A 223,931-nucleotide genomic window follows, 5' to 3' on the forward strand; every position below is an offset into this window, starting at 1 on the left:
AGAACGGATCTAGGCTGGGACACTCAGCAGGCAGGACCGTCAGCCAAGGGAAAGCCGATCCTGGAGGGAGTCAGGACGACCCAGTGAAGTACGAGGTAAGATGAAGCCCAGGGTGGAGGGCCAACCAGAAACCGGGCCCCAGGATGGAGACACAAGGCCGATGCTCACTTGTAAATTAAATTCTCCACTGTTTGACTTCAACTTGGCCCTGTGTGGTTTGAGATGTAGTCATTTTTGTGTATTAAAATTCCCTAGACAAAAAGAGTCTCTGTGATAACCCATGCAGATCCCACCTAGTCTTGGGAGCTTTCTGTTTTCACTCTACAATAACTGCTTTTACTCCTTTCTCTCTTTACTCTCTGCCTTGTAACTCCTTCTGGATTGGGAGAAAAACCCACCACTCACACTGTAACAGAAAGAGTATCAAGGAGCTATGTGTCAAGGCACAAGCCTGTAATTCCACCAAATCTGAAGGCTGAGATGGAGGATTGTGAGTTTGACACCAGTTTGGGCAATATATGGAGACCCTCTTTCAAAAGAAAAAAACCCAAATAGATGAGTAAATAAGTGTTTAAAAATGCATAAAGGACACATAGAGGACCATACTAGATAGTGAGAAATTGAGAAGTTTGAAGAGTTTTAGTACCTTAATTTTGGAATATACTTTTGTTATCAGTTACTTTTTCCTAATCAGAAGTTATCTATGTTTGTCCATGTGGTATTACTTACAAAATAAGAACTTGGTAAAATTTCTTTAAGTCTTCTGTTATTGTCTCGGTAGTGAATGCTACTTACAATATGTACCCCATAATCAAAACCTACTCAGTTAATATGTGAAAAAATGTTTAAAAGCACTGGTCATTTGGGAGATGTAAATTAAAACAACACTGAGATTTTACCTCACCCCAGAAAGAATGGCTACCAATAACAAATGCTGGAGGGACTGTGGGGGAAAAGGAACCCTTTTCCATTGTTGGTGGGAATGCAGACTGGTGCAACCATTTTGGAAATCAGTGTGGAGATTCCTCAAAAAACTAGGATGGGAGGTCTCATTTGACCCAGCCGTTCCCCTTTTGGGTATCTTCCCAAAAGAATTAAAAACCTTATACCACAACAACATATGTGTACCCATGTTTATAGCAGCACAGTTTATAATAGTCAGATCTTGGAAACAACCTAAATGTTCACTGACTGAGGAATGGATAAAAACGATCTGGTATTTCTATATACTGGGATACTATTCAGCCATAAAGAATGATAAACTGGACATTTTTATAGGTAAATGGATGCACCTTGAGAACATATTTATTAGTGAAATAAATATGCCACCCATGTATAATTATTATATTGTTTCATTAGTATAATAGGGAGAAACATGTATTTTGTCCCAGAGAGAATGACTTCAGCCAAGCAATGACTCAGGCTACACTTGCCTTTACTTTAATTAACCCTCTGTGAACCATTTAGAGTTTATTTTTGGATATCCTAAGAAATTTTTGATGTGCTATTAGGTTTGGGTTTTATGTATGTGGATATCTAGTTTTTCCAGTATATTTATAGAGGGTATAATCCTTTCTCCACTTAATTGCTTTTGCATTTTTGCTAGAAATCAATTGTCTGTTATGTGGGTATCTATTTTGGAACTTCATATTGGTACTTTGGTGGTTTGTCTATCATAATATCAATGCCGTTTTGTCATGATTGATATAACTTTGTAATGTTGTGGGACTAGGAAGAATTGGAGCTCTACTTTTGTTCCTTTTTCATAGTTGTTTAGACTGTCCAGAGTCTTTTCTATTTTTACAGAAATGTAAGAATCAAAGTGTTAATCTTATGACAAATGATGTTGGCAGTTTGATAAGGGATGTGTTTTCTGATCTTTATTATTTTCTTCTATTTGTTTTTGGTTTTATTCTGTCTTTTAATTTCTCAAGGAAAGATATGAGGATATTTCATCACTTTTTTGCTTTTCTAATAAATGTATTTGATGTTAAAAAAAAAGAGGTACCACACTCTGCTGCAAACAAACAAACAACCCCTACCCAGCTATTTCATGATTTTCATATATATCATATATATTTAGGCTACCGTTCACTTTGTTTTTAGAAAAGGAAGTGGCCTTTGATTCATTATAAATTTTTAAAAAATAGTAAAGAGATTTTCTTTTTAAAGCTCATTTTCAAATGTTCTGAAGGAAGCCAAAAATTATTTGTTAAGTAGTTAAACTTAAGGGAACTAGTGTGACTCATTGGTAGAACAGTTAAAAATAACATATTTGTAAACAAACAACCCTAAATTTGTATGTTAGTGTTGCTTTTAAACTGATGCCTCACCTTGGAAAACTTAAGAGGTTTGATTTTCAGTTTTGTATAAAGTTGGGGTTGTCTTAGTCACTTTTCTCATTGCTAAGACAAAATACTTGACACTCAAAGTTAAGGGAGGAAAGGTTTATTTAGCTCACAGTTTGTAAAGATCCATAATACCTGGCTCTAAGGCAGGGTGGCATCACAGAAGAGAAATATTCCGTGGCAGACAGAAGGTAGCAAAGCAACAAGGGAGAGCCACAGTTGTTTCTATCCTTTATATGTTCTTCAGACTTTGTTTTATATTTTGCTACCCACTCACACCCTTAATCCTAGTGGCCTTGATCCTAGTGCTGCACCATGAATCAATCCCAGCATCATAAACTGTAGATCTGGCCACCTCTGAAAAAGCTTGAGGCTTTGGGGGGACATGTAGGCACAAACCATAACAGGAATATTTATACAAAATAGGGGATAAAATAGAACTCATTTTGTAAAGTTGCTAATGGGGATTAATTACATGTCATTCTTACAGCACTTAGCAACCTTGTTAGTCAGCCAATGTTTATTGAGTACCAGTCATGTGTGAAGCACTAAACCATGTACATGTTCTCTTCTTTCAAATTTCCCCCTCTACTCCTTTATCAAAGAACACTGCCTCTGTGTTTTTAGAGTCAGCTCAAATTCTCCAAGAACTGAATGCCAAGAAAGGATTAAGTATACAAAATAATTACTGGGGATGACAAATATGGAAGATAAAGGGGAGGAGCCAGGAGTGGACAGGCAAAGCTTTGTATTTCAGTGTAGGCCAGACATCTATTGAAGGAGAGGAAGAAAGAACTGAATAGAAAAAGACTGCAGCACAGTTATAAAAAAAGTTTTGTCTAATAAGCTTGCTAGCCAAAATTTTCCATTAGTGGAAATGATTCCTGCATTAGACAGGAATAGGTAGCATTCCCCTATCCCGCCACCTTTGTATGCAGGCGCTGGTTGATTGTGGGTCCAGAGAAGCATAGTCTCAGCTCCAAATGTGGTGACAGGGCCAAAGAGTGCAGTGGGGCATGCTGAGCATTTGCTTTCCTCTCAGGAGATCTGGGTACCACTTGCCTATACCATCAAACCCTCAGGCATTTGCTCTAATGGTTCATATATTTATTTTTTGTTATCTGTATTTGAATTAATTTTTTGTTTTCAAATTTAGTAATGGCTCTTCCTCTCTTTCTCTGAACGATAAGTGATATGAGAATAGTCACTGGGTCAATCTGTTTTATCACTGCATCCTCAAGAAGCATAAGATATATAAGATGAATTTCCACCTACAAGTGGAGATCATTGCAGCTTATGTTAGAGGGCTGTGCGTCAGATTTTGAGAAGTGATTTATACAAAATGATTAGTGTAGGGTCAGAGATATCAAGCACCTGCCTGGTAAGTGCAAGGTCCTGAGTTCAATTCTTGTTATAAAAAACGATTAGTGGGATGCTTGGCATATAAGATCCCAATAAATCCCTCCTCTATCAGTTCCTGTCAAGATTTCTGTAATATTCTACTTTAACCGTTTTCAAAATATGATGCACAGGCATTTTCAGAAATCATGAGGTACAAATGTTTTCATAAATCATATTAAAGACATATATTGTTTTCATTTATTAACATTTGGCTTTAATGATTCAAAAGCAAACCATTGCAGAACACAATTGCTTCACACCAACAAACCATGATAAAGAAAATAGTAGCAACTGTTGACAAGGATGTGGAGTAGCTGAAAAGTGTGGTAGTTCCTCAAAAAAGTAAAGAGTTACTATATGATCCAGTGATTTCGCCCCTAAATATATACCCAAGACTATTTAAAATACATGTTTAAAGAATAACGTGTATATCAATGTTCATAGCTTCTTAATCACATAAAAGAGTGAACGAACTAAGGAATGGCTGAACAAAATGTAATATAGCCAAACAATGGGATATTGGCCTGAATAATACTTAAGGACATATGTGTCCTTTGCATTGTTAAAGTTTTTAGCAACATATCTGGGTAGACAGCATTAGCAACTTTTTCCTCCAAGTGGTAATAACCCAAACTATCTCCATATATTTCCAAATGCCCCACTGTGTGCAAAAGTCACATTGAGCTGAAGAACACAGGCATATATTTATATTCCTTATATTCTTCAGTGCCACTTCTAGTTTACAAAAATCTCACTTTTACTTAGCAATATCCTTTTGAAGCAATGATAATTATGAATTTTATCATCTTGACTTTGAATATATATCTTTGATGATAACCTGTAGGAACACTTCCATGGAGCTCGTAGTACAACTGAGTGATAGAGCATGCACAAAAGCTTTGATCCCCAGATCCATCACCAAAACCAAACCAAACCAAACCAAAAAACAAAACATACAACCCAAAACAAAACTTTGTTATTAATATAATTAAGTTTTCAAGCAAAAATAAAGTTTATAAAAGTCATATTAGTATGATGAGCTTGAAAATTTTTAAATACTTAAAGATTATTCTGGTGAGTTTGGTATAATATTAACAAATGTGCTTTCTTTTGATAATGTAGCATAAAATATGTCAATATTTAGGAGATTTTCATAATTTAGTAAGCCAATATTTCCAAATAACCAGTGTAGCATATTACAAAATTATGCATGGTTTAAGAGATTTATTCAAAGGGCAACATGGACCCAATACATTTCTTCTTTTTAGTAGTTTTTTAAGGTATAATTGAGACAGAACAGGTTGCATACATTTCAACATATGGACACAATAATAAAGCTACAACAATCAAGATAATGAACATCTTTACAATTTTTTCTTCCTGCCCTTTTCTGTTGTCTTTCTGCCATCAACCAGGCTGCCATTAACCTCCTTTTTTTCACTATTTTTTGCATGTTTTGAAATACATTTTTATTTTATTTTTTTGTCTTTTTTTGAGACAGGGTTTCACTATGCAGTTAGGCTACAATTCACTTTGTAGCCCAAGCTGGCCTCTAACTCACAGCGAACCTCCTGCCTCAGTCTCCCAAGTCCTGGGATTGCTTTGGAATTTTGTAGAAATTGGTCATATAGATTTTTTTTTTGGTACTGGGGATTGAACTCATGCCTATGTGCTTGCCAGACATGGCGCGTACACCACTGAGCTAAATCCCCAGCCCTCATTTTTGTTTTCTGATCTGCTTTCTTTCATTGAACAGAACTGAGTTTGGCCCATTTGCATGTACCAATAGTTTGCTTCTTTTTATTCTGAGTGATATTCCATTTTATGACTTACCATTGTTTATCCATTAACCTGTTGGTGGACACTTGTGTTCTCTTTGGGTATAAATACTTGTGTATTGATCTTCGTAGGGATGTAAATTTTCTTTCTTTTTTTAATGGTTAAGCACCTACAAGTGGAATGGCTGGATCACATGTAAACATATACTTACCTTTTCTGGGAACTGAAGTATTTTTCAAAGCAGTTGTGGCATTTTATATTTTCTTTAGTAGTGTACAAGTTTCAGTTACGAGTACTTAGTGTTCTCATCAATATTTGCCATGATTAATCTTTTATTTTACCATTAAGTAGTACTATTTTATTGTAGTTTTAAATTATATTACCCTAATCACTAATGACGGTATGTTTTTTCATGTGTTTGGTATTTATTTATATGGTTTCTTTGGTAAATTGTCTAATAAACTTTTTGCTCACTTGTTTAATGGGTTATTTTCTTAAAAATAGCTTAAAATATGAATGCAAATTTTTATCTGATAAGTGATTTGGAAATACCTTGTTCAATTGTTGGTTTGTCTTCTCTTTTTGTTTTGTTTGCAAGTTTGTTTTTTGATACAGTCCTGTTATGTATGCTAGGATGGCCCTGAACTCACTCTGCAGCTCTGGTAGGTTTCATATTCACAGTTGATCCTCCTGCCTCAGCCTCTCAAATGCTGGGATTACAGGTGCACATCACCATGCCCAGCTCTCTCAAAAGTGTGTCTGGAATGGAAATACTTAATTTTAGTTAAGTTCCATTTATATGTTTCCTTTAAACTGGATGATGCTTTTGTACCTTATGTAAGGAATCTTTGCCAAGTTCACAAACATTTTTATGCTGTTCTAAGTGACATTTTAAGTTTAAGTTTCTGATTTTTCATTGCCAGCATAATGCTAATGCAATTGCTTTTTGTATACTGATGAGCCTGTAGCCTTACTTATCTATTAGGGTTCATGGCTTTTTTTACAGACCCTTAAAACAGATTTTCATAGGATTTTCAATATGTCAACTTTTAGGATATAATGTTGCTTATTTTTCTTGCCTTATTGCACAGAACAGGCCTCCCAGAAGTGGTCAAAACAGAAATCTTTGCCTTATTTGAGGTCTCATCCAGTTACAATGTTCTGTTCTTCACCACTGAGTTTAATCTTTTATAGACACTCTTTTATTAAGGAAGTTTCCTTGTAATTTGGGGACATATTGGATTTTGTCCAAAGCTTTTGCAGCTTTTATTCAGATGATTATTTAGCTTTTCTTTACTTCTTCCTTTTTTAGTATTAGTATCACATTGAATCACATTAGTTAGTTTTTCCAATACTAATTCAAACTTGCATTCCTGAGATAAATCCCTGTTTGGTCATGATGGATTATCTTTTTTATATACTGTGGAATTTTTGCATCTAAGGTTATGAGGTATACTGGTCTTAAGTTTTCTTGCTATAGCTAGGGTATTAATATTAGGGTACTGTGTCACAGAAAGAACTGCAGTTATTTCCATTTAATTTTCTTTCTTTTTCCTTTCAATTTTCTGAGGAAGTTTTTTTTTCTTTTTCTAATGGTTTTTATGAAAACTAAGATTATGCTTTCATTTAAATATATAAATGTTAATACTATACAACAGAAAACTAGAGTGGCTCTATTACAACCAGATAAAGTACACTTCAGGGTAAAGACTATTACCAGGGAAGAGAAAGATCATTTATAAAGTGAATGACTTCATAATAATTTTTATAAAGGGTAAATTCATCTATATAACAGAACAATATAAATATTTATACAACTTAGTCACTTTTCTTGTTGCTGAGACAAAATATCTGACACCCAAAGTTAAAGAAAGAAAGATTTATTTTGGCTCACAGTTGGTAGAGGTTTCAGTTCATAATTGGCTGTCTCCAAGGCATAGAGGAAGATAAGCAGCAGCAGCAACAATAGCAATAAGTTACAGTAGCAGTTTTTTCTGCCCCTTTATATTCCCCTAAGGGCAGGAAGCACTCACACCCAGAACTATGCTAAACTAATTAGTAGACAAATTTAGTAATTACACACCAAGTTAATTTAACATGACACATCCAGCCACCTCTGAAAAAGCCCCACCTACGACCTCACGAGGCTCTAGACACAAACAGCAAGTAATAAAAGAGCTTCCAATTACACATTTAGTGAAAATTGATAGAACTATGAAAAAAACCCACAATTATAGTCAAATTTCAACACTCCCATCTGAATAATTAGCAGAATAAACAGAAAATCAGGAAAGATATGGAGGATTCAGGCAATAATATCAACCAACTTGGCTTGATTGACATTTGTAGAACCCTCCACTCAGTAACTGCAGAATTCACATTAGTTTCAAATGCACATGAACATTTACTAAGACAAACTTTGCGCTGGTCCGCTGAACCAACATCAATAAACAAAATGATTCAAATTATACAAAATACGTTCTCTGATCATAATGGCATTAAATTATAAGTAATTGAAAGATATTCAAAAATTATTCAATAATTTCAGACAATATAATACACTTACAAAGAACCCATGAATCAAGGAAGAACCCAAAACAGGAATTAGAAAATAGTTTATGAAGGAAAATAAAAACACAGCATATCAAAATACATGGGACACAGCTATAGCAATGTATGGAGGGGCACTTGTTTACGCCAAATGTTTATGCTACAAAAGAGACTTCCATCAACAATCTGATTCTGAATTAAGAAACTAGAAAACTGGAACTTGAAAACTAAAAGAAGAAACAAAATCACTGACTTAGAAAACAGAAAAATTAAGTAAATTTACTAAAGATAAAGTGGGCTTTGAAATTTGAGACTCCTGAGGCTTGATAAGCCTCTTGCTAGGGAAAAACACAAATCATTAATATTAGGAATGAGAAAGATAGATTTTCATAGGACAAGAAAAATAATGGCATGCTGTTCATAGATTTACATTAATATGCTAAACAACTTAGGTATTTTACACACGAAGACACCACAAGTATTTACTGAGTTAGGTGCTCCTAGTTAGGACGATCGGAAGGATGCTGAGCGGGGGCTAAAAACACACGGAAGGCACGCTCATCTCCAAGAAGCTGTAATTCAAGAGAAAAAAAAAAACTGCTAAAACTTAGTACTGATCTACAGGGGATGGGCGGGCAGTTGGTTGAAGAAGTTTCTCGAGGAGGTACCACCTCACTAATTTTGCAAAGACCCTTACTTAAGGCCAGCGAAGTCTGGTTGCTGCGGCGACCCCGCCCCGCCCCGCCCCGCCCCGCCCCGCCCCCGGGCCAGGGCCGTTGTGCGCCTGCGCACTCCAGCAGCGGGCGCTCCGTAGGGGTCCAGGCGGCCGCCGGAAGCGTGATCTTCCCCTGCTGTCGGGCATTTCCATCCGGGGCACGTCTATCTTCCGGATTTTTCTGCGCCTCCTTCTCGGCGACTTTTTGGGTTCCTCTTTTTAATACTTCTTGAGAACTTGTACGCCCTAGTCGGCCCTGTCTTTCTCCGCTGGGGCGCTTGGCCGTAGGTCGCCAGCCGGAACTGGAGCAGGGCCTGGTCCTCCTGAGCCGCACTGCCTCCGCGCCTCGGTTGGGCCGCGGGGCTACGCCGCCTCCCCGACTGCCGGCCAGGTGAGTTGGGCCCGGAAGGGCGCGGCTGTGCGGGGCCGTATTGGTGGGTGTGGTGTTGCTGAAATGCATGTTTTGTTTTGCTTAGGCGGTTCTGGCTAGCTCCGGGAGGTAGGCCCCGGGCCGCCGCGTCGTTACTTGGACTTTCAGGGCCTCTTTCAAGTGTTTTTCTGCCTCTCGTCCTGGACCGAAGCGAGAAGATTGGCTCGGAACTTCTGCACGGTGTTTCATAGGGCGGCGGAGGTAAAGGTCCAGATTGATTTTAAAAGGCATTCTTCTTAAAGATTTTTAAGTGGCAGGAATTGCCGTAGTTCTTCACTGGACCACAGGTTGGGACCTAGTTCTACCCAATCAGCCTTTGTAGGTGGAGTCTTGAGCTCTTTCTCGGTAAGGACGCAAGGATCTTATGTGTCTCACAGTTTCTGGGTTACTTATGTTTTCTGTCTTGTTTCATCTATTTCAGTTGTTTAAAATAATTACATATAATGGTGTAAATAGGGTGAAAAGAAAGAGAAAAAGGAAACAAAACTTAAGCTAAGTTGCCATCTTGTTAACAGGTATACAGTATGTGATTTTGTGAAGGAAAACTAGGTCTGTGTGTTTCTATGGCAGGCAGCATACAAGTATCAATGGTTTTGTATGATTCACGAGGTTTTAAGTATGATTAACAGTCCAAAGGCTCTGGCTTAAGTGTTGGATAGTACCCAGTAACAGTAATAGGACTTTGTTCATGTGGACAGCTTCATATTATGTCTGCTCTAGACATGCCCTGTGACATCTAGACTTCATGTGAAACAGGCCATTTGTCAGTCATTTAAGAAATATTTGTTTGACACCTGGTGACTAGACCCTTTTTAAACACTTGGTTGGAATTTGATTTTTAAAAAAGAAAGTCTTGGAGATGGTTTTGACAGTGAGACAGCAGGATTTAGGAATTGAACTTTTTGTGTTGTGGAGGAAAAAGTGTTTTTAGGAGATCAAAACATTTTGGACAAAGTAGACAGATAACTTGCTTTAGCCGGTACAGTTGTATATGTTGTATTAGATTTTGCTTTCCAAGGAATCCTGATGAAGGAATTTTGTAACACTGAATGTTTGGTAATTAGTTGGAGAGTTCAAATTGAGGACAAATACCAGAGTGTAAGTTTTAAGATAAAGTACTATATTACTAGGAAATATTTTGTAAACTTACTATCTTGTCTCAGAAATGACTGTTTACAAATGAACCTGTATAATTTCCTGGTGAGTCAAACTTACTGAGGAAACAATATTTTAAGAAGCAATTTTCAGGGGTCTCTCTTTACAGGAAGAACCAGACAGTGGTTTTAAAAAGAGTTCAAATTTTACCTAGATTATCTTATAGTTAGAAGTACAGATAAAACTTAATTTTTTAAAGAAAAATAGGATACTATCAGTCTCTGCAGTTTCTCTATCATGAAGCTTGTCATATCTACCATTATTTCACATAATGTGGGATAATATTTTGTATAGGTCATCTATACTTAGTGAAGAACATTTTCATAAGAATATAAAGAAACCTAGTGTGGTAGCATACATCTGTAATCCCAGCACTCTGGGAGGCTGAGGCAGGAGGATTGCAAGTTCAAGCCCAGCATGACTCCATGAGACCCTGTCTCAAAAAAAAAAGGGGGGGGGCTGTTGATGTCCAGCCCATGATGTCCATGTGAAGGCCTTGGATTCAATCCCCAGTGCTGACAAAAAGAAAAATGAAAACAACATAAAAGATTTAAACTGATCATAGCCAAACTATTTTCTTTCAGAAATATCCCTCACATTGTTAATCTTGCTTTGGTTTTATTTTTATCAAAATTATTGTTGAAATGTGCTAGAAAAAGGAACGGGAATTCATGAGGTTTTGGTTTACTTCCTGATCTCTGGCTGATCATGCAGCATACTTGTGTTGGAGAGCGTTAGGTACTGTTGATTGAATTTCCTAGGAATGATTCTCTTTTAAAGGCTGACTTGGTTAAGAGTTTGATGTGAGAACCAAGATTTTTGTTGAGGAGACCCCGACAGGTGTTTTATTTTGTAGGGATTCCAAAATCAGTGGTTCTCTGGGAATTTTGGATAGATTGAGCTAGGTGTCTGCCCCAGATTAAGCATTTTTGAGCTGTTAGCCCCGGGAGAATTTGGTTATTAACTTTGTATTATAGTTCTTGTCAGAGATGCAACTTTGACTCATGTTTGGATTTGCTCATGTGATGGGATAGAAATAAGGTGTGGTCTGGGTTACAATCTCATTTTGTATCTTCAAATCTGAATCAACATGTACATATGTATTATGTGTGTATCTATCTTATTTGGGTCTAGAGCAGAGGTGGCAAACTTATGGGACACGAGCCTCAGCAGGCTGTGTGTTGTTGAAAGCTATAAACTGTTCCCCATCACTGGTCTAGAGAAAAACATAGTATTTATAGGTATTAATAAAAGCAGTCTAGCATTGTGGTAGCCACTGTTGGTTTCCTGTTGGCTTGTTTTGAAAACCTGTGTTGCTTGCATTGTTTTGTTCTGATCTGCTTTGTTCTGTTGTGTTTTGTTTTTTTTCTCTTTAAAAAAAAAGCAGTCTAAGTTTTAAGCTGTAAACTGATTTCAATAAAATCGAAAGTGGAACATTTTAATTCTAGTTTTTCTGAATAATGCTTTCTTTTGATTAGATCTAAAGTATTTTTATTCTAAGATGAGATTTCAAGTAGTGATCATTACCATGAATCATGTTTAGTGTCATTTTCTCCTAAATGCTGTGGAATAGGAATTATATTTTATGGGAAGTTAGGTTAGGGAAGCAGAGTAAATAATCCATTTTTACTCCTGGTCAAAGGATAGAATAAGACATTAGTTGTTAGTGTTAACTGCAATCCATGATTACTGAATGTACTTTTGATAAAGGACTCCCAAGAATCCTTTACTTCAAAAGATGTGTCTATTTCCTCTTATCAGTGAACTTCAGGGGAGTACAGTCTCAGCACATGCTTATTTTCTTTTTCTTTCTTCTCTTTTAAATCTCCTGTAAAAAGAAATAAGAACTGGCTGAAAGAAATTGACAAACTCTTTGTTTTCTAGATATAATTTTTTTTTTTGACCCGCATTTGGCAGTAAGATCTAGGTGTGCTGCTACATGTTGTAAACCCAGCTATATATAATCTGTGGGAGACTGAGGTAGGATTACAAATTTGAGCCTGATCTGGGCAAGTTAGTTATTTTGACTGGGTGGGCATACACTGAACGTGAAGGCTTTAGGATCCCTAAGTAAATAAGTTTTAAAAAATTAGTCAAGCATGGGGCTGGAGATTTAGTTCATTGGCTGAAGCGCTTGGCCTGGTAAGCTCAAGTTCTTCAGTTTGATCTCTGATACCAAAAAAAAAAAAAAGAAAAGAAAAGAAAAGAAAAGAAAATTAGCCAGACATTTGGGACAAGATTGATGATGATTACTTCCTCACCTACCTGTGACCAGTCTAGAAAATTTTAATCCTTTGGAATTAAAAAGAAACAAAAACAAAACAAACACCAAAGAACAAGTCTGTATGAGTGATTTGTTAGTTTCTTCCCAGGTCTGTCTTTTTTTTTTTTCCTATTGACTTTTCTAGTTTTTCAAATTCATGTAGTTTCAATTCCCAGAACCACAATCACTTAATGTCCTATAACTGTTTAGGTTTCATTTCTTCTGTTAAAAAATTATAGAATCATATAAATCTATAACAAGTGACATATAATTAAATATAGTACTCCGTAGAAAGTGATAAATAATAAGTACTACTAGTTATGTCTGAATATTTAATCATTATAAGAACCAAATCTGTGATCATGTTTCCTTTTTTATATTACCATTAAAGTTCCTTTTTAGTAGCATATTTGTAACCAACACTCACAAATACATTTTAAAGAGACATGAGGAGGTTTATCACAGATACAGACATAGGATGTACACAGGAGTAGAGTGTGGGTGCTCAGAGAAATGAGATACAATGTAGTTCGGAACTAAGGATCTTTTGCGTGTTTGACATGGTGGCAACTTAATTTAATAATAATCTATAATCTTAGTCTTATCCAGTAGGTAAGAGGAAATGACCCACCCATAGAGAGAGAATGATCTGTTTTTATGGGAAATTCCAAAAGGGTAGTCTGTTTATGGGTAAAAGAGGATCATTTGGAGGTAGAAACGGAATGAGCAATTCCTTTGTAGCTGAAAGGGGGTTGCCAAGGCTGAAGCTGCAGTTTTTCTTAAAAGTACAAATTTTAAAATTTATTTGTTTTTTTGAGCCAGGATCTTGCTGTATAATTTAGGGTAGTCTTAAACTCACTATGTAGCCCAGGTTGCCCTCAAAGTCTCCTGCCTCAGCCTCCTGACATGCGCCACCACGCCTGGTCAAAAGTACAATTTAAAAAAGCTCAGTTTTTCTTGTTTCCTTTTTATTTAGTTTTATTTTATCTTAACTCACTACCTGCCCGCCCTTTTAATTCCTTATGCTTAAAGAGAACCCAGTTACTGTCTTCAGTAACTATTTCATGCTGAGGAAGGAACATTGATCCTACCTAGGCAGGGGCCTAAAGTTTCATCTTGAGTGTTCTAAAGGAGACATAAAAATTGGGTTCCATTTTTTTTGAAGAACCATCATCTTTTGATTGCCTGAATTAGAGGCTGAAGATGTATAAGACAATTGCTCATAACAGCAATCATACAACAGAAAAGAATGTTCTCAACAAAGTGCACAGTACCATAACCAGAAAAATGAGGACCTTCTCCCACCAGATTGTTACAGGGAACCAGGATGTCAGCCAGTTGTTAAAGCTTGTGGCACAGTCTGATCTTAAAATGGTTTGTGAGCATAGATCATATAATACAGAGGACACATTTGCAGAGTTGTCAGCAATGAACACACAACATTTTGTTTTGGTAATGGCACAGGTTTCATTTTGTGCTGCCATTAGAACATCTAGGGCAGTGGTGGTGAGCCTCTTGTTGCTGGGGAAGTCCTTTTCTAAAAGTGACTTGCCAAATAGATGTTACTTGGATCTTCTTCTGGTGTTGGATTCCAGGTTCTTCTGTCTCGAACAAAGAACTGAATAAAATGAGTAAAAGAATGGTGACAGTTTATTTGAAAAAGTGAAAGCAAAGAGTAAGGGAAAAACTGGCTCTGCAGAGTGAGGTGGGATTGAGTAAAAGAGCACAAAGCAAGATGGAAGTATACCTGAGGGGACACAGGCTGGGTGGATGTGCAGGAAGCCATGATACCGATAGTGAGCTCTTCATAGTATCTGTGTCCTTTTATGCCATCCCATCTGGAGGAAACTCAGATTTCTACAAACTTCTGAGTTTAGATCCTGAGAGACTGCTGGGATCCCATGCCTTAGGCTGCTACCAGGTTCAGCCTGCATGAGTTCTCATGAGAAGTCCTTGTGCAAGGCTTTGGGAACTGTTCTGCCTATGTGTTTCAGCATCTTGTAATTCACAGATCATGCCTGTTTCCCCAGCCAGCTTGCCACACCCTAATTGCCTGTCTCACCATGGCACATGTGTTGTTTGTTTTTCTTTTAAGACAAAAGATATATGAGTTGTTTATTCTAAACTAAAACTTCCGTATTCAGGTTTAACTGCAGTGTTGGCACTTTGTGATAAATAAATGGGTTTTGATTGCAGTTTGGGTACTTGTCTCTAAAAGGTTTCACTGATCTAGAGCCATTTGGTTTTGTAAAGTGGCTTTTCTCATGATTTTTGCTTCTGAATTTAATAATGAAATACCTTCTTTGTGTGTAGTTAGAGATTCAGTGTGCTGTTTGGGGAATAAAGATAGCAGCCAGATAATCGTACTAGCGGAAAAATGATCTGTTCCATTGATATCTCAAGATAGGGAAGCTGGCTGGTTAATTTGTGGTTAATCTATGATTTTAACTTAGTGCCCTTGTGAACCCATAGATGACCTAATGTACATTTTCCTATCCACCCTGGAGGCAACCAAGACTGAAGGGTGTATAGAGCCACTTGGTACCATTCACAGTCTTAGCCTAGCTTTTGCCCTCCACTTAGTAGCTAACAAGTTAGTATCTCTTAGCACAAGTTAAATATGTCTTTGGGTGGAATTGATTTACCTATCACAAGTATTAGTGTTTGTTCCTAACAAAGTCAGTGCTAATTGGCGGAATTGCCCTCTTCTATTTAGCCAAGCTTTTGACTTATTATTGGTCTTTATAATTTTGATTATACTTTCCCTTTGGATATTTAAGACTAAGTCAAAATGAGATCTGTGTTAATCAAAATTAATCTTGTTCTGTTATGTATATATCAAGTTCATTTTAGTTTTCTCAGGCATTATTTTTGGGGCCATAGGCAGAACCTTTTAGCTCTTTCAGTTTTTGTTCTACTAGTTGTATCTGTCTTTGATAGACCACGTGGCTTCCCTCTTTAGTGACCTTCCTTTTTTTTTTTGTTCAAATCCATTTTATTCAAACATAGAAAAAACTATAATAAAGTTTCAGCGCACATCAATTGGGGTAACAGTGGTACATACATTGCGCATTATCATCCTCAAATCATTCACCCAGAGCACATGACAGCTGCCTTCAGTTGTCCAAATAATACCAGTACAAATCTTTCTCTTCAGCAAACTCAGAGAAATCAGTACTCTATCTTAACTACTTTTTTATATACATTTACATAAACATATACATAGTTTTTTCTTTTGGCTTGTCACCCTAATGAAACAATATGATTTTTACCCATGTGTCTTATTTATTTCACTAATGAGTATGTTCCATAAACCTACAAAAAGGTCCAGTTTATCATTCTTTGTGGCTGAGTAGTACTTTATTGCATAAAAATAACACATTTTTTAAAATTCATCCCTCAGTTGATGGGCGTTTAGGTTGTTTCCAAGATGTGGCTGTTATAAATTGTGCTGCTATAAACATGAAAGTGACCCTCCTTTTAGCACAATGTACACTGGTTGATTCCTGTTTTCTGGGGTCCATCAGTCTCCCTGCTTGGGAGGTTGGATGACTCCTGAGAGTTGTAGGATTTTACTGAATATCTTTTGTCATTGTTGTTTTAGTTTTTAGCATAGGGATTAAATCCAGGGCCTCTGCATTGAGTTGCATCCCTGGCCCTTTTCTTATTTTGAAACAGGGACCCACTAAGTTACCACATTGCTCAATCTGCACTAGAATTTGTGATCCTTCTACCTCAGCCTCCCAGAGTGCTGGGGTTACAGGTGTCTGCCACCAGGCCTGATTATAATATCTTTTTGAAACTCTATCCTCCTAGTCTAATTTTGAGCTGTTATCTTCTCTTTGCCATCTTTTCAGTAATTTTCTTTCTGTGTGTCCTACATAGGACTTCATTTTTCTTACATTGATAGCATAGTAAGGGATAGAAGTAAAGCTTGAGAGCATTTTCCTTAGTGCTTTGATGGCACTAGTTAATGTGTTGTCATGAGGAAACCTAAAATATTATTGTTATTATTATTATTTTTTGAGACAAGGTCTCACTATGTAGTTCAGGGTAGCTTTGAATTTGCTTTGTAGTCCAGGCCGGCCTTGAATTTGTGGCAATCCTCTTGCCTCATCCTCCTAAGTGCTGAGATTACAGTTGTGTGCTAGCATGCTTGACTCCCAAAGATGCTGTGATTCCCAATTTTTAAAAGCATTTTCCTCCTTTTGATTCTTTTATGAACCTTACCCATATTCTGAAATTTCAACATACAATCCGTTGATACAGTATATTTTTAAATTGTGCTTTATAGTCATTGGGTCTTTCAGTCGAGGGATTGATGTCTTTTAGTCCTGGACATTTTCCTGTTTTGTGTGGTAATTTCTTTTGTATTTACTCTATTCTTTCTGGACTTTCGGTATAATGTTGGATGTTGGACCACATTGTTTGCTTCTCTATTGTTTTTTTCTGTTACCTGTGAACCTCATTCCTGCCCTAATAGTTTATCCTTTTTGTTTTAATAAGTTTCCTCAGTGTTACCTTTTTTTCCCTTTGCTTGTTAGTTTTGCTTTCAGTTTTGTTAGTCTTTTTTTTTTTTTGACTGTTCATTTGACATTGTATTTATTTCCAGATTTTCCCCCTCTTTCACTGCAGGTTGATCAAGTAGCTGTAGCTGGCTTGATTTCTTCATGATGGACTTGCAGTTGTTACTTTATGGATACTTTCTAATTTTGTTCAGAGAAGAATTTTCAAATTTGCTTTAAGAATGTGTGTGACCTGGAGGTTCAATTTTTGCTTAGTTTTAAAATTATTCTTGTTGAATTATTCTTGTCCCCCTTATGATTGTACCTAGAGCTTAGTGCATGCTAATCAAATGTTCTACCACTGACCTACACCCCTAACTGTTTTTAATTTTTGAGACAGGGTGTTGCTTAATTGCTTAGATTTGCCCCCAATTTGGCAATCTTTCTACTTTAGCCTCTTGAGTACCTGGATTATAGGCATGTGTCACCATGCCATCACATACCTCCTTTATTGAACGTGTTTTTTTTTTTCCTTTTGCAATACTGGGGATTGAACCTAGGGCCTTTGTATGGAGCTGTATATCTGGCCCTTTTCTTAGTCTGAGATAGTGTCTTAATATTGCTAAATTGGCTACGCTGATCCTGAATTTTTGATCTTTTTGCCTTAGCCTGCCAGAGTACTGGGTTGCAGGAATGTGCAGTTATATCCTAAATCCTCTGTATAAACTATGTGGAGAAGAATGTTTAAATTTATAAATTTTTGCTGGACATGATGGCACACATTTGTGATCCCAGCACTTGGGAGGCTGAGGCAGGAGGATTGTGAGTTTGAGGCTAGCTTGGGCTATATAAGCGAGTTCAGAGCCCAGCCTGTATTACATAGTGAGACCCTGCTTCAAGACCCCCTCCCATTTCACCAAATAAGTAAGATCCAAATCCCAGGAATCTGATTTCATGACTGAAACATTTATGTATTAAATTGAGAATAAGCGTCAAAATTGTAGGATTTTAGGCGACCCACTCGGAACCTCTTCTGTTTCTCTCTCAGACAGAAGCTTTCTTTCTCTCAGTAAGTACTCCTACTCTTAACCTCCATTGTTCCTAAAATTCATTCTTCAATTTTAGAGAACCCAAACTCCGACTGGACTTGCAGTAGGTTGGGAGTTTCATTCCCTATATCATTTGGAGGCCTCAATGAGATATTTGGATAGAGACTTAAAGCCCAAGGTGAAACTGCCTGCTGTCTAGAGAGGAAGGCCTTTAGATAGACCTTCTGTAAAATATCTCTGACTGCCAGTCAACAACTATGTCCCTTTTCAGCTGAATAAACCAGATTGGTCATCATCCATTTCTCCCTCACGTCTGGTAGGGATATTTCTTCAGACTGGGGAATGTAAGTTACAAGCAACTGAGCTAGTTAGAAATATTATAGGCAGTCACACAGGGGGCTAGGCCTTTGAAGAAGCCAGCACAGAGGACCGGATGTCTGATGACTTTGGAGGAGACACACATATCTTGCTGTAGGCCAGATCTCAAAACAGAAGGCAAAACAAATGCAACCACACCCTTAAGTATAATTCTTAGGTGGGATTAAGTCTGGATTAAGTGGGATTAAGACCTTGAGAAGTCACCATTCCAATCTCTAGGGAAGAGTCACTGATCTCTAAGAATGCCTACTTTCTGTGTGACTTACCTACCCATTTATTCCCATTGTAATCAATTTTACCTGAGCTATTAATCTTATTGGCTAAACATAGCTAGTTCCCAGCTTTTCCCAGTTTAGACCCGTCTCACTTTTACTCTATAAAACTCCCAGGAAAATACATACAGAATCTTTGTCAACCCACTGAGGACCCCTTCTGTTTCTCTCTCAGACAGAAGCTTTCTTTCTCTCAATAAATATTCCTACTCTTAAAAAAAAATTATAGGATTTCATTAAATGTCTCTTTAGTGTTCTTTTTTATAGTATATGTGGTAATATTTGATTTTTAAAGTTGATGTTTGATAATGCGTATATTTTGATGTTAGCTGAATAATATACTTAATGTAGATTTAAAATTCATGATTTTTGTTAACCTACAGTACAACTGCAAATAAGTATTTTTTTCTTTTGCAGTGCTGGCGATTGAATGCAAGGCTCAGCGATGAGCTGCACCCTAGTCTTCAAAAAATTTTTTTGAGACCACTTGTGATCCACTAAATTGTCTGGGCTGGGCTTGAAGTTGAAATCCTCCTGCCCAGTCTTCCAGAATGCTGTAATTATTGGCGTGTGCTGTCTATTTCAACTTTTAAAAATAACAATGAATTAGTAACTGTATAATTAATTTTTTATATGGCAGTTAATTTTCAAAGAGTTCAGTGCAGTATTTTGAAGATACAGTAATACAGTTTTATCTTTTTAAATTATTGTAGGTAGAAGAATACATGTGTACTTCCAGTGAGCAGGAGCATGTTTCCGAACTCAATGCTGGGTCGCCTGCCTTTCACTCCAAACCATCAACAGCGTAATAACTTCTTTGCCCTGTCACCAACTTTTTATTCACAGCAGCAGTTTGTAGATGCACAGTTCAACTTCCAGAATGTAGAGTAAGTATAGTCATTTTCTCTTTGACATAAAACATTTTTTGTATGAAATGTTTGATGATAGGGAAAATGTTACTGCTTCTCGTTTTCTTTTGATCTGAGAAATACTTAGTTTTTCTGAAGTTTGTTCTTAGGGAAAAAAATATATATATTACTACTATTCTTTGTTTTTGATAGCTTATCTAGAGCTGTGTCATTACAGCAACTAACGTATGGAAGTGTCAGTCCAATACAGACTTCAGCGTCCCCAATGTTTCGAGGAAGGAAGTAAGTAGTTTTCAGTTACTTTAAAAGGAGATTTTGGCGCTCTAAGAACTGTATATCAATTTACCTTGTGTAAAATTTTATGGATACTGTACCTTAGATTTTTATTCTGTAGGACGTGTGTATTAAAATGAGTAACAATTTAAAAATTGCTTTGCATTTGTAAAACTTTAGGGATTCTTCTACTGAGTTATTCCTGTTGTTATAAATTATAGTTGAAATGAAGCTGCATTTATTCAGATAGCTACTTTTAAATTGAGATTTTTAGCAAATGAGATCACCGTCTGTTTTTATTTGCTGTGGTTGCCATAACAGTGTACTACTATAGACGTACTAGGTGTCTGAAACAAAAGTGTTTTTTTTTTGTCACAATTCTGGATACAAGTCCAGATCCTGATGTCAGCAAGGTTGGTTTCTTTTGTAGCCTCTCTTCTTGGCTTATAGATGACCATGTTAAAAACTTTTTTTTTTTATTAGAGCATGTTTATAGTTGATGATAATGTTCATCATGAGTAGTTGGTAATGTATATAACACATCCTAATTCTTTTCACATCCCCTTTCTCTTCTGACCATTTTCTCACTGTGTCCTTATATATGCATATCTTTGTTTTTTGTCTCCTAATCTTTTTTTTTTCCTTTTTGTGGTACTGCAAATTGAACCCAGGGTCTTCTTACTGAATTGTATCTGCAGCCCTATTTAATTTCAAGACAGGGTCTTGACCAATTTTCCAAGATGGGCTTGAATTTTCTGTCCTCTTTTAGCCTGTTTGAGAATGCTGACAGTAGAGATATGTCCCATCATGCCTCCCTAATCTACTCTTTTGAGGATATCAGTTATCTTGGGGTAGGGCCTCTTTAAGGATCCCTTTTTAACTTAATTACCTCTGTACAGGCGTTATGTACAAAGGTAGTCATACTCTGAGATATTGAACCTTGAGATTTTGACCTTGTAAAGTTTATTCTGTACTTTGTTTTTTTCCCCTTTCTTACAGTGCTGTGCATTGAACATAGGCCTGCTTTCATTCTTGGCAAGCACTCTTTACTGAGCTAAATCTCAGTCCTAATTACTTTCTTGATTCTTTAATTTGAAAATTTCAAACTTGGAGAAACATTTAAATAGTGAATGAGCATATGTGTACCTTTTTTAGTGTAGTTTTGTCAAAGTTTTACTACATTTGTTTTCTTTTCCTTCCTTCCTTTTTTTCTTCTTTCTTTCTTAGAAAGGGACTCAATTTGTAGCCCAGGTCAGCCTCAAACTCTTGATCCTCCTGTCTCAGCCTTCCATTTGCTGAAATTACAAGTATATACTTCCATGCTGGGCTTTTTTCATTTGCTGCTTTTTCCCTGTTTTTCTTCTAATTTTTTTTCTGAATCATATGAAAGTTGTTATTTTACTTTACTCCAAAACATGTAGTTTTTCTCCCCTAAAAACAACAGTATTTCATATAACAAAATATATTGATTATGTGCAAGAAATTTATATTAGTATTACTATATCTAAAATAGTTCATTTTCCAGTATTTTCAATTGTCTAATTTTTTTAAAGCTTTTATTGTTTCTTAATTTGGTCTTTCCTACTGAACAGGCAGATACAAGTATGGTACAAAAAACCTTTATGGTATCTTATAAGGTTATCCCATCTTTTGTGGTTGTGTTGTAGTTTGGGGTATTATATGTAAGGACTCTCATGTGCTGGAACTTTTTTTCCCGCAAGTTTCACACACTAAATTTCTGAGGCTATCCTTACTTCTGCTATCTTCCTATCCCAAGTAGCTGGAATTAGGACAGGCATATGCCACCATATTGTTTCAACTTAGTCTTACTTTTCTTTTTTTTTAATTTTTGGTACTGGGGATCAAATTCAAGACCTAGCACTTGCCAGGAAGGCGCTTATGCTGCTGAGCGATATCCCTGGCTCCAGGCTTACCTTTCTTATTATAAGAGTTTAGATCTTTGGTTCTTAGTGATCCTGTACGTAGAACTTTATCCATAAAGTTTTCACTGGTATGATGAAACCTTGGAACTAATATATAGTTGTAGTTCAAGCCTGATATATACATGTAGTTTTATTTCTGTGTGCATTAATGTCTTAATTACTTTTCTTTTGTTGCTGAGACAAAATACCCACCCCCTAAAGTAAAAGGGGAAAGGTTATTTAGCTCATAGTTTGTAGAGGTTTTAGTCCATAATAGGCTGACTCCAAGGCAGGGTGGTTCATGGCGGATGGGCAATAGTTCATAGTGGTAGAAGACAGCAAAAGTAGTAAGAACAAAAAAGAGACAAATCTTTTTTTGTCCTCCTAGTATATCCAGTCTACCAGGTTTAGGGTGGTGCCATTCCAGTGAATGATCCAGTTTTAGATGAGCATTTCTGGAGGTGTCTGAATTTAGAGTATATGATTGATTCGCAGTACAATTACTGCTCTTTTTTTTTTTTTTTGTCTTTTTCATTTTTATCGGTATCGGGGATCGAACTCACGACCGCCTGCTTGCAAGGCAGGTGCTTATGCCGCTGAATTACTGCTCATTTTTAAAAGGTTTTGAAAGACATACCTTGGGCTTGGAATGTAACTCAGTGGCTTCAAGTGTGTGCCCGGCAAGCACAGGTCCTGAGTTCGATTTCTGGTAACATTTAAAAAGAAAGAAAAAGACAGTTCTTGTGTTGAAATGAGTATTTTAAATCTCTATATGTGCTAATAATGTGGTCTTACTGAAAGTTACAATATTGTTGTTAACAGGATGTTTATGTATTTTTAATTAATTTTTATTTACATAAAGTTGTGTCTCGTTAATCACTGAGGTCTGTTGCTTGTTTTCAGGAGATTAAGTGATGAAAAAAACCTGCCTCTTGATGGTAAACGGCAACGATTCCATTCACCCCACCAAGAGCCAACTGTAGTTAACCAGATAGTGCCTTTATCAGGTGAACGAAGATACTCTATGCCACCATTGTTTCATACACCCTATGTACCAGAGATAGTCAGATATGTTCCTCCTTTTCGAGAAATACCATTTTTAGAACCTAGAGAAATCACACTGCCAGAAGCCAAAGATAAGGTAATAATAATGCAGATTTTACTTTTGCTTTTTGGAAATTTAATATGAATAATGTATTAAAAGAAACTGTTCAGTGCTCTTCAACCCAATTTGCTGCCAAGTATTACTTTGAATTTTGTTAGTTATTTTATGCAGTTATAACTGACAAGGAATTAGGTTTTCCCTGAATTGTAAAAATTGTTATTAAAACTCAAAACATTTAGTGTCTTAGAGAATTTTCTTTTTAGTTGTCAGAAAATGAGATTTCCTGTGATTATAGTAATAGTCTTTTAAAGCATTTTCTTTTAGGATATTAGTGTTTATTGTAAAGTTTTTAAATCTCAAAAAGAATTCAGGAGTCTGAGAAAGAATTCAAACTGTTATGATTAAGAAGTGCTATGGTTAAATAGCTATTGAGAACTTTATTTTTAAAGCATTTTATGACTGGGGGGTTAGCTCAGTGATGTACATGGGCAAGGCTCTGGGTTCGATCCTCAGTATTGCAAGAAAATTACTAAGAAACAATAATTTTTGGGAAATATTACTGTTAGCATTGGGAACAGTGAATTATTTCAGCCAGTTGGAAAAGTATATGTTTCTTCTGTGCCGTATTTAGTGAAGGTTAAAAAAGCCTGTAGGCTAGGGAAGGATTTATAGTATAAACATCTGCATTCTTTTGGATTATATGGCTTACACTTGCTGCTTTTCCCTACTGGCGACAAGTAGGTTGCAAGTGTTTGTATTCCAAGGAGAAGGAGCCTACAGAGAGTGTTGGTTGTTTTCCTCATCCTTGGTTTACTAGCAGGCAGCGTAAATCTGGAACATAGTAAAGGTACTGGAGTAAGGCAACACCTTGCTTCATTCCTTAGTTGTGTTGCTGTTTTATTCCTGTCATTCTTCTGTTCTTTAGCTGAGTGATTATGCCTTAACATCATTGTTTTCAAGTGTATAATTTAGCACATTTTGATGTGTTCACAGAATTGTGCTACTCTTAGCATCATTTGATTACAAAATAATTTCATTACCCCCAAAAGAAACTTTTTACCTAATAACAATCAGCTCCCCACTTCTTCCTCCCCCTGTTCTGGCAATAGTTAATCTGTTTTGTTTGTCTGTGGAATTGCCTATTCTGAATTTTTCACATGAGTAGAATAAGTCATATAACACATGGCCATTTGTGTCTTACTTATGTTTTCAGGTTTATCTGTGTCATAGCATCTATTAGTACTGTATTCCTTTTTAAGGTTGAGTGATACTCCAGTGTGTGGATATACCATATTTTGTCAACATGGTCCTCAGCTGATGGATGTTTAGGTTGTTTTTACTTGACAAATATGACTAATGCTGTTTTGACTATCTGGGTATGAACTTCTGCATGGATATATGTTTTCATTTCTCTTGGGCATATTCCTAGGAAGAATGAACCTGCTGGGTCATATAACTGTTTAATTTTTCTTCTTCTTTTTTTTTTTTTTTTCCTTCTTTCTTTGGCGTAGTGCTAGAAATTGAACCCAGAGGTTTTGGGTACATTAGACCTATGCTCTACTGCTGAACTAATCCCTAGTCCCTATGTTAACTTTTTGAAGAGCTGTCAAAGTTTTTTCTAACATAGCCACATCATTTACAGTGTGTTTTCGTTGGTGGTATGTGAGTGTTCTTCTTTGCCAACACTTGTGACACTTGGGATTGTGTCTTTATTTTTATTTTTTTATTTTAAAGGAGTGCTATAAGTAGTAGGAGTGCTACTAAGTGTGTTAGGCAAATACTGCTTCTCAGCCACCTGTCAGGTCCTGTAGTCATTCACTTGATGCAGTTCAGTTCATCTGTTTTTCTTTGGTTGCTTATGCTGTTTGTGTCAGATCTAAGAAACCATTACTCAATCTGAAGTCATGAAGATTAATGCTTATATGTTCTGAGATTTTTATAGTTTCAGTGCTCACACTTAGAACTGTGCCACATTTTCATTTAAGTTTTGTATGCAGTGTGAAGTTGGGTGGGTGGGGGTCTAGCTATATTTTTGTGCTGTTGGTCTCGTCCTGGTACAATTTATTGAAAAGTCTGTTCTTTCCTTTCCTACAATTTTTTTCTTTATCACAGAGTAGGAATAAGCAGGCAAAACTAGTGGGAGAGAGAAAAACGAAAGTGAGAAAAGACAAACTTGGGATGTTTTGATACTATTTCCTCTTCCCTCTTTGCTTATTTTTCTGCTATCTTTACTTTCTCATTTAAAAGAATCTCCTAGTGGTGCTATCAATGCAAAAACTTGTAGTGGAAGACAAATCACATAAATTCTTTGAATATAATAAAAATGTACTATAATAGGTTTTTTAATATGTATGCTAGTAGAATTTTTTGGTAGAACTTACTGTCCATAGACAGAGTTTTGTATCTCTCTATATTTTTGTATGTATTATAATTCATATTTCCCTGTCATCTTGTAACATATAATTCTATATCAGTGATGTTTTCTTTGCCTAGCATATAGAAAATTGTTCTCCTAAGTCTAATGTTTTTGGTATTAGGCATTTTTTGCAGAGGGATACATACAGATTTTGCAATTGAACCAATTTTTTTGAGTGCTGCTTTTTCCCTGCTGGTTGTCTAAGAAGGCAAACAGTTCTTTGTTTATTCTTGATGTCAGCTTTTATTTTTTGCAATACTGGGGATTGAACTTGGAGTTCTGTATGGCTGAGCTACATCCTAGTTGTTTTTATTTTGAGACAGGATCGCCCTCAGTTCCAAGGTGGGGCTTGAGTTTGTGTTCCTGCCCACAGTCTTTTGACAACAGGGATTGTAGGCTTGCACCACTATGCTGGCTTACGTGAACGTGTCTGAAGAGATGTTTTCTGTAGGCATTTTATTCATGCCATATTACTTAGTTTCTTCAGCAACCTCAACCAATAATGTAGACCCCCTGACATAGCCTAATTTTTTTGAGACTCATAAAGCTAAAATAATACTTACTCAAGATCATAGCTAATAATTGGGAAAAACAAGATTTGACCTTTGTCTCCAAAGAGACAAAGAGGAGCAACTTAAAATGCTTAAAATCAGGGACAAGGAGATGACATTCTTAGACCTGACTGTAATACCAAGTGACGTGTCACATTGCTTTAGCTAATACAGCTGTGTGTCTTTATTTTACCATTAGTGGGCCCAGCTTCATATGGTTTGCCTCTCACTACCTCGGTAGAGTGGCTGAAATGAATAAGGGTTCATTGTGAACTACAAGTAGGGCAATTGTTCGGTGTCTTGATCTAGAATGCCTTTAGAGTTTTTTGAATACAGGAAATTATAGATTTGTATAGTTCTACATTAGGGTGGAGTATGACTTAGAATAAGAAGTGTCTGGATGATGAGTGATCATCTTGAAGGCTATATGAATGCATCTAGAGGTACTAAAGCTTTTAGTGATGTCAGATGGTAGTGAGAGTGATAGGAGAGATAGCGCTTAAGGAAAATTAATGGAACATGTGAGCAATGGACTATTAGGAGGAAGAAGAGAGAGAAACCTGAGTGACTCTAGTGATTTGCTTCTAGACTACCAACAGATAAGGGACCAAGTTTTTGGATGTATATGTTAATTGAAAACATAGTTAAGATATAGCTGAACCAGTGGAAAAATCTGCTCTAAAATTTGCAGGGATTTTTTTGGGTCTCTGTTGTTTGTTTCATTTTGTTTTTTGAGACAGGATCTTGTTATGTAGTTCAGTCTGGCCTTGAATTTTCTTTATAGCCCTGGGTGGCCTTGAACTCATTGTAATCCTCCTACCTTAGCCTCCAGAGTGCTGGGGTTTCAGGCATGCACTGCCATGCCCGGCTATTTATGTTTTTGAGAAACCTTATGTTTTACAAATTACATATTAAGCATATAGAGCTTGTGGGGAATCGTGCTGGAGCAAACCAGAACACTGTAGGGAAAAATAATTGATATCTGAGGAAATAACTTGGACAGATCAGGCAGGCAGTTTACTGTGGCTGGATGCTGCTTCAAGGGATTCTAGAAATAAACAAAGTAGAATTGAGATGCTGGCTTCTGGTGGCATTAAGGCTTAAGACAGAAAACAGAGCTTTGAGTCAGTGTAGCTATAGCTAATGTAGAGATGAAGGGAAGTACACTGGCACTGAGCTATGTAAGGCAAGGAGTATGCTTTCCTAAGCAGTAATCTTGGATACAAATACTTTTAATTGTTTTAGTTCTGTATCCTGCCTGTGCTGAGGTCTTATTTCCTTTATTGCCAAGGTTAAAATTCTACCATTTCTCCTCCATGCACAAATTACCCACAAATCCAAATTTCCATGTCACATTGATACCATCCCTGTATTTTCTGGTCATGTGTCATCTTATTAGTATTGCAGAAAAATATTTTGTAAATAGTAGGAGTTTACAAGGTCAAGAACAAAGTTATGAGTCTCAGATACATCTACATTAATCATGACAGTTGAAACTCCTGGAGTACTTTTTGGTTTTATTTTATTATTCAGTGTGGATATTTATGAGTGCTGGACATAGATGATGCAATTTTGTCATAGATGTACATGATATCTTTAATATTTACATATAGATTAGTGAAAAGGAAAGCCGTTAAAAAGAATCATGTAAATATGCTATGAAGCAAAGTTATAGAATACTGAGAAAATGTATCTGGATTCCTGGGAGAAGCCTCCTAGAAGAGCAGTATTTAAGCTGTGATCTGAAAGATGAGTTTGGCGTTTACTAGTTAGTGATGGGGTAGAGCGACGTGCTGTGAAGGAAGGAAATGCCATGTTTTCAGGTCCTAATCCATGAAGAACTGAAAGCAGCCTGGAGTGAGCTAGTTTGGTAAGTTAGAGACAGTGGTTAATGGTGTGATAGAAGTAGGGAGATAGAGCATGTCAGGACTTTTGGGCTGCTGTATTCTTCAGTCTAAAAACAGCAATAAACTATTCAGTGTTTGCTGTTATTGTTATAGGCAAGAAAGAGACATGAGTTAAAATTTATTTTGCAGTGTAGAGAGCACATTAATTTTGAGCAAACAAGAATGTAGAGAGATACTGTATTCTATGTGAAAGGTAATGGTGTTGGATTAGTGCTGATATTTAGGTGAGAAATTGATGGATTTTAGGAGGCAGGGTGATAGGATTTGCTGATGGATTAGGTTATGATTTGTCAGCTTCCATAGCATTGGTATTTTTGACCAGCCATCTCCGGTGGGGAGGGGCTGTCCTGTGCATCCTAGAATGTATAGTAGCCTTGGATTCTACTTGGATGCCACCAGTCCCATTTGAAAAATGTTTATAGCTGTTGCTAATTGCCCTCTAGGGGACAAAATTGCCTCTGAGAACTATTGGATTAGATGGGGAGAAGGTAAAGAATTACTGTAAGGTTTCTGTGCTATAGCAGAGTGGAACCCTCTACTGAGACAGAAGAGGAGAGAAGCAAAGTGAAGGAAGTGAAGAAAGGTTTGTATGCATGCATATTTAATAAAGAATTGCTTCATGAGTGCTGTGGCTGTGTTGGCTTTCTGATGCTTTTGAAACACCAAAGTAGATATTTAAAATTGATTGATCTAGACTTGGAGGAAGGGTGTTGAGTACAGTTGTACATTTGGTAATCACCTGCATAAAGATGATAATTAAAATTGTCCAGGGAGAGTGTCTGTGTTCAAGAGTGAAGTGATTTGAAGAAAAAAGATACAGAGACTAAGCATATGCATAACTATTTTGGAAATGTGAAGGGGATGAGCTAAATGTAGGAAAAACACTTTTTCTTTTTCTTTTTTTTTTTTAAAGGTAGGAGAAACTTTAGCCACATACAGATGTTAGCAGAAAAGACTCAGTAGTACTGCTCTGAAAGAAAATTATGAACAACTTCATCTTGGAAGATGGAGAAGGAATGGGTTCTTTAGGTAGGAGCAAAGCTTTTGGGGTTGGGGAGAGATGCATGGGGGTTGTAGTGGAGTGCCCATAGCTGCTTCCTGTTTGCTCTCTTGACTTACTAGGTAACATCATCTGTTGAGAGTAGAGAGGATGAAATGGGATGTCAGAGGTTTGAGAGTAGTGGAGAAAGTTGGAATTTACTGAATGCAGGAAATCAGACTGACTAGACAAGTATAGTAGAGAAGATGAGACAGTACTTCGCTGATTGTTAATAATGAATTGATTATTACTTAGTAAGCTTCTGATTGTTAATAATGAATTGATTATTACTTAGCTGTCAGCTTACTCTAAGGAAAGATTTGGTTAGTAGATATTTTCTTACATCTGAGGGTTCATAGTCTGTTTTGTAAAACTAGAAAGTTGAATTTTGAAAATTCTCTGAATTTAAATTTTTATTTTAAAATCTTTTTTTTTCAATTGTATTTTAATAAGTAGAACTCTTTAAATTGGAAATGAGTTACTTTTCTAAATTACTTTAGCTTTTTAGGTGAATGTATGGTGTTTTATACAAAAAACCTGTACAAGAATCAGTTGTCCAAGCTCCTGAATTGCATCTGTTATAACTGGAAATTCCGGTTTAATTGTGTTAATTGCTTTGTGTTAATTGATCCTATTGTATGAATTGATTTAATTGGTTTTGAATTTTGAGATTAGATTTGAGATCCCTTGTAATTAAAAAGGGGAGTGAGAAAACTATTCAGACTTCCTGGTATAATACTTAATTTTGAAAAGGGTCAGATCTTAATGTGTTTCTCTGCTTCCTTAGCTTTGAGAAATAGTTTATTGTTTATTATTGTGTTATTATTTTACAGATGTGTAAGGGCTTCTATCCTTTTATGTCTCAAGAAGTTTTGAAAGTCACTAACGTGTAGATGCATATAGAACATCCAAACCAGCACCTCAACCCAGAAGAGAGCTAATAAAATTTTTTTTTTCTTCTTCCCCTTCTTTGTCTTCCATTTTCTTTTTTAAAGGTAATTTTTCCATGGCCAAACTTAGTTAATAGAATGTACCTAAGATAAATTAGACTCTATGTAGACAGTTTTCTCAACCTGCCAGTATATGAATTAAGAAAACTCTACATTGAGTTCATACAAAAAAATGTAATAACATGCTAACAAGGAGTGAGTTGTTTTGTTTCATTGATTGATTGATTGGTACTGGGAATTGAACTCATGACCTCATGTTTGCCAGACAGGTGCTGTGCCACTGAGCTGTATCCCTGGCTCAGGAGTGAGCTGTTTTAGGCATAATGTCTTTCTTTCTTTCTTTCTTTCTTTCTTTCTTTTTTTTTTTTTTCTTAAGATGTATTTCTGATTCCATTTCATTTTAGAATTAATCTAAAAGCAAAGGGAGTTCATTGTTAAGAAGGAGTTAAAACTTTTGCTACACATCTGACTTCATGTAATTTATTTTTTGGGGTATGAGGGATTGAACCTAGGGTTTCGTATATATTCTTTGTGCTGTATTGGTGAGCTGTACCTTCAGACCCTTTGGCTTTATTTTATTCAGTAATTTGTATCAGTTCTTTTTATAATTAGTTGCATGTGAGACAAAGACTAAGGTAGTGAGAAAATGTGAGGGGTTGCTTATTTTTATTGAAATGCTTATGAACTAGTGGCCTGTTTTCTGAACAGTATTTAATTTTATGTGTTTTATTTTTAAAGCTTATTGCTTATTTGTGTTTATTGGTTAAACATAGCCACTTAAATTTAGGCAAAAACTTACCATTTTTCATACGTGGTAATGATTTCCAACTAAAATTGTTTTGTTTCTTTTAAATGGAGACCAGCTAACACGGACAGGTAGAGAAACTGCTGAAAAGACTATGTGAAAGTTATACCTTAAGCTTTTTATGGTGATATATTTAAAATTTTTTCTTAAATCCACACTTTATCCTAATAGTACTGGCATGTATTGACCTCCATGATGATTTTATTGGTGATTTAATTTGAGCTGGACTACAAGACAGTTTATAATTTTTTTAGGAAAGATGAACATTTGTATTTGAAAAATATTTATTTTAAGATTTAGAGCTATATGTAGGTAATTTTATATAATCTTAAGCAAATACAGCATTTACTTATATTAAAAAATACATTGCCTTTACAATTAATTTTAAAGTAATTTAACAGTTGGCCTCCACAGTAGTATTATGGTGACTTAAACAATAATGCTTTAAGAATAATTCTTTAGGGGCCAGGGATTTAGCTCAGTGGAATAGCGTGAGATCATGAGTTTGATCCCTGGTACTGAAAAAAAAAAAAGAGTAATATTTTTTTTTTTTTTAAAGAAGATAAAACCAAGGAAAATAAAACAATAAAACCAATCAAAATACACAAGTACAAATGATACAGGACTTCAGAATCTTATGAAATCAACAATAGTTACCACAGTGCATTTTGTTGTCTTCCAAATAGCTGCAGATACCTTTGGACATAGTAAAAATCAAACTGAACAGAATAGAATAGAAACAATAAAACCAAAACAGTGAATGCAATGAAGGGACTTAAAAATAAGTCAAAGTAAATCTAAAATGGCTACCATAATATGTCTTTTAAATAGCTGCTCATGGCATCCAACTTAACATAATCAAAACAAAGAGATTAAAAACCTAACCCAACAAAACAGTAAAAATGCTATGGTTTCCAGGCAGGAATCACCTCTGGAGGCCTGGTTCTCTCCTGCAGTCTGTGAGTGGTGAGTAGTGCTGACTCATGGCGAGAGGCTTGGGTCTGGCTGACCCCACTCAGGCAGTGGCCCACACATTTTATAGGTAATTTGTTGTAATAGTTTTTCTAAACTAAAAACTGTGGAAAAATTTATGCAATGAAACAAAACAGAATTAAAGAATATTCTTGAATTGCCATTATGTGTAGTCAGCTAATTACATATGTGATCTAAATCACGTATGATTTCAGCCAAGAAGAGCTCATGTGGTGCGTTCTGGCATTCTTCCCCCTTTTAAGCGAATCATCCCTGAAACAGAGTTTTTTTCCCTTCACAATATATGTGCATTCTCTTGAGTTTTAATATCGTCTGACTTCCCTTATTCTGTTCTAAGATAAAGTAACATGGTTTGACATTATGGATTTCAAAGTAACCAGACAGCAAGGAGATTATTTTATTCAAAAACCTGTTAGATCTCTACTATAGTATTCCTTTTAGGGAATGGCCTGGAGAGGGGATGTTTCCATGCAGGTTAAAAAAGGGAGAGAGAGGAACAAGAATATGGAATTTTCATATTTTCCACATAATTATAATTTTTTTCATGTTAACATTTGTACATGAACATTGTCTTTCAGATGAAACAACTTTATAAATGTAGTAAAATTGTTTTTGAGCATTGTTGTAAAGAAATTTATTTTGTTATTTGGTAATAATAGAGTACCTACTACAATGTCTAGAGTACGCAGATATACCAATTTTTTAGATCAGGAGTTGACAGAGCTTTTCTCTACAGGACCAGATGGTAAACATTTTAGGCATGTGGGTTACATAGGCATGTGGGTTACACTGCCTCTTGTTTTCTCCTCTTTTTTATTTTAAAAATATAAAAAATCATTTGACTTGCTGGCCCTCCAAAATAGACCAGAGATCATATTTGGTCTATAGGCCATAGTTTGCCAAAGTATTTACAAAAATAGAATGTAGTATGATAAATCCTTGTACAGTATCACCCTATTTTAACTATGCATGACCGGTCTTCCTTCCCCCTTCTGTCATTCAGCTGCATTGAGTTTAGAGGTCACTTCTGGGAGACTTGATGTCTTTGTCAGTAGTTTTTTGTTTCATGAACATGGTAAGTCTCTTTATTTAGGTCTATAATTTCTCTTACCAGCAGATTGTAGTTTTCAGTCTACAAGACTTGGACAGTTTTACTTCATTATGCCTTTTGCTGGTATTAACAATATTTTAAAAAGGATAAATTTCCACTTTGTTGCTAGTATATAGGCTTTCAGTAGTCATTTATTTTGTAGAAAATTAAAACAAGAAAAGGACTTGGTTTTTATATTGAATAGTTCATATATTCATGGACATGTCTTTGTGGTGTGCTGCATTATCTGTAGGGATGTTACTGGCTTCATTTTCATTTTTCTTATAGAAACTATTGGAATTGATTGGAATCCTTTTTAGGCATTATCTCTTCAAAGTGTTTTGTATCCTTTCACAGCCTCACTTTCCTTTTTGAGAAGATTTTTTTTTTCTCACTGTATAAGTGAGATTTTTTTTTTATATATGAAGGGTTGTGCAGGCTAATTTTCCTAGTTTTGTGGCTCTAGGACCCCTCTCTCTTTATTATGTAGCATTTTCTCTTTTTTTCTTACTGTTTGCAGGCCTTGTTGCTACTGGTGTTGGGCTCCCAACTGGTCGTTTGGAATTCCTACAGGAAATCTAGTCAATTAATTATGTTGTATTTGTTGTACACACTTTGTTTTGGCTTAGTCTGATCTGTTTTATTCTCTTGGTTACTTTTTTGGTGGGCCAGCTATCCAAGGATATCAAAACATTAGTCTCTTTTGAGTTGTTCAGAGTGCTTCAGTCACATGATAAAATGTTTCCCATTTTGATAGACCTTAGAGGAAGTCCTAGAGAAGGAGAAACTGAAATACTAATTGAGAGTTTGAAAAAAATGTTCAAAATATTCCATGAAGTGACAAGCCTTGGATGCAAAAGTATCAGTAGAAGGATTAGCTCTGAATGTGGAAGAGGACACTTCATCTAGCAGGAGAGATAAAGAGATAAAGAGCTTCTTCAGATTAGTTTGTAGGCCTTTTTTGAAGCTAAGGAGTATCACATCTGGTATCCTTCAGGTCATTAGTGAACTTTAATGTCAGCTGATCTGCTAGTAGAAGAAAAGCTTCGGGGGCTTGAGGAAGGTAGTGATTATTTCAAAATGGCTTGATAAATAATTAATGGGAACAACGTCTAACCAGAAACATAGAGATCATGCTGAGTCATTCTAAGAGCATCAACCCTCGACTAGTCCTTAGACTATAAATTTCCTTGGAAGCCTTTTTTCCCATCCTCTCAAAAGTTTATCTGTAAGAGCATACAGGGTGATTTTTCTGTTGACCTGAGGATGTTAGTAGGGCATGATGGGATATATATTGGGCAAATGTCTTTAAAGGACCAGATAGAAAATATTTTAGTATGTTCCTTTCACACATGTTTTCGATGGTGTTTTTCTCCCCCATGGTGGTTTTATCACCTAAAATATAAAACCAGTGTGCCACACAACATATTTGACAGGACCAAAGATAGAGGTTTGCTGACCCATAATTATACTTGTGTGTTGTATATCACAGAAAGTGTTCAGAAGATAACATGTTTGTAAAATAATATCAGTACAATTGATTTTTCACTTCTCAGTATGGTTATTGTTTTACATTTCTGAACAAAACTTTTGCTTTGTGGTGGATTCAAGTTGAGTCAGCAGATACTGGAGTTACTTGAAACATGTCAGCAGCAAGTGAGTGACTTAAAGAAGAAAGAACTCTGTCGGGCACAGCTGCAGCAGGAGATTCAGCTGCTGTTCCCACGTATGTCTTCCATTTTGGATGCTCTCTCTATATGTGTTCCTGTTCTGCAGTTTGAATAGCATCTTAGGATTTCTTTCTTTTTCTTTAGAAAGCAGACTTTTTCTGGTCGGGTCTTCTTTAAATGGATTTGGTACCCGGAGTAGTGATGGTGATTTATGCCTGGTTGTTAAAGAAGAGCCAGTAAGTAATAAAACATTTATCACTTAAATTTTCACAGAAAAGTCATTGAGGAAAAGAACTTTCATTTATCATAATTCTAAGAAACAGAATATTTTCTTAAATTTAAAGTGTGTGCACAATGTGCATAACAGTAACTCTAGTGTTAATTTAGTTCAAAGTTGTATTTTTAAAGAGTTCTGCCTTTTGAAATGTCAGTGCGTTGGACACATTTGTCAGGATGCAGCACAGAACATGTGGCAGTATTATCTTCTTAATGTGTTCCATTTGAATTTTCAGTGATTCTATTTTTCTTTTTTTGTTTTTCTTTTCTAATGCTGTGGGGATTGGAGATTTTATTTTGGGAAGACAAAGAAATATTACGCTAAAATTCAAAGTAAGGTTGTTATTTATAAAATCTAATGTATTTTCTGAGACATTTTAGTTTTAACCGTCAAATGGTTAGGTGGTAATACATTAATTTAAAGTTCCTATTAGCCAGTCTGTGTGTACCTCAGAATCACAATAATTGACTTTTATTAAGCTGACTGAATCAACCTCTAAGGGGTTGAAGTTTCCTGTGAATTACCAAAGCTTGAATTAAAATCAATATGATTTTAATATACCTTGTATTCTATGTCTTTAAAAGTATATAAAAAGAACCTATGGTATGGCAATATATATTTTTACTATTCATGTTATTCCACTAATAAAAATGACTTCTAGTTACTGCAAATGAGAAACAGATTTATTCCAGAAAAAAAAAGTCTAGTATTTTTCTATGCCTTGAAATCATATAATAGAAAAGTTTGTGCACACGTGTGTGTGAAGCTCAAAGTACACAAGGGATACAATGAAAACATACTGTTACAATTAAAATATACTCAAGTCCATCCTCCCATCTTACTCACTTATCTGAATCATTTTGTTGTATTTTATATTCAGAGGAGCTCACCAGAGCCAGGTGTGGTGGAATACATGCCAAAATTTGGGATCCCAAAATTTGGGAGGCTGAGGAAGGAGGATCACTGTGAGTTGGAGGCCAGCCTGTACTATGCAGTCAGTTAAAAGCCAGCCTGGACTACATAACAGGATTCTGTCTCAAACCAAAACCAAAAGATCAACCCTCCCCCCCAAAAACCTCAAAAACCCTACTAAAACTGCTCTTAATCTAAATAAGGGATAAAACACTGAGAAAGTTTAAAAGTTTATTTTTGTTTTAGAAGATTAATTTTGTACATTTTTTTAAAATTTTATTTAAGGAGAAAAAGAAAAACAGAAAGGGTACAAGTTATACAGATTTATAGAAAAAATAAACAGTAGGAAATCACTAGTTAATGGATTACATATTGTCATCTTAGAAATAATTGTTCAAGTTACAAAATTAAAGCTTATAAAGTGAACATTCCAACAGTGAGACTGCAAACAGTTCTTTTCAATGATCCAACAAAACTCAGTAATATCATTATTTATTTTATACACTTAAATATACATGCAGTTATATCGTTTCGAGCACTTTCTTTTCCTCTCTTTTGTACAATAACTATTACACATTTTGGGTTTTGTTGCTCCCATAGTTCTTATTACTTTTTTGGAAGAGAGTAGAACCAAATGTGACATAACAGAACAGAGTCAATCAAATCAAAAGGGTGGACATAATAGATAATGTAAAAGCATAATACAAGGTGATCAACAATGGTTACCATGATGCCTCCCGCTATCTCTAATAGAATTGCCTATATCCTCAGTTATAATAAAATTGAACAAAACAGTAAAGAACAAAACCAAAACATTGGAGACATTATAGGTCTTCAAAGGTAGATAATAGTCAAGCAGAATGGGCGTCCCACTATCTTCACAGCTGTTGCCTAAACTTTCAAACCTGGTACTACCAAGCAAAACAGAATAGAGGGACATCAGTTAAAACAAGATGGTGAGAGCAACACAGGGCTTTAAATCAAGATGATGGAAAGTCAGAGTGGGTTACTATAATATATCCTGCTATTTTTTTTTTATTTAGTTTTCCCTTAATTAAAAGGATAAAAATAAAAATAATAAAATGGAGATTGAGATAAAAGAGGGCGTAACAGCAAATCAGCACAGATCAAAACATAACCATTTAAGCAAAATAGTGTTTCACTACAAAATAATCGCGACAAAAAAGTAGTTACCATATTGTCTCTTTCCTTGAAATCTTTCAGTATAACTTCGTATACTGTAGCATCAAATATATCAAAACAACGTAAAACCATTTAAGAGAATGACAGTATTACAGGGTATTTAGAATCAACTAACAGAAAATGAACAATGGTTTCTGTATAATCTCCTTGTCTATAAAAGTTTTTGCTTATACTATCATACATAATAAAATAAGATACAACCTGTTTAGACCAATGGAGACAGAAGAACAAAAGCTTGATGAGACTTCAAAACAAGATGATACTAAATCAGTATTACCTATTAAGACGTCATTTTCTCCAAAATAGCTGTTCCTATCATCCAATCTTTTCTGCCTCATTTCTGTTGAGCCCTTTTTTGTCATTAGTTGTCAGTTTGTCTTCTTCATTTTGTTTTCTGCTCCATTCATTGTGGCCTCTCTGCCACTATTTCTGGATTCTTCGTATTTTTCTTTTTTAGAATATCTTGCAGTATTCTCTGTAGAATTGAGTTGGTGGTTGCATATTCCCCTAGTTCCTCTTTATCCTGGAAGCACCTTGTTTTTCCATCAATTTCCAGGGATAGTTGTGCAGGATATATCAATCTTGGCTGGAGATTATTATCTTTCAAAGCTTGAATTATTTCCCCCCACGCTCTTCATGATTTGATGTTTTGTGCTGAGAAATCTGCTGTAATTCTGATGGGTGTTTCCTTGTAAGTGATCTGTTTCTTGTCTCTGATGCCTTTTAATATTCTGTTCTTGTATTGGATTTCTGGAATTTTAATTATTATATGCCTGGGTGTTGTTCTGTTTGGGTTGTAGGTGGCTGGGGTCCTGTATGCTTCATACAACTGAGTATATGTACCTTTTGCTAAATTAGGAAAATTCTCCTGCATGATTTCTGTGAGTAGCTTTTGTAGTTCATTTGTTTGTGTCCCTACTTCTTCTTTTATGTTCTTAATTCTTGAGTTACAGATCCTCTTATCATCTTCTAGTTTTTGTATTATTGCTGTTTGTTTCTTTGTTATTTTTAAGAAGTTTTTCATTTCATTCTCCCATATTACAAATCTGCCCTCCAGTTCCGATAATCTGTCCTTAGTTTCTTTTAAGCTGTTATGCCAGTTTTCGATAAGAGTTTTTATTTTCTTGGTAATCTCTTTGAACCTGCTTCACGTATTCTATGCTTTCTCTATTTTCCCCATCAAACAATTCTCCCCTCTTTTTCTGTTCTTCCATTCCGCCATCTGTTTTTTCTTGGGTGGTGCTTAGCATTTCTGTAACTATTTTGCTTATGTCTAGCTTCAGGTCATTAATAACTTCATTCCTGAACTTGTCTATGAGGCTCTGGAAATAGCGCTTTATATCTATTGGTGCTGTGTCGGCTATTGCCTCTTTCTCAGGATTGAGGGCTGAAGAGCCTTTCTTGTTGCTGCCTCTTCCCATATTCCTTGTTCCTTATATATGCAAGCGTGTATAGGAGGCCCAGCTTCCTTCCCTGTCGGCCACAGCCTGATTGAATTGTGCTGGCTAGGTGTTTCCGCCCACCGCAGCGCACCAGGAAGTTGCAGACCAGGCAGCCTATGGCCCGCCCCTCCAGGTCAATCTACCTTCAGGCGCTGGGACCTGGGTTGTGTTAGCCTACTGGGTCTCAGCCAGCAGCGTCACGTAGGCTAGGCACTGCTCACCAATCCCGCTTGAGAGGGGGATATGTGACTGAAGTCACTGCAGCGCCCTGTTCCGGCAAGTCTGCCCGGTCCCAGAATGTCCTCTGTTGGAGTCTCCTAGACCGTGGAAGAGTCCCAGTTTCTTTCACTCACTGCAGGTCAATGCACAGCTCCCTGCCCGTCCTGCTTTCAACTCCGTTCACCGATTCCCGTTTACAGAGCTTTTGCTAGTCTCTCTCCCTGCCGAGCAGATGTAGACGCAGCAGCGGCGGCGGGAAACCCAAATTGCAGCTTCCAATGGCGCGGCTCCAGCTTTCACACTGAGGCTTTATCTGTTCCTGTTATAGCACCAGGATTGCATTCCCAGTTGGTTTCTCTCAGCCCAGTTCATTCTTGGGTAAGCAGGGCATATCTCCACTTGCTTATGATTCCTTACTCCGCATCATTCCTGAATTCTAAGCTGGGTCTTTCAGAGAGCCTCTGTAGCTGCTGCTATCTGTCTGCCATGTTCTCCCGGACTAATGAACAATTATTCCTGTTTAGTTAGTTTGGATCCATCTTTGCCCTGTGTATTCTCTGAAGACTTTCTCTTCGGCATAATGACTGTCGGGTCAGCAGAAAGTAAAGTGGCAGGCTGGGACTGTGGCCCCCGGATGCCTCCTAGCCGTGCTGCCTCTCCCGCGCCAATTTTGTACATTTAAGTGGAAGGAGAAATATGACATGAGTTAGAGAATTTCTCTAAAAATTGTCCTTTAAAGTTTAAAATCTGTATTTTAATCTGTTTTTTCTTTAATGCAATTTGATGTATACAGCAAAATAAATCCAAAGAGAAGTATACTTTGTGCTTTTTTTGTTGACATACCTTAAGAAAATGTATCATTGAGCTAAGTAAGATAATGAAATAAATGACTTTATTTTTAACTTTTCAGTGTTTTTTTCAGGTAAATCAGAAGACTGAAGCACGACATATACTCATGTTAGTCCATAAACACTTCTGTACGAGACTTTGTAAGTCTGAAATGTCTCAAGTTCATGTCATCTGTTTCATATAGCTGTTTAAAGTGTTTCTGACTTTGTTTTCTGGTAAGATTTATTTTCTGGTCAGGTACAATGTGGATCCTTTGTTCCTCCCCTAAATTCTTTTTAGCTTTTGATTCAAAAGAATGACCATTTATTGAACAAATTTTTATCAAGTCTCTGTACATTGTCTCACTAGATGTAGTGAGAGATTCAAAGATACATAGACTTTTTCTCAAAAGATGTGGTCTGTTAGGGAAACAAATTAAGGCATGAATGAACTGCTGTAATGCAAAGTCTCTTAAAAGCCAAAAAACTGATGTAAAGTACTATAGGTACTTACGTGTGAGACAAAAAATTTCATCTTTTTTGTAGTGATACACATTTTTCTCACTCTAAAAATGTGAACATGTGGCCCACATAGTCCAGTGAAAAGCAAAATTGTTGACTTAGGCCATGTGTAGTAAAATTTTATTCTTTTTTTGAGACAGGGTCTCATTGTGCAATCCAGGCTGTCTTTCTCTTCCCCATGGAGCCCAGATTGTCTTTGAAATCACAGTGATCCTCCTCCCTCAGCCTCCTGAGCTCTGTGATTACAGGCCTGTGCAACCATACCTGACTTCAGTGCTGTTTTTAACAGTTAGGAGATGAGTGATTTGGTTTAGTAATTTGCTAATTACTAAAGTAATTAGTAATTTGAAACAGTTTGGTGATGTCAGAAATGATACTTGCTACTCAAAGCTATTAACTGCTAATCTTATTTTTCATTAACAAATTACCTTTTAAAAATCTGGTTCTGTACTTTTCTTAAAAAAGGAAATTATTCTTTTGGAAAAGATCTTTATATATTTCTCTGATTTCCTAATTTTCTAAAATGTACATGTATTACTTGAAATTCAGAACAAAGTTTGATAGCATAAAACATGTAAATGTGTTTTTTGTTCTTAGAGATCATATTTATTTCATTGTATTTCTGCTTCACATACAAAATTGTCAGCATTTCCACACTTAAAACACTGAAAAAATGATTTCTTTGGCTACCATTTGTTACATCTACTTTAACCATATCCTTGATGTTAGTCTATTTTTTCACTCCTATGATGTTCTGCCACCACATCTGGCCTGTTATAATATACTTCATTATAGGCACTGTTAGTAATTAGACCCTATTTCTGAAAGTAACCTTAATAAAAGTCATCTAAATGGTATTCCTAGACTCTTTAATCTTAGAGTTTCATAATGACCTTCGTTTTTTGCCTTCCTTTTCAAAGACAAATTTTCTTCAGTAGTTTTAGCTTAGCAAACTACTGTGTTAGAAAATGTGTGTTGGAACATTTGGGAAATTGGCAGAATTCATGTGTCTTTTATCTTGCAGCTGGCTACATTGAAAGACCTCAACTGATTCGAGCAAAAGTGCCGATTGTGAAGTTCAGGGATAAAGTAAGGTAAGTAATTACTGAATTGTCTTCTTTAAGAGTTGCTTTAGATTATTTTTAGAAATATATGTAATGTAGATAAGAAATCTATATTGTAGTATAACAGCTTGGTAACATGTTTTAAAACTCACTTGAGTTTTGAAGTAATTTTTAAAAGTCGCCTACCAGGCTTTCTCATGCTTAACTATATTTACTCTGTTGACATTTGAGACTAACTTAAAAGAATGTATATGTGATTGACAAATATAGTGACTGGTTAAATTAAACAAATGTGTTATAGTAAAAGAAATATTGCCATTAATCCCACTCAAAATACTCTCCCTTCCCTTGAAAATACTTGCCACTTGCTGAAGGGAGTGTTTTGAGGGGGGAATTTAACATATCCTTTACGTAATAAATTTTTAAAGAATGGTGCATGCATATAATCCCAGCAGTCGGGAGGCTAAGAGAGGAAGATTGTTTTGATTAAATGCACAGGATCAGCCTGGGTTACAAGTGATCTCAAGACCAGCATGAACTGCACAGTAAGACCCTGTCTCAAAAAAAGAAGGAAAAAGAAAAGAAAATTTTAAATATGTCAGCATTCATAAGAATGTGCATGCTTGTAATCTAAGTGCATGGGAGGCAGAAGTAGAAGGATCGCCATTTCGAAGCCAGCCTGGGCTGTATAGTAAGTTCAAGGCCAGTCTGCATATCACTACATATCATAGAGAGACTGTATGTCTCCAAAAGAGTAAGAAAAAATTTTAAAAAGTAAAATGTAAACATTCAGTATATATTTTGACCATACCTCAAGCATATACTTAATTTTTAAATGATCTCTTGCCTTTTGGAATATATTGCCTTCTCCGAAACATAATCTTAGTTGATAAAATTTGATGTGTATGTATATCAAAAAATTTGTTGTAAATTATTGAATAAATTATGTTTCATTTTAATGAAAGACATAATACTGAAAATGATAGGTATGAAAGCAAAATGTACTTGATTTCAAAATTTATTGTTTTTCTGTTGGTTTTCACAGCTTAGAATTTGAATCGTTTATGTAATATGAGAATATAACTGTTTTCTAAAATAGATAGAATTATGATAAATCACATTCTTGTAGCCCAGTTTTATAAAACCAGTACTGAAATTGAACATACACACAAGTACACATGTATACGCAGAGTTGAGCTTTCTTATTTGTGAATATTTTACTTAGAACTTGCCTACCTGCTTAAAATTTATTTGTATCCCTCTTCATCAGTATTTATATCCTTTACATGTTTTAGAGGCAGGTCATTTGAAGACATGCACAGAATGGTAAAAAGTTTGGAGTCACCTGATTCCCCTGTTTTCAACTGAGGTTGAATAAAGTGACACTCTGCCTTTTTGTTTCAGCTTCCATGCTGTAAACAGATGTCATGTTCCTCCTTCATTCTCTCCCCCCCCCCCCTTTTTGTGGAATAGGGGAAATCAAGGCTTTCAAATGGTAGGCAAGAGCACTGTAACTTACTTGCTTGAGTTATAACTCCATCAATGAACTGTTGATAAGTCAACTATTACATGGTTTCTGTTTAGAAGAATATGTATTGACTAATAGATGAAAATATAACTAGGTTGGCTGGAACTTAATCCTGTATTTGTAGTAGAAGCTGGGGTTTATATCTACTTATTAAATGCTTGCAGCAATTTTATAGAGCATAACTACTTTCAATGACAAGAATTGACTGAAAAGTATTTGGCTCTGGGTTTCTTTTTCCATTGATTTAAATGTCCATTTAGTATATAAATATTTATTGACTCTCTGCCAAGTAGTGCTAAACATAGAATAGTCAGGTGAGGTGCTGCATACCTGCAATCCCAGCACTTGTGAGGCTGAGACAGGAGGATCATGAGTTCAAGGCCAGCCTGGGATACATACAGTTCTAAACTCTGTCTCAAACAACCACCACAACAATAACAATAGTATATAAAATATACAGGGAAATACACTTAAGTAATAATATTAGTGGCTAATTTAAAAAATATGTTGTTGTGCTCATAGTTACGTAAGATTTTTTTATTTAAGAGTTTCATAAACTTTTTATTATTCTATATAACTTTTAGAATTTTTCTTTCTACAAATCACAAATGGGCTTAGGTTATACTAGCTCAGTGGTAGAGAGCTTGCTCTTGATTGCATCTCTAGCACTGAATACACACACACATGCACACATGCGCACACACACACACACACACACACACGCACGCACACACACCAGAACACCCCACAGACCAGTGGTGGCAAACCTGTGGCACACATGCTGCAACAGGCAGTTTGTTACATTGAAAGCTCTAAAAGGTTCGCCATCACTGACATAGACAAAAAGCAACAAAAACTCCATTCCTAAACATTTTGATGTAAACGTTGTAGTCTCTTTCTGTATGAATATGAATGCACAAGAGTTGTTAAAGGTAAAATTGAGATGTTTTTATTCCCAATATATCATACTTGTTTATATCATTAAGTATTTTCCAGTAGCATCATTTTTAATGAATATTTTGTTGAGTAAGTTATTAATATAATCATTCTTTATGTTTGAACATTTGGTTTTATTTCTAGTTTTTAGCTGCTATAAATTCTTTCCATATCTATGGTTACTTTTGTAATATTTCTAGAAGTAGTATTTGAAGCAGTTGCTGTAGACAATGTTAATGCCCTCTGAATTCTCTCTTTTGAAGTTTTTAATTGTAAACTAGTTTCTGTGTATTTTCATCTTTGTTGAGTTATGTGGAAAAAGTACAAACTGGCTCCCATGTTAGACTTACACAAGCATAATTAAATAACGTAACTATTATTAAAGTATTCCAAAGCTAGATGTGTATATCTGAAGTGTTAATACCACTCTTCATATTTTAATAAGAACAATTGAAAGATTATAAGATTTCTTCTGTTCTTCATGAGAGATTAGAAAAATTTCAAATTTTTAATAAAGACAGTAGAAAAAAATTCATTTTTATTTTAGGCAATGTTTTCTTAGAGAAAAATGGAGTATTCAGAAGAAATTGTATCATAATTTATGGGTCGAAATGGAACATATATAACATAATCCTTACTTGATTATAATTTTATAATTATTATAGATTCCATCAGCATAGCTGTTTTTTAAGTTGCAAATTGCATAATTATTCTTTTAAAGAATTATACCTTCTGTAATGTGTTTGAGTATTACAGCTTTTCCTAGATAGCAGTAGCTACATTTAACATGGTAGTGTAATTTACTAGCCTTTTAAGAAGTATAATGTGCAGACAAAGCCTTTATTTTATTTTTTAATTTGTATTTTATTTGGCTTTTTATTCTTGTTGCTTTAAAGTATATAATGCTATAATTCCAAATTATTTAAGAATAGATAACTTAGTAGTGAAGGGATCTTGACCAGAAAAGTTATGGTCCATAATTTTGTTCATCTGGAAAAGGTTTTAAGATTCAAATTATCCTTTCTTTTGAGTAGTTGAAGTCTTATTTGTAGGTTACAGATCTTTTAACAGTAATCTCAGTTCATGTTTTTGGTATATATCAAATCAGATTAAAATTACATGCTAAATATGTGAGTTTTCTTTTTTCTGAATATATTTTTATTCTTATTTCTTTTTTTGTTTGTTTGTTTGGAACCCGGGTTCAAACTCACAAGCTTGCAATTACCAGGCTGGTGCTTGTGCTATTGAGCTAAATCCCCAGTCCCTATTCTTACTTCTTTTGTGCCTCCTTTAGAAAACAGAGGTAGGGCTGTGCCCTTGTGAGTCATTGCATGGGTTGGTGTATGTGTTAGGGAGATTGAACTTGAGCTAAAGTTTGCTTTATTTTGTTTTCTTAAATAGTTGTGTGGAGTTTGACTTGAATGTAAACAATATTGTTGGAATAAGAAACACATTCCTTCTCAGAACTTATGCATACCGTAAGTTTCTGGTTTATTTCTAAATAATTACCAACTTTTGATTTTCTTTCATTCTTTTTTTCTTTTTAAAAATGTTAATTGTAAATAGCAACACCTGTTTGGTTGTATTTAGGTATAATGTATCTTACTTGTATGTTACTACCCTGAGTCCTAGGTAAATCAAATGCATTTTAAGAAATAATAGTTTTTAAAAGACAGCTAAGGTAAGTTTAGAAGTAAGTCACACATTTATGTTGAATACAGAGTTTAGGGGACAGGAGGCTTTTTTTTTTTTTTTAATGAGTATGGGAGTTTGGAAATTATCTAAATTTTCCAAAAAAATTGTTATACTTTTACCATTTTTAAGTTCTAATTTTACTTGCAGTTGAAAATCGAGTTCGTCCATTAGTGCTGGTGATTAAGAAGTGGGCAAATCACCATGAGATAAATGATGCCAGTCGTGGTACTTTAAGCAGCTATAGCCTTGTACTGATGGTTTTGCACTATTTACAAAGTAAGTGTTACAGGAGTTTCTTTACTTTCTAAAAGTGAAATGCATTTAAACTTCATTATGATGTTTGTCCTGTTAACCTTACCTGCAACTAGCATTATTTTTAAAAGATTTTTTCTGATATCTAAAAACTGTATTCCCTATTTTTTGCTTTAATGTTATTTGCTGCAAACATGAGAAAGTTTCACTGTTTCATTTTTTGACAGTTTTTCTATATTTGCTTTTGTATTCAAAGCACATAATCATCATATGGTGCACCTATTATCTTTTTTAAACAAAAAAGAATAAAAGCAATCATATAAAATTTCAAAATAAAATAATAGATAAACAGTGGTTAATATATTACATATTGTTATCTTCAAAGTAGTTATTCGATTACAAGATACAGGTTTGAAAAAAAATCATCAAACAATGATAGCACAAACTGTTCTTTTTTATGACCTAACAGAGATTAGTAGTATAATTTTCCTTTCCTTCTGTTTTCCTTTCTGTTATGCCAGTTCTTTTCTTTTGAATAGTTTCTTTCACTTTCACCATATCTATTGGACATTTTGAATCTTAAGTTCTCTTTTAGATTTTGCACTAGGAAGGCAACATGGTATTTACACTGCAGTCTGATTTATTTCACTTATTAGTATAGTCTCAAGTTGCATCCATTTGCCTGTGAAAGCCTCAAGTTTATCCTTCTTTATAGCTGAGTAGTATTCCATTATAGAAAAGTACCACATCTTTTTATTCATTTCATGGTTGATGGTCATTTGTGTTTTCAGGATTTAGCTGCTACAAACTGTGCTGCAATAAACTTGAGTGCACATGTATCACTGTGGTATGATGTTTTCAGTTCTCCTGGGAAAATACCCAGAAGGAGAATAGCTGGATTGCACGGAACCTCCAATCCTATTTTTTTGAGAAATCTGCACACTGATTTCCACAGTGGTTGTACCAGTCTACACTCCCAACAACAGTGAAAAGTGATTCTTTTTTCCCCACACTCCTGTTAGCATTTGTTATTGGTTTGTTTCTTGATGATAGCTATACTTTCTGGAGTATGATACAATCTCAGTGTTTTTATCTTGAATTTCTTGACTGACCAGTGATACTGAATTTTTCATATATTTATTTGTCATTTGTATTTTTTCATCTGAGAATTGGGTGTTCATCTCGGATATCTATGTTTGGATTTGGTCTTTGAATTTGTTGGCCTGATATTTTTCAATTCATTTTATGTTCTAGATAGAAGTCTTTTGTCTGAGGGACAGTTGGCTAAAATGTTTTTTCATTCTGTGTGATTACATTGAATCTATATAACAATTTTGGGAGTATGGCTGTTTTCACAATGTTGGTTCTTCCTATCTATGAGCAAGGGATCTTTTTACACTGTCTTTTTTTTCTTTTCTTTTTTGAGAAAGGATCTCACTCGATGATTGAGGCTGGCCTCAAGCTCACTATGTAGCCCAGGCTGGTCTTGTTTTTTTTATTTAAAGAGAAAAAGAAGCAAAACAGAAAACAGGGTAGTAATAATACAGAATTTCAAAAAAAATAAAAATAAACACTAAGAAATCACTAGTTGATAAATTATATACTATCATCTTAGAAATAGTTGTTCAAGTTACAAAATTAAGGCACACGAAATGGAAATTCAAACAGTGAGACTAAAAACAGTTCTGTTCAGTGATCCAACAAAAACTTGGTAATATGGTCATCTATCTTGCACACTTAAACATACATGCAGTTGTATCCTTTAGTTATATCCTTTAGAGCACTTTGTTTTCCTTTCTTTTTTACAATAGCAATTATACATTTTGGGTTTTATTACTCCTTCAATTCTTATTACTTTGTACACTAGAGACACAATGTGATATTTATAAATACGATTTTATTTATTTCACTTATGAGGAGAGTCTTAAGTTGCCTCTATTTACCTACGAAGGCCTCAAGATCATCCCTTTTTATATCTGAGTAATATTCCATTGCATAAAAACACCACATCTCTTTCATACACTCTGCAGTTGGTGGGCATTTTGGTTGTTTCCAAGAGTTAGCTATTACAAATTGTTCTGCTGGCAACCTACGTGCACAGTCATCACTGTGATAACGACCTTTTCAGGTTTTCTGACAAACTACCCAGAAGGGGAATAGCTGGGTTGAATGGAACTTCCAATCCTAGGCTTCTGAGAACTCTCCGTAGTGATTTCCATATTGGCTACACCAGTCTACACTCCCACCAACAATGGAGCAGTGTTCCTTTTTGCCTCGCAGGCTTGCCAACATTTGTTATCAGTTGTTTTCTTTTTTTTTTTTTTTTTTTTTTAAAATTTTATTTAAGGAGAAAAGGAAAAAAAAAAGCAGGGAAAGGGTACAAGTTATACAGATTTACAGAAAAAAAATGAACAGTAGGAAATCACTAGTTAATGGATTACATATTGTCATCTTAGAAATAATTGTTCAAGTCACAAAATTAAAGCTTGTAAAGTGGACATTCCATCAACGATACTGCAAACAGTTCTGTTCATTGATCCAATAAAACTCTGTGATATCATTTTCTATCTTATACACTTAAATATACATGCAGTTATATAGTTTGGAGCACTTTCTTTTCCTCTCTTTTGTACCATGACTATTACACATTTTGGGTTTCATTGCTCCCACGGTTCTTATTACTTTTTTGGAAGAGAGTAAAACCAAATGTGACATAACAGAACAGAATCGGTCAAGTCAAAAGGGTGGACATAATAGATAATGTAAAAACATAATACAAGGTGATCAACAATGGTTACTATAATGCCTCCCGCTATCTCTAATAGAATTGCCTATATCGTTAGTTATAATACAATTGAACAAAACAGTAAAGAATAAAACCAACAAAACCAAAACATTGGAGACATTGTAGGTCTTCAAAAGTAGATAAAAGTCAACAAGAATGGGCGTCATAATGAATCTCATTATCTTCACAGCTGATGCCTAAACTTTCGAACCTGATACTATCCAGCAAAACAGAATAGGGGAACATCAGTTAAAAACCAGATGGTGAGAGTAATACAGGGCTTTAAATCGAGGTAATGGAAAGTCAAAGTGGGTTACTATAATATATCCTGCTATTTTTTTCCTTTAATTAAAAGGATAAAGATAAAAAAGTAAATAATGGAGTGGAGATTGAGATAAAAGAGGGCATAACAACGAAACAGCGCAGATCAAAACATAACCATTTAAGCAGAATAGTGTTTCACCACCAGATAACCCTGACCTAAAAGTAGTTACCATATTGTCTCTTTCTTTGAAATCCTCCAGTACAACTTCGTATACTGTAGCATTAAGTATATCAAAACAATGTAAAACCATTCAGAGAATGACAGCATTACAGAGTATTTAGAATCGACTAACAGAAAATGAACAATGGTTTCTGTATAAACTCCTTGTCTTTAAAAGGTTTTTGCTTATACTATTGTACATAATAAAATCCAGTAAGATACAGCCTATTTAGACCATTGGAGACAGAAGGACAAAAGCTAGATGAGACTTCAAAACAAGATGATACTAAATCAGTATTACCTATTAAGATGTCATTTTCTCCAAAATAGCTGTTCCTATCATCCAATCTTCTCTGCCTCATTTCTGTTGAGCTCTTTTTCTGTCAGTAGCTGTCAGTTTGTCTTCTTCATTTTGTTCTCTGCTCCATTCGTTGTGGCCTCCCCGCCACTATTTCTGGGTTCTTTGTATTTTTCTTTTTTTAGAATATCCTGCAATACTTTCTGTAGAGTTGAATTGGTGGTTGCAAATTCCCCCAGTTCCTCTTTATCCTGGGAAGCACCTTGTTTTTCCATCAATTTCCAGGGACAGTTGTGCAGGATATCTCAATCTTGGCTGGAGATTATTATCTTTCAAAGCTTGAATTATTTCCCCCCACGCTCTTCGTGATTTGATGGTTTGTGCAGAGAAATCTGCTGTAATTCTGATGGGTGTTCCCTTGTAAGTGGTCTGTTTCTTGTCTCTTACAGCTTTTAATATTCTGTTCTTGTATTGAATTTCTGGAATTTTTATTATTATATGCCTGGGTGTTGCTCTGTTTGGGTTGTAGGTAGCTGGGGTCCTGTATGCCTCATACATCTGAGTATCTTTACCTTTTGCTAAATTAGGAAAATTCTCCTGGATTATTTCTGTGAGTAGCTTTTGTAGTTCACTTGTTTGTGTCCCTACTTCTTCTTTTATGTTCTTAATCCTCAAGTTATGGATCCTCTTCTCATCTTCTTGTCTTTGTATTATTGCTGTTTGTTTCTTTGTTATTTTTAAGAAGTTTTTCATTTCATTCTCCCATATTACAAGTCTGCCCTCCAGTTCAGATAGTCTGTCCTTAGTTTCTTTCAAGTTGTTATGCCAGTCTTCGATAGACTTCTTAGTATCTTGGTAGTCCCTTTGAACCTGCTTCACGTATTCTATGCTTTCTCTGTTTTCTCCATCAAGCAATTCTCCCCTCTTTTTCTGTTCTTCCATTCCACCACCTGTTTTTTCTTGGGTGGTACTTAGCATTTCTCTAACTATTCTGCATACTTCTAGCTTCAGGTCGTTGATAACTTCATTCCTGAATTGGTCTATGAGGCTCTCTATATGGTGCCTTATGTATATTGGTGCGGTGTCTGCTATTGCCTGTTTCTCAGAATTGGGGGCCGAGGAGCCTTTCTTGTTGCTGCCTCTTCCCATGCTGCCTCTTCTTCTCTGTTCCTTATATATGCAAGCTTATATAAGAGGCCCAGCTTCTCTCCCAGTCAGCCACAGCCTGTTCGAATTGCGCCAGTTAGGTGTTCCCGCTCACTGCTGCGCACCAGGGAGTTACGGACCAGGCAGCCTACGCGGGAGTCGCCCCTCTGGGCCACCGTCAGGCTCTGGGATCTGGGTTGGGACAGCCTACCAGGTCCGCCGGCAGCGTCACGCAGGCCAGGCACTTTTCACCAATCCCGCCCAAGAGGGGGATGTGTGGCTGGAGTCGCCACTGCGCCCTGCTCCCGCAGGACTGCTCGGGCCCAGAAAGTCCTCCGCTGGAGTCAAACTGTGGTAGAGTGTCAGTTTCTCTCACTCACCTCACCACAAGTCAGTGCACGCCTCCCTACCGTTCGCAGATTGCTGTTCTCAGAGCTTCTGCGTGTCTCTCTCCTTGCTGAGCCACTGTAAAGGCAGCCAGCTGCCGCGCGGCGGGAAACCCAAATAGCGGCTTACAGTGGCGCGGGGTCCAGCTCCACACCGAGGCTTTTCTGTTCCTGTTTTAGCACCAGGACTGCATTCCAAGTTGGTTTCTCTCAGCCCAGTTCGTTCCTGAGTCAGCAGAGCATATCTCCACCTGCTTATGTCTCCTTAGTCCGCACCATTCCTGGCTTCTGAGCCGAGTCTTTCAGAGAGCCTCCGGTAGTTGCTGTTATCTGTCCGCCATGTTCTCCCGGAAGTCTATCAGTTGTTTTCTTGATGGCAGCTATTCTTTCTGGAATGAAATGAAATCTCACCCAGGCTGGTCTTGAACTTGCAACATCCCTGCCTCAGCCTCCCAAGTGCTGGAATTACAGGTGTGTGCCACCATACTCAGCTCCATTTTGTGATACTCTTCAATTTCTTTTTTCAGAGTACTGTAATTTGTGATGTATAGCTCTTTATTTACTTCCTTTATTAGATTGATTCCTAAGTATTTCATTTTTTTTGGGTGCTGTTGTGAAGGGCATGGTTTCCTTAATTTCTCTCTGAGTGAATTTGTTGTTTGTGTATAAGAATACTGTTAATTTTTGAGTGTTGACTTTGTACCCATCTGTGCTGCTGAATTTGCTTATTAACTCTGGCAGTCTTTTGGTGGAGCTTTGGGGGTCTTGTATGTAGAATATCATGTCATGTGTGAATAGTGATAGTTTAACTTTTTCCTTTCATATCTTCTTCCTTTTATTTCTCTATCTTTAATTGGCTTGGCTAATGTTTCCATAACTGTTGAATAGAAATGGTGATAATGGACATCCTTGTCTTATTCCTGATTTTAGAGTGAAAGCTTTCAGTTTTGTCCATTTATTATGATGTTGGCTGCTGGTTTGTCATAGATGACTTTTTTCAGGTTGAGTTAAAGACCATCGATTCCAATTTTCTGTAGACTTTTTATCATGAATGAATGTTTGACTTCAGCAAAAACTTTCTGCATCTCTTAAGATGATCATTTGATTTTTGTCTTTGGCTCAGTTGATATGGTCTGTTACATTTATTGATTTGCATATATTAAACCACACCTGCATTCTTAGGATAAATCCCACTTGGTCATGATGTGTAACCTTCTCGATGGTTTATTGCATTCTCTTTGCTAGTATTTTATTGAGGATTTTCGCACCTATATTCATTAGGGAGATTGGCCTGTAGTTCTCTTTTTTGGTTGAGTTTTTCTCTGGTTTTGGTATCAGAGTAATACTTCCCTCCAGGAATGCGTTAGGGAGTTTCAGTTTCATTATAGGATTTGAGGAGTACCAGGGATTTAGCTCAGTGGCTCAAGCACCTTCTTGGCAAGCGCAGGATTGTGAGTTCAATCTTCAGTCTGTCTCTCTGTCTCTCTCATTCTCTCTCTCTCTCTCTCTCTCTCTCTCTCTCTCTCTCCCTCCCTCTCTCACACACATAATGATTATTGGCATTCAATCTTCTGTAAATTTCTTGACGAATTCAGCCACAAATCCATCAGGACCTGGGCTTTTCTTTGTTGATAAGGTGTTTTTTTTTTTTTTCCTCTTTTGTTTTTGTTGGGTTTTAATTATGGTTTCAATTTTAGTAGCACATATTGGGTTATTATTTTTCTTTCTTTTTGATTCAGCTTCGGCAATTCATACATTTCTAGAAATCTGTCCATTGCTTCTGTTTCCCAGCCTATATCAATAAAGATTTTCGAAATAGGTGTTAATAATCCTCTGACTTCCCACAGGATCTGTAGTTGTTTTATGCAATGTATTCCTCACTGTGTGAATTTGAGTTTTTTCCTTTTCTTGATAAGGTTAGCTAGGGGTTTATCAATTTTGTATATTCTTTGAAAGAACCAACTCTAGATTTCATGAATTCTTTGTATTGTTTTCTTAGTCTAATTATATTGATTTCTGCTCTGATGTTTATAATTTTCTGCCTTCGGAGCTTTGGTTTTGACTTGCTCTTCTTTTCTAGAAGCTTCAGGGGCAACATTATATGGTTTATTTGTGCTCATTCTGTTTTCCTGATGTGAGAATTTACTGCTAAAATTTCTCTCTTAGGACTACTTTCATTGTGTCCCACAAGTTCTGTTACGTTGTATCTGCATTTTCATTAATTTTCTTTTAATGTCCAGCTTCTTCTTTAATTTCATCTCTGACCCATTAGTTGTTCAAGAGGATTAATTTCTATGTGTTTATGTAAGTTTTTGTAGTTTTATTTTGCCATTAATTTCCAATTTCTGTGCACTATAGTCAGATAATATGCATGGAATAATTTCATTTCCTTTGCATTTACTTTAAGCATATTCTATGGGTTAGTGTATGGTGTAGTTTAGAGAACATCCCATGTGCAGCTGAGAAGAATGTATATTCTGATGTTGTTTGTTTTTTCCCCCACAATCCTGCCAGCATTTGTTACTGGTTGATTTCTCTGTAATAAAGTATTGTTTTAATTTGCATTTCACCAGTGACCATTGGCGTTGAGTATTTTTTTCATATGTATGTTTGGCTGTTATTATTCATCTTAGAAATGTCTTTTTCAGGTGTTCATTTTTGAGTCTAAATTTCGGGGGTCTGATTGTTTTGAGCTTTTTATATATTCTGGTTATAATCATTTGTGTGAGGAACAACTAGCAAAAATTTTTTCCCACTTTGGGAGTTGTCCCTTCACTTTGTTGGTAGTTTTTTTGCTATACAAAAACTTTTTAATGAGATCTCAGTTGTTGATTCTTTATGATATTTCCTTTGCAATTGGAGGTTTTGTTCATACAATCATTGCCTACACCTAAGTCTTTTAAGAGTTCTGCCTACTCTGTCTTACTGCAAATTTAGTGCTTTTGTTTCAGTATTTAGATCTGAGCTCTATTTTGACTTTAGTGCATGATAAGTGATATGGGTATAAGTTTAGTCTTTGGCATGTAGAAAGCCAGTTTTCCTAGCACCATTTGTTAAAGAGATTTATCATTCTTCCAATGAAAGTGTCTGGCCTCTTTGTCAAAGATAAGGAAGCTGAGTGTGTTGGGAGTTGTTTCTGCATCTTCTAGTCTGTTTTCATTGATTCTCAGCTCTTTTTTCTTTCTCCCTTCCCCCAGTACCATTCTGTTTTCTGTCACAGTAGCTTTGTAATATAATTTCAAGTCAGGGATTGTGATGCCCACATTTTGTCTTTATTGCCCAGAATTTTGTTATTCTAGGTCTCTTCTGGTTCCAGATGAAGTTTAGGATTATTCTCTCTCATTCTGTGAGTTATACTATTGTATTTTGGTTGAGATTGCATTAAATAGGTATAACAATTGTGGGTATATGGCCATTTTCACTATATTGGTTCTTTCTACCCAACAATAGGGAACTATGTTTCCATTTTCTGATATCCTTTTTAATCTTTTTTTTCAGAGTATTGTAGTTTTCAGTACAACAATTTTGGGAGTATGACCATTTTCACTATATTGGTTATTCCTACCCAAGAACAGGGAATTATATTTCCATTTTCTGATACCCTCTTTAATCTTTTTTTTTTCAGAGTTCTTAGTTTTCAATGTAAAAAGTCTTTTACTTACTTTGTTAGTCTGATTTGTAAGTATTTCATTTTTCTTGGTGCTATTGTGAAAGATGTTTTCCTAATTTTTCTCTCAGTGACTTTGTTTTTTGTGAACAGAAATGCTCTTGATTTTTGAGGTCGATTTTGTAGCTATGCTACCGAATTTGTTTTAAGTCTAAATTTTTTTTGGTGGAATTTTTGAGGTCTTCTAAATCATGTCACCTGCAAGTAATAATTTTAACATTTTCCTTTTGTATCCTTTTTATTTCTTTTGCCTAATTGCTCTGGATAATGTGTCAGAACTGTATTGAATAAGAATGGTGATAAGTGGATATCTGGTTCTTGATGCAACAGTGGTATTATTTATGGAGCTTAAATTCTGTACATGTAAAAAAAGATTTTTAATAACTGTCATCTTCCAAAACATGAATTATCAATAAACGTTAGCAGTAGTGGGTTACTAATAAAATGTGATCTGTTGCATGAGTTGAGATTCTGATAATTCACTGTCAGTATAGTGATATTATAGTCAGAAAAGGACTGGGCACTCAAGGCAGTCAGCAGAAAAAATAAAGACATCAAAATTATTGTCCCAGGCACATCTGAAAAAGACCAGGCCAAAAAATAAAGACCTAATGTCTCTGTAAGGGATCGACCATAAGTTGTGATCATACTGTAATTAGTCTGGCCTGGCGCAGCAAGTCCAGATTAGGTATCAGTCACCCAGGTGGGTAACCAGAGCATTAGACCCATCCTTTCCCCAAAATGCCTTTGTCTTCCCTATTGGACCAATATTAGCTAAGCATCTATACTTGAAACTCAATAGATTGGCTATACTTTGATCTATGTTGTACCCACTATTTGACTTTGCTGTGTAAATTACCTCTAACAAAGGGCATTGGACAGCCTACCTCTCAATAAACCTTTCCTACTCTTAACCTCTGTTATCCTTTAAAACTAATTCTTTGATTTCAGGGAACATGAACTTGGCACATCTAATAGCTTAGAAGTTATGATTCTTCTGTATCAGTGTTATGTGATCTATAACATTATTACAGTGCAGTGATATTTGAAAAAAAACCTGTTTAAAAGCATTGTTTGGTGCCTTTTATATTTAGATTCTGACAATGATAACAGTTAATATGAGCAGTTTTGTTAAAGGTGGAAGCAAAATCTAGGATCTAATGCCTGTGTAGCAGTGCTTCTGAACTAAGGGTTCAGAGAAAAGGAGGAGGCATATTTTTCTTGGTGTATGGATCAGTAGTTGAGATCGGAAAGTATAGTTTTGTAAGGTCCTGGGACACCATGCTTCTTTTTGATACGGAATAGGCTGATAATGATCAAATTGAACATGTCTTCGTAGAGTGATTTACTCATAGAAGGATCGAAAAGATGGTCATCCTAGTGCTTTGAGAAAGGGCAGTTCAAGGACATAGTGGATTGTTAGAAATTCCCTTATTTTCAGAAGGCTGCCCTAGAATAAGAAATTACTTCCAGTGAATGAATGAACAAGATTATTTCTCCATTATTCAGTTTCAGCATTTTAATGGGTAGAAGCATTAGTGAGGTTCTTGATTACATAACTTAATTTGGCACTTTTGTTTCAGAATGACTATATTTAAAGTCATAATTAAAAGTTTATGATAAATTTTAATTATTTTATATTTAAAAATTCAGTTTGAATAAGTTGTTCACACACACACTGGAAATCGAAAGCACACTAAAGTGGAAAGAAGGAAGAAAACTCCAGTTATTCTTATTTCCACACCCAAATTTGTTAATGTTTATTTTTTCCAACTTTATTTCCTTTACTAGGTTTCAAAATATATCTAGTCAAACATTAAATGCCACGTTCAGTTTTGTTAATTCCAGATTTTGGTCAAACGAACTACTATAAATGAATGTATATTTGGTTGTATTTTTTTTTTCTTTTTTGCAAAAGCTTTGTTTTCTTAAATGAATAGTGTTTTTACATTTTCTTTACCTCTGTGCATTATGGCATTATTCCAAGACTTTAAAGTTTAGCAGGACCTGTTTTTTTCATTTTTGTCTTATTAATTATCAGAAATAAAATCTACTGCTACCATGACTTACATAAAATGGTACATACTACACCAAAAAGGTAAGATGTATATAATCTCACAGTAATAAAGAGACCATCCTTAAAAGTATTGTTACCTCCCTTGTGCGCACACGCGCGCGCATACACACATGCGCATACACACACACACACACACACTCTCTCTCTCTTTTTCTCTCTCTCACTCAGTCTATTATTCTTCTCTTTATCATAATTAAGGAAACTTCTACCTTGATGGGTGAATCTATGACCTGTATTTCTTATTTATCTCAAAGGTAGTTCTTAAGAAAATCTTAATTTTACTTTTGTGTACATCTGTAACCTTGTCTGAAAATAGGGTGCCATTGTTTGACCAAAGTGATTCATGTTAATGTTCTTAATTTTCACTGGATGTCAATCTTTTATTTCTTTGTTCATTTAGGGATATGGTTTTCAGCATGAATTTGGCATTTTAGCTTGTTAACTTCAAACTGTAAAGTTAAACTCCTATTTATCACCAAAAATTTTAATTGCAAATGTATATGACATATGATGGACTAAATTGGCAGTTAAGAAAAAAATGACTATGTAATTTACACCTTTAAAGTGAGAGTATCAGTTTGGTTCAACCCTTCTGGAAAGCCATGTTGTAGTAATTATGTTCATGTTCTTTGACTTGATTCCATTTCTAGGAATTTCTATGAAGGTAATAGCATATACATATTTATATATAAGGTTATTTTTTGGTAGCATTTCTTGAAATAGTTGTAGTTTTTAAGATAAGGGAAGTGGTTTAATTATAATGTAGATAATATGAAAATGATGATTTTAAGAAATTTAATGATATGAAAGATGCATTTTCTTATGCATCATAATATCAATATTTTAAAAAGAACTATTTGTGTTTATGTATATATTACTGAAGACGTATGTACAGTATTGCATTATTTATGGACAGTTTGATTTGTTTTTTTATATTTTAATATATTAGATATGCTATATATGAAAAAGAGCAATGAAATAACATTTTTTGAATTAGAAAGAATTGAAATAGTTAAGTGGATCTAAGTTTTAATGAACTAATCAGAAAGGTTGATAATCTTTGTTTTCATCATTAAAAGTTACAAGCTCATCATAATATGTTTTTAATTCGTGGTCAGTTGTTTATCCACAGATTTGATGTTGATTTCCCCTTTAAAAGGATTGGAAATACAGTGCTGGTTGTTTTAGATAATACTTTATGTATCACTAATCATTTTTTTTGTCCAATTTTAGTATTCAGTTTGAAGTATACTACTAGTTTTTAGTGGCTTCTGTCCTTTTGTGTATTGTAGTTCACTTATTAAGAATTGAATAGAGTAGATTTTCTTGTAAAATTTATAATACAAAGATAATATATCACCGTCTACTGTCTGTTTACACTTTAATTTTAGTAGTGTTTTCAAAGTTGGATTTAAGTAGAGATTTTAATATGTATAACAGCCACAATATATTCTGTCTCTTCTTACAATAAAATATTTAATTTGATTGATTTCTTTAGAAAATGCACTAAGCAACCAGGTGTGATGGCTCATGCCTGTAACCCTAGCGCTTGGGAAGCTGAGGCAGGAGGATCATTGTAAGTTCAAGATCAGCTTGACTAAAAAAGTGAGCTGAAGGCCAGTCTGTTCTGCATAGTGAGTCCTGGTCTCAAAAAAGTAAAAAAAAAAAAAAAAAAAAAAAAAAAAAAAAAAAAAAAGCACTAAACAAGTTGAAAATTCAAGCATTTGAATCTTATCGGTGTAATGAATCATAATAAAATCTGGTTTTAACTTTATAAAATTAATTTTTGTCTTGATGAGGTACTTCCATTTACTTAAGTGGTTTGTAAACCATTTCTAGGTCTATGTTAAACATCAATGACCAGAAATTGTATGTAACTCTGTATTGGCAAATAAAGGCTACTCCTCCATTGAAGAAATTAGTGATTGAGATATGTAGTTGCTTTCATAGTAGTTATTGCCTTACTGTGAGGGAAAAAGATATATAAGAGACAGCAAGTTACACTTAGCAGTTCTGGATCTGCCACAAAGAACTATTTTTTGTGAATTTGATCAAGTTATTATACCTCTATATCCTTCATATTCTCATCTGTAACATGAGTCTTTGACCTTTAAATTTCCTTTAATTTCTTAAGTATTCTAATATTTTTTTATTTTACTAGCAAGGAAACTTACCTTCTATGCATTAGAAAGATTGAAAAGACTAAGATATTCCCTAGAATATATTTCAATAGTAGATTATATATGAAAAGATAACTAAGTAAAAGTTGAGAGAAAACTATTAAGATACTTGAATTTACTTGGAGGATCTTTAGAACTTTGAGCATTTAAATGCCTTTGGAGAAGAAACAGTATGCATAGATACAATATAGACATCTGTCTGTCTGTCTGTCTGTCTGTCTATTTTCTTCTAAGAGTGATTTTGGTAAGTAATATGTCTTTGTTTTCTTCTAATATCCTGTCATATGCTATATCCATTCATATTATTACAGAATTTTATTTGATTCCGATTTTCAGTTTGGGAATGTAGCAGTGATATAGAAGGGAAATTTAAATTATCCTACTCTATACTGTGTGGTATAAATTTATAATTATAGTTGGAGACCCTGCCATTTGGTCTAGTGGTTGATAGTGTATAACATTATTGTATTCCATAAGTCATATTTGAAAGTTTCTTTGTTATTGAGTATAAAGTTTTTTTGTTACTGAGTATAATTATGTTAGCATATATTTTAATATATTTAAATATTATATATTTAATATATTTTAATTACAGTCCTAATCCTTAGTTAGCATATGCTATTATATTTGACTTCTAGTATGAAAGAAGTCTTGAAAATGTATAATTTCTGTTTTTGCCATTCTTAAGACATTGTATTGTTTATTTCAGGAGGATATAAAATTACTGTTAATGCATTTAATGAGATTGAATTTGGGTATTACAATTTAGTGGTGAAGAAAGATAAAATGACGATAATTTTTTTTGATAATAGTTTCTTTGTATGAAATTTCACTTATTTTTTAGTAAAGTAAATCAAATCTCCTGATTTAGATTTCTAATCTTTGCTGAAGTACTCTCTTAAAAATATATGAAGATGTGTTTTGCAATTTAGATACTTTTTCAATAGATCATTTTCCTGGAATGATTTCAGTTTTGTGATTGTTAGCAGAAATTGAGTTATAGAGAATAATTGCAATAGAGTTGTTTTTTTCCTGGTATAATATCATTAAACTATATACTTTTGATAGCTACATCCATTTCAACAATGTCCATTTACTGTCTGTAGAATAATCTTTGTCTTGCTTACTTTATGTGCATGTGTCTGATATTGGATCAAATGATATTCTGTTTTTTGATATCTTGTTACTATAAATCCACAGAAGGAACATTGATTTAGATAGGAATAGACATTATTATTATTAACCTTAGATTATCAATTTAGATATATCTTAAATTTACATTTTCAAGAAGCAGTTTTCATTAAATTAAAACTTGAATTTTAATATAAACTCCTGGGGTGTAGCTGACAGATTATTGTATTGTAACATGAATTATGTGAATCATGAAAGCTTTAAACTTTTTCTTTTTATAGCCCTACCTGAACCCATTCTTCCATCCCTCCAAAAAATTTACCCAGTAAGTGTTTCTTATACATTTTTATAATACATATGTGTCAAGTGTATATATAATTATTAAATGTAGTAATAATGTGGACATAAAAGTTATAAGGCTGGGCCTGGGGATTTAGCTCAGTGGCATAAGCGCTTGCCTTAGTAAGCAGGTAGTCGTGTCTTCGATCCCCGGTACCGATAAAAAGGAAAAATACAAAAAAAAAAAAAAAGTTATAAGGCTAAGTTCCATACATGATAACATTTTATATGATTTCAAAATTAGTTTTGTAGCATTTCTTTTGTTACAAGAATTTTTTAGCCTCATATGTTTATATTTTGAAAAGCAGGAGAAAAATTAAGAAGTCAAATAATTGATAATCTTTTTATCTTTCATTTGATCTTGCCAAGTAATACACCAAGAGGTAACATTCTTGTCCTTGTAAAGGATGCTGAGATTAATTGGAAACTTAAAAAAATTAAGTGTGTCTATTAGAAAATAATTAGCATGCATTTGCTTTGAGTTTAGAAAAGCATAGGTAATGTAATGTTCATATTCGTAAGCTATATGTATTCTTGCTTCTTCTCTGTTTTTCGCATATTCTTCCTCCAGCATTCTGTTTCCTCTTGGGGATGGGGTTTGCAGTCTCTCCATCTGTTTACCTCCATTGTCATCCTTATTCTTTCTTTCTTTATTTATTTTTTATTTCAGGAGAAAAAAAAAAAAAAGCAGAAAAAGGGTACAAGTTATACAGAATTTCAGAAAAAAATTAAACAGTAGGAAATCACCAGTTACTAGATTACATATTGTCATCTTAAAAATATTTGTTCAAGTTCCAAAATTAAAGCATACAAAGTGGACATTCAAACAGTGAGACTGCAAACAGTTCTGTTCAGTGATCCAACAAAATTCAGTAATATCATTGTCTATCTTATACACTTAAATATACATGCAGTTATATCGTTTCGAGCACTTTCTTTTCCTCTCTTTTGTACAATAACTATTACACATTTTTGGTTTTATTACACCCACAGTTCTTATTAGTTTTTTGGAAGAGAGTAAAACCAAATGTGACATAACAGAACAGGTCGGTCAAATCAAAAGGGTGGATACAATAGATAATGTAAAAACAATACAAGGTGATCAACAATGGTTACCATAATGCCTCCCGCTATCTCAAATAGAATTACCTATATCATCAGTTATAATAAAATTGAACAAAACAGTAAAGAACCAAACCAACAAAACCAAAACATGGGAAACATTACACGTCTTCAAAAGTAGGTAATAGTCAACCAGAATGGGCGTCATAATGAATCCCACTATCTTCACAGCTGTTGCCTAAACTGTCAAACCTGGTACTATCAAGCAAAACAGAATAGAGGAACACCAGTCAAAACAAGATGGTGAGAACAATACAGGGCTTTAAATCAAGTGAATAGAAAATCAAAGTGGGTTACTATAATATATCCTGCTATTTTTTATTTACTTTTCCCTTAATTAAAAGGATAAAAATGAAAAAGTAAATAATAAAATGGAAATTGAGATAAAAGAGGGCATAACAACAAAACAGCACAGATCAAAACATAACCATTTAAGTAAAATAGTGTTTCACTGCAAAATAATCGCGACAAAAAAGTAGTTACCATATTGTCTCTTTCCTTGAAATCTTGAGTATAACTTCGTATACTGTAGCATCAAATATATCAAAACAATGTAAAACCATTCAAGAGAATAACAGTATTACAGGGTATTTAGAATCAACTAACAGAAAACGAACAATGGTTTCTGTATAATCTCCTTGTCTATAAAAATTTTTGTTTATCCTATCATATGTAATAAAATCCAGTAAGATACAACATGTTAAGACCAATGGAGACAGAAGAGCAAAAGCTTGATGGGACTTCAAAGCAAGATGTTACTAAATCAACACTAGCTATTATGATGTCGTTTTCTCCAAAATAGCTTTTCCTACCATCCAACCTTCTCTGCCTCATTTCTGTTGAGCTCTTTTTCTGTCATTAGTTGTCAGTTTGTCTTCATTTTGTTTTCTGCTCCATTCATTGTGGCCTCTCTGCCACTATTTCTGGAATCTTGGTATTTTTCTATTTTAGAATAACCTGCAGTATTCTCTGTAGAATTGAATTGGTGGTTGCATATTCCCCTAGTTCCTCTTTATCCTGGAAGCACCTTGTTTTTCCATCAAATTCCAGGGATAGTTGTGCAGGATATATCAATCTTGGCTGGAGGTTATTATCTTTCAAAGTTTGAATTATTTCCCCCTATGCTCTTTGTGATTTGATGTTTTGTGCCGAGAAGTCTGCTGTAATTCTGATGGATGTTCCCTTGTAAGTGATCTGTTTCTTGTCTCTGACGGCTTTTAATATTCTGTTCCTATATTGGATTTCTGGTATTTTGATTATTATATGCCTGGGTGTTGCTCTGTTTGAGTTGTAGGTGGCTAGGGTCCTGTATGCTTCATACATCTGAGTATCTGTACCTTTTGCTAAATTAGGAAAATTCTCCTGCATTATTTCTGTAAGTAGCTCTTGTAGTTCATTTGTTTATTTCCCTACCTCTTCTTTTATGTTCTTAATTCTTAAGTTATAGATCCTCTTATCATCTTCTAGTCTTTGTATTATTGCTGTTTGTTTCTTTGTTATTTTTAAGAAGTTTTTCATTTCATTCTCCCATATTACAAATTTGCCCTCCAGTTCAGATAATCTATCCTTAGTTTCTTTCAAGCTGTTATGCCAGTTTTCGATAAGAGTTTTTAGTTTCTTGGTAATCTCTTTGAACCTGCATCACGTATTCTATGTTTTCTCTGTCAAACAGTTCTCCCCTTTTTTTCTCTTCTTCCATTCCACCATCTGTTTTTTCTTGGGTGGTGCTTAGCATTTCTCTAACTGTTCTGCTTATATCTTGCTTCAGGTCTTTAATAACTTCATTCCTGAACTCATCTATGAGGCTCTGGAAATAGCGCTTTATGTCTATTGGTGCCGTGTCTGCTATTGCCTGTTTCTCAGGATTGGGGGCTGAGGAGCCTTTCTTGCTGCTCCCTCTTCCCATACTCTTTGTTCCTTATATACAAGCATATATAGGAGGCTCAGCTTCCTTCCCTGTCAGCCATAGTCTATTTGAATTGCGCCGGCTAGGTGTTCCCACCCATCGAGTGCACCAGGGAGTTAAGGACCTGGCAGCCAATGTGGGGCCCACCCCTCCAGGTCAACCTACCGAAGGCTTCACTGCTAGGGTGCACCTCCAGGCGCTGGGACCTGGGTTGTGCTAGCCTACTGGGTCTCAGCCAGCAGTGTCACGCAGGCTAGGCACTGCTCACCAATCCTGCTTGAGAGGGGAATATGTGACTGAAGTCACTACAGCGCCCTGTTCCGGCAAGTCTGCCCGGTCCCAGAATGTCCTCTGTTGGAGCCTGCTAGATTGTGGAAGAGTCCAATTTCCCTCACTCACCACAGATCGATGCACTGTTCCCCGCCCGTCCCGTTCTTAACTCCATTCACCGATTCCCGTTCTCAGAGCTTTCGGGCGTCTCTCGCCCTGCCGAGCCGATTCAGACGCTGCAGAAGTGGCAGGAAACCCAAATCACGGCTTCCAATGGCGTAGGCTCCAGCTTTCACGCTGAGGCTTTATCTGTTCTTGTTATAGCACCAGGATTGCATTCCCAGTTGGTTTCTCTCAGCCCAGTTCATTCTTGGGTAAGCAGGGCATATCTCCACTTGCTTATGATTCCTTACTCCGCACCATTCCTGGATTCTAAGCTGGGTCTCTCAGAGAGCCTCTGTAGCTGCTGCTATCTGTCCGCCATGTTCTCCCGGAAGTCCTGTCATCCTTATTCTTGATTCGTTTTGGAAATAATATTTAACCTGCTTATTTGGAATGTTTGACCAGCCTTCTAAAACCACTTAAGTTTTACCTATTTTGTTCATGTTGTATATGTAAACATGTACATGTTTATGCCAAATGTATACATTTCATACATAAAAGAATTGTTTTCTAACTTAGTAAATGGCCTTATTAAGGGGCAAACATACTACCGAGCTTGTATGATCAATTTTTCAGGATCTTACAGTGTATCCCACAGAATAAAATAAATGTACTTAACACGTAGCATTTGATAAATGTAACCCCCAGTAACTGAGAAGAATCCCATGTTGTTTTTGGACATCAGTTATTATAATGTGCACATGCAAGGTTCTCTGTAACAGTGTTGCCTTAGTGGTCTCTCCCAGTTTCTAATGGGTCATCTACCAGATAACATTCTTGACAACTTTCTGGAATCTTCCTCCAGAAAGTTTTTAAAAACTGATTTTTGCTACTATGAAGAACTGTGAGAATGAGCTTCCAGCCACTTAGGGATTGGTCTTAAAAGTTATGACAAAGGAAAGCATCAAGTACAGTAATAAAAGTAAGTTAACTTTTTGACTTTATTAAATTTCTTTTCCTTGCTCTAAAAGCATGCATTATCATCTCATACTGAAAGGTTAGAGATAATATTTGACTGTTTACTGTTATATTTTTCCAGCCTTATTTTTCTTTGAGACCCAGATTTCAGTGTAAAAAGAGCTGCTTTTTAGCGTACAAAAATCTAGTAGTTAAAACTGACACTTAAAAAAACTTTTATTGTATATTGAAAAATGCTATGAAAAAATCTTACGTGAAACCTTATGCTGTATGAAACCCTTTTTACTAATATAAAAAATAACAGTTGAGTGAGCTGTGCTTGGGAGCATAGGTGCTGCTTTGGAGAAAGATACCATCTTGGTTCTTACAAATGTTTTCTAGTTTGAACAGCTCCATGTTTACTTCTGCATGGCATTTTTCTCATTATTGAGCTTTCCCTTTGTGAGAGTCTTGTGCTTACCCACTATTGCTGAACTCTCACCCTAGCTTCCTAACAATCCTGTTTCTGACTTGCCAGGTTAGGAATGAATGTCCTAATTTATATCCAGATATTGTTACATATGCAGTTCAGGCTGACCTTGGAGTCGTTTTGTAGCCCAGGCTGGCCTTAAATGTACAGTGATCTTCCTCTGCCTTAGCCTCCTGAGTGCTGAGATCACAGACCTGTGCCTCTGTGTCTGGTCTTATCTTGCCATCTTAAATGCTTAAACCAGGTCATTTTTATTTTAAAATTATAAATATTAGAAAATTATAAAATTGATAAATTATAAAATTGATGCTTATATGGATAAGGACTTGCCACCCCCTAATACAAGATATTTTTGTTTTGTATGAAACCCATAAGCTACTCAGCAGAGCACTTTTACAGTGGTCCATCTAATAAAGTGAGCAAATAAACCTGTTTCTAATTTGTAATAATAAATATTTATTAACTATACAAAATTTCATACACAGTTGCCTTAATTCTGAACAAATGAATTTGTAAGATACTATGTTTCATTAGAAACTAAGATTATGTGAAGATATATGAAGATACACGATTATATGAAGATAATATGATTGATCCAATGCTACTGCAACAAATAATAGATTAAAAAGTAGTATTTTTTTATTATACTGTATTTTTTAGGGAAGGCAAAATTACAGTAGTCTTCCCTAATAACATTTCAACTAATTTCTCTTGCTTATTAAGTTTTATTTGTATGTATTTGATTATTCTTATTTAGATGCTTTTCTTTAAGAAAAGCAGATAGCGCAAACTTTCAGCTTTAAGTTTGGAATTATTTAAAACTTTACCAAAAAATTTTTTTTGTACTTTACAAAGGGAAAATTTTGGCCAAGCATGGTGGCACACCCCTGTAGGCCTAGCTCTCTGGGAGGCCAAGGCAAGAAGATTGCATGTTCAAGCCCAGCCTGAATAACTTAGCAAGACCCTTTCTCAAAATAAAAGAATTAAAAAGAACTGGGAATGTAGCTCAGTGCAAAGATCCTGGATTCAGATCCCGGTACTGAAACACATATACATGACAATAAAATACTCATATTTCATATCATAAAATATTTATATATATTTATTTATTTATGGAGCTCAGGGCTTTACTCATGCCAGGGAAGTACTGTATCACTGACTGACCTGCACCCTAACCCTGGAAATAATGTTTAAGGTACATATTCAAAATACTGATATGTTTCAGTTCATTTCATGATATTGAGTGTGAAAGGGAGGGATGAAGATACCATCTCTAAAAGCTGTGTGATGGTATGGATTTATTGAGCATTCCTACTTCTCATTGACTTTAAAAAAGCAACATAAACGATAGAGCCATCTTATTCTTGAAAGTGCTTAGTTGTCTAAATTTCAAACTGAAGATAAATAAGATATTGTGTTACAGCCTAAGAAAATGGATAGAATCTGGTAGAAAAATATTTTTTGCCATTTTTGGTAGGCACTTGTATGGATAAAAATACAGACTTCAGATTTTTTCAAGAAGTTGCCTTTACAGGCAGTTTAAATGTGCATTAGCTTGGCTTTGATTGAAGAGAAGTGGCAGATTACATGTCATCAAAAATGTCAACATTTTCAATACTACTTGGAAAATAGTTTCAGGAATTAGTAGGTCATTACACATTTGATGATGTGAGTCTTGATACAATTCTAGAAATGTAAATCTTCATTTTATTTAAAAATAAGATTGCAATAAATATTGATAATCTAAAGAATTTATTTCATGAATGAACAGATGTCATCAGCAGAATTGCTTGTCCACTGGCTTGGGCTTAATGTTAAGGCTGTTTTTGTCCTTCCATTTTATATTGCTCTTCAAGTACTTTTCTAATGCATTAGCTTAAGTTTGGCACTTCTTTATTCTACCAGAGGTAGTGTGTGTATATATTTCTCTTAGACACTGCAGAAGGGAGCTCTCTTTTACATTTTTTGTTGACATCTTAAAGCAGAGGATCTTTCAGTAATATGGATGATTACCAAAAAATTGAGAGTTTCATAATAGGTAGAATTCCTGTTTCCCTGTAGCTCCTTTTTTAAAACATTTGCTCTTCCCCTTCAATCTTTCCTCAGTAAACATGACATGGCTTTTTGTAATGATCATGAAAAGAGAAGCATGGAGCTAAGAGAAGACTAATCAGGTTGTTCACGGTCTTGTAGCATTTTAAGAGGTGATCTCTTAACTCTTTCAGTTTTAGTCTTACATTGCTGATACTTTCTTTAAATCATTGAACAAGAAGCCTTCAGATCAGGAGCTGTTAAATAAGGACTCTGTTTTTTTAAATTTTTAATTAACACAGTGATTGTGCCTACCATCTTTCTGACTTTTTGATCTATATTATACTTCTTATTTAGCTTGCCAGAAAATAATATTTAAATTTGTAGTTGTAAATAATGTTACCCTAAGTACAGTTTTGTACCTAATGAGAGACAAAGGGGCATAGAAACAATAGTCCCCCATCTTAATTTTCACTTGAGTTTTGTGGTGTAACAACAGCAGCTATTACACATGTAAAGGAAAATCCCTATGTTCATGAATTCAGCCTCTACCAATTGGTTGCAATAGAATTTTTCTTCTTAAAAAAAAAAAAGAGTTCCTGATAGGTGAACATTATTTGTAGAATTGTAGATAATATAACTAGGGAGTAAAGATTTTTATTGTTTTGCTCTTTTGTTTTGATTGATGCTTTTTGAGAACTAGCATTCAGTACTTCACTACTGTTTCTATATGCTACATTTAGTTATTTAGGGTGCTTTTACTTTCTATTTTAACTTGGTATTATTTAGGTATTATCCATTGAAATAACACCTGAAAGTCTAGGTTTTTGTGTTACCTACCTGTTTGGTGTGTAGGTTTTTGTGTGACCACTTTATCTCTAGTTGTTACTCTGTTGCTTTAACCAATTGCTTTTGAAGAAAGCTGTTCTTTCTGTTCTGATGGCACTGGTGAAACATAGAAAATCATTCTTGATATTACTGTACAATTACATTGTTTTCTGTCAGGAGCAGTGGCTCATGTCTGAAATCTCAGAGACTTAGGAAACAGACAGGAGACATAAAGGTTCACAGCTAGCCTGGGCAATTTATTTTTAAGGCCCTACTACAAATAAAAAAAATTTTTTTTTATCCCAATCTCAGTGGTAAAGTGCTTGCCTAGCATATATGATCCCTAGTTTCAGAAAAAGGAAGGAAGGAAAGAAAATTTGAAAAAAGGATTATTTTCTAATTTATGAATGTGTATTAGTTAAAAATAAAAATATTCACTTAGTATATTTCAGATCTAGTGCTTGCTGCTAATAGTGCGAAGATCAGATGCCACAGACCAAAAGACAAGTACCCATGAGTTTTTTCTAACGATTGTCTCCTTTGGGAAGGCAGTTAATATGCCCCTGTATTACTGTTGTGGTACAAGTTTGGTGATATATGTGTGTGCTTTGTTTTCCTTGACTTTGTTTTTTTAGTTAATGTTGAATATCTGTCTTCTTTTCACTCTGAAATACAAAATCCAAAAGCAGAATAAAACAAAATTTTGAAGACCTTAAAATCAGTATAAGTATACTTCTCATAATTGAAGCTACTTTTGTGGCCTCTGAGAGAAAATTAAATGGCAGGTAGACAAAACTGATACTCTGTACTTGGTTCAGCCTTCATGTAAAGTACATATGTTCCTAACAGGGACAGTTAAAGAAATACATGTATGAGAATATTCCTGTTACTGGCTGGAGTCATGGCATATATAATATTTTATTTATAAGTTAGAAATACTTTGCTGACATAAAGGTTTAACTAAATGATACACCCACACCAAGGATTAGAATACCTTAAAATTTTCAGGTATCTGGGGTTACTCGAATTACTGCTAAAAAAAAAAAAATTTTTTTTTAATACTGGGGATCAAATTTATGACCTCACACTCAACAGGCGGGCACTTAGGCCCCTGAACTAAATCCCTGGCCCCTGCTAAAATCTTAAGTAGAAGAAAATCTTCAAATTTCCAAATTGTCAACACAGAGAAACTGTCTTTTTCTTCAGTGAATTTAGATAAGGGTTTATAAAGTGAATCTAGATAAGGATTTATAAGGATTTTAGTATGTATTTCAAATGGCTTTAGATTTTTTTTCTTTTTCTTTTAAACAGGAATCTTTTAGTCCTGCTATCCAGCTGCACCTTGTACATCAAGCTCCATGTAATATTCCTCCTTACCTCTCAAAGAATGAATCAAGTCTTGGGGACCTCCTACTAGGCTTTCTTAAATATTATGCTACAGAATTTGAGTAAGTAAAAAAGTTTTAGTTTTAAGTTTATTCATTGTGATCTCATTTTATGTGTAGCTGCCTCATTTTATAGTTGGGGCTTAATGTGCCATTTCAGTCCTGTTGGAACATCTGTTTTCCAAGAACTTAAAATTTATAGTAAAAAATATAACAATGATAAACTTGCAAAAGTTGTATTTATCTTTGATGTCTGAATAATGGATTGTGTTATGCAAATGAAGGAGTATATCTTGTACTTTTTTGTTTTGAGAGCATTGTGTAAATATGAAACAGTATACAGTCAGGTTGGACAGAACTAAAAGTTTTTGTGGAAGTTCTAAATACAGAGTAGGACTAGAAATTGTTAGCAGGTCTTACCAGTCTGGGAAAATTGGAAGGAAGAAGAAGAAAAAAGAGGAATTTTACATAAAAGAGGATACAGTGACCTTAACATACTGTTTTTGAAGGGGTTTGAAGAAGGAAATACTAATAAGTTATTAACTGTAGCAAAATGCTTCTAAGCAGGATATGTGCATTAGCTTAGTTTACTTTATAACTGTGAAGTGGTATTATTTTATGCCCTCATACTTTCGCAGTGAGGCATAGACAAAAAGGAAATTGAGAGAGAATAATTTACCCAGAGATCTCTTAGCTCGTGTGGGTTGTATTTCAGGTAGTTTCAGGTGCAGTAATGGTGAACATGACGTGTGCTGCAGTGGGCTGTTTGTTATTATTGAAAGCGCTGTAGAATTCACAACAGCTCTATAAGGAAACCTGACTCAGGACAGTTTATAGTGTAGCACACGAAGGAAGAAACATTATTCACATTCTTCATAGTTTAGTTTATACCAGACCTCTTATGCCTGCTTTATTTGCAGTTGTGCCCCTTGTACCTTCCCTAGTACCAGATAATAGGTATCTGATAAATACTTTAATTATGAAAGTAGAAGATGAGGTTGTGGACTAGACTCAGAGGATTCTTAAAGTTACTAAAAGTTACTGAATTGAGAAGAGCAGAAAGGTGCTGGCAAAAAATAGTTCAGGAAGAATGAAATTAAAACAGTCAGATTAAAAAGTTACCAGGATCTGAATGTAAGTCCGAAGCAGCAGGGTTAAAAAAGCAAGAGCCTCCATTTATGTGAAAAAGAGGAAAAAATGTAAGGTTACAACAGAACATGATATTTAAGTTTACTGGTGTTCTAGAATTACTTTTAAAATGTTAAAATACTAACATTTGATTTTCTGGGCCTGTTTACCTAGTGCCCTGTATATTTAAATGATGGACATTTATTTTGTTTAATCCTTAAAACTTCTGTCAAGCTTAGGGAATTTTGTGTATGTGAGACTTAACCACAGCAATACTGCTACTTAGCAGGAGAACTGGAATTTAATGTAGGTCTGTCTCTAAAACTGTAACATTGTAGACTGTATTGAGCTCCTTAGTCATACAAGTTGGTACTCAAGGGAAAACGATTCATGGGAGAAAGCTGTGTTTCTTCCATACATACAGTCATATGATAAAAATACTCTGAAAAATCAACTGATGTTGAACTGAAACAAGATGCTGGTGTGTAAGTTTAATATTAATAGAAATTACCTTGCTCGGCAAAATGATACTAACTAGGCTGTTGATATTTGAAAATAGATTTTGAGACTTCATCATAGAGCACGTTTGCCAAGCGCATTGTTCATGAAAGATGATCAGAAATTTGACTGTAGGGCGTACAGTCATAGTAATAGATTAGGTGCTCTTAAGAGAATTCTGGCAGCTGTTAAAAAGTAGAAAGGATTTCTTCTAAATTTGGAGTATTTAATTTTAAAATTCCCTCTATTTAAGATGGGATTAAGTGCCTGGTAAAGGATGTTTAAAAATGTGGTATAAATGTTACAGATGTTTCATATGGCTATTTAAACATAGGCATTCTCTAATTAGACAGACCGTATGTCTTTTTTAAAAAATGTAAAGTAAAAATAAATAATAACTTTACATCCTGCTGTTGAAAATCCTTAAAACGAAGGCAGGCTTATGGAATTGTACCTGGAAATAGTCCTGTCAGTTCCCAGGACTGTTAAGTTACTATAAAGGACTATTAAGTTACTATAAAATGCAGAAGACTGGCAAACAAATGATGGTTAAAATGGCTTAGTATGGTAAAGGGCTTAATTGATGACTTGTATGTTTTAAAAAATTAATTAAGGAAAATCACCATTTAAATTCATCTCTGAAAATAAATATATATCATGTTTGAAATATTTCAGAGTAATTTAGAACTATTTGAAAGTTCCTTGAAAATGCCATAGACTTCAATCATTCTAAGTGGTAGTGATTCAAAATCCTTTTGGCTTTTGTGATTTTTCAATGCTCTACACTGTAGGATTTATTTCTCTGTCTCTCTGTCTCTGTCTGTCTGTCTGACTCTCTCTTCTACTTTTGTTCCATCCAAACTTGCTTCTCAGAGCCTATTTTTTCTTCCCTGTAATAAGTATGAAACTTTGCCACTGTTTGAAAAAAGAACTGTTTCTCTTCTTTGAAGTACTTCAGATGAGGTAGTCATTTAAGTAAGTGTTACTTGAGCTGGTTGAAGCTTAGTACCTAGTTGATGATTAATAAAGTGTATGTATGTGTCACATACTGTTTATGACTTCTCCCTGTCCCTTCCTCAGCCCCTACCCTGTCCCAACCTTCCCCCCTCTCCTCTGGGTACTGCACCCAGGGCCTCTGCACTGAACCTCATCTTTGGTCTTCTTTATTTTGAGACAGGGTCTTGCTGCATTGCAAAATTGTGCAGTCTGGGCTTAAACTTGCAATTCTCCTGCCTCATTTTTTTAGTTATGGGGATTACACGTGCCACTATACTCAGACTTTTTGGAGTTAATGCTAATGGAACTGCAATATGTGAGGGACCTAAAATGAAAGAACTGATAGCTCTCTGTATAATGTATTTACACATTATTTTTGATGAAAGCAAAATGGAAAATGATACTTGCAGGGTGCTTTGCATTGACCAAAATGTACAGTATACACAATTTTTCTTACGTATTTAATACAGAAATTAACCGTAGCATTTTCAGAAACAAATATCTTAGTGGACACATGATTATATTCTGAAAAGATTGGCTGACACATCAAGGAAGAGTGAGGGTCTGAATTGGAGGGTCCTAAGCTTTGGCCTGTCCTTGCTGAAATGGTAGAGAAAACTGCTGCTGCCGAGAACAAGATCCCAAGTCATTCATCACAGTTGTTTTCTGTTATATATAAGCCGAGTAATCATCTATTTTAGATTGTTCTTTGAAAAAAGATACTTAAAATAACTGCTAGAAAGAAAAAGAAGTTTTTAAGTCTTTGAAAAAGCAAAGTATAAAGTTGTGTATAGCACATATTAAATGAGTAACCTTCAGGAATGTGGATGAAATTGTTTCACTTGAATAGTATTTTACTATCAACAGCTTCTTGTGGTATGTAACTATAATACTATGTTTCATAGAGTGTTGTATTCATAAAACAATATTCAGTTGCTTATTTTAGAAAATTACAAAATTTTTTCTTAGGTCATACAAATAAAGATGTACTTGAACAAAAATTATTTAGGGGTGCCAGAAAACAACAGAAGACCTCACATTAATGTTATAATAAGTGAAAAAAGTCTTACTGAGGTGTTGTTGGCAGTTTTTATATACTTTTGCTTACTTGTTCATTCAAATTTTTTCTCTTTTGTTTATTTAGTAAACGTGTGTTGAGTATCTGATATATAGTAACTAACTGAATAGTCGAAAAAAAGATGAGTACGGTAGCATCTTGGAACTTTCATTCTACTTGGAGAGGCATATGGTCAATAACAGTATAATAAACAGAGTAAATAAGCAGGTTGTTAGAAGATGGTAAGTGCTGTGTAGAGAACCAAAAATAGAGGCAAGTAGGCATTGTTCTGAGGGTTGAGGCATGTTTTGACATTTTGTAAGAAAATAAGGATAGGCTTTACTACTAATAGAAAAAAGGGAAATTTATGAAAATAGTTGACATTAGTGTTTTTCTTCTTATAGCTGGAGCAGTCAAATGATTTCAGTTCGTGAAGCCAAAGCCATTCCAAGGCCTGATGGTATTGAGTGGAGAAATAAGTACATCTGTGTAGAAGGTAGTGCTCCATGACTACTCTTCACCATTCATTTAGCGTCATGGTACTGAGAGGATTACCTGACTGCTTACAACTTGTACCTTAGTGAAAAAATGATACATTTATGTTCTGAAGTGATTTATGAGTCTTTTAGCTGTAAATTTTTAATTTAAAGCATGATTTAAAGTTTTTTTTTTTTTTTTTTTTGTCTTTGAGACAGGGTCTCTCCATGCAGTTCAGGCTGGCCTTGAGCTCACTTTGTTTGTAGCTCAGGCGGATCTCGAACTCGCAACGATCCTCCTGCCTCAGCCTCCCAAGTGTTGGGATTGCAGGCGTGAGCCACCACGCCCGGCTGATTTGAAATTCTTTTGTTGTGAGAAATACACGTGAATTTGAGAACTTATTATTTTCTATTTGTTAAGATTTGAACTGTTTTTTTTTGGGGGGGGGGGTTCAGGGATTTGAACAGTTCTTATGCATTCTTGTGGTTCATTCTTAATCTTGTGCTTTACAGATGTAAGGAAATGTAATCTTTATAGGGTGATTTTTATATTGAAATAAAATAACTTACTATTTTACACTAAAAATATTCTGTAAGACAAGCTAGATTCTTATGAATTTGATTTTACTTTAAACATTGAATGGCTTGAAGATAGTTTTGTTCTCTAAAATTAATTTACATGTAGTGGAATATATGTTTGAAACATTTTGTTTGAATGAATTAGCGGGAAACTGACTATAAGGGACAAAACTGAGAGCGCTTGCTTAGCATGCATGAAACCCTGGGTTAGATCCCCAGCACTTGCCCTGGAAAAGAAGAATGTGTGGCTCTTATAGATGCCACATTGCAGACCTTTATAAATCCTGATGAAGTGAGATGACCACCATCAGATCGAGCATATTTTAATCTTGGATTATATGCAGCATCTTAATTGTGTTGGTATGAATTTAAATCTGCCTTGTTGTTTGATTTGCTAATAAATTATACAGTGGGTGTATATTTTATTTGTGTTTCTTCTGAATATTAAAGTTATGAGCCTGCTTAAATTATATGACTAATCTAAAGTCAACCTATCAGGATATAGATCCTTTCAGATTTTTTCTAGGCTTTCCTTTCAGCTACCTTTTCTGTTTTAGCAGTTCCATTTTTCTTCTCTTCCATTTCTCCCTTTCAGTTGTAAGGCATTCGTTTGTTTTTCATCTTTGAAAATTGCACTTTACATCATCCTTCCAAGTACTCCCATCCCATTTTTCAGCACCAAAATTCTTAATGTCTAGTAATTTTTACTATACGCTGACAATGTCATCCCTTCTCATTTCTAATGTCCTATATTATCCTCCATTTGTGAGTATTATGTTTAGTTTCCTTGTCCCCTTCTGGATTCTTTATCTTGAGGATGAAAGACAATTAGCATCAAGGTATGCACACAGAATGTATATGTTGGGGACACACACACAAAAAAACTCCTCCTGGTCTTCTCTGCTTATAAGAGTTAATGTTCTCACTGTATTTCTTTCTAATGACATATTAACTCCATACTCCCTGCACTGTTGACCAATTGACCTTTTCCTGCTGGATAAAATCAACTTACAAATAAAAACTAAATTTAAAATTACCTTTTTCTAACATTTGTCAGCAGGCACTTCTCTTGGAGATAGAGCTTATTTTTTTGGACACTGTTTTATTCTTTAACTTATTTTTGTTTACCTGAGGGTAGATTCTTTACTTTCTGCAATTCTTCAGAAATCTTTAGCACTTTCATGATTTAGACCTGACATGCCTGATTTTTCCTCTTTTCTTGGTCATTCTTTGACTGAATTCTAGCTACATTGTTAGACAGTTTATAATTATATTAAATTTTTCTATATTCATAAATCTAGTAAAGCTATTAGGGCAAGCCATATGAAATTGCTGTTTTAATATGTCAAAAGTGATCATATATTGGCAGTTTGATGTACATGAGCCTAATTAAAAAGATGATAGGGATATAGCTTAACTAGGTAGGATGGTTGCCTAGCATCAGCATGCAAAAGATCCCAGGTTTTGTCTCTAGCACCTCAAAAAAAAAAGTTGATTTTAATTATTTCTTCTTCTTGTGTACATTTAACATTGCAGAACCTTTTGATGGAACAAATACAGCCAGAGCCGTGCATGAAAAGCAGAAATTTGACATGATCAAGGATCAGTTTTTAAAGGTAAACAGTACATCAGATTAACTTCAGAGAGATTAATAAACCTAGTGTGCTTTGAAAATTGGAAAGGTGCTAGATGTGTAGCTCACTGGTAGAATGCTTGCCTAACATTTGCAAGTTTCTGAGTTTGGAGGAAAAAATTTTATGTAATAGGATAGTCCTGAGCTCTTTAAGTTTTTAAGTCAATAATGTAGTGCTGTAAGAAATACGCTTTACCTTTCAGGGGAACTAGCTGTTTTCATTAATACAGCTTTTATAGAAATAAACATTTTTATTGGGATTAAAAATTCCCAAAATGATTGAATAAAACCTAATGGACTCTTTCCCTTCCTTTAAATATCAGGAACTATATTACAGTCTTGGAAGGAAGCCAAACTAATTCATGCTTTTCCTTCTCTCTACTATGTTGTCACAAGGGACCTACTGTTCTATACTATTTTGAAAAGTTTTAAAAAAAAGTTTATGTCCATGATATGAATTTATTCTTCAGTGGTTTTGTTACCTGAGTTCCCTGTTTTCAGAGAACAGAAATGTGTACTATGAGACATGGGAAGGATTGGTTCATAGGATAAAAGGGTCAGAGAGAACTGTGAGTTCATTTTAGAGGCATAACTTTTCATTATTTAGTCATACAAATGGATTTTACTCTTAACAGTAGTTAAAAATGCAAGTGTTACAAACATATTCAAATTAGACCTTTGGCACCATGATCAGTGGTACACCCCTATAATCCCAGCATTTTAGGAATTTGAGGCAAGAGGATCATAAGATAAAATCCTGCCTATTGAAGCGAGACCCTGTCTCCCCCTTCCAAAAAAAAGGAAAAACATAGGCCTTCTCAGTTTGTCAGCCAGAATAGAAAAATTCAACATGCAAATGTAGTTTTTAAATAACATTTTTTTTGTGTGTTTTGAATTTTTTTTCTCTCCTAGTCATTTCACAGATTGAAAAACAAAAGAGATTTGAACACTATACTACCTTTAAGAACTGCTATCCTGAAAAGATAACTGGCCTCTATTTCTTACAGTCTTCTGAGAAATAAAGAACAAGAGTTATATCATAATGCATTTTGTTTACCTCCATCATGGTTTCTTTTTAATTGTTCTTGTTTTCATGTTTTATTTTTAAAAGGTCATACTTCTATAAAGAGTGCATATTTTATTATGGCATTTCCTAATAAAATCTTTTGATTTAAAAATGTATTTTTGAAAATGTTTACATCTATGATTAGTAATACTATGGCATGAATTTTTAGGCAGTCAAATTAAATACATTTTGGGAAATTACCTGAACCAGTAACAGATTTTTGCTATAACTTTAACTGTTACATGCTAATAATGGAGTTGTGTGGAATTTTGCAAAGGTTCTAATTCATCAAACTTAAAAATGTCATCTATAGAGATGGTTTATTGTCTTAAGTCTGTTCTAATGAAGTGAAAATTTAAGTCAGCTTTTCAGTTACTTGAAGTAAAACCTTTTATTTCAGTGAAATCACTGCAGAGTTATGAAATACTGAACAGTTGCCTCTAAGTCTTCACTTACCTCCCTGAGATAGACTGAGACTTTTTGACTGTATCCATGTAGCATTTCAGGAGTACTTTCAGAGCTTTTTAGACACACTCTTGAGATTGCTTTAGATTCTGTGTGGAAACAATATGTTTTGCACTGTAGTACAGTAATGTGAGCACTGACTGTTACTGTCACTGAATTGTTAGTGAGTTGGTTCAGACTTTGAAAAGATTGTTTCCTGTGCTTCGTGATAGCAGAGTGCAATGTGCACTTTTGTTTTCCTGCTTTTATTTTTCTTGTGACATGAAGCACAAACTGAAACATTAAATTTCAGATTATATCCTTTTTATAGAATCAGATTTTTTTCTATGTGCAGTTACAGACATAATCTAAACTGGAATTTTTAGGCAGTAAGCCACCTCAAAGTGTTTCAGGTAAGACATAATAAAATTATTGTAAAGAACAGCTTAATGTTTATAAAATACCTTTTTTAGTATTTTACACATGAAAGTGGTGGCTGCTTAAAAAGCTACAATGTTTATTAAAGTTGATTTTGACTTACATAAGTATTTGTAAATTGGTCAATGCCTATAAATTTAAATATAAAAGATTCTCTTGAAAACAAGTTTTAACTTTTTCTAAAGGACTGCAAATTTCTTTCAGACCTGCTGTAGAACAATTTGTACCTATAATGAATTTTTTGCAGGCCAACTCAGAAGCTAAAACTTGCTTTTCTTTGACTTGTAAAAGATTCATATTTTCATGTTCTTAATTTTTAATTTTTGTATGTCAAATAGAATAAAGTTTATATATAGAATTTGTTGAGTATCCTTTACAGTGAAAGTCTTTGCTTTTGAAATGAGGCTGAGGCTGTAGTTATCATCTTGATCTGATTTGAATGTTTTATGCTTGTTTATTTAGATTAAAATAGAATCTGGAAATTCAGTTCACTTGTCAGATTAACAAGCCACATTAGCACCCCATTTCTCTGGCATTGTTAGGAATGAAGGTTTGCACATAGGTGAATTTATAAAATTATTTATGTGTAAAATACTGTACTTTAAATACAGTTGAGTTTATGAATTTTTTTCTTGAAAAAGTCTCAAAATTTATTTTTCATTGTGAACCTCTTCTGTCAGACTGTGTTAAGTATAATTGGTTATTCTAGTGATGAGTCTGAATAGTCATTGAATAATAGCCATAGTACACAGTTCTGTGATACTGTGCCAGTCTCAGGGATAACTAAGAGTGAAAGGTGCTCTCCCCCTACAGTATTGTGACATTTCCTAATAAAACTCTAGAAGTGATCCCAGTGTGGCCTCCCTCACTGCCACTCTTCTCAGCTTTTACTGACCTTGTCCTACTATGTTTCAGCTTATTCTCCGTAGCAAATAGGTGAAGAAGTTGATCAACTTGATTTTAAACCAATGGCTGACACAAGATAATGCAAATGGTAGAATTGTTTAGACCTTTTTTCCTTCTTGGTTACTTATTTGATGAATACTAAATCATTTTATTTTTATCTGCATTTCTATATATTTGCGTGTGTTGTTGCTGTTAGAAATTTAAAAGATGTCCACTTTGTATAGTACAGTTGAAAATTTGGATTGATTCAGTGTCTTTGCAGATAAATCTTGCAAATGTTAATGTTCCTAAGAGTTTTTGAGTTAAACAGAAGAAATACGATGGCTGCCTGTAGTTTTGATTAGTTTTTAACAAATTCCCACAGCTAGGAATTGTCCTGTGGAAGCATGGTCATTTGGGACTCCTGAGGAAAAGCCTTGCTAGGGTTACAAGAATGAGTATTGCTGCTGTTTAACCTGGGCTAGTAAAACCCGGAAGGCTGGACTCTGCTTCTTTATTTCCTGTGCCCATTAATGGTTGCTTTTGTACGGGACCAAGCTGTCTGTATTATGTTGTCCCCCAACCTAATGTGTGTATACAAGGTGGTGAAATACCCGGCCTCCATTCATCACCTCTAACAACTCTGTGAATAGTCCGTTACAATTAAAAATAAATGTTCGCTGTCCTGGCTATGAAGTCATTCTTACGAAAAAAAAAAAAATTGCTTCTACCCTGTGAAGAATGCTCTGCGCTTAGCAGGTGGGTCTAACGTCCCCTGTTGTCCTCTGGAAGCACTCATCGTGCTCCTGCTGTGTGCGTAGTAACCTTGCTGGTTTATGGGATTGTATGGGCTTGGGATGCCTGGTGGGTTAGAGTCTCCTGGGGAGAATTAAGGTGCACAGGCTGATTTAGGACTGGGAAGAGAAGTCCTGAGCTTAGTAGAGAAATGTGATCTTGAATGATGAGTAATCCGGTAACTAAGGAGGTGCTTTTCAGGCAGAGGGAGTTGAGGTGGCGGTGATTCCTGAGGAGGAGACCCCAGAGAAAGGATCTGGGCTGTTAGGGCTGAGAGTCTTGGGCATCAGTTGTTGAGCAGTAGGACACTTGTGACAGGTGAAGTAGGACACCAGTGACAGGTGAAGAGTGAAGGAGCTGTGTAGTAGTGCAGTGCGGTAGTTCAGAGCCAAGCCTCGAGTTGGGCAGATGCGTGGTGCGAGGCCTTAGTCAACTGCCAGAGCTCTGGTGCGTAACCTCTGTTGCCCGGAGCAGGGTAGTGTAGGATAGGGAGCACTCCTCAGGAAAAAGCCTTCCAGCAGCCCCTAGGAAGGGGGAAAGGTAGCACTCCCAAGAAGTGGGCTGTCTGCTGTACTGGATGGTGAGCTTGGCCGGTAGGGGGCTGGGGCGCCGCTAGGCCAGCTTGCTAGTGACACTTGATGCCTTCTATTTTGAGGGACCGCCCTCCCTCCCTTCGGGAACCCGAGCCGCCGGCTGCAGCCGCAACGCAGTCGAGGGGAAACACCCGGCGAGTGTGGGGCTTGTCCTGGACAGCATGGACAGCTCAGCGATGGAGGCGATGGAAGGGCGGGCAGCGGAATGGGAGGAGGAGACGGAGGAGGAGGAGGAGGAGGAGACAGAGGCCGAGTCCGAGACAGAGGTGGAGGCTGAAGCCAGGTGAGCCTCGCGGCTGGCTGCTCCCCAGGCTGTGCACCTCCAGGCAGGCCAGCATTGCCCAGGGATGCGGGAGATGGAGCTGAGGGAGGCGTCTGTCTACCCCTACCCAGGCCATCTGGGACCAGAGGGCAAGGGCCGTCCCTTCAGGAGAGGACTAGACTCACACATAGAACCCTACCTTCTAATGAATTCCATGAACCTGTGTTTTTAAGAACTTTTCAGTGAGTATGCAAGTGGTTAGTCATACAGAAAAAGATAGCTTTTCCTCCCACTTTGATCTTCTTGTAGGCCCTAAAATGAAAATAGTAGAAATTACTTTGTTTTTTTATACTTTTTCTTTTTTATATACTTTTGGCTTTTTAAGACAGGATCTCACTGTGTGGTTCAGACCTTGAAATCATTAATCTTCCTGCCTCAGCCTCCTGAATGCTGGGATTAAGGAATGCAGCTGTGGAAGTTTCTAAGGTGGCAGATGGATGTACCATTTTAGGGTACACATCTTATCCAGACTTAGAAGTACTTCTAGCCAAGGCCAGCAAAACTGAAGTTGAAAAAACCAGCTGTAGAATGGCACTGGTCAGTCAGATGAGAGGTCTTGGACATCAGCCGCCTGTTTACAAGCAGCTACCAAGCAGGACACAGGCACCGCCCCTGCTCCAGAGAACTGTGGGAAAGGTTAGGGAAGATGACACCAGCGTCACACTGTGCTGAAAAGCAGGAGGGTGAGCCACATGTGCTGTGCAAGACAGGATGGATCGACTTATGAGAGAGCTGGCCCCGAATAAGCAAGCTGCAGGTGCCCACAGGGGGCAGCGGAGGGGGTACTGGGGAGACTGTGTAGGAGAGGGCCAGTGATACTGTGTTGGCAAAGGAAGGGGCAGTGCTGCAGAGCTTCTGTGACCTCTCCCAGTGCCCTGGGTTCTCACTCTTCCCAGCTAGGATTCCCCTACAGGCAACTGCAGACTCATTCTCACTAAAATGACAGCAGCTAACAATTTAAAGCATCACTTTGGGGTTGCCTGTCCCTGTAACAAAGGTCAGGAAACAATTTCTTTGCAGTCTACTTGCTTCTGTGAGATAGACACAAGGTCAAAATGAGCCAAATGGTGGAGCATGAAGGCAGGTAGTGAGGGAGGAAATCTTTCAGGTACCTAGGTTTTTCATATAATATGGTGGGTTCCAAGGAGGCAGTAGAACTTAAGTAGGATTTAGGAGCAAAGATGATGTCAGCAGAAAAGTAGGGTGACAACAGATGGGGAAGTGGGGAATTCTTGGGGCTTGTAGGGCTGCTGGCGGAGCTATGCTGTCTAGGGTGGGCTTCAGGTGCCCCACTGGGGGGCTTAGGCTGGGGTTTCGAACAGGCAGGTTGGCAATCAAACCACGGCCCTGAGTATGAATTCATATACATGTTCTTCTGAGATTTGGGTTGAGTGAGAACTTGTAATCTTCCAAAGGATGGGTGATGAGAAGGGTGCATTGCTGACCTTCCCCTCCCAGTCAGCACTCCCCAGCTGCTCACCCCAACCCTCCAGCAGTCTGTCCAGAGACTATCTTGTTAGATATTAGGACACTGGAGCTTCATCTCATCCCCTGGGGTCATAAAGCTAGGACATGTGAGAAGCCAGGTCTATGTCTGCCAAGCCAGTGACCACTCATCTCACTGTAGGTGTTGTGGAATGGCTCCACTGCTGCCCCAAGAGAGCTTAGTGAGGACAGAAGAGACTGCTGTGTCATAGTGGATGTCATTCTCCTCAAAGGACAGTCGTCTGCAGTCACAGTGGTCAGAAACATCCTCAGAACCTGTGCTTACAGACTTTTTTTTTTTTAGGTTAAGGGCACATAAAAGTTAAAACATAATAATGTTATTTTATGATTTGTTTATGAAAATTTTTTCATTTAAAAAGAAAAATACAAAAATACACTATTTTTGAAGCTTAGAAGTGATATGGAAAATATATTGAATTTAAAAACATTGTAAAATATAGTTTAGTATGATGTCAATCATAAAGTAAAAGATGTACTAGAGAAAGTGTAAGAAGGTCAATAAAAGTGAACTGTAGGGTTAATAGTGGTTGTCTAACCACCATTCAGAAATTTTTCTTTATCAAACTTTCCTGTTTCTTTTCTTTTCCTAGTACTAAGAGTCAAACTCAGGACCTTGCACTTGCCAGGTAGACGCTGTGCTGCTGAGCTATATCCCAGACTCTAATTTTCAGTTTCTACATGAGTTGTAGCACATTTTGGTACCAGGGAAATAAACTTTAAAAAGTATCTACTTATAAGCCTTTCATTTCCCCTTCCAGGTATAGTATGTAGAATTAGCCATAATTTCTTTTCTGTTTGTAAGTTCATTCACTAATGGACAATTTGTGGGCGCTACAGACTGTGTGGAGCGCTGGAGATAACATTAGATAATCTAGTTACGAGTCCCTGGCTGTCCTCAGGAGATGTTTTTCTCCTGAGTGGCAAAATGGAGAAACATGCTTCTGTCATGAACTGGAAGAAGAAACGGAATAAAAGGTGTGTGAGTAGCACCTGAGGTAGAGCAAGGCTGAGGTGAACGTTCCTAGAAGGGTGTTTGAGGGCTTTGCCTGGAGCAGGATTTGAATCACACTGCAACATCCCATGGGGGTTGTGGTTTGTGAGTATCAAGTTATATTCTTCCATTGCTAAAATTTCATGCAATATTATTTGTAAATGACAGATCTATAAAACCCTCCAGGGTATTATAGGTAGCAGAGCTTTAGAAACACCTATTTCAATGGTCCTTTTATAGATTCAGAAATTGAGTGTCAATGCTGTTTTTTTTCAAAGTCACACAGCTTTTTAGTGGAAGAATTAGACTTCAGATGTCTGGATTCAATCTAATATTTATTAATTTATTCATTCACTAGATATTTATTGAACTCTTTTGATATGCCAGGTACTTCTGAGGGAATCGACAGTGGACCAAAAGAACAAAATCCCTGCTCTCCTGACACACTTTCCCATCTGGGAAGACAAATAATTATACTGTTAAAGAAATATGGGCTACACTGGGTGACCAGAAGTTATGTGAAGACCAGTACAGTGGGATACAGATGTGTTGTGCTTGTGGGGGGTTGGGGAGGATTGTTAAGACAGCCTCTCTGGTCCTGAGGCATTTGAGTCAGGTGAAGCAGTGGTATTCTAGGCCAGTGACAACGAACCCACAGTATGTGTGCTGCAGCAGGTTGTTCCACTGAAAGCTCTGAAGGTTCGCCATCACTGCTCTAGGCAGCACAAGGGTGCTGAGGTGGGACAGTGTGGCTAGGTTGCTGGGGTGCTAGGCGAGGGGCAGGGTGGGCAGAGCTGAGTCTTAAGAGGCAGCTGGATTGCAGATCATGTAGGGCTTTGTAGTCCATGGTGGTGACTGTATTTTATTCTGAATAAAATTTGAAAGCTATGTTCCCTTTACTACAATACTCAGGATTAAAAACAAAACAAAATCAGATTTTTAAAAAAAGGGTGCAACATTCCTGTGACTAACAGACACCTGCATGCATGTTTTCTGCCAACAACTTGTCCCTGAACATGCAGTATGTGCCAGTGCTGAGTGTGTAGGACTCAGGTCTTTGTGGGGAGAGAGGTGTATAACTAGACATGTTTGTTTGTGTTTTGTTGTGATTTTTATTTTTCTAAGTGTGACCCAGTGAAACCCAGCTGTTTTAGCTTTGTCCACAGACTGCTTAGAAACTTCTCATTTTTATTTTGAATTGATCTCTTTGGCCTCTTAAATTCTCTATTTAAGCTCAGTTCATTTTTGCAAGAGCAGTATCCAAAATAAAAATCACATTTAGCTGCTGCTTTGCAGGTGCCTATGTAAAATCTGTCAGTCTAACCTGACAGAAGTAAAATTTTTCATGGCATTCTCATTTAACTCATTATAGGGAACAAACATTTGGGAGGCAAAGGGAGTGAGGTATCAGTACAGAGCACTCTGTTTCCATGTGTCTATTTATAGGGTGTCTCTCCCTGATGTGCCTGTCTAGGGCTTTTGATGAGTGTGTTATTTGAGCCTGGTCTTCTGGGGTCAGTGGAAAGAGCCAGGGAAGGGAGGGCTGGCTGACTACTCAGGATGCCAGAGACTGAGAGCATGAAGCAAAAGCACGTATAGCCAGAGCTATTTAAGTTTGGTTACATGGGTATTACATGTCCCTAGTAAGACTTTGATTTAATGTAAAAAGAATATAGCAAGAGTTGGATTTACTTTTTCTTTATAACAGTGAACATACTAAAGTGTAGGATATATGGACTGAAAGATCTAAAAAACTAAAGTGTCTTATGTCCTCTGGCTATTCTGAACACAGGCTTCATGTCTCTTCGGACGTTATAACTGAATTTCCATTCTACCAAAAGACATAATCAGGTACAAAATACTTGATGTGATTTGTACATGAAAATAATCTTTGGTTTAGTCCAGCATTATCCAACAGAAATATAATGCCAAACATACATAGTTTAATAGCCATTTAAGAAATGTAAAAGAATCATGATATTAATTTTAATAATATATTTTCTTTAACCCAGTAATCAAAGTACTATCATTTCAGTGTGAGAGCAATGTAAAAATTGCTGAGACAGTTTTCATTATTTTGTATTGTCTTTGAAATTTGGTTTGTCTTTGCTCTTACAGCATACCTCTGTTCAGCCACATGTGGCTGATGGCTACTGTATTGGACAGTGAAGACTGGTAATACTCAGAAGTCTGTTAGTAATTTCATGGAACTGGTCATTGGCAGTGACTCCCATGTGCCAGGCCTTGCACTAGATACCAGAGCCATAAAGGTGACTGGATGGTGGCACAGTTGCTTACCTCCAGGACCTCAGAGTCTGGTGACAGGCAGCACTTTGCTCCAGCATAGTGTCTAAGCACTGCACTGAAGATACTAAGGAAAAGACATTTTTACTGAAGTAAGATTGTGAAAAGAGAGTGATTCTGCAGCTAGGAAGAGAATTATTCAAGGCACAGTGTATAGCTAGATATACTCTTGATTCCTGGTTCTAGTTCTTGTGTTGCTAATTGCTGCTTTGTCTCAAATTATGTTTTTATCATCCTAAGTCTCTCAGGATTTTCTGGGGTTGATTATTTGTTGATTGAATAAACGAGGAACTGTCAAGTCACTTGACTTTTGAAGCAGATTTATTTGCATGTTAAACTTGTTGGAGAGGTAGGGTTTTGCTAGTTGTTGGACCATTTACCAAGGATTGACAATGCCCAGTGACTTGGGAAATGCAGGAGAGTGAAAGGAAGAGTGATAAGTACGGAGAATTGTTCAATTATGATGTCTGCAGTTATCATTTCCACCTCCTGTGACTAACTGGCCCTTGAGCCAGATGGAAAGAGCATAATAAGCTCTGATTTTGCCTCGAGAAGTCTACTATAAAGGCAACTGGAGTGAGTTCAGCTCCAGAGCCCCACATCCTAATCTGAGAAAATTGAAGGTGTGGGAAGATTCACATGTTACTCCAGTCTTCTAAACTAGATGCTCGAAGCCCTTTTGGCTATGCTTCTTTTAAGGAAAATTCACACACTAAACAGAAATTTAAGTTCATTGTTGCACACCATAAGTATAGACAATTTTTTTCCATCTTTTTTTTTTTTCTTTCTGGAACTAAACATTGTTCATTTATAAGTAAAACTAATTATCCCTACAGAAATGTATCTCTAACAAGTAAGTAGGTTTTTTTAATTCAGCAGCTATTCATTGAGGGCTTGATATATGCTAGGTAATGTAAACATGGAGTGAACAAAACAGGCAAAATTCCTGATCTTTCCATTAATCTTTGGTAAGTCAGGCTTTAAATAATCTCCCAAGTCATTGATTATGCACTTGTAAAATGACTTGGTCCTAGTGAGCTAAGGAGGGGTCTGCTAGGCCCCCATCCTTGAAGTCCCAGTGCCAGAAGAAGCCTTGTTGGTTCCTTCGTTATGATCTCCTCATCATGGGTCCCTCTGGCTAGCTATCTCCACTGGCGCAGAGCAAAGGAGTCCCTGTCATGTGGGAACCTGGCAGGAGAGTCAGGCCAGCTACTCCAGAAGGGCATTTAGATGTCATCTGTCTGGCTCTTGTGTTTCTGATGAGTGATGAAGGCCCAGAGAAGAGAGGAGAAAGGAAACATACCCAAATACTTTCACTTGTTACGTTAGCTATTTTACAATGAATCCATGAAATAGGCATTCTTCATCCTCATTTTATGGAAGGGAAAATAGGAGCTTAGCAGTAATTTACCTAAGTTCAGGCTGCTGCAGGTATTATTGTAACCAGGATTCTAACTATAGTGTAATGGCAGAGCCAGGTCTGGAGCTCTCGTGAGTGTGAGTCCTCAGTTCAGTATTTCAATTTCCTTCAAACCTTTTTTTAAAAAGCAGAAGCATAAAAGACCTGCAAATCTATGTAACAGCTAATCCTGATCAGTACCTAGCTATGTTAAGTTTCCTAATGTGTAATAGAGTAGCTCTTACGTTTAAAAATAGACATTAGGCAATCTCGTGTGACTGTGTTTTCATAAGATCAGAGCACCCAAAAAAAACTTTTCTTCAGTATTCTATTTAAAAGACTTTATGTTAGGTTTAGGGTGATGAACTTTTAAAGTTTTCAAATCTAGTATTTTCTTTTTCAAGGACACACGAAAAGATTGATAAGGATTTTAATTCCCTCTAGTTGGATTTGTGGGTGCACACATGTAACCACACCCTAGCACTCTTGAGAGACTAAGGCAGGAGGATTGCAAGTTTGAGTCCAGTTGGGTAACTTAATGACTTAATGAGACCCTGTCAAAATAAAAATGATGAAGGGCTTAGGGTATAGCCCAGTGTGACGACCTTTGTTTTAGTTCCCAGTGCTGCTAAATAAATAAGCAGACAGACAGACTCCCTCTAAGCCATGCTAGATGGCACATGGCCTGTAGTCATAACTATTCAGGAGACAGGAGAATTGCTTGAGACTCGGAGTTGGAAGCTAGCCTAGACAATGTAGTAAGACCCCTCTTTCTCTGTGTCTCTCTGTCTCTGTCTCTTTTCCTTGTGGAACTGGGGATTGATCCAGAATCTCACAAGTGCTAAGCAAGCATTCTACCATTGAGTTTACATCCCTGCATCTAAAAACCTCATCTTTAAAAAATAATTTTCTTAATAATTTATTTAAAAAATAGATTTCTGCTTCATCCAGCATCATTTATGGCATAAATCAAGTGACACTGCATTTTAAAAAAATCTTGGTAAGATTGAAAACACCTGTATTATTATCCTGGCTGTACACACTTAATAATTTTGTGATAGGTACAGAAGACATCAGGCCTGAGGCCCCTCTGACCTAGCCTCTGCTGATAAATCAGCTTGTTCCCTGTCACCCTGCCAAGGACACTTTCTTCAGTGGTGTTTGCATTTGCTCTCTGCCTCCAGAATGTTGCATCCCAGCTCTCTGAGCTTTCAGTGCTCAGGTACCTTTTTTGGGAGGCTTCCTTCCCTCCTCAGCCCATTGGACCGAGTTTGCTCCCTCCCTGTCATTGTTTTTCAGAGGAGGCATCTGACCTCACTCTTCATAGTGCCTGTAACTATTTGAAATGCTTGTTCACTATTTACCGCCACACTAGAATGTAGGCTCTCTAAGGGCAACTGCCTCACTTCTCTATTGCCTTGCCTGCAACTGGAATACAGTGTCTGGTAGCCACAGGGTGCCTAAGAGATGACTATTGAATGAGCGAGTGACTGGGCTTCACTGTAGCACCTCACCCTTAGAATCTCAAGTCCCTCCAATGGAAACCACCCTTGTTCTCACCCTTCCAATTGACTCTTGTCTCTGATGGACATGAGAACTGTGAAGTGGTTACTGCATTTGGCAAAAATCAGTAAGATAGATTGGTAGTTTAGAAATGTAACTTGGAAAAAGGCAGTGAGGAGTGATAATAGCTTACAGAAAACACCTTTGAGAGAAGCAGCAATTTAAACCTGTCCACGCCTGTTTTATATAGGATTCTTTTTTTGTCTTTCTGAGACAGTCTTGCTGCGCAGTTCAGGCAGGCTGGCCTTGGGCTCACTTCGTAGCTCAGGCTGGTCTCTAATGCTCAATCACCCTCCTGCCTTAGCCTCCCGAGTGCTAGGATTATAGGAGTGTGCCACCACACCCAGCCTGGGCTCACTTTTGAACAGATCTTTTGAAATACACTGTCTAGAACCCTGTCCTGGAGAAGAGCTCAGGCGCTAGAAGAGAAGTGAATGCTTAGCAGAAGAATTGGCAGGTGGGGTGAGCAGGACACACCATGGTGCATCTCAGGAGCCCAGGGAAATCTAGGAAACTGCAGAAAACTTTCTAAGAAATGCATGTCTTCTGGTCACTGATAGCTTCCATAGAGAGGGACTTTCTTATTTCCTGACTCCTGAGAGAATCCAAGATACAAAAGGGGAAAGATACCAAAGTTAGCAATATTGATACATAAACGAGAGTTAAATTGATTGGCTGGTAGAATTGGGATTCCTAGATTATCTACATATTTGACCTTTTGGAAGACAATTTGAATGGAGTTGCCAAACACTAAGCTTGATTGGTGGTGAGATGGAGGACAGTGTAGCCACTGTGAGAGAATTAGAAATAATTCAAATTAGAAGTACCTGTTGGCATCTGGATAACATCAGGCTCAGCAGCCTACTTACCTTGGAAGAAAACAGCAAGAAATGGCAAATGCTTCTTAGATTTTTCTGTTTCTGCTCTATTTCACACTTGCTACTTAACTTGTCAGAATTTCCACTTGTCTTGTAAGTTTCCTTAGACTGAGTTCATAAAGTTTAACAGTTTAGGATCATGAATTCAGAAACCCAGGCATTAGTAATAATACTGCCACTGAACAGATTTCAGTCTAACAGCTGAGCGTTATGTAAATTCTTTCCTGTAGTTGAGAGGTCCTGTGTTGGATTCTAGAGCTTTTGTCAGTCAGGGTTTTACAGTAGAAGCTACCTGTGACTAATTTGAGCAGCAAATGACTTGGTATCTGGTAGAATCATGGAAAGTTGGAAATTGAGCTTTAAATAGCTAGAAACAATCCCTGAAACCATGCTTCAAACTGATCTGATGAATTATTACAATCTAACTATCAAAAGACCACCCAACTTAAAAATGGCCAAAGGACTGAGTAGATAAAAATATAAATGTCCAATGAACACAAGATACCCACATCAGTAGCCATTATAGAAACGCAAATTAAAACAGCCAAATTCCTTCTAGAATGGTGATAATTAAAAAGAAAGATAATAACAAGTGTTAGTGAGGTTGTGGAAAAGTCCCAATCCTTGTACAGTGCTGATGGGAATGTAAAATGGGCGCAGCCACTCTGCAAAAGGCTGAGAAACCTACGTCATTGGATGGCATTGTGTTATGTTACCTAGCAGTTCTCATCCTTAGGTGAAGTAAGCACATGTTCACATAAAAGGTGTACATGAATATTTAGGGCAGTATTCTTCACAGTAGCCAATGAATGGATAAAGAAGATGTGGTCCATACAATGGAATATTATTTGGGTATTAAGAAAGAATGAAGTACTAAAACATGCTACAACCTGGATAAACTTGGAAATAGTGCGTCAAGAAAAAGAAGCACAGATAGACAAAGCACCACACAGCTTATGATGCCATTTATATAAAATGGGTTGCTTAGAAGTGGGAGGAAGATGTGAACAGGGTTGGGGTGATACAATAAAATGTTTAGCTTGCAGTGATGATCGCCCAGCTCTTGAGTATACAAAAAGCTTTAATTGGTGAACTATGCCTTACTGGAGTGGTTTTTTTTTTTGGCAGTACCAGGGATCGAACTCATGGCCACGCACTTGCAAGGCAGGTGCTTATGCTGCTGAGCTAAATCCCCAGCCCAATGGAGTGGCTTTTTAAAATTATCTGGTGAAGAAATCTTTGCAGTTGCCATTGGGCTCTAATGTCACAGCTTGTCACGTTGCTGCCTCCCCACCAGCAGTACACAGCTGTAACCAGGGCAGAGAGAAGGAGGAGTACACTGTCCAGCTCCCCTCAGCAGTGCTCATGGTTGTGGCTTATGTGAGGTCACCACTGGACAGAGTTTGGTCTCCCCAGGACCCCTAACAGGTGGGCTCACCAAATGGGAGGAGAGATCAGTGTCACGCTGTCAAAGCAGGGTCTTGCACGTGCTGGGCAAGTGCTGTATCAGCAAGTGCTGACCTACATCCCCAGCCCACGTTTTGCTAATTTTGTTGATATAGAACACCTACAGAAACTAGTTTATATTTTCCTAAGAAATGTAATTTAAAATACAACTTAGTTTGGTTACTATGTAGGCTACATTGGCTACTGTGTAAGAAGTTGAAGTATTCCCTCCTTAAATAGCAATAGAATCTGACTTTTCTCTATTCTAGTGTGGACTTTCCATTTCACAGTAAAACAAGCAGGTGGGGCTCAATAGCACCTGGTGTCTTTGCTTTGGGATTTAAAGCTTTATAGAAATCCTTTGCTGCTTGTCAGCTGTAACCAGAAAGCTAATTCCCTCAAATCCTTCCTGTTTGGTACCCAGGCCAGTCCTCCACTAAAGAAGTGTGTCCATCTCCAGAGTGGGTTGCTGGATGGTCTGCATATATTGCAACCAAGGGGAGAGGTCAGTCAGGGAAGTGTCACTTCTCTGTTCTGGACACTCGCAGGTAGGCACAAGTTCTATTTCGTTGGATTAAAAAGAAGTTTGAGGGACAGGTCTTATCTGTTTGGAAATCTATTCAGCATTATTTTGATCTTTGTAATGATATTTTGTGATGTATTAATTTTTAATCTTTGAAATTATTTTTCTGTTATTCAGAAAAGACCAAGTGTCTGAGCTGTGGTATAAGAAGAACATTAACTATAATTGCTGGGCATAATTGTATCTGAGATGGCGTCCAGAGAAGAAAGGCATTTAATGTTAAATGAGAACTATCTGTCAAGGTAGAGAGAGCCAGGAGTGTGGAGAGTGGGTGACCTCACACCTAGGGGAAGCTGAGACCTTGGGCATAGGTCTGAACACAGGGTGTACTCAACTGTTTCTCCATGACCTCGAAACAGCACATAGGCCCACCCCATGCTCCGGCCGTGGACCTTCCAGTTTCCAAGAGCCCGGGAGCTATGTGCAAGGGTCCTGTTACCCTGCATAGGTCTGGTCCTACCTCTCACTGGAACAAGTCCTGCCGACAGCAGAAAAAGCAGTAAAATACCTTTTCTGAAAGCCAGGACCTTCTTTTGTTTTTGGTTTACCTCTTAATTTCCCTGGGCAATACTTTTTTGTTATCAGGGAAAACTAGGAACTCAAAATTAATTCTGTAGACTCTTGAGACTCAGTGTGTCACCTGAGGATAATAACACTAAGGGGAGAGGCAGATACAGAAGAGACAGAGACAGAGATGCAGAGACAGAGATAGAATTACAGAGAGAGATGGAGAGAGACAGAGACAGATGGGGAGAGACAAACGGAAAGAGATAGAGACAGAGATGGGGAGAAACAGCAAGACAAGGGAAAGAGAGAGACAAACAGATGTAGGGGAGAACTGGCAGAGAAGACAGAGCTACATGACCCAGAGAGTGGCTCCTTGGATTTTCATGATCCCTCTCTTCCCTGCCCAGAGAAGCTGGGTTATTCCTTGGTCCTTGGACTATGAGGAATCTATCATAATGAATGAGCAAATGAATGAATGAGTGATATGGGGAGTAATAGTTTTGCTTACTTTTTCTGGAAGTAATCATTATCAAAAGAGGTAACCTCTGTCTTAATTACAGCTGTATTCATAAATAAAAGTGGGTGCGCAGCTTTCCAAAGTTTGGGCTTTATAGCATTACCTCAATACTGCTCAGAGAGCTCCCAGAATGTGTGTGCCTGGGCATGTGCAGAGGCCCTGAGTCCCTTGGCGTCCCGGCTTAGGCCTAGTGAGCAACAACCTCCAGCGCCAGCCGCTACCAGCTGTGGCTCGCTGTCACCTGCAGCGGGAGGATGCTGAGCCACAGGACAGCAGCCCAGGAAAAGATCAAATGTAAAACTTGGAAGTATAGTTCACTGAATGCCTATCCCTCTCATACTCATTAATTCAAAAAGTTTAAGCAGAGCCATCATCAGTTGGGCAGTGTCTGTATGACGTGAAATTTTCTTGCGTGTCGCCCATGAAGCTGCCCACGTGGCTGAGGCTCCTCGGTTAAAGAAGGACAGAGCTGCAGGAAGCGCAGTGTGCAGACAGGTGTGTCTCTAAGGATGTTTAATTCTAGAAACTATCTAAATGCTCAGATGTGGCATTGGGTAAATAAAGTGTCATGCCATGTTTTCGGGCACTCTGCTCACAATTTAATGTTGAAACTATATAACTGCAGTTCTCAATTTTTTCTTCAGAGCGCCCACACGGTGGAAACTACTTGAGTGATACTAAGACATTAATGCAGGTGTGCACAGTATAGAAAGTTTATTGATACGTGCTTTCAAATATTACATTGCAACTAATCTTTTTTTAAAATCTACTTTCCAGGATACCACTTTCCAAATATCCAGTTACGTGAAAATTACTCTTTTTCCAACTGTATGTGAGAAACCAGCTTTTCTTTGTGTACTTTTATCAGACACATCTACATTTTAAGTAAAGAAGCAGATTTGAGAATTTACTTGTCTTCTGTTAAGCCAAATATTAAAAAAGATTTGCAAAAATATAAAATAATACCTTTCCTCACTAATTGTTTTGGAAAATAGAGTTATTTTTTGTAAAATGTATTATTGATGTGACATTATCATTTTTAGATGAATGAATAAATTCTTTTTTCATTGTTAAGACTATAAATATTGATAAATGCAGCCCACATAAACAAAACCTTTTTGGAATTCTTAATAGTTTTTTACAGTATAAGTGACATTGTTAGGTGTGGTGGTACACACCTGTAATTCAGTCTATGAAGACTGTGAGTTCAAGACCATCTTGAGTCACTTAGTAAGACTAAAAAATAAAAAGGACTGGGGTGGTACTTGTGGTTGAGGATTACCCAGATTGCATGAAGCCTTGTGTTGATTGCGGGAGGGAATACAAAGTGGCTTTAATCCCAAAAAATATTGGGAATAGCTGTTGGAAAGATATTCTTTCACTGCATAGAAAAATATTCAAACATATTTTAATTTAAAAAAGGCTACTGAATGGAGAGAAAGGCTGAAAGAAGCAGGGCATATTTTGGACAATGTCCCATGTGCAACTGAGAATGTGCATTCTGATGCGGTGGGTTGGAATACTCTGTAGATATCTACTAAGACCATTTACATAAAAGTTTGATTTAATTCTAAAAAAAGGCTATTATGGGACATGGGGGGAAAGTAAAAAGCACATAGTAGAATAGACGAAGAATAGAGAAAATATCAATATATTAAAATGCTCATATTTATGAGTGTTATGTTTATTTTGTTTTTTTGTTTTTTTGAGCTTTGCTATTTTTCCATATGTTCTGTAGTGAAATTTGGTAACTAGGAAAACTTACTTTTAGGAAATGGGGGGGGGGGTAGTCTGAGAACTGCCCGCATTATGCTTTTAAAACATGTCACATCAAATATGCTTTTTTAATTGTGTTTTTTATGACTTTGTCTTTTGTGGGTGATTAATAAAAGAATGTTATGGTACACTCATCTTAATTTTAAAAATTTCCATAGAGATATAAATCTTTAAGGTCATGTAACAATGATTTTGGAGATGCAGTTATAATAATTCCAGTATACTCCTCCATAAAAATGAGTGAAACTGTTGGATCTATTTCCAATTTTCAGATTTTCTAAGACACTAGCAAGTTATTTCCTAGTGTGCCAATAAGAATTTTATTTCATCTCATTTTTTCTCTCTGGAATTTTACAGGCTTCCTCTTGTAAGTTTGGTTTTCTGTGTTATGTTTGAGGCAAGAGGTGTTTTTCTAGTGGTGGTGTTTGAGCCTGGCAGTAAGAACGTGGGTTAGGTTTTGTGGATGCTCTTCATCTGCTAACTTCGCTTCTCTGCTTTAAACTCCATAGGAGCTAGGCACCTCTGCCCTCAATCTAATATGATAGAATTTGACTAAAATGTATTAACTGCAAGAGGTGGTAGGGAGAGAATAAAAATGTAAGTACCAAGACAATTCCTTGGAAAACTGAAGTATGCAATATGTAGTTGTCAATATGTAAATAGTCTTGAAAAGTAATTACTTGCATTTGCAATTCTCTGGTATTAAGGCAACATCAGTGAAGAAAATGAACTATTTTCAAAAGAGGTCAGTTTTTTTCAGGTAACTTTTGTAGATTATTGGTTTGAAAATAAAAGAACAAAATAGAATTTGGGAAGCTTTCTAGACATTTGATGTATGACAAAAGATTACATTTTCTAATAGTGGATTTTCAGAAAACTGAATGGTGTTGAGTCACTATCTAGAGCTGGTTGTCTTAGTTTCTTTTCTCTCATTGCTGAGACAAAATACCTCACACCCAAAGTTAAAGGGATAAAGGTTTATTTAGCTCACAGTTTGTAGAGGTTTCAGTCCACAGTGGCTTTACAGAGAACAGTTCCAGGATGTAGCAAAACAAACAAGTGGCCTTAACATCTTTTATCTTATCTAGGCAATTGAGGGTGAGCAGCACTCACACTCTTATTCCTATGCTATGGAACCTAGCACTGCACCATAAATCAATTCCACACACTCTAGATCCAGCCACCTCTGAAAAAGCCCCACCTCTGATCACTTGAGACTGGGTTGGAGGGGCATCTAGCCTCACCCACAACACTAATCTAGCAGGAAGTATCCAAGGGGCTAGTGACATCCATAATATTATGACTGATTTTCCTTGAGGATGATTGGCAGCATTGGTGTGGGAACTGGATAAACATGCATAAGAGCACCTGTCAAAGACAAGGAGTGCAGTTGCTGACCGCTCAGCTCACCACTTTCCATCAGCTCTCTGCACCTTACTGCGGCCCTGGTGGCCTCTGGCGAGGATCCTCCCCCGACTGGAGGCTACCGCCCTCCCCTCCGTAGAGTCATCCCTGAGGCCCAGGTGGTCTGCTGCCACCAGGTTTCTCCCCTATCACCAGGCACTAACGCCCCTTTCCGAGCATCGGGTTGGAGATAGGCTTTACCTTCTTCTGGTCATCTTAGCAGGGGCTACTTCAGAGAAGTCTTGTTGGTTTTCTTTTTTAAATTTTTTTATTAAAAAAAAATGTTTTCTTAAAAAATCCCAGCAAAAAGAAAAATGTGACCCTATACTGTACTAGGTATAGGAACAAACCCTGATTCTATCTAGTAGATAAGCTGTATTTTATTTTTAAATTTATTACTTTCAAGACCTCTGCATAGTGGCTCTTTGTTACACATTTAGCAAGAAGCATTGCTGGAGGCCGCCATTGCTGGAGGCTGCCAAAGGAATCTCACCAGATTTCTTCTGCTTTTCAGACCAATTCTCCTTCCGTGCCTCACTCTCTTACACCGTTGTTTAAATTATAAAAGTTAGTGGAATATCCAGGCAAAAGCTGCTCCTGGCTCACTGATAACATTTTAAAAAGACCCTAGCCTGACATTCTTTTCAGATGAAACACTGTTGCTTAGTAACCAACACCAAGACTCACTTTCTGCTCTGTGTTAATACTAGGTAGCTGTTGAAGAATTCCAGTGATAAACAGTTAAGTCCGTGTTTAACTCCTGAGCTTGGAGTTCCAGAGCATGAATATTCCTATCCTCCGTGGTTTATCATTCACAGGATGTTGTCCAAGGCTGACTTTCTCATGCTTGAATCTGCTGATACCAGTGCTTCTCAGCTAATTTGTGTCTGAGACATTTAGGGTGTTACAATTTGGGCTGGGGCACTACCTTCATCTAGAAGATAGAGGGTAGGGCTGCTGCTGCTGAACCCCCTTAGCACTCAGCTCAGCTCTCTACAATAATGAATTATCTCATGCAAAATGTCAGTAGTAACATCACTGGGTGACATCCATGATCACCAGTAACTGAGTTCCCCTCACTTTGGTCTCAAGTGGTCACCAAGCTATGAACCAGCCCTATCATAATTCACTGATTTTGGCTCTCTGGACCTGGCACCTGGCACCTGGCACCTTTCCATCATAGTGAAAGTTTGATGGATGAAGTTTTTACTTTTCTCTGGTAAGTGCAGAGGTTTGCCCGTAGTCTGCGTGAGTCATGACCTCCAGCCCAGAGCCAGACCCCAAATGAATTCTCCTTAAGTGTCTCTAGATTGATTGCTCCAGACAAAAACTAAATTACTCATAATTCTGGACAGATAGATGATGTCTACAACCCAAGGATCCTGTGTTGGTCACTTTAATATCTTTATCCACTACTAGGCAGATATTTCTTACTTGAAATAAGTAGACAATTTGTGTCTATGGCCTTCATACAGTATTTGGGTTAGGGAGAGTGGGTGGTAAGATGCTAGTCACTATTTTGAAACATCCTACTTTCAAATGGGTCACTTCTTCATATAGCTCTGTTGTTTTAGGATCAACCTCATGCTCTTATGGAGTTAAAATTATAGTTTTAAAAAAGTCAGTAGAATGGCTGGGGAGAAGTCTATCTCTGGTAATGGGGCAGTGATGGAGCAGTGGAAATAAAAGAAAACTTCATCTATGTAAGATTGTCATTTTTCAAGAATTTTTTTTCCATTTACTGATGCAATTGAAATATGTGTATGGGTGTGCATGTGTGCACATGTGGACTGACATTGCAGCACATATCTTAGATAATGACTCAGGCTACCTCAGTGCTCAATAAGGAGCACAGGTGTAGCTTGTCATCACTGACTGATATTTTTTCTTTCTTTTGTAAAATCCATTTTGTTCAAAGATAAAAAGAAAGAAAAGAAGAAAAAAACAACAGAATTTTAAAGCATGTCAATCAGGGGGTAACAATGGTACATACACTGCATTGTCGTCCCCAAATCATTCACCCAGAGCACAAGATATCTGCATTCAACTATCCAAACAATGCCAGCACAGATCTTTCTCTTCAGTGAACTTAGAGAAATCTGTACTATAACTACCTTAACTATTTTTATATACATATACATGTATATTTTCTTTCAGCTTGTCACTAATGAAAATATAGTTTTTACACGTGTGTCTTTTCACTAATGAGTGTGTTCTCAAGGTGCATCCATTTACCTATAAAAGTATCCTGTTAATCATTCTTTATGGCTGAGTAGTACTCCACTGTATAAAAATACCACATCCCTCAGTTGATGGACATTTAGGTTGTTTCCCAGATCTGGCTAGTATAAACTATGCTGCTATAAACATAGGTGCACATCTATCACAGTGGTATCATGTTTTTAGTTGTTTTGGGAAGATACCTAGAAGGGGTATAGCTGGATCAAATGGGACCTCTAGTCCTAGTTTTTTGAGGAATTTCCACACTGATTTCCACAGTGATTGTACTAGTATGCATTCCCACCAACAGTGGAGAAGGATTGCTTTTTCCCCACAGCCCCTTCAGCATTTGTTATTGAGTTCTTGATACTAGCCATTCTTTCTGGGGTGAGATGGAAGGAATCTCAGTGTTTTAATTTGCATTTCATTAATGACCAGTGATGCAGGACATTTTAAAAAAATTTTAAACAATAAAACAAAGCAAAACAGAATAAAGCAGATCAGAACAAAATAATGCAAGCAACACAGCATTTCAAAACAAGACAACAGGAAGTCAACAGTGGCTACAGTAGTCTCTTGCTTGAAATAGTTGTCCATATTTTCATACACAGTTCAAACAAAAAAATAGAATAAAACTGGTCAAAACAAAAAAATAAAAGCACTACAGGCCTTCAAAACCAGACAATAGGAAAATCAACAATGACTACCATAATGTTCCTTGTTCTCTTTAAAACAGCTGTCCATACCTTCACACATCTTGAAATCAAATAATGAAAAAGACTAAAACCAATCAAAGAATAAAAGCATTATTAAACTTCAAAACAAAATGATAGAAAATCAGCAATGACTACCATAATGTCTCATTTTCTTCAAAGTTAGCTATTCATATCATCACATGTAGTAAAATCAATTCTTGTAAATTCTTTAGAAGTTCTAGGCATGTACAAACCTAGAACATCTATCCGTTCTGTATTAGAGGAAAAAACAAAACAAAAGCAAATATAAGAAAAACAAGAAACAAAGGAGACAAATAACAATAACAAAGACCCCAAAACAATAACAATATAAGCTTTCAAAATAGGGTGGTAGGAACACAACTAAGGTTGTTATTTTGCATAGTTATCTTCAAAAGAGTTACTCACATTAACACATATATACATGCAAAGCTGATCTAGTCCTGTGAGTGTTAACTGTTTTGTTCTAAGAACTACTACAATTAGTAGTAGTACAATCATCTTAGCTATCTTGTGTATATATACAAATTTATATCTTTTTTCTTTTCCCTTTTTTTCTCCTTTTCCCTCCGTTATTTTTTTCTTATCCCTTCACAATATTTACTGAAGAGTTTGTATTTTATTTACTTTTAGTTTCTTATACTAAGGAGACAATCTGGTATTTACACTGTGTGAGTTTGAATTATTTCACTTATGACTGGTCACCAGTCACATCCATTTACCTATAAAAGCCTCTGATTCTTCTGATTCTTCTTTATAGCTGAGTAGTACTGCATTGTATAAAAATACAACATTTTTTTATCCATTCCTCAGTTGGTGGTCATTTGGATTGTTTCCAAGATCTGGCTATTACAAATTGTGCTGCTATAAACATGGGTGCACATATATCACTGTGGTGTGATGTTTTTAATTCTTCTGGAAATCTACCCTGAAGTGGAAAAGCTGGGTCAAATGGGACCTCCAATCCCAGCTTTTTGAGGAATCTTCAGACTGACCTCCATAGTGGTTGCGTCAGTCTACACTTGTACCAACAGTGCAGAAGAGTTTGTTTACCCACAGCCTGTCCAGCATTTGTTATTGATGGTTTTCTTGAACCTGGCCATTTTTTCTCAGTGTTTTAATTTGTATTTCTCTAATGACCAATGATGCTGAGCATTTTTTTCATGCATTTATTTGCCACTTATATTTCTTTACCTGAAAAATGTATATTCATATCAGATGCCCATTTTTGGATTGGGTCGTTGAATTTTGTAGGTCTGATTTTTTAAAAATTCTTTTTATGTTCTAGATAAAAGTCCTTTGTCTGAGAGACAGTTGACTAAGATTTTTTCCCCCAATTTGTGGGTTTTATTTTCACTCTCTTGGTGATTTCTTTTGACATGCAAAAACTTTTTAATAAGACAAGATTCCAGTTATTGATTCTGGAAAGTATTTCCTGTATGGTTTGATTTTTGTTCATTAATTCTCTGCCTACCTCCATGTCTTCAAGATTTCTACCTACTTTGTCTCTCAGGAGATTTAGTGTTTCTGTTTTAATATTTAGATCTTTGATCCATTTTGACTTTAGTGCATGGTGACAGACATGAGTGTAGTTTTAGTTTTTGGTATATGGAAAGCTAGTTTTTCCAGCACCACTTATTAAAGAGGCTTTCTTCCAGTGAACATATTTGGCCCCTTTTTCAAAGATAAGGTGGCTGAGTGTGATTGTAGTTGTGACTGTATCTTCTAATATAATGCATTGATCTTCAGGTTCATTTTGTTGCCAGTACCATGCTGATTTTTATCACAGTAGCTTTGTAGTATAACTTCAAGTCAGGGATTGTGATGCCTCGTGCCTTGGCTTTGTTGCCCAGAATTGCCTTTGCTATTCTAGGTTTCTTCTGGTTCCAGATGAATTTAGGAATGATTTCCCTAGATCTGTGAAGTATGTTAATGGTATTTTGGTTGGAATTGCATTAAATCTGTATAGCAATTTTGGGAGAGTGGCCATTTTCACAATGTTTGTTCTTCCTATACATGAACAAAGAATGTCTTTTTATTATCTGAGATCCTCTTTAATTCCTTTTTTAAAAAATTTTATTTAAGGAGAAAAAAGCAAAAAAAGGGTACAAGTTATACAGAATTTCAGAAAAAAATACACAATAGGAAATCACTAGTTAATAGGTTATATATTGTCTCTTTAATTCCTTTTTCCAGAGTATGCTAATTTTCACTGAATAGATCTTTTTTTGCTTTATTTTTTAAAAAATTTTATTTAAGGAGAAAAAGAAAAAAAAAGGGTACAAGTTATACAGAATTTCAGACAAAATAAACAGGAAATCACTAGTTAGGAGATTACATATTGTCATCTTAGCAATAGTTGTTCAAGTTACAAAATTAAAGCATATAAAGTGGACATTCAAATAGTGAAACTGCAAACAGTTCTGTTCAATGATCCCACAAAACTCAGTAATATGGTTATCTATCGTATACACTTAAATATACATGCAGTTATATCCTTTAGAGCACTTTCTTTTCCTCTCTTTTGTACAATGACAATTATACATTTTGGGTTTTATTATTCCCACAGTTCTTATTACTTTTTTTTGAAGAGCGTAAAACCAAATGTGACATAACAGAACAGAGTCAGTCAAATCAAAAGGATGGACATAATAGATAATGTAAAAACAAAATACAAGGTGATCAACAATGGTTACCATAATGCCTCTTGCTATCTTAAAAAGAATTGCCTATATCATCAGTTATAATAAAATTGAACAAAACAGTAAAGAACAAAACCAATAAAACCAAAACATTGGAGACATTACAGGACTTCAAAAGAAGATAATAGTCAACCAGAATGGGCGTCATAATGAATCTTATTGTCTTCACAGTTGTTGCCTATACTCTTGAACTTGGTAGTATCAAGCAAAATAGAATAGAGGGAAATCAGTCAAAACAAGATGGTGAGAGCAATACAGGGTTTTCAAATCAAGTTAATAGGAAATCAAAGTGGGTTACTATAATATATCCTGCTATTTTTAATTTACTTTTCCCTTAATTAAAAAGATAGAAATAAAAAAGTAAATTAAAAGAGATTGAGATAAAAGAGGACATAACAACAAAACAGCACAGATCAAAACATAACCATTTAAGCAAAATAGTGTTTCACCACAAGGTATTCTGACATAAAAGTAGTTACCATAGTGTCTCTTTCCTTAAAATCTTTGAGTATAACTTTGTATACTGTAGCATCAAACATATCAAGACAATGTAAAACCATTCAAGAGAATGACAGTATTACAGGGTATTTAGAATCAACTAACAGAAAATGAATAATGGTTTCTGTATAATCTCCTTGTCTATAAAAGTTTTTGTTTATATTATCACATATAATAAAATCCAATAAGATAGGTACAACATGTTAAGACGATGGGGACAGAAGAACAAAAGCTTGATGGGACTTCAAAACAAGATGATACTAAACCAGCACTAGCTATTATGATGTCTTGTTTTCTCCAAAATAGCTGTTCCTACCATCCAACCTTCTCTGCCTCATTTCTGTTGAGCTCTTTTTCTGTCATTAGTTGTCAGTTTGTCTTCTTCATTTCACTTTCTGCTCCATTCATTGTGGCCTCTCTGCCACTGTTTCTGGAATCTTGGTATTTTTCTTTTTTAGAATGTCCCTGCAGTATTCTCTGTAGAGTTGAATTGGTGGTTGCAAATTCCCCTAGTTCCTCTTTATCCTGGAAGCACCTTGTTTCTCCATTAATTTCTAGGGACAATTGTGCAGGATATATCAATCTTGGCTGGAGGTTATCTTTCAAAGCTTGAATTATTTCCCCCCATGCTGTTCGTGATTTGATGATTTGTTCCAAGAAGTCTGCTGTAATTCTGATGGGTGTTCCCTTGTAAATGATCTGTTTCTTGTCTCTGACGGCTTTTGATATTCTGTTCTTATATTGGATTTCTGGAATTTTGATTATTCTATGCCTGGTTGCAGTTCTGTTTGGGTTGTAGGTGGCTGGGATCCTGTATGCCTCATGCATCTGCGTATCCTTACCTTTTGCTAAATTAGGGAAATTCTCCTGGATTATTTCTGTGAATAGCCTTTGTAGTTCATTTGTTTGGTCCCTACTTCTTTTACGTTTTTTAATTCTTAAGTTATAGTTCCTCTCATTATCTTCTAGCCTTTGTATTATTGCTGTTTGTTTCCTTGTTATTTTTAAGAAGTTTTTCATTTCATGCTCCCATCTTACAAATCTGTACTCCATTTCAGATAATCTATCCTTATTTTCTTTCAAGCTGTAATGCCAGCTTTCAATAGAGTTTTTAGTCTCCTGGTAATCTCTTTGAACCTGCTTCACGTATTCTATGTTTTCTGTATTTTCTCTGTCAAACAATTCTCCCCCCTTTTTTTTCTGTTCTTCCATTCCACCATCTGTTTTTTCTTGGGTGGTGCTTGCATTTCTCTATCTATTCTACTTATATCTTGCTTTACTTCATTAAATATCTCACTTTTGAACTCATCTATGAGGCTCCAGAGATATCGCTTTATATCTATTGATGCCATGTCTGATATTCCATATTTTCTGTCCTCATTCTCTTCTGCACTTACCTTTCCTGCATCAGTGTTCTCAGGATTGGGGGCCGAGGACCCTTTCTTGTTGCCTCCTCTTCCCATATTTTTTGTTCCTTCCATACAACTATGTAGGAGGCCCAGCTTCTTTCTTTGTCAGTTACAGTTTGTTTCAATCACGCTGACTAGGTGTTCCCGCCCACTGCAGTGTACTAGGGAGACACAGACCTGGGCAGCCTCTCCTGGGCCCAGCCCTCCAGGTCAACCTATTGAGGGCTTCACTACTAAGTTGCACCGCCAGGCGCTCGGACCTGGTTTGGGCTAGCCTACTGGGTCTTAGTCTGTGGTGTCACCCACGTCAAGCACTTCCCACCAATCCTGCTTGAGAGAGGAATATGTGACTAAAGTCCCTGCAGTGTCCTGTTCTGGCTAGTTTGCCTGGTCTCAGAATGTCCTCTGTTGAAGCCTCCTAGTCTATGGAAGGGTCCCCGTTCCTCTCACTCACTGCAGGTCGATGCAGGGCACCCTGCCAGTCCCACTCTCAACTCTGTTCACCGATTCCGGCTCTCAGAGCTTTCACGTGTCCCTGCTGTGCCGATTCAGACGCAATAGCCACAGCAGAAATTTCAAGCCGCAGTTTCCAGAGGTGTGGGTTCCAGCTTTGGTGCTGTGATTTTATCTGTTTCACTTATAGCACTGGGATTGCATTTCCAGTTGGTTTGTCTCAGCTTAATTCATTCCTGGGTCAGCAGGGTGTATCCCCCCTTGCTTAGGACTCCTCATATCACACCATTCCTTGATTCTAAGCTGGCTATCTCAGAGAGCCTCCATAGCTGCTGTTGTATATCCACCATGTTCTCCTGGAAGTCTACTGAATAGATCTTTTACTGCCTTTGTTAGATAGATTCCTAACTATTTCATTTTTCTGGATGCTATTGTGGGTATGGTTTCTCTAATTTTTCTCAGTGAGTTTGTTTTTTGTGTACAGGAATGCTATTAACTTGTATATATACACATTAATGAATTTGGTTATTACATCTAGAAGTATTTCAATAGAATTTTGGGAATCTTCTATGTAGAGTATCATGTCATCTGCAAATAATGATAATTTAACTTCTTTTTCTATACTTTTAATTTCTCTGCCTTGTCTAATTTCTCTGGCTAATGTTTCCAGTGCTGTATTGAATAGGAGTGGTGATAATGGGCATCTTTGTCTTGTTTCTGATTTTAGAATGAAAGCTTTCAGGTTTCGATCATTTAATATGATGCTGGCTATTGATTTGTCATGGAAGGCTTTTATCAGACTGAGTTAAAGACCATCCATTCTGATTTTCTGTAGAGATCTTATAATGAATGACTGTTGGTATTTATCAAAAGCTTTTTCTGCATCTATTAAAATGATCATGTGATTCTCATCTTTGGCTCTATTGATATGGTATATTACATTTATTAATTTGTATATGTTGAAATATCCCCATATTCCTGTGATGAGTCCCTCTTGGTCATGGTGTATAATCTTCTAGATGATTTGATGCATTCTGTTAGCTAATACTTTGGTGAGAATTTTTCCATCTATGTTGATTAGGGAGATTGGCCTGTAGTTCTCTTTTTTTGGTTGAGTCTTTCTCAGGTTTATGTATTAGAGTAATATTTGCTTCCATGAATGAGTTAGGAAGAATTGCTTCTCTTTCAATTTTGTTGAAGAGTTTTAGGAGTGTTGGAATTAAGTCTTCCTTCAATTTCTTATGGAATTCTGCAGTGGATTCATCAGGACTTGGGCTTTTCTTTGTTGGTAAGATTCTAATTACATTTTCAATTTTATTAACTGAAATTGGGTTATTCAATAATTTTACATCTTCTTGATACAGCTTTGGTAATTCATATGTTTCTAGGAATCTGTCCATTTCTTCTGTGCTATCAAACCTACAAGAGTAAAAGTTTTTGAAGTAGTTATTTTTGATCTTCTGTATTTCCACAGGGTCTGTAGTTATTTCATCCTTTTCACTCTTTATTGTATGAATTTGAGGTTTTTCTTTTCTTTTTAAAATAAAGTTGGCTAAAGGCTTATCAATTTTATTTATTTTTTCAAAGAACCAACTCTTTGATTCATTGATTCTTTGCATTGTTTTCGTAGCCTCTATTGCATTGATTTCAGCTCTGATCTTTATAATTTTCTTCCTTCTTTTGACTTGCTTTTCTTTTTCTAGATGTTTGAGGTGTAGCATCAAGTTGTTTATTTGTGTTCATTCTGTTTTCCTGATGTGGGAATTCACCACAATAAATTTCCCTCTGAGGACTGCTTTCATTGCATGCTTCAGATACTGGTAAGTTGTATTTGTATTTCTGTTTGCTTGTAGGTATTTTTAAATTTCTTCTTTAATTTTCTTTGTGGCCCATTGATTGTTCAGGAATATATTATTTAATTTTGATATGCTTATGGAGTTTATGCAGTTTCCTTTGTCATTAATTTCTAGTTTCATGACACTGATCAGACAATATGTGTGTGGTAATTTCAATTCTTTTGTATTTACTTAAGCAAGTTCTATGGGCTAGTATATGGTCTATTTTAGAGACTGTCCCATGTGTAGCTGAGAGTAAAGTGTGTTCTGATGTTGGGTGGAATATTCTATATGCATCTACTAAGTCCAGTTGTTCATAAGTTTGATTGAGTTATGTTACTTCTTTGTTGATTTTCTGGTTAGTTTATCTGGTCTCTTTGTGTCAGTGGAGTGTTAAGGTCACCTATCACAATTGTGTTACTGCTTATTTGATTTTTCATTTTTATTAATATTTGTTTTATATAGCTGGATGCTCCCATATTTGGGGCATATATATTTAAGATTGTTATCTCTTCCTCTTGAAGTTTTCCCCTAACTAATATGTAATGACCTTCTTTATCACTCGATCATTCTGGTTTGAAGTTCAGATTGTCTGCAAAAAGAACAGTTTCCCCTGCTTTTGGGGGAGGTGTCCTGTTGCGTGAAGTATTGTTTTCCATTTTTAAACTTTCAGTCTATGAATTTTCTTCTGAGTTAGATGGGTTTCTTGTATACAGCATATGGTTGGATGTTGTTTATTTTTTTAAAATTTCATTTAAAGAAAGCGTAAACAAAACAGAAAATAGGTAGAAATAATAATACGTTCAGAGACAAAAAATAAACAGTAAGAAATCACTAGTTGATGTTTACATCTTGTTGTTTTACAAATAATTGTTCAAGATACAAAAATGGAACATGTAAAATGGGAATTCAAACAGCAAGACCACAAACAGTTGTGTTCAACTGTGCAACAAAATCTTAGTAACATGGTTGCAATCCTATATACTTAAACATACATGCAGTTATCCATATCTTCATTTATGTTGAGATTAAACATACTAAAGCATGTTAAAATCATTCTGAACAAAGAATAATAGTATTGCTGGATTTCACATCATGACACTGTGTGATCAGCGCTGGATACTGTAGTGTCTTTTTTTAAAAATTTAATTCAAAGAAAGACAAAACAGAAAACAGGTAGAAATAATATGTAATTTCAAAGAAAAAAATAAACAGTAAGAAATCACTACTTGATGATTACAGATTGTCTTCTTACATATAGTTATTTAAGATACTAAAGTGGAGCTTATGAAATGGGGATTCAAACAGTGAGACTGCAACCAGTTCTGTTCAACTATCCAACAAAAACTTAGAAACATGGTTATCAATCCTATACACTTAAAGATACATGCAGTTATCCATATCTTCAATTATGCTGAGATTGAATAAACACAAGCAGGCTAATATCACTCTGAACAAAGAATAATACTATTGCTGGGTTTCACATTATGACACTCCAGGATCAGCACTGGGTACTTTAGGGTTTCTTTTTCTTCAAAGTATCTATTCATTTCATCATGTGTCATAAGATCAGTTCTCATAAACTCTTTGTAGATTCTACACATGCATGAGTCTTAACATATATTTCTATCCTTTCTATATTACAAGGAGAAACAAAACAAGGCAAAACAAAACATATTCTTATAAACACATGACACAAAAAAAACATACAAGACCATTGTACAAATCGTTCTACCTTGGTTCCTGTGTTGTCTCTTGTTATCTCCAATAGAATTGGCTATATCATCAGATATAACATTATTGAATATATCAGTACATAACAGTATTAATAAAAACACAGCTTTGAATATAGTATAGAACTTCAAAAACAGGTAGTTATCAAACCAGAATGTGTACTGTAGAGTCTTGTCATCTTCAGTGAAGTTGCCTATACTCTCAGATTTGATACTATCAATCATATCAGTTTTGAATAAAATCTTCTCTGCCTCATTTCTGTTATGCTGCTTTTTGCCATCAGTTGTCTGCTTATCTTCTTCATTCTTTTTTCTGCTCCATTAATTGAGACCTCTATGCCACTGTTCCTGGAATCCTATTATTTTTCTCTCTCTCTAGAATGCCCTGCAGTATTCTCTGTAGAGTTGAATTGGTGGTTGTAAATTTCCCAAGTTCCTCTTTGTCTTGGAAGCTTCTTGTTTCTCCATTAATTTCTAGAGACAGTTTATCAGGGTACATCAATCTGGAATGGAGGATTTTTCTTTTAGGGCTTGGAATATTTCGCTCCAGGCTCTTCTTGACTTGATGGTTTGTGTCGAGAAGTCTGCCATTATTCTGATGGGTCTTCCTCTATAGGTTATCTGTTTCTTGTCTCTAACAGCTTTTAATATTCTGTTCTTATATTAAATTTCTGGGATTTTGATTAGTATATGCCTGGTTGTAGCTCTTAGTTGTAGGTGGCTGGAGTTTTGTATGCCTCATATATCAGAATAACATTTCCTTTTCCTATGTTTGGGAAGTTTTCCTTAATTATTTCTGTGAATAATCTTTGTAGTTCCTTTGTTTGTACCCCAGCTTCTTCATTTACATTCTTTATTCTCAAGTTATAGATCCTTTTGTCATCTTCTAGCCTTTGTATTGTTACTGCTGTTTCCTTGTTATTTTTAAAAAGTTTTCCCTTTCATACTCCCACATTGCAAAATTGTACTCCAGTTTGGATAATCTATCCTTAGTTTCTTTCAAGCTGATTTGCCATCTTTCCATAGAGTTTTTAATTTCCTAGTGATCTCTTTGAATCTGCTTCATGTATTCTATATTTTTTTTATATTCTTCACCAAATGGTTCTCTCCTATGTTTGAGTTCCTTCTTCCGTCTGTGTCTGCTTGAAGGGTGCTTAGTATCTCTTTTATTAATCTTTTTTTTTTTTTTTGTCTTTTTCGTTTTTACCGGTACCAGGGATTGAACTCACGACTGCCTGCTTGCAAGGCAGGCACCCATGCTGCTGAGCTAAATTCCCAGCCCTTATTAATCTTCTTATATGTTGCTTTATTTGGCTAAATATTTCACTTTAGAACTCGTCTGTGAGGTCCCAAATGTATCTCTTTTTGTCCTCTGGTGCTGTGTCTGATATCTCATGTTTGTTGTTCTCATTCTCCTGTCCTGTGTCAATGTCCTCAGGGTTGGGGACTTTTTTTGTTGTTTCCTCTTCCCATCTTTTTTGCTTCTTCCAGCAGGCCTCAGTTGCTTTCTTTGTTGGTTACAATTCTTCAGGAGCGTGCTGGCTAGATGAGCCTTCTCACTGAAGTGTACTAGTGAGTTGCAGACAGGGACAGCGTATGCTGGCCCCTCCCCTCCAGATCAGTCAAGCTGCTGTGGCCTGCACTACTGTTTTATTTTGCGCTGCCTCCCCTGTGGACCAGCCAAACCTCTGAGGCCCCACTGGGCCAGTGCGGTTAGTGTTAGTGTGTGTCTCTGCTGCAAGGACTTGACCTCAAATAACCTACTGGGTCTCAGCCGGGTCACGTGACCCAGGCCTAGCTCACTCCATCAACCCTGTTTGGGAAAGGAAGAATTGACTGAAGTCACTGCTGCCCCTTGTACTTGCCAGTCCTGCCTGGTCCCAGAATGTCGCCCACTGGAGCCCCCTATTAATGGAACGGTTCCACTCCCGTCACCACAGGTTGATGTAGGCACCCTGCAAACTCAGCTTTCCGTTCAGCTCGCTGACCCTGAACTCAATGTAACTGCGCCTCCAGTGAGTCAAAGCAGCAGGACCTCAGCAAGTCGTGGCAGGACCCCAGCAAGTTGCGGTGGGACCTCGGATGGTCAGCAAGTCACCTTAATTTCTTCTTGGGATAAGAGAACTCATCTCCCCCTGTTCGGGGCTCCCCACTCTGTATTATGTTGAATTCTAAGTTGACTATCTTAGGGAGCTTCTGTGCCCAGTTGTTATCTATCCACCACCTTTGCTCCTCCCCACCTGGATGTTTTTTCTTGATCCACTCTGTTTCTTTTGATTGGTGAATTGAGGCCATTTACATTGATGGTTGTAACTAATATATATTGACTTATTTTTGTTATGTTATCTTTCTGCTGTTGTTTCTTTACCTTTCTACTCCGTTTGTTTACCTTGCTTAGTGGTTTCTTTCTGTTGGTATTCTTGAAGTTGTTGTTATTTTATCTATCTAGAATATCTTTCAATATTTCTTTTCAGGTTTGGTTTCATGGTCATGAAGTTCTTCAGCTGTTCTTTGTCATGGAAGTATCTTATTTCTCCTTCAGTGTTGAAGGGCGGTTTGGTGGGGTGTATCAATCTGTACTGGAAGTCATTTTTCTTTATGATCTGAAATACTTGCTCTTCTTGACTTCATTGTTAGTGTTGAGAAGTCTGCTGTGATTCTGATAGGCTTTCCTTTATAGATGATCTGCTCTTCTCTTTAGCAGCTTTTAATATTCTGTTCTTATGTTGAATTTCAGGGATGTTGATTATTATATGTCTGGATGTAGTTTTGTTTTGGTAATGGCTATTTGGATTTGATATGCTTCACTGATCTGTATGTCAGTTTCCTTTTCCATGATTGGGAAATTTTCTGCTATTACTTCTGTAAATTCTCTTTATATATCATTTGTGTTTTCACCTTCTTTTTCATTTATACCTATCAATCTTATATTGGTTTTTTTTTTTTTTGCATCCTCTTGCAACTGTTGGGCTGTTATTTCCTGATTCCTTGTTATTGTTAAAAGACCTTTCTTTTCTTGTTCACTACCTATAATCTTGTCTTTGTGGTCTGAAAGTCTATGTTCACATTCATTCATGAGGTTTTGCCAGATTTCAATGGAATTTTTGATTTCTTGGATATCTCTTTGAATTTGTCCCATGCATTCTACTTCTTTCTTACACTTCATTCAAGGTTTCCATATTTTTGCCATGCTCATCAATTTTTTAACTATGTCTTCTTTGGATGTGTTCAGCATTTCTTTTATTATGTTTAGTATTTCTTCTTTTACCTGGGAGATGATTTCTGATCTGAGTTCCTTTACAGCTTCATGGGTTTTTTTTTTTTGTTGTTGTTTACTTCAGTTGCTATCATTTCAGAAGTTTCAAGTGTATGGCTTACACTTTCTTTTACATTCCTGTATCCTAGGCTTGTTTGGGATGGGGTGGAGGTTTGATATTGTATTTTGCTCTTTTGTGATTTTCCTGTGTTCCCCTGGAGAAGCTGAATGCAATGCTTCAGTTGCTTCCTGGGTTGAAGATGTCTGTCCCTGTACTTCAAGGAGTTTCCTCAGTTGAGTAGAGGTCACTAGTCAGGACTTACCAGGTCCCCAGTGGCTCTTGAAGGCTTTATTACACTGGGAGGACCTTCAGCACACCCCAGATGCAGAAAAGGTTTCTACATCTACTTGAGGTTTCTGGGTGTGCCTTTACTTGAGGTTTCTAGGTATCCCTTTACTTGAGGTTTCTGTGTGTGCCTCTACCAGTTTCTGAGTGGCATACCAAGACTGAACAGGTAGATGGAATATCATGTGTAAGCCTACAGCTCATGCAACAAAGTGTAACAAAGCTTCCCAGCTGCTTAGAGCCTCTGGGCAGGGTCCTACGAGGATCCAAGCAACCTACCTATGCTCCCCAGCTGTTTGGCGATGCTTGGTGGGGCCCTACCGAGTTCTGAGACGTTAAAACTTCATGGCCAGGTAGAGTTCACTCAATGCAGGAAGTTCCCCTACCACTTGGGGTTGCTGCATGTTGCTCAACCAGGACCTGAGTGACCTACCAACATTCCCTGTTTGGGGACTCTAGATGGGGCCCTACCAGGTTCCAAGCAAGGTGCTGACATTGCATGGCTAGGAGGAGTTCTCTGTGCAGACCGTCCGCTGTACCTCTCAGCACAGGAGGTTCCCCTACCACTCAGGGTCACTAGGTGGGGCCTATTGAACATTTTTTCATGTATTTATTTGCTGTTTATATTTCTTTATCTGAGAAGTGTGTATTCATTTCAAATGCCTATTTTTGGATTTGTCTTTGAATCTGGGATGATTTTATTGGGTTCTTTATATGTTCTCGATAGTAATCCTTTGTCTGAGGTGCCTCTGGCAAATATTTTCTCTCACTTCATGGGTTGGTGGAGCAGTCTGTTGGTGGAACAGTGAGACTGCAGCCTCTCCCTGTGAGTCAGTGTCATTTGTGGACTGAGGGAAGAGAGAAGAAGGCCCACACCAGGAAGCAACAAGAAATGCTAGCCCCTACTTCCTTGGCTGATTTAGAGAAACACAGGCTCTGAGGATAGTTTTCAAGGTGAAATGCAACTGGATGTCTGTGGTACTTTGATGTTTCACTGACATTATAGCTCTAGGGCCAGTGGTTTCATCATAGATTCAGAGGATAGCGGTATGCAGTGTGTCATCTAGGGAGATCTTCTTCTGAGGTTGTAGCCATTGTTGATTCCCTATGGTCTTGTTTTGAAGTCCTATATCATTTCCATTATCTTTTTGGGTTGGATTTTATTCTCTTTTGTTTTGTTTGATTAAGTTAAATCTGATGGCAGGAGCAACTATTTCAAAGATAGCAATATATATTATGGTAGGAATTTTGGATTTACTATTGGCTTGTTTTGAAGTCTTGTATTACATTCATTGTCTTGTTTTTATTGTTTCTATTTTATTCTGTTCTGTTTGATTTTTACCATGTCTGAAGTTACCTGCAGCTATTTTGAAGACCCCAAAAGGCATTATGGTAACTATTGTTGATTTTGTAATGTTTTGAAATTCTGTATCACTTACACTGGTTTGTTTTGATTGGTTTTATTGTTTTATCCTCTTTAAAATAAAACAACAACAATAAAAAACCAAAACAAAGTGAAAAAAACAAAGGCTTTTCAGTAGGGTAAGATTCCAGTTGTTGATTTGCTACAATAGTTCCTGTGCAGTCTATGTTTTGTTCATAAATTCTTTGTCTACACCAGTGTCTTCAAGAGTTTTATGTACTCTATCTTCCAGCAGATTTAATGTTTCTGTTTTAATATTAAGATCTTTGATCCATTCTGATTTTAGTTTAGTATACAATATGAAATATATGGGTCCAGTTTTAATCTTCAGCATGGGTGGAGCCAGTTGTTTCAGTGCCATTTGTTAAAGAGGCTTTCTCCCAGTGAATGTGTTTGGCACTTTTGTCAAAGATAAGATGGCATAGTGTGTCCTTCGTTTTTTCTGCATTTTCTAATCTGTTTCATTGATCTTGGGGTCTGTTTTTTTCCCAGTACCACACTGTTCTTATCACAATAGCTTTATAGTATAATTTTAAGTCAGGAATTACGATGCTCCCTGTCTTGTATGTGTTTGTTGCCCAAGATTGATTTTGCTAATCTAGGTCTCTTCTGGTTCTAGATGAATATTAGGATTGTTTTCTATAATTCTGTGAGATATGTTATTGGAATTGCATCAAATCTGTATAACAGTTTTGGAAATATGGCCATTTTCATTATAGTGGTTCTTCATACCCAAGGGCATGGGTTTCATTTGCTAATATCTCCTTCAATCTCCTTTTTTAGAGCACTGTAGTTTTCAATGTAGAGGTCTTTTATAACCTTTGTTAGGTATATTCCTAGGTATTTCATTTTTTTTTGGATGCTATTGTAAAAGGTATTGTTTCCCTGATTTCTCTCTCAGTGAGTTTGTTATTTGTGTATGAGAAGATTACTGATTTTTGACTTCTGGGAGAACATGGCAGACAAATAACAGCAGCCACGAGGCTCTCTGAGATTTCCAGCTTAGAATCCAGGAGCGGTGCCATGTGAGGGGTCCTAAGCGAGGGGAGATGTACCCTGCCGACCCAGGAATGAACTAAGCTGAGAGAAACCAACTGGAAATGCAATCCTGATGCTATAACAGGAACAGATAAAATCTCAGCATGGAAGCTGGAGCCCGTGCCACTGGACGCCGCAATTTGAATTTCCTGCTGCTGCTACTGCGTCCCAATTGGCACAGCAGGGAGAGAGATGCACAAAAGCTCTGAGAGCTGGAATCGGCAAACCAAACAGCGTTGAGAGAGGGACTGGCAGGGAGCCCTGCATTGACCTGTGGTGAGTGAGAGAAATGGGGACCCTTCCATAGACTAGGAGGCTCCAACAGAGGACATTCTGGGAACAGGCAGATTAGCCGGAACAGGGCCCTGCAGTGACTTTAGTCACATATTCCCCTCTCAAGTGGGATTGGTGGGGAGTGCTTGGCCTGGTGATGTCGCGGACTAAGATCCAGTAGGCTAGCCCAAATCAGGTCCCTGCAACTGGCGGTGCACCCTAGCAGTGAAGCCTTTAGTAGGTTGATTTGGAGGGACAGGCCCAGCAGAGGCTGCCCAGGTCTGTGTCTCCCTAGTACACTGCACTGGGTGGGAACACCTAGCCGGCAAATTCAAACAAACTGTAACAGGCAAAGAGAAAAAAAAAAAGAAGCTGGGCCTCCTACATACGCTTGTATGGAAGGAACAAAAAGTATGGGGAAAGGGAGCAACAAGGAAGGGTCCTAAATCCCCAATCCTGAGAACACTGATCCAGGAAAGGTAAATGCAAAAGAGAATGAAGACAGAAAACATGTAATATCAGACATGACACCAATAGAAATAAAGTGGTATCTCCAGAGCCTCATAGGCGAGTTCAAAAATGAAGTATTTAATGAAATAAAGCAAGAAATAAGTAGAATAGCTAGAGAAATGCTAAGCACCGCCCAAGAAAAAACAGATGGTGGAATGCAAGAACAGAAAAAAAAGAGGAGAATTGTTTAATGGAGAAAATAGAGAAAACATAGAATATGTGAAGCAGGTTCAAAGAGATTACCAGGAAACTAAAAACTCTAATGAAAGCCGACATAACAGCTTGAAAGAAACTAATGATAGATTATCAGAACTGGAGGACAGATTTGTAAGGTGGGAGCATGAAATGAAAAACTTCTTAAAAATAACAAGGAAACAAACAGCAATAATTCAAAGGCTAGAAGATGATAAGAAGATCTATAACTTAAGAATTAAGAACATAGAAGAAGTAGGGACACAAACAAATGAACTACAAAAGCTATTCACAGAAATAATCCAGGAGAATTTCCCTAATTTAGCAAAAGGTAAAGATACTCAGATGTATGAGGCATACAGGACCCCAGCCACCTACAACCCAAACAGAGCTACACCCAGGCATATAATAATCAAAATTCCAGAAATCCAATATAATAACAGAATATTAAAAGCTGTCAGAGACAAGAAACAGATCACTTACAAGGGAACACCCATCAAAATTACAGCAGACTTCTTGGCACAAACCATCAAATCACGAAGAGCATGGGGGGAAATAATTCAAGCTTTGAAAGATAATAACCTCCAGCCAAGATTGATATATCCTGCACAACTGTCCCTAGAAATTAATGGAGAGGGGCTGGGGATTTAGCTCAGCCCCTGCCTTGAAAAGCGCCTACCTTGAAAGCAGGCAGTTGTGAGTTTGATCCCTGGTACCGATAAAAAGGGAAAAAGACAAAAACAAAACAAAACAAAACAAAACAAAAATAAGAAATTAATGGAGAAACAAGATGCTTCCACGATAAAGAGGAACTAGGGGAATTTGCAACCACCAATTCAACTCTACAGAGAATACTGCAGGATGTTCTAAAAAAGAAAAATACCAAGATTCCAGAAACAGTGGCAGAGAGGCCACAATGAATGGAGCAGAAAGTGAAATGAAGAAGACAAACTGACAACTAATGACAGAAAAAGAGCTCAACAGAAATGAGGCAGAGAAGGTTGGATGGTAGGAACAGCTATTTTGGAGAAAACAAGACATCATAATAGCTAGTGCTGATTTAATATCATCTTGTTTTGAAGTCCCATCAAGCTTTTGTTCTTCTGTCCCCATCGTCTTAACATGTTGTACCTATCTTATTGGATTTTATTATATGTGATAATATAAACAAAAACTTTTATAGACAAGGAGATAATACAGAAACCATTGTTCATTTTCTGTTAGTTGATTCTAAATACCCTGTAATACTGTCATTCTCTTGAATGGTTTTACATTGTCTTGATATGTTTGATGCTACAGTATACGAAGTTATACCCAAAGATTTTAAGGGAAGAGACACTATGGTAACTACTTTTATGTCGAGATTATCTTGTGGTGAAACACTATTTTGCTTAAATGGCTATGTTTTGACCTGCGCTGTTTTGTTGTTATGCCCTCTTTTTTTTTTTAATCTCAATCTCCTTTTTATTATCTACTTTTTCATTTTTATCTTTTTAATTAAGGGAAAAATGAATAAAAAATAGCAGGATATATTATAGTAACCCACTTTGATTTCCTATTAACTTGATTTGAAACCCTGTATTGCTCTCACCATCTTGTTTTGACTGATTTTTCTCTATTCTGTTATGCTTGATAGTACCAAATTCGAAAGTATAGGCAACAACTATGAAGACAATAAGATTCATTATGATGCCCAAAATGGTTGACTATTATCTTCTTTTGAAGATAATAAGACTTCTTTTGAAGTCCTCTAATGTTTCCAATGTTTTGGTGTTATAGGTCTTATTCTTTACTGTTTTGTTCAATTTTATTATAACTGATGATATAGGCAATTCTTTTTAAGATAACAAGAGGCATTATGGTAACCATTTTTGATCATCTTGTATTTTGTTTTTATATTATGTATTATGTCCATCCTTTTGATTTGACTGACTTTATCCTGGTATGTCACATTTGGTTTTACTTTCTTCAAAGAAAAAAAGTAATAAGAACTGTGGGAGTAATACAACCCAAAATGTGTAATAGTTATTGTACAAAAGAAAGGAAAAGAAAGTGCTCTAAAGGATATACTGCATATATATTTAAGTGTATAAGATAGATAACCATATTACTGAGTTTTGTTGGATCATTGATCAAAACTGTTTCCAGTCTCACTGTTTGAAAGTCCCCTCTATATGCTTTAATTTTGTAACTTGAACAACTATTTCTAAGATAACAATATGTAATTAACTAATGATTTCCTACTGTTTATTTTTTCTGAAATTCTGTATAACTTATACTCTTTTTGTGTTTTTTTTTCCTTTTTTCTCCTTAAATAAAATTTAAAAAAAAGAAGGTTACTGATTTTTGAGTCTTGACTTTGTAATCATCTACCTTACTGAATTTGCTTATTAAATCTAGAAGTCTTTTCCTGGGGTTTTTGGGATCTTCTAAGTAGAGTATCATGTCATCTGCAAATAACAGTAGTTTAACTTCTCCCTTTCCTCTTTATTTGTTAAATTTCTCTCCCTTGTCTAATTTCTCCAGCTAGAGTTTCCAGGACTATGTTGAATAAGAGTGGAGACAGTGCACATCCTGTCTTGTTCCTGATTTTAGACTGAAAGCTTTTAGTTTTTGTCCATTTAGTATGATGTTGGCTATTGGTTTGTCATAGATGGCTTTTTTCAGGTTGAGTTAAAGACCATCTATTCCAATTTTCTGTAGGGCTTTTTTTTTTTATAATCATGAATGGGCATGAATGGGTGCTGAACTTTGTAAAATGATTTTTCTGCATCTATTGGGATGATCATATGATTATATCCTGGGCTCTGTCAATATAGTGTATATTACACTTTTGGATTTATGTATATTGAATCATCCCTGCATCCCTGAGATGAATCCCACTTGATCATGCTGTACAATCTTCTTGACAATTTGCTGCAATCCATGTGCCAGTATGTTATTTAGGATTTTTGCATCAATGTTCATTAGGGAGATTGACCTATAATTCTCTTTCTTAGTTGGAACCTTCTCTCGTTTTGGAATCAGAATAATGCTTGCTTCCATGAATGAATTTGGGAATATTGCTTCCCTTTCAATGTCATTAAAGAGTTTGAGAAGTAGTGGTATTAGGTCTTCTCTAAATTTCTTGTAGAATTCAACAGTGAATCCATCAGGGTCTGAGTTCTTCTTTGTTGATAGATTTTTAATTACCTCTTTGATTTCATTGATTGATATTGGGTTATTTAGGATTTTTATATCTTCTTGTTTCAGCTTTGATAATTTGTATATATCAAGGAATCTGTCCATTTCTTCTGTATTTTCCATATCATTGATTATCAGCATCGTTGAAAGATTTGAGAAAGACAGGGTGACAGGGATTTCCCATCTGCTTGGAGTTTAGAGTAGCATTTGGAAGTATCTGCAGAATGTTAACATTCCTGCCACGAGGGTTTGCGACTTTCAGGATGATCATGGGCTCTGGTGAAGGGTGTCCCAGGTACACAGGTGCCAGGATCACTGTCTGATTCACATCATTTTTATTTTGCACATGTTTTCCTGTTACCTGAATTGCCTCCAACCACTTGCAACTTGGTCTTCTTGGAAAACTCATTTTTATCTTGTAAAACCTTAGATCTAATCTTTATACTCTGACTATTCTCCAGACTGCTCCTCTCTCACTTGTGTCACAGCCTGTGCCATGCCATCCCCATAATTAAAAAGCTGCATTCTCCATTCCAGCTCCAGTACCATTTGTATGTCCTTTCTATTTGCAGCTACATCTCCATGCAAGCCTCCTTGTTCCTACAAAAAAAAAAAAAAAAAAAAAAAAAGAACTGTGTCGTCTGTCCTGTTCCCTTTACTTTGCACATTATGGTATTTGTTAGAATTTAAAAGCAAAATTTCTCCTGTTCATTTTGCCAGGCTCGTTTTTCAGTTTTGCTTCTTGAATTTACAAAATATTGTCAATGAACTGGATTATCTCTGGTAGTGGGACAGAGATAGAGATGGTAGTAATTAAGGAAACTTTCCTCAGGAACATTACTTTTTTTTTTTCTTTTTACAAAGATAGTGTTTTCACTTACTTGTGTAATTAGGACTAAAATTATACTGGGTGCAGTTGTGCATCCCAGCTACACAAATTTGAATCCATCTTGGCCTCATCCATATCTTGTCTACAAACAAACAAACAAAACAAATGAACAAATAAAAGGGACTAGGTATATGGCTCAGTTGTAGAACACCCTATGTTAAATCTCCAGTACAAGAAAATTAAAATATATGGTTTAATATGTCAGAATATAGATGTTTATTTTATTTTATTTTATTTTTTTTGTCTTTTTGAGACAGGGTCTGACTATGCAGCTCAGACTGGCCTTGAGTTCACTTTGTAGCTCAGGCTGGTCTTGAACTTGCAATGACCCTCCTGCCTCCCAAATGCTGGGATTACAGGCATGAGCCACCATTCTTGGCTTAGATGTTTAATACTGGGGTGAGATGTAAGTATAGTTAGCGTTTGCATTCAGAACGTAGCACTAGTTGCTTTAACAAACCTAACAATCTCTGACTTGGTGTAATAAGAGTTTTTCCATCTCACTTAGTCTGTCTTTTTTTTTTTTTTTTTTTTTTTTTTGGTGCCAGGGATCGAATTCACAACCTAGTGGTTGCCAGGCAGGCACTTATGCCACTGAGCTAAATCCCCAGCGTATCTCCAGCTCATTTAAAATCCAATGCAGGCATTTATAACTGGGCAGCTCTTATTTAAGCAATGACTCAGGGACAAGATGCTTCCCTGGTGTGGCTCTGCCATCTCTAGCATGTGATCTTTAAGGTTGGTGTGCTTTAATCTGCCAATTGGGAAAAACGCAGAGGGTCGCTTTGAGAGATTTTAATGATCTGTGCCTAGTGCCAGCATATGTCACTAACGTTCACTTTCCCTTGGGTGGAACTCATTTACTTGACTGGGAAATGCAATGATTTGTAAACTTGGAAAGAAGAGAAGCGAGTATCGTGATACGCTGGCTGTCTCTAGTAACACGAGAAATAGCTCCGTGTGTAACGGATGGACTATGGGTGTATTAGAGAGGTTTCAAGGAGCTCACAGAATAAGTGGGGAGATGGAGATCCAGGTAAGAATGGGGCCAGAGCTCTGTGAGCTCTATACTGCACGAAAGGCTGATGTTCCACTCTAGGTGCCGTGGATTTTCTGCATAAAACCCAAAGCCCCAACTGGAGTACAATGAGGGCTCTGACCAGCTTAGTCCATGGAACTGCCCATTCCTGAGCTGCGGGCTGTGGCAGAGCTGATTGTTCCACCCCTTAGCCATCTCAGACCCTTCCACAAAACCCACAGACCTGGCTCCTTTTGGCCACAGTGAACTTCTGTCTTTGGTGGCCCATTGCCTATGACAACTGTAGTCTCAGCTCAACCTTGAGTATCATTGTCTGCTTTGCTCTTCAGGTTAACTTCCTCACTTCTGTTCTGGCTCTGATTGAACCACTGGAGTTGAGTGACTGCCTTTGATTACCTGGTAGTGTCACTTGGCATCTCAGTTCATAGTTATCTGTCACATATCATTTGATTTTCTTCACACCACTTATCTTAAATTCTATTAAGACTTAAGCAGCATGAGAGCTGGAACTCTGTTTTTTATACTGCTGTATCCTTTTTCTCTAGAACAGAGTCTGGTACATGACAGAAATTGTTGAATTTGTTAAATCAAATAGCAAATTTATGGGTGAAAGAAGACAATATATGTAAAAGTCTGTTTACAGTCATTAGGTGATGTGCAATTATAACATTACTGTTGCTGAAAACCACATGTCTGGTGAGTTTCAGGACACTGGTATCCAGTTGTCCTGATTTGTGTGAGTAGGGGGTGATAGGCAGTTGCACAGCCAGCATGGCCTGAGGATAAAGTGATCTAAGTCTTTTCTCTTCAGAATACCAATTAGGAACTGGGCATGTTGGTGTACCCTGTATCCCAGCACTCAGGAAGCTGAGTCAGAAGGATTGCCAGCCTGCATTATAAAGTGAGATCCTGTCTCAAAAAAAAAAACAAAAACAAAAACAAAAACAAAAACAAAACCATACCAAACAAACAAAAAACCGTACCATTTTGGGTTTTTATGTTGTTGCATAATTTGATTCAAATTTTCACTTTCCAACTCACTGGCAGTTTTATAGTGTGTGTAATAGTCTTTGTCGCTGACCATGGATAATTTCCCTTTAATGCTGGACTCTGTTGCTTGTGAAGCAACTTATCCACCTCAAAATGCTGAAGCTCTTAGAGCTTGTACAAATAAAGATGTAGCTGTGTGCTTCTGAGGAAGACCTGTCCATTATCTGCTGAGCTCTTGGCCTGATTTTTCCCTATATCCATTTGTGGTGGATACTATTGCATCTATTACTGTTGTCAAGGGATATCCTTTAGGTTTTGCTAGCTGATGTATATGTGGCCATTTATTTTTTCCATGCACATTTATTTATATTGGAATTTGGTGAGTACAACTACTGTACAACATTCTCTTTCCTTTGTCTAAGTTCTGAAATTCTTGATAAATAACTTAAAGGAATGGTAACAGAGATAAAAATATCAAGTTTGTTACTTTTAAAGCTGGCATCACAGAATGTGGCTTAGGTGCAAGAAAAAACAATGTGCTTTTTAAATACCAAATCTCAGAATTAGACAGATTTGTATATCCAGTTATGGGCAGAACCACAGACCTGTCCTCATATACTCCACTGCACAAGAGTAAACTGGGAAAGAGGAAGCTGGGCCAGGGGTATTACACTATCACCTGACCTACTGCATGATAGGTGGTCAGGAATGAAAACTCTGTGTCACAACTTATTATTTTAAGTAAATTGCTTTCATGTATTTTTAAAGATTTTTCAGATAAAATGCTCCTTTAAAATGTTAAAAAGATGTGCATCAGACAGTTTATTCCTATACTCTTGTAGAGATATAGCAGGAAACTATTCACATGTGGCAACTGAGCATTTGTGAGCCAAGCTGCGAGAATGTGTGATGTCTGGCAATGCTCTTGTACTCATGGCTCAGGCAGGCACCCAGTTTGCTTTACGGTGAAGCTATCTCCGGGAGCATCATCCAAACAGATTCTAACATTCAGAGGCATGAAGTCAGACAAAATTAACTTATTTCTCCATCACAAATCTGTATCTTAGTCTAAACTGTTTGCTTTGAAGAAAACTCTTAAGATCTCTTTTTTTATTTTTATTTAAAGAAAGATTAAACAAAACAGAAAATAGGTAGAAATAATACATATGTTCAGAGAAAAAAAACAGTAAGAAATCACTAGTTGATGTCATTTTACACATAGTTGTTCAAGGTACAAAAATGGAACATGTAAAGTGGGAATTCAAACAGAGAGACTGCAAAAAGTTCTAATCAACTGTCCAACAAAAACTTAGTAACATGGTTGTCAATCCTATACATTTAAACATACATGCAGTAACCCATCTCTTCATTTATGTTTAGATTAAACAAACTAAAGCAGGTTAAAATTAATCTGAACAAAGAATAATAGTATTGCTGGATTTCACATCATGACACTCCGTGATCAGCACTGGGTACTGTAGCATTTTCTTTTTAAAACTGAATTTAAAGAAAGACTAAAAAAACAGAAAATGGGTAGAAATAATACATAATTTCAAAGAAAAAAATAAATGGTAAGAAATCACTCATTGATGATTACAGATTGTCTTCTTATAAATATTATTCAAGATACTAAAGTGGAGCACATAAAGTGGGGATTCAGACAGTGAGATTGCAACCAGTTCTGTTCAACTATCGAACAAAAACTTAGAAATATGGTTATCAATCATATACACTTAAACATATATGCAGTTACCCATATCTTCAATTATGTTGACTTTGAATAAACCCAAGCAGGTTAATATCATTCTAAACAAAGAATAACACTATTGCTGGGTTTCACATTATGACACTCCAGGATCAGCACTGGCTATTTTAGTATCTCCTTTTCTTCAAAGTATCTGTTCATTTCATCAATTGTCGTAAGATCAGTTCTTATAAACTGTTTATAGATTCTACACATGCATGAGTCTTAACATGTATTTTTTTTAATTTTGAAAGTAGTAAAAATGCAATAGCACAAGACAGAACAAAGCCAATCAAGAAAATGCAGTGAAATTGGTATAGGATTTCAACAGTAGGATACTAGGATAGTAGTAATAAGTACTGTGGTATATCTCTTTAACATAACAATAGTTGTCCAGTCAATTACATATTGTAAAATCAAACCAAAAATAGAACATTGTAAAACCAATTGAGAATACTGAATAGAACAAAAGAAACATAACAAAACAGTGAAAACAACCTATGCCTTCAAACAGAAGATAGAAGGAAATCCCCCATATTTGCTATACTGCATATGGTCATCCTCCCAAGAGATGTTGAAACATCTATCCCCAGTAGCTAAGGGGCGAAGGGGCAGGTGGGAGAAGGGTCCTTGATTTTCAGCTCGCGTGGCAGTAGGCTCACAGGTAATGGTTCTTCTCCAGGCCCAAGGTGCTTACCAAGAGGGCAGGTGAATAAGCTGCGAATAAGCTGCCTAAGTCCCTCCATGGCCAGATCTCTGGAGCTCTGTTCTCCTCCTGGCCCACATTGCAGATGCTTACCAAGAAGGTGGTGGAATAAGCTGCCTGAGTCCCTCCATGGCCAGATCTCTCCTCTTAAGACCTCTTTGGCAATATCCACTGAACAGTAATCTTGCTTTGGAAAAAAAAAATCATGTGCAACAGTGCCTAGTAATAATTTGAGCTTAATAAATAAATGTATGAATCTTGACTTTGGGCTTCAATCTGAAGTCACATGAAAGTCAATGGTGATTGAAAGTGTTGTAATTTCACCAGAAACTTCCTGAAGGTAAGGACTAATGAATGGAAACTAGTACTGTAAAGAAATAATATTAGAAGCAGTTTTAAATAGTTTTTCACTGAACTTAATTGGCTAAACTAATCAAAGCTGCCTGTCTTCTTTATAAAATAGACTAATGAGGGGGTTCCAGTAAAGATGGTGGATAGATAAGAGCAGATTATAGAGGCTCCCTGAGATAGTCAACTTAGATGCCAAAATAACACAGTGTGGGGAGTTCCAGACAGAGGGAGATGGATCTTCTGACCCAGGAAGAAACTAAGGTGAGAAGAACCAATCAAATATGCAGTCCCAGTGCTACTATTGGAACAGCTAAAGGTTCGGTGCTCCTGCTGCAGTGCCTGTACTCGCGTGGCCATGACTTATCCAGCTGCCCAAATTCCTGTCTTTTTGACTCACTGGAACTGCAGTTGCACCAAGGTTGGGGGTCAATGGGCCCAATGGAGAGCTGAGTTTGCGGGGAACTTGCATAGATCTGCGGTGAGTGCTGGGAATAAAACTGTTCCACAGAAAAGGGTGTCATTCTAATGGGATGACATCTTGGAACTGGGCAGGACTGGCAAGAACAAGGAACACTAGTGACTTCAGTCAGTTGTTCCCTTCCCAGACGGGATTGGTGGGGTGTGCTTAGCCTGGGTCACACCCCTGCCTGAGACCCAATAAGTTGTCCCAAACCAATTCCCTATGCACAGCACACACAAACACAGTGAAGGCCTTAGCAGGTTGACTGAGATGGAGGGGAGGGGCCAGCATACACTACTCCTGTTTACACCACAATAGCACACTGGAAGGGCAGGATCACCTTGCCAGTGCACTTCAGAAGAATCATAACTAACAAAGAAAGAGACTGGAGCCTCCTCTATAACATATTTGGAAGAAACAAAAAATAAGAGGAAGCAACAAGAAAAAGTCCCCAGCCCCCAAACCTGAGAACATTGATCCAGGAAAAGTTAAATACAAAGGAGATTGAGGACAGCAAACATGCAATATCAGGCACAGCACGAGTGGACATAAAGAGATATATTTGGGGCCTCATAGATGAGTTCAAAAGTGAAATATTTAACCAAGTAAAGTAAGATATAAATAGATTAACAAAAGAAATGCTAAGCACCTCTCAAGAAGACACAGATGGAAGAATGGGGGAACACAAAAAAAGGAGAGAATCATTTGATAAGAAATATAAAGAAAACATAGAATGAACAGCTATTTTGAAGAAAATAAGACATTATAATAGCCAGTGCTGATTTAATATCTTCCTCTAAAGTCCTACTATGCTTTTCTTCTGTTTCCATTGGTTCTATCATATTATATCTTAATAGATTTTATTATGTGTGATAGTATAACATATTTTCTATGGAAAATGAGATAATATGGTAGCCATTGTTTGTTCTCTGTTATTTGGTTCTGAATGCCCTGTAATGCTTTTATTCTCTTGAATGGAACTGTTTTGTTATGTTTGATACTATCGTATATGAAGTTATGCTCAACTATTTCAAAGAAAGAGACATTATGGTAGTTATTGTTAATTATGGGTTGTCTTGTGGTAAAATGCTGTGTTGCTTGCATTGTTCTGATCTGATCTGCTTTGTTATGTCCTCTTTTGTCTTAATCGCTTTAAAATAAAAATAAAAAAACATAGAATACATGAAGCGGGTTCAAAGAGATTACCAGAAAATTAAAAACTCCACTGAAAGCTGGAAAAACTGCTTGAAAGAAACTAAGGATATATTATCCAAACCAGAGGACAGGTTTGCAATGTGGGATCAGGAAAGGAAAAATTTCTTAAAAATAACAAGGAAACAGACAGTAACAATGCAAAGGCTAGAAGATGACAAAAGGATCTATAACTTAAGAATAAAGAATATGAATGAATAAGTAGGGGTACAAACAAAGGAACTACAAAGGCTATTTGCAGAAATAATTAAGGAAAACTTCCCAAGCATAGGAAATGACATTCAGATATATGAGGCATACAGAACTCCAGCCACCTACAACCAAAACAGAGCTACACCCAGGCATATAATAATCAAGATCCCAGAAATTCAGTATAGGAACAGTATATTAAAAGCTGTCAGAGACAAGAAACATATTACTTAAAAGGAAAACCCATCAGAATAATGGCAGACTTCTCGACACAAACTATCAAATCAAGAAGAGCTTGAGTGAAGTATTCCAAGCCCTGAAAGAAAATAACCACAAACCCAAATTGATGTACCCTGAAAAACTGTCTCTAGAAATTAATAGAGAAACAAGATGCTTCAAGACAAAGAGGAACTGGGGGAATTCGCAACCACCAATCCAGCTCTACAGAGAATGCTGCAAGACATTCTAGAGAGAGAGAAAAGTACCAGGATTCCAGGAACAGTGGCAGAGAGGCCTCAATAAATGGAACAAAAAGCAAATTGAAGAAGACAAACAGAAAACTGATGGCACAAAAAGAGCACAACAGAAATGAGGCAGAGAAGTTTGGCTATAATCTCTAATACAGATGGCCTTGATACTAAATAAAAAAAGAGAATCACAGGCAGAGAAGATCAGGAGGTAGGGTCCACTGAGATGCTCTTTATAGGAAATATAATTAACCTGAAAAAAGATATATGGACCAAAAATCAAATATGAGAAAACAATGCTCTATGTGACAGGGAACCAGAGACTAATAGGGGCAATTAGACCAGTATTTGTGGATAAGTTGGAAAGACAGGCTTTAATAGGTAAGGAATACAATCAGAGATCAAGTCCAGGCTGGAGAAGGTTCAGAACCACTTATGTAAATAGCAGGCTGCCTCCCCTTCAATTTAAAACCAAGGGTGTTGATGAGACCCAAAAATGCACAGTGCACCCTGGGGGAGTGAAAGGGAAGGATAGTCTTAAAAAACATGGCAGAAGATATTGTTAATAGTGTATCAGGAATTAAAACCCATATTACTTGCACCACTCTACTTAGATAGAATTTATTCTGTCCCAGTTTGTCTACTTGCAGTAGATCTGAGAGCACAGATAGCTATCCCAAAAATATCAGGATATAGCACAGCAATCATCTTTAATTTCCTATTAACTTAATTTGGAGCCCTGTATAACTTATACTGTTTTATCATGACTGATCTTAGTTAAATCTGGTTTATTCCATTGCTGTTTGGTATGGACAGATTTTATTCAAAACTTAGGATTGATAGTATCAAGTCTGAGAGTATAGGCAACTATGCCCAAGATGACAAGATTCACTACAATACCCATTCTGGTTTGATTACTACCTGTTTTTGTAGTTTCACACTATCTACAAATTATGCTTTTATTAATACTGTTATGTACTGATATATTCAATTATACTATGTCTGATAATATAGCCAATTCTACTAAAGATAACAAGAGACAACACAGTAACCATGGTAAAACTTCTTGTACAGTGGTTTTATATGTCTTTTTCATTTCATGTGTTTATAGGAATATGTTTTGTTTTGTCCTGCTTTGTTTTGTTTCTCCCTCTAATATAGAAAGAATAGAAATACATGGTAAGACTCATGCATGCGTAGAACCTATAAACAGTTTATGAGAACTGATCTTATGACACATGATGAAGTCAACAAATACTTTGAAGAAAAAAAGATGCTACAGTACCCAGTGCTGATCCTGAAGTGTCATGATGTGAAATCCAGCAATACCTTTCAGAGTGATATTAGCCTGCTTTGGTTTGTTTAATCTCAACATAAATGAAGATATGGATAACTGCATGTATGTTTAAGTGTATAGGATTGATAACCATATTACTAAGTTTTTGTTGGATAGTTGAACAGAACTGTTTGCAGTCTCGTTATTTGAATTCCCACTTTATATGCTCCACTTTTGTATCTTGAGCAACTATTTGTAAGAGAACAATATGTAAACATCAACTAGTGAGTTCTTACTGTTTATTTTTTCTTTGAAAGTATGTATTATTTCTACCCATTTTATGTTTTGTTTTGTCTTTCTTTAAATAAAAATTTAAAAAATAGAGTAATGAAAAAGGCAAGGTGACCACTTGGTTAGCCAGTTATTCTCTAACAATGTCCATTATTTTAGTTGTATTTTTATAAAGGGTTGGTTGTGGTTTTTTGTAGCTGCATTTGTTAATGTGATAACATGATTTAATTAAATATTAGTTAAGCTTATGAAATGTGGGTACGACAGTGAAGGAGCTGTTGCTTCTTTGAAAATGAAATTGAATATTTTGGAAAAATTCTGAGGGAGAGCCTACACAATCCCTACTGAATAAGTTTGGAGTTATAACTCAGTGTAGAGTGACATGTGGACATGTATATTCCCTTTTTTGTTTCCTCTCTTATAAAGTGAAAAATGTAAAACCACAAGGCTCTTTTCATTCATGATTTCTGATAAGTCGATTTTCTTCATTAGTTGCTGGTCTCTATTTGAGCTAAGGTGAAATGAAGAGAAAGAGAAAGAAGTTATTTCTATGGAGAACAGCGGGGGCCTGTACTAAAAACATGAAAACTTTGACATAATTGTCATGTTCCAGGGCCTCCTTCTTCATTTTGGAATGCCAGAAATTATACTTTTTAGCTCATTTAGTAAAATTCACTCTTTGACAACTGGTTTAGATTCACAAAAAGCAGTGAAGGAAATAGATTGTCAGTTTTATCAGGAGCTAATCAGGCTCCAAATCTTAGGGACAAACTTATGAAAAAGAATTAAAGACAAAATGCCGATATGGTTTGTGGGGAGTGTAGGAAGATCAGAACTCTTGGAGCTACACAAATACTTCTTTCAGTCACCTGCATACACTGGATTTCAAACAAGTTTGAGGAGCATAAGGGAAAGTGAACGGAAAAGCTGAGGTAAAGGCCTTGTGAACTGAGGCATCAGAAATCTAAGCAGTAAATCTTGCTAATTGGGGCAATTGGCAGTTGTTTGATTTCTTAGGTTGACAGTTACAGTTTGGAATAGGGAGTGAGAGCCCATGTCCTCTGGGCTTTGATCTGATCTTGTCTTCAGAGCATTGTGATCAGTAACTTAACCCTCTCACAGTCAAGTTCCCAACAAATTTAACATAAAAAAACCACTAAGATATTATTGTGTTCCCTCTTTACTATGCAACAAGGCTGGACACACAGTACAAATATAAATCAGTTTTTTGGGCAGAACTAGACATACAGTAACAGAGGATAGCTAGCTTTCTAAGCGCTCATCTCACAGAGTATTGCTAATTTAGCTAGACTATGATGGGAAGTGAAGGTGTGCTGTAGAAGAATGATGTTTAAGAATGATGCTAAATTTTTTATAAGGATAGGGACATCAAAATAAAAGAAAGACATAACTGTCAGATAATTAAAAGAATGGAAATCCTTGAAAACAAAACCACATTTGATTAATTTAATAAACAGTTTGGACATAGTTGAAAACAATCAGTATACTAGATGATAGATTGGAATAAATAGCTAAATGAAGCACAGAATGGATGTAGCAATACATTTTTATTTATGAAGAATTAGAATCTTAGAAGAAAAGTGAAGCAAGGTGGGCCAGAAGCAATATTTAAACAGACAGTACGACTGAGAATGATTCAAAATGATGAAAGACATTAATCTGCAGATTCCAGAAACCACACAAACTCCAAGCAGTATAAGACATCTAAGCAAGACAGCAGCTTCTGACAACTAAAGACAACAGCCAAATCCCTAGAATAGTTGGGATTAATAGGGTGGAAAGTTCAGATTCTTTCAAAAAAGCAATAGTTACATTAACAGCTAATTTATCATTAGAAAAAATGGAAGACAGAATGGTATGTTTAAAATGCTGGAAGAAAATACTTAACAACCTAGACTTTTATATCCTGAGAAAATATTCTTCCAGAATTAAGATGTAAAAGAATTTTTAGTGGGAAAAGCAGTAAGATAATCCACACCAGAGGAAATACTAAAGGGAATTCTTCAGGGAGAAGTAAAAGAATGCCAAATGGAATCTCAGAGATGCAAGAAAGAATAAAGCACAATAAAAAGTTGTGGTGTCTAGATAAAGTTAAGTAAATATCAGTGTTTTAAAATAGTAAAATTAATTATGCCTTGTGAAACAAATTGTGTCTTGTAGACTTAAAGTATATAGTTACCTTGATACATACATTGAAATTAAAGTGATCCATGGTAGTGCTAAAGAATACCAATTTAAGTCAGATATTAATGGGTCAAGGATGCCTACTGCAATTTCTAAGGTAATTGCTAAATGAATATAAAATAGAACATAACTCTAAGCTAAAAGAGGGAATAATTTAAAAAATTCAAAATAAACAAGAGAAAAAGGAACACTGACTAGGTTGTCCAAATAGAAAACAAAGGATAAAATGAAAAATTTAACTCTAGGGAAAATTCCTTGCTCAGATACAGGCTGCCCTTAGAAGTCTTTGGTGTGCTTGTCTGGTCCTGTCCTTGGTCCATCTCAGACCTGTTGAAACTTCTGGTCCAATTTTGCAAAAGGGGATGGGACTCATTAGTTTTCCCCACTCACCTCCTTGAATAAATCTGCACAGAAAGCCAAGTAATCACCAGAAGGCTGTTTTATGAGGATGCATCATAAACAAATGGAAGACACAATCTTCATACCCACCACCTTTCTGTGACGAAAGGCTGATGTGTGCACAGATAAAAACACGACGTTGCCCAGTGAGAAACAGTCCTAGCAACATTCTGAGCTCCACAGGGACAGTTTCTCCCACATTAATACAGTATACAATGTTATTTCTTTAGAATGATATACCTGTTAATGTACTTGTTCTTTGATGCTGGTCTATCAGTCAACTTTTTTTTCCCCTTTTAATTTTATTTAAGGAGAAAAAGAAAAAAAAAACAGAAAAGGGGTTATACAGAACTTGTATACAAGTTATACAGAATTTCCAAATAAATAAATAAATAAATAAATAAACAGTAGGGAATCACTAGTTAATAGATTACATATTGTCACCTTAGAAATAGTTGTTCAGGTTACAAAATTAAAGCATATAAAGTAGACATTCAAACAGTGAGATTGCAAACAGCTCTGTTCAATGATCCAACAAAAACTAAGTAATATGGTTATCTATCTTATACGCTTAAATATACATGCAGTTTTATCTTTAGAGCACTTTCTTTTCCTCTCTTTTTTACAATGACAATTGCACATTTTGGGTTTTACTACTCCCACAATTCTTATTACTTTTTTTTGAAGAGAATAAAACCAAATGTGACATAATAAAATAGGGTCAGTCAAATCAAAAGGATGGACATAGTACATAATGTAAAAACAGAATACAAAGTGATCAACAGTGGTTACCATAATGCCTCTTGCTATCTTAAAATAATTGCCTATATCATCAGATATAATAAAATTGAACAACACAGTAAAGAACAAAACCAATAAAACCAAAATATTGGAGACATTACAGGACTTCAAAAGAAGATAATAGTCAAACCAGAATGGGCATCATAGTGAATCTTATTGTCTTCACAGTTGTTGCCTATATTCTCAAACTTGGTACTATCAAGCAAAGCAGAATAGAGAAAAATCAGTCAAAGCAAGATGGTGAAGGCTATACAGGGTTTCAAATCAAGTTAATAGGAAATCAAAGTGGGTTACTATAATATATCCTGCTATTTTTATTTATTTTCCCTTAATTAAAAATATAAAAATAAATAATAAAAAAGGAGATTGGGATAAAAGAGCACATAACAACAAAGCAGCACAAGTCAGAACATAACCATTTAAGCAAAATAGTGTTTCACCACCATATATCCCCACATAACAGTAGTTACCATTAGTGTCTCTTTCCTTGAGATCTTTGAGTATAACTTCGTATACTGTAGCATCAAACATATCAAGACAATGTAAAACCATTCAAGAGAATGACAGTATTACAGGGTACTTAGAATCAACTAACAGAAAATGAACGATGGTTTCTGTATAATCTCCTTGTCTATAAAAGTTTTTGTTTATATTATCGCATATAATAAAATCCAATAAGATAGGTACAACATGTTAAGACTGATGGAGACAGAAGAACAAAAGCTTGATGGGACTTCAAAACAAGATGATATTAAATCAGCACTAGCTATTATGATGTCTTGTTTTCTCCAAAATAGCTTTTCCTACCATCCAACCTTCTCTGCCTCATTTCTGTTGAGTTCTTTTTCTGTCATTAGTTGTCAGTTTGTCTTCTTCATTTCACTTTCTGCTCCATTCATTGTGGCCTCTCTGCCACTGTTTCTGGAATCTTGGTATTTTTCTTTTTTAGAATACCCTGCAGTATTCTCTATAAAGTTGAATTGGTGGTTGCAAATTTCCCTAGTTCCTCTTTATCCTGGAAGCACCTTGTTTCTCCATTAACTTCTTTTTTTTTTTTTTTTTTTTTTGGTCTTTTTCCTTTTTTATCGGTACCAGGGATTGAACTCACGACTGCCTGCTTTCAAGGCAGGCACTTATGCCGCTGAGCTAAATCCCCAGCCCCTCTCCATTAATTTCTAGGGACAGTTGTACAGGATATATCAATCTTGGCTGGAGGTTATTATCTTTCAAAGCTTGAATTGTTTCCCCCCACACTCTTCATATTTGATGGTTTGTGCCAAGAAGTCTGCTGTAATTCTGATGAGTGTTCCCATGTAAGTGATCTATTTCTTGATTCTGACAGCTTTTCATATGTTGTTCTTATACTGGATTTCTGGAATTTTGATTATTCTATGCCTGGGTGTAGTTCTGTTTGGGTTACAGGTGGCTGGGGTCCTGTATGCCTCATACATCTGAGTATCTTTACCTTTTCCCATATTAGGGAAGTTCTTGATTATTTCTGTGAATAGCCTTTGCAGTTCATTTGTTTGTATCCCTGTTTCTTCCTTTACATTCTTAATTCTTAAGTTATAGATCCTCTTATCATCTTCTAGCCTTTGTATTGTTACTGCTTATTTCCTTGTTATTTTTAAGAAGTTTTTCCTTTCATGCTCCCACCTTACAAATCTGTCCTCCATTTTAGATAATCTATCATTAGTTTTTTTCAAGCTGTAATGCCAGCTTTCAATAGAGTTTTTAGTTTCCTGGTAATCTCTTTGAACCTGCTTCATGTATTGTACATATTCTCTACTTTCTCCATCAAACATGTCTCCCCTTTTTTTCCTGTTCTTCCATTCCACTATCTGTTTTTTTGGGGGGAGGTGCTTAGCATTTCTTTAGCTATTCTACTTATATCTTGCTTTACTTGGTTAAGTACTTCACTTTTGAACTCGTCTATGAAGTCCTGGAGATATCGCTTTATGTCTATTGGTGCCATGCCTGATATTACATGTTTTCTGTCCTCATTCTTTTCTGCATTTACCCTTCCTGGATCAGTGTTCTCAGGATTGGGGACTGAGGACCCTTACTTGTTGCTCCCTCTTCCCATAGTTTTTGTTCCTTCCATACAAGCATATATAGGAGGCTCAGTTTCTTTCTTTGTCGGTTACAGTTTGTTTGAATTGTGCCTGCTAGGTATTCCTGCCCACTGCAGTGTACTAGGGAGACACAGACCTGGGCAGCCTTTGCTGGGCTCACCCCTCCAGGTCAGTCAATCTGCTGAAGGCTTCACTGCATTAGGGTGCACTGCCAGGTGCAGGGACCTGGTTTGGTCTAGCCTACTGAGTCTTAGTCCATGGTGTCACCCAGGTAAAGCACTCCCTACCAATCCCGCTTGAGAGGGGAATATGTGCCTGAAGTCACTGCAGTGTCCTGTTCCAGCTAGTCTGCCCGGTCCCAGAATGTCCTCTGTTGGAGCCTCCTAGTCTATGGAAGGGTCCCCATTCCTCTCACTCTCTGCAGGTCGATGCACAGCTCCCAGCCAGCTCTGCTCTCAATTTGGTTTGCTGATTCTCACTCTCAGAGCTTTTGTGTCTCTATCCCTGCTGTGCTGATTCAGATGCATCAGTGGCAACAGGAAATTCAAGCTGCAGTTTCCAGAGGCGCAGTTTCCAGCTTCAGCACTGAGACTTTAGCTGTTCCAGTCATAGCACCGGGATTGCATTTCTAGTTGGTTTCTCTCAGCTTGGTTCATTCCTGGGTTGGCAGGATATATCTCCCCCTCCTTAGGACTCCCCACACTGCACCATTCCTGGAATCTAAGCTGGCTGTATCAGAGAGTCTCTGTAGCTGCTGTTAACTATCTGCCATGTTCTCCTGGAACTATTAGTCAACTTTGTCTTGCACTGAGCCAGTGTTCATTTACATATGTGTTTTGCATATCCTAGGACCTTTTCTGTTGATCTCTCCACCCTCATGCTGTCTTCTCTCCTCTTGCATTTGGCAAATAAGCCAACCAGCTGCAGGCTCTGTCCTCTGTGGAGTCTTTCTTTCCCTAGGCCTTATCTGATTGACCATCTGCAGTAATTCTTGACACATGTACTGCAGTGTTTAGTTCTGTCTTTTCACTAGATTTGAATTTCCTTAAAGAAGGTTCTGTGTCATTATAGTCACATTTTTACTATCTAAAGTTAATAAAAGTTTACTAAATGCAACAATAATAAGTTAACAAATAAGCACATGGTTGGTTAACTCTACTTCAGTAGGGCTCTGTTACTGAGACCACCATTTAGGTGCTTTGCTCAGCACTCCTGAGCTTATGCTAGCAATGCTAGTAATGAAAATGTCTCTGCTTAGCCACACCAAATTTGAAATCCATAATGAACTCTCAATTGAATTTATAATTGCTTTTTTAATTCTGCTGTAGTCACAGTCATTCCAAATCCTGACTTTCCAGATGTGTGTCATAACCTTAATTTTCAATTTCACCCTATTAATATTAAGTGACACAAATGAAAATTCTGAGCAACAACTTTAATTTGGTACATAAAAGAGCCTGAAAAAAACAATTCTAAGTAATATTTAGTCTGGGACTCGATTAATTACTAATTAAATTCAGTAGCTCAATACCAAAACAAATGAAAAGCATGAAATTGCCAGAAAATGGGAACTCAGTTCTTTCCCTGCTCCCAAACTCTTAGCATTCAGACCAGTGCAGTATGTTGCTGTTGTCTGTAAGCACTCCATTTTGGGTGGATAAAGCTACTGGCTATGCAGGCCAGCGGCCCCCGCTCCTCATTGTTGCATGGACAGGTAAGGGGTTCAAGGACTCAGCACAGCCAGACCCCCCTCTTGTGAGACTGCTGCAGACTGAAGTTCTGCAAGAGGGAGTAGTATTTACCCAAAAGGACTTGTGGTCCTCATTTCAGCCAAAGCCAGCACGCTGGGAAATGTCAGAGTAAGAGAGAAACTTCTGTGCTATCTAAATTTTAAATCTAGGATTTAAACTCTGGATGCAAATTGAAGTCATCTGGAAGCTTTTAAAACATAAAGACATGGAATTTCCAGACTATGTGCTTGCATTTTAAGTCAGAGTCACTGTGCAAAAGGATGTGGAATGGTTCCAGTGTTAGAAATTACCCCATGGGGGTTTCAAGAGTGTCCAAGTTGAGAACCAATGATATAAGCAATGTACAATGATCATAAAGATCTAATAAGGGACATAATTCTAATTATGTGTCTTTTTGAAAAAAATCTTAATTTAATACTTATGCTCGGTGATTTTAACAGACTTCTGTTTCTGTTGGTGTAGAAAGGTATAAACTAGTCACTCTGGGTTTTGTTCAAAGTGTAGGCACATTTCCAGGATGGAATAGTCTTTGGAGTTTTTATCTCTGATTTAATGTTTATGTAGCACCGGCAAACACATCCACCTCATTGGTTAAGAAGGGTAACAGCGGTCATTTTAAAAAGAAATCTTGGAGTGTAGAGGTGGGGGATGGTGGAGGGTGAGTATTCTAAACAGAGAAACAGCAAAGCTGCCCATGAGAAAGAGGGCGAGGAAATTACAGACGAGGAAAGTATTGCAGACTGAAAGACAGGAGACAGCTGCCCTGATGGCAACTGAAAGGGCAGCCACTGCCTGCTGTGCCACAGGAGACTGGAGAGCTGTCCAGGAAGCCGCATCTCCAGATCTCTGTGAATGCCAGTGCATTCAGGCTGCTTTGCCCTCTGGGCCAGGAACTGAAAAGAGGGGTGACTACAGATAGTGTTAATTGAGCACCAGCTACATGCCTAAGATCATCACTTAGTGTTCCATGTTTTCACAGCATCTCACAAGGTAGGTTCTATTATTTACCCTGGTTTACAGATGAGGAAAGTTATGCATTGTAGCCTGCATTTTTTTGGTCATCTCTCATTTATTTGGTGACTTGTTTTTTGTTATCCTGACTCAAAGAAATCATGATATATTTACTGGACAGTGAATTGTATATGATTGAGTGTCACCTGATATTGGGAATACATTCTGAGAATTTCACTGTTTGGTGATTTTATTGTTGTGTGAATATGATGACATATACTTCATACAAACTTGAGTAGTAGATGTCATTTATTCTATATCCCCTCCTGACACAATCAAAGGACATTGAACATTAGATACATGAGGCTGCTGCTGGCATGCCTTGGTACATATTTTTACAGTAAAATTTTTTAAGTAGAAGGAGTATATTCCAAAGTAACAATACAGAGAATAGTATATAAACCAGTTCATGCATAACAAGCAAATACACAAACCATGTTACTGGTTTGTACTCTTTGTCAAGTGTGATGTTGTGGGAAACCACTCAGAGAGCTTCAAAGCTTAGGGACACTAAAGAATACCTGGGGACATGACCCCACTTGTCTAGTGCAGGTGCACAGTGGTATACAGTTATGTAACAATGACAGCATAGGTAAATATGCATGTACTGGTTACATCACTATGTAAGATTGTAAATATGAGATGACAATCTGTATAAGAATTATACAATAAAGACATGGGCGGCTCTTGCTCTGGCTGCCATGTTCTTTTGCTCTCCTGTGCTCCATGCTGCCTGCTGTTGTTACAGATGTGTTGTACATCTGTATTCTTTAACCTTGGGAACTCACCCTGGAAAATCTCCTTTGGGTACCCCCTGAGTGGGCTGACAGATGTACAATGCATGCTTGATGTGCTATACTTCTATACACCTGATGGTTTCTACCAGCAGTTCCACAGCACATGAGTAATGCATTGCATATGATACAATGATGTCACTAGATGACAGGAATTTTTCACCTCCATTGTAATCTTCTAGGGCCAATGTTATTTATGTGACCCATCATTGGACAAAATGTCATTTTTTGGCACATGATTGCAGTTAAAACAGAAATTAGCCCTTCTGGGGGTGGGTATGTACTTGTAAATAATGTCTGGGTTCAGAGAATTAAGGATTTGGAGCTTTTTCTGACATAGATATCAAGAGGTACTGAGACTTTTGGGAAAGGAAAAAAATGGTAAAAATGTTGAGTAAAGCTAGTCTGGAAGGATAGTGAGAGGGTAGTGGGTAACAGTGTAACCCTAGCTGAGCAGTTAAAAAGCAGATGGCAACAACCTAAGGTTAGTGAGTTGCAAAGCTACTGGGTATGAACAGGTGACAGAAGGCACAGGCGCAGGAGATAAAGGAGGACTACGATCCTGAGTGAGGTTCACTTGAATCAGGAGACTACCCTAGGAGAGGTGCTTCATGGAGCCTCAGCTTAATTTTTGAGTTTGAAGGATGTTAAGTCATCCTGAACTCTGAGGTGTTACTAAATTTGGTATTTTGACTTTAATATTTTAACTTTATTTCATGCATATTCCTATTTTTAGTATAGGTGGAAACATTGATCTCTATGTTTTAATTTCCCATTAATCTTATATCTGCTATAATGTATTTACTTATTATAATAATTAAAATGCATATTATTTCATAATATATACTTATGAGTAGTGTTCTGTTTTATAGGTTATCAGACCAGGATGAAGAGGGCAAGACCAGGCAGCAGTGCATCATGTCTGACCCTGACTTTTCTATGGTGACAGTTCAACAGGAAGATAGCGGGATATCCTGGGAGACTAGTTCAAGTAGTAGATCTACTCCATGGGTCTCAGAAGACAGTCAGACTTCTGGCACGTGTAGTCTAGAAGGATCAAATGTGAATTCTCCTCCAGGAAGTGTTTCCTTTATTGTGGATGAAGTTAAAAAGGTTGAAAAAAGAACTCATAAGTCAAAGCGTGGCTCACCATCATTGCGTCGGAAAGGCAGTAAAAAACGAAATTCTTTTGAGTTACAAGATGTTCCAGCAAACAAAAAAGACAATCCTTTAAATGCAGAAAGCCAGGCACTGGACATGGAGAAAGAAAAGTCATCACCCGGCCTCCGTGCTAAAACAACAAAAAAGAAAACCACCTCAAATACACCTCCTATTACTGGGGCAATATATAAAGAACACAAACCATTAGTGTTAAGGCCAGTCTACATAGGAACTGTGCAGTATAAAATTAAGATGTTTAATTCAGTTAAAGAAGAATTAATTCCTCTACAATTTTATGGAACACTGCCAAAGGGCTATGTCATTAAAGAAATACATTACAGGAAAGGGAAAGATGCCTCCATTAGTTTAGAACCAGATTTGGACAATCATGGTTCCAACACAGTTTCCAAAACAAGTAAATTAGTTACCCAAAGCCCAGAGTATGATAAAGTAGGAGAGCAAGGTCCCGCCTGGCAAGGTGCACTCTCCAAAGGACCACAGTCTCTGGCCTCATTATTTGGTCATGAAGATCAAAAGAAAGTTGATGTTGTGTCTTCTCTAAAGGCCACAGCTGCAGCTGGGCCCACAGCCCCCTGCTACTTGAGTAATGACACGACAGAGCAAGGGGTGCTGCTCAGACCCCCACAGGCATTGCCACAACTGCCAGGTGATGAGGCAGAAGCCCATGCAATGGAGCCTTCCTCTCTTCCGCTCAAGGTACCAGCAACTGGGTTTCTGGAGACAGCAAAGAAAGAATCTGGGGCCGAGGCTGAGGAAGCTGTTCCTTCAGAGTTGGATTTGTCGGTCTCCTCAGCCTTGATTGATGAGGTCATGAAGGAAGTCATGCATTCTGCTGACCAAACCATGTCACTAGAGGCAGAGAAGGATTCATTGGGGACAGGCTCACTGGGTCTGTCCCCAACTACCCAGGAAGGCCTTGAGCCAGGCAAAGAAGAGCTAGAGCTGATTTCATTAGAAAGGATGGAGCCAGTCTCTGGACACATGACTCCCACACATCCTGTTGTCCAAGGAGAGAAAGAGGAAACCGGGCCCAAGCCACCCATTTCTCTTCCTGAGCCCCTCCTCTTTCAAGAAGCAGAACAAGAAGAGCTGGAAACTTCCCCACTGATGGCTGCTACACCTGAACCTGAAGGTTCTAATTTGGAAGAAGAGATAGTAGAACTCGATTATCCAGACAGTCCATTGGTTTCTGAGCAGTCCTTCCCATCACGGTTGTCCCCTGAGGTGCTGCGTGAAGAGGAACCTATGCCTCCATTACTGACAACAGCAGCACCTGACCATGTCACTTTATCTGAAGATGAGAGGGAGAAAGTCGAGTCTGTTTCTCCTGACTCTGCTTTTATGTCAGAGTACTCAGTCCCTGAGGATTTGAACGATGAACCAGAGAAGCAAAAAGTTGAGCCAGTTTCTCCATCGTGCTCAAAAGTCCCATCTGAATATGCAATATTGTCAGAGAGAGAGAATGAGGAGTCTGAGCCTTGCTCCCTGGCTGCGGCCTCAGTGTCTGAGCACTATACCTCACTATCCAGACCTGAGAAACCTTCTGAAGGCCTCTTGCCACTGTTTTCTGCAGTCCCTCCAGAGCGCTTGCTCCTTTCGGGCGATGAGGACTCAGAAAGTGGACGTTACACACCAGATTCCACATCTGTTTCAGAATATTCAGTTCCCTTACATGAAGCACAAGAGTCCCTGAAGAAAACAGTTGACCATGAGCCCCCATTAAAATTAAAAGGTGTTTCTGAGCATATGATTTTATCAGAAGAAAAGAAAGACACAGGCTCACAGTATCCAGCTGTGGTCCCTGTGACCGAGCGCCCTCTCTCACCACCCCTGAAGGACCAGATTCCTGAGAGCCAGAGCCCTCTGCCTCCTGCTGCTACCCTGCAACATGTGGTCCTCTCAGAAAAAGAGGACCTTCCAAGTAAGCCTCTAACACTGGATTCAAAATCAACTTCCAAATCTGCAATTCCACTAACTGGAACCCAGAAATCCAAGAAGAAGATAAGTAATAGGGTGCCCCAATTCAATTTAAAAGATAGTTTTGAGCAAGAGACTCTGTCAGAAACAGAGAAGGAAGATATTGGCCCATGTTCCCCAGATACTGCCCCTGCACTGGAGCACTATCTCCTACCCCACACACCTGAGATGACTTCTGAATACCAAGCCTCCCCACTTCCAGGTACCCACTCTGAACCTGTGGTCCTATCAGAAGAAGAGACCCTAGAAATGGAGCAATATTCACCCCTTTCCTCATCTGCTTCTGAATTTTTAGTACCACCATATGCAATATCAGACTCCCAGGAAGAAGAAATTATCCAAGGATCCCCTCTATGTCTCAAAGGCACCTCATCACCCATGAATTTATCAGAACAAGAAGACATTGGACCCTTTTCCCCAGATTCTGCATTTGTGTCAGAATTCTCATTTTCGCCTTACCCAACTCAGGAAGGAGAAAAAAGAGAACTTGAGTGTGGTTCCCCAGTGTGTTTAACAACACCCTCTGAACACACTGTTTTGTCAGATGAAGACACTGAAGATGCTGGACTTTTTTCTCCAGACTCAGCATCGCAAGTTTCAGTCCCACCATACAGAATTCCAGAAACAGAAAGGAATGCAAGTGAGTTAGAGTCCCTCTTAACTGCACAGTCTGCATCAGGGTTTTCTTACTTTGCAGAAGCAGATGAGGAAGAGATTGGATCAACAGCTGCTACCTCTATCCCTGAGTATTTCAGTTCATCAGTGAAGCAAAAAGCCGAGCTTTGTCCTGTCATGCCTACACTTGAAGACTTAAGCCTTCTATCCTCAGAGGACAAAACAGACAGCACAGCAAGTATGCCAGATGTTCAAACATTCTCAACATCTGTATCAGAATATCTCATTTCAGCACAACAGCAGAAAACTCAAGAGCCTCTGGAGCCTGAGGCTGGTGGTTTGGTTCCACCATATTTAACCAATAGGTCAGAGCAGGAAGAAACAAAGGCTAGTTCATCAACAGCTACAACCCGTGGTGCTTTAGATGTACTATCATCCATAGCAAAGGAAGAAACTAAACCTATTTTGCCTACACAAAATTCACTTGATTCTGTCCATGTAGCTAAGAAAGAACAGAAACCCAAAGCACCACTCACTCTGAAAGCTGCAGATGAACAGATGACTTTGTCAAAAGTCAGAAATAAAGAAACAACGCCCAGTTATCAGGAAGCTACAGCACATGTGTCACAGGATCAGAAGCTGGAGCCTCAGCCTCCAAATGTTCCAGGGTCTGGGATAAAATATTCAGTTTTGCCTGAGTTGGTAGATGAGCCAGAGAAGGATGTCAAGCTCATTTTAGCTCCAACTGTGCCTGCTGAGCTGGAACAGAGGATGTCATCAAAAAATAAGCCTGAAGTAGTCAAAATGTACTCACTTCTGGAAGAAAACTCTGTATCTGGACCTGAGGTTTTATCTGGAGTGAAAACCAAAATGCAACATGAGTCCAAAATAACAAAAGAGTTTCATTCAGCCTCATCTAGAGTAGAAAAGGAAGTTGAACATGGGCTACCTGTACCAACATGTTCAGCTTTGTCAGAAGAAATGAAGAAAGAAATGGAACCCAGCTCACTGACAACCGCACCTGTAATTCAGTGTGATTCAAACTTAACTATGCTAGTAAAAGACATCCCTACAAACTCATCTCCTGCCCCTGTAGAAGAACACCTAGTTTCAACAGAAGTAGGGAAGTGTAAGTTAGGAAGTGATTTGCCAGCACTTCACAAGAGTATAGATGAGTATTCCATTCTTAAAGAGGGAAAGGTAGCAATTACAAGCACTGCTTCTCAAATTGATACTTTTTCATCCAAAGGTTCGGCTCCATCAGAAGTGAAAGAGGAAACCAAGATAGATTCACCTCCATGTGTGTGCAGTATCTCAGAGCCCTCTGTTTTGTCAAAGGTAGATACTGGAGAAGTGAAACCTAGATTTCTAGCAAACAAAATGTCCTCTCCTCAGTATTCAGCTGTGTCTGAGGGAGTGAAGGGAAAAGACAAACAAGATCTTTCATTATCTGTGGCCCTTGACTCCGCACATTTGCTTCCATCACAGGAAAAGAACTCGGTTTCTTCTTTAGAAGTATCAAGGCCTGAACCTGTGCTTTCACTCAGCCTGGGGAGTGGGGGTGAGAAAGAAGAAACTGAACTTCTTCCATCACATATGGTATCATCTACAACTGAATGCAGAGTTCCAGGAGAGAAAAATGAAGTGATGACAAGTTCTTCTCTCGAGTCTGAAAAGTTAGTGTCAGAAGATGTAGTCCCAGCACAACTGGCCTTTGAGGATGGTAAGAACAAACAAGTATGGGATTCTTCCTTTGCAATTGATGGGGATTTCCTGTTGGGGAAACAAAGTCTTGCTTCGGCAAAGCTTGCATCAGAGCCCGAGAAGAAGGACAAGCTGTGCCAACTATCAGAGTTATTGAAGGCTGGCTCAGAGCTCATGGGTGGTTCAGACAGACAGAGTGGATCAGTAGACACAGAACCAGTTGCATCTCTTATAACTGATACACAGACTTCTGCTTTGGAGAAGGGCTTCACTGAGTTTAGGAGCCGAGGAGAAGAAAATAAAGAAAACAGGGTACTTTGTGGATCTGCTACAGAACCATCAAAGATTGCCTTTTCTGACCTCAGTGTGAAACAAAAGAAGCCTGAAAAAATACTTTACTCAGATCAAGCTGTTAATTTATCTGATGGGAGCAGCTCTTCTCAAGATAAGCCAAATCTAAATATTAAACAATTGCCATTCCTGAAAGAGAATTTGCCTTGGGAACAATCACAGTCATGTATGACAACTGAATCCTCCAGCCCCAGTGATCTGCTGAGGGGACAGCTCCAGGCCTCGGAGGAGGACAACCTCAGGTGTGAAACTGGGAAGCAAGTTCTGCCCCAGGCTGTGGAGGACTCTCATTTGCCATTACAAGAACCCGCCTCTAGTCCTAGTACTGCTGGGGGTAACATAGAAACCTTATCAGTTGAAACTCACTCTTTTGACGAAACAAAGGTGGTCCAAGAACCAAAGACTCTGGCTCCAACTGGAAGTTTGCAAAGAAATACACAAGAGGGGCATATCCATCCCCTCACAGACAGTGAAATCTTTTTATTGGAAAGAGCAAATGTGGATTTTTCTACGCTTTCCAAAGAAGGGATCTGGGAAGAAGTCAGACCACTTTCTGAAACACTCACCCAGGAATCAGGGTCTGGCCAATCAGCAGAACTGATGGAGTGGGAAACCACTCCCTCTTCTATCAAAGCACACCATTTCCCAGTGGACGTTGTGGAGCCTTCTCTGTGCAGAGAGAAAGAAGCACATAGGAGCACTCCTCCATTACTTGGGGAGAAGCCACAAGAAGAATCGAAAGTGATTCTGTCAAAGATTATAGATGAGGCTGCAGAGGGAAGGAAATCAGCTCTTGAAGTGAAGATACCTCCCCAAACAAAATCAACGCCCTCAATCCAGGCCATAGAAGAGCATGAACTCCCAGAAACCCCTGAAGTCACACAACAACTGTACAAAAAGCCCAAGGCAGCTGAGCAAAGGCTTTCTGAGGAAAAGGGGAAAAAAGGACTTTCCTCTTTCAAATCCTGGATGTCCAGTTTATTTTTTGGATCAAGCCCCTCAGATGACAAAGTTGTAGAAAAAGAAGATGTAGATATTCAGCAAAGTCTCTCTGTAAGAAAAGGAGAGATGGTGATAGAGCCTGAAGGCAAAATTCCTGCTGATTTTAATGCAACCAAGAAACCAGATGATCATTCATTATCAGAGGTGTCTAGTAAAGATTATAGGAAGAATGAAATCCCAGACTCTTCAGAGAAAATGAGCATACACTTAGTTACTTCTGCCGATAGTGAGGAATGTCTTGGAATTCAACAGGATAGGAAGTTGGCTATAGAAGAAACCAAAAATGTTCCTTCTTACGTTACTGAGAGTAAAAGATACCAGAAGCCGGCAATACCTCCTCCATCTAACTGGAATATTTCTATTCTTAAAGAAGGAACAAGTGGTGATCAAAAAGAAAAATCATTTTCATCTGAAGTAGTAGATACTGTATCACAACAGCTAAAATCAGATTCATCCAACTTCACAAATAAAAATACTATGAAGGAATTAAAGAATCCAGAGCCAATAATTTTGCCAGAAGAAGAATCAAAAGGTACTTTAATCGATCTTGGCAAGGACAGATTAAAGAACAAAATGCCCAAACCTGCTTCCTTGAAACTTTCTGAAGAGGAAGCAAAACTCAGGCTTTTCAGTCCAATGGAGCAGAAAGATAACTTGGAAACTGGATCATGTACCTCAGCAGGAAAAAATAACCTGGAAGATAAACAAGAAGTGGTGTTACCCTTAGAACTTAGAGGACAAAAAGAACTAGTGAAATCACAGTTGGCACAGGAGCATACACCTGTTAAATTAGAAGAATTGGAGGTTGCTGCTAGGAGACAGCACATATATCCAAATGAAGACCATAAAGAAAGAGCCAAAGTTATTGTTTGTTCTGAAGAGGAGAAACAAGAAGAAAAAGAAAAGCAGGCCCAGGTATTTTTGGAAGAAAAAAAAGAGCAGGAAAATCAGCCTTATTCTCTGAATGAGGCCAGATTTATGCCTGAAGAGCCAGTCATGTCTTCTCTTCATATTTTGGGTGGAACACAACCATTTTCATTAATTAAAACAATATCAATTACTGAAAAACTAGAAAGTGTGCCTTCAGAGGCTCACCCAGAAATTAAGGAAGCAAAGTTGGTAGAAAGCCAACCACATCTGTTAGAAGAAAGTAGAAGTTTTGTGGAGAAAACCAAGACTGCGTGCGTAGGGAATCTTCCTTACGATGATGAAATAGATAAACACCCTTTCCCTCTGGAAGAAAACCTGGCTTTAGAAAAGTTAAGCAGAGATACAGCAGGTCCCAGAGAGGAAAGAGGGCCACTCACAGTGTCACAGCTGTCCACAGGTGGTTTAGTAGCCATCACAAAAGAAAGTGTGAGGCCATCTGAAGACACTGAATGGACCATAGGTCATTCTTCTGATGACACAAAGAGCTTAGAAATGCTGCCACATTCACCATCATCTCTAAAACCACACAGTCTTGTTCCGGGAGTTTGCCCAGAAGTTAACACAGAGAAGAAACAAGAAGTGCCATGGTCAGAATTGACCCCAAGTCATCCTATAGTCCATACTATTCAGACTTCTGAAGATCACCCATCTGAGACATTGAAGTCATGTGTTCTGGATTCAGAGCACCCCTTGGAGATAAGGGAAGATGCTCATGTAAATGAATCTGTTTCTTCAACAGGGAGCAACTATGCTCGATTTATAATTAGTGCATCAATAAGCACAGCTGATCAGGCAGCTTTGGCAAAAGACCCTGAAGACACTTATGCAAGAGATGTAGAATCCACAGTGACCAGTAAACCAGCTGGCATTTCACAAGATCAGAAGAGTGCCTTCAGCATCATTTCTGAAGGCTGTGAGATATTGAATATTCACGCACCTGCCTTTATTCCTTCAGTGGATCAAGAAGAAAGTGAACAAATGCAAGATAAGTTAGAGTATTTAGAAAACAAAGTTCCATTTAGAACTACAGCCCCTCATGAGGACAGTGAGGCGATTGTTAGCCATAAAATGTTACAGAGTGAGTTAGAAGATTCTGACAGCAAAGTTGTGTCACTGAAGGAGCATGAAGGAGAGGGAGCTCATGCTACAAAAGAGGAGCTGTCTATGGGCCCTGACACTGGCAGTCCAGCTTTCCTGCAGCCCACAATTCCCATTGAAGAGGATTACTTTGAGAAATATACTTTGATTGATTATAACATCTCCCCAGACCCAGAAAAACAAAAAGCTCCATGGAAGCTAACTCTGAAAGAGGCACTCACAAAGGGAACCACAGAAAGTTCACAGGGAAGTGCTCCAGAACATGCCTACGACCTGGTGAAGTTAGCAGATGGCCCAGAGGAGGACCATAGCAAGTTATCTCAGTTAGGGATGCAAAAGCCTTTGGTTACTCAAAAATTAGTTGGCGGAAATGCTGCAAAGAGCATAGATAGAGATGTGGTCCCCAGGCTGCCTGGGGTGCCTTTATTTGATACGGAGGAAGGGGTTTTATCCAGAACCCAGATCTTTCCCACCACTGTCAAAGCTGTTAATCCAGAACTCCTGCAAGAGCCGCCTGCACTTGCATTTTTGTATAAGGATCTGTATGATGAGGTGACTGGGGAGGAAAAAAAAGAAGAGGAGACAGCTTTTGAAGGTGACAGTGTGAATTCTGAGGCATCATTTCCAATCAGAACTTCTGACACTGATGATGGGACAGGGATGTATTTTGAGAAGTATACACTCAGAGATGACATTCTCCATGACACATCCATAGCGCAGAAGGACCAAGGCCAAAGTCTAGAAGAAGAACCAGTTGATAAGAATGATTCATACCAACTGATAGGTGAAGAAGGGGAAATTTGGAGGAAATCTGGAACTGTTCTTTGGGAAAAGAGTCTGGGTGAACAGAGGGCTGTTTACAGGGAAGGAGAAGCTGTAGGCCACATGGAGACCTCTAATGACTCAGCAGTACAGGGGAAGGCTCCCATCATTGAGGAGGTTGGTATGGTTGCCCAGAAGGTGAGCTATGCAGTTCCATTTCATGATGGCTGCCATGTTCAGGGTAGTATAGCTGAAGTGAGCAGTCAAGGTCATGAGGAGGGAAACACAAGCCCGGAGCTCAGTCAGAATGTCCCAATACAAGTGTCCTTCACAGAAGAAGGTTTTGCATCTGGTGCAGTTTATATTCCAGAAACACCACGAGAAGAACCTGAATTACTGGTCCCACCCACACCCAGCAAAGAGCAACTCAGAAACAGCCCTGTGCAGGATGAGTACGAGTTTGCTGAATCCCTAAATTATGAAGTGGTTAGTCAGGACACTTTACCAGATGAGCTGTACTCAGAAGCTGCATGTGAAGATGTGTTGTCCCAAGGGAAGGAATCCTTTGAGCACATCAGGAAATGTGAATTTCTCCCTGCGGCAGAACAGAATTTGTCTGCTGACCAGAAGGTATTGGGCAGGAGGACAGAAGAAGACCAATTGCCATCAGAGTTAGTGACTCAGAATGCACAAACGGAACTGAAAAAGTCCCAGATTGACACATATTGCTATACCTGCAAAAGCCCAGTTTCTACAATGGACAAGGTGTTTGGCACCCACAAAGACCATGAGGTTTCGACAATTGACATGGCTATCAGTGCGGTTAAGGCAAGTTAACTTTGAATCAATATATGTATAAATTTACTTTCATATTTTTTCAGTTTAAAAAGATGACCAATATTTGATTCATTCATCTTTATGGAGAATAGCCTAAAAGTGAATTGAGACTATTTCCCCAAGAATTTAGTTGAGATTGACTTGACAAATATTTATTGAGTATGTACTTCATGTTGGGCATTTTTCCTAGATCCTGGGGGATACTTAGAAATAAAACAGGGTCACTGGCTTTGGGCAACTTGTCATCTTATAGTAATGACTCTTAACATTATAAAAATATCATATAATTTTAGATTTAGTAATATACCTTTTAATATAAAATACAACTTATTTTCTGCCATCTGTAGTGTTGTTCTTTAAAATAATAACATATATTACATGGAGCAATTTTATTATAAGACATAAAATACTCCAGAATTTTTTCAAATAAGATTTTTAATTCTAATTTTCTCTGTATTTGCTTTTTTTCTTATAAAATTTATGTTATAAATGGAATGTCTTTGCATTGTCTCTGGCAGTGTTTATAAGATCCTAAACTATATATAAAGTTAGTCACTGAGCGTATCCTTATGTATGTGGATATAAATTCTCCACCTCCCTAGGAATACTGTTGGAAACCAACATTTAGTTTCCCATCTACCCTTTTAGCCAGCTTCTAACTAGTTTCCTGATCCTACTTGTTTAATCTCTTTCCCTACCAGCACCAAAGCTGTCCTTGAAAATTAGCAATCAATAAGAACTGAGCATTTACTCTATGCCAGCAAATGTGTCAAGTTCTTTATATACAGAGTGCCTTTTAATTCTCATTAACACCCCTGTCAAGCCAATGTCATCAATGTGCAGATAATGAAATAAGCTCAGAGAGTAAGTGATTTGCCTTGGTCATGGAAGGCCAGCCTGGGGTTGGTCTCAGGTCTGCCAATGCCAGAACTCATGATCTTCAATGTGCATTTATATTGCATGGCTCAGCGCCTTGCTAATGGTAGTGATTCCTAAAATTATCATTCGGTTTGGTCACTGTTAAATAACTGTCAGGCTATTCTGATTAAATAATATAAACTAGAGCCTTGGCATTTTTTCCTACTAAATTAATCATTCTCAACTTGTCTGATGTTGTTTTCATTTCTCTTGGTGAAATTTTGTTGAAATTATACCTGTTAACATTTGGGAGCACTGGGCATGGTAGCACATACCTGTAATGCCTGGATTAGAGGGGCTGAGGTAAGAGGATCACTCTGAATTTGAAGCCAGCCTGGGCTACATAGTGAACTCAAGCCCAGCCTGAACTGCATAATAAGACTGTCTCAAAATAAAATAAATTTAGGGGCAGGGCAGGGCAGGGCAGGGCATAGGCAAACATCTGTGAAACCTCAGGTATCAGTTGCTTGAGGTTCGGTAAGAGGACCTGTTCTGTGGGGTCACGGACCATTACTGGACATTACTAGCTGAAAGATGATTGGATTTTCCAACTTCCCTTATGTTTTATTTGTATCTGAGTTTTGGAAATTAAAAAATAACTGCCTAAAACTGTCCATTAATATTTGTGAGACATAGAAGTATTTCCTGCCTTAAAAGCTTTTCTTTTTGTCCTCTTGCTCTTTTCTAAATGGTATGCGCAGAAAATGGAAACCAGTTGACTGAAGCCAGGATTGCTTGCTTCCTTTCGTTAAGATAATTGTGAAGAGTAGAAGTTGATTAGCAACTTTAAGAAAATGGAAATCAATTGAAAAACATTGAGACTTGAGAGTTCCTTAGCTTCTTGTCGGTGGTGTCCTGTGCCTCTTCAGGGCTGATGGCTGGGTTTAAGGTAACCCAAGTCTTTGCTTTTCCTCCAGACCATCCTCACCCTGATGGCTCGTATTCTCTTTATTCATGCCTTTGCCTCCTTCTCAGTGCACACTGACCTCCTGGTGTAGGTCAGGAGTGGAGCTGATAATGAGAGTAAGAAGCAAGAGAGAATAAAAGGATGGATTTATAAGGTTCCCCAGATCAGTGCTGAGTGTGGACAGGGAGGACTGTGGAAGATGTTTCTAAGGCTCAAAACTTGGCTGAGCCTTAAATGCAAGAGCTTTTCTATCAGTCAAAGGCCTGGAGAATATTGTAGAACTAGAGAATACACAGGCAAAGGCTCACATGTAAGGAGTGTCTGAGGAAAGGATGCAGCTGCAGCATGGCAGCTAGGGTTGGAAGATTCTGAAAGCAGGGACTCGAGGGACTAGAGGACAAATCCTGAAGATACTTCCTCATGTGATGGGAACTGAGTCATGAGTGAATGTGTTAAGTTTCTAGCAGGATACACTATTGCTAGGTTGATAACTCTGGTTAAATTAGGTGCCATCTTTCCTCACCACCCTGTTCATTTTCTGGTTGAGTATTTTAACTTGTTGAAGGTCTTCAGGACATTTGTGTACATTTGGTAGATAGTCTGTAGTATTTGGTATGCTGGAGTCCATCACCTCGCATGGCCAGGCTTTCCTGTGCACCTGAGGCCCCGGCCACAAACTGTGTACAGATACCTTAGATGTAGTGGGCCAGTGTTGTAGAGAGGCTGCTTTCTTAGAACGAGGCATTACTGAGGAGCTCATTTAAAATCTGTAGCTCGTTTAAATAAGCTCACTAATGTACCTAGCAATCAATTGTTTTGCATAAGAAGGTAAACTTTTTCCTTCTTTTAATCAGTTTTTTTTATCCATGTTTGCACTACGTAATGATTGCTTTCCTCGTAGGGGGTTGGTGAATGTACGTAACACATTTCAATTCTTTTTGAGTCCCCTTCTGCTCTCCTCCTTCAACCCTCTTTCCATTTCTCGATCCCTTTCCAGCTTGCTAAAAATCTATCTTCCTGTTTCCTATTATCTATTATTTATTTTCCTCTTTATTAACATTTTAGGTATCTTGTATACAACTGTCTTTCTGCAGTTACTTTGAGGCCGTCACTCCCAATCCTCTTAGTTGTTTATCATATAAAATTATGTATAATCAATGTAGCTGAAGCAGCAGGAATAATTCAAAGATTTGTTAGTAGAATATAATATACAAGATTTCTTCCACATACATCAGACTTACAAGGAAATTGGAGTCACTGCTCTTTTCCCAAGTGTTATGTATTGAGGGTGTTGTAATTCTTTTCTGCAGGTTCAATTAGCAGAATTTCTTGAAAATTTACAAGAAAAATCCTTGAAGATTGAGGCTTTTGTTAGTGAGATTGAATCATTTTTTAATACCATTGAGGTAAGTTAACATAATCCCTTTTTCTTATTATAAGTAAAGGATTCTGAGCTAAAAGAATCAGTGTGTGTGTGTGTGTGTGTGTGTGTGTGTGTGTGCACATACACAGGTGTGTTCTGCTCCCCATTGCTGTTTTTTTTCCCTTCAGAGTTAGCACTTAGTGTCTTGCTTGGATTCTGCTTTCTGTCTAATGACAAAGGGTTTGCCTGTCACAACAGACCCTTGATCATTTATACTTACTCCAGCCAGGGTTTTACTTGCTTTGCCAAATCTAGTTCACAGCCATATGAGATAGGTGTTATCACTTTCATTTAGTAACTGACAACGGAGACTTCAGGTTCTGAACATGGTTTTGCTTTTCCAGCTCTCCCTGGGTTACCCCTGCCGAGATGCTCACAGGTACTGCCAGGACCAAGCCCAGGCCCGCGAGCAGCTCTTGTGGTGCAGCTGATCTCAGAATCTCCCTCCCTCTCCACTGCTGCTTCTGCCATGTACCCCGCACAGTGGGGGAATGAGCAGTGATGTCCGCATCTGGGCAGAGACGGCCCTCATCTCCCCTCAGTCAAGGATGCCAGAGGGCCGGGGCCAAAGGATCGCTTTCACTTCTTTGTTTTTAATTATATTTATTAGTATATTTTTATATACATAATGATCACATTCATCACAGAGAATTTGCATCTGTACATGATATAACTTGGGTTTCTCCCCCTTCCCTTATCCTCCCTTCAACCCTTCCTCACTTCCCATTACAAAGCTTTGTTTCCATGTTTTCCTTCTTTTCTCATTTTTAAAAACATTTCCCTTCCTTCCTTTCCCCTTGCCTTCTCCCTCGTTCCCTTCCCTATTTGAACATTTTCCCCCTGTTTCACAGTACCTATTATACATTTTTGGTTTCTCACACCAGAGAAACAATGTAGTATTAACTATGGAAAGATAACTTTTAGAGAGTAAAACTATATGCCACCTTAACACTAACCCTGCTCATGAGGAAAGCCCCAAGAAATTGGGCTCTACAAATGGAGAAAAAAGGAGACACTGCCCCTTCCTGGAGAACATTTGGGAACCTAGGATCTTGCTCAATATCCTGGCACCTTCCTCCCTCACACTGATTTTACAGGAGTGTAGGAAATAGCAGCAACCCCTACCAACACCTGGCAGCGTTGGATTCTTGTTGGCTACAATACCATTTTGAAGTTTTATTGCATGGGAATGCAGCCAGATAAGACTTCCATACAAATGCCCCTCCCCTCATTTTTATGTTTCAGTATTTAAAAATTTCTGGATGGTACTCCTGCAACTCGTTCTATTGCAAAGCTAATTATAGCAAAGGTGTTTGGTAGGCCAAAAATGTAATATTAATTAAATATGAAGTGCACAGTCTAAAAATCTAAAATTCTGATTTTCTTATTGAGCTACCAGATGTCAGTTCTTTAAAAGAAAAAGAAGAGGAGGAGTAAGAGGGGGAGAAAAGAGATATACTTCTTACTTCATTCAGGAGTGTTTTTGTTTCTCCTCCTAGGAAAACTGTACCAAAAATGAGAAGCAGTTAGAAGAACAGAATGAGGAAATGATGAAGAAAGTCTTGGCACAGTACGATGAGAAAACCCAGAGTTTTGAGGAAGTGAAGAAGAAGAAGATGGAGTTCCTGCATGAGCAGATGGTTCGCTTTCTGCAGAGCATGGACACTGCCAAGGACACTCTGGAGGCCATTGTGAGGGAGGCTGAGGAACTCGATGAGACAGTCTTCCTGATGGTAAGTGCCAGGTGTGACAGGTACCTGCTCTGCTATAGATCTAATTTCAAATGCCATCTCTCAACAATCCTCAAAATTATTTTGATTTCAGTGTGCAGTTTGTATAATTCGGGCATTTTAGAATTATTTGTACATTCAGGATACCTACAGAAACTTCCCCACAAATCCTGAAATCCCAATGCCCAGACCTAGCTGACAGATTCATGGAGTTAGGCCATGTCACACAGGACGAGGATTCGTCTAAAAGGAAATGGAGACAGCCTTCCAATCTTATCCCTGCCACCCTGTCTCCTGGTTCTGGCATCCTCTCGCTAGCCGCTGGGTCTCTCCTCTCTACCTTGGAGTCTGAGGTGGCCTCTCATATTAGCCATTCTATCAGACACTGGCCAAAGCTGACAGAAACATTTTTCTGTCACTTTTCCATGCAAAAGGATGTCCTCTCTCAGGTAATGTGGTGGCATTTCTCCAAGTGGCTACCTAGATTCCTGCCCTAATTCCTACCCTAATTCCTGCAAGCAGTTTGGATGGGAGATTCCTTTGGATGTGCTTTAGCTGTTCCAGGGTCAGATCTCTAAGCCTCACAATTCTCAAGAACTTCAGGCAGATGCTGGCTTTCCACAGAACTAGGATTAACCAGGGAGCAAGGAGCCGGGTTCCCAGAGGGCATTTCCAAGTATTCTGATCAAACTGGGCATGGCACCACCTTTCGATGGATGATCTCTGTGTAGAAGATCCCTAGCCAGCTGGGCAAGTTGGCCACATCAGGGAGATCTTGGCCTCAATCACTAGCTTGCTTCATGTTTCATTAAGGCAGAGCTTCAGCCTTTTTAAATCAAGCACCCCTTGTGAAGGACAGCATTATTAAGGTGCTTGTGTTCCCCAAGAATCTTGTATTTGTTTGATAAGAATATTTCTTGTTCTCTAGAATTTACAAATTGAAATAACATTTTCCCTATTTTTGTATGGTCATTCTAGAAAAATTAGAAAATACAAGAAAGCACTGAGAAGGTGTGACTCTTCAGAGATAACCACTGACTCACACTTATATATATATTTAAGCAAATTTAAGTCATTTTTCTTGCCTCAGAGAAATCTATTCTGGAGGCTAAGCCATTTGTTAATAAATAGAAGCAGAGTACAAACAACCCATTGTCATCCTCACTGATCTATTGGAGAATGGAGACACTGAGAACTGAAGCCCCTCAGCTCTGACCATGGGGCTGGTGGGTGGCATCATGGGCTGAAGCTTGCATTTCCCAGGGCTCCAGGGAAGGGGAGGGAGACTGTTTCCGACTTTGTGGTCTTAAAGCTCTTGGTTAGTTTTCCTTTTTTGTTAATCTCTCTCTCTCTCTCTCTCTCTCTCTCTCTCTCTCTCTCTCTCTCTCTCTCTCTCCTCTTTCATCTTCCCCTACAAGTCATTTGAGGAAATCAATGAAAGGTATAGTATATAAGACATGCACAATGTAGTGGCTACTGGGACTATAGCATGAGTGGATGCTTTATTTTTATCTATTGATGCTTTGTAGAAAATGATCTGCCAATTAAAAATTTAAGGAGTTACTGGGCTTTCACTGTTAGACACAGCAACTTTAAAACCTAAATGGCAGCTTGAAAAGCAAATTGCATGGGCTTTAGCTAAATAACATAACATCATAATGTAGATTTTTAACTGCTTCCTTGAGATGCATTCTATATCTTCAAAGCATTATCTAGATAATCTTTCCCTCACTGCAGACAAAATTTTGTACACAACTTGGATTTATTGGTTAAATATGAGTATTTGAAGGAATCATCTGTATCTGCCTACGGTAAGCTTACGGCTTCTATAATCTTAATAGCATGCTCCCTCACCTGTCTTCAAAACATAGTCGCTCATTTATCTTCTCTTTGTGCTCAGCTAACCAGGAGTCTTACTCTTGATTTTGTTCTGTGAATGTTTAATACTCAATCTAAGAGATTCTTTATTCTTTAGAAAAGAAAAACATTGAACAAGAAATTAGAAAATTATTAGAAAAATATAGACATGTTTTTTCTTTCTCTCTCTCTCTCTCTCTGTCTCTCTCTCTCTCTTTCTCTCTTTCTCTCTTTCTTTCTTTTTCATGTGTGATGCTGGGACTCAAACCCCAGGCTTCCCTCATGCTGGGCAAATGCCCTCCCTAACCCTAGGCTACGACCAACCTACGACCAAGCCCATGTTCAGTTCTTGAAGCACTTGATGTGGAAATACTTACACTGATCCAACTCCTTTTCTCTTTTGTCCCCTTGCAAAAAATGAGGCCTTTTCTATAGGTTGAACCTAATGTTTAAGCTTTTTAATGTGTGACTTTAAATGTGAATTTATACATTGTAAATATTATCTTCAATTTATTTCCATACCAGTTCAAACTGTGAAATTGCCCGGAGTAAAACCAGAAATTTGTATGTGTGATGTATTAAGATATATAAAAATGGATTTGGTTTGGAAACCAAATCTTTTTTACATAATTGAAATCACTCAGATGAATTCTAGAAAATTCTATTCAACAGAATATTGTCAATACCTTTTATGAAAATAGTTTGTGTATTAATATTTATGTCAATCAAGAAGAGTTTTATATAAATAGAACTACCTGAGGAGCTTTAAAAAATATTGATACCTAAATCTCATCTTTTGAGCTTCTACTTTAATTGGTCTAAAGTATAATCTTTAAAACTTTCCAGATAATTCTAATTCGCAGCCTGGCTCGGGAACCTCTGGTACATAGCACTCTGTCCTCTGCCCAGTGGCTCCTCACAGTGTCTGTGCCTAACTCATCTGAAGTTTGTTTAACCAAAGAGCTGGGCCCCAGGAGCTGCTATACTGGAGTTTCCAGGGTAGTACCTAGCATATGCATGTGTTCAGTTCCCCAGAGCACTGAGTCTCAGATGCACTACGCAGGTCTTGAAGCTGATACCAAGACCTTGCTCTTGATTTCCTAACTATTATTGTCTTTCCTATTAAAAAGTATGGCTTTATAGTGTCATTCCATATATACTGGATATTGTAGGTGTCTGTTTGATTATTTATGCTTCAACAATTCAAGGAAGATAATGGTTGGTTTAAAAAAAGGGATACATAAAAATTTGTGAATATTTTTACCTTAAAATGCTCTAGAATGTTTTTATTTGTGTAAGTATTAGAATACTGCTAGTACTAATTGGCAACCATTTAATACTAAATGGCATTTCTTTGGTTGTATGCTTAAATTTGTCAGTGTCTTGTTTTAATGCATTGTATTTCCTTGTCCAGTTGACAGGAAATTAATCTTTACTAAGGCTGCATGTCACATAAAGAGAACACACTTGGGATAACCATTATTTTTCTGTAGAGAAGAAAGAATGAAATTCAAGGGTTTGGTGAAGAAATATGAGCAATTACTTTTTATTTTTATATTTATTTTTTGGTACTAGGAATCGAACTCATGACCTTGTGCTTTCCAGGCAAACACTTATGCTGTTGAGCTATATAAGCAATTGAAGAAACCTTTGTTAACATGTGATGTGCACACATACATGTATATATGCACACACATGTGCACACATACCTGTCCTTTCATGTCCTCTAGGCACGTCTATCTCCATGTCTCAGAGTTATTGGTATTTCCTTTCTGTAAGTGCTAAATATCTAGTTTATTTGACCTTGCTGCGTTTTCTTTATATCTCTAAAGGCAGTGCTTGTATATTAAATGATTTGCCTGACACCAAAAATGCTTAAATTAAGGAATGCTGTCAAGCATATTTAGCTCAACATTTGCATATCTTGAAAAACACATTTGCTTAGAAAATAGTCTTCTGTTAAGGAGATGCATTCCCCCTCCACTTTGCTTTTCTGTATTATAATAATGAAAAGAATTTCAACCATTTCAGACCTACTTATAAAAAGATGTCTTCTTGCCCTTTCATATGCTGATGTGAAAATGGAGCAGGCAGTGCACAAGGGAAACACTCAAACCTCTTACTTGTGGAATCCACAGCCAGAGCTTTTGTGCTACACAAAGTCCTGCGTTTAGGCAGGGTGTGTATTGAGAGAACTTAGTGCATCTATTGTTCACTGTTTTTTGTTAACTCTGACTCTGTTGTTTCTACTTCTGCACCTCAGATCCTTAGTTTACACCTCATTTGCTTCTCAGCCTATCTTGTCCATGCTTGATGCTTTCTTAGATACTTGCTGAGATCTTTTTCACTCCTCTTGCAGAAACAATTCTGAGCTCCCCTGGCTTTAAAAGATAAATGGAGGTTCTTGGCAGGTCTGAAAGGCTGTTAATGGTTGGGACCACAGCCACTTTTCTATTTGATCGCTCACTGTCTAGTAGAGACAGCTGGGAAAGAGCCCAGCTCTGTGGTCCTCACTGCCCTCTGGCCCTATAGGGGGTCAGGCTCTTCCCTTCTCTGCTCTGTTCCTGCTATCCTTCCCTCTATAATACTCTTGTCCCTTTCCTGCCTAGCAACCACTCACATGTTCTTTAAGACCCAACTCAAATGTCTTCTTTTTGAATCCCTGATTGGAGCCATCTCCCATACATCAGTGTCCAATAATAGGAAACAGAAGACTGTCTTTAAGTGCTTCAGTCATCTCCTCTCATGCTGACCCCAAATCTACTACCTCTGAGATCTCGATGTCCTAGCCAGATGGCACTATTGACCTCTTATTAAAAAATATGTTTATTAAATGCTTACTATGTGCCAAATATTTACATTGCAATGCAGCAGTGAATGAAGCAATTCCTTTCCTGCATGTAAATTATATTCTGGTGAAGTGGACATATAAAAATCAAATAGCTGATGATAAGTTTGAAAAACCAAGTGGAATAAGAGCTGGAGGAGATGGGTATGCCATGTTAGCCTGCAAGAGAGCGTTCATACACTGAGTGAAGGAAGCAGCTCTGTGAGTGCGCAGGAAGGTAGCTCCAGGGCACCTTACAAGGCCCCAGTGGGCCTGTTCTGGAGTCATAGGCTCTTGGAAATGAAGGCCAGGCAGCTCCTTGAACTTGACTCAGTTACTGAAGTGAGTCCTGTACCTGTGTGGCACACACGAAAAAGCTTCCTGCCTGCAAGGCCTGTGCTAAAGACTCATTCTTTGCAAATGCTCTCTTTTTCTCTTTCCCTCACCTTTTTTTAAAAATCCATATTTCCCTTCAATACAAATGTTAAGAGCATCCGTTGGTACTCCCCCTAGGAGAGGCTTGAATTCTAAAAGCTATTAATGTATAAATTGTGGCTTTTTTAGTCTTTTTAAGGATGGTAGGCTTTGCCCTCTTATGCTGATATAACCTTAACCCTGGCCCAGTGCTGGGCTATTTTGGGGAGAATGAAATGACCAGAGGCTTGGGGTTGAGTGTGAGAACCTCCTACAGTGTGTGAATCTCCCAATGAGCTCTGAAAATATAAATCTTCTAGAAAAAAAAAAATCAGAGTCATTGAAATACTTTTTTAAGAACTTATTTTATAGAAAAAAGTTTAATGCTGCATAATTTATTAAGCTGTTTTCAAGTCTGAGGCTACAGAAATGAAATTTTTAATATTACCAATGGCCTAGGACATTAGACATTAGACAAACTATTTTCAGACTCCCAGTACAGCTGTATTCTTTCTGGTGGTGTGGGTATCAATCATAAAAACCATAAAAACCACTGCCACTGAGACTGGCTTCCTTTTGGGAAGTGGCTCCTGGATTTGGCTGTGCTGTTCTCTCTGACTCACTGCAGTCTGCTCCCCTAGGTTGCTCTCTGCCGTGGCGAGCACAGCTTCGCTGGAGCACATGCCGGCCGCCTTCTCGTTGTTTGAACATTATGACGACGCCTCAGCCCAAAGTGACCAGATGTTAAAGCAAGTCACTGGTGAGCATTTTAATTTGTTCATTACCTTGATGAAATTTGGCAGCTTGTGCTTTTTTTTTTTTTTTAATAAAATTTCTATATTTGGAAGAAGGAAAAGGCTGGTGGTAAAACTTGAAAGCCTGAGGTCAGCATCCCATCACAGACTGGGTTTTTGGCTGGAGCTTCGTGGCTGTGTTGGGTTCGGAGGGACCAGAGCAAATCCCTGTGGGACCAGAGGCCCCTTCCTGCACCCCATCCCATCTCTGGTTTTTCAAAGTGAGATCTTGCTTTTCTCTCTGTATGGAAGAATTATTATTTCTGTCTTCAGCCAGCTATAGAAGGAAAGAGGGATCAGATAATTCCATGGTGTTGAATTGATTTTTCCTGGTGAGTGCATGTCAACTCTTTTCCCTTTTCTCAAACCAAATGGGTCAGCGTGGTGCACTAACAGGGCAGCACTGTGGTGTGTGGCAGCAGCCTCCCACTCAGCTGCCAGAGGCGATCTACTAGTTCTGCAAAATGGTTTTTAATGTGCTATTTTCACAAACAATAGAACTTACTTAGATTTTTTTAAAACTGCCATGTTTCAAGTTGCCAAGTTTTACTTACTGTACAGAAGGCTCACCTGTCCTCTTGAAAAGATGCTGTGTTCTTCCAAAATTAATTAAAGATGGCAGTAGTGTTTAAACTGACAGTTACATTTCATTTCTATAGGAAGAAACATTGGGAGTTGACTTTAAGTCCTTTGTCTTCTAACAAGTGGGGGCACACTATTACGGAAGATGAGGTAAATGTGGCTTAGTGGTAGCTGGACTTCTTTGACTCTAGCTTCTAGAGATTCTTTAAAAAAAATCTGTAGTGAAATATACAACACAGTAGCGTCTTAGCCATTTTAACTTATGCAAGTCAGTTGCATTGAGTCCACCAATACTGCTGTGCAACTGTTACCACCATCTATGTCCAGAGTGCCCCATCTTCAAAACTGATGCTCTGTCCCCATTAAACAGTACCTGTCTGTTCCCCACCTCCTCCCCCCAGCCTAGAAATCAGCATTCTCCTTTCTATGAATTCAGCTACTCTCTTATTTACTAGAAGTGAAACCATAGATTACTTTTCTCTTTGTAACTGTCTAATTTCACTTAGCATATTGTTCTTGTAATAACTCGGACCCCGGTATAAAAATCCAAGGAAGCAAGAGACTGAGATTTTGGAAGCAAGGGCTTTATTTCCAGGCCTGGTGACGAGTCTCTGGGAGCCAATTTGGAGACTGCGAGCCAGAGACTGAAGGGAGGACTTTAAAAAGAGGCTGGAAGAAAAGCGGGGGGGGGGGGGCCACAAAGAAACCTGCAGAGCCATCAAACTTGTTGACCCAAATCTGGAAACTGTATAGCTGTCCACTTAGTTCTGACAACCTCGGGAGTCTCTGGCGCCTTCTGAGTTACTCCCATCCTGCAGATAAGAATTATCTGCAATAGCATTTGCAGAAGAAAGTAGAAAGCTAATTTTGTCAAGACAGCTCATTAACACTAACAGGTGGGAAGGGGTCAAAGTTACAAGAAGCTGAAACTTAAGCCTTCATAAGGATTTGGAACTTAACCCTTTTGGTGCATTAGGGTTAAGCCACAACATTTTCTTGTAATTTCTCTGAAGCTAAGGTACATTTTATGACAGACCACCACCGGGTCAGGAAGAGGCCACCAGAAACCCAAAATCTTTATGGCCTAGCCTAGATAGATAGGTAAGGGGAGAGGGAGGCAATAAGGTGCCATACAGAACAGAAAACGGCGGTTATGTTTTTCTTTCTTTCTGAGGAGGGCGATCAAAGTCAGGTAAAGGGTTATGCTAATAAGCAAATCTCCCTGCACACAAGCAAGTTACTTCAAACAAGTGTGAATTAGAGGGCCATCCTAGTTTTCTTTACCTCTTTAGCAGAGAATAGAGGCACCTAACAGTGATTAACAACCCTTGTTAGCTCGTTTTAGCACAACTTCTGTTATGTAGAGGGCAACAATAGTTAACATATCAATTAGGTAAGGTTTTAGAATTCTTTACAGAGGAGAGCACTGCTTAACATATCAACTAGGTCATCCAAAGGGAAAAGGAAAACACATACATAAGCCGTGTTTCAGGTTTTGTTATAATACACATATAACGAAGCTGTTTTCTTAGAGTACAAGAGTTCTCAGAGTTTGTTGATGTTGTAGCATGTGGCAGAATTTCCTTCCTTTTTAGGACTAAAGAATGTGTCCTCTTTTTTTGAATGTATATACCACTCACTTATCCCCTGACTTACACAATTTAGGATTAGGGTTAGGGTTAGGGTTGTTGCTTCTAATTCTTGGTCTTTTTGAATAATGTTCTCCTGAGGCCTTTTTGACAGCTAGATTGGTAGCTAGACTTCTCTCTGAGTATGACAACTCTTGGGCATTACTCAGTAGATTCACATGGGGTATTCATGGAGGACCTCTCCACCCATATCTCTCCCTCGAGCAAGGACTTCTAAGTGACCTTTTCTTTCTTTTGACATCACACTTATTCAAGTTTGTCACTAAGATGTGTAAACGGAGTCACTAACGCATAAAATCTGGGCCTATGATGTTCTGCTACACAGGAATTACAAACCCAGCCTCCGTTGTTTAGGGTATCTCCATGGACTATATTTGTACCTTGTTTGTTTTTAGGATACTTCAAAGAGAAAGCACTTCCAGGTTTTGGAAAAGGTGTGTTTAATTCTTTGAGAGGAAGGAGTATGTTAGGAACAAAATTATGTTTAGAATACGTGTTTTACTTAACTGCCTGCATCTGATTCTTAATATTTAGTGATAGGGCAGGTCAATTATGAACCTTTAGTTTGTTAAGTTTTGTGTGAGAGGGTGAAGAGAGAGACAGAACACCATTGTTTAAAAACCAGACACAACTCAATATACAATTTATAGGAGAAAACAAAGAGAACATTTTTTTTGGCTTAAGGAATTCTTTGACACTGCTCCAACAACTACCAACAATGGTTGAAACATTCTTGGTTGATTTTCATATTAAAATTTACTGAGCCTCAAAAAGAAAGAAAAGAAAAAGAAAATTTGCTAAGCCTCACCCACCTGCCTGGACTCCTTAGATGGTGGCGCTCATATTCTGCAGGGAAGATGAAGTCAAAGGCTGCGCAGGGCCTGCTTGCCGGTTTCTCCTTTGTGGCCTCTGCAATCTGCCAGATGTGGGTCCCTCGATCAGCTGCACCTCTGGGAGGCTCCTGCCCCTCCTCTCCACTTGCTGCCAGTGCCATTTCTCCTGAATGTTCCCACCATTACATGTGAAGCACTTGATATGTATTACCCTGCTTTTCCTAACAACCCTAGGAAGTAATATGTCATTGTTTACTCTGTACCAACTGTAAAGATAATACAGCTAGTAACTGAAGCTTGGGCTGGCCTGTCTGATCTGAAGTTTGTGAATAAGACCACCCTCCTATCCCACTTCTTGTTTTTCAGAGATGTATTTTTTCAACTTTTTAAAATCTCAATTGAATTTTGTCAATATGTCTCTTTTTGTTTCATTCTTTAGATCCATTTCTTTCTCATTGTTTAGTTTCTTGTCTGACTAAATTTGGTTCCCCCCCTCAACATTGAATAAAATTATCTCATTAAATGTGGCCCGTATTTATTTCAGTAAGCTTACAGTATCTCTCAGGAAATTGCTGACTGAGGAAAAAATAACCACACGCAAAAAAATGTAAAAGCATGACATCTTCTTAAATGTAGGAATAACCTTTTTCTTTAATTTATAAAATATATTCAGTGACTTTGTGTCATGAATTTTGGAAGAAAATTGCACAGAGCTTGATTTGTGTTGTTATATATCACATTATTGTTCAGTATGTACAATTATAAACTAAAAACCCCTAGTAAAACATTTTGAGAACATTATTACCTTTAAAATTCAGAGCAGCACAATTCTTATACTGCAATGGCAAGCAGAAGTGCTAAAATGATGCCCAAGACTTAGAGGCAGATTTATTTTATGTCGATGGGCACTGATTGGGATCATTTCCAAAATATCAGGCTCAGGAAGGGAGATTTTTATGGGACTGCAAAGGGGAAGTACAGAGGCAGTGTACTGGACTGTCTTTGATTGGTTCTTACAATATGCATCATAGTGACCAGCTGTTTCTAGGAGACAGAAGCAACCAGAACTACAACAGGAACTGTCGCCTGGGCAACTAAAAAAACTGAAATATACTGGCTGAGGTGGCCATTTTTTGTTACAATACTAGATATCTAAAACTTACATCTAATTCATTTAATAGGGTATTCCCTGTTAAGAGAGAGAGAGAGAGAGAGAGAGAGAGAGAGAGAGAGACAGAGAGACAGAGAGACAGAGAGAGACAGAGAGAGAGAGAGAGAGAAGGAGAGAGAGACAGAGAGACAGAGAGAGACAGAGAGAGCGAGAGAGAGATAGAGACAGAGACAGAGAGAGACAGAGAGACAGAGAGAGAGAGAGACAGAGAGAGAGAGAGAGAGAGAGAGAGAGAGAGAGAGAGAGAGAGAGGGAGAGAGAGAAAGACACCATAAGTGCCTGTCTGGCAAGCACGAGGTCATGAATTCAATCCCCAGTACCGCAAAAAAAAAAAAAAAAAGAGAAAGAGAGGCTTAGTCATGTTGAAAAGAGAAAATTAAATAGTAGTTTCAGAAAGTATATTTTAATGTTAATGTTTAATGTTTAATTGTATTTTAATGTCTCATAATGATTCATTAGAAAATCTTTTCCAATTTTGATGTTGCAACTATATCTTAAAAGGGTTTCATTGGTCTCTATTGTCAATACCACATAGGCTCTATATCGATATATGACAGTACCGCAATGATCTAGCAAAGCAGGATGAAAAGATTACATCTTGTTTTGAAGGACAACCAAGTCATTTGATACATCCTCTAACCTCTATAAATTTATTATTGTAAGTATAGGACTACAGAAGAGTGCTATTCAGTGATCCCAATTGGGAACCTTTTCTCTTTATTTCTACTTGTATAATTTGTGCACGTATAAAATGCACATACAACCACAATGATAATCACATCCAAAGAAGGAAACTAGGGTTGGGACTGGAAGTGAAGATCTTGTACTTTTACTCCATATATTTTTTGTGTTGTTTGAATTGTGTTCTAGCAAGTTTAACTTTTGCAAAACAACCAGTGAATAGCAGCAGCATTAGTTATAGTGAATGACGCTCATATTCCAGTTCCACAGCCTCCGAGGCTAGAACCTCAGGAACCAAATTCAGCCACAAGTACAACGATTGCAGTTTACTGGAGCATGAACAGAGAAGATGTTGCTGATTCCTTCCAGGTTTACTGCATGGAGGAGCCACAGGACAACCAAGAAGTAAATGGTAGGTTTGCTAACGCAAATACAGATGCAAGTGGATGTGTTTGCATCTGAATGTGAAGTATTTAGATATATGGATAGTATATGTATAGATATATGTATAGATTCTTTTTACAAAGACATTTACAACCACTTATAAAATGACAAAAGCTCAACTACATAGTGAAATCAAAACAGCAGAGTAGTCCTTGGAAGTCAAGATGGAGGAAAAGAAAAACACAAATATCATCATAAGGGTCAGTGTGAATACGATAACAGGTTTGAATTTGACTACAAGGTCTCAGAAAAACAGGATTCTGGTTTTCACTGAGTATCAAAGACAGCATGCAGTACATTCCAGAATGTCAAAGAACAAAGTTTTAATCAGCACTGATATCTGAAAGATGAATGTATTGTATCACACTTTGTGGAGGAGAGATGAGCTGTACACTGGGCAGTGTACTCCCAATAATTTTGGTGCAGCCCTGTTGCTAAGCTAAGTCTTTTGAAATGCAGTGTGTGAATTAATTTAGAAAAAAGTACAGACAAGGCAAAAGCAACTGTAGGTATGAAATTGGGAAGCTTCTTTTAGCAATGGCTCACCAGATAAAGATATCAGGTTTTTGGGATGCTTGCCTTTCAGTCGCCAGGCCCTACTCGTCTCCACCAAAGGACTGAACAGGACAAGAGTGTTGACAAAATTCATTTGAAAAAGTGACAGTGGAGGGTAAGGGAGAAACTGACCCTGTCAGGCAACTTGGGCCTGACAAAAGAGGAAAAATTAAAAACAAAAATAAAAGTCCACACTGGGGAACGTACGGCGGCTGACATCAAGAGGCACTCCAGCAAGCTCTTCCTGGAGTGTGCCCGTCTCCTGGCCTCCTGTAACTGACTGGTCCTGCCCACTCCCCACAGCCAGCTTTGCCTTCCCCCATTCTGCCCCAGGAGTAGGGTAAAATAGGCAGGAAAGGCCTATGTAATGAGGATTTGTCACCATATCTCTGTCACAGTGCAACAGTGTTATGTCCCCTTAGCAAATGAGAAGGACAGGAGGTCACATAGTTTGTCCAAGATCACACAACTCGTTTGCAATGGGGACAGGATTCAAACACAGATCTTTCAGACTCACAAGCGCAGATTATGTTTGTTCATCTATTTATTTTTTTATACCACACTTTATTTCTTTCAGTAGCCTTCAATAACTGTGTCATGAAACTCTCTGCTGCTTTAAGACTTCTCTTAATAGCTCTGGGGTGGGGTGCTTTGTGTGTGTGGTCTGGGAGACTGAACCCAAGGCCTTGCTAGGCATAGGCTATCCCACTGGGCTACAACCCTGCCCCTTTTTACTTTTAACCTTAACACAGGGTCTCATTTAGTTGCCGAGGCTGGCTTTGAATCTGTGGTCCTTTTGCCTCAGCTTCCCGAGTAGCTGGATGACAGGGGTGCTGCACCAGGTCTACGTTAGAGTCCTTCATGTGCTGGGTTAGAGTCCTCCAGCACCAGTCTCACTGGCTCAGTGCTTTGGATTTTGTGGATGAGTCTGAGGCTGTGACTGAAGTGGTGCCAGGTGGAGAAGGCATGTAGTCGTATGCATCAGGACACCATTCCCAGTACCCAAGGGACCAGTCCAGTGAGGTGGAGATTAGGGCATGGGGGACACGTTCATCCTTAGCATATTCTTTAAGCTGAACCATCTATCTGGACTATTTCTTATAGCTTATTGGAAAAGAGAGTTAATTGAAGAGAACTGCTAAGTTAAAAAACTCCTAATTCTTCTTATAGAAATCAATCCGGATTTTTTATTGGAAGCTCTTTTTTTTCTATGCAGGGATTCATGCAGACTGTGAGTTACCACTGAGTTACACTCCTAACCTCCTTATTTGGGCGAATTTTAAAGATATGACACTCAGGAGTAACAAAGGATGATATCCAAAATTACCATAGGCTAATTTCAAAAACAATATTGTTGTTGCTGTTATTATTATTATTATTATTATTATTATTATTATTATGACTATTTGCAGTACTGGGAATTAAACCCAGAGCCTCATGGTGCTAAGCAAGCACTCCACCACCAAACTATATCCATAGCCAATGAGAGAATTCCAGTAATAATAATCAGATTGGCTCCATGGGCACACACTCAGAATGGTGTTCTTTTTTCAGAATGGTACTGAGTAATATTTACTAAAAAAGAAAAAGTAGTGAAAATAATTTAAGAAAATTTAAAAGGAAGATGTCTTGATTGGACAAAGTTGTTTCTTAAAACAGTTTAATACCCATTAAATTATTAATAATTTTCTTGAGGACATATTACTAAGATTTAAGCTAAAAAACTAGATAATTTTAATAACTGCTATTGAAATGTCACTTTACTTGTGTATGAAACTCAAAATATTACTAATATGTTATTATTTTCTAATAAGTGCTTACAAATAGTACTACATCATTCTAAATATCTCTTCTTCTATTTCCTTATATATTCTAAAGAGTGAGTTATCACATAATGATATCTATAAGGCTATTAATTTAGATATTCCACTTAAAAAATCATACCCAGTTCTTTTTTTCAGTAACTATAACTTAACCTTGGAGGATGACTTAGAGTTTCTGACTGCACTTTATTCTAGAGTTGATAGAAGAATATAGACTGACAGTGAAAGAAAGCTACTGCATTTTTGAGGACTTGGAACCTGACCGATGCTATCAAGTGTGGGTAATGGCCGTGAACTTTACTGGCTGCAGCCTGCCCAGTGAGAGGGCAATTTTTAGAACAGGTAAGGAAATAGTAAGGGGGCAGTAGGAGGCAATATTCAATTCTTTACAGGCTCCTGAGGTCAACCAGTAAATACAAAGCATCTACTGTGTTCTGGGTGCTGGGCAAAGTGCTGAGTACCCAACAATGAGTAAGAATGAGCACTTATTTGCAAGAAGCTCAGAGTCAAGTGGGAGAGATAGAAAAAGAGAGGACCACAAGAATGTTTGGTAAGGGCCATGATCCAGATATGCACAGACTGTTATGCCTGTCTGCCTCTGCGGTCTTGAGCACACCTCTAGGGTGCGGACAGGGTCTTAGACTTAGAAACATAGAAAGACATGAGGTGAGAAAGGCTGGCATGAAGACACTGTGTTTGTACGGTATGGATCCTAGGCTGTGCTTTGGCTTCCAGGAGACCCACGGAACTTTTAAGCCATAGCACTCAGTAGCAATGCCTTCTTTAGTTGCAATGTTTTCTTAGGTGAAGTGAGATATGGCATCACCAAGCCTACATTGCCTGAAAGATTGCTACAGCTTCTTCAGGGGAAAATATTAGCTTACTCCTGCCCTCTAGCCCTTGGTACTTTCTTCATTGAGGACCTAATGAGGCTGGGCTCTTTGATCCCTTTTATTTGAGGGGGAAGGGCAAGAATCTTTCCTTTTGTTTGCTTGCACAGTGAATGTGTAGATACTCAGATGGGATTTTTAGGAGGCTAATGTTAGAAGGTATTGGAGGATGGGTGAGAATTGATAATTTGGAAAGCAGAGAGACTTTTAACTATATAAATTTTAATCTCTTTTGGATTTTCAACCCAGAATGAATTCTCTAATAAAAAATTAAAAATAAAACCATGCCTAAGCACTCTTTCCAGGTGCCAGAGAAGCCTGCTTGGCATTGCTTCATGACAGACTTACTTCTTTCTCTGCAGCTCCCTCCACTCCTGTGTTTCGGGCTGAGGACTGCACTGTGTGTTGGAACACAGCCACCCTCCGATGGCAGCCTGCCAACCTAGAAGCCACAGAGTCCTACACTCTGGAGTACTGCAGACAGCACTCTCCAGAGGGCGAGGGCCTCAGGTAAGCATCTCTCCATGGAGAGAACAGAGCTCAGGCCCTAGCTAACCCTGAGCATCTGCCTGCTGAGCATTTTACAAGCACAGTCGAGCTCATGATGCTGGTGACTTGATCTGCAGCTCTACTGCTGTCTGTCAGTGAGCTTCAGCTTTGGATAAAACCTGCAGTACAATACAGAGTAGTAACTCCCTGGTGGGAAAAATGTATGCAAATTTCAGTATGGTAGAGCATTCCATGAAGCATATTTAACTTCAGTCATTAGACAGATTATTCATATTTTATGCACTTTTTTACTAATATTAGAATAGTGCCAACTGTTGGAGGACACTAATAATGAGCATGTGTGTAACAGAAGTCTGGGTGCCCCAGGGATACATGGGTAATGTGGGTACTGATTACATGCATATATGGCACACAGACACACATACATAGTGATCTCCATTAATTAATCTCAGGTTGCATGCATGATTTGGCCTGGGGAGGGTGGTGTGAGAGTTTAGGGTTAGAATTTGAACCCAAGTCTCTCTTATTCTTTCTGCTACTTGGAAAATCCTATTTCTATGCTGAGTCAACACCCACAACAGCCTGACTCTGGGGGTTACTGTGTCCCTTGAAAAACACAGCTATGGAAAGCAAACGAGCCATCATTTTAATACCTTTAAGTAATATTTTCCCTTTGTCTGATCATTGTGGGACCTTTGAAACTATTTTTTAAAAAGAGAAGTGTTTGTTTGATTTCAATAATTCATTCTAAACAATTTCCTCTCTCAAAGCCAAAGACCAGTGATGTCTCTATTTATTTGTAGGGGAAAAAAATGGCCATCTATCAAGTTCATTAAAACCAAAAGAGACTTACAGAAATCTAAAACTTATCATTAGTTTATTATATTTGAGACTTCACTTGTGAGTTCATTTTTATTTTTTTGTTGTAGAAAGCATATAGAAAAACAAGTAAGTAGAAGAGTATAGTAGAGTTAAAAAATACAAAAGTTCTTTGTCATCAAGTAGAAATAGTCCAGCAAGGGTAGCAGTGTAGGGAAAACTCTACATGCAGAGTCTTGTTGGTATAGCGTGGGCTAGTGTTGGAGATAGAACTGCTTCCCAGCTAGGTTCTCAGAGACCCTTCAGGGCTGGGAAGTACAATGGTCATGTCCAGTCCATAGAGCTAGGGCTGAGTCTCTGGTCTCTAGGTCCCTGCTCAGTCTGACAGAAGATATCTGTTTGGAGAAAGCAGAATTTTCTTGAACCCGAATTACTACTCTGTTTATCTGACAAGTCTATTTCTGATCCATCCTATCAGTGCCATCTGTCATCCCATCAAACCTCAATGTCTCACTGGCCTCAGTAGACTGTCATGTAAATCATCCTTAGCCTTGGAGATGTAAAACTGCAAAGCCCACTTGTATATTTTGGTTTTCTAATTCAAGAGTTCAAGAGGGAGAAAAGTCTGCTCTTTGGAAGTGGTCATGTATCTTAAGTCTTCTTAGCACACCAATCTGGTTCTCTTAGCCAACTTTAAAACATTCTTTTAGGGTCTGGTATTTTAAAATTCTCTAATACATTAATCATTTATCTGCATTCTATATAGTTTGGTAAGATATCAGCTGTGGAAAACCTGATTTTAAAAAAACACAAAATTTGAGTCCTTCTAGTCAACAAATGGAAACAATTTCCACTTTTTTTCATCATATGTGAACCACATTTGTTACTTTGCTCTTTCACACAACAGCCAATCATTAAAGCTTCTCCCTCTTGGGAAGAACAGCAAGATTTGTCTGATCCTGTGCATTTGTTGGTTGCTGGTGGGATCCTTATATCAGTGCCTGAGACAGCACCTGACATACGGTGGTTACACTGAATATGTGTCACTTGAATGAGTGCCAATTAGTATCAAATACACAAGAAAAGTCATACCAACTTTGAATAAAATCTCAGAAAATAAATTGTGCCAATGTGGTAAGGAAGAATGGCATATATGTTAATTTTAGTGCTCAGACACTTAACAGATAGACAGTATGAATCTGTGGTTGGAAACATCTCTACAGACCCCTTAGAGAGAAGAACATTTATACTCCTGTTTATCCATAGGTCATACAACCTTTACAAAAGTTCTGGGTTCTGTGAAGATCTTATCCTCAACTAGGACCAATAATATAGGTCCTGAGGGCACTGTAGGGCAATAAAGCAGATCAGAGATTGCTTCTTTTAGATGTGGCTCAGTTCCATGGCGCTGTGACCATAAAGTTGGTATGGGGAGCTTACCTGTGTAGATACTCAATAAAAGTCTATTACGTGCCTTTTGTCTTTGTCCACTGCAAGGAATCTAACTGGGTAGAATCTCTATCTGGAGGTGGGGCGGAGCGGGGGAGAGGTTTGGCGTAGGAAGACAATTTGAAAGGAAGGGAAATAAAGGGGGGGGGTGTGAGTAATATTAAACATCACATTTACACACTTATTCACACATGCAGTTGAGGAGGAGGGCATTGATTGTCCCATAGATTGGGGACTTAAATTTTGTTGGCCACAACCAATCACATCCGTCTTCAGACATGCATTTGTTCTCCCAGTTTGCTGACCGTTAGATATTCCAATTTAAGGCTGAAGATGTTGGTTGAACTCTTCATGGTGGGTGTTGGAAGGGAACTGACCTACTGTGGTCTCAAGTTTTGTAACACAGTGTCTGAAATAGCTGAGCAACTGCCTTCCTCCCATAATCTTCACAGACATTTGCATGTCTTTGTATGTGGGCACTGAGACTTGGTCTCAGCTCCTATTGGGACTGAAGGTGGGTGGGAGTGACAATCCTGGTTTGTGTGCTGGGCTGAGGGAGCTCCTACTTACCCTCTTCCTGTTTTTCTTTGAATGCTATCCTCAGGTTGGATGGGCTCAGAACACTTTCAGAAAATTTCCACTGCTCTGCTGTTTCCTCAGCTGCTCTGCCTCTCCTTGCAGAGAGGAGTTGGCAGCAGTGTGGGTGGAGGAGGAAAAACTGAGAGAAATATAGTGCAGGGATTAGTTGTGTGGGCTGTGCAGAGAGAAGCTGTGCACTGAATGACAAATCTGTGAGACTCAATACTCCATAGAGTCGTTCAGGCTGAGCTTCCTGCTCTTGGCCCCTTGGCCCTGTGGTGGGGCTGTGGGTGGTGACCCCTAGGAGAGCATAGTCAGAGAAAGCCAGGCTCCTGAGGGCTGTCCTGCTCACAGGGCTGACCTGGCCAAGCAGGAGCAGAATGGCTAGATAGTCCATCTGGGAACAGTGCTGCCCCTTCTGGGTGGTAAGGACAGATACTGCTGGGGGAGGTCCCTGCAAATGCCTGAGCAGATGTGGGGGGCATCAACATTTGTGTCTTTTTAAGATGCTTTCTTACTAAGCTTTCAGTGGATAGGTGACAACTGACCAGCAGTCAAAGCAAGTGATTTGACCTTCTCTCCCTGGGCAAGAAGCACCTCATTCCTGCTCTGTGCTTGCTTCACAGGGTGATAGCAGGGTCACTGACATGATTGATCCATGGCTCATGGAATCCTAAAGAGTTAATCAATGTGTTTTCCTTGGAATTACTTTCCTGGTCCAAGTTAAAACCACCCCATGTGCAGGCAAAGTTATGAAGAACCACTGCTCAGTGGAGTGTAAGCAGCAGTGTGGGAGCCTTTGAGTGTGAAGCAAACCCCCACTGCTCCCAACCCAGCATTCTTGGCATTTAGTTTTTCTAAATAAAATCTTTCTTCCCAAGTGAATCTAATTTGACTTTGATCATTTAAAAATCTCATACACTTTCTGGTTGTACAAAAGTCTCACTCAATGGAAACCCACCTATCTCTTCTAACGTGGGCTCTGTCAGTTGCCAGAAGTATTTAAATCCACAATAAAAGACCCAGATGAAATAGAACCACTGCATTGGCCCTGTGAGAACAAAAGCCGCAGGAGCAGGTGAGGAGTCTGTGAGAATGAGCAGGACCTCAGTGGGACAGGACATGCACTGAACTTCCCGGCAGGGCAAGTGAGAGCTGGAGAGAAGTGAAGAGAGCAGAAGAGGAGGAAGGAGATTGCATAACTCATCTCTTTGTTAAAAGAAGGCACAACGTTTCACCAAGAGAAGCAATTGTATTTCTTGACATTCAGCTCTAAAATGAAATTCTCATGTAGATCTTTAAATAAGGGCCATTGAACAAGATAATAGCGATTGTCTTTAAGAGCAGTTTTACAAAAGGTGGTGGAAATATTGCCGATGGCACCGTTTTTTAAGCATAACTCAGAGAGTTACGGGTCCTCGCAGCACGTTCTCTGGGGCAGCAGCCCCATCTCTGGCTGGGAGGGAAGCAAAGCTTCGTGTGACCTTAGAGGAGCCAGGGTTGCCCAGGGTGCGCTCTGTTCGCAGTGTGCGGGACATGGAGCCGATTGGCTGGTTGCTCTGGGTCCTGCTGATGCAATGCCGGGAAAGGCCAGCTGTGTAATTAAAAAACAGTTTCTACTTAGCCCTCTACTAGGCGTTGCCATGCCGGCACTACCTACGGGCTGTTCTGGAGTGGTGGCGCTGGATCCTCCGGGTTGCTGGAACCCAGGCTGCCCCTCTTCTCAGGAGGATGTGTGCTTTATACAGGCTTGGGACAGAAAAGGGAATGGCCACTCCTTAATTGCCAGCCCGAGTTACCTTAAACACACGCCTCCTTCCTCCTCTCCTGCTCAGTGACTGAATTACCGCATTCCTAGAGACGCTACTTTACAACGTCAAATACGGTTCTGTTAACACATTTAACCAACTCCTGGATTTTTCTCCCCAGGTAATATAACTCTTTTTTTTTTTTTTTTTTATTTAAGGAGAAAAGAAAAAAAAAAAAGTGAAAGGGTACAAGTTATACAGATTTACAGAAGAAAAAAATGAACAGTAGGAAATCACTAGTTAATGGATTACATATTGCCATCTTAAAAATAATTGTTCAAGTCACAAAATTAAAGCTTGTAGAGTGGACATTCCAACAATGATACTGCAAACAGTTCTGTTCAATGATCCAATAAAACTCTGTGATATCATTTTCTATCTTATACACTTAAATATACATGCAGTTATATAGTTTAGAGCACTTTCTTTTCCTCTCTTTTGTACGATGACTATTACACATTTTGGGTTTCATTGCTCCCACGGTTCTTATTGCTTTTTTGGAAGAGAGTAAAACCAAATCTGACATAACAGAACAGAATCGGTCAAGTCAAAAGGGTGGACATAATAGATAATATAAAAACATAATACAAGGTGATCAACAATGGTTACCATAATGCCTCCCGCTATCTCTAATAGAATTGCCTATATCATTAGTTATAATACAATTGAACAAAATAGTAAAGAACAAAACCGACAAAACCAAAACATTGGAGACATTGTAGGTCTTCAAAAGTAGATAAAAGTCAACGAGAATGGGCGTTATAATGAATCTCATTATCTTCTCAGCTGATGCCTAAACTTTTGAACCTGATACTATCCATCAAAACAGAATAGGGGAACATCAGTCAAAAACAAGATGGTGAGAGTAATACAGGGCTTCAAATCGAGATAATAGAAAGTCAAAGTGGGTTACTATATTATATCCTGCTATTTTTTTCCCTTTAATTAAATGGATAAAAATAAAAAAGTAAATAATGGAGTGGAGATTGAGAAAAAAGAGGGCATAACAGCAAAACAGCGCAGATCAAAACATAACCATTTAAGAGAATAGTATTTCACCACCAGATAATTCCGACCTAAAAGTAGTTACCATATTGACTCTTTCCTTGAAGTCCTTGAGTACAACTTCATATACTGTAGCATTAAGTATATCAAAACAATGTAAAACCATTTAAGAGAATGACAGCATTACAGAGTATTTAGAATCGACTAACAGAAAATGAACAATGGTTTCTGTATAATCTCCTTGTCTTTAAAAGGTTTTTGCTTATACTATCGTACATAATAAAATCCAATAAGATACAACCTGTTTAGACCATTGGAGACAGAAGAACAAAAGCTAGATGAGACTTCAAAACAAGATGATACTAAATCAGTATTACCTATTAAGATGTCATTTTCTCTAAAATAGCTGTTCCTATCATCCAATCTTCTCTGTCTCATTTCTGTTGAGCTCTTTTTCTGTCAGTAGCTGTCAGTTTGTCTTCTTCATTTTGTTCTCTGCTCCATTTGTTGTGGCCTCCCCGCCACTATTTCTGGGTTCTTTGTATTTTTCTTTTTTTAGAATATCCTGCAATACTTTCTGTAGGGTTGAATTGGTGGTTGCAAATTCCCCCAGTTCCTCTTTATCCTGAAAGCACCTTGTTTTTCCATCAATTTCCAGGGACAGTTGTGCAGGATATCTCAGTCTTGGCTGGAGATTATTATCTTTCAAAGCTTGAATTATTTCCCCCCACGCTCTTCGTGATTTGATGGTTTGTGCAGAGAAATCTGCTGTAATTCTGATGGGTGTTCCCTTGTAAGTGGTCTGTTTCTTGTCTCTTACAGCTTTTAATATTCTGTTCTTGTATTGAATTTCTGGAATTTTTATTATTATATGCCTGGGTGTTTCTCTGTTAGGGTTGTAGGTAGCTGGGGTCCTGTATGCCTCGTACATCTGAGTATCTTTGAGGTAATATAACTCTTAAAAGTTAGTCGTTTATGCACAGATATGTGTTTATGATACAAATTCAAAAGATATTGTACAAAAAAGGAATATGGTGAAAATTAATTTCTTTTGTACTCAGACTTCACCTCTCTAGAGACCGTTGCAGTTACCTGGTGCATAGCCATCCTTTCAGATGATCTGCACATACACAGGCATTCATAGTTTTTCAACAAATGACAGTATATTACATATATATATATACATATATAATCGCCTTTTCTTGCTTAAAGTATACATTTGTGAATGTACCATAGTAATACATATAGAACTGCTTCAATTTTTACAAAAAGATCCCATTGTATCCTATTTTAAGAATGTAATTTAACTTTCCTGACCAGTTAAGAGGTAAATTGTTCCATTGTCTATCTCAATGCTGCAGTAAACATGTTGCATATATAATTTCACATGTGTGCAAAAATATTTGCAGAATGACTGGTTAAAAGGTGTGCACACTTGATATTTTGATAGATATTACCAGAAAATCTCTATAGAGGCCACAGCTGCTTACACTCCATTGAGCAGTGGCTCTTCATAACTTTGCCTGCACATGGGATGATGTAATTTTTAGTCTTTGATAGGTATATGATGGAGTCTTATTATGATTTAATTGTACATTTCTATCATTGGGTTGAATGTCTTTTCCTATATTCAGGGCCATACACTTCCTTTATTTATTTTTTCTTTTTCCTGTTAGATTGTGGCACTTTTTCTTACTGATTTATTTTTACTCTTTTTTTTTTTTTTTTTGTCTTTTTTTCGTTTTTATCGGTACCAGGGATCGAACTCACGACTGCCTGCTTGCAAGGCAGGCACTTATGCCACTGAGCTAAACCCCCAGCCCCTTTCTTACTGATTTCTGAGCACTCTTATTTTTCTTATTTTTAAGGAAGCTTACTTTCATGTGTGATATGAGTTGCAAATCTTTGTGAATATATTTTGCCTTGCATAATTTTTAATGTTAATTTAGCTGAATTTATATTTTTTAAAAATAGCTTTTAATTTTTGTATAATATTTTTAAATGTTCTCTCTCTGTGTATGGGCATGTGCATATATATTTTATCATGTGCATATTTTATCATCTGGAGTTTATTTCAATAGGAAATATGAAGTAGAGATAAAAAAATTTTTAACCATAGGTATCCAGCTGCCCTGAAAGAAAACTCATTATTTTCTTCTTGTGCTCTGAAATGCTTTGTATATTCAAGCATATTGTACTCAAAAGACCTTGGCCTTGTCCCTAGCGTTATAATCTGTCCCATATACCCAATTATTTATGCCCCAGTACCATACTGCGTTTATTAGTATAATTTTACAATTTAGATTTCTTGGCAGGTCAGGCAGCCACTTTGTGACTTTTTTTTCAGTTTGTATTTTATATTATTTTGGGAATCAGCCTGTGTAGCTTCCTCTATCAGCTGGTACCTAACAACTTTTATTCTTAGAGATATTGTTAAATGTTTAAATTAAGAAGGATGGGAATTTTTGTGATGTTGCATTTTCCCATAGAAGAACTGACCTTTATTCAAGTCTTTTGTGGTTTCCCATCTACAAAACATTCTGTGTGTAAAACTTATATATTTTATGTTTGTTACTATGCTTCACAAATTCTTTATTTCTTCTGTCTAGTCATATTTGAAGGCTTTTAAATTCATGTATTAGTTTCATATCTAGTTATGTTACTAGATACTCTTATGTAAGAGTTTTCAGCTGAGTTTCTTGTAAATAGTTGCATCATGTGCAAATGGTAATAATTTTACCTCCTACCTCCAAATATTTTTAACTTCCTTGACCTCTCCGACTCAATGGGAATGACTTTAGTAACTTTCTTCATAAACATGGTGTCCCTCATGGTTTATTTCTTCCTGAAAATCCTTCTCAGTTTCCCTTTAATTGCTTCTTATCCCATTATCTATAGTTGGTTGTGACAAACTTACCTGGCATTCTTTACAAAAACTAAAGATCAAAAGTGCTCAGGCTAGGGAGGCCTTGTTTCCATCTAGCAGCCATCAGCCTAGAAAGTGGCTTCTACCCCTTTCAGCTCAGAAGCAAGAGAGGCGGCCACCACCATTTCCTTACATGGCAGGCCTGGGGACTTCTGAGATGATGGGTCTTCTCTAACTCATTTCTCTCTGCTTAACACCATGGGCACTTAACAAATGTCCGTGTGTTACTAAGGAGAGATGAGCAGGTTGAGAACCCTTTGAAGCTCTGTGGCCCCAGAGCCATCAGTTCCCACTCCATGCATGCTCACACTTTGCCAGCCAGGGTGTGGATGTATCAGTTTCAGAGTGTTCCTCGTACTCACATCCCTGGAGTCTCCCCAGATGGAGACATCTCCTCCTACTGTGCTACTTGCAGGGAGAATCTTACATGTATGAACAAAAACAAAATCATTTGGTTCCTTCCTGTCTTTTGAATTGTATTTCTGGCCACAGATTCTAATTATGACCTCAGTCTCATCATTTATGAATCTAATACTAAATATCAGCTACCTAACTCTGGTTCCACTTGCAGTCTGATCACTTACCCCAGTCTGGGTGTTATGTGAATCTGAATTCTGATGTAGACTAGGCAAAGCTCATTATAAGTCATGTGGATTCGTTGCAGTTATGACAAGTTTTTGTTTCTGAAACAACAAAGTCACAATCTTTAGATCATGAATTTCAAAAATTTTTAAGTGTATTGTTTAAAGACAGGGACAGCTGACATGCAAACTTGGGTGACATGCAAGTGAAGTCATGCAGGATAAGTAGACCATGACATGGAACCACTTGTGTCTGCCCTAGTTGTCTTTGTTCTCGGTGCTGGAGCATCATATGGAAACTCTTTTGAGCAGTGAAACACCACCACATTTTGTGTTTCTTTGGTTTTGATGCCTGGTACTTTTATTTTACTGATTCAGTGAAGGCACTGTGCATGTTTGTTGAAGTTGTATGACTGGTTTCATGCACTGAAGGCAGGATCTGATTGTATGTTTTGATTCTGATACCATCTAAATCTTTATTCTTTGCCTAAGTAAAGCATGTGTCCATGATATATTAGGAATATTCTCCTTGACAGACTTCATAAATCTTGAGAGTTAAACCGTTCCCCCACAAACAGCATCCTTGGCATTTAACAAGTGGGTGGGTACAAAATGATGCCAGTGTGTTCTATTGAGTGTCCAGAGCTGCAATTCCTCATCCTCCCTTTCTGCTTACCCCTTAGGCTTCAGGGCAACAGGCAGAGAAAGGCTTGGAAACATGGTTAAGTGATCGGTAAATATTTACTTAATGCTTGAAGGAAGTCTGAAATTCAGTTCAGGCTGAGTATGTTTATTGAGACAGTAATTTATTGATGTTCATTGGAAACATTTCTTTACTTACCTATTTAAATAACATAAGCACTACATTCCCAATGTTAAGACCTGGGTTTTCCTTAACTAACTATAGCATAATTAGTGTCATTGGGCACATGGCTCAATTTTGTCCCTCTGTTCTCGGTGCTCTCTGGAATGCTGGTCAGGAGCTAGGTGGGTTTGGAAATAGCAGCCAGTATTGTTTGAAGGGTTTGTCCCAACCTCTCCCCCATGGCAATGAAGGGCAGACACAGGACAGTCCCAGGCTTCTCCTTGTCTGCCCTCCAGATCACTATGAGTGTTGTGGAGGAGTGAAATTGTTGTTCAGGACACTATTTTTTTTTTTTTGAGCCATGATGCATTTTTATTTTTCTAATCTTCTATGCTATCTCTAAGGTAGATTTTGAGGTGTTAAAAAAGTCAAAGTAGCAGTGTTAAATCACCCAATTGATTTTAATATTTTTGTGGTGCATTCATTAACAAACATCACCAAAAGATAAATAAATAATTATATGGGGGGGAGGGAGAGAGAGAAAGAACTGAGAGAAGGAAAGGAAAGGAAAGAAGAGGAAAGGGAAAACCAAACAACCCTCTCACCCTGCTGCTGAGAATGAGCCTGCAGGGAGTTATGCTGTGATTTTCATTATATTTACCGATTGCTACACAGAACAAATCTCCCAGACAGGCTCTCGAGGAGCTGGGCCAGGGTTCTTTGATTACAGGAAGCCTGGTTTATAGCTTTAGCAAGGATGGAAGCTCTCGGAAAAAGGTCTATGCACTGCTGTTGGGACTCCAGCCCACAATATCCAGCGGATAAAAGAGAATGGGAAAGAGCATAAAACTCTACCAGGTCAGCACACCTGAGAGTCCTGTGGGCTTCTGCACTAAACAAGTGGGTGGGTACAAAATAATGCCAGTGTGTCGTACCACAGCATACCTGCCCAGCCCACTGCCAGTAGTTTCTTTGAATGTAATTAGATCATCTGAAAATAGCAACTTTAGGCCAGATTTGGTGGGGCGTGTCTATAATCTCAGCACTTAGGAGACTGAGGCAGGAGGATCACTGTGAGATGGAGGCCAACCTGATCCACATAGTGAGTTCTGAACTTCACAGTGAAACCCTGTCTCAAAAAGACTAAAACGAATAAATCAATAAAATAGCAACCTTAAGAATTTTTCAAGGGAGTGTTAGAACTCTCTTTCCTTGCCAAGATGTTTTAAAAGATAACAGTTATTTAAAAAACATTTGTATTATAAGTTGGTTTAACATCATCTTACTCTGAAAGTCTTCTTGTCACACCCAGGGATGGACAGCAAACCACTGGTCTTCTAGAAAATGCATCTCCTGCTATCTTAAACCTGGTGTCAGTAAAGAACTCCAGAAGCAGAATTTAAAATAAGAAGACAATTTATTTGAAGGTGGGGAAAGGGGGAAAGAGAGATGTGACAGACAGCTACTCTGGATAAGTAGGGAGTATTTGAAGGTGAAATACCTGAGGACTTTTGTCCTCAGCCCCTTTCTGTTTAGGACTGGTGACATCTCCCAGCCCCTTGGGCACCTGGAAGTTGGCATTACCCAGTGGGCTCTCAAGCCATCTTGGGTCCTAAGCTGCACACCCCTGTCTACACTATGTCTGGCTGATTTCTTCCTGCCCTTTGTGGTGTGTGTGTGTGTGTGGTGGTTTTGTAGGGCTGATAGAAAGGCAGCACAGAGTTAGTGATTGGGTAAAGGCCACTCAAGTGCTTTACGCATTACCTAAGAGTCCTCAGGCGGCTGCCCCTTATCTCCTCCACATTCGGTCAGGTGGGTGAGGGAGGCTGGTTACCCTGGCCAATATATTTCTGGCTTCCTCAGTGTTAATTCTTCTGTGTTACCTGGCATATCCCTCAGTCTAGCTTCTTTCTCCCTCCTTTGTCTTTCAAATTGCTCTAACTGCAGAGTCTACCTGGAGAGGCAGAAATTGCTTTTAGTATGTTTTCCTATTGATTTTTAATAAGTTCAATGAGGTCCTGTTTTATCCTTTTTCCTGCCTATGACCCCTTGTTCCTACATTCTCAGCCAGAAAATGCATAGAGGGAAAAATTAATAAAGGAGATAATATATTCTTGGAATAACTATTTACAAAATCCCTAGGTTTTATTTTTTTTCTTTTGAAAAAAATGTTTAAAAGATGTCTGGTTCTTTTGCAAATGGACAAAATGTAGTGTTTGGTCTCAGTTTTGCATTTTGAAAGGAACATAAGGGACACAAGTTGACAAGCACAGAAATGACTTGGTAAAGAACCTTAGTGGACAGTGATCAGTTTTCTGAAACTAGCTTGCTGACTCCAGTGATTGATCACAAAAGGGAAGAAAATAAGTTATTTGATGTTAATAAAAGATATCTATTCTGTGAAGAATAGAAATATGAGTAATTTAGCACATAACATTATAGTTAAAATTGTTTTCCCTTTGTGTTTAGGTCTTTCTCTGGAATTAAAGGACTCCAGCTAAAAGTTAACCTCCAACCCAACGTTAATTATTTGTTTTATGTGAGAGCCATCAATGCATTTGGGACAAGTGAACAGAGTGACGCTGCCCTCATCTCCACCAGAGGTGCTTTTTCTTTCATGCAAGCATTTATCCCTTCCCTCCTGCAACCCCCAGAAGTTATTTAGAGGGCAGCTTCAGGCAGCACCCAACCTGCTGCCAGTCGAGGGTTTTGTCCTAAGATGACCAGTCAAGGGTCAGATGTTTCTTTTATCTTCTCGTTTAGAAAGTAGTGGTGATGGCCCAGTTGAGGGAAGCAGATTGGGCTGACCTGGAGATGTGCCCTCCAGGGATCAAGAATTTCCCATGTATTCTGTGTCTCCCTCGCCACCTGCTGCTGTCCATGAGCACAGGGCACTGTGTGCTCAGGGAGGAGGACAGTCCTAGCAGGTCACACTGTGAGGCCTGTGAATGAGTCTCCAGTCTTGTTCTGTATATTTCAGTGTGTGAGAATTAATGTGTAAGTCAAAGCAGTAATAAAATAGTTCAATGACATTTTGGGGAAAATATCCATATGATGCCCACAACAAAAAAATGTTTGACTGTTCTCAATTACTGTCAAAGGAGATGAGAAATAAAAAGGTGATCATTTTGTTAGCTGATCCCAGATACAGAGATGGCATGAGACTGAAGGGGGCACTTCACACATTGCCCAGGGCCTGGGCCTTGTTTGGGAGGCAGGCAGGAGAGCCTAGTGTCAGAGATGGGGCTCCCCCCAAGCCCATGAGTGCATTCCCCACAGGCCCAAAAGGGCACCCAGAAGGAATGGGTGCCCACTTGGTACCTGGGAGGTAAAGGAGCTGCCTCTCGTGGTTCCACAGAGCCAGCCCATAGCATGTGCTCCTATAGCATAGGTAAAAGTGACCACCTGCTCAAGTCCTCAGCTGAGTGACATTTTCAGCTGCGGGTATGAGGCCACTGTAAAGGGTTTGATGTCCGGGGAAAGGGTGACCAAAACCCAAAGTGTGGGGCTTGGCCCAGCATTGGATGCTGATGTGCCTACTATCTCACCCGTCCTAGGAACTAGATTCCTGCTGCTGAGAGAGACAGCTCATCCCGCGCTGCAGATCTCCTCCGATGGGACAGAAATCAGCTTCGCGGAGAGAAGGCGGCTGACCGAGTAAGAGAAAAGCGCGGCGGACAGGACGGGTCCTCCACATGGACTCAGGGTGTACAGGGCGTGCCTGAGTGTGGCCTGAACTTAACGACAGAGTGTGCACAGCACGAGGCACTCAGAGACACTGCAGGGGTGGGAGTGGTAGGGACAGTTCATAGCTTGAAGCAAGTGTCAGTGTTTTTATTGAGTCTAAGCACAGATGGTTTTGTTTAAAACACTGGCTGTGTTAAGGTATCATGTCCGGTTCATTGAAAAACATAATCCAGTAATAATCCTATTATTTTCAATAACAAATCAGATTTTGTATCAATAACTTGAAATGGAGTAGCAAGGAATCTGAGTTCATATTCCAGCCACAGACTCTCAGCCCACAGTAGTTCTCCCAAAAGGAATATTAAAGAAAAGAATCAAAAGCTGAGGATGGGGTGGCAGAATGAGCTGCAACTTGCCTGTAGCCTATCATAGTTATTTTGAGGGTCAAAATGGCCAAACGAGAAAATATGGAAAATCCCTGGCATGCTCGTTGGGTAGCAGGGCAACCGGGGAAGCTCTGGGTGCCCTTGCGGTTGGACTTGCACTGTGCCTGTCGGGCTGCTTCTGCCACGGAGGTCCTCCTGCTCCAGGAGATGGCCACACCCTCACTGGGCCCAGCACCTGATCTTTATCTGTGCAAAAGAGCTCACTATTGCAGAGTCAGTAGCGAACTACTCAATCGGAAGCAAATGTCAAATAACAGTCCTGTCTTAGGTATCACTGAGTCTTAGAATCTGGCATGGACCCTGGTACATTGTGAGTGCTAAATATATACGCATGAATTGTTGCAGAAAAATAAAAAGGTTTAGGAAATAAATTGGGCTTTTCTGTCTTTTTTAGGTTTCTCAAAAAAATCAAAAAGAAAAGAATTTGGCTGGAGGTTGGCAGTATTTCATAGATGACTGATGAAAACTGTAATATATTTTATAGAATTTTGTTTATTCCTTATTAATCTGAAAGTTAGCTCATAAATATCAAGCAGCCAGGCTCTGCTCCAGGGAGTGAGGCATATCTAGAGCCACCTCTCTGAAATGAGATTGCTGGGGAAAGATGAGGAAATGAGACACACTTCTTTCCCTTGCATTAATCATTTTTTCATCTGGTAAAGGAAAGAGGGAGAAGGTGCTGACTGAGTGTAAACTCTGGTGAAATTAAAAATGCCTCCTTGCTGTCTCAGCGATTTCTAAGCGAAATTGAGCAAATGATGCAAACAAGGCCACCCTCTGCAGTGGGGGCATGCCAGGGTTTGGCTGCACTGCACCCTTGGTAAAGACAGCTACAGTAAGACTGAAAGAGAATGTGGAGGACATAGTCATGAAGGGTGGGCCACAGCTCAACAGAGTCCCACCCACATGTACAGGGCCACCTCCACTCTGCCCACCTAGCCTCAGCAGTGAAGAGCTGTACCTTGGGTGGTCACTGGCCAGGAAACATAAGAAGCCTATAGAGATTCAATTTTTGCAAGTCTTGGAAGAATACTTTGCAAGTAAGCGTCCCACCTTATTCCTAAAAGCAGAGATTGTGCACTTTTTTTGTCTGGCCATTATTCCAATGGTTTCCTGGTGCCTAGCTCCTTTGAGAAAGGCAGTGAGCCATATGTGCAGGCTGTGTAAGCCAGTGGACAAATGTCAAATGTGTATTCTTGTTGGGGTGAGGAACATAGGAACAGAGAATGACTCGAGCCCAATTCCAGCGGTTTCCAAAGATGGAACTCTGTGTAAAGAAGTGTGAGGTGAATGTGGCTGCTCAGCAGGTAATGGGTGGAGATTCCCATGCTGAACTTAATTGATCAATTTTGCTTGCAGAATCCCGTCTGTGCTGGGTGAGGAGCTGCCTGCCTGTGGCCTGCATTACTGGGAAACCACAGTCACCAACTGCCCTGCTTATCGACTTGGCATCTGCTCGAGCTCGGCAGTGCGGGCCAGGGTGCTGGGACAGGGAGAGACTTCGTGGTATATGCACTGCTCAGGGCCACAGAGGTGAGCTGGAGCTCTGCCTCTCTTTATGTTATCCAGTGACACCCCCCCCCACACCCAGTAAGAAGCCTTCCCCTTGCCCAAGCTTTAAGCCAACTAAGGGTGATATTCAGCCAAATACATGGAGACTGAATTATTACTGTGATTTCTGAGGAAGGTGGTTTTACAGAACATGGCTCATACCTGAAGATGAGAGTTTCTTATACTGAACACTGGGGCAGACAAATCCAGCCAGAAGTCTGGTGGGGGTCCATCTCCCACCCGGCAGAGCAGAGCTGGTCTCTGGAAAGGGAGAGGCAAGAAAGAGGCAGGGGCAGCTGGGTTATGCATGGCCAGTTTTTCTTTCTAAACTCACCCTAAGGTGGAGAGATGCCACCAGGTGATGCTAAAGGGCTCTCTCTAAACAAAGGAATCCTCAGAGGGAGAAAGAGTGGGTCTCCAGCACTTCTCCAGGCTCTGGTCTGTACCAGGGGTTGGCAAACTACTGCTCATGGCTGGCATTGCCAAGGAGGAGATGCTAGGGGCACACATGGGAGGTGGGAAGGTACAGCCAGGAAGAGGGAGCCAGGAATCCTTTGTTTTACAGGTGACACATTCTTCCTTGGAGTATGAGTGCTTCTGTCCCCAGAGGCTTCTCTGAGGGCTCTGGCTATACTGTGCCCATCATTGCCACATGACATGCTGTGTGGCTGCAGCTTCCAGAACCATGTAGTGTCCTGTCACCCTTCTCATTCACAGGTGTTCAAAGGTCCTTGGCCATCTGGGCGTCTCGTGTCCTGCCTTCCGAACCTTCATCCTGCCTCCTGAGCTTCTCTTTGCATGAAGCTGCTGATTTGTCATCCCCCAAATGCTTGAATTTCTAGGCCTTAGGACAATATCACCTTCAGGTCTGAAGGGCCCTGTTGCTGCTGCCTGAGCACTTCCTCAGACCCCAGCCCTCAAATGGCCTGAGTGCGCCCCTTGCACACAGACCTGTTCTGCAGAAAGATTTCTTGCACATCTCTTTTCTTCCATCTCTCATTTCTTCCCTTCTCTTGATTTCAGAGCCTCATTCTGGAGAAAGCCTAAATGTGTACTTTTCTGGCAATTAAGCATTTCAGAAAAGTCCAGCAATTTCTTCCTCTCCCCCTGCCTCAAAGTCCCTTTCACAACCACAAGAGCGCACTGTGTGGAGTAGACACAGCATGTGTGCCCTGACTGCGATTTCCAGCATCGTCCACTTTTGTGTCTGCTCTGTGTGATGTGGGTTCCTCTGCTGTCCTTCGTGTTCTTCCCAGAGACACGCCAGATACACAAATTCCCCAGGAACGTGTGTTGGGTTTATTCATATTAAAGTGGAAAATCAGAAGCGTGGCCCTGTGGCTACACAGCTGCGGAGAACACGGAGGAGATGGAAGGGAAGGCTGGGTGGGGGCTGGGAGCGCGTTGCAGGCAGGCCGCTGGCAAAAGAAATGAAATCTTCTTAGCCCTCAAAAAGTCCCTTATGTAAGTTACCTATAAATCTTTAAAACTATAATTAATTGTATGGAAGGCAAGCCTTTTTAAAATACGTGGCAGCCTCCAAGGACTCTTAATTCAAAACAATGACACACCGTGAATTTGGTAGTTGAAACGTGGGCAGCTGGGAAAGAATTAGAATGTTGAGAAAAACCACAAGAGAGGCCTGTGCCGGCTATTCTGGGACAACCTCCTAATGTGGAAGGAGGAAATTATTCAGAAGGTTTGTCTGTTGGAGTGAGCCGCGCACTTAGCACACAGGAGGAATTTGGGAAAGTATCTAGAACAATGTTATTGCAACTTGTTATTTTTAATTGAAGCTAATGACGGAAAAATCAGTTATTCCTTCCCAGATTCCTCAAGGTTTCCAAATTCTGATTTCAGGTACACGTTCTTCTATAGTGGCGTCGTGAGCCATGTCCATTTGACTGAACCACCCAGCCGCGTGGGCCTCCTGCTGGACTACGCCGGCCAGAGGCTCGCGTTCATCAACGCGGACAGCGGGCAGCTGCTCTTCCTCGTGAGGCACCGATTCAGCGAGGGTGTCCACCCGGCCTTCGCCCTGGAGAAACCTGGAACGTGTACTTTGCACCTGGGGATAGAGCCCCCAGATTCTGTGAGGCACAAGTGATCCTTAGGTTCCGCAGTTGGTGACAGCAAGGCTGTCGGGTCTGTGGTTAGCTCAGGTGCTGCATGTGACTCAGGAGGTCTCACACACTCCACTCAGGACAGCTGTGCACACCAGTCAGCAGCAGGAAGCCAGAAACCAGACAGAGTGCAGCCTGTGGAGGGAGGAGGGAAAGAAAAACCTCCGCTACTTCGGAGCTCCGTCCTGGGTTGAAAGGACTCACGCTTGCCTCGGGAAGCAGAAGTAGAGAAGTGAAGACGTGGGCTTCCTCCTGCTCTCTCCTGCAGGAGCTCGGGGGGGGGGGGGGGGGGCGGCGGGGGGGGGGCGGGCGGGGGGGAGGGCGGGGTGGGGATAGTAAGTGTGCCGGGAGGGGCTTCCCCGGGGAGGTGTGCGCTTCTCAAAACCTGTCCTTTCACTTCACTAAAGGAAAGTGAATTCTTAATCATTAGAGAAAGTGTTCTAGTTGATCTAAATTTATAATTACTTCTTTTGTAATAATGTATCCTGCAGAAGGTGGGTCTTACTTCCCAGATATTTTAAATGTAGAAAGTAGAAAACTAGATGTGACATATATCCATTTTGTTAAATAAATGGTTAGTCTTATAAAACAAAACTGCTGTGTGAGCTTTTTGTACGCAACTTACCAGTCTGGCATCACTGGACCAGGAAAAACCGCAGGAGAAATGCCTGGCTCTCATCAGTGGGTTACGGTGCCTCTGATTTTCGTGTGAGAATGTTACACACACACATTTTAAAATTGAAAGACCCTTAGCCCACAGAACTCACATGGTTGACTATAAAATCAACAACAGAAATTGAGAATCTCTTTTCATTAAAAATAAAAAGTAACAGGTCATTTTTAGGTGTTGAAATCTCTCAAAATCTCCTAGAAGTATGTGTTCAGAGTTGAGAAATCGAGACTCCATGGCAAAGAAATTCTTCTTGTTTTCTATAAAGTAAATGCTTTTAACGTGTATGTGGCTTTTTCTTACTCCTGTGAATTCAGTTATTTTCTTAAATTGAGAAACAATATCTTACTTTTGGGATACATTCTACAACTTCTTGTTTACTGGCTAAAAAAAGCTAAACTGAATCTAACCCTCCATTAGTAAAGACCCCGAAAAGTTTTACCACCTCGCTGTGAAGTTGGGGAGTTGTTGGCAGGATGGATGCTTCATGAATCTGCAAGAGTTGCTTGTTGTGTGTGAAGGAAGAGTGTTCCTTTCTCCAGCACTTGGAAGGTTTATTCTTGAGGTCTTACTGATGAGCCACCCCTGGTCATTATTACTTTTGGGGCTGACAGGAATGTAAGGTAATTGAAAATACAAATACAAAAGCAATAATTAAAAATATAATGTGAATTTTGGAACTGGTCCCAGTTTGGGCTCCTTTGAAAGCAGACCTGGCAATGGTTTGGTGCTAGTGTTTGCACAGGAGGGGAGTCCAGTAGGACACATGAGGAAGTGAGGAAGGGGAGACAGGAAGTGGGAGCCAGGAAGCATTTGTTTTATGGATGAATTGTTACCACTGTGGGCTACTGGGCTGGATCCTGCCCCTCTGGAAACCACAGAGAATATGCTAAAGGCTGGCATTTAACCAACTCCAATGGGTGAAGGCAGCCTGGGGGATGGGTCATTCAGGTTGCATTCCCCAAGAAAGCCTGAGAGATTCAAAGAGTAGAGAGGAAAAAACTACAACAATGAGAAGGTCTAGGCCTGAGTTGTGGTTGAGCTTTTACTCGATGATCACTTTGGGCAGTGTAGGTCAAATGCCAGGTCCCTCCCTCCCTCCTTCCTTCTTCCTCATTCCCTCTCTTTCTCCCGCCCTTTCCCCTTCCTTTTGCTGGGGATCACACCCAGGGCCTCATGCACATTAGCCATGCATTCTATCACTGAGCTGTACCCTCAGCACAAACTCAGAATCTTAGTTATGCTTTCGGTTACATTTTCTTCAGGGTAATTGTAAACATGAGATAAAATAAGCATATGACATTGGCAAAATCCTGATTTTGTAGTATATAAAACATGATGAGAATTCTAGAGCTCCTCTGGGTCCAACCTCCCATGCACCTGCAGCAAGGCTCCCTCCTGGCTCTTCCCGTGTACCTGCAGCAAGGTTCCCTCCTGGCTCCTTGCTCTGTTGCAGGTGGAGAGAAGGAGGGAGGAAGGGTGCTGGGACTTAAGGACTCATGCATTGACTGTCTCTGCTGAGTGGTAGATTTCCTGGTTGGTCCTTAGTGGATTGTTCTAGAGAGTAAGATACTGATAAATGAATACAGTTCCCTCCATGGCTGAACCACTCTTGGCCCTACTCTGATTTCCATTTTCCCTTCTCTTCTCTTTGCATAACATAGAAGAAATAGTCTTCATATCTTGGTCAGAGTTGCTCCTCTGGACCACTTTCCGTGCTGTTTATCAGTTTAATAGCATGAACAGCATATGAATTCTCTTGGTCCTCATCAGAATTGTGCACAGTGGAAACTGTTGCCATTTTATAGGTGAGGAAACTATAGTAGCCTCAAAGCAGTTCCAGAACTTGATTACAGTCACAACCCACAGGGGCAGAACATGATTCACATATAGCCCAAAACCTAGCTGAGTCTATTTTGTTTTGTTTTCATTTTTTTTCACATGTTGTAGTACGTAAAAATTACTCATATGCACACATAGGTTTATTTAAGTGTGTATGCATTCAAATGTATTCTCTTTCCCTTGAGCTAACTGCTTTCCCAAGCTATGTTTTAGTAACTCCTGACCAACCTCAGGTTACTTTGATTCTTTCTTCAATCCATTGACTTTAATTCATTTGTGTTCAGAATCATTTGCAGATGGAACTTTGAGAATTCAAACGTCTACAGCATTCTATTTGTGGAGAAAAGACCTTACATAATGAAATCACACTGCTTCTCCTAAGAGGTGTGGGTCCAAATAAAGTAGGATTTGAGAAAAAAATGAAGGTTAGTGTGGTGGTTCTGTCCCATCTTCTTGCATAACCAATGGAAACCTGGGACAGACATGTTCTGTCAGGTTTAGAAACAGTCTGCTGCAGTAACCCCTCTCTCCTGTTTTCCTGGAGACAGTTGTTCAAGTCCAGCGAAACTGAAACACTGTACTTCATCAAAACCCCAATGCTGTAAGAGTTAGACACCTATACTTCCTAGTCTGCTCCATCTCAGGGGCTGTATCTGAATCACTTATTGTCTGAAGCACCTGTGAACTGTCACATGCTCTATTGCCTCACACAGTGGATACACAGCAGAGAGCCGACTACTGCATGTGGGCCCTGCTAGCTCAGGTGCCAGCTTCTGAGTTCTCTAATGTTTGGGCCACAGTCGGCTCCTCATCTCCAGGTCTCGAACACCTGCCTATGTGTACATAAAGCACCTTGGTAAAAGGAAGCTCAGATTGTATTTGAGGTGGATGTCGTCTTTTCATGAGCCGTCACAGTAAGCTGGTCACATAGGCTCTTTCTAACTGTACAACCAGCCCTAATCTTCTAAGCTCACCTCATGCCCATAGGCTCTACGAAAACTGAATACAGACCATCAGTGCAACTATTAGAACCAAATGATGCAGATGGGCCAACACATCCTCCTCAGGAAAACAAACAAACAAACAAACAAACCCTCAATGGATTCAAGGTTCTAGAATGGTACTATTTCAGCTTCAGAATCCATGGCATTGCCCAAGAGCCAGCAGCTCTTGGATATGCAGTGAGGTCAATAAGATGAGCTCAAATTAGCTCACATTAGCACAAGTGATCTGCAGCTGAGTCCACTGCTGAGGGGTATTTCATGAACACTAAATAAAGAGCTTAGTCCCACTGCTGCTGATAGCTAACCCCTTCCTGTCCCTGACTTGGTGACTGCCAGGGCCTGAAGTGATCCCAGGCATGCCCTTGGGCTGAATGTAGTTGGATTTCATTTCCAGCCACATATCAGGGCTAAGAGAGGAGGATGTGCTCTGGGCTGGTCTTAGTTTATCGCCTCTCATTTTCTTTTACAGCGTTTAAAGTGTGTATGACTGCGCCCCTCTTTGGTGGGGCCTCCTTTTTATCTTAAGTGAGTGCCCTTTCTCTGCTCAGTTTATGTTTCCAATTGATGCTAGTAATTTCTGATCCTAAATAATATATGAATTCAAAAACAGTTTGAGAGTAGTTGGAGGATGAAGAACATTTAGCTTGGAACAAATACAACTTAGGTAAGTGTATATGAAAGCTTTCTAAGAATTGAAACTTGTGACATGGAAAGAATAAGGCTTTTTTTTCCACTAAAACCAGTTGGTAGAAGTTGAAGAATTCTATTCAGGAGGAGGAAGAATGACCCCTCTGAAAGGGATATGCCATTAGCAAGTACTGAGCAATCAGTCAGGCAGAATGATCAACTGTCTGGAATATCAAAAGGCAGATTCCTATGGTTTCAAAACTATGTCTCTGGTAGGTTTTATTCGGCATTTCACTTGATTAAAAGGTTTCAGTAGTGAAATAAAGTCCAAAATCTTTCAACTACCAAGATTCAAGTCTGAATATTGTGATCCAGAGTGACCCAAAAGATCCTAAATCCTACATTCTTTCAAGATTTCCTTTCCTTTAGTATACAGATAGTGATATAATATAGATCACATGAAATTCTGTCTCCTGTTCCAAATTTCTGGATTACATTTTCCTGGGCAGTACCTCTGACTTCCTGCCTTCCAGATCTTATCCTTCACCTCTCAACCTCCCGACTTTACCTAAGGCTTCCCCCAGACACCGGGTCTCCATGTCTCCTAAGGCGCAGTACTCCTTGGATTCCTCAGGGCAGCACTTACACCAGCTGACTTTGCTAGCAGAGATGGCTTGTGTGGAAGAGTGAGGCTTCATGAGAGATATTTTTCAAAAATGTAAAAGTGAAATGAAACATCCAACACCTTCAGATTTTGTCTTCGGTTGTATCTACCTGCCATATTGAACAGACTGACCTCTCCATTTTACTTTATTCTTTACATTTTGCTTAGACTTTAGTGTTTTAGGTAGAACTGGAAAACAACAAAACCTCTCTCATCGCTACAGATACTTTTTATCATAGTCTGAGGGTAAAATTTTGCCCTCCTTTTCCCTGCCTCTTATCCTGCCCAAGCTCTAGGTTTCTCTTTACAAAACTAGAAGCTCCATAAAGCAATTCTTCAAACTGGAGAACATGCCTCTCCAAAAGATGCATTTGGCCAGTACCTCCTACAATGATCCTGGAGTCCCCTTAGCCTTCAGTGGTTTTCTGTAGAGCTAGCTAGTGATTGAAATGCTTCTCATCCAAGCGAATCTCCCACACTCTGGGTTGAGTACCCTTAGTACCACGAGGAGAAATGACAACATTCTAGAGTCAGCATGTATCGTGAGATTCTATAAATTATGGGGAAGTGGCTGAACTAATGAAAAAAGAAAGAAGTGGAGAGAGTGAACTGCAGTTCCTGATCTCAGCCTGTGTTTATTGGTCCATACCACTAGTGAAGCCCTGGAAAAGTACATCTGTTAAGTCAGGCACAATCAATCCTGCTTTCAAGCTACCTGTATGGAGGAGGAAGACAGAATACAAATACATGTGTAGAATGCTAGTAAGGAATAGGTATTGGAAAGAAATCTAAACCAGGACCAGAAAATAATGAATAAGAGGAGGCTGGGAGTGTTGCACTTTTCAGTTATGTGTGAAGGTGTCTCTGATAAGAAGATATTTGAATCAATACCTAAATAAAGCAAGGGAAAAGTATTGCACACAAAAGGAAAAAAAGATGTGATCTTGAAACTACTTGGGGTGCATTAGAGGGCTGCGGTGGAAAATCAGGATGTAAAATGGTAGAGTGTAGAATCAGAGTCACTGATGACCAGTCCAAAATGGCCCTGCAGGCCAAGAAAGAACTTTAGGTGTCTTCTGAATGAATTGGCCAGAAATATCAGCTGAAGGAGTAGATGCAGTGGCAACCAAAATTGGCTCTTTCGGGTGTTTGATTTCTTTCTTTCTTTTCTTCTTCTTCTTCTTCTTCTTCTTCTTCTTCTTCTTCTTCTTCTTCTTCTTCTTCTTCTTCTTCTTCTTCTTCTCTCTCTCTCTCTCTCTCTCTCTCTCTCTCTCTCTCTCTCTCTGTCGCTGTCTCTGTCTCTGTCTCTCTGTCTCTGTCTCTCTCTCTCTTCCTCTTTCTTTTGATATGGTTCCTATGTTGCCCAGGCAGGTTTCAAACTCTTGGACCCAAATGATCCTCAAGTAGCTGGGACTATAGGCTTGCACACAGTGCTTTGTAGTCTTGTGTTTTTCAGCATCAAACTTGCATCCTGACAGCACCTTGGGCTGGCCTTTGCCAGTTTTCAGTTCCAGCAGAGAAAAAGCCCCAAGGACATGGTGTAGGAAAGAGAGAAGGAAAGGCACTCCTTGTCTCTTAGTTCCATCCAGAACCCTGATGACCCTGTGTGTCCACTGCTCTAAGGGAAGTGGCCCCTGCTGCCTGGGTGTCATGAGGATCAGCCTAGGCAGGGTGGTGGGGAAAAGGCTGTTGTGCCCAGCCTTTGTGCTGAGCTGAATCTGCTTGCCTTTGTGAAAGGTTAGTCACCCTTGGAGACAGAAACACAACGACATTTGAAGGAAATATTTCCTGTGTTTCCAACTGCATGATTTTGCAGGGAAGATGAGATAAAGACAGGATTTAGGAAGGCTGCTGGCTAAACAGCCTCATAGGTATGTATATGCACATGCATGTGAGCATGTGTACATGTTTCCTCTGTGTAAGTACCTGTGACTGTGAGTCTATGTGTATATGTGGATACAACTATGGGACAGGTGCAAGGGTAGAACTATCACTGCAATCAGAGCTGGCTTTCCTGCTAAAGATCCAGACACTGAAATTGTTAAAACTCCTAAATGTCCTCAGGTCCCAGAACTCACTCAGTCCCTTGTGTGGTCAGCCTCACTGCAAGCTGCTTAATTTTCAGTGAGAAATCAAGTTGCCTGTGGGGCTGGAGAATGCACACCTGGGGGACAGAGGATTGTCTGTCTAGGCCCCTGTGTCCTAAGTCAACTGGTGCCACAGTTTGGTGCTGGGCCAAACACACAGTTAGGCTGCTCGCCTCTCGATTTCCACCTGCCCAGGAGAATGCATGTGTTTTTGTGTGGAAGTAAATGCTGATGATCAAGGTGAGTGAGGTGCATGATACTCACTGCCAGTTTTCCTGAGCTGCATGGGCCCACTCCGGTGTGCCCTTCCCTGCACAGTGCCTTCTTCCGGCCACAGTGCTAGGTGTCTCGACAGACCGCTGTCCTTTGTGAAACTGCCAGTCCATCAGTACAACTTCATACATTCAGTTGTCTGTTTTTTAAGGTGGCTGAAGACAAAAGACTGTTAATGCCTTTAATGAAAGCTCATGAAGATTTCAGGGCCAATCTCTCCTGCTTTTTTTTTTTTGAGGAGGAGGGGTAACTGGGAATCAAATTTAGGAGCTCATGCTTGCTAGGCGGGTACTGCACCACTGAGCTAATCCTTGACTCATCTTGCTTTTGATCCAAAGACCTCTGCCTGAGATGGTGACACCTGCAGATGTCAGCATACTGTTCTGTGACAATCTGCCCAGTGTATTGTGCAGAAGGAAGCTGTATTTGTGTCTTGGTTACTTTTCTCTCATTTCTGGGACAAAACACCCAACACCCAAAATGAAGGAAGGAAGGAAGGGTTTATTTAGCTCACGGTTTGTGGCAGTTTCAATCCACAATCAGCCGGCTACAAGGCAGGGTGGCATGGCACTGGGGCAAGCAGCCAGCAAAAGTAGCCACAGCAAAAGGGTGAACAACAAGCCTCTTTTCCTCCTTTGTATTGCATGCAGGTGCCGGGGCAGATACAGCACTCACAAATCTCTGTGCCCTCCTCTTGCACAGTGTGAGGGTATTTACAAAGGAAGAACCCTAGCTCTCTGCTGAATCTCTCAGTTAAACTCCTGAACTTTTCAGACTGACACAGTGTATCAACCATAACAACTTGTTAGTTGTCAAATCTCACTGAGTTTCTTTGACTGACTACAAATGAGCGGTAGCTGATGCAAGAGAGACGGGTTGAGGACAAAGCTCTTGAGTCACGGGATCTGGAGTCACTGCTCTGCTTCAGAGTTGTGTAGCTTTGGGCAAACGTGGGCCTTTTTTTAGAGTACTCACAAGAAAATCAGGACTGCACTAGGAATTGTGTTCTGAAGTTGTGCAATGACACAACAAATTTACTGAGCACTAAGGTGCCAGGCACTATTGTCAATAACAGCAGAGAAGTGATCAAAATGGACAAACTAGCTCTACCCTCAGGAAGTCTAAATTCCAGTGAGGGGAGAATCCACAGGAAAACAAATAAATAAATGGATGGTTTAATATAAAAAAGTGACATGTGGGGCTGCGGATTTAGCTCAGTGGCATAAGCACCTGCCTTGCAAGTGCGTGGTCATGAATTCGATCCCGGTACCAACAAAAAATAAAAATAACAAAATACATGTATAAAAAAAAGTGACATGTGTTAAGAAAAACAAAGGAGGGAAAGTTGTGACAAGGAAGTGGAATGACTGACACACACATGTAAATTCTTAGCAAGTGGGTCAGGACCAGACCTGTAATCCCAGCAGGTATGAGGTCAGAAGTTCCAGTCCAGCCTGAAGTAACTTAGTGATAACTTCTCTCAAAAGAAATAATTATCAAACAAATAAATGAACAAAAATTTTAAAATAGTGGGGGATACAGCTCAGTACAAAGGGTCTGTTCAATCTGTAGTATCACAAAAAAATTTTTTTTAACACAGCACTCAGTGTAAAACAACAACAAAAATTGTGTCTGGAGGTGACTGGTTTCTTCCCAGTACATTGGTAAGAGCAGGCAACCAGAGGAATGCCAGTCACACAGCAGGACCCTGGCCACGCTGCACAGGATGGACAGGGGGGATTAGGGAGGTGGAAAAGTGCACAGCGACGTTACCAAGATGAACCAACAGGTGGTAAATTAGGGAACCAGCGTTGTGCTTGGGGACAAAGACTCACAGGATGGAAGCAAGCGGGTTGGGCCACCCCCAACTTTTTTTTGTTTTCCTTTTTAAAATTTTTTGAATTTTATTTTATTTTATTTTTATTTAAAAAGAAGCAAAAAAAGAAGCAAAACAGAGAAAAGGGTAGAAATGATACAGAATTTTGAAAAAGTAACATTAAGAAATCATTTGTAGTTGATATATTACATATTGTTATCTTAGAAGTAGCTATTCAAGTTGCAAAATCAAAGCACAAAAAATGAACAGACAAATAATGACAGCACAAACTATCCTGTTTGATGAGCTATCAAAAACTTAGTAGTATGGTTATCTATCTTGCACACTTAAACATACATATATACTACATAGGTAAATCTTGGAAACAACCAAAATGCCCATCAACTGCAGAGTGGTTGAAAAAGATGTGGTATTTTTATACAACGGAATATTACTCAACTATAAAAAGGATGATCTTGAGGCCTTTATAGGTAAATGGAGGCAACTTGAGACTATCCTCATAAGTGAAATAAATAAGAATCATATTTATAAATATCACATTGTGTCTCTAGCGTAAAAAGTAATAAGAACTGTAGGAGTAATAAAACTCAAAATGTGTAATTGCTATTGTAAAAAAGACAGGAAAAGAAAGTTCTCTAAAGGATATAACTACATGTATGTTTAAGTGTATAAGATAGATGACTATATTACTTTTTGTTGGATCATTGAGCCAAACTGTTTGCAGTCTCACTGTTTGAATGTCCACTTTGCTTTAATTTTGTAACTTGAACAACTATTTCCAAGATGACAGTATGTAATTTATCAACTAGTGATTTCTTAGTGATAGGATTATTTCCAAAAGATGAGAAGTATAAAACAAAAGAGGCCTTTATTCTGAAAACACGGAGAGAGAAAACCAGCACCTCCGACCGCTGGAGTCTGACTTTCTCTCTGGCGGACACGTGGTGTGGGGGGTATGTAAGTAGCCTCGGTTTGGGGTAGAACCTAAGGGGGCGTCAAGGATGCATGGGTAGCCCATTGGTCCTAGGTTTGGCACCATAGGTAAATTCCCAGGAGTGGGGAGGATGGAGTCACAGGTAAATTCTTAGAGGTGGGGGACATAGGGGCTTTCTGGTTCCGGTTGAGGCTTTTCTGGCTACAGAGTCCTGTCTGGGCCAAAACCCTTTCATATCCCGTCTTATGATTATTATTATGAAAAGGGGTGAAGATTTCTCTCTTTAACTACTTTCTGCTGGCAGGGGGCGCTGTACTAGAGTCTCGGGGAGTCAACGGGATGATGGTTGATGCCCAGGTAGATGCTGGTACCAGGTGTTTTAGTCAGGACAGCTTCACTGGTGAATGCATGTATGTTAGACTGTAAAAACAAAGAGACAAGATGTTATGAGGAGACATGGCACTGTCATATTTAAGAACCCAGGTGAGGTAGAAGGAAAGGTGCCTTTGATTTAGACATGTCATTATATCAGGACCATGTTGAGGTAGGATCATTGTCACAGTGAGGTAGAATTCTGAAAATTAAGTGTGAGGTTAGAAGGAGTGAAGTTATGAGAGGTGATTACTCCCCCATCTGAAAGCATAAAAGTTAAGAGGGTAGGTGTGCAAAACTTGTCTCTGGTCCAAGAGTTGAGCTGGAAAAAATAGGGGAAGCAGGGAAGGTGGTGGCTGTACCAAAGTGGATAACAAAACATGACTTAGCCTATTAACTGTGGCTGTGAGGCCTTCATGAAATGGAGACGGGTGGGCAACAGAAGATGAGATGACCACTCAGAATGATCAGATTTAGGGCTTGGAGGGCACCTGTTAGCCTGAGTGATGTGAAACCAGGATGGGAGTCCAGCAATTTTGACCGCTGTAGGGGTAGCCAAGTAGACCAGGTAAGGGCCACTCCACCTTGGTTGTAGTCCTGTGGATTTAGAACATCTGAGATAAATTAGATCTCCTAGTGATATGGGAGGATCTGGTTTGGCCTCTCCAGAGTGTTGTGGAAGGTAGAGATCAGCATGTTGTCGCAAGAGGTGTCGGAGGAAGGAGAGGACTGGGACATAGTCAGCCAGGGGAGGGAGATTTTGGGGAGCAGGAAGATTGTGGAGTAAGAATGGCCTGCCATACGTAAGTTCAAAAGGACTTAAGAAAGTAGGAGCCCGGGGGAAGTGCCCTGAGCTTGGCTAAGGCTAAGGGCAAAAGTGGAGGCCAAGGTTGGTGTAGTTCTAAAGTGAGTTTTGTAAGGTGTGTCTTTATGAGGCCATTTGCCTTTTCTACTTTTCCTGAGGATTGTGGATGGTATGGGATGTGTAGGTGCCAGGTGATGTGTAAACTTGAGGATACCTGTTGAGTGATCAAAGAAATAAAGGCGGGACCATTATCTGACAATACTCTGAGGTAGACCAAACCTTGGAATGATTTCTTGTAATATGACTTTGGTAACTACATCAGCAGTTTCCCTGGTTGTGGGAAAGGCTTCTATCCATCCTGAAAAGATACAAACAAAGGTGAGAAGGTATTTGAAAGTTTTGTGGCAGAGCATGTGTGTAATATCTATTTGCCAGTCCTGACCAGGAGTGTGTCCTCGAAACTGATAGGTAGGAAAGGAAGGGGGTGCCATATGTCCCTGAGGAGAGGTCCTGGCACAGAGATCACAAGTGTGAGTAATCTTAAGAATGATAGCTTTTAGAGAAGGGTGTGTGACAATTAGGGCTAAGAGTTTGTATAGGACCTGTGATCCTATATGAAAACAGTTGTGTAAGTCAGTGATGATGTCTAAGGCCTGTTGATGTGGGAGAACAAGTTTAGATCCCTGAAAAATCCATCCCTGAGTGTTTTGTGTGTAACCTGGTTTATGAAGTAGCTGTAACTGCTCTGGTGAATAATTAGGCTGAGGTAGACTGTTTGGAACTAACGGGAGAAGATGAGAAGGGCAGGGCCCTTGTGCAGCTAACTTGGCTTGTGAATCTGCAAAGGCATTGCCTTGAGCAATAGGATCTGTAGAGTTTTGGTGTCTTCTACAGTGAATAACTGCTGCCTGCTTTGAAAGTTGGGCTGCCTCTAGAAGTTTAAGGATAAGGGGAGCATTAATGATGGGGGTTCCCTGAGTGATAATAAAACCCCGTTCTTGCCAGATAGAGGCATGAGAATGTAAAATACTAAATGTATACTTTGAGTCAGTGTATATATTTATAATCTTGTCTTTTGCTAGTGTAGGAGCCCTTGTAAGGGCAATAAGTTCTGCCCTCTGTGACAAGGTGCCAGGTGGCAATGGATTTGCCTCTATAACTTTTGACTCTTTAATTATTGCATATCCTGCCTTCTTTTGGTTGTCTGTGTTTGTTGAACTGCCCTGTATGAACCATCAAAGGCCAGAGAGAGAGGTGTGCTACTGATGTGAGGGAAAGAGGTGGGAGTCATCTGTAAAAACTCAATACAGTCATGGTGAGGATGGCCCTCTGAGGTGGGAAGTAAGGTGGCTATATTAAGAGGACCACTAGTTGCAATAGAGATGCAAGGGTCTTGAGAGAGAGCTAGGTGTACCTGTTGAAGGCAAGAAGGGGTCACTGGGGCAGGGAGCACCTTATGTGAGATAAGCTCACATAGGTGATGAGGTGAGTATACTGTAATAGATTGCCCTAATGTAAACTTTTTAGCTTCCTGTGTCAAGAGGGCTACAGCTGCAAGAGCTCGGAGACAAGGAGCCCATCCTTTTATTGTGTGATCTAACTGTTTTGACAAGTAAGCTACTGCTTGAAAAGAAAGTCCCTTTTTGTGTCCTAGTACACCTATAGCATTGTGGCCCTGACATACTTGTGTATAGGATGAAAGGTTGGGTGGGATCAGGAAGGGTAAGAGCCGGAGCTTTTAGGAGAGCCTCTTTTAATTTATGAAAAGAGGCATGTATGGGCCTAGTAGGGTCCAGGGGTTCTGATAAGGGACCCTTAGTGGCCTTATAGAGGGGTTGAGCTAGGGCTGCAAAGTTAGGAATCCAGAGATGAAAGAAATTAGCTAAACCCAAGAAAGATATAACCTGCTGTTTAGTTGTGGGCACCTGGAGATCACGAAGAATTGCCTTACGATCTGAGGTGATGGAGCAAGTGGTGGGGGTGAGAGCGAGACCTAGGTATTTGACTTTTGGGGAGGCTATCTGGCCTTTAGCAGGAGAGACCCTGTATCCAGGACTAGCAAGGAAATTAAGAAGACTGGCTGAGTGGTGTATAGCTAACATATGGGATGGAGAACATAACAGAAGGTAGTCTATGTATTGAAGAAGAACACTAGGTTTGAGATCAAGTTCTGTGAGGTCAATAGTGAGAGCTTGACTAAAGAAGTGGGGACTATCCCTGAACCCCTGGGGGAGCACTGTCCAAGTAAGTTGTTGAGACCTGAGAGTGTCTGGGTCAGTCCATGTAAATGCAAAGAGGTTCTGGCAGTCAGGGTGTAGGGGGCTAGTGAAGAAGGCATCTTTAAGATCTATAACTGTAAAGTGAGTGGTGGAGGGAGGGATATGAGAGAGCATGGTATAAGGATTTGGCACTACTGGGTGAGTTGGGGTAGCAGCATTATTAATTACCCTAAGGTCCTGTACCAGGTGATAGGACCCATCAGGCTTGAGTACCAGGAGAATGGGAGTATTGTGGGGTGAATGGGTAGGGTTAAGAAAACCGTTGCCTAAAAGCTGCTTAATGATGGGTTTAAGTCCCCTTAAATGTTGGGGAGCTATGGGGTATTGGGGAACACAGGGAAAAATTGAGGGATCCCTGAGACAAATTAAAACAGGCATGACATGTGTATCCAGAGAGGGATTGGATGTGTCCCAAACCATGGGGTCAACCAGAGAAAGAGAAAACAGAGGGAATGGCTTTATGATGCACTGTGAGGCTGTTTGGAGGATTAGGGCTATGGGGAGAGAGAAAGTGAAGGAAAAATTAAGCTTTTGAAGAAGGTCTCTACCTAAAAGGGGTGTGGGACATGTTGGGATTACTAGGAAGCTATGGGTAAAGAAAAGAGTCTGGAAACTACACAGGACAGGCCCAGTCTGCAAAGGCTGATTAGGCTGGTCGTCAATACCCACAACAGAAATCAAGGACTTACTACAAGGTCCTGAAAATTCAGGAAGTACATTATAAGTCACCCCGTATCCACAAGCAGAGATATTATCTTACCTGAGACCTCCAGTGAGACTTGGGGCTCTGACAAGGCTACTGAAGTGGGGGCTGTGAGCTCCGAGCCCTGTCAATCTTCCGCAGCAAGTCCGAGCAGGTCAGTCAGTGATGAATCTGGCATTGACAGAATCTCCTGTGAGGGTGAGGGGTTAGAGGATGGCTTACCCGCTCACTCTTGGCTAGGACACTTGCTCTTCCAATGCCCCTTAAGGTTGCAGTATGGACATGGTTCTAGAGGAATGCCAGGGTTAGGGCAATCTTTTGCCCAGTGTCCTTGTTTGCTGCATTTGAAGCACAGTCGGGGCAGGACTTGGGCAGCCACACCTTGTGGATTTCTTGTCTTGGGAGCTCTGAGTGCCACTGCTAAGAGGTCAGACTGATATTTAGCAAACTTTAATTTTTGAGCTTGCTTCTCCTCTTTTTGAATCTTATCTCTGTTGTTGAAGACATGGAAAGCTAATTTAAGAAGATCCCCTTGCAGAGTTTGAGGACCATGTTCAATCTTTCGTAATTTTGCATGAATATCAGGAGCAGACTGTGAAATAAAATAAGAGTTAATAACAATCATCCCTTCATGAGAGTCTGAGTTTACATTAGTAAACTTAATTAAGGTTTCCTGAAGCCAATTTAGGAACACAGCTGGGTTTTCATTAGCCTGCTGGACCTGTTCTAAAAGTTTGTTGTAGTTAGTGTGCTTCTGAGCAATATTATTAAGACCCAAAATCAGACATTCAATCATCTTATGTAATTTTGTTGAACCTTGTCCATTCTGATAGTTCCAGTTAGGATCTTGTTCTGGCACAGCTACAGGCCCAGGGTCATTATCAGCGGTGTTTGCCTTATGCCTGCAGTCAGCTTCTTCTCGAGCTGCTTGCCAGAGCTGATTCTGTTCTTGTGAGCTGAAAGCAGATTTAGAATCACATAAACGTCCTTAAAATGTAAATCATAACAATTAGTAATAAATTCAAATTGCCTGATATAATTCTGCAGATCAACAGAGAAGCTACCTAATTTATGGGTAATCTGAGACAGATCAGAAAGGGAAAAAGGCACATGTACATCGACAAGTCCCTCAGGGCCAGCTTGGTCCCGAAGTGGTAGCAGAGCCTGAGGAGAAGATTGTGGAGTAGAGGGCCATTGGGCAGCTATCTGCCTGGTAGATGCATGTGAGCAATTATCTGTAAAGTGGCTACAGAGCGGCTGCCGGTTATCCTGGGATGAGGAAATACAGGCAGGTGGTGTCTCACTGTGTGCCTTGCAGTGAGAGAATTGCTGTCGGCAGCACAATAAACCGTCATGTGGGCCGCAACAGGGCGGCTGTTGCTGTTCACAGGAGGAGCCACAAGGGGGAATCCATTGACCGTGAGTTCTTTCCCAAGATAGCAGCACCCTGTCACATGGTGGAGGGTTGCAACATGGTGGCCGTTCCTGGCGCAAGCTGGGACAATCACACAGCTTGCCGGAAGGGCAAAACGAACAAGATTGGGTATGGTGAGCGGGCGGCAAAAATGCTGCAGAGGGCAGAGTAGAGCTGCTGGGAGAGTTATGGGTCCCAGAAGGTGGAGAGGGAGACGATCACATAGCGGGAGGCAACTGTGTTGCAGAGGGACCAGAGCTGCCCAAGCTGCCAAGAGAATCAGGGATGGGGGAGGGGAGGCTGGTCCAGCAGTTGGTAACGGTGGGAAATGAGTTTGGGGGTAGGCAGGCGGTGGTGGGGGAAAGACCGGGGGAATGTCCTCAAGTGAATCCTGAGGGCAGGACGGAAAAGTTTGTGGCGCAGTAGAGTTAGCTAAAAGTATCTGGGCGGGGGCACAAGACTTAACGAGAGATGGGCGTGTTCTCAGAACAAGGAAGGCTTTAATATAAGGGAGTTCTAATAACTTGTCACTGGCCTGACAGAAATCATACAATTTTCTGAGAATGCAGGGGTCAAATGTTCCTTCCCTGGGCCAACGATTGCCATTAAGTGGATAGGTTGGCCAGACCTCCTGGCAGTAATCATTTAGTCTTTATGGTACTTTTAATCTTAAGAGTATGTAAATTGGAAGTTAGGCATTGTAGAGACATCTTTTGGGAGTTAGAAAATATATTCCCCATGACTGATTCAGGTAAGAAATAAGCCGTGGTCCAGAGAACAAGCCGTCACTCGTTTGTGGCAACACACAGCGGCTAAGGTGCCAAAAACTCATATATTCCAGTCTTCACTGAGATTTACGAGTGGAGTCCACGTGGGGTCAGTAACAGTTTTGCCCATGAAAGCATGAGGCTTTAAGGAAAGTGAGGGTCTTTCAGTGTGGGCGGTCCAGAAATCTCAGCTTTGGGCTATCTGAACCCAAAGAATGTGAGAGATTTTAAAGTGTGGACAGAGGTTTGCCCAGAAAGACCCTTCCCTGGGCTGTCCTAAGGATGTGAAAGTGCCACAGATCTACATGAATGGAGAGAGAACTCGACTGGGACCTGGCCCAGTGCCAAGGATTCTCCGGAGAGTGCTCACCTGAAATCAATCTGGCCGGTGGTGAGTGCGGGCGGCTGGCGACAAGTCAAACCGGTATTGGGAGAGGAAAAAGTGCAGAATTAATCCAGGATGTTACCTGGTTCGTGAATTGGCTGGGGACTCAACTGAGAACTCAAAATGGGTGTGTCGCAGGAGTTAATCGCATGCTGATCCAGTCACTGCACCAAATGATAGGATTATTTCCAAAAGATGAGAAGTATTAAACAAAAGAAGCTTTTATTCTGAGAACATGGAAAGAGATAACCGGCACCCCTGACCGCTGGAATCTGGTGATCTCTCTGGTGGACATGTGGCGTTGGGGGTATGTAAGTAGCCTTGGTTTGGGGTGGAACCTAAGGGGGCATCGGGGATGCACAGGTAGCCTATTGGTCCTAGGTTTGGCGCTATAGGTAAATCCCCAGGGGTGGGGAGGATGGAGTCACAGGTAAATTCTTAGGGGTGGGGGAGATAGGGGCTTCCTGGTTCCAGTTGAGGCTTTCCTGGCTACAGAGTCCTGTCTTGGCCAAAACGCTTTCACTTAGTGTTTATTTTTTTTGAAATTCTGTATTATTACTCTTGTAGCCCAAAAGCGAGCCCCCCAACTTGGTGTCCAAAAATGGGGCAAGACATGTTTTTAAAAAGCAGCACTGTTTTATTTTATCCTGGGCCCAGCAACACAGTGCAGTTGGAGTTTGCAAGGCTGTGTGACCCAGTTAAAACTTTTCCAGACTTTTTGTAGAAAGCACAACTTACAAAGTAAGGGGTTATAGGTGTGGATCAGGAAATGAGAAAGTCCTTGATCCACTAAGAAATGAGGAAGACCTTTGTTTCCCTTTGCAGAGGACAGAGAGGTCTTGCAGGAATTTATAATCCTTTGTCAACTAATTTTAGCATTCAATTTTAGATAACATCTGTCCTTTGCAGAGGGGAACAATGGTTAACATATCAATCAGGTCAGATTCCCAGGAATTTACAGTCCTTTGCAGAGGGGAGCAATGATTAACATATTAATTAGGTCACCCAGGAAGATGGCACATACAGAACAGTATGACAGCACTACAGGTAGTTTGGTCATATAGCTTGGGCGTTGGCAAACATAGCACAAACATAATGAAGTTCTTTTTGTTAGTGTATAACAATTACTATCCTTTTTTCTCTTTAAATAGAATTTAAAAAATATTTAGCCATTAAAAATTGTGCTGCTATGAACATAGGTACACATATATCATTGTGACATGCTTTTGCAACTTTTCTGGGAAAATACCCAGGAGAAGAATAGCTGGATTCAATGGAACTTCCAATTCTAGATTTTTTTGGGATCTCCACACTGATTTCCACAGACTGCACCAGTCTACACTCCTACCAACAACAGAAAAGTGTTCCTTTTTCCCTTTAGCCCTGGCCAACATTTGTTATCAGTTGATTTCTTGATGGCAGCCATTCTTTCTGGCATGAGATAAAATCTCAAAGTTCTTTTCATTTGCATTCCTTGAATGACCAGTGATGGTGAACATTTCTTCATGTATTTATTTTCCATTTTTATATCTTCATCAGAAAAATGAGTATTCATCTCAGATGCCCATTTTTGGAGTGGGTCTTTGAATTTAGGGGCTTGATGTTTTCTTTATGTGATCTAGTTAAAAGTCCTTTGTCTGAGGGACTGCTGGCCAATATTCTTTCTCATTCTGTGGGTTTTCTTTTCACTTTGTTGGTAACTGCTCTTGAAGTGCCAAAACTTTTTAATAAGATGAGATCCCAGTTGTTGATTCTTTGAAGTACTTCCTGTGTGATTTGTGTTTTGTTCATGAACTCTATGTCTATCTCTATGACTCCGAGATTTGTACTTACCTTGTCTTCCAGTAGATTTAATATTTTTGTCTTAATATTTAGGTCTTTGACCCATTTTGACTTTAATTTAGTACATGGTGAAACACATAGGCCTTTTCTTTTTATTTTTGTCTTTCCTTTTCTTTTTTTTTCTTCTTTTTTTCTGTTTTCAAAATGGCTGGAAAGAATTCCAGTTACAGAAAATGAATCCCATCCCTTAGACTTAGAGACCAAGGTCAGACAATTCCTTCCTCATTCCTTCATTCTTTCTCTTCTGCCCTCATGTCTAGTTCCTGAAAGCCTGCATGATCATCCTTTATCCTCCAGCCTTTCTTCTACTCCCTTTTCAGTTATCTTTGTTTTACTCACTATCCCTCTTATGTTTTCCCACCACAGAGTAAAACTACTCTAGCAAGAGAAAACACTTTCCATACAAGCTCCTAATTTATGATCTCAATTCTCTCATATAACTGTAGATTTTGCTTCTATGGTTTAAGGTACAAAGTTAATAATTACCAGTCTGTCAGTTTCTAAACTGTGCTTGATGCTACCGTTAGTGCTAATTATATGACTTTAGCTAGGATGTCCTATCTGCTGTTCTTCCTCCATAACAATACTGGGAAACATTGGGTTAATAACCTCATCATAGCTCAACCCCAAAGGGCTGGGAACTGAGCTAGACACCAACATCTTACTCTTAAGTAATTGGGAAGGTAGGGTCTTGGGATAGCCATAAACCAAGAACCTCCTACACACAGAAGATATGCCTGAAGAACAGACTTTTCCTCAAGGGGCCTTGATACTAGTGATTTAGCTACCTACTAAAAAAACCTACAAGAATCAACACAGGAAACAAAATAAAAATTTTTTGAAATAGAAAAACAAGACAAAGAAGCAAAATATAATTTCAGACCTCCAGCCCACCCAGAACAAGTCCAGGAGACATCAAAATAGAGGAAAATGGAACACACATACCTGAAGCTTCTGGAATAATAGCAACTGAAGTAAAGAAATCCATGAGGCTACAGAGAAAATCAAATCAGAAATAATCTCGCAGGTAAAAAAAAATGACAATCATAATCAAGGAATTACTCAGCAAGTCTGGGGTAGACATAGATTAAAAGAATAGAGGAGCATAGGAAAATGATAGAAAGTTTAAATGAACAATATGAGAGAAATGGAATGCATGAAACAGATTCTAAGAGATATCTAGGAAATTAAAAATTCCATTGAAAGTTGGCAAAATCACTAGAACAAAACTGAAGATAGATTTAGATAGACTTTTAGACATCAAAGACAAGATTGATTAGAGAAAAGAAACCGATCACCATTTAAGGAAAGCCCAATAGAATCATGGCCAACTTCTCAACACAAATCCTCAAGTCAAGAAGAGATTGAAGTATTTCAAGTTCTGAAGGAAAACAACTTCCAACCCAGAATGATATACCCTGCCAAACTAATAAAGAAATAAGATACTTCCATCACAAAGAACAACAAGAAATTCATGACCATCAAACCAACCCTACAAAGAATACTAAAAGATATTGTAGAAAGAGATAAAAATGACCACAATTCCAAGAACAACAACAGAAAGAAACCACCAAGTAGGGCAAGGAATTAAACAGGGGAAAATCTAGGAAACAACATCAAGAAAATAACAAGCCAATACATACCAGTTACAAATATCAATGTAAATGGCCGCAACTAATGAATCAAAAGAAGCAGACTGACAGAATGAATCAAGAAACAAGATCCAACAATATGCTGTATAAAAGAAACACATTTAAATAAAAAAGAAATTCATAGACTGAAAGTCAAAGGATAGAAAACACTATTCCATGCAACATGAATCCAGAAAAAAGGGTAGCTCTTTGGTTTGCAGACAATGTGAACCTCAAAGCAAGAGTGATCAAAAGACATAAAAAAGGTTACTACATACTTGTTAGGGTAAAATTTCAACAGAAAGAGATAATAATCATAAATTTGCACCAAATATGGGAACAGTCAGTTATGTAAGACAAATATTAATAGACGTGAAAATCAAACAAATAATAATAAAATTGTCAACTAGACAAAAAAAAACTCAGCAAAGAAATATCAGAACTAAACCAAACCTGTGAAGAAATGGACTTAGTAGACATTTACAGAGTGTTCCAACCAGCAACATTAAAATAAACATTCTCAACTGCACATGGGACATTGTTTAAAATAGATCATATGCCAATCCATAGAGTAAGTAAATGCAAACAACTGAAATTATTGCATGCTTATTGTCTGATCGTAGTATAATGAAATGGCAAAAGAAACTGCAAAAGCTTCACAAACACATGAAATTAAGTAATACCCTCCAGAACAACTAATAGGTCACAGATGAAATTAAAGAAGAAATTAAACAATATCTACAGTTAAATGAAAGTGCAGATATAATATACCAGAATCTGTGGGGCACAAAGAAAGCTGTGGTAAGAGGGAAATTATAGACATGAATTCTCACATCAAGAAAATAGGATGAGCACAAATAAACAACCTAATGTTGCACAAGCTTCTAGACAAAGAAGAGCAACTCAAACCCAAAGCTCATACAAGGGAAGAAATGATAAACACTAGAGTAAAAATGAACACAACTGAGACTAAGAAAACAATACAAAAAATTAATGAATCAAAGAGTTGGTTCTTTTAAAGAGTAAACAAAATCGACAAATTCTTAGTCAGTTTTATCAAGAAAAGGAAAGAAAAAACTCAAATTCATGCAATAAGGAATGAAAAGGGTAAAATCACCACAGATACTGTGGAAATTCAGACAATCACCAATTCCTATTTCAAAAATGTTTACTTGCATAGGCTGGAAAACACAGAAGAAATGGACCAATCACTAGAAACATATGAAGTACCAAGATTGAATCAAGAAGATATAAAAGTTCTCAATACTCCAATATAAGTCAATGAGATTCAAAATATGATTAAAAACTTATCAACAAAGAAGAACCCACAGCCAATATCATATTAAATGGACAAAACAAAGTTTTTACTCTAAAATCAGGAACAATTCAAGGATGTCCACTATCACCACTCCTATTCAATATAGTGCTGAAAACATCAGCCAGAGCAATTAGACAAGAGAGAGAAAAGGAATAAGAATAGAACAGGAAGAAATTAAATTATTACTATTTGCAGCTCACATGATACTCTACATAGAAGACCCCCAAAATTCCATCGACTAATAGAGTTAATAAGCAAATTGAGTAGTGCAGCCAGATAAAACTCAAAAATCAATAGCCCTACTGTACACAAATAGCAAACTCACTGAGAGAGAAATTATGGAAATAACACCTTTCGCAATAGCATCCAAAAAATGAAGTACTTGGAAATCAACCTAACAAAGAATGTAAAAGATCTATGCCTTGATAACTATAGTGCTCTAAAAAAAAGAAACTGAAGATGATGTCAGAAAATGGAAATATATCTTGGATAGAAAGAAGCAACATAGTAAAAATAGCCATACTCCCTGTCATGGTTTATGTCTGTGTCCCCCAGGCCTCATGAGTTTGCATTGTTCATTTGTGATAGTTCAGTGTCCAGTGCTTAGATTGATGGTGTCAGTGCTCCACCCACAAAGGGGCGGAGCCAGGATGTGATGTAATGGCAGGAAGAAGGTGTGTCTTTCTCTCTTTGCTGGTTCCAGCTTGCTGTTTGAGGTTTGCTGTTTGCAGCCACCAGGAAAGGTGGCCCAGCCATGCCCGCCTGCCTGGGAGCCAACTGAGTGTGGACTGAAACCTCCAAAAACTGTAAGAAATAAACCTTTCCTTTCCCAACTTGGGCTTCAGGTATTTTGTCTCAGCGACGAGTAAAAAGTGACTAAGACACTCCCAAAACTGTTAATACAGATTTAATGCAATCCAGATCAAAATACCATTAACATACCTCATAGATCTAGAGAAATCATTCCTAAAATTAATTTGGAAACAAAGAGATCTAGAATAGTAAAGGCAATTCTGGGCAACAAAGGCAAGGCAGGAGACATCACAATCCCTGATTTGAAGTTATACTACAAAGCTATGTGATAAAATCATCATGGTACTGGCACAGAACAGACCTGAGGATCAGTGGACAGATTAGAAGATGCAGATACAATTAAACATGCACTCAGCCACCTTACCTTTGACAAAGGGGCCAAACATATTCACTGGAAGAAAGATAGCTTCTTCAACAAATGTGCTAGAAAAACTGGCTCTCTGCATGATGAAGACTAACCTAGACCCATGCTATCACCATTCACTAATTTAAAGTCAAAATGGATCAAAGATCTAAGTATTTAAACAGAACACTAAATCTACTGGGAAAGAAAGTAGGTAGAAATCTTGAAGACATTGATGTAGGCAGGGTTCATGAACAGAATCCAAACTGCTCAAGAAAATTCAAAGAATCAACAACTGGAATCTCATTTTATTAAAAAGATTTTTCACATCAAAAGAAAAGACAACACAGAGTGGAAGAAAGTTTTTAGCCCCTCCCTCAAGACAAAGGACTTTTATATGAACACAGAAATAATTGAAAAAACTCAGACTCCCCAAATTCAAAAATACAGTCCAAAAATGGGCATCTGAGATGAATATACAATTCTCAGATGAAGAAATACAAATGACAAAAAAATGTGAAAAATGTTCAACATCATTGGTCATTTGAAGAATGCAAATTAAAACAACACTGAGGTTCTATCTCACCCATGAAAGAATGGCTAAGATCAAGAAATCAATCAACATCAAATGCTGGTGGGGCTGTGGGGGAAAAAGAACCTTTCTCCATCATTGGTGTGAGTGTAGACTGGTGTAACTGCTGCCAAAACCAGTGGAGAGATTCCTCAAAAAACTAGGATCATACGTCCCATTCAACCCATTTATTCCCCTTCTGGGTACCTGTTCAGAAGAATTAAAAACATGGTACCACTGTGATATATGTGCATCTACGTTTATGGCAGCACAATTTGTAATAGCTAAATCTCAGAAACAACCCAAATGCACATCAACCAAGGAATGGATAAAAAGATGTGATATTTTCATAAAATGGAGTACTACTCAGCCATAAAGAAGGATAAACTTGAGGCTTTTATAGATAAATAGATGAAATTTGAGAGCTCACTCAGAAGTGAAATAAATCAAAGTCACATGTGTATCAGTTATCTTGATAACTGACAAAGTAAGTTCTAAAATGTACAACAAATATTGTGAAATGGAAAGAAGCTGTTTAAAAGGAAAAAGAATGTAGGATGGGGGAAAAAGGAAAGGGGAAAAGAAGGAAGGTAAAAGGGTAAAAAACGCAAGTTAGCTATACTATTAGTGTCTGTTAGTTCTTTGAAAAGGAAGTTCTCTGGTAATGGAGAACTTTTTATTTTTATGTCTTGTACTTTGAGTAACTACTTTGATGATGACACTATGCAATGTATTAATTATTTTTATTCTCCTATTACTTTTCTATGAAATTCTGTTTTACCCTTTTTCATAAAATAAAACAAATTATATCAGTTATTAATTTATAAAGCATCTCCAAGAATAGCAGTGTCTTCACACACACTGTGGTGCACTATTTCCACACCCCTGACCCCTGCATCCTCAATGACTGCTCAATAGTTCAGTGCTTTTGTTGACTGCAAAAACCAAGGAAAGTGTTTAGAACAAAAAATAAATTTTTAAAAAAATTTTAAATTGTATTTTAAAAAGAGTAAACTAAACAGAATAAAACAGAACAAAGCAGATCAGAAGAAAACAGTGTAAGTGACAGATTTCAAAACAAGAAAACGAGATCTATAGTTGCTACCATGTCTGTTTTCTTCTAAATAGTTGTCTATATCTTCACATGCAATGAATTCATACAAAACAAAATAGAATAAAACTGATCAAAGAATAATGAAGGCATTACAGGCCTTCAAAACCAGACAATAGGAAAATCAACATTGGCTACCATAATGTCTCTTGTTCTCTTCAAAATAGCTGCCCATACCTTCATGTATGTTGAAATTAAATAATACAACATAGACAAAAGTCACTCTAAACAAAGAACAAAAGCATTAATAGATTTCACAGCATGACGATAGGAAATCAGCAATGGATACCATAATTTCTTGTTTTCTTCAGAGTAGCTGTTCATTTTATCATGCATAATGCAATGGATTCTTATAAACTGTTTAGGAGAAGTTCTAGGCATGTATAAGCCTCTACATGTACATCTACCCTTTTTGTATTAGAGGGAAAAACAAAACAAAGCAAAACGTATTACTAGAAAATCAAGAAACAAAAAAGAAAAATAGGGCTGGGGATTTAGCTCAGCGGCATAAGCACCTGCCTTGCAAGCAGGCAGTCGTGAGTTCGATCCCTGGTACCGATAAAAATGAAAAAAAAAAAAAAAAAAAAAAAAAGAAAAATAAATAACAGTAGCAAAGAGCCCAAAACAATGATACCTTCAAAACAAGGTGGTAGGAACATAAGGTTGTTATTTTATATAGTGATATTCAAAAGAGTTTCTCAGATCACCAGACACAAACACGCAAAATTGTTCCAATCCTATAAATTCCAAGAACTAATAAAATTTATACACAATTCTCTTAGCTATCCTAAATGTGTTTATATTAATTTAGATTTTCTTCTTTTTCCTTCTTTTTTCCCCTCCTTTTCCCTGAGATATTATTTTTTCCCCTTTGAGTAGATTCTTATCCTTTCACTATATTTACTGAGGATTTTGTATCTTATGTACTCTTAGCATTTCTTACAACAAATTATTTTTAGCCAAGCATGGTAGAGCACACCTGTAATCCCAACACTCAGGAGGCTGAGGCAGGAAGATCGCTGTGAGTTTATGGCTAGCCTGAACTACACAATCCATCTCAAAAATAAAAGAAAATAAAACAACAACAAAACAAAACCTGAATCAAACCAAACAATTAGTTGAAACTTAATTTCATCACTTGGAGACACAATTTGTATTTGGTATGCATTTTTCTAGGCTCGGCTTGGCTTGCTTTCTCTTTTTCTTTCTTCCTTCTGTCTTCTCATCCATCTATCATCTATCTTTCTTTCGTTCTTTCTTATTTTTATACAGACATGTACATTTAAGAAATGCTAATACAATGTCATCATATAACCTATTTTTTGGTCAAATATCTCACAGATATCTTAGTGTAGGTTCCCACAGCTATTTTAATGTCCAGTTGTAGTCCACTGAAAAGCTGTGTAACAGCTAGCTTGTAAGTAGGCAGTCAGTAAACAGGAGGCCTAGGATAAGACTTGCCTGGATAAAAAGAAAATAGCATACATGGAGTTAGACACTGATTAACCAATCAGCTAGTTAAACTTAGAAATGTAAATATAAATATAGGAGAAAAGAGGGGCTGGGGATTTAGCTCAGTGGCACAAGCTCTTGCTTGGTGAGGTCATAAGTTCAATCCTGGATACCAAAAATAAATAAATAAATAGGAGGAAAGATAAAAACATGGAGCGGTGGCCCCTGTGCCTATAATGCCAGCGCTGGGGAGGCTGAGGCAGGAGGATTGGCATGTGTTGGAGGCCAATCTAGACTACACAGTGAGTTCAAGGACAGCCTCAAATGCCTAGCAAGCCCCTGCTAAAGGAAAAAAATAAAAATAAAAAAGATAAGCATAGGTAGATAAGGACCCTTCCTTCCAGGAAAGAGACTTAGACTGAATATGCTAAGTTAGTTGACAGCTCTTCCCTACATTCGGGCTTTGGAAGAACATTAGAAATACTGCACAAAATAACCAGTTTCCTTTGACTCAGTCAACTGAATAAATGACTTTTTAAAACTTCCTACTTCAATGCAATCTCTGCACCCCAATCCATATAAGGGCCAAGATAAAGAACGCTCACTAGCATTTCCACTTTAGGAATTCCCTCCTGGAAACCCAAACTGAGTAACTATTTTCCTTATTTCCAGTAAATATTCTGTGAACTTCCTCTCTGGTCTATGATTTCATTCTTCAACTTCATGACACATAGAGCTTGGACTTACGCAGTTTGTATACAACTGTGTCATATGGATCTTAAACTACTCAGCTAATCCTTTCCTGGTACACACAACTGGTACCCATTTCATTTCTATAAAAAAAATTTCAGCATTTCTATTGTGTTTAAAATAGTATTTATGGTTGCAATTTTGACAAAGCTGCTTCCTCTGACTCGCTGAAGGTCTTCTGCTCTAGATGAGAAGCTTTATATGCATCTTTATAGATGAGGGGCTAGATTCTTTGAGAGGAATGAACAGGCCTTCCATCAAAAGTTTTGGCCCATGGTGTGCGATCACACAGCAGATATGTCTTTCGTACTCTTTGCTGCCTGCTACTAAAGGGGTTAACCCTTTTATTGCCACTGCAAACCACTACAGTATTCATTTTATTTGCAGTCAACTCAATGTAATTCTCTTAAACAACAGATAGCTTGAACACACAGTTCAACACCTACCATGTCAGGACACCCTCCTAGTTTCTGATGGGGATGGGGAGGAGGAAGATGCAGTCTGTTCCTTCCCCAAGGCTGGAACAGGCACTCTAGCACCTGTGACACAACATGTAGTTCAAAGAAACAGGCTTGTGTGGGGAGAAGGTGTGTGTGTGTTTGGTATGAACAGCAAACGCTATATGAGGGCAGGTCATGTGGGAGAAGCCAGATGCTGGGCTGGGGCTGTAACAAATGGTGGTGAGGAATTGGGGTGCTCAACAGAGGTCGTGGCATGGTCACAGTATGCAGCCTGGAACAGGTAACATTAAAGGAAAAAGGGAAGCAAACCTGGGGTGTGTTCTGAGCCCACATGTTAGCAGTGGTTGAGATAATAAGCAGGCATGCTTTTGTTCAGTACAGGAATAAAGGGCAGTTATGAGAGGTCTTTGGTGTGTGTAAAAGGGATGGGGTGAGGGTGACTGTACACCTGTGCAGCCACCTAGCAGGGCAGGTATTCAGTTCTGAGCACCTGGAGAAGAGAGATGGCAGAGGGAAGGGAAGCACAGGGCGGACTCCAGAGTCTTACCATGTAAGACCTGCAGACTACCAGGGCAGCTAAAACCTGAGTGGCAGAAACATTGGCTCTCAAACTTAGATGCTTGGGAGCACGGTTGTGTGTTAGCAAAAGAGGCAACAGAAGATACAGCCAGCACATTTAGAGACAGATGAGTTCAGCCGGGGACATGTTCAGCATGTGGTCATCCAGATGCAGCTGTCCTTCACAGAGGAGCTCAGGCCAGTGGTATCTATCTGGGAGTGGTGCACATCGAGTACTCTCTCAGCAGCATGGCCTAAGGGACTTCAAACAGCCAAGTCATCTAACTTCTCGGTGCTCCTGTTTGTTCATCTGTAAAACTGGGACAATAACAGACCTACACCTACCGCTCTTACGACTGATGTGAGGAACACACTCTTTAATAGCATCATGCGGTAGAAGACTGCTGGCCTGTAACAGGTGCTCAAGGAAAGTCAGCTCTACATCCCCACCACATGCGATGGCAAGACTCATCAGACACTGTCATAAAGACATTTCCTTGTTGTCTCCTTGTGCCCCTTTAAATGTGTTTTGGGGAGACATTCTAAGTGAAAGAGTCAGCCCAAGAGCCGAGGATGATTCAGGTGGTTTCTGAAGAACAGTGTGAATGTGGCTGGTGGCTGAGTAGACCTCTGCCTGCCTAGTGGGGAAGGAGACCGTGGCTCCGTTGCCAGCGGGGTGAAGCTGCCCTCGCAGGTGCGGTACCCGCGGAGATGGGGGATGCGTGTGGGATCTGTGGAGGGGGTCCTGGAAGGGCTGACTGTCCAGAGACCCTATGGCTGGTTGTGGAGGCTCTAGTGGTGACAGATTTTTTTTTTCTGCAGATGCTGGATTTTAGCACAGCTTTCAAAGCAGGCAGGAAAGACTGTTAAAAATGAATTGTGCAAATTATGTAGATTTTGTTTCTTTTTGAACACAATTTATGTCTCAGAATTGGAAGCCATCATCCATTAGCTCCCTGCTCCTCCCCACTGGAATAGTTTGGGGCTTTCTTCAAGGGACTTTTGAATTATAAATCAGGGGGAGGCAGCTAATGATCTTTCAGGTTCTCTAAGCAGAAGCTCCCTTGGAATTCGCTTTTTCATAACCACGTCTTCTAGACAGTAATGATTAAAGGAGAGGGAAGGATTGAAGGCCGAGGTGAAGAATTACCATTCATAAACTTGACTTTGTTGAAAGCACAAGCTGTTTCAAAGGTCACTTACTTAAGGAAAAAATGTTGATTGATGGTATCTTTCAGAAAATCAATTGTGCTGAAATACAATTTATACTGCTTTTTTCTTTGTCTTCCTTAGTGAATTAAACTATAACCAAGCTTATTTCCTGATTTGCATTTCTGCTTAATTATTGTAAGCTAAGCTCTACCCTGAAGCGTTCTAGAAGATGGATAAAATAGGCACTCAAATACCGAACAGCAGCACACACACCTACACACCAAATCTTGGCTCATGTGAGTCGCTGACATTTCTCCCAAGTCATTTCAGGTCAGAAACACCTCTACCGGCAAAGGACCCATACACAAGGTCTGTCTTTGCATTTTTTTAAGAATTAAGGATCAGCGCATTCTCAAGAATAAGACCAGGTCTATTTTTCTGCCACTGTACACTTAGAAAGGATTCTCTGATTTACTCAGTGCAGTAAGAAACCCTATGAATTACATCTATAGGACTCGAAGTTCAAATTCAGAGAACAATTTTGCCTCATCACTATCCAAATAGCAAGGCTTTTTTTTTCCTTTTAAAGTAGCTTTAATACATAACATTGCAGAACATTGGAAATTATAAACAATTGCAATTACAAAATTATTAAAATAAAAAGTACAATCAATCCCATAGACCTAAGATTCAGTTGGTGTATTCTTTGATTTTGGCCTTTGGCCTCTTCCTTTGCATAATGCAGGTGTTAGGCTTATAAATGTTCTGGGCGTCTTGCAAACTTGACTGTGAGATTCACAGGCTCAACCTGAAAAAGCAGATAGGTAGGAGCTGGATCCCAAACAACACTGCTGAGGCACCACCCTGGGTACTCTTTTGTCTACCTTTACACTGCTTGTAGCTTGCATTTGTAACTCTTATGAGAAACTTTTTGAGGCACATATTTTGACAGGCTGAACTGTGTTCTAGAATCTTACAGATGTCAAATACTTTTGAAAGGCACAAAGCACGTGTGGAAAAGAGTCAAGCCTGTCAAGAATTTTAGAGGGTGTGGGAAGGGTAAGCTGTCTGTAATAAAGGAATAGGGTCTTTTAAAGACTGCTCATGGGGTGGGAGGATCATAAGCATGAGCCCAGCTTGGGCAACTTAGTGATTTAGTGAGACTCTGTCTCAATAAAACAAAATAAAAATTTGTAAAATGGTTTACAGAAAAACAGGAGAAAGGACAAGAACAAAGCAATCTTAGGAGAGGGATGAAGGTGAGGTGAGCCCTGCTGGTCATCTATTGGGCTGGAATGTCCATGCATCTCTCAGCACAGGCAGCCCAAGATGCAGTGTGCTGCCAGGGGCCAAAAGTTTTTTCATAGTAGACATATCAGAAATCAGATCTCAGGCTGTGTCTGGTTTTAATTTTCCACAGGTTAAATATATCTCTAATTTTAACCCATTAGAATAGCTCCATGTGTAAACTTTTGTATGAAATATATATTCAGAAGAGTGGATCACACCTTGACAGGATAATGCATTTTTCATAGCTAATATCTGTATTGATGGTTTGCAAATCAAGAAAAAAACACCATCACAGTTAAGATGCGACTCCTAGTCACCATCTCTTGTGAGTGGAGCCAGCCTCCAAAAAATCTTCCATACATTAGAGTAGCCTGTTTTTTAAAGTTCTGTCTTGGTTACTTTTCTCTTGTTGTTGAGACAAAATCCCTAACACCCAACATGAAGGAAAGAGAGGTTTATTTATCTTACAGTTTTAGAGGTTTCAGTCCAAATAAGCTTCTTCTCCTAGCTTATATTGCACACAGCCCGCATCTCCTCCAGAGCCAGGTGGAGCACTCACAAAATCTCCTTACCCTCCTCTTGCACAGAATGGGGATGTTTACAAAGTAAAAACCCTGGCTCCCTGCTGAGCCTCTTAGTTAAACTTTTAAAATGCTCAAGTTGATACAATGCATCAGCTATAACCAGTTCATACAAATTGAATCACACAATAATTTTTTGTTTTATGGCTAGTTTCTTCTGTTCAATAGTTTGTGAGATTTGTTTATGATATTAGATAGCATTATTCAGTACTATAATTTATGAATGTACTACAACTTACTTATTCATTCTGATTGATGGATATTTGAATTGTTTCCAGTTTTGAGCTATTTACAAGTAATACGATCTTGAGCATCTTTGAATATTTCCTATCTTCTATCTATCTATCTATCTATCTATCTATCATCTATCTATTTATCTATCTATTTATTTATTTTTGACAGGATCTTGCTGTGTAGTTCATGCTAGCCTCAAGTTTGTGATCCTTCTGCCTAAGGCTCCTAAGTGCTGGAATTACAGGTGTGTACTCCTATGCCCCGCTGTAACTAGAAATAGAATTGCTGGTTCATGGCATGCTTGTGTTCAGATTTAGTAGGTACTGCCAAAAGTTTCCAAGGTTGTATCAGTTTACTCTAAGTAGGGCCATATGAGAATTCCAGATGCTTTATGTCCTTGCCATCAGATTTGTCCATTTCATTTTAGCAGTTCAAATCAGTATATAGTGTTATCACTTTGTAGTTTAAATTCACATCTTCCTGATGATTGAAGAAAACAAACATCTTTGTGTACATTTATCTGTCTAGCTAGCTATTTAAAATTTGTGATTTTTTTTTTTTTGGAGTATCAAGGATTAAACCTGGGGCTTCAAACATGCTAGGCAAGGGCCCTACCATTGTATACTCCCAGCCCTTTAAAAAATTTTACTATGAGACAGAGCCTATCGCTTTTGGTAGGACTTATATATGCTTTAAATATGTATCTTCTGTTGGGTGTATGCTTTGCAAATATCTTTTCCCTTTTATGTAGTTATCATAATTTTTTTGGTAAGCAGAAATTTATTTTAGTAAAATTTATTTTTAAAATTTATAGTTAGAAGTGTTTTTATTCAATTTAAGGCAATTTTGCCTATCCTAAAATCATAGAACTATTTTCATACATTTTCTTTCAAAAGTTACATTGTTTTAGTTAGTTTTCACATTTAAATTATGTAGTGGATCTATGTGAGGTTTAGATTGTATATCAATTACATATATATTGATTTTGTAAGGCTGAAGGAAAGGTCAAATCATCTTTATTTTCATTGTGGAAGTATAGCAGATCCAGCTCCATTTGTGAAGGACCACGCCTTCCAACGTGCCACATATAGTGTGACCTTTGTCACGAATGCTTAAGGTTTTTGAATTTTATTTTATTTTTTGCAGTGTTGAGGTTCGAGCCCAGGAGCTAGCTTGCCTACTGAACCTCAGAGTTGTTGTGCTGATTGATTTTTGTTGTTAGTAGTAGCCAGAGCCATGTTTAAGTGTGTCAATATATATGCAGAAATACTTTTCTTTATGGCCTTAAATATCCTTAAGAACAGTGTTTTAAATACAAGCCATCATTTACTTAGTATTAGACATTTACATATTTCCAAGTTTTGGTTATTATAAATAATTCGACAGTAAATATCTTTATTCACAAATTGCACATATGTCTCATTAGTTTCTTTAAGTAAATTCTTAGAAATGGAATTATGAGTTAAAATGCATAAAGTTTTAAAAGGTTTTGACAGATACTGCCATATCAGCAGAGTTAGAAAGAGGCCAGTTGCACGTTTGCAGCACCACATTTTGTATTTGATAAGACAATGATACCACTTTAAAAATGTAATATTTAACTTTTTCCCACAATAAACCAATGAACTTTTCCGCTATTTTCTTTGCTAATGACATTAGGAGTCAGTAGCCTGAAAAACCCAATTGATCTGACTGTGAGATTGGTTGTCCAGTCATATAAAAAATTCCAGCATGAAAGTTTCTTTCTTCCTTTTTCTTTCTCATTCTCATATTTTCTGTCTGTCTCTATCTTTCTCTCTCCCTCCCCCCTCTTTCTCTCTCTCTAAGACAGGGTCTTTCTGTGTAGTTCAGTCCTTGAATATACTATGTAGTCCAAGTTGTTCAAAACTTGTGATGATCTTTCTGCCTCAGTCTCCCAAATGCTGGGATTGCAGGCATGTGCCACCAAACCTGGCAGTTTATTTATTCCTTGTATTTGGATCTAGGAATGCAAGTAACAAAGGCAGATAGTTGTTACATCTTACATATTTCTCCTTGTGGTCTAATTTAAAAATCTATTTATTTTCTTTTGTAACCTAGGATCCAGGAACAAAATGGAAACCGTGCTGCGGTTTGGAGAAATGTGGTACTTGATTGGTGGAGAGAAAGAGGAAGGGGGGGGGGGGACACAAGGAATTGCTCGTGAACTCTCTCCAGAGTCGTTTTATGTATCTTTTTAGTGACAAGGGAAAAGAGAAATGGGGTGGGGGAGAAGCAGGGCGAGGGAAGGGAACATCCCTTGCAAGGGCTGTGTGCCAGCAGGGAGCCGCCAGAGCGCCTGTGGCTTCCTAAAGTAGAGCAAGAGTAGGAGGAGCTCCGGAGGTCCAGGGGGAGCTAGAGTGCAGCGCACGTCGCCGTGGAGATGGGAGGCACCGGGGCTGGCGCTGACTCACAAAGCTGGACATCTGTTTTTCAGACAAAAGTCAAAACACTTTCCCTAAGATTCCTGAGCAGGAGCCTTTGCGAATAGGTACCACTTGCAAAAAGGCCTGAGGCAGCCAACCAACCCCACCTCACCTACCACCCACCCCCAGCGGGGGCGGAGCTGAGAAATCCCTGGCTGGGAGACCAGACAGGGGCTGTGATGGGTCTGGGTGAACACTGGTGTTTGGGCAGCGATTCCAGGCATCCTGGGGAACACTCTCAGGTTTCTGATGGTGAAACGTGATGGGGCGGCCCGTCCCCCTAACAGGGAGTGGATTTTGTCTCCTTTCAGAAGTGACCCACCCACTACTTCTGAGGTTTCAGGAAGGGACAGAAAGGGGTGCTCTGGGGCTGCAAGGACACCCACAAGGGAACGTCAGAGATCCTCACATATCTCCTATTTTGTGCTTTTTGTATTTGCTATTGTTTTGTTATTGTTGCTGTTGTTATTAAACTTGTACTTTTCTTATAATGTCCCTTTTGAGAATTTCTGATTTTTGTCTTGGCCAAATAAATTTGAAAGAAAAGCATCCCCAACTGTTGTGAGTTGGATAATGTCTCTGGAAGGAGATATGTTGGAGTCTTAACCTCTGGAACTTGTAATGTTTGGAACTGGAGACTGTAGATGTCACCGAGAAGTCCCAATGGAGTAGGGTGGACCTGTGTCCCATGAATGGTGTCCTTATAAGGGAGGGGGATTTGGACACAGATCTGCTATTGAGAGGTACCAAGTATTGCCATCAACCACCAGAAGCTAGAGAGACTGGGAGGGCCCCCAGAACCTTTGGAGGGAGCCCTGCCAACTTTTTTTTTAAAGATTAAGATAAAAGAGGACATAACAAAACAGGTCAGAACAGAACAATTTAAGCAACATAGTATTTCACCACAAGACAATCTGACATAACAGTAGCTACCATAGTATCTCTTTCCTTGAAATATTGGAGTACACCTTCATACACTATAGTATCAAACATAGCAAGTCAGTGTAAAACCATTCAAGAGGATGAAAGTATTACAGGGTATTCAGAACCAACTAACATAAAACGAACAATGGTTACTATATTGTCTCCTTATTCATAAAAATTTTGTTTATACTATCATATATAATAAAATCCAAAAAGCCAACTTCTTGATTTCTGATGCATGGCCTCCACAACTGCCAGATAACACATATCTGCTGTTTTAAGTAATCCAGAGATGGCTCTTTGGTTCAGCAGCCCCAGGAGATGAATGTGCCACTGTGCACGGAGCTCAGAGCTCTCTCAGGCAATCAGGGTCCCAGTGGAGATCTAAGCCAACACACAGATGGGGCAGGTCTGCAGCCCCTTGACTTCCCTTGCAGTGTGGCTTTTCTGATCATGAGGAGGTTCTAAGGCCTGTGGCAAGACATGTTATGGGTCTAAATGGACGAGACCTACTATTTTTGTATTGTAATAAAAACACATGATATAAAATTTAACATCTTGACCACTTTTTATATACAGTTAAGTAGGGCTATGTGTATTAACATTGTTGTGGGACCTGATTATTTTTTAAGGGGCACAAGATACCACACTTTCTTAGGGTGACTGCCACACAATTATCCTTACCTTCACTCCCTGAGTACTGAGGCTAAGCCTGAGTCTTGGTGAATAATTTTTTTCACAAAGGTATAAGATTTATATTGCATTGAAGAAGTTATATGAGCATTTGTATTTTGAAATTATAATGAGGCCATTTCTTAGCATCAGAGCTTAAAATTAATGTCATGCTTCATTTGAAATTTTACATTAAAATGACTGGGCAATCAATGCTAGGTTTAAAAAATAGAATAGAATGTATCCTTTGACACACTAAAGATCTTCAGCATAGAGATTATCTCTAAACCTCTGTGACTGAGGCTTTTTCAGAGGGAGAATTACCTTTCCCAGCTCTTAATCACAGAGTCACCCATGTGACTTCCTTTGGCCCATGGAATCTGAGCAGAAGTTTCCTATCACTTTCAAGCAGAAGCTGTAAGAGTCAACAAGCAGTAGCTACTCTGTTGGCCCCACACCTGTCCCCTTGCAACAATAGCAATGTTCCAGCTTGAGCTACACTATCCCCTGGGTCCTATGGTGAGGAAGGTGTTGGAAAGAGCCACAGCCAACCCACGATGGACACATGGCAAAAGCCAGAAGCAGGTCTTTGGCCTGACCTTCCCAAGGCTTTATTGCTGAAGTGTCACCTATCTTCTCTAATCGAAGAAATGGGGTTATAGTGGAATCAATTAGCTCTGTCTGTTATTTGAGTCAAAAGCAGCAAAACTGTACCAACTAGATGAATGCATCCCCTTTTAATGAGAAGATACATGATCTAAGTATGACATTAACTTTAAGCCCTGTTGCTAAGAGATGGCCTCATTATAATTCCAAAACCCAAATGCTCATATTAATCAATCTCTCTCTCTCTCTTTTTTTTTTTGAGACAGCATCTTGTTATGCAGTTCAGATTAGTTTTGAGTTCACTTTGTAGCCCAGGCTGGTCTTGAATTTGCAATGATCCGCCTGCCTCAACCTCCTAAGTGCTGGGATTACAGACATGTGCAACCACACCCACCTTCATATTAAGCTATTTGACACAATATAAATCTTACACTTTTAAGAGAAAGAATCATTCTCCAAGACTCAGGCTTGGCCTCAGTACTCAGGGAATGAAGGAAGGATAATTGTGTGGCAGTCACCCTAAGAAAATGTGGTATCTTTTGCCCCTTAAAAAGCAATCAGGTTGGTAGGTGGAGCAAAGATGGCAGATAGATAAGAGCTGGCTACAAAAGCTCCCTGAGATAGTCAAATTAGAATTCAATTTAATACAGCATGGGGAGCCCTGAATTAAGAGAGATGAATTCTCTCATCCCAAGAAGAAACCAAAGTGAGAAGAACCAATGAAACATACAGTCCTGGTGCTATTATTGGAACAGCTAAAGATTCAGTGCTCCTACTGCAGTGGGTGATTTGCCGAGCCCTCCAAGGTCCTGCTGCTTCGATTCACTGGGAGTGCAGTCACACTGAGGTCTGGGGTTGGCCAGCTGAATGGAGAGCTGAGTTGGCAGGGAGCCTGCATCGACCTGTGGTGAGTGACGGGAGTGGAGCCATTCCACAGAAAGGGGGGCTCTGGTGGACGACATTCTGGGACTGGGCAGGACCGGCAAGTACAAGGGGCAGCAATGACTTTAGTCAGTTGTTCCCTTCCCGAATGGGATTGGTGGAGTGAGCTGGGCCTGGGTCATGCAACCTGGCTGAGACCTAAAAGGTTGTCCGAAATCAATTCCCTATGGTGGTGGCACACACTAATGCAGTGAGGCTTCAGAAGTTTGACTAACAGAAGGGAGGTGGTACATAGTAATACAGTGCAGGCCTCAGAAGCTTGACTGATCCAGAGGGGAGGGGCCAGCATACACTATCCTTGTCTGCAACTCACTAGCACTCTGCAGTGAGGTCACCTAGCCAGCGTGCTTCAGAAGAATTGGAACCAACAAAGAAAGAAACTGGGGCCTTCTGGAAGAAACGAAAAAGATGGGAAGAGGAAGCAAAAAGAAAAAGTCTCCAAGAACCAACCCTGAGAACACTGACCCAGGACAGGTAAATACAAAGGAGAATGAGAACAGCAAACAAGCAATATCAGTCATGGCACCAATGGACATAAAGAGATATCTTTGGGACCTCATAGATGAGTTCAAAAGTGAAATACTTAGCCAAGTAAAGCAAGCTATAAGAAGATTAATAAAAGAGATGCTAAGCACCCTTCAAGCAGACATAGACGGAAGAAGGGAGGAACTCAAACAAAGGAGAGAATCATTTGATGAAGAATATAAAGAAAATATAGAATACATGAAGCAAATTCAAAGAGATTACCAGGAAATTAAAAACTCTACGGAAAGATGGCAAATCTGCTTGAAAGAAACTAAGGATAGATTATCCAAACTGGAGGACAGTTTTGCAGTGTGGGATTATGAAAGGAAAAACTTTTTAAAAATAACAAGGAAACAAACAGTAACAATACAAAGGCTAGAAGATGACAAGAGGATTTACAACTTGGGAATAAAGAATGTGAATGAAGAAGCAGGGGTACAAACAAAGGAACTACAAAGGTTATTCACAGAAATAATTAAGGAAAACTTCACAAACATAGGAAAAGGAAATGATATTCTGATATACGAGGCATACAGAACTCCAGCCACCTACAACCAAAACAGAACTACACCAAGGCATATAATAATCAAGATCCCAGAAATTCAATATGAGAACAGAATATTGAAAGCTGTTAGAGACAAGAAACAGGTAAACTATAAAAGAAGGCCCATCAGAATAACAGCAGACTTCTTGACACAAACCATCAAGTCAAGAAGAGCCTGGAGTAAAATATTCCAAGCCCTGAAAGAAAATAACCTCCAGCCCAGATTGATATACCCTCTAGAAATTAATGGAGAAACAAGATGCTTCCAAGACAAAGAGGAACTTGGGAAATTTGCAACCACCAATCCAACTCTACAGAGAATACTGCAGGGCATTCTAGAGAGAGAGAAAAGTACTAGGATTCCAGGAAAAGTGGCAGAGAGGCCTCAATGAATGGAGCAGAAAACAGAATGAAGAAGATAAGCAGACAATTGATGGCAAAAAAGAACATAACAGAAATGAGGCAGAGAAGGTTGGTTGTAATCTCTAATATAGATGGCCTTGATACACTAAATTTAAAAAAAAGAACCACACCAGGAGTAGATCAGGAGGCAGGGCTCACCATGATGCTATTTATAGGAAATATAATTAACATGAAAAAGAGTACATGGACTGAAAAATCAAATATGAGAAAACAATGCTCTATATGACAGAGAACTAGTGAGTAATAGGGGCAACTAGACCAGTATTTGTGGATAGGTTGGAAAGACAGGCTTTAATAGGTAAAGGAATACAATTAGAGATCAAGTCCAGGAGAGAGAAGGTTTGGAAGCACTTAGGTAAATAGCAGGTTCCCCCCCCCCACTTAAAACCAAGGGTCTTGGTCAGACCCAAAAATGCACAGTGTACCCTGGGGAAGTGAAAGGGGAGGGAGAGTATTGAAAATGATGGCAGAAGATACTGTTAATAGTGTATCAGGATTTAAAACCCACATTACTCACACCACTCTGCTTAGATAGGTTTTATTCTGTCCCAGTTTGTCTACTTGCATTAGATATTGAGAGCACAGAAAGCTATCCCCAAAACATCAGGATATAGCACAGTAATCATCTTTAATTTCCTTTTATCTGAATCTGGAGCCCTGTATGACTTATATGTTTTTGTTTTTTGTCTTTTTCATTTTTATCGGTACGAGGGATAGAACTCACGACTGCCTGCTTGCAAGGCAGGTGTTTATGCCACTGAGCTAACTCCCCAGCCCCTTGACCTATACTGTTTTATCATGACTGATTTTAGTCAAATCTAGTTTGGTTGATTGATGTTTGGTATTCAAAACTGATATAATATGATTGATAATATCAAGTCTGAGAATATAGGCAACTACACTGAAGATGACAAGACTCTGCAATACACATTCTGGTTTGATAACTGCCTGCTTTTGAAGTTTTATACTCTATACAAGGTTGTGTTTTTATTAATACTGTTATGTACTGATATATTCAATTATACTATGTCTGATGATATAGCCAAATCTATTGAAGATAACTTGAGACCATACAGGAACCATGGTAGAACTCTTTGTACCACAGTCTTATATGTCTTTTTCATTTCATGTGTTTATAGGAATATGTTTTGTTTTGTCTTGCTTTGTTTTGTTTCTCCCTCTAATATAGAAAGGATAGAAATACATGTTAAGACTCATGCATGTGTAGAATCTATAAAGAGTTTATGAGAACTGATCTTATGACACATGATGAAATTAACAGATACTCTGAAGAAAAAGAGACCCTAAAGTATCCAGTGCTAATCCTGGAGTGTCATAATGTGACACCCAGCAATAGCATTATTCTTTGTTCAGAGTGATATTAGACTGTTTGGGTTTGTTCAATCTCAACATAATTGAAGATATGGATTACTGCATGTATGTTTAAGTGTATAGGATTAATAACCTTATTTCTAAGTTTTTGTTGGATAGTTGAACAGAACTGGGTGCAATCTCACAGTTTGAATCCCCACTTCACATGCTCCACTTCAGTATCTTGAAAACTATCTGTAAGAGGACAATCTGTAATCATCAACTAGTGATTTCTTACTGTTTTTTTCTTTGAAATTATGTATTATGTCTACCCATTTTTTGTTTTGTTTAGTCATTCTTTAAATAAAAATTTAAAAAGGTACTACAGTACCCAGCTGATCCCATAGTGTCATGATGTGAAATCCAGCAAAAGTATTATTCTTTGTTCAGGATGATTTTAACCTGCTTTAGTTTGTTTAATCTCAACATAAATGAAGATATGGATAACTGAATGTATATGTGTAATTGTATAGGATTGATAACCATATTGCAAAGTTTTTGTTGGATAGTTGAGCAGAACTGTTTGCAATCTTGTTGTTTGAATTCCCACTTTATATGTTCCACTTTTGTATCTTGAACAACTATTTGTAAAAGGACAGTATGTAAACATTAATAGTGATTTCTTACTGTTTATTTTTTTCTCTGACTGTATGTATTATTTCTACCCATTTTCTGTTTTGTCTAGTTTTTCTTTCAATAAAATTTAAAAACAACAACAACAACAAAAAACCCCAATCAGGTCCCACAACAATGCTAATACGTTTAGCCCTACTAAACTAATGATCAAAATGTTAAATTTTACATCATGTGTTTTTACTACAATACAAAAATAGTAGGTCTAGTACAGTTAGACCCCACATGCCTCAGAATAGAAAGCACAGAGAAAATTAGAAAATAACACATGGATTGTTGGGTGCTGTCCCTAGGGTTTCTGATTCAGTAGATCTGAATGTGTCTTTAAAATTTGCATTTCTAATGAGTTTGCAGACAAAGCTGTTGTAGCTGGTCAGGGGGCCAAACTTCAAGAACCACTCTTTAAGCTGTTAGGGATCCCTAATGCGATTCCCTCATTTTTGTACCAGGGCATATCAACTTTCATATACTATTTTTCTTGCTCACAATTTCCATTATTAGTGGGTAATATTCTAAACCAAAAGCTACTAGCTATCTCTTGGCATCCAAAAATGCCAAGAAGGGAGCTCTCTAATGTTTCCAAGCAGAGGCAATCTTAGCAAAGGTCAGGAACGAAGCAGTAAGCAAGGTGTAATGGAGAAAGCTGCAAGCAGGTGCCAAGGTCTCACTTCTTGCTGACAGTGTATACAAGGACAGG

General features: G+C 38.3%; 2 protein-coding genes across 9 annotated transcripts; both read left to right on the forward strand.

Moving 5' to 3' along the window:
- Positions 1-9,006: 9,006 nt before the first annotated feature.
- Positions 9,007-78,786, forward strand: Tent2 (terminal nucleotidyltransferase 2). Of its 6 annotated transcripts, none has more exons than XM_063258422.1 (16): positions 9,292-9,424; positions 19,263-19,401; positions 19,559-19,732; positions 19,907-19,996; positions 22,813-23,050; positions 34,377-34,491; positions 34,580-34,671; positions 39,399-39,477; positions 40,862-40,931; positions 44,767-44,843; positions 45,208-45,336; positions 59,748-59,791; positions 68,823-68,959; positions 72,980-73,071; positions 75,167-75,246; positions 76,176-78,786. In XM_063258422.1, the coding sequence occupies exons 3-16, from the start codon at positions 19,596-19,598 to the stop codon at positions 76,248-76,250; spliced, it is 1,455 nt and encodes a 484-aa protein (XP_063114492.1). In that variant the 5' UTR covers positions 9,292-9,424; positions 19,263-19,401; positions 19,559-19,595; the 3' UTR covers positions 76,251-78,786. The 6 variants fall into 6 exon arrangements, with proteins under 6 accessions (XP_013002075.2, XP_063114488.1, XP_063114493.1 ...); XM_063258419.1 differs by lacking the exon at positions 9,292-9,424 and adding an exon at positions 9,427-9,568; XM_013146621.3 differs by lacking the exons at positions 9,292-9,424; positions 19,263-19,401 and adding an exon at positions 9,007-9,184.
- A 138-nt stretch (positions 78,787-78,924) lies between these two features.
- Cmya5 (cardiomyopathy associated 5) lies at positions 78,925-183,656 on the forward strand. Of its 3 annotated transcripts, none has more exons than XM_013146624.3 (13): positions 79,349-79,767; positions 136,008-145,584; positions 148,729-148,824; positions 150,341-150,574; positions 151,990-152,012; positions 156,311-156,429; positions 161,642-161,791; positions 164,397-164,543; positions 165,454-165,601; positions 178,043-178,176; positions 179,131-179,230; positions 181,066-181,239; positions 183,118-183,656. In XM_013146624.3, the coding sequence occupies exons 1-13, from the start codon at positions 79,646-79,648 to the stop codon at positions 183,362-183,364; spliced, it is 11,271 nt and encodes a 3,756-aa protein (XP_013002078.2). In that variant the 5' UTR covers positions 79,349-79,645; the 3' UTR covers positions 183,365-183,656. The 3 variants fall into 3 exon arrangements, 2 of the variants coding, with proteins under 2 accessions (XP_013002078.2, XP_063114487.1); XM_063258417.1 differs by lacking the exon at positions 79,349-79,767 and adding an exon at positions 104,437-104,516; XR_010050589.1 differs by lacking the exons at positions 151,990-152,012; positions 164,397-164,543; positions 165,454-165,601; ... (2 more) ...; positions 181,066-181,239; positions 183,118-183,656 and having other exon boundaries at positions 78,925-79,767.
- Positions 183,657-223,931: the final 40,275 nt, after the last annotated feature.

The sequence above is a fragment of the Cavia porcellus genome, unplaced genomic scaffold, assembly GCF_034190915.1.
Source record: "Cavia porcellus strain 051 isolate PalLab524CR breed Dunkin Hartley unplaced genomic scaffold, mCavPor4.1 scaffold_11, whole genome shotgun sequence".
In the NCBI taxonomy this organism is placed as follows: domain Eukaryota; kingdom Metazoa; phylum Chordata; class Mammalia; order Rodentia; family Caviidae; genus Cavia; species Cavia porcellus.

Bases quoted from the DNA above. Each gene is read 5' to 3' on its own strand.
- Tent2 (XM_013146621.3), top strand. From the start codon at position 19,596: ATGTTTCCGAACTCAATGCTGGGTCGCCTGCCTTTCACTCCAAACCAT. The intron at 23,051-34,376 runs GTAATAATAATG...GGTGGATTCAAG, and splicing joins TGCCAGAAGCCAAAGATAAG to TTGAGTCAGCAGATACTGGA. The intron at 44,844-45,207 runs GTAAGTTTCTGG...TTTTACTTGCAG, and splicing joins TCTCAGAACTTATGCATACC to TTGAAAATCGAGTTCGTCCA.
- Cmya5 (XM_013146624.3), top strand. From the start codon at position 79,646: ATGGACAGCTCAGCGATGGAGGCGATGGAAGGGCGGGCAGCGGAATGG. The intron at 152,013-156,310 runs GTATAGTATATA...CTGCTCCCCTAG, and splicing joins TTTGAGGAAATCAATGAAAG to GTTGCTCTCTGCCGTGGCGA. The intron at 181,240-183,117 runs GTGAGCTGGAGC...TTCTGATTTCAG, and splicing joins CACTGCTCAGGGCCACAGAG to GTACACGTTCTTCTATAGTG.